This window comes from Perissodus microlepis, chromosome 5 (assembly GCF_051167445.1).
Source record: "Perissodus microlepis isolate ML-2025 ecotype Zambia chromosome 5, ASM5116744v1, whole genome shotgun sequence".
Classification (NCBI taxonomy): domain Eukaryota; kingdom Metazoa; phylum Chordata; class Actinopteri; order Cichliformes; family Cichlidae; genus Perissodus; species Perissodus microlepis.
The window spans coordinates 10,476,828-10,705,285 of NC_140465.1; the positions used below are offsets into that span (position 1 = coordinate 10,476,828).

At 42.2% G+C, this 228,458-nt stretch overlaps 4 protein-coding genes and 1 non-coding gene across 8 annotated transcripts; 2 read left to right on the forward strand and 3 right to left on the reverse strand.

Annotated features, from left to right (window-relative positions):
- Positions 1-20,504: 20,504 nt before the first annotated feature.
- Positions 20,505-37,429, reverse strand: LOC146386617 (monocarboxylate transporter 2-like). 2 transcript variants are annotated; one of them, XM_084927772.1, is made up of 5 exons: positions 35,930-37,429; positions 35,137-35,357; positions 31,493-31,636; positions 27,430-28,233; positions 20,505-23,854 (listed from the first exon to the last, which is right to left on the reverse strand). In XM_084927772.1, exons 2-5 carry the CDS (start codon positions 35,351-35,353, stop codon positions 23,580-23,582), a joined length of 1,440 nt encoding a protein of 479 aa, XP_084783898.1. In that variant the 5' UTR covers positions 35,354-35,357; positions 35,930-37,429; the 3' UTR covers positions 20,505-23,579. The 2 variants fall into 2 exon arrangements, with proteins under 2 accessions (XP_084783898.1, XP_084783897.1); XM_084927771.1 differs by having other exon boundaries at positions 35,137-37,429.
- Positions 37,430-37,530: 101 nt separating this feature from the next.
- kbtbd8 (kelch repeat and BTB (POZ) domain containing 8) lies at positions 37,531-47,217 on the reverse strand. The gene is made up of 5 exons (XM_084927770.1): positions 47,139-47,217; positions 42,652-42,859; positions 42,135-42,441; positions 40,813-41,632; positions 37,531-40,645 (listed from the first exon to the last, which is right to left on the reverse strand). Exons 1-5 carry the CDS (start codon positions 47,152-47,154, stop codon positions 40,182-40,184), a joined length of 1,815 nt encoding a protein of 604 aa, XP_084783896.1. The 5' UTR covers positions 47,155-47,217; the 3' UTR covers positions 37,531-40,181.
- A 12,595-nt stretch (positions 47,218-59,812) lies between these two features.
- trnar-acg (transfer RNA arginine (anticodon ACG)) lies at positions 59,813-59,885 on the forward strand. Its single transcript has one exon. It is a non-coding gene; the product is annotated as a tRNA-Arg (tRNA).
- A 40,799-nt stretch (positions 59,886-100,684) lies between these two features.
- On the forward strand, positions 100,685-136,528 carry lrig1 (leucine-rich repeats and immunoglobulin-like domains 1). 2 transcript variants are annotated; one of them, XM_084927773.1, is made up of 18 exons: positions 100,685-101,655; positions 111,683-111,754; positions 112,545-112,619; positions 121,078-121,215; positions 121,439-121,582; positions 122,524-122,667; positions 123,115-123,258; positions 124,906-125,049; positions 127,176-127,256; positions 128,833-128,904; positions 129,087-129,158; positions 129,285-129,448; positions 129,734-130,090; positions 130,788-131,069; positions 132,342-132,776; positions 132,914-133,048; positions 133,278-133,562; positions 134,019-136,528. In XM_084927773.1, the coding sequence occupies exons 1-18, from the start codon at positions 101,453-101,455 to the stop codon at positions 134,213-134,215; spliced, it is 3,144 nt and encodes a 1,047-aa protein (XP_084783899.1). In that variant the 5' UTR covers positions 100,685-101,452; the 3' UTR covers positions 134,216-136,528. The 2 variants fall into 2 exon arrangements, with proteins under 2 accessions (XP_084783899.1, XP_084783900.1); XM_084927774.1 differs by having other exon boundaries at positions 134,022-136,528.
- A 1,976-nt stretch (positions 136,529-138,504) lies between these two features.
- Positions 138,505-194,921, reverse strand: slc25a26 (solute carrier family 25 member 26). Of its 2 annotated transcripts, XM_084927775.1 has the most exons (10): positions 194,757-194,921; positions 194,087-194,243; positions 191,483-191,601; positions 184,116-184,220; positions 183,308-183,355; positions 159,201-159,245; positions 151,755-151,824; positions 148,950-149,014; positions 144,153-144,226; positions 138,505-138,936 (listed from the first exon to the last, which is right to left on the reverse strand). In XM_084927775.1, the coding sequence occupies exons 1-10, from the start codon at positions 194,787-194,789 to the stop codon at positions 138,825-138,827; spliced, it is 828 nt and encodes a 275-aa protein (XP_084783901.1). In that variant the 5' UTR covers positions 194,790-194,921; the 3' UTR covers positions 138,505-138,824. The 2 variants fall into 2 exon arrangements, with proteins under 2 accessions (XP_084783901.1, XP_084783903.1); XM_084927777.1 differs by lacking the exons at positions 148,950-149,014; positions 151,755-151,824.
- Positions 194,922-228,458: the final 33,537 nt, after the last annotated feature.

The following is a 228,458-nucleotide window of genomic DNA, read 5'->3' on the forward strand; positions in this document are numbered from 1 at the left end:
GCTGCATTTTTTTTAGACAGCTATCTCAGGGGAAAAGCAAGAAAATAAAGGAGGGAGGGAGATTTCTTTTTGATGTTTTGAATAGAGATGTTAAGTTGCTATTACCCACTGGTTTCTTTCTTTTAGTCCTTAGATCTGTTTTGGCTCTAGAGGGGGGGAATGGCACCAAAAAGACTAATTATAGTTGTTAAGGTTTACAGTATTCCCAATCTTTGTGCCTAACCTTTTGGAGCATCTTTTGGTTTTTATGCAGATGAGTATGCACAAGCCTTTGTCCAGTCTTGGATTTGCATTTCTTCTTCTTTGTTCCTGCCTCTGTGACTGATTAGCAGAACTCAAGTTATGGATCTGGTGTAAACATTGATAATATCTCTAGAGCAGTGCATAATGCATGAGTGTAGTTAAAAGAGGAATTTCTCTGTCGCAACTAGAGCAATAGCATTGTAAATACTTAATGTTAGAGTTGCTGTAAAACCTGGAGGTCTTGGAGACACTTCACGCTGACCCCTTGTGATCTGATGCCGTTTTGACACTAGCTCAGAAGCATTCTCAGAGCAAGGGAGAGGCAGAACCTCTGCAACCTCTTCCAAGCTCACCAAGCCAAACCTCTCATTCTCAGATTGTGTGATTTTAACCATAACATGTGAACAACTGAGCTGCTCAGGAGGCTGACCTAAACTTCTATATGAGCGCTTTGCAGGAGTCATGAGTGTTGACAAGATTAAGAGTGAGAGGGTGCCTTGTTTCGTGGATGGAGCTATTTTGACCCATAAACGCTCACCTGTGGCTGCTGTTGATTCTGATAGAAGTGTTGTAAAGCAGGCTGCCTGTTGTCACTTGTTTTGTCTTTTGGCACAATGGCTAGGTGTGACAAAAACACATCCTCTCCTTCTGAAGTACTTCTTTCGGCAGCGCCGGAAAAAAAAAGACACGGGTGGTGCCTGCCAAACTCGCCACAGTCATAATAAGCCAAGTCAGAAAATATCAGCAGCCCCATCATATACATGTAACAGACCAATCCTCTGAGTTTTTCATGATACATTGTGTGATATTTTTTTACCCTGAATCATAAAGGCAAATCAGTATTCATTTGCCAGGACGTGCGCTGCCACCCAATTCACTGAAGCCACCCGTCTGCAAAAATCCCAGCCAGTTCCCAGGTCCACTAGGTCCCTCGTGAAAGCACTACGCAAGATATTTTTGAACAATTTAGCTTTCAAAATAAATTCCTAGGTTCTGCTTGTATTCTGTGACACTGTTTAGGAAGCACTTGAATTCACTCCAGCAGAGATCATTTTTGGTTGCACGCCTCAACTTTCCATAAAATCTTTAAAATAAATGTTTCTTTGGCCTGAATTTTGCTCTTCTTGAAAAAGTCTATCAGATATGGAAGAGGATTAGGGCCACCGGAAAAAAAAAAGTCAGAATTCTGACTTTTTTTTCTCAGAATTCTGGAAAAGAAGAAAAAAAGACATGCCCACGTTTTGTTTTTTTCTGGTGTGCACCAAGTGACAGATATTATTAAATCACAACCTGGAGCTAGACAAAGATGAGAAAAGGAGGGCAGTGAGAAGAAGAGGAAAGAAGTGCACCTTTCCAGCAAAGCTCAGACACATTACTATGGCAGACTTCCCAGTGTCCTGCACATCAGAGCCCAATCAAATATTCTATTACATTATTCTCCAATTTCTGCCCCCTATCAACTTCTGGGGCCCAGGGGCCTCGCTAGCACTGTCGGCCGAGGAAATGTTTCCTCTGCATCCATCTGTGGTGATGCGAGGACATATTGGAAATCAAAGCAGGAACAGGAGGAGGGAGCAGAGGGCAAGTCCCCTGGCTCCGGGATGGCTCCTCTTCGGCCAGGAATTGCCACTCTGTGGAAAGAGGTAGTAGGGAGAGGTGAATTTGTATGTTAAATGCATACATGCATACACTCCTTATTGTACATACATCTGTTCATGGATGTGGTTGAGCCTTATGCATACAGAAGTAGAAATACAAGCCAGAACATTTGTTCTTCACTTTTCAAATTTGAACTTTATATATTTCCAGTCACCAAAGTTGAAAGCAGACATGGAGATAGTCACGTGGGATTAAATGTGCATTCTCACCAAGGACAGCAAACTCTCACATAGGTCAGGTTCAGCAGAGTCAGACATTTTCAAGCTGAGGAATCAGACAGCAGCAGAAAAAAGCAGATAAAAAAATATCAAGAGAACAAAACCCTGCTCAAAAAACAAGGTCAGAGAAAACTGCAAAACTGAAAAGTAAGGATACTGTTGGTGCCAACCCACAAGAAGAAAGCAGTCTTGAAAAAGGCATAAACACTGGCGAGGACACCCATTGAGGACTCACATCAATTAATAATCTGGCCTCTGCTCAAACTGTCTACTGATTCCCTCTGAGCGGGTTTTACTGAGCATTCTGTAATCTTCCCCTTCCCCAAAATATCCCCCTTCAGGAGACATTTCCTACGGCCTCAACTCATATCTCTGCAACACAGTTGGTCAGCAATGTGGTCCTGGCTTGGAACCACAGCTGCAGAGACTCGGATGGAGTTCATCACTGCAGAGGAGGGCAGAATTTTGGAAATCTGGTATTAACAGGCTTGCTTCTTATAATTTCTAATGAGTTAGTAAAGTTAGCCAAGAAGCATTTATAGATTTAGAAGCTTTATGCAATAAAAACTTTCTCTCAAAACGTGCAGCTACCCCTAAATCCACTTCGCAGCTTTGTGGTTGGACTGGAAAACATACAAACAAACCAAAATACTTGCTTCTGACTTGTGACATCAACTAGCTTCATGCTGTACTCGTTCTAACTGTTACCAGCTTCTGTTTTTGTCATATTTACATTTATGGACTGGATCACAGGTCCCACAGCTGGGACAACAGGAACCACTTTTTTCAGAACCATCCTAATATTACATTTTAATATTGCATTTGTCTATTTGCACAATATTTCTCTGTGAATAGTCTCTGGATTGTTCGTTTATTTAAACAAATAAGTTATAGCTCTAAATATCTGACAGTTTTCTTATCCATCTCAAAAATTGGTACACATGGTATTAATGTGTGTACATTATTATCTGCCCTAATAAGAGAGCAAAATGTTATACCACTACTCATATGAACCCAAAAACCAAATCTGATTTCACTGTATTCTCATCAAGGGCTTCTCCTTGTGCACCAGTCAACCCTATAAACCTCAGGCTACAGTTCTCCACATCAACACAAATCCTCATCTAATGAAGACAGATATAAAGGCTTTCTTTTAGTGTTTAGGTATGAATATGTAAATACAAAGCTGACAATACAAAGCAAAGATGAAATCTAGCCTAAAGAGTAGTGATCGCTACAATGATTCTACAGTGGTTGCCAGATGGTTGCCAACTGGTCTCTAGTCCAGTCTTACCATATCCCCCCCCATCAGTTTATGATCAAACACAAGTGAAGAATGATGAGAAGCTTTTCCCCTCACTGTCATTCAAACTACTACCAATGGGTGGCGAGTGATCACATGATTCACCCTGGCAGCTATGTGCATTATGCACCCCGAACGAAAACAAACAAGCCACTGGCTTCTGTTTAACCTTTGGAAAAAATGAACAGATAAACAAATGAAAGGGGGAGAAGTGGAAATAATGAGCAACTGATAACCGTCAGCTGGCGGTCAAACGCTGGTGTGCCACATACGCTTTTTTTCCACCTAAACACACACTCACAGTGTGCCCCTCACTCCAATCACCACCTCCCGGCTGCCCAGCAGGAGACTCAGGTTGATCTCACAGCAGTGTGACAGGACAGCAGGAGCACCTAGGTGGGTGGTCAAAGGAACAACAGAGGTTAGTGAATAGAGGGGCATGATGAAAGCATGTGTGTGTGTGGAAAGAGTGCAGTGTGTAGCCACTATGTCCACTGACAGTGGCCTGAAGATCACGCCAAGGGCACTCCAGCCAGCTACTCTTCTAGCCAGCCCCTGTCTTTAGCGGCTCAGTGTGCATATGGGACTGTGTGTGTGTGCGTCACAGCACATGAGGCTATCTCTATATCTGTGTGTGTACGTGTGATTCACCTATGACCAGCTCTGCTTGCTCGGAGGCAGCTCTTTGTCTTTGTGCTGACAGGGTGAAGATGATCAACTGCTCTGTACCTCCAGTTTCACGCCAAAGAGACAGAGAGGTTTATGCAGTGAACACGTTTCACAGTATATGTTAGAGCTTTGCTTTGTTTCAGTGTAAAGCACCAAAACAATGGATTTTTTAACAACTAAAAGTCAGCTATGTTTAATATTTGGGTAAGTGACTCTCTCATATGAGATTAAACTAAACTGTGTGTCCAGAGGGATTATATAATATCAGAGTATTATTAGTTATCTAAATTGAATAAAGCTCTCAGAAATGAAAACCATATGTCTAAGAGGGTTCATTCTTCACATGTAATCTCCCTTTTTTGTTGCGATAAGCCTGAATAGTACAATGTTTAAAAATGGAGAGGGGGAAAAAGTACCACGAGGGGATATGTGTGTGAAGGCAGAAATGAAAGAAGTAGTGATATGATCATTTGAAATGATAAGGCTAGACTCATGAAGACTTAATTGGGGTTTTTTTTTAATATATATCTGAGGCTTTATGGACAATGTTTTCCTCTTCTGCTCTCCACATAAACTGCAAAGATTTCAGGTCATGCATATTCTCTGTATTCGTTCAAACATTCATGAGTAGTGAACCCTTTTCCAGGACATGTCATGAAAATAATTGCACACTTCCTCATCCAGAAAGATGGTCAACATCAAGATCAGAGGGAAAAAAATGAAGCCAAAATGAAATTTGATCTAGCGTAATATAAGAAAAAATAAAAGTCAAAGGGAAAACTCTGAGTACAGAAATATCAGTGCCAAACACCAGTATAACTGTGCAGAACGATAATAACCAAACCAAACTTGCCCTTAACTAGGTTACATCTTTGTTTTTCAGGACATTACAGGTGAGAAGATCTTCACCCACAGTGTTGATTGTTTCTTCTTAAAAACTTAATCAACTGATAGGAAATCAGTTGAGCCCCTAGTTCAACATTTGATTGGTTATTAGGGTCATTATTTTCACAGCAAAGATGCCAAGCACTGTATACTTCAGATTTCCACTTTGCTGGTTGACTTGAGTGTCTGTGGGGTTTGGACATTCGATTTTACATTATTTTTATAAATTGCATTGCCTAAAAGAAATACAAGTTAAAATATAACCAGATTAGTAAAAGCAACTGTGACAGCCCTTCATGAGTTAATAATGTTTTATGATGACTGGCTAACTGAAGTTTCTCCATTTCTTTGAGGAGGCAGGAAATCATGCCAAGACAGTGTTTCTCTTCCTCTCCTTTAATATCATATTTCTAAGGCTGCTGATACCATTATGTCGACAAGAGTGTGCTGAATTACGGAGTTTGGCTTGCGTCCCTGGAGAGCATGAGCTGTTGGAATGATTAGTAAAGCATGTAACCAGCCTGCATCTTGTTGAGCCAGACAGACAGGGAACATATGTATGTGTGCCGGGCCTTTTAATCAACACATGGGCTGAGAGGATGCTTGCTACTGCCAAGGAATGAATGCGCTTCTTCCCTCTGTGCTTTGAGGGAAATAAGGTAAACCGCCACAACACGAGTGAATCCAAAATAAACGTGCGCTCAGATGTAGAAGCCAAGAAGCAATAAAAAAAACAAAAACCTCTCAACTGAAAGTGCTAAGCAAAATTATATTTACAGAGTGTGAACAGATAGGAATATTCAATCAGTTTTTATAGCCCACAGAGACACATACAGCAAAACCCAGCAGTCATTGTAATATCACTGGCCTAAATAGTGTTATTAAGCTGACAGTGGCTAATTAATTTTATTGGCGGCTTCATTTTCTCTTTCTCCCTGCGGTAAGAGTCCAGTGTCGTCGATAAACTGTGAGAGCGGTGTGACAGTGACCCTCTGGGCGCACGCAGGCCCCAGCGCCTCCTTACGCCGCCTGCCGTCACTCCCGTCCCGCCAAAGGCTCCCTGTAATTAAGAGCTACGCGCTGGGGAGCGCGTGCGTGCATTTATCTATGGAGCAATACATGGAGTGAGTATTATCAACAGGGGTAATAAAGCATGCTGTAGAAGATAACAGGGACAGATTAAAATGCTGTAAAAATCATCTGAAAAGTCAGTTTGAGTAAATAAAGGGAATCTTGATTTGTAAGATAGCATATAACATGTCAGTCTGAACTGTAGGTCGTGTCTTCTTTAAGTTGTGCACTGAAAAGCTGAGGCGTTCAGGTCAGGGTGTTAAGACTCGCATCATTTTGTTAAGTCTTTGAGTAGGCTTAACTTAACCACACTCAAGATCAATAGCATAGAAACTGTTTACTATTAATTCAGCAGTATTTCGGTGCTGCAGTAGTTCGGTCTTCAGATTTCAACATCAACACACGTCACCTGCCTCCATGCTTCTTCAGACAGTAGTGGGAATGTGTATTAGCTGTGAGTTAAATCTTATTTGGGTATCAGGAAAGAGAACAAGGCAGACTGTTATTGTGGTAAAACTTGTTTTTAGGTTTTATATATTATGAGGAAAGCAGGGCTGTGGGTTAAGTGCAGGGAACAGTATGGGCTCAAAATGTGGTCATAAATATTTTGTACTTGTAAAAAAGATTTGTATGTGTAAAAAGAATTTGTGTGTGCGTAAAAAAGATTTGTATGTGTAAAAAAGATTTGTGTGTGGACTTAGCCCAAAAAAACCCCTGCAAGTTACAAGTACGAATTTTGACCCTATTTTTCTTCCTTTCATCTGATTGGTCAATGTCATGTCAATCACAAATGTAACAATCCAATCAGAGAACAGATGGGTTTGGCTGTCGGAGGGGCGCTTTTTTTGAACTGCAGGTCTTTGAAGGGAATAAATGCCCTTTTACATGCCAACCCAGCGTTTTCCTTCATCACCACGAAGGAAAACAGTCTGTGGTCGTCCGAGTTTGGTGATTTTTGTGTCACAGGTCTACGTGTTTAATATAGGGACTTCCACAGCCTTTTCAACAGCGCTGCGGACCGCGGGGTGGGGGCGGGCAGTGTTTTGGAAATGACAGTCTTCATTACAAAGCTTTCTTCGTTATGAATTAGCATACATGTTTTTATTGAACATTTGAAGAACCAGCAAAAAAAACAGAAACTCTTGTAGAGGACATAAAGTCAGAGACAGAAAAGACAAGGAGCAGGTGCATCTAGTACAGGTAGAGCTGCTGCAAAAACCCACAGAGCCCAGCAGCCAGCGCAACAAATTCTGGATCCTTTGCTTTTAGTTAGCAGTTAGCATTAGCAGCACATCCTGCGTCCGATGTGAAAGGACTTTTATGCTGCGCACTGTGACTCACAGCAATGGTCCCGGGTCAGCCCTGACTTTGTGTTAAACTAATCCTAAAGTAATAATGGTATTTCTAACCACTGATATAGCACAACTTTATCCTTTCAACAGCTGCTGAAAGTTAGGGGACCTAGCTGCTATCAGATATTTATATAGAGATCCTCCAGCTTCAAACTGTATTACCCTTCAAGGACCTGCAGTTCAAAAAAGCGCCCCTCCGACAGCCAAACCCATCTGTTCTCTGATTGGATTGTTACATTTGTGATTGACATGACATTGACCAATCAGATGAAAGGAAGAAAAATAGGGTCAAAATTCGTACTTGTAACTTGCAGGGGTTTTTTTGGGCTAAGTCCACACACAAATCTTTTTTACGCACACACAAATCTTTTTTACACATACAAATCTTTTTTACAAGTACAAAATATTTATGACCACATTTTGAGCCCATAGAACAGGGTCTAAAGTCACAATACACTGACAGAAAGATTAACCCACAGTTATGCCCATCTTTTTTTAAGTGATTTATTGCATGAAAACAAATACAGTGGCTTCTATATTGTGCCTCATCATTGGCTTCACAGTGTGATGGTTTTAACAATGGCTTAACAAGCAAAAGATCTCTGCTTCAAACCCAGGAGGAGACGTAGATTCCACAGTTTGTTGGCCATGCATGTTCACTGTATATTAACAGGAGTACATAAAGGTTAAATGTGTGTGAGAGGAAAGCTGAGAGCTATTTATCCCCGGAGCTTTGCTCCATATTTTCCCTCCCACCTCTTCCTCCTTGACATGGACGAAAGGTGAAGTGAGAGAGTGAGATGATGGGCTTCGCTTCCTGCAAACGTGCTCATCAGCACGTTGCATTGATTGCACTAATATCTTCTCCGCAACAATCAATGACTCCGTGTGTCGCCCTGACAGCGTTGCGTGTCTCACAGGCTGTCTCACAACTGATGGAGACAAAACAGGCACATGTCCTTACAAACAGCAGTTCTGTCTCAATCAAAATAAATATATATGTTTTTAAATCATTCTTTAAATGTCAGAATGATGTATTTTTTACACCAGTTTGTCTTTCCACTAATTCTTTTTGTTCCGTTATCACACGTTCATTATCCAGTAGAAAGAAAACAGAAATTACCGGTATAATTCGACCCTAACTGAGAGCTGGTGTCTGTGACTCTCGTGCGCTCTCCATCTCTGACAGGGTGGCAGGTGTTAGATGAAATAGAGAAAATGAGCTCAGTGGAAAGACCCATTAGATGCCAGCAGCGGGGGCTCAATTGAACAAATAGAAACACTTTTGTCATCTTGGGTTCACCGTAGCCAGCTGAATGCAATCCTATCAGAGGCTAAACAGGAATGTGCAAACGTGCACATACATATGGGTTTGGATGTAATCCAATAACTACCCCGGCTAACTCGCAGGAATCACACAGAGATGTACGTTCACATACAAAATATTCCATTTTAGATCTAAATTGGCTGAATGTTCCCCACGCAGCAGCTCTTTAGGTAGGATGGAAGATTTCACTTTCAAAACTCCGGCAACTTCAGTGGAAGCCTGTAAAAAATACAAACTTTTTCATTTCAACATTTGATTGTCTTTGCTCCATTTTCATTTACATTTATTGACAATAACTACTCTTCATTTTGAGCAGATTTTACATCATATTTTCCCTTATTTACTGCAGCTGTGTTCTTCCTGTCCTGTTATCCATCAACGGCTTCTGTTTTTTCACCTACAGGATTACCAGCCGTAACGTTACCCACCTTCAGGTTATTCAAAATCAATTTTTATCCTGACCTTCTTTCACTCTGTATTTCCAGCACAACCTCAGTACTTACTGGACCATACTGTATGCCATCTCTCCTCCTCCTCTTCTTCCTTCATCTGTTGACTTACTGTCACTGTCCCGCTCACCTTCTGGTGCTGGCACATGTGCTGAAATCCTCGGAGCAACTTCACCCCTCCTCCCCTAACGCTCGCAAATTTATTAATATGATTTACATAAAGTTAAAGTTCTCCTGGCAGCCAAGGAGGCCGCTCTAAAATAAGCTGTGGCGCTGACAGAGTCAATGTGTTATGTGTGTCATAGGCCCGAGGGGCTCTGGGGGCTGTTGGGCAGGGAACGTTATAGAGGATCCCCGGGGGTCTGCTGGCCTGGAAATGACATGGAGTGAGGGAAGAGCCCCCATACTCCAGAATCAGTCATCTCATCTGCAGGGGGAGAGGAGGACGGACAAAGACGCATCGCCCCACCGCAAGGCACGTACGCACACTCGTGGGAAAGGCACGCATGCACTCTCACACACACTCACACATGCATGGACACACTCACCGAAATATAATATTTTATGTGTGATTTTTAAATATGGCTTTAGAGAAGGATTATGCAGGAGATGATGCGGGCCGATTATGGTTTCAGGACATCGGGGGCGCTTGAGCTCTCTAGAGAGGCCCAACGCAAGAGTGTACAGTTGACAGATTTTAAAATAGGGTGAAAAAAAAACATTAATTGAATTTAACATTAAAACGGCCTGTTCACTCAAAGGACAGGCATACAATGATGCTTTCTTTTCCTGTATTAGCACGGCTCGAGGGTAAATTTAACAAAAATGATATATTTATTAGGAGTTTATTAATTAAAAGCAGCCATAATAAAACACAACTTAAAAATAAAATAACAATTTTAAGTATTTAAAGTTTCTCTATTAATAATAGAGCACTCATAACTCCTTTCAGTTACACTGTGACTGCAACAAAATCCGCTGTTAACATCGTCGAATGACCACCACATCTGAAAATAGCAGTGTGTGGTGTTGCTTACCTACCACAAGGTCAATATCTGCCCGCACCTGATGACAACCAGCTGATGTCAATCCATGCTGACAGCTTTTGGGCTTTTGAGTGGTTTGGGGCCAACCCCACATGGGAAATACAATCTAGTGTAACCAGTAATCGAGCAGAGGTGGTTAAAAGAAGAAGAACAGAAAATCCAACCCACCGCCACACTTGGAGCTATCCAAACAAAACTAAAAGAGAAAAATGTGAAAATCAAGACCTGCGGAAAAACCATTTTGCGCCTGCCTTCGATAAGCCGAGGGCCCGCTTTTTCTTTTTTTTTCTCCTAAGGAAGAATAAGTATGACTGCATGGTCTGTGTTACAGCTGTGAAATTATCCCAGCGTGTCTCCTCTGAGCTGCATGACAATGAAAAGGCAAAATGTCAACACCTTGTTTTCCCCGCAAATATTTAAGAAAGCTGTGACTAAAGAAGTCCTCGGAGAGGGGAAAGGAACACAGAGGGGAGAATTAGCCGAAAGATTCGCGTACCGGTTTTCCCTGATGCTTCATCTTAATTACCGCCGTGCAAGCCATGCAAATCCGATTGGTCGTTTATGCCAGGAAATTCATAACCACGGTGCGATATTAATTACTCCGGTAGGATTCGCGCCGTATTTGATATGCACGAGGCATTGGCGGTCATTACCAGCCTTGTGTTTCAGCCCTCAGCCCTGCGTGTCAGCGGTAATCAAATCTAAACGTTGACAACAACACATTCACTAATCAATATAGGATGGGAGGGATCCTTTGATGCTGGAATTTTAATCTCTTTTCCTTTCGTGTGTGTGTGTGTGTGTGTCAATATGCCATTAGTATCTCTCACACATGCACACACACAACTCTATTAATTTCTCTCCCAGGATGCTCATTGGATTTCCTCATTTAAAGCACGTCTTTTATGTTCCATTGTTCCTAAAGACATTAGATTAAGTGGAGTCAAATGCAATTACGGCACACAGTTGTTCAGCGAGGGCAAAGTGGGGTTATGTGTCACATTTGGGGGCAGTATAGGGAGAGAAGATGTATGCCATACTGCGATAATCACGCAATGCTCCCACTTCTCCTAATGCATGACCCGGACAGAAAGATGAATGGTGGGGGGAGTGGACGACGATGTGAGAAAGAGTAATCTGAATGAGACACCGAAGAGAGAAGATGATGGACAGAGGAAGAAAGCCGGCCCTTAATTCCATCAGTGGAGCAACACTGACCTCTCCTGGCTAACGCACCTCTCCTGTCGGTGTCACTTTGTCGCTCGAAGTCCCCGGCAGTGGCTTTAAAATTGCTTTCTTAAATCATCCAGCGTGTGAGTGAGAGGGAACAGAGATCGAGCACGCTGAGGAGTAGAAATAATGAGGAAAAACACAAAGCATGCGGCCAATTACTGACTCGGGTTCTACATTGCTCTTATAAAAATGTAATCAATCACTCGCTCCAGTGTAGGCCACACACAATGCAACCCTCCCACCGCCAAAGTTTAACACTCTGCCTGCCACAGCAACAGGGAAAGGTCACCCAGGGGAGTGGGGGTGAGAGGTAACAGTGCATTCCAGTTTATAACACAGCCACACTTTTAGTAAATATAGAAATGATGGTTAAAGAAAATGAAGCACTTACAATGACAGTCAGCATTTCACTCTCATCCATATTCAGGAAGAACATGCAGGTTTTGCCTCTGAGAAACCCGAGCAGGTCTCTGTTCTTCTGTAAGAGCCGCAGTGGGTTTTCAGACCGGCACTGAGGATGCCACCTGAAACTCACAGCAGCTTGAGCATGTTTGGAGAGGAGACAGGGTGGAAATGATGGTCTATATGTGAGGAGAGCATGGATAACAAACAAAAAGTGAAAAAGAAGCCGTAAAGTGGAGGCAAGTACACTGATGTGAAAGCATGTGGCCTGGTATTCATCCATGAACCCCTGTGATGCTTATATGTGCTCATAAGTAAAGATGAAAGATCCAAACAAGCATGGAGACACACACTTTCATGTCCCAATCTGAGTTCAATTTGACCATCTGCATACTGAGTTCACTCAACTGCAGGCAGCTTCTGTGCAAACAGTTATCAGAAATCACTGAATTCAAACAAGAACAAAAAAAATCTGTGTATGTTTCTGTCTCACAGTCGTCCTCTGCCTCAACTAATGATGTGTTGGCATGCGCATCGCACCCACATAGCCATTCACAGGGCTGGCGCCTGTTAATGGTCCTGGCACCCCAAGCCACCCCAGTAAAGTGATCCGTCCAACTGGCTTAGCGGGCGCACACACAGTCGTGGACCGAACAGATGCCACTCATTTCTGCTGGCCAAAGTGACCCAGCAATAAGCTGGCTAAGCACCTAAAAAAAATCTCAGCAAGCTAGTAATGAGAGAAATGAAGTCTCTGCTGTGTGACAACGCAGCGTGGCGCCCCGCCACGGTGACCGCCTTTCTCGCTCTCCTACTTTCTGTTTGTCCTTTTCCTGCTCTTGCCAGTTTTGGGGCTGATCCTGGCTTATTTGATATTTTGCTGACCCTCGCTCAGCTCCTCTATCGTTTCCCATGCTTCTTCTGCATCAGTGTCCTCTTTTTCCATTTGCTTTCTCCATCACGCAAAATTCAATATTTTTCTGCACCACTGTCCTCTCACTGGGCAGCACTGGTATGTTTTGTGTGTGTGTGTTTCCATGTACTTGTGCACCCGCGTGTGTTTTGCTGCTAGCTGATGCGCTCTATGACATATTGAGGAAATAAAAAGCTCCTCCGCGGGGACGGCTGTGGCCCACTAATTAAACACCTCCTATGCGACCTTATTGCAGGCGCCAGTTGCCATAGAATCGAGATACATCTTCTGGGCCCTGCGTCAAACTGCATCTCCTCCATCTCTGAATCACAGGAAAGAGGGGGAAGGAGAGGAAGGGCAGGAAGCTGCAAGGTCGTTACCTCAAAAAAAAACAACAACCCTCAATTACTAAACAAAATAAGCTTACACAGAGCAGAGATATTGGCAGACTTGCTTCCGCAGCTCTGTGAATACTTTTAAGGTGGCAATTTGAGAACAATTTGTCCATGATCTGTTCATGTAAATTGCATAATGTGTAAACAGCGTTGTGTTTCAGTCTTTGTCAGCTTGCACAATGTGAAGCTATTTAATAGCTTTTTAACAGCGTATGTTCTTAGGCAGCTTACTCTGTACACAAGATTATGTTTATCTCACAGACGGTGACTCGAAGAATGCAGCTCAAATATTTAAAAAAAAAGGACAAAATTTAGGATAAACTTTATAAATCTTTTTGATAACATTAAAAAGCAGCAGCTTTAGCAGAGCTCTTCTGAATTAGTGCTGGTGACACTACATATTATAATGCATGGGGAAAAAAAAGGCCCGAGGGGAAATGTGACTACCAACGTCTTCCTGAATTGGATAACCAGGGACTCATTTGCACAGCCTCATTTGGCCATTCAGGCTTACTCCTGACAACATTGCATCTTTAGTCATTAGATGTACTGTAAGAACTTGTTGTGACTTGTCTGATTTTCCCCTCTGGTCATCTTTTTTTTGGTCAAATCTCAAAATCTGACTGCATGCATGCCCCTCTCTGTCTGTGTTACAGTGATATGTTTTATTGCTAGCTTACTATCTGGGAAACTGCTAATGTAATACAGAACACACCGTGAACGCAGCAAAAAGGAGGGCAGGAAAAAAAAAACACAAGCAAACTGAGGGTTGAAATACACAAGAGGAGACCTGGGAAACACAGCTGAACAGACTCTAACTACTGAGGCAAGGGAAGCAAAATTAAACATAAAACAGACAAGACAAGAGACTACCAAAACAAGACAGGAAGTAACTGAACATGGAAACAGGAACACAGACTTGATGCAAAGACAAAAAAGGGAAACAAACAATGAGACAAGACATGCTTCATACAGGAGACAGGCAAAACAGAGAGACTGACAAATGAGAACTAACAGAATCAAACAAGGAGCCGAATGTTTAATGTTTTGAACCATGTAATAACCAATGAAAGTCAAGAATGAGGATACCACATGCGCACTAAGGACTGAGGGATCCCCAAAAGCTTTTATTAATGCTATTCTGCCAGCAAATTAATGTAATAGTTGGAGAGATCCGTAGGTGTGTGTCTGTGTGTGCTAGTGTGCATCTGTGTGTCTGCTAGGGTCAAGCCCGCTGAATGAAGGTGTCCTCTGATTTGGTCCATTGTGGTGCGAGGGTCAGCGCAACAGACGACTCAGCACCTGTCACCGGTCGAGTCCCACTCATCACTCACCGCCTCCATATGCCGCCCATTAAAATCAGACATGCAGGCACTCGGCTGGCAAAGTCCACACACCCAGTGACCCTCCTCACATCTGTTGACAAAGTCTTAAACACATGCAGCATGGAGAAGGGGGAAAGGACAGTCGGCAGGGGAGGCAGAACAAAGGGAAACGTTTACATGCTAAAAGTTCACTTTTCCGAACGCACAGCACAGTAAACTGCGTGACAGATGTGCTCTTATCACTCACGTCATCTTGTGTCAGACAACATGTCCGAGCTTGACACTTTTTATAGAGGCCTCACCAGGCTGAGGCCATTACTTATAACAAACAGAGAAACTACTTTTTGTGTGTGTGTGTGTTAGTGGCAAATCTCTGTAGCGCAAATACTCATATTTTGAGTCACTCATTCATAATTCGTTTATGCAGACATGACCGCCACGAGGATAATAAGCTTTTTATGCAACCCTAAACTGATTAAAGAAATTGGGACAGATGCCAAACCTTTTAATTATTGAATAGGGTTATAAGATACAACTTCAGTGTGCAGTTGCTGTGTTAAAATGTGTCCATGTGGAAACAATGGGCACAGCAAAATGGTTGTGCTATAAAAGTAGCGAAAGATACTGGATGCAAATGCAGTTATGTGCACAATCCCCTAAAGGGTTTCACGATTTGCTTGCCTGAGGTTGCCAGAGGGACGGAGAGGAATTAGTCTGTGGTGGACGTGTTGCTGAGCCTCTCTTCCCTTAAAATTTATCATTTACAGTTTCTCACTGAAAAGAGTTAATTTATTCAAAAAGCAATGATAACAGCCAGAAAACCCCTCATGTTGTATTGCTTTTAGTGGCAATTTTAATCCAAATCTTAAATGATAAAATGTTATTTTATTTTTTTTAGAGTCAATACTTTCTAAATCACCTGTGGCACGAAGCATGAGGCCCACTAATTTCAACACCATGCTTTTTTTTTTCTTTGCTTTTTTTGTTTTTTTACCTGCAACGTAAACAGAATAAACTAAAAGCCTCTTGTTTATTACAACATCTGATCTGGTTTGTTTTTGGACATTCACAGCAAAGGAGCACAATAAAGCCTTCAACTTATGCAGTGAGAGTACTGACTGAGATTAGAAAGAGATCATTTTTTGTCCCACATTACCTTCTATTCTTTGGCTCTGTGCTAAATCCAGAACTGAATTGATAATCCTTCTCCTCACATCTTGATTAATCAGCCCCCATCATGTATTAAAGACCTCGTAGTACCATATAATCCTAACAGAGCACTTCACTCTCAGACTGCTGGATTACTTGTAGTTCCTAAAGTATGACTGGGAGGCAGAGCCTTCAGCTCTCAGGCCCCTCTCCTGTGGAACCAGCTCTCACTTTGGATTTGGGAGACAAACATACTTTTAAGATTAGGCCTAAAACGGTTTGATAAACCCTCCCTTAGTTATACTGCAATAGACTCGGGCTGCTGGGGTAATTCCCATGATGCACTGAGCATTTCTTCTTCACTCATCACTTCATTGGCTGTGTTTTTATACACGACTACTGTATTTAATAAATAGTAATTATTAAACCCCGGCTCTCCCATAATGTTTCTTTTATTCTGTCTCTCTGCTCTTTCCTCTCACCCCCAACTAGTCATGGCAGATGGCCGCCCCTCCCTGAGCCTCGTTCTTCTGGAGGTTTCTTCCTCTTAAAAGGGAGTTTTTCCTTCCCAAAGTCGCCCATGTTTGCTTATAGGGGTTGTGAGTTCCTTTGTAGTGTGCACTTTATATTACCTTACTAAGTGCCTTAAGGTGACTGTTGTTGTGAGCTGGCACCAAATACAAATGAATTGACTTAAACTACTGTATATTAAACGTATGCCTGAGAATAGCAGTAGGTAAAGTACAGAATATCCACACAGTTATACCAAACCAATAACTGAGGTGAATGATCTGGGGTCTGAAGACTGCAAGCTAGTTAAGGCATTTCACTCCATTTTCACTGCTCCACATGCACATAACATGCCTCAGTCTCCTCGCATTAGATGCCAAACACACCCTCAGACTTTGGTGGCCTATTTAACCATTTATTGGGTTAAAAAAAACATTTGGTGAGTTCAGTGGGCGTCCAAATAGGGTTCTATCCCATCTTTGCAATCCATCAGCAAAGATCAGGCTGTATCACAGATAGTGACATGTTATTTAACCCTAACCTTAATTTTCAACATAAAGAATGAAAAATATTGAAATGAAGTCACAAAAACTTCCACCCTCTCCCTTTGAGGTGCTGCCCTGCTCTGCAACACTCCCTGCAGTTACAGCCACTCCACTGCCGAAGTGCCCACCTGTAGGCTCTGCAAGGATTTTTGCTCATTACTGACTGAGCTTGAATGTTAGACAGCAGACTCTAACCATATTCTACTGTGGTTATAAATGATTTCAAACATGAATAGCTTAACTTACCTTTGAGAATTATCGGTTGCAGTGATAGCAGCATGAAAAATGCATTTCTAACAGCTTTGTATTTTGTGTGATCAGATCTCAAACCTTTACCTCATGCTGTTCATTGCGGTCAACCTTTGTGCACAGTACACTCAATCCATAGCTATTTTGTTATACTGCACTTGAGAATTACTGTTTATTCAATGTTAGTGAAGATATAAATTTCTTGCTTTCATCTTACTGTTTTCAAGCAGTAAACCAAATTATATCTGCATGCCTTGATATGGTTCTAGCTAAAGTTTAGTGATTGTTTTTTAATAGAATCAGCCATATGACTGCTTTGCAACAGGAATATTCAGCTGTACGGTTTAAAAGCTGCATGTAAGCAGTTTAACCTGAATTAGACCTTTACTGGAGAATAGCCAGTAGCCGAGGTAACAACATGCATATAAGTGCGGTCTGAGAGAGAAGCAGAGAAATCAAATGAGGGACTTGGAGTTGAAAGTAAAGAGAGTCTCTGTAGAGATTACACAGATGGAATTCTATGCGCTAGGTGTGCACGCGTGTTTAATTTGGTGTAATAAGTGTACGAATCTGAGTATGTATGCAGGCGTGGTTGCAAAAAGTTTAATGTGTGTAATAAAAAGATTCTGGGAGCATGCCCGAGTGACTGTAAAAGAAATGCAGAGGGCATTCTCTTCAAACGGGTGGTATTCAAAGAGCAGGCACTTTCAAAAGGAGACAGCACTGAGGGCAGCCGAGTTTGAACTGTGTTTGTGCAAAGCAGTCTGCCTTTTAAAAAAAAGAGAAGCAAAGAATTAATTCCTGAAGTGCGTTCACTGAGTTTTCTTAGAAAGGGAGCAAATTTTAGGGGATATAAAGAAGTAGTGGTGGAGCTATGAAGACGTGAAGACAGGGGGTTTACTAACTGAGCAGGGAGCAGGCAGCAGGGAGAGGAGGGAAGTTGTGGACTGGAAGGCAAGTGAGTGAAATACATGGAGGGTAAGAAAGGGATGGAAAAAAGGGACACATAGAGGGAGAACACTGGCCCGGGGCGCTGCTACGTGCTTTGCCTTCTTTCTCCCCTTTCTTCAGGAGGCTCTCAGAGAGACGGAATAGACACGAGATGAAAAGAACAAAAACCCACTTTCTACATGGACCTATGGGAACGCTTGAGCCAGTGGTGCCACATATAGCTGCACCGATCTGACCTCGGCGCTGCAGGAGTGATGGCTAGTGAATTACCATGTCAGTGGCCCAGTGCCCCGTCACTCCAGCTCCCTCACACGCATAATAAACACACTCTATCACCCGTTCGGCCCAACCACACCGCCCAAAGAGAGCATATTAATTATAGATACACATTAAATTACTTTCATTACCTCCCCTGCTCAGTCGACGGGACAGAGACAGGGATGATGGATGGAAAGGGGTTTGCTTTACTTCCCCAAGTAGCAAACGCCCCTTCTTTTACCTTCTCTCACCCTTTTCTGGCATGTTCATTCTTTATTTTGCACCAGTTATCCTGTGACTTGCATTTCCCTATTTGTCTTTTGCATCTTTCCCCCAATTTTTTTTGTGACAACTAGACAATGGGAATGTCTGTTCTCTGTCACATGGAAGAGAGCAAAATGTGCCGTAGGGGAAAGTTGCCCCCATCAGACCGTTGTTTGGATCAGCTGAATGAATTAATGAATAACTGTGGTACTTTCTGGACCCAATAGGTACGCTTAATTTTCTTTATACTGAATATGAACCATAGGAAACAAAACCCAGGTTTGTCGTCGGTATGTTATAATACAGTATTGTGCAGCTGAAGTTGTTGTCAATCAGACACTTTCCAGTTGAAACGTGAATAAAATCTGACTCTACTTTTCTTCTTTTTGTTCATATTTGCTCATGTGTCCAACAGCACTGACTGAAGTACAGCCAAAACATTGACAGTTGTACCTCTCTAATGACCTCCTGCAATTTGAACCAAATTTTCACATTTGGCTTCATCGCTCCAACAGACCACTGATTTTCTGATGTATACCTCAGCCTTTTTTCCCCGTTTCCCCTTCTAATAAAACCATTTCCAAAGAGGCTTAAGCAGACAGTCGATGGATCAACACAAGGATCAGATGCATCTCTCAGTTCCTGTGTCTGGTATTTTTTCTGGTATTTATTTCTTGCTGACATCACTTTCAGATGCTGTTCATCTGCTGTAGGCCTGCTACTTTTTCTTTTGTCCTCCACTTGTCCAGTTTGTCCACAATGCCAATATAATGTTTGAGCTAACAGCTCTTTGGGAATCACATTGTTGGTGCAAAAATACTAGTTTTGAAATAACTAATACTGTTATACTTGACAGGTTTTTTTTAGATTTAATTCAAGAGATAATGTCCTCTTGTTGCAAGCTGCTTGTAACAAAGTGCCTAAAGATGCAATTTAAATTTTGTTCTTTGGTATGTGTCAGCACAACACTGCCTCAACCCTTGTGTTAGGTGCCTTTTTTTTTATCTTTGAATGATTTAGTGTAAAGTGGTTAAAAAAACATTACTCTAAAAAAAGTCAGATGCAGGAACTGGACTGAAAATAAGTGGAAAAAGAAGCTAATATCCAAAGAAAACCTTTAGAGACCTGGAGAACTGTCAACTGTGGCTCAAGACTTTTGCACAGCACTGTATTTCCAACTGTACTCAATTAAACTTGATCTATAATCTCTCTGATTTGATTAACTTTTGAAATCAATCACACGAAACCTAGCGTCTGCATGAGCTAATGAAAATGTGGCTAATGTGAAAATAGCACCTCTCCAGTGTCATCTTCTCATCCTATACAGTGCAGTCCCTGAGCAAATAACCATGCACCACATCTCTTCTTTAACCCTAAAGGCCACTGTAGGCTTCGCAGTGTGTCTGTGTATTTATGTGTGCGCAGACTTGTCCTCCTTTGCTGCCTTCTATAAGTTTGATCTCACTGCAGCGAGGAAACCATTACATCGGGTGCCTCTGCTTGCTCAACAACCCCGGGTCTATCTAATCTCTGCTGCTCCGAAACATCCCATTCAATTTCTTCTGTTGATAGATGCCAGTGCTCTTTGAGCCCTTCGGGAGTACATTCTTTCTTTCCTGCTTGTCTCCAACTTTTCGCTTGTGTAAGACAACTAGGATCTGATTTGCACAGATCCAAAGGTCAAGAGAACGGCTGACAGTCAGCATCCACACACTAGTCTAAGAACGTTTCGTGGCGTACGTAGGATGCTTTATGAAGAGTGATACCCACTTAGATTCACACACTCCTGAGCTCGCTACCTCTTTAACACCGACTGACAGTTACTGTAACTGAGAGCTGCCAGTTACACTTAGAACAAGTGGATGCATTCTAATTGTAGTCATCATAAACAGATAAGGAAGAAGCACTCTAACACTAGCACTACTCTTCCTGTTTACATTTACAGCCACAGATGCTACTTAGTGTTTCCAGTTATTTTGCAATTATATTACATTTTGCTGTAACCTCAGCAGACAGAGATCTACTGGGCAAGACACTAAAACCCATGATGCAAGGAGAAAGAACACCAAAAGAACCCTTTAGTAAGGACGTAGCCCGTGTTTATTGAGATCATGATCACATAACATTGCATTAACTGTGAAATTACTAAACAGCAATGCAGAAGTGTAAACTACCCTCAAGCCATTTTATTCACGGCTGTTTATTTTTTGCTCCACAGCACTTTTCACCCAGCATTGCCTAGTCATTGGACCACCTCCAAGACCCTCTGGAGATCCAGAAGTCTTGTGTTTTTTTTACCATTGGGCATGGAGGACAACATTTATGGAACTCCACAGGAACAAACATTATGAGAAGGGCAGCCTGTAGAGGAGGGTCAGGAGGCCAGAGGGGAGCACGAGGTGAGAGTGAATATAATAATGACAAACGGATTCCTGGCCGCTGCAACCGCAGCCTCGTCTCTCGGGTATCTTTCCACCTTGTCATGTCCAAAGACCTTGTATAATACTCAGCAAAGGGACAGGAGATAGCAAACACGTGTGTATGTGTACTCGCCTGTGCATTTCTAATTTATTGGCCCACTGATTTGCTGATGCGTGTGAGGCCGCACACAAGAGCACTAGCCTGGAACAGCCGGGCTTTGGTTCATTAGGCGCTCACACCCTTAAGCGGCTGACATTTCCAAACTTGTTCCCCAGTTTTCTAATTGTCGTGAAAAATTGGACACAGGCGGCAACATTGAAAAAGCTGCACGCTACATCTTGATTTGATGGCATTTCTTGAGCATCGCCGGATGAAAGTGAAATGCAAAAAAAAGCACGCTGGATAGTGCAAAAAGTGAGGAGGGAAATTAAACAGGGCTATTCATCCTTCTCATTTGAAGACCTAAATAATCATCTACATAGATAAACCACATACTGGTACAATGCGCACATGATAAAAAATATGTCAGATCTGGTGTGTAAATTTCAAAAGAATCAGAACAGTTTCGAAAAGTAAACCTTAAAATTGTTACTCAGATAAAGAAATCAAATAAGAAAAGCAAATACATAGCATTAAATCAATTAACAGTTTATACAAATCCATCTTCTCCATAAAATAAATGTGACTGCTAAATGTCAACACAAAATTATGGCATCATTTTGGGGCACTCGTTAGTTTGCGTTTCAGCTTGAAATTAATAAATACTGACAAACGGTTAAACAGGTTAAAAAGGTGTTATCATGTGCTGTTGATTACAGAATTAAAGTCAGTTTAAGACTCCAACAACAGGCTTTGTTAGTGTATGTTTAAACTTTACAGACTTTACAAAGACCAACCAAAAAAAATGGAAAAATATGGATCAGCAGATACAGTATTTCACATACAGAAAGTAGAAGTTATAAAATGTAATCACTGCATGTGCAATACTACAACAAAATATGTTATCAGTGTTTTCAGTACGGTGAAAACAACGATGGAAAAACATCACAGGTTTAAAGGAAAGTACACAATTCAACATTGCTCCAGAGTCCAGGCAGGTGCAGTTGTACAAATATCATACCTCTAGAGAGCTGACAGAGTGGACAGATGACTGTAAATTAGTAAAACATGCTGGTCATAATTTCCCCATGAATGTTAAAGAGATGACTGATATTTAAAAAGGAGAGAAATTAGCTGTTTAGAGCAGCTAAAGTTTGACATATAGCTAAAGGTCTTAGCTTTGTACTTTGTGACAGTACTCTTTTATTTCTTTGTTGTCACGGGTAACATAACACATTTGCAATTCATGGCATCTATTCCATCCATTACTACTCAAATGTAACTTTTTTTTTAACCCAGTAAACAAAAAAGAAAATCCCAGACACATCTGCATTACCAGCGCATTATATAAAAAGATAGAAAATACAATTCTCTTTCATTTTAAGAATCACTGTGTGGCCTTAGTGCTGTGGGACAATTTACTAATTTTCTAGAAAGTGTCATGTAACCTTGAAGCATACTGAGAAAAATAATAAAAACATGAGATTTGCAGTAACTTACTATAAAAACAGAAATCTCTGTCTGTCCACAAACCCCTCCTGAACCATCAAGAGTTCAACCAAACTTGATGCACAGGGTAGCATCATATCATTTTGACAACATGACCTGATCAACAAACTGTAAATTCCAGAATTTACATTTTTTACAGTAAATATTCGCATCACTTTTCAATTGTGCAGAAAAAAGAACAACAATACAAGAAATCACAGACTGTGTCTGAGAAAACAATGTCTCTCAGCTACAAACAGCTCTGCTTGAAATGTGAAAAAGCACAACAGCTTCACAACACAGCTGCTGGCGAGGTCCACTGATAAAGAGGATGATGCCAGTGAGTCTACTCAGAAATAATAACTTCTAGTTTTAGTTCCCCATCCTACTCTGTGGAAAAACAAACAGCTTTTTGTTGTTTACAGAGTAAAAGGCGCTCATACCGGTTTGCGATGAGGTAGATCAATACAAATCAAAAGGTTAATGTATAATAAGATTTGTGCCTTCAGAACAAAATAACTGGCAGGATCAAGAATGAATTGCAAAAAGGGTTTTGTTTTTGGTAACACAAAAGGTACTCCAACAAGATGCATTTCTCATTTTAAAAAAAACTTGACCCAATACTGATATTTACTTACAGTCTGCACAAACTCACATGCACAGGAAAAAACTTTTAAACTTTCAAAAAAATTGGTTAACCATCTTCAATTCTTCATCAAGAGCCATAATCAGGTCAAAGTTGTTCATGTATGGCTTGTACAGCAAAACTTCCATCAGCTTTAGCGCTACCTTGTGCTAATTAGCAAAAGTAATTAAAAAAAAGTAAACACACTAAGCTAACATGGTGAATATAGTCAAATCTATACCAGTGAGAAATCTCCACGTTTAACAACGTTAAGCAGCTTTGCGCGCCGATATTAGCAATTAGCTCAAGTTGCTATACAACCTGTTAGCATGGCTGTAGTCTCTGTGTTGTCTGCTGGTTGAAAGACTGTACAGTTCATCAAAAGTCAAAGTAATTGCCGACTGACTGAACGAATAAATCAGTCTGTTAAAAATGAGTGTGAGCAAGCAGAAAGCAATCTGTGCTAAGATCAACCTGTACAGCTACAACTATCACCCCGCTGCATTCACGCTAAATAAAGCAATCACATTTCATTTTGTTTCGGCGCTCTCTGGGTCCTGCTGGGCTGCGCTCATCTCTTTCTCCTCAGCTTCAGGCTGCTCCATCTCTGCCGCTGAGATGCTCATCTGCTCCTGGTTCTCTATGTTAGTTTGGTTACGCTCTCGGTCTTTAGCTCTCTTTTCTTTCTCCAGCATGTGGTAGTTGTAGATGTTCATGACGAAGAGAAAAAGCCCGCCAGTCGTGATGACTGAGCCACACATGAGGAAAAGATACTTGTAGTCGCCAAAGATGTCTACCAGTAACCCTGTGTGGAGGAGGCCAGAAAGAATATTTAAAACTAATCAAAGGAAACACAGCACAGTGAGAGTATAGCGTCTAGACGGCAAGTTTGAAGGTGAAGAGGAAGATCAGACTCAGATATTGCTTATGAGTGCGTGCAAGAGAGCGAGAGTGAGCATAGGCCAATTTGAGAAGAGCCATCTCGGAAATGACGGGGCCATTACACCCTTCTTGGCTCTCCTGAATCGCCGGGAAGGCAATTTGGATGGCTGCTACCAAAACGAATCAGAAGAGAGGCATATTCTCAGAACCATAAATATCCAGCTCAAGTCTGCAGAAAAGTGACAAATGTGGTTTAGATCAGATTTGAGCCTGCGGCTTTTCTGAGCCCTAAGTCCACAAGTCGCCCCGACCCCCGTTTTCCCCTCCAGACACGGATCGATAGGCGAATGTCGCTATCTCTCTCAGTCTCTGCATCTAGTACTGTCCACCTCACTGCATTACAATCCCCCTTAAAGCCGTATGGAATCATGGCAGCTCGCCTCAGAAGCCGAAGTATTTTGAGCAGGATTAGTTTCTGTTTATTTTCTCTTGCTCCTAGAGTCTTCCCTTCTCTTTCCACTATTAAACATCTAGTTAGTAAAGATGACTGTGTTTATTCATCAGGCCAGTTTTATAAATTTGATGTTTGTCAAACATATTAGGAAGCACATTTAGTACAAACATGCTACCGTCTCCTTCTGAAACCAATTAAAGACGATGTTAAACTATAAGGAAATTAAACTGATTCCCTTAGCAGATCTCCTTAACTATACCACCTGCCATCTTTGCAGTGGAAGATTGTGTTAAAATAATGTTTGTGTGACTGAATGCAATGTACTGTACAATACTAGGAGGGGGTCACTTTGCATTTGGATCAATTTCAACCATCTCAATGCCGGCTGTATTATCTGATTGATAGCACTCATCTGGTGCCTGTACTCCAATGACCATCACCCTCATTAAGACAGCCCTTGATTGGCTAAGCAGTAATTAAGTCCATCTGGCATAGTCACCTCTTTTTTAATGTATTCACAGCTTAATTATGGCCCAGGTACAGGACTTTAATGACGAGAGTTTGAACTGAGCGTCATTAAACACCCAAAGCAAAAGGGTAATTACACCCACTTACCTCACTTCCTCCTAATTGGATTGACCCGAAGGTTTGGGGGAGCAGTAACAAGCAGAATAGGGGAGACATAACGATTGAGCCCTCTGGAGGAGATTGTTAGACGTGCAGGGAGGCACTTATTTACCCTATTAAATGAGCGCCTCGGAACACGGTCGCTCTAGACTAACTGGGGGGCCTGTAACTTTTCACCTCATTAAAAGTCAGGTTGGAGGCAGGATGATATTCACAGCTGATTAAGTCATGTTCAGCTAAACTACTGTACATCCTCACCTTGTTTATGTAGGACATTAGGCCTGTATGAACACTGGTGAACAAGTTGAGCAACAACAGAGAGAATGGCTTGCTCACTGCAATACAGTATGTGTTATTGACAGACATCACCAAAAATGATAAATACCTTTCAAAACCAAATTTCTGAAAACACTAGGGAGCGTACACCTACAAGTATTGTAGTCTATCCTTACATGCATGAAGAAAGATGGCCACAAGTTAAGAAAAAAGTTACATGTAGAAGATGGTAACTAATTTATCGGACAAAATAGGTCCGCCTCGACTTGTTAAGAAAAGCAGTAAGAGTCGGGGAATAAATTATTTTAAAAAAGCAACATGCAAATGATGCCATCATTTTTTTTTTTTTTGACAAAAGGAGGAAATACTTTGACTGATATTGCAAAATCAACTCTAGGCTAAAATGGCTATTACACTGTATCTCATAGTAATGTTAGTAGATTTTTTCTTTTTGTTTTACAGGGACAATGAGCCAAAATGCTGAACAGGTGGTCAGTGTAGTACTGTGTGCTAAGGTTGGGGGATATGTAAAAATTTTCCAGCCGACATTCGTCAATCCAATAAATGACGACAGGCGATATATTCGTGCAGGTGACTTTTTGATGGGCGGGGGAATGTAATCACGCACCGACTGATTTACGCATTTAGAATTTATTCGTAAGGAATACTTTACCTTCTTTTCTTGTTTGTTTCAGTATTAATATAGCTACTTTTTGGATTATTGAATCATTTATTTATTTATGTGAGATGCACTGAATTGCACAAAAGACTTTACATCTGAGGGTTTGGGGTTTTTTTTATGTTTGCTCGAAGAGATATTTAGATTTTTAACTTGGCCCTCTATTATGAGTTTAAGTAAATGAATCGCTGCATTTGGGTGACTCTGAGGAGGGTGGGTTTGTTCGCAGCTGGAATACGGTGCTGCTAAAACAGCGCTATTATTTTTTCCATTGACTGCTTTTGTTAGCTTCAACCAACATTATTAGCAAACTTACTCATAAATCGCTCTCGTAAAAACGATCAAAGGCTTTTACAAGAGCGGTGGGTCCAATCGCCCAACCTTACTGTGTGCTTCCTAATGTGACGTTTATACACTATGATGTAGATTCATGCATAAGTGAATCAGTCTTAAAGTTTGGCATTGTTTTTTCCCCATCAGTTTTGCAACATGATTTTATAACTGCAATGAAAACCAACAATACCACAATACAAACAATACCACCCTAACTTTACCTCGTAAAGCCTCAACAATGAAATATTGTTGGATGTTACAGTGGGCTGCGTTTATAGATATATTTCTGGCACTGCAGTGAAAAGCTGTCACAATAGAATTGTGCCCATTTTTAATTCAGTGCTTCATGGGCATTATGTACTGATTTTCGGCCTCGTCTCATGTGCACAGAGATTCTCTGAATCTGTTGATGATAGTATGTACTGTAAATGATAAGATATTCAAAATCTTCACAATTTGATGTTGAGAAACATTAATCTGAAATTGTTCCACAATATAGACACAGTTTGCTTCTTACTGGTAAACTGCCCATCTGTATTTCTGAGTGCCTCACTAAGATGCTCTTTATACCCAACCTGTTGCTATTGCAAATGTTCTTCCAGCTGTGGTTAAAGTCAGACTGTAAATAAAATGCAGCTTTTTTTTCTTATCTTTAAATGAAGCCTGGATTTGCCCCAGATGCTCCATTATGTCATGAAAGCCTGTGCCCATGAGCATAGATGGCTTCTTTCCAGCAGGAAATCACCATGACGAACTGCATCTTTGTGTGGGCGTCTCATACAATACAAAACATCCATACTCAGTGTTATGCGGCTCTGTCTTAGAGAAATGATACTGTTACCAAGCTTTACTGCAACATAATGCACAGCCTGTTAATGAAAGAGATAAACAAACAAATATTGTTTGCAAGGCTGCTCTCGCTTGAAAGCGGTTATTTCCTCTGTAACGGTGGAAATTTCTCTTTTCCCCAAGTGTTTCTGCATGTTTGTAAGTATATATTACCTTGCTCTTTGCCTCAGTTGTAGAAAGAAGCAGCATAAAGCAATCTTAAGTGATCTAAGAGTAAATATGTGTACTTGTGTAAGAGAAAGACAGAAAAAGGATTATGTATGAATGAAGGATGTGTTACCTGCAGCAGGTGGTCCCAGCAGCATGGGGAAGCACTCCACGATTGTGACAAGTCCAACAGCGCTGGGGAAGCGCTGATTTCCCATCAGATCCATGAGGCATTCAAATATCAGGGCGAAAACCATCCCAAACCCCACACCAAAAAATACTGCGTAGACCACCAGGAGGGTATAGCTCTTCATCAGAGGGCACAGCAAATGGCACGTTCCATTAAAAACCATGGCAAAGCTGAAGAAGTACTGAATTCTAGGCCTGATCCACTTGCTGTTAGCTACCAGGCCGGTGCCGGGTCGAACAAACATGTCAACAAAGCCCATAATGGAGAGCAGGTAGGCCGCAGAGTACTTCTCAACACCTTGGCTAACAGCATAGGTAGACAGGAACACAATGGGTGCATACGCTCCAAAGATGAACATGACATTTCCTATTAGGTAAATGACAAAGCCCCTGTCCCTGAAAAAGGACAGATCCACAAACTTCTTTGTGTTCTTCACACAGCTTCCTTTTATCTTAGTCTTGCACTTATTTGGCCGATCCACGTTTTGCTGCGGTGCACAAGAGAGTGTCTTACAAACAGGTCGCATGAGGGCTCCAGCAACACAACAGTTGAGCATCAGACCCCCCAGGATAAGGAGGCTTCCTCTCCAGCCATATGTGCCCAGTAGATATTGGTTAAGAGGAGCCAGGAAACAAAGGAACACTGGACTGCCAGCCATAGCAAGTCCATTGGCTAAAGGACGCCTGGCCAGAAAATATTTACTGATGATGGTGAGAGATGCATTCAGGTTAAAGGCGAGTCCACAACCTGCATGTAGAAAGATTGAAAACATCTCAGTCACATTCCAAAACCCCTCAGGAAGAAAAACCCTACTGAACCTAAGCTTCAAAGGGCACTTAATTAAATTAAGACTAAATGTGCCGGCTGCTCATTAAGGTTCCATCTCATTTCACTTTTGCCATCTAAAATCTCATTACAGGACTCTGGAATTATTTCAGAAATAATTTCTCCATTCAAGTAGAAATAAATTGGAGAGCCTGGGTAATACATTTACTCACTTGCCTTTCTATGCAGAAATTTTTAATCTAATTGGACCTTATTTTGAAGAAGATGAAGAGTTACAGTTAGATAGCTACGGTGTTTAGAATTTCTCCCTCTAATGTCAGGGTATTCTTACGATGCATAAAGTTTTTGTTGTTTGGTTGTTTTTTTAATGCATTTAAATGGGGATTTACTATATTAGGCTTTTAGGGGGACATAAAAAGTGTAATTTAGCAATTTTTTCTTTCCTAATGAGGAATTTCACATTATTTTGACTTTAAATTAAAAAGACTGACTGTAATCCCAATAAATGTGACATCTACAAGTCACCGAATTATGACACTGTCCCCTAAAACTTAAGAGGAACACTTAATCATCACAGTATAATAACATATGTTAAAGCTGTTGCCAGACTTGTTTTGGTGCAAGTGAAAGTGACAACAGGTTGTCTTCATTGGAAAGGCAACCTCCAAAAAGCCACATGGCACCATTTAGTTATAATCCAGCTCCTCCAGGATGGCACATCACCTTCTCAAAATGGTTTGCTGTGTCTCCCAGCACAGTCTCAAGAGTGTGGAGGCCTTTGTATGGGAAGGAACAGGACCCAGCAAAATGACCTCCAGCTGGCTGCTCATGTGCATGTTTCTGACCAAAGTGTCATAAACAGATTCCATGAAGTGTTCATAACCAGCACCGTGCAGCTCCAATGGCATTCGCCAGAGAACATCAGAACTGGCAGGTTCGCTGAGAGCTCATCTGACAGATCTGAAAGAGTCTGGAGATGCCATGGCAAACCTGTGGTCTGTGGCCACCACATGCAAAACAGTTTCTACGTTCCTGGTACCTGTCCAGTGCACCTGTTGCCATGTTCATTTGCACCGAAGCAGGTGAAATGGATTCACAATGGTTCATGCTTTCTGACTGCACAGACTGACACCCCTTTAGGTTCTATTAAGTGTTCTATTTATCTTATTTTTAATGCATTTTAATGCATAACAGTGTGTTTTAAATGATCACGGAACCCCAAATCATGACGTACCAAAAATAGTAATAGAGGAATTTTCCATGCATTTGTGCTGTCACACCTGGATTATTGTATTGCCTTATTTACAGGCTTAGATAAAACATCTTTAACGCCTCCAAGCAATGCAAAATGCTGCAACCACACTAACACATTCTAGTAAATGAGCTCACATTAACCCTGCTTTATCATTTTTAATTTGGCTCCCAGTTGACTTTAGAATTTGTTTAAAATTTCTTGTATTACATACGGACTAAATGGACAAGATCCAAACTATACATCTTGTCATCATTTTGTGTGTGAAAAGCACTATATAAACTATTTAAATGACGCTCTTAGTTCAATTATAAATATGTACTACCATCAAAATGTCCTAGAAAGTGTTGCGATTAAATTATTTGAAGTGCCTCAATTCTATGCTTTATATTAACTAAAATGCCATATAACCATATAGTGTAGTATTAAGTGGACACGGCCCTGAAAATAAAGGCATTAGATTACATGTCCTTGGGGGGTAGAATGCTGTAGACTCTCGCTCACGCTTGCCTGGGAGAAAGTAGATAACAGGGAACCATCTTCTAGTAGAAAGTTACTGAAACACTGTTGTTTAGACTAGAGAGGGACCAGCAGATTGATTGTTGATTGTAACTGATTGTTTATTCTGAGAAAAACAGGTATGGGATATTAAACTGTTTTGTGATGCATTATACTGCTGATTTATAAGAAATACTCTTTCCAGAGAATCATGGCCTTATTTTTCTGATTAGAAAGAACAGAACATACTGCACAGGAAGCCAAGGTCATAACTTACGCTCACTGAGAAAAAGAAAGAATCTGAATGTTTAGTTTGGAGGGGGGCCGAAGCTTTGAGAATGTGAGAAACGGTCAGACACGTCGAGATTTGCCGGACACCCTCCTGTGCACATCTCCCGTCCGCACGTTTGTAATGCTCAAAGTGTTGTATGGAATAAAGAGAATTGCATTGATTAAAGAGATTGTTGATTGAGCATTTATACACCGAGTGTTGTTCTTCCTTCAGCCCAAAATTCAAAGAGTTGGTGTATTGAACAAAAGTCCACTGTGTGTATAACCAATGCAGTCAATCTTAGCAACACAGATTGTTAAAGCTGAGGTGTGTGCAGAGAGACAAACCACAAAACTGTTCATGTGATCTTGTGTTGTGCTTTAACGGTGCCAGGCAGGTGCTCCAACCAATCAGAAGGATTCATTATTCCAGTGACAAGGACAGCATACCTCACCAGCTTCTCAGCATCACAAATACCAGTGAGAGAGTGAATGAAGGAGTATACGAGGAGGAATAATTCTGAGATGTATTTCACTGTGTGTGGGGTGCTTTTTTATTAATGTGCAGGTGTTTGTGTATGTGTAAGCATATGTCTGCATGACTTCTAGGCAAAACTGCCTAATGCCTGTGTGTCAGTGCACTAGGCACAGGGGAACAGTGTAGAGCCCACACATGCCCCAGGCACCACACATGGCCCAGCCACTCGCTGTGCCTATTAATCCTTCACAGGGGCCCTTGGCTGGGTAATGAGCCTCTTAGGATGGCAGAGAGCCCCCATGTGACGAACCTGATTGGAGCTTACGGAAGAGTACAGAGGGCCATGGAAGATCATGCTCTCTGGGATCAGAGACAGTTCTGTCTTAATTACTGTCCTGGTCCTGGTCCCCTCGGTGCTCTAACTGCACCCTAGGAGCCGGGGCAGATGTCCAGGGCCTTCAGGAAAGGCATGGCAGTCTAGTTATGGGGAGCAGATCTGAACCAAGAGATTCTAAAAGGGATGTGAAAAGATGCAGACTGCCAACATCCCAATCCCACTGGGACCAGGATTGATGGGAATGCAAACTGAATGGTAAACAAGTATGGCATGATATCTTGGTTTTAGTCTGTGATCAATTATGAATTCCCAAAGTGAGACCACAAAAAGTAAAAACTGTTCAAGCAGCAGTAACACATACTGCTTAGAAATAAAAGTACTGTACCTCCAATGACGCCAATGCAGAAGTAGAGATAAGCGATGGAGCTCCCAAAAGATGCGGTTACCATAGACACTCCACACATCAGTCCACCCATGATGACAATTGGTCGGCTCCCAAAACGATTGACCAACATGCTGCTCACCGGTCCTGCAAAAAACAGATGAGCACTGAGAACGAGCAGTACATTCTTGTATTATGTTACTTCTTAATGTCGCCAAAGTTTTAGTAATCCGGGTACCTACTACTTCAAGGTAAACTGATGGGTCTAAACCAGTGAAATTCATCATGTGATCATAGGGCTAAATTCTGCCACACAATTTTGTAATGAATAGCTCATTAAACAAAATAAATAACTTGAGTTTCATGTTTTTTTTAATGTCTGTTCATTTTATCTGAAAAGCATTATTATTTGCGCATTAGCTGTTGAGCATCCCTGATCTAAACCAAGGGCAAAAGGACATCACAGAGGGTGACAGAAGACCTCCACAGCAAAGCAACCTGGCAACTCATTAAACATTCCCCTGATAATGTAAAACACTACACCCAGTGATCAATCAGCAATTAAAAAGCCTTTTATATGCTGTCACTCTTTCCTTCATTCATAACCTTGCCTGAAAGAGTGACATTGAACCACAAGTCATTCTCCAGAATAATGAAAACCTCTATATTCTTATTGCTAAAAGACAAACTCCGTGAAACTACACAGACTTCTCGAAAAAAAAAATTAAAGGAACGCTTTGAAAACGCATCAGATCTCAATTGGGGAAAAAAGATACGTATACTGATGTGGACTGTGTTAGGAATGAAAAGTTCACACATCATTTGAAGGCAATAAAAGTGATCAACCTGCCCCCCAAAAATCAAAGTGGAAAAAAACGATGCAGCAATGATGCTTAGTTGTATGTCCCCCATTACCCTGCATGCATGTGTGAAAACGTTGGGGTGCGCTCCTAATGAGACACCGGATAATCTCCTCTGTTCTCCTCTGGACGCAGGCATCACTGAGTTTTAGCAGTATCCTGTTTTAGCAGTTGTCTCATTGTTGCCCCTCTAGTGCAGCTGTTGTTAATTTCATTAACACCAAAGTGGGTGAAACTGATTAACAGTCCCCTCTGCTACTTACCTTACCTAATCAATATCCCAGCAGTTTAACTGAACTGATGCTATACTCTGATTAAAAGCTGTTCCTTTAATTGTTTTTAGCTGTGTAGTTCAGTGGTGGTAGCAGTGATAGATTAAATCTTTTTGCATGTCACAAAAACAAATAATTTGTTCCAATTTCTTTCATTTTTGCACTAGCAATGTGATTCTTAAAGAGCCATTAGCTGAAGATCTTGCATATCTCAACATGGTGCAGTTTGTCCATAAAGAAATCTAGGAAAACTGGACAAGTAGAAGTTGTGTCCTTGGGAAATAGGGAAAAAGCATTCTTAAGGGAGGCCGTAGGGAGAAAAGGCTGAGGTATTCCCAGTTACACAAGAACTGGACTTAAAATCAGTGGCAACAGGTCTTATGGAGTGATTAATCCAAATGTGAAACTTTTGGTTCAGATCAGTGAGTGTCTACAACCAGTGGAGGCTCTGTTATGGTTTGGGGCTATATATCAGCCAGTTGTGTTGGGCATCTTGTCAAAACTGATGGAATAACAAATGCAGAAAAGCATTAACAGATTTTGATCCACCACACAATGCCATAAAATGCAGTAAACACATACCTGAATTTAAAAAATAAAAATACAAACTCTCAACAGAAAACAACAAAAGGCAGCCAAGATCCAAACAACAGCTTCAAGAAGCCTGGAGAACTATTCCTGAAGACTACTTAAAGAAATCAAGAAAGCGTGCCTAAGACAGATCAGGCTGTGTGAAGAACAGAGGGGGTCATACCAAATACTGACATTCATGCTTGTTAGAATGATACAATATTTATTCTTTTTACCATATATACTCTATTTCCATGTATGATTTGACATGTTTTAATAAATTGCTGCACCTGTGTCCCATTTTTCTAGCAAAATATAAAGGAATGAAGGGTGACTCAAGACTTCTGCACAACACTGTATGGGAAATCAAATATCCACCCAGCTGTTTATACAGTTACACAGGTTCCAAGCAGGGTCAAAGATAGATCATCGTTTTCGCTGTAGCCGTGTCACAATAGGGCATCTCTTGTTCTACCACCGTATCCATTTCCATTATAAGTTTATCATTGTGACTCGTTGAGTCAGAGGTTTCCTGAAAAGGCTGTCATGTCTTTCCCATGGGGGCCTGGTGTCAGTCCCCACTGTGCTGAACCTTCCTCTGATATATTCCCCTCTTTCCTTCTCCTCCGCTAGGTGACATTGTTGAATCCTTGCCAAGGACAATATGATAAAGTCCTGTGCCTGAGCCACATTGGAGGGGAATATTTCACTAGTTAGGCCGCTCTGAGTTGAGTGCAGGTGAGTAACATAGCGTGCTGTCCTGCAACCTTGAAAGCAGATACTAACAAACTCAGGTAAAAAAAAAAAAAAAAAAAAGACAAGAAGAAAATCACACTAAATAAAAACTCAAGATTCTACTTTTTTCTTTCAGCAGTGAATAAAATATTTATGTCTTCACAAAATCGTAGAGATACAGTTTTTGTTACCTTTATTTATTCTCAACGTTAGTATTTTGAAGACAGTATATAATATATTTAAGTAGGGTCTGATTTGTGACATCTGACTTCACTTCTACAAACCCAAATGTAGATGTCACATGCAGTGGTGCTTACTTCCATAAATTCCCTTTGGACCTCAGTGAAGAGACTTAAATTTAGGTCAGGTGACTTACATGGTAGCAACGTTCACTTTATTAGGCAGCGGGTGCAGTCGCTCATGTGAAAGCCAGTTATACTCGTTACTGTATTTCTCTAAATCTAAATTACAACCATACACAACAGTCGTGCCTTTGCAGCGGACACAGACACCACACAAACGATCTTTATGAAACTGGGTTTTTGTGTTCATGATGCTTATCACCAAGTACAAATGCACAGAACAGACTTCTCAAAATACTGATCTGTCTGCTGTCGGCTGGTTTGAAGCTGTGCTTTAGTAATGCTTGATGCAACTTCTTACAGAAGGTGTAGAGAAAGTCTGATCAACAGACCATGATCGGTGCTAGTATGGGGTGTACGTGGTATGTCAGAGCCCTAGGACAACTAAATAAAACACAAAAGAACAAGAGACCAAAGAAAAAAAAAAACTCAGTCTGGTTAACCTGCAGGCTATTATTTACCAGCCAATACAAATGTGTTCTCTAGCAGTGATAAGAGTACTGATTTAGAGGTGCTGACTACAAAAGGTGTGATGGTCTAAAGGTATGAGGCCACACTACACTGCATTCCAAGCAGCTCTGGGTTTGAGATTATCATATTTATGCTAACCAAGTGATTTATTGATGTAGCATCACATATCACAGCTGACAAAAACAGACTGCAGAAGACTATTCAAATTCAATTCAGTTTTATTTATACAGCGCCAAATCACAACAACAGTTGCCTTAAGGCGCTCTATATTGTATGGTAAAGTCCCTACAACAATAAAGCATACAGTAATGCTAACTATGTGGATAGGAAAGCTTAGAAACAGTTTAACCAATAAAGCACACACAGAGTCAACTCACCTCCTGCATACATGGCAGCTAGCATAATAGAGGAAATCCATGCTATTTCACTGTAGCCAGCCTGCAAGTCTTCTTGAATGTCTTTAAAGAAAATGGAAAGGGCTTTGGGTGTGGAGTAGGCAAACCCAATGGAAATATGGGCCCCAATCACCACCATCCAGCCCCAACCGCCATCCAGGGGCTTGGAGCCCAAAACATCTGCTGGAGCAGGAGGCATGTTCCTGTTCAGAGTGTACAGTGTAGGGGGACACAGTGTTACAGTCGCTGCATACATGAACAAAGCAGTACAATCTAAGTAAAACACACAAGCGCATATTAATTAAAAACGAGGAGTCGGATTTCAAAATAAAAGTCTCAACATCACTCTAAACTTGCTGACAGGTAGTTGAGACATGGACTCACACCGAACTTAAAGTTTGGGCTGTTTTCAGATTCTGCGACATGCTAGACCACATCGGCCATGTTTGTAAACAGAAGCGGGGGAAATAACCTGCAAAACTACGCAACAAAGCAAGCTCTTGTGTAATATACTGTTGCTGCTGTTGGTGGTGGTCATCATAATGGGAAATGTGTGATTTCTTCCCTAGACGTATTAAAATACAGCAAGACCCAAAGGTCTGACACTGCAATTTCACATTAGTTTTTTACAAGCCAAGATAACTTTCCGATCACTCCGTCTCGTTAAACCGTTCCGCGCAGAGTGGGGCAGGAATGCTACTCACCACCACGTGGACAAAGAAACCGGTTAACCAGTGTGTGTGGATATACTGCAGAAAGCCTGACTGCATCTTACCGTTCACTGAGCGTCTGCGCAGCCTCTCTTTACGAAGTTCCTGACCAAAGTTTCACCAGCCTACTGCTTTATTTGACTGCTGGTCACATGTCGCACACATGGGCCCGAGGTGATCCGATTCACTAAATCAATGGGACATGAGCTTTGTCTCCTCTGCGTTTTTCAGCCACACTGCTGTCTGCGGCGGCATTCAGTATGACAGCCGAAGGAAAAACGAAATTCTACAACTACTAAGCTATTACAACAGGAAGAAAGCTGTTGTGGCTGTGTGTCCTTTACCTTTGGCAGACAAAATGTTTTCATGTACTTAATGATGGTTTTCAGGCGTTTTCCAAGCCAAAATGAGTTAATCTGAACCCATCCCATTATTAATTGAGGTCATAATCTAACTACTCAAGATCCGCCTCTTCTACCGGGTGAAATACACATAGACTGGACACTTTATTAGGTATAGTTTTCTAGTACTGGATTGGACCCACTCTTGCCTTCAGAAGTGCTTTAAAACTTCATTGCACAGAAGGTGCTGGAAATATTTCTGATCTCAAATGTGCTTTACTGAACTGAGATCTGCTAACTGTGGAGGTCATTTGAGTACAGTGAAGAAGAAACCAGTTCAAGATGATCTGAGCTTTGTGGCGTGGCATATTATCCTGCTGGGAGCAGCCATCTGAAGATGGGTACATTATAGCCATAAAGGGATGGATATGGTTGGCAATAATACTCATGGAGGGTGTTGGTGTTTAAATTATGCTCAGTTGGCAATAAGAGGCTCAGGATGTGCCAAAAAAAAAAAAATAACCCTGACACCATTACACTACAAACAGCTGCCTGAACTGTTGATACGGGGCGAAAAGGATCCATGCAGAGACCATGGACAGCAAACTCTAACCCTACCAAATGTCACAGCACACAGCATAATCTTCCTGTTCTTAGCTGACAGGGGCGGTCTTCTGCTTTTCTAACCTATCTGCCTCAAGGTTTGACATGTTGTGCATTCAGAGATGCTCTTCTGCATACTTTGGGTCTAACAACTGATCATTTAAGCTACTTTTTTATAATCCTATCAACTCAAAGAACACTAGGCATTCTCCTCTGACCTCTGGCATCAAGGCATCGTCCAATAGTGTACACTTTCTCTTGGTTAGGCCATTTTCTGTAAACCCTATAGATGGTTATGTAGGAAAATCCCAGTATTTCAGTAGTTTGAAACACTGAAACAAGCCTTTCTGGCACCAACCAATGCACACGCTAAGCCATTAAAACCGCCCTTCTTCCCCATTCTTATGCTCAGTTTAAAGTCCACCAGGTCTTCTGGACGATGTTTGCAAGTCTCAAAGTGTTAAACTACTGCCATGTGATTAGCTGAGCAGATAACAGTTACATCTGTTCAACTGCTCACTAAGTGTCCAGTGAATGTAAATGACCTGGCATAGCTTTCCACTATCTGTGACACAGCAGCTACAGTATAAGTATCAGAGAAGTTCAAGGTAGGAAACATTTTTAGGATCAAAAATATCACAGTGGAACACAACAATATACAGTTGAGGTCCAAAGGCCTCAGTCACTTGAAAGTTAAAAATAAACAGAATAAAAATAAAACATTTCACTTTTAATAGTTTTATTTTCAAATTATGTGCAAGGTGAATTTCACAGTTGAGCTCAACAACCACTATAACCTGAAACCCAAAAAACCCCCCAAAAAAAAACCAACAGAAAAATAAATGGATTAAAAAGACACAATGGAATAGCACCCATAGGTGATGCATGAAGATGACCAGAACGAGCTGTGTTTGGCCGCACAGGGCAGCCAACTCTTAGGGGAAAGCAGGTTTTATAGCTTTGTGTATTATATGACTGGTGTTTGAAATATGTTGTAACAATGTAGTTACTTCAACTGTAATGCTTAGTTTCAGTGAGATGTTACAAAGATACTACTGTACTACGGGGTGGAGGGGGGGGGGCAAATCAAAATATATCACTCGTGCGGGTAATTTTTTTTTCCCCTCAACAGAACAGGATTACTCTATTATAACTAAACAGATAATTATGTAAAGAAAAAACAAAACAGCCACTAGAGACAACAAAAAGAAGTCACATCTATTTTTCAAGTTATAAAAGAAACTGAAGATAACTTTAAAAAACTGTGCAAGTACAGCAAATCTATAGTACAGTATATTACACATAACAAAAACAACTTAAATACAGTACTGGGTATCAGTAGAAATCCTGAGAGTTCTCCGTTCCTGGTTCGCAAATGGCTGTCTGTGGACAGTCGAGTGAAGCCCAGACCCACTCTGACCCTTTTTCGTGGGAAACATTGTTCAAGCTGGGTCGACTAGAAATCAGGTTAAAGTCAGTCAACAGTGAATCTTCTCTCGGAGAAGTTAATTATATCCTCAAGTCCTTAATGAATGTGACTTTTCCTGTATTAAATGCCAATGTAAATCTCTTAAGATGATTGCTATATGGTTGCTAAAATGTTTTCACTTAATAGGAGGGCACTCCTTGCTTAGATAAAATACACAAGAAATGTGTAGTGCAACGTTGAAACAGGAACCTGCGTAAGGAAACTGACGGCACTAAAAATGTCACACTTTGACAGCAAACGCCCTCCAGTGGTGGCGTTCTTCTGTACAAGATTGTCAAAAAAAAAAAAAAAAAAAAAAAAAAAAAACAGAAAAAAGCACCAGCACCAAAAGTTTGTATCCTCTCTGTGATGACGTGTAAAGACGGATTCATAGCTTTACGAGGGTGCTTCGTAAAGTTTGCAGTTAAGGACCGCTGAAGTGGCGAGTTATTCAGTGCAACGCTGAGTAAGACTTTTCAGATATTCTTCATCAGGAGGAACAGTTTTTGATTCTGATGCCCCTTTTTTTCTAGCTGCAGGCACATTGGCATCACAAAAGATCTCCACGAAAAATCCGCATCACTTCAGCCAACAGCCAAACAATCGTTATGGGTACTACTGATCTTCGCTAGCAGAGACGAGCACACAAAACAATTAATGCACTTTTAATAAGGTAATACAATGTAATATAGCCTAATCACAGTTCCATGATTTATTGCTACCACAAAATCCGTTTCCAACTTCCACGACAACTATAGTAAGACCTCAAATGCTCTTTTGGCATTACGAGGAAGGCTATTGGAACCCTTTTTTTCAAGCGTTTAATCACCCGGTGTCAAAGAACAAACTCAGAGCTCAAACTCAGAGCAAACACTTGTTTATATCAACACAACGGCCTGAAATGTCCCTTTGCTCCTATTCAAAAATCTCTGAAGTTTCTGAGGTAAACCTGTTGGTCTGAATGAGCCACTTAGTGTTGCAACAAATTTGACTCCGTCCTTGTTTCTCCAATGTGGAGAGTGAATATTCTAACATTTCACTTAATGGATGCCAACTCAAAGCAGGAAAAAAAAAAGTCTGGAAGCTGCACATAGTGTATGTTTGACACACTGACACCTGTGGAGGAAGAGTGGGCAATAAAAAGTTACCATTTAACTTTCAACCTTTAAAAACACTAATGTCAATCACAAGCACACTTCAAATTAAAACTTGCATATGAAATAAACTGAAGAGAGGCATAAACGCAGAACAGGAAAAAAATCCACACAAACCTCAGAGCCAGCAATCTACTAATGACCTAAGGTACTCATCTTACCCGTATGAATATATAGTTTATATGACTATTTGTATATTTCTATATCTATATAGAGTTTCACTTTATGCTGACACATAGCATCCATATCTCCAGAGGCAACACCCTCAGTCGCATGCTTATCATTTGTAAAAATTCATACACACATTAATCAGCCACAACAGTAAAACCATTTACAGATAGCACTAATACAACCCAATCCACAGAGGCCCCACCCTGCAACTCAGGGGTTTTAACGTTGTGGCTGACTGGTGTATTTATGCACCTAACACAAAAATAGAACATGGCTCGACAACAAGCAAAAAAATAGTATAATTGCACTTATGAGTCATTGTACGGTTTTGTTAAACAAGCCTCAGTGTGGGTAGTTGGTGCTTTCTTGAAAAAAAAAAAAAAAGAAAGAAAGAAAAAAAATACTGCAATCTTTAAAAGCACCCCCATTTTGATCATGTTAAACCAGAAGTTGAACAACTTAAGACTTAACCAAAAATGGTGCAAGTGGTGCAAACCCAAGGTAACACCAGGCACAAGGCAGGCAGGACCACACTATCCCCCCTCTGCCTCAGAGATGGGGTCCACAAAATTCAGATACCTCAAAGCACTTTCTGGAGACACTGTGGATAAAGTTTGGCCACCACGCATTCAAAATGGCGGCCCAAATCCCAGAGGCGATCGGGTGTCTCGTAGACTTTGGTCCATACGTCTGCCTCATCGTCATACTGGTAAAGGGAGTTCTTCCTGCTAGTGCGAAACACATGCTCCTCCACCATGACTTGTGTAGCTCGTACAAACAGGTGTAGCTTGCCTTGCAGCAGCATGGCCTTGATATACGGGCTTGTGGCTTGGTCAAAGGGTAGATCTTTCTTGCGGCTCCATGTGTTCTTCTCAATGTCGTAGACCTCCACAGTAAAAGTACGCTGGTGGTTTCTGCAGATCCCAGCTATGTAGTAGATGCAGTTTTTATACAAGGCAGCCAGACCCTGACTCCGAGGGACACTCATTGGCGCCAGATGACTCCAATAGTCCTTACGGGGATCATAGCAGAAGAAATATTCACCTGTGCGAAACAAAGAGACAGAGTTATGATCAGATGCATTAAAATGGTTTTCATATGCAGTATGTCTGTTGTATTAATATCACTTTATTTACATATTTTGTACAGATAAAAACAAAAAAACAAAAAAACATAATTGCATAAGTTCCCCTGAGCACAGAAAGACTCACCTTGGAGGACGTAGATACGGTCTTTGTACTCTACAGCACTGTGAAACTCCATGGCCACTGGCATTGGACTGACTGCAGTCCAACAGTTGTCTCTGGCATCATAGCACTCTACTGATTTTAGTGCATTTCGCCCATCACCTTCATAAACACGGCCTCCCAGTGCATACAGCTTCCCGCAGCAGTGCACAAGCCTGCATCCAATTCGGGCTCTCAGAAGAGGTGCACGTGGAAGCCATCGGTTGCCTGCATGCTCGTACTGCCAGAAGTCACTCTCTGCTCGATGGTCTATGGACACCTCGCTGTTACTCGGACGGTACCCACCAGCAATGTAGATGTCATTTTCTGGGGACACCAAGATGCCAACCTCCCGGAGATCATTAGGTGGTTTGCAGAGTTTGAACACCCTTCCTGTGGCCGTGTCCAGACAAGGCACCGTCTGCTTCTTACCTGAGTGTTTATGAGCAGCATCAAAGCAGATGACCATCTCAGAAGCAGTCATACCCAGGCGCTGTGGACAACCATTTGTGCCAGTGAGGCGAGCTTTGGCCTCAGCAGGGTCTGTTGAAAGGGAGAGGGCGCAAGCAAAGGGAGGAGGTATCCGATTGAGAAAGGCCTCATCCAGCAAGGGCAGACGGATACACTGGGAAAAAACCTCAGCTAGATGAGTTTCACGGCCAGACAGATCATGCTCTAGCCAGCGGACAATGCTCTCATAGACATGCTCTTCCTTTTCCACATTGAGGTCATCATTATTCAAAATGCTGACCAACTGCTCCTTGGTCATCTGGAGGAACTCTTGCTCCCGTGATACACACAAGAACTAAAACGAAAGAAGTTTTAGAGTTTCAGTTCAGACATTACAAAGTTCGATGCCAATGTTGTTGACTGCCACTGTTCCAACAAAAATAAGACATGTGCCAAAAGCAGGAACTGTGTCACATTAAGTCTTAAAAGTCTTTAAACTCTTGATGAAGACCTGAAAGACTATAAAACAGTACTCTAAATTATTTATCAATTCCCCTGGCCACTAAACAAGGAATACATAAAAGTAGAAAAAGCCATAAACACAAAAAAGGAATTAAAAAATTATATCAGCTGTCTACCAAATTATCATTACATATTAGTACCAACCAAGAAATTTAACACTCAGTACATCCTTAGTTTTTTGGCAGCCAAATGTCCTGGTCATAAAGAAAGCAGAACTACCAAAGTAGATACCACAACATGTCTAAAAATTGTGGTATAAAACAGCTGAAGGCATTCATTACATCACAGTCCAAAAGTAACTGTTAATAACCAATTTAGGCTTAAGTTCAACTGACCTTCTTGCGGATATAATCCTGTGAGCGTTCCCTCAGTTCCTGGTGCCCATATGCATCAGCAAACATAAAGACTCCTATACAGTTCTGAGGGTCAAGTCGGCTGATCATGAACTGGGCACACTGGTCCTGCAGGGCAGGAATCTGGAAAATGCTGGCTGCAGTGAATAGGGCCTGGACATTAGACTCAGAGAGCGAGACCCTGGACGTGTAGGCATAATCTAAGACAAGGTGCATGGATTCAGATTCCACGCCAACAATTCGAACCTCACGCTGACTGCTCTCTGTAAGGCCACTGGTGAACATGGACCTAGAGGAACATTTGAAAAAACACAAATTCTTTTATGATTATTATAAATTCTCATCTTAAAAACTGAGAAAGTTTATCAGAAAATCGTATTTTCTAGACAACCTCTAGTCAAAATGACAGTGAAACCAAGAAAGAAAGCAACTAATAAATATTTGTAAACAAACGTACAAATGCAGGACATAGGCACATATGCAGTGCTGAATTTCCTACCTAAAATATGGGCTGATTGCAGCAAGAACATTTCTGTGGCATGAGAAAGTCTTGCCATGGTCCACTTCTACAACGATGTCTGTGAGCTGTGCTTCATCGTACAAGGCTTTGAGCTGCTGCAGGATGTTACAAGCATGAACAGCATCGACCCCATTGTAGTTGGTGATTGGAAGCGTCCCATTTTGTACTTGTAACAGCTTCCCTACCTCTGAACAAGAGCAGAAACAGAAAAAAATATTATTATTATCTCACTTTAATTTTTTCAGTCAACTCTAAACACATGTATAACTGACATGAAAACACAAAATGCTTCATGTATATACCAAACAGCCCCAAAAATTAAGAAAATGCTGCAGAAAAAAAAACTGCCTCACAGACACTCTAGATATGCAAGCTCTAGTTTGCTACAAACAAATATCACATGCAGTATGCCAACAAAATATACTGAAAGAGAAGAATAAAGACAGTGCACGAGGTATGAGTATTTAAAGCACTTTAATCTCAGTATCTTTAGTTGTTTTGACAAATGCAAAGTGTCAATTTTGAGAATGAATCAGAAAAGCCAGATCCCTTTGACCAAGTTAGCATAAGACATAGGTCAGGTCAGGTCCAGAGGATGTCTAATGACCTGGGTTACCTGAGGTTACCTGGGGACACAAGATCAGGAGAGTTGTAAACAGGTTGCAAAACCACACATAATCACATAATAATGATAATTACTAAATTATTTAAACAGTAATACAGTGTACATAGTCAACAGTGCTCTGGTTTAAATACTCATTTATGTAGAAACATTTTTAAATTAAAAATTAATAGATTATTACAGAAGAAAGGACTTAAATATGATGTTAACATACCTGACAATAGCAGCCACTGCTTCTGATCTGGAGCTACCAATTCTTCTGAAGTTTTTGTTTAGCTGCCAGTGTAGAGCTCTGTACCGTTTGCCTATTCAGTTTATACAATGTGCATTTTTAATACTTAACTGCTATATAGTCATTTGGAAAAGCATCAATACCAACAGTACCGTCTTCAGCCCATCCAGCTGACACACAATTTTACAGACCAGCTGCAGACAAGCAGCCATGCTTCCCTCACTAGCGGCTGAACACATGAAAAGCGCGAGTATGTCTGCGGTCTGGAGGTATTATAAAGTTGATGACAACAACATTGCCATTGTGAGATATGTAAACTTGGAAAAGCGACCCACTTCAGTACTGGAAAGAACATGCTAATCAGCTTCCCAGTATCGACCCAGTTGCAACCCAGTATCTCAGTGCCCCCTTTAGCTCTGTAGACAGTGAGAGCCTTTTTAGTGCCGTTGCAAACGTCTTTGATGAGAACAGAAACAGGCTCAAACCTGACAAGGTAGAGATGTTAGTTTTCATTAAGAGAAACATACTTTTTTTTCTGCAAAACTTACTACTGTGATGACAGGAAGAGTTAGGAGTGCAGTTCCTAAAAGCACATTACTGGCTTTGCAAACACTGGATCTTTTATTTTTTTTTATTTGTTTACATGTCTGCTGGATATTTTAAGTTGAGGTGCTATTTGTTTTTATATTAGACTTTTTTTATATTTACTGTTGCACTAAAGTCCATAAGGGAATAATTTATTTTATTTATTACTTGATTGTTCAAGCTACCTCACAAAAGTGCTGTGTTTGTTAACAGAGTTGTTGAATGTTAAAATAAGGTGAATTAAATAAAAAAAAATGAGGAACATCCAGGATCGGTTTCTTCGCTCTTCTTTATTCTTTTTTTATGTATTATAGAACTATCGGATCGGGACTCGGTATAGGTAGATACTCAAAATCAAATGACTCGGACTCTGACTCGATGGCAAAAAAACATGATCAGGACATCCCTAACATGAACAGTAGTTTAATCTTCACAACACTGAACATCTCTTAAGATAAATGTTAAGAGGTAATTTAAGTTCCCATCAACAACATCAAAGTATTAAACATTTATCATGAATATTAACCTTGTAGCCACACACATCACCACTAACTATTAGCATTTACATAAGAAAGGCACTAGCTGTGTGTTAAGTTATCATTAAGGTAGTGGCTAGCCAATATGACTAATAATAAAAAGATAACATTAATGTAGCAGGTAAGCAGCAAATGTAATCAGTCCTGCTCATGTGTAATGTTATAATAGGCAGTGTTAGTTAAAGGTGTCTATATAAAGTGTATATAGGCAGTGTGAAGTGTTTGAACTGTTCCTGCAGCTAGACAGCAACAGCAGCAGTTAGAACCTAGCAGACTAACTCTACTTGATCAGCAACACAAATATAGTGCCAAGTCAAAAGAAGCAAAGCACAATTTCAGACAATCTTAAAATATCTGTCATATTTTAATGTGGGTTTTTTGCACTAAGTCCAATAACATAGAAACAGTGTTATCATTGATGTTACAGTTTGTATTGTTGTCAGTTTTTTTAAACACATTTTTTTTCATTTTCTTTCTCCACTGGTATTGAAGATGGGATTTTCTTAGATAGTGCTATTGAGTTTGAATTTCTAGTATCATAACTACTCTATAAAGCACACAGCCTCTAACCCACTGCCTAAGAGATTTCAAAATATCTGAATTTCCTTAGTGTAGATGACTACAGTGTAAATACAAGAGTTTTTGTGATCTTACTCAATCCCTATGTTTCACAAACTTTTAAGCAACACTTACTTGGAGATTATTTTAGACATTGTAGGTAAATATTGTTACTTTTCTAACATAAAAATCTTCAAAAGAAATACAAAACCTTCTAATTATTTTATATTATAAAGCAATTTCCAGCTGCTCCCTTGTCACAGGGGGCCACCACAGCGGGTAGCTTCGCATGTTTCTAAGCTGGATGCCCTTCCGGCCCCCAAGGGGATTTATGCCTCCTTCTGGGATTAAACTGAGGATCTTTTACTTGTGATATGATATACATGATATGATATACAGTTTTATATTGGATTTTAAAGACATTCAAATATATACGGAAATAAAGTCAAATGACAAACAAATGTGCATTACATGAAATAAAAATTAATCAAAGCCCAAACTGGAGTACAAAGAAGTATGTACATGCTTATGCGTACCCCATGTTCAACACTGCCAATTTAACAGGATCATCATTGTGGTACCCTCATATACATGCATATACTTGACCCACATTCATATTAGCATAAATATGAACCAATACATCTTTATACAAACATTAATTACATATTATTTAAAAAAAATGTCAACTGAATAAAGCTTGAACATTGCAGTTGTTCCATAAATACAAAAAACAGCAAAACTGTGGGATAGTTTTTGTTAGATAAATCTCTAAACCACTATACTATGGAGCCACACATATTCTTTTTATAGTGTAATAACATAAATAAAGTGTGGAGTGTGTGAAAACCTGATGACCAAATTTTAAGGATGTATGCCACCTGGATTAAAGGTCCAGATATAATGACTGATACAGCTGTATAAATATAACTATTTCCTGCGCTATATTTGCTTGTTTCTAAACTTGTACCGAGAGATTGTTCCCTTTCTCTTATACTGAATGAAAGCAGCAGGACAATACATGAGCCTAGAAACTCGTGAGTACAGCAGTGCTGCCCTTATAAGCGTCCACAAAGTGAACGTCTTTCTTATCACATGTGTTATATCAAGTTATAAAAGTGGCACACCAACTTTATGACTGCTGTAAAGCTTCACTTTGACTTATACGGTATACAAACTTACAACAAATGTCTCGGGTTGTGCAATGCTGACAGGACAAAGACTCTCGGTGGGTAAATAGAAAACTACTATCACACCAGGTGGTAGCTAGCTTGCTAACATCTCTCATCGCTGCCCTGTGCCTGCAGTAACGGTCTGGTTAGCTAATAAGACTGAAAACAAACTTGAAGAATAGACACTAATGAAGAGCGACGCTGTACACAACTTCGCCTGAATGCTTGAGTTTCATAAAATACAGTAATGCTCGCGGTTGGCTTAGCTAGTTGAGGAGCAACCTTAACTTTTAGCAGACAGCTAGACACCAAGCTAATGCTAGCAAAGCTTTCTTTGACACAACATTACGAGATATAAATGGCGATAAAAATCTGAAGTGTTTTAAGTGTTGACGTCTTCACCTTATAGAAGCATAAGAGTGTGTAGCGCAATGTCTAGTGTATTCGTTTGATGACTATAGCCATTACTACAACTTGTCTAACCTTTGTCTCTTGTCATAAACAAGTGTTTACACAGTCAGCTGTGGCAGCGAGCTAACCGGCCGAAAGTTAGCCACACAGCTAACGTTAGCTACATAGCCGGGCTAACGACAGCCAACAGTTTTGAGGAGTCGTTTAGAACCTGACCTTATTTAATGAAACTGCAACATGTCAAGCCCTCTTCGTTTAATCTGTAAAGCTACGCCTGGTGAACACATAAACTTACATATTCTAAGTTTAAAAAGCAATATTTAAGTACACAAAACAATGAAGATTTTGCTAACCTCCACTGGCAGCCATTCTCTCCAGTCTGTCTCAGAGCAGACCGACAGAAACGTCAAATGAGTGCAGAGCGGAGCCCCGGAAACAAGGAACAGCCAATCGCAAGAGGAGAACGGATCTCAGAGCCAATCATTTTCCTTTTTTCTGAAATAGGAAAAAGTTAATACTGCATGGATAAATTACACACAGGGCACTCGGTTAGAGCCAACCAAAAGAAGTCAAATCAGCAGTATCTAAACAGGTGCATCCAAAGCAGAGGTTGGTTTCATATCTTGGTGGGAACAGTGGAGGTAGACATAAGTTCACCTGCAGGCAAAAGGCTAACTGCACATGGGGATAAACACATTACAGTAGCGTCTTATTCTACAATGTACAACATGCTTTTTTGGTTTGCAGAAGAGTGCTGTTATTGATTTATAGCGCTGAAATGAAAGCTATTTAGACTTCATATAAATAGTGCAACATGAACGCTGAAAAAATAGATGAGTATTTTTTCAGTGTAATATAATAAGAAAAAACATTGCATGCCATCTAAAAAATATTGTACGCATCAATTATATTATACCGACATAGATTAATATTGCTGGAAAATATTTTTTTTAAATAGCAAAGATAATAATGCATTTTACTATAACAAGTGTAGGCAAAAGACTCCACATTCTTGACAACCATGTGGTGACACATGTTAAGAGCCATAACCAAGATGTTTTGTGGATTGTGGCATCCTTGCATTTAGCCAGCAGGATGGACACATTTATGTTATGTTCCAATGCAGATTTTGTAGTAACATATGCCATAGGAGGCAAATGTTCAAATCAGTGTGACAGCGTATATATTGAAGGTTAATCAACATTCATTGTGACTGCATGCCTAATTCTAGACATATGATCTGTTTCTAGTACTTCAATATCGTGGGGAAAAAGTCTAAACACCAATGAAACACCCTACAATCCAGTGTTGCATTACTGTTATTGTCTTAATAAACAGTAAATCTGCTGTTAAATTAAAGACTTTGTTAGTAGATAATCCCTTGCACCTCACATGCAACCCTATGTAAAATACATTATCTTACCTTACAGTACACCTTTTAACTGTACCTTACAATTACAGTTAAAAGTACAAATACTTTGTTACTGTACTTAAAGAGCAGTATCTGTACTTAACATAAGGTTTGTTTCTGACCAGCTTTTTACTTCCTTCGTTTTTACACAAATATCTCCTTTCTACTCCTTACATTTTCATTACATGTTTATTACTGTAGGTTAAAGACATTTGTGTGCAATTATTATTTCATGTCACTGCACACCTTCAAATTGATTTGAATCTGAACAGAGGGAACAATAACACACAGAAGACAATTTCTGGTGTATCTATCACCAGTTATCAGGATTTGTGATATGGTAACTATAAAATAAAGAAATGTCCTGTTTTGCAAGTTCCCTTATGATCTGCAGCATTGCACCTACTCTGTGTTTGATACCTAATCAATCTAATCCAGTCCTTTGTGGCCACTTAAAATATGTTTATAGAGCTGTGATGTTATATTTGTTGCAGTTTCTGCTGCCCTCTTTGTCTTTATAAGCACATTTTTGATATAAATAAGACTTTCTACCTGGATACGTAAAGGATATTTAAAAGTCAAAAATTGATTGCAAATTCTACTTTGTGATACGAATAATCTTTCATGATAGATATGTTTGACAGATCATAGGTCAACAAGTCATTTACAGCAGTTTAAATACATTTTTGTTTTGTTTTGTGTATGTTTGTGTTTATTTGTTTGTTTTTTACCAAATACTGGAAACCAATTTTTGGCACGCTGAAACTGTGTTTTGGGTACATATAAACTAGCTAGTGCTGCAAAAGAGGAGCTAGCACAAATTGAGTGTTTTTTAAGTGGCAGTTGATTTCAAATGCAGATTTCAAACAGGTAAACAAATATAAAACACACACACACACACACACACACACACACAACTGTCTTTCTGTGCAGTTTCTAACTAAATGTATAGTTGCTGTAACTTCACTCACAGATGGAGATGGGGTTGAAAGAAAGACACGACAGGAGAAGAAGAAGAGATTGTTATTAAAGGGTAAGACTGCTCAGTGACATTTGATAGTCTAGAAGGTTAAAGCTTCTGTAATGTGCCATTTTTTGGATGTTGGATCTATACCTGATGTGCTGCTGGATTTCTATTTCATATTGTGAAACATCTTGCAAAACAAAGTGAAGTGTACCTTAGCCAAGAGTAGCAGAAATCCAATTAAATTTAAGGCGATGATGCTGATTATACCAGCTTTATACTGCTGGTAGCTGCGGCAACATAACATATTTTTATGTCTGGTTAAATTGACAAAAGCAGTGAATCTCAGAGCAGCAACAACATAAGTCAGCATCACAAGTCACAGCCTGTACACAAACTGTACAGGCGCTCACGATGCCAATCTTAGGAACCTGCTGACTCACTTTAACCTGTGACTGTACTAATTTTTCTGTTCAATGCATTTTTAAAAAATTCTCTTGGTTTTTCTCTGCTTATGTTCAGCATACATTGATTTGATTCATTAGAATTAGAATTTTAGTTGAAATACTTCCCATGTATTAATATTGTTTTATTAATATGACACGAGGTTTAGTCTGCTTTGCAGAGAAAAACATCTGGTAGAAACATCCTCAAAGAGCTACTTTTTACTTTTACATTCCGAGTACATTTCAGTGTCTATACTTTACTGAAGTGACAAATATTTGTACTTTTGCTACCTCTGTACATAAGTTAACATTCAGCAATGTTAAATTATCTTATTTTATCAATTTTGGGAAGGTGCTCCTGCTGCTGGCCTGGATTGAGCCAAAGACTGATTGTACCCTCTGTGAAATCCCTGGTTCACGCCAAGACCATATGCTTCCATGTGTGAAACCTTCTAAAATAATGACTTCTATTTATGGTTAACCTGCCTTTGCCTTATGTGCTGTCTCTTGGCCTCAGTGAAATGATGCCGACCATTCTTGTTACTGTGTGTACGTGTTCTAAGCACAGTTTAGAGCTCAGTACTCAGTATTTCTCATGTATTTAAATAGCCAAGAAGCATGGCTGCCGGGTCAGAGAAACAGGTGCTCACGATGTCACAAAAACATGATGATGAAATGGCTTCAGGTTATTGCCACAGTTATGGTAAATGGCCTGCATTTGTATAGCGCTTTTCTAGTCCTTAAGGACCCCAAAGTTGTCCTCACACACCGCACTGTCAGTAACTGCAGAGTCCCAACACCTTGTAAATGATGCTCTAGGAGCTTCTTCAAGATTTTTATCTGTTCTGAAAATGTTCTCCAGCTATTTTTTTGAGCATGTCCTTCATGGTTGCCAGGTGCTGAAGAACTTGCAGGAAAGCTAACTGTATGTCAAACAGTGGAAATGTTGTGCTGTCGGTCAGTTACTACATCATACCTTGGGAGCAGGTAATTGTTAGGTTGAGGTTCAGGAGCTTCATCTCCTCCAAAAAACACCACCACTGCGCTGTAGACATCCAACCAGCTAATGAAGGCTGCTCCCCTACACCGTGAGGTGCAGGCAGGACTCTCCCAACAGTCAACCACTGACTAAAAGCTACATCTTTGCTCATTTTACTTTCTTCTCATTTGCTTTCTGAGACCAGAAGGTCCGTCAGTGGGTCCACCTCTCATTGCTCTAAGGCCAGACACACAAACCCATACCTCAGCAGCCTGCTCTCATCGCACCCCCCACTCGCTGACCCATTTTTACCCTTTGACATTTCCTGCTCACTCATAGTCACATGTACTTTGTTCCCACTCTCCATCTCATCTTCACTCCCATAACTTTGAGTGCTGAAAGGCTGTGAAAGGCTGGAAGAAAACTACATACAGATTCATGGATAGGTTATCTTACCATTTCCTAGTCTGCATGCAGTACACATTCACATCTGAATGCCACTTGAGTTCAAGACATACATTTCAAGCACTTTGACACATTGAAAAATACATTGTCATTGTCAGATTCTGTACATTGTCTCCTTTTAGATGTGGTCATTGAGCCTAACATTGAGGAAAAGAAGGCCCTTTTCACTTTCTTACTACTCTTGTCCAGTCGTCTATCAGCCTGTTCTGTCTGTGTCCCTTTTTTTTCAGTTCGCCCCTCCTTCCCATCTCCACCTCATTCAGGTTGTAGAGAGGATCACAATCACGTCAGACATCTGCTTTCTCTTCTTCACCAGCATCAGTGGCTAGACTCCAGGGGAGCCCTTCACCTATCGCTGTCAAAATAGTTCAGTTCTCCTCGTTCGTATACCTGTAATACATTTGTTCTGCTTTCATCCAAATAATATCTCCTTATTGAAATTCACATTTCGCAGTTTAACACATCAAACGAGCCTTATCGCAGCGCTTCATTTCTGCAGGACACACGTGTTAGAGCAACAGGACTGTGTTGCTTGAATGGCTTGGCAAACTATGTATACTGTGGTTGATGTTTTTAAAGTGGGGTAAATTGAGTTTTTAATTCAGTCTGGCATGTTTACGCTTATCGTTGAAAAACCAGGTGAAGGTTTGATTAGCAATGACAGTAGATGAAAAATGTCTTCCTGCCATAACAAGCTAATATATATATCTATATATGTATATATATCTATATCTATCTATCTATCTATCTATCTATCTATCTATCTATATATATATATATATATATATATATATATAGATATATATATATCTATATACCCCCCCCCCCCACACACACACACACACACACACACACACCAACACCCCCCACCCACTTTCCACCTCATTTTTTAATCAGATAAATGAGGCTTGATGGCAGAAAATAAAACAAACGTTCAGGCTCACGCTGAGATTTAAGTCTCTATTAATTTATAATGTTGGCCAATTTTTAAGCCTTTTAATTCCGACATTGTGTTAAAGGGTTCAGATCGATACTGTGGCATTACTTACTGATTTATGGCTAAGGGTGCTGTGTTAACATAAACCAACATAAATATGTTCTTGGGGAAACAACCATTTTTCTCCTGCAAATAAAGTCAAACTTGACTATTTCATTGCACTTCTCTATTATTATGTTGATTACATCTTTCATGCTCTTCTCATGCTGTCAGCAATAATGAGGCAAAGCCCTGGGTGGCCGTGGCAGTTGATAATTTGCTGTCTGTCTGAGCTGAGATGGGACTTTGCTGTAGTGGGTCATTTGGCATTCATGTGACAGCACCTGCAACCTCAAAAGAAATAGAGTAATTACTCTGTACTGAAAACTGTGATTGCCCTGTAATCCCCATAATTGACATACTGTCTTTTAATCACTACTGCTTTTATGAATGGATTTACGCCGCCAATAGCGTAGTGGTTAACACAAGCGAACAGTCACTGGTTTGATTCCAGTCAGAGATACAAATCCTATTTGGGGTTGTGCCAGTGCAAAATGCTGACAAATCAAACATGAAGAACGACCGGTTGTGGCAAGGGAGGAGTTGAAAGTAACCTTTACTAGTAAATTTATAAGAAAATTTCTCTTTTATGATTATTGCTGAAAGTTTAACAGAAATTGTATTAGTTAATTAAAGCAAATAATTAACCTTCAGTCTGTGGGAAGTGACATTTCAAATCCTTCCATTCTCTGGTTTTAACCTTTGAATAAAAAGACCCCAAAAACCTCTCTTCGAAACGTTTTGCTATCTTAAGCAACTTTAAGTGATGCTATAGCTTCACTCAGCACTTCCATATAAGCTGACACTTCAGCTTATATGAAGTGTCAGCTTATATGGAAGTACTGTGTTAGTACTCCTATTACTGTTGGCCTTGCCAACTTATTTTATTTTATTTTATTTACAACTTTTTTCATATTTTCATGAAAAGTTTCATTAATCCCTGTTAATAAATGACAAACTGGTCATTTATGAACTTGCAGTTAACCTGCAATTAAATGATAATTAATGTTGTTGACTAAAAGAAATTAGTTTGGAAACTAACTGTAAACCATGGCACGGATGCTAAAGGCCCTCTTAGAAGAAGACCACTTAAATCACCTTTCTTTCCCGTTCTGATGCTCGGCTGAATTCCAGCATGTCATCTTGATTTTGTCTACATACCCAAATGCACTGAACTGTTGCTATTAGACATTTGTGTTAAAGAGCAGTTGAACAGATGTACCAAATAAAGTTTGAGTGTAGCGTGTTTCTCTTTCAGTTGTAACATTTAGCATTAAAACTGAATTTGTTTTCCAGAGAGTTTAGCATTTTCTAGGCAATGCAGAGTATTTGTACAGTCACACATTTTCGATCATCCCTGAAATTGAGCAACAAGAAGGTGAGCTGCCGTCTCTTAGCTTAACTTTGAGAATTTCCATGGGTGGCATGTAGGTAAGATTGCCCTATATTTGCCATGCAGTACAAATCAAATATTCAGGGAATTTAAAAGAAGGGGAAACACATGAATCTTACAGTTGTTTCATTACAAACCAAAACTGCTGACCTGAATCATTATTCACATCCACTATGGATGTGATTTTGATATCAGACCTTTGATGTGTATAATTTTTTTGATAAAAAATAGTTCTACACAGAAACCATGCAGTCAAAACCGACATTATTAAACACTAGTTAACAGTACTTCTGCATGGATTAACCTCCGAGCATTCTTTTCATGCAGCTTATGATTGGTAGATAGGACTTTGTTCCAGTGCCGTCATCAGTGCTGTGCAGGCTGGAAATGCACCCTAATGCTGCGTAACACTGTAAAATGACAGAAGAGGAGACAAATAAAAGTACAACTGCAATCTTAGCAATCGATTTCACATTTTTTTTCCAATTTCTTTCCATTCAGCCACAGTGCAGCTTGTGAAATTGGGCCCGGCTACTGTTGAATCAGAGGAAAAAGGCTTCCTGGGTTTGCAGTTATTTGATGATAGCTCTCGTTTCTGATTACCTCCACCGCCCGCCCATAGATGTCCTTTTTGGATACATTGAAACTGTTCACCCGCTACTCTTTTGACTTTCTCCCCATCTTGTGCAGCATTTTCTGGTAACAGCACTCTTAACAATGCACACTATATTATTATAGTGTGCATTTACAACACGGCACAGGTTATGCCCAGCAAATGACAGTAAAGGACGTGTTTCAAGGGAATACACAGGGTTAAAACTGCTTTTTCTGTCTCATGCTTATCAACCATCTGCTGGTTCTAAGTGGGGTAAATGCACATATCTGAGTTTATTATATCAGCAGTTAATCATGTTAGCGAGTGTCTATAGAATTTGTCAACAATTTGGGGAGGATTAAATTGCAGAACAAACAAAAAGGAGACAAGATGGAATGCATGAGGAAGATGAGGCAGGGGGTGTAATTGCAGTTTAAATGTGTGTTTTTGTCAGAAATGGAGGTAATGGGTTATTATATCCCTCTGGAGGCCTGCAGTGGAAAAATGCCTGCAGATGTTGTGAAGGGCCATGGGCTCCCCCACCACGCCACTCAGGAGGAGACAAATAGGAGCACAATGGGAGGCTGCTGTAAATACAGAGTTGGAGGTCCGTCTCCATCTTTATAAAGTCCCTTTCTTCCTCTTTTTCTCAGACTTTCTTTCTCAGCAATCCCCACCTGAGTAGCTGATGAGCAGATGGTCTGAGTTTCCCCAAAAGCACCTTCATTTCCAAACAATCCCACTATAGCAACTCAAAGTGCTGACAGAGATCTTTGTTAATGGTTGTTGTTTAGCGGTGTAACTTCTAGCTTAGATGTTGTTTAGGTTTCGTTTCAGACCTTTTTATTATAGCACAGTAATGCAGTAGAAGATGACTGTTGGTAACACTTTAGCGTCCCAAACATAGACTGTATATAAACAATATACGTAGCCTCTTTATCTGACAAAATGAAGCCAATGCAGCATTCAATTTAATGGTCAACAGTAAATATTTTCCTAATGCCCTAATCAGACGCTAATTTTAAATGTTTTTCACTACATTTTCTTAATTATGGTGCCCAGCAGGGTGTGCAGTAGGACTACCGTGCGATTGAGAAGTTGCATGAGCCTCGTTTGTTCAGTTAAGTCTATACCGCCTTCATAACAGTTAGAAAATACAAAATGCTCAGCTCAAGGCTTAGGAGCAATCACTGTGTCTTTACACTCACCAACCACTTTGTTAATTACATTTAGCTAGTACTGGATTGGACCCAGTTTTGCATTCAGAACTTCATTAATTCCTCATTGCATGGATTCAACAAGGTGCTGGAAATAATCCTCAGAGACTTTGGGCCATAGTTAAATGATAACAGCACACAGTTATTGTAGATTTTTTTGGCTGCACATCCATGCTGTGAATCTCCCAGAAAGGTTTTCTATTGGATTAAGATCTGGTGACTCTAGAGGCCATTTGAGTGCAATGAAGAGGCTTCAATTATCATCTTTAAGAAACTAGTTTGAGATGATTTGAGTTTGATGGCATGGTGCCCGCTGGAAGCAGCCATCAGAAGATGGGTACATTGTGATCATAAAGAGGTGGAGATAGACAGCAACAATACTTGGGTAGGCTGTGGTGTTTAAATGATGGTACCAAGGGGCTCAAAATGTGCCAAAAATGTACACCACCATTGGCCTGAACTGTTGATGGATGGATGGAGCCATGCTTTCATGTTGTTTGTTGTTTGTAATGAGTGGTTATTTAAGTTATTGTTGTTTTACTCAAAGCAGTCATTTTGGTCATTCTCCTCTGACCTCTGGCATCAAGTAGGCACTTTCACTCAGAGAACTGCCAGTGGATAGTTTCTCTTTGTTGGAACATTTTCTGTAAACACCAGAGATGGCTGTGTGGGGAAATCCCACATCCCACCAGATCAGCAGTTTTATGAAATACTAAGACCGCCCCATCTGGCACCATCAACCACTGCTATGTTTAAACTCACTTTAGTTTGAACTTCAGCAGGTCGTTTAGATCATGTCTACATGCCTGAATGCACTGAGTTTCTACCATGTGATTTCCTGATTAGATAGTTATTCTAATGAGCATTTGAACAAGTAATGTATTAAACTGGCTGGTGGATCTATTTACTATATGGTCAAATCAACTCAAGTGCCATATACCAGTTTCGAGCAGGTTATGCATCAGACAATGTATTTACCTTAAGCATTAAAATCTGTGAATCCTCAAGTTGAATGAGGCTGTGTGTCCACTTGGTCCTGGACTAAGAAAGTATTATTGTTGTTATTATTATTAGTGTTATTAAATTTTTTACACTTAAGCTTCTGTACAGTATATAGCTATGAGAGATAACTTGTTTCATTTTGTTCCCAGTCTCTGTACTTTCTTCTAATACCTTGTTTTGCAGACAGAAATCAGTCTGGTATCAGTCTTTTTCATCTAACTGTCAACAATAAAGCAAATATGCTTATTCCCCAAAATGTCAGACTTTTCTCTTGTTTGGCTGAAGATTGTTTGGTCTACTTTATTTGCAGCACAGAGTTTAAAGGTCCAAGAGAAGTATTTTATATAATTCAAAACAACATAGACACTGAATTCCTCAAAATTGAGTTCATTTGAGGAGAGATCAGATTGTACGAATATCAAAGTCTTTTGGAAGCTGCCTGAATATTATCCAGTCTGTTGCAAACACAGTGGGCGGCCTTATCCTGTGGTGATATTAACCATTCATGCTTTCATAGCTATAAGATGGAAAGAAAATCCTCAGTTTAGCAGAGACGAGCCCTAGAAGGATAGGTCTTTTTTTGTGTGCGTGTGTTGCTGCTGCGGCGGAAATATAACGGAGCTAATAACACCGGATCAAAAGCATTCTGATCTAGTTGCCAAAAGCCACGGGGCCTAGTAGGCAGCCGAGGTTTGCGCTGCTCCAACTTTGGGGACGGTTTCAATGGGCTGCTCCTGGGTGACCGTGCATTGTCTGCCCTTCAAGTTGGAAAAGCAAACAAATAAGGCTATGCTGCCTCCCGCTGTGAGGTCGACTCATTTGTTCCACTTGTCCGGCTGATGGATTTGGTTTTATAAAATTTGGCTTTTTTTAGCCTCCTGCTAATTAGTTAAGGGAAAAAACACGCACTCCACACATTTCGTCCAATTTGACTAGCCTCTTTTTTTCTCCTTCTAAATCGCCCTCCTGTGATCATCTTCACAGACTGTGCATCCACAGCATGGTTGCACTCGGTCTATGAATTAGGCACAGCCTGAGTGGCCTGGAGGCTCTAGTCACCCTGTAGGAGGGTCTATGAGCGGTAACAGATTAGGCGGGGCTCCCCGGTGTGTACTGCCATGCGCCCATGTGTGAATACTCTGTCTGTCATCAGCAGTAAGGCAGTGGCATGGGTGGATCTATCAGCAAATCCGACTTGCATGGAGAAAATTCTTAGGTCCTGGCAGAAAAGGCTGGGATGGGCTTCCCGCCCCCCCTTCTCTCCCACTTTCCTTTTACATTATTTCAGGCCCCAGGAGAGTATTCTCCATCATGTCAATGTAATGTAGCACACAGAGGCAATCATGCAGCCTCTCTGGCCTCGAGGCTGCCTGCTCAGAGGAGAAAATGCAGCTTTAGCACTTAATCATCTCACCAGTACCTGGTGCACCAGTCTATGAGAAGGTTTTCCACACAATATGAAAGCAGATCGTTAATGGTGGCTGTGTTGTTGCGTAGTCCCCAATGGTTAAGGGGCTTCTCCATTGACACCCCCCCCCACACACACACACATACACACACACATAGTTGAAGATCAGTGAATACTCAGACCTATGCGTATGTCAGTCCAAACCACACGGAAAAACACCACAGCTGGGCGCCAATGTTACATGCAGACACCTGCTGAAACATTTGGATTCATGACTCCCGTCTCCTCACTGAGGAGCGCACTGCAATCAGAGTCATTCTAGTGTGATCAATACCACACCGCTGAGGAAGACCATGCATGCTGAAGCAGTGATGTGGGGCTTTATTGATATTGCCTTGCATGCATACCAGACATTGGTGTTTCAGAGCTGCACGTATCACATTTGATAGGAAGTGGATGCGATACTGCCTTAATGTGCTGGTCACACTGGTTGGGAAGGCCAATGACAGGAAGGGAAAAAAAGCGCATGTGTGTACATGCATAGAAATGAACAGAGCAGTGTGTGTATTATCAAGTGATTGATCGGCTACACGCATGGCTCCAAGGGAAGACATAGGGAGAGGTCAAACAAGACTGTTCCAAATAGACCTGTCGGAATGAGCCTCGGGGAGGCCTAACTGGTTAGACAAGGGCAATACTTTTTTACCACAAGTGCCCTTGTTTTACTGTGCACGGGCTGGACAAGCCCATGTATTATTCACTGGTCTCACTGGGTGATAAATGGGAGGCCTCCATTCTAAGCAATGGAATATTCACACCAGTGCTTATCTCTTTTAATCCCATGACTGCAGGCCAAGTCACTGAATTAGTGGGCAAGGCATAACAGTGCCATTTAAACTGCAGGGGCAAGGTTGTTTAACTAGGAGCTATTTCCAAAAGCTCTTTTTTGATGAATACGTCTGGCGGCGTTAGCTAGTGTTCTTTTTAGGGCGTACAGTATTTAAAAAGAACACGTGTTTTTATGCTTTGGAATAAATCACAGTTATGCCCGTGCACTGTATATTACCTGTAGCAGTTTGTTTACCATCTGTGCGCTCATTTATTTCCCTGCCCCTCTGTGTTTTATCTACAACATAAAACCAAAGAATACACATATCTGCCAGCACGTGGTTATTTTTATTAAACTATAACACCAGCAACCGCATGGCAATATTTTAACGACTAACTCGTGTCATCTCATAGAACTCGCAGTGACGAGTTTCTTTTATTTTGGGCTATAAAAAGATAATCAAAAAAACTTCACACTCTTATGTCTGTATATAAGAACATGATGTTTGGGGATCTGTAAATGTACAAATAATGAGGAAGAGAATGAAAGCTTTATTGATCCATTAAGGAAACTCTCTCCATGTATTTAGTTAGAGTGAGTATATATAAATCTATATATAAGTGAGTGCCTTGATCGGAACAGGATTATTAACCTACGGTGTTATTGATGGTGGGAGGAACCAGAGCTCCCAGAGGGATTCTGCACTCAAATGGGAGAACGTACAACAACTCCAAATCTCTGGCCAAGTTTGAACCCATTTTTCTTTTCTGCTAATAGAACTTACAACGGAGCCTCTGTAGTGACTGTTTTATGCCTGTGTTGTTTTTGAATTTAGCCAAATCCCTCTCAGTGCCTTATGAACATGTGTCAAGCATGATACTTTGTGAGCATTAGTCCAGGCTTCTAGCGCTTTTAGCAGCTTCTTGCCTCTGAGAGTTGTGTTTCTTTTCCCTCCGCACATAATTTATTTGAACCAGTTTGATTTTATGTTCATATCAGGAGCTTAATACACATTCAGATCCTTTTACTTACAGAATAAGATTATTCTTTGCTTAACTTCATAGAAAAAATGCTTGCACAAACAAATAAAGGCCTCAGATACAAAAAAGAAGTTTAGTCAAAGGATAGCATTTTGCAAGGGATACTGTAACATTTCAATCTCTATCTAAGGAAGGAAAAGAAGCCAGTCAAAGGCTAAAAGCAAACTCTTGTACAAACTCTTGCTTTAACCAGTCTCAATCTAGGTTGTTTCTGATTTAAATGCACGACCTGTTTATTGACAGGGCCAGTGGCGCAATGGATAACGCGTCTGACTACGGATCAGAAGATTCCAGGTTCGACTCCTGGCTGGCTCGAAGCGTGTTTTTGACACCTGATTTGAAGGAGGAGGTGGAATAATCAGGATATGAAGAAAGAAAGAGGTTAGTTTAGGTTAGGGATAGAGATTAAAATGAGCTAACAAGTGGAGAGCACTACTTAAAGCTGACAACAGTGATGGACAAAAGATAGATGAAGAGTGAAACTTTCAATAACAAGGGTTATTTCCTCACATGTAGAAACTACAGAGGATACAGTTGAGGAACCACACCATGCAGATATGGGAAAGAGTGAGCATTATTAAGGCATCATGCATCATCATCAAAAAAAGAGAGCCCACTTGTTTTGTGCTGATGGAGAAGGTCAGAAAGAGCTTCACTGTTTCTTCATGTTTCTAGAAAAAGGATATGATAAGAAGGCAGAAGAGGGACTGTGGTACTGCATAGAAGCAGGAGGTGGGTGCAGGACAGGGAGGGACAGAGCGAGACTGTTGTCATCAGTACATCAGTTTGTAAGTGGCATTTTAAATGTTCACATTGCAACTTGCAAGATGTGATTAGTGACGTACCACAAGTTATTTTATAAGCATCTGCACTGTAGACCTACCTTAACTTTACCTTACATTACCTTAGAGCTAATATAGCTACTGTATAAAAAAATAATCAATGTACTGTTCAACAAACTACTTCCTGTCTTGCTAAAAAACAATCCCAATAACTCCATGCAGCCCTGCCATGGTCATATTTCAGCAGTTTGGAAGAAGCTGGATCCTGTAGTACAACTACACCGCCAGCCTTTGTTTTCCCTGTACAGAAACTGGATGTCTGCCACGGAGCTTTCTAGAATACTAATGACAGTGGTTAGCGAGTCAAAGTTACTGACCTGAGGTGCCGAGATAGAGCACAGAGCAAGGAGTGGTGGAGCTGAAGCTCAGCCATAATAAGACTGGAAATGTCATAGTTTATTACCTCTGGTGTGGATTGCGCTCCACAGGTTGTGGCTGATAGCGAACTCCACTCATTCCCTATTCATCCTGCTGTATGGATTAAGGGTGGATGATGACGGGGGGAATCTCGACAGTCAGTGCAGACAGGGAAAATGTTTTGCATTCTTTCTTCCCTGTTGGAAACATGTCTGAAAGGCATGCTGTAGTTAGTGCTGGACTCCAGAAGAAGCTCTGTTTAGTGGATTGGCAGAGAAGGAGCACCTGAACAGCCTCTGGAAGCAGCGTGTCTGGGTTTTTTGGTTGTTGTTGTTTTTTTTTACTTCTTCATCCCATTGTTCATCTGCCCTCTTTTCTCTTGTTCTGTTTTTGTTTGTTTCATTTTTCTAACCATGTTTCTGGCAGCCCATTTCTCCCATTTTCTCTGCCCATCATCTCCCAACTTTTCCAGTTTCATTTTAATTCTGTTCCACCCTCTTCCTTCTCTCTCTATCGCCTTGTCTCTCTGCAGGTGGGGAGGCTTGGAAGAAAAAAAACCTGAAAGAAAAAATGAAAGAAAGGCGGCTATGCTTCTTTTATGCCCCTCGTGCCTTTCCACGAACAAGGCGAGGGTTAGACTTGTCAGGCAATTAATGTACCTGCACATGGCTACAAGGAGCCTCTCCATTAAAAACAAAGCCAATTCATTCATGGATTGGAGGATAAACCCCCCCCACACACACACACACACTCCTTCATTTGTATCAGGGTTAGAGTAATTACCCCCCGTGCAGCTAATCTATTTCTGCAGCTACTGATTCATCTTCTGCATCTTCTCAATCTGTTTGAGGTGGTCTCGCATATTTAATCTTTTTTTTTTCAAAAGTCACTTTTTATTCAGTTTTTTTAAATCACTGATTGCAAAATCTTTGATTTCCAGCATGAATTTCAGCCGCTCTAAGAGTTTAGCTGAAGCCCGGGCTTTAATCCTTACCGTACCTCAACCACTTGGTAATAATCCATGCGCAGAGATTCATGCATTAAACCAACGAGGTATAAATATTAATCATAAAACACAAATTAACATTGAAGCAGATTATAGATAAAAACAGCCATGGGAAGAAATGAGGGGTGAAACTTTTTTAAGTCGGAAAACTTTTGAAATTTTACAGAAAAAGGTAAATCCGCACAAAAAGAACTGAACAACAATGCAATGCTTCACACACGTTGCTCAAGTGTAAAATTAAAACATTTATTATATGTCGGTGCATCTCTTTTTTCCCCCTCCTATCACGCGATTCCTATCTTCACAACATCGAGTGACTCCTGAATTTGTGTGTCTGTATAACATTGTTCCCCTAAAAATGCTTTTTAGAAGGTTTAAATTGAACAGCTACTGAGTACACACGTTTCCAAGATAATATCCAAAGTCCAAATGCTGCCTATTTTTTGTGGAAGAGCAACATTGCCATCTATCACTGAGAAACAGTAATGCAGCACACACAGAAAAAAAAAGAGTTGCATGTAAACTGTTAAAAGGTGGGTTTTTTCTGATGTCTATGAAAACCTCAAAGCACCCAACTAACCTTTTAACATTTCTCCTGCACAAACGACACTGTTTTTATCTTACCTGTCTGTATTCTATAGCACAAAAACCTTAAACATCACTGTTACAACAGCACGAGGAAGCTAGATAAGCCAAAACAATGAACAGACAACAACAACAAAGGGGTTCATCTACACCAACCTCCTATCCCTCTGTGTGCAGTTCTGCTACGGTGGCCTCAGATGGGAATACTCCACGTTCATTGTGAGATTTATTCATCCCATTTACTTCCAGGTGTTTTATTTTCATGGGATGAGGTGATGCCGCACATTGGTCCTGTCCTAAAAGTCCCACCAATGGCTTGTGTGGATCAGATTTCTCTGATTTATCCCGGCTAATTCACTGAAGGGTTCGGGTTATTTAGTGGCCTGCCAGTGTGAGAGATCACAAATGAAGATGGCCAGAGTGCTTTTATTTGGTGCTGTGTTTGCAGTGGTGGCATCATTGTGTGATGTGCGACTTTTTTTTCCTTCTTTTTATTAGCATGCAAATGTATAAAGCACATCCATGTACAAAGACACCGTCGTCACCACTGGCAGAGATAGTTTCTTTCCTAACCATAATTTCATGCATAATGTCACAGATCTGGATGCCGCGCGGCCCAACTGTTCTCCCGTGAATCCTAATTCCACATTCAGATCGCTTTATTTCTGAGACGCCTCTGCAAATCGTGCCCTTAATTAATCGGAATGATGCATCGATTCCAACTTCCCTCTTCCCTTTCCTCGACAATTTTAAAGGGCTTGCGAGGAGCGCGTGAGGAAATGGAAACACAATCAAAGCAGTGGAACTACCCAAGGAAAAAAAGGATACGACTTTATCAGATGTAGCATTTGATTACCCCGCCTGTGCTTAAAAATCTGCAGAGAAGAATTCGAAAATGTTAAAACTATGCAGGAGGAGTTCAAGTGCGTGTCTGTAAATGCACATCTACCTATCAGAAGTTCCAGCGGGTCTCGGTCGCCTATTTTTCAAGCTTAGTTTGCCAGGTTTTCTTTGGGGGAGCTTTTTTTTTAGCTTTGGCTACCTTCTGGTCTACTTTCCCCTCCCTCCATCCTTTGCTCTTCAGCTCTAACAGCCCCTGACAGCTGGAGATGAAATAGAAATTTTGATATCAAACACCTACACAAAGGAGGGCTGACCTTTGATCAGCGTGCTGTTTGATGTTGTGACATAAAATTTGCATCATGGGAGCCCTGGCAGCGGACGTTACCGCAAAAAGGGGTAATGCCAGAGCCCTGTCAGGGAGCCGCGAAGGTCAAGGGCCTATTAGGAAGGAACAAGCCCTCTAATCCCACACAAGGGCCCTGCAAAGCATTTGATGTTCAATGCACAGAAATAGAATGAAAAATTGAGCCCTGAGAAAAGAGCAAAGACATTAAGAGGTTATTTCGTATCAGCCGCTGAGTGAACAGGAAAGGCAGGGCATTATAGAATTGTTCTTATTATACTTGATGTTGTGTTTAGATCAAAAAAATTCATAACCTCAGCTGGTCAAACAAGATTATGCTCTGCAAGTCAGTCGCTCTCGCCTTGTTGAAAGTAATAACCTGCATGTCTTTAAAGCATTTCGTACTACACAGATCCTCGCCAGAAATAACACTGGCGTCCTCTCTCAGGTGTGTGGCGGCGCGGGCTACTTTAGAGCATATGGCACGCTCCGTCTGAATGTTGTCTATTGATCTGTGGACAGGTTGATCAGTGGAGCTCTGAAGCTCTTTAATTATTCAAGCTGGCACGTCATTTTTCATGCTCGCTGTTATTCCACAAGACCAAAAATAAATCTGTCACTCCCACTTTCCATCTTTCATCTGGCCATCGGCTTGCAGCCTCATTAGCTGCACAGCACAGTTGAAGGAGGAAAGGAAAGGAAAGGAAAGGAAAGGAGAGAGAAGTTGACATACATTCCTCATCCTTTGTTCAGCACACGCTGTTTAACAGGTCTGCTGCACTATGTCAGACAATCATTTGATCTCATTTCAGGCAATATCATCATCTTTCCTCTCGGTCCTGTAATCAATATTTCAGTTACATTTTTGCTCTCACTTTAAAGCGCAGTCGTGATGCATGCCAAAGACTTTTATAATACGCTGAAGACAGTGTTTTGTTTGGTTAATTTATGACAGTTACTCATATCAACTTTGACTTTTTAAGGGAACATCCTGAAAAATGCGTTTGATTTACTCTCTTACAGGTTTTTCCTCATATTACTCCACCCCTGCACATCTGCAATGAAGCGCTGTCCAGAAAAAAACACAGAGGGATATGCTTATATTACTTTTAAATATGTAAGCTTGACTTGAGAAAATCTGTTTTACTTGAAATTAAACATGGATTTTTTTCCACAGAAGGAGACTTTCTGTTTGTCGTCACCAGTGTTGGTCAAGTTACTTGAAAAAAGTAATCAGTACCTAATTACTGATTACTTCCCCAAAAAAGTAATCCCGTTACTTTACTGATTACTTATTTTCAAAAGTAATTAATTACTTAGTTACTTAGTTACTTTTTAACAACACGATTTACAACCTGAATAGGTGATAAAGCGATAGATCTTTCAGCCCAATTCTACTTTTTCTACATAATCCATCATACAAAATGTAATCAAATGGAAAAGTCTCTTTTTAAAACTTGTTTTATTAGTTTTAATATTTTAACTTTATGCATCAAGCAAAAATTTAATTATATGCAACATTCTCTGACTGGAAGAAATTTGTTTAATATTTAAACCTATTTTCTGCACATTCCAGCACATAAAATAAAATATTTTTGTGTGTTTACACTCACTCTTTCAAATAGATGCAAGTAAAACACAGCAGAAAATAAATAACATCAAAGACTAGCGGTCCTTTTGCTCTATTTTCACCTGTAAAGCATGAGTAGGGTAGGCGGAGGTTTACCCTGGTGCAGGTGTGCCACAGCGGTCAGTGGAAGAATCCGCGAGTTTCTCTGTGAATTTCCCATTACGTCGTAGCGCACTCGGTGCTTGCTTGGAAGTTTAGGGGTTTTTCTTCGCTGTAAAAAGAAGTTTTCTTCCCACGCACAATGGACACTAATGTTTTTATCACTTTTTATGGAATCAAACTCAAAATAAGGTCAGTACTTCCACGCTTTAAACACTGCACGCTCATACTCTCTCCTGCACTCGATATATGATCCACTGTTGATCTGCACACAGCTGTTGTCACGAACTTTGCACTTGCTTACATCACTGTCATGAGACATTCTCGCAAAAAAAATCACGGTTTTAGTAACGCAGCGTTCCTACGGGAATGTAACGGTAATCTAATTACCGTTTTTGCAATAGTAATCCCTTACTTTACTCGTTACTTGAAAAAAGTAATCGGATTACAGTAACGCGTTACAAGTAACGCGTTACTGCCCATCTCTGGTCGTCACATACACTGACATGGTGTGTAAGATGATATAGCTTTTATTAGTCCCACAGTTGGGAAATTCACATTATCACAGCAGAAAAAATGAAAAGGAACAAAATAAACAGATGCAGCAATAAAAAAATAACCTATATGAAATATACACTAAATGAAGCAGGGAGGAAAGTCTATATTACACAATGATGAAAGAAATATCACTTAAATATAAGCGCAGTGGTTCAATGTGAATAGAAGAAGTATGAAAATCTTGAAAATGTTACCTAAAGTCTATCTAACTAATATTCACATACGCAATACAGGTTAATACAGTAAAATTCTACTTTTTGAATATTTAATAATCTCTCATTAACTTTAAATTATTATTCCTGGTGGATTAATGTCTTTTCCCCATTAAAGCAAAATTAAGAACTTTAAGAACTAACATTAGCATTAACATCAGCTTAGACTGATGCTCAAAAATGATACAGTAACTTATTTAATGTTGTCTTACGGTTACCTGCTTGTGTTGAATCTATGTTTAGGCGCAAGCCCTGATCAGTGCATCGTCTTTTTCATCCCATAATCACTGCATTTTGATGAAACCTGCCCATAATGTGAGCTGATAACAGCTGACCAAAATAACAGCACATATTGGTCCAATCTGATATAAGGCACACTACTTAAACTGTGCTTAAATTGCTGCTGCTGCCTGTGCACGCTGCTTTGCAACCCCCCGTCCATTTAGCTCCTCCTGTTTGTGCTGTTTTCATGTCTGTTTTTTTTTCTGTTCTGTGCTCAGCATCGGTTTTCCTCTTTTCTTGATGTGATAGGGGTACTTCCCCCTTTAATGAAAGAACAATCATTGTGCTTAGGATAGATGTCCATCCCTAATGAACTTAAATCAGTCAGAGTTCAAGACATTTTCTCAAAATGACATATTTTTGTACATTTTAATAATCCAACAGGGGGGATAAAAAAAAAAAGACCAGATAGAATCTACTGTATAACATTACCTCAGTCACCATATTTTCTGACACCAGTATGAGGTAAGACTTTCCAGGTCAGACATTTTTAAGACTCATGAGTTTGCTGGCCTGATCAATAATTTTTCTATAATTATCTCACTGTTGCACTCATTAATTACACTTTCAAGGCTCATTTCCAGTGCTGGCAACAGATGCCCATTCTGCTGGAGCGTCCAGGGAGGCGAGGGCGAGCTAGTGGTGGTGGCAGAGAGAGCAAGGCCTGATTAATCCTCTGTCTCTCTGTCTAAGGTTGGCTGCCACTCGCAAGGGGTAAAATGCAAGCACTCTGTCATTTGAGACTTCACCACGTGGGAGACAAATGAGGCCTTTGGTGGCCAAATCGATAAGTTCCTCTGATGAGCCAAATTTAGTGAGTGCCGCTTCTGCTTTGAAGTAATCCTCCAAACAGTCCGGGGCAAGGCTTTTCCAGAGAACTTCCTGTGCAGTGTTTTTGGATCATCAAAGTGACCACTAGCTAATTCTAATGCCTAAGACGTTATATTATGAGCAGTTTTTTTTGCAGTGCAATGCATCAGTTGCTGATGTTTACACTAACCAGATGGCCTTCAGTTGAATGAAGTCTTCATTTCTCTTGGATCCTATTGTCTAGAAATGCTGCCAATCCACCTGCACGGACGGAGGAAATAAAATGATGAGGATTAGTTTGGCTGATGACAAATCCAGAGTGATGTGTGACGTTGCTAAATGTGATCACTACCTTGCCAACCTCTCCATCTGTCCAGGAGGCGGGGTCGCCAGATTGGCTGAATAATTCCACCAGACCCAGACAGCTGTCAGTTCTTATCTACCCTGTGCTCCCACGACAACACCTGGATGCAATAAGTGGTGAAGTGAAGAGACTGTCGTTACAGTCATTACCGCCTCAAGTTTAGAAAAAAAATTATTGCTGTAGGTTTGAAAATATTAACTGTGTGTGCGTAATTCCATTTTATCATCTTTATAACAGTGTTTGCTTTTGCTGAGTACGCTCCAGGATATAGTCCCCCAGAATGAGTTAAAAGTGCAGCGTCACCTCCAAAGTGTTCATTTTTTACTGACATCCACAAACAAAGGGCAGACAAGGGTCACAATCAGATATACATTCAGTCCCTATAATGCCCTTTTAAGAGCAGCCTGGGCAGATCGGAGCGCAGATGAAAACACACTGAGCTGGCACATGGATGCCATCTGCTGTCTGTTAGAAAGCTGGATGTTATGACCAGAAGGTCAAATTGCAGTTCCATACATAACAGTATTTCCTGTCCATAAACAATCAGTCAGGGACTAAGAATTAGATATTTTTCCAGTGTATTTCAACATGTCCAATTCAGGGTCACAGTTGGCTGGAGCCTATCCCAGGGCTAGCACCGAGAGACAGACAACTATTCAAGCTGACATTTACACATCAACCAACGGAGAAACAGCAATAAACCTAACATTACTGTCTTTGGACTGCAAGAGCAAGCCAGCGTGACCAGTGGGAACATGCAAACTCCACAATGAAAGGCCCAAGACATCCAGTGGAATCAAACCCATGGCCTACTTGCTTTGAGGCAACAGTGCTAACCACCACACCATACTTAAAGCTGCAGTGTTTTGTAAGTCATGAAAGCGTTAATTCAGCTATTCTTTTCAGCAAGCACTGCATACATCTGGCTGCAGAATCCATTGTTTGACAGTTGGGCAGCCCAGTGCAAGAAAGCCTGAGTTCTAAGTGCTCCCCGCATCATGTGGATGCGGGGAGGCGGGGGTACAGGAGAGAAATGGTGGAAGAGGAGGTGGAGCGAAGGACAACCAGCTGCGTTTGAACCTTCTCGAACCACAGTTGAGTGCTCAGGCCAGACTGGGCCTAAACATGGAGCGGTTTCATGCTTCAGCTGCAACTGGGAAACAGACAGCAAATGAAGAGACTTGAAAGTTCTTCCCATACACAGGTCTGTTTAAAGGGCTTTGGCTCGATCTGCACTGTATGAATCTATAGAACTCTTTGACTGTGTTCTCTGTTCACTGTATGTGAACTATAAAGTTACAGAAAACTGACTTTTCATTATTACTCTGTTAGGTATCAGATATTATCAGATGCAGAATGAAGTGCTGTCTTTCTCCACAAGAGGGCAAACTCTCTCTGTAATATTTGCATGTGGAACCATGAACACAATAGGCTTACTACTCAGTACAACACACTTGTCTTAGAAGTATGATATCATTTAGGAGTAACTGGGATGGCTATGGCTCAGGAGGTAGAGCAGGTCTACTGAGCAGAAGATTGGTGGCTTGATCCCTGGCTGCTCCTGTCTGTGTGTCAAAGTGTCCTTGAGCAACACACTGAACCCCAAGTTGCTTCGGGGTTCAACACAAAGTTACAGAAAACTGACTTCTCATTATTACTCTGTTAGGTTCAACATACAAAGAAGTGCTTGCGTGTGTGTAAATGCGTCAAAGAGACATGCTGTATAAAGTACCTGCAGTGAACCAGAATCATAACTCTTTAGCTCAAGGGTTCAAGTTTGTGCACAGCTTTCAAAGCTTGACATTCAAACATGGCTTTAAAGCAGATTGATTCCTTTTTTTCTTTTGGTTTCTCACATCTGACTTTCACCTCAGAATTAATATTCCCACATTGAATGTCTGCTTTAGCTTTTTTTAAATATACTTCTTCTTCTTTCACGAGACAGGAAAGAAACACAGGAGGTTTTGTGCTTCGCTGTGGTGGAGGCTGAGACTCCCCACCATCACTCCCAGAGTCCCAACTTGATGTTGGGAGATGAGACGGGAAACAGGTGTCACCCATGACCTTCGGTGCTCAGACACTATGGGCCTCACAACCGGGAGTGCTCCATAAGCTCCTTCACCATTCTCCCTCTCATCCTTCGCCTTTTATACTGACAAATATGAGGCAAACCTGCACAAACACACACACAAACACTCCCGTATGTGTCATCAAAGATTACACCCATCGCCACTGATGAGCATTCAGGATTGTGTGTTTAGCATCAGTACTGCATTACAGTTACAATGCATTTCTCTTGTGCTCCCGCCCTGATTTCAACTCGGAAAGACGACCCCTCAGACAAAGAAGGGAACACAAAGTAATAACCTCTAAATCCCCACGACTGGCTTATGTGAAGCCGGAGACGATTGGGAAGTCTGCCTTTGAGAAGGCTGGTTGTGGGAGCTGGCAGTGTCTGTGTCCTCAGCATGTCTGTCAGTGCCTCTCCTATCGCCCACTCTGTTTTCCTCATAAGAAAAAGATTAATTTTGCAGATTATCAAGCTCCAATAAAGTGCTTACTGTTAGCCAGTAATTGAGAGAAGCCGATGCCTTGTCCAGAAGCAAATAATAGACGGTCAAATAGAGGTAAAGGACACGCAATACACTTCTGGTAAATCTGAAAAGTGCACTATACCAAAACCTGTAAACAGTACAGGGTTTAAAGCGCGCAGCTCCCAAAACAAACAGCATGAATATCAGATCAAAGGTGAAATGTATCCAAATGCTGACTTCAGTTATGACTGGAATGGCTGCGCCTTGTGGGGCCCAAATGGGATAGCAGTGCAATTTATGGTTTAAGCTAGCTATTGCAAAAGATCTGAGAGATAAGAGAGACTTAATCTAAAACAAAATATTTTTGAACCAATAACTGGATAATTCATACACGCATTAGCGACTGAGTAGTTGGTAAAAAAAAAAAAAAAGCTCTGAAAAATACACCTCAAACACAAGACTCCACATGACTTGTCGTCATGCTAAAAACCGCATCACATTATCCCACATGATCCTCTGTAAGTAGCCCAGTTATTCCTCGACACATAAACAAACCCCTCTCTGTAAAGATCTTCGTTCTTTTCTGGTTAAATTTAGCCTGCATTTCACATGTCAAAGTTTCACAGCCATTATCCCGCCAGAGACATGACCATAGAAATCCCAAACCATTTGTCTATAGAAGGGGCGCCTGTTTATGGACTAATGGTTATCCTGGTTGTGTGTGTCTATGGCATGAGCCTGACAGCCAACTGTTTGACACTGAGGCCACATAGGCAGATGGCAATCAAATGCCTTTTATTGCCTCCCTTTACCACTTGTGTGTCCCGATCACATTAGTCATGAACACTGCAGGGACGACATGACACAAAACTCATATACAATCTCTCTCCCTCTCTCTTTCTCCCCGTGCTCCCAGCCTATCAGATCAAAATGAACGCTGTGACACAAGCAGTGAATTTTTTAGTTCATAGTTAAACCTGCTTTCATGCATCCGTGAACAGAATGTTAGCATGTGTGTGTGTGTGTGTGTGTGTGTGTGCTTACAATATTACATACATGGAAAATGTTTGTGTGTATCTATGTGTGTTTGTGCTTTTGAGTGTCAGATTGCCATGCTATGTGCTGACACTGCCTAGAGCTACAGGTTGCACCTGGTGTGTGAGAGCGGTTTACCAGCTGCTGATCCTTGAGTGTCACGCACACAAACGCACATGCACGCACACATTCACTGTACTGTATATTTGCTAATTCCACGTTTACATATGCGTGCATGCACCATGCACGCATGCATACATGCGCTCTTGCATCGACATATGCTACTCCATGCCCCACATAACTTAGGATGCATGAATGCATATTTCTAAGAGCAGCACGCACGGTACTGAGATGTTAAACGTAGCTCCTCCCGAGACACAAAACACACACACAAGTGCTTTAAAAGGGATTTTTATTCAGTTAAATAATGATCTGGCCGATCCTTTGTTTGTTCATTTGGTGTTTCGACAGTGTAGGCCACCTTAACAATGTAAGATTTCTTCCTTCTCTGTAAACGGTAGGTATTCTTTAACTCTAACTAAGATATTGTGACATTTCCACAATTTTTGGCCTTCATAATCCTGAGCTTGGTCGTGTTCCTCTGGCTGTTTACTCTGTTCCAACCACAAGTGCAGTAATTTGCACTCGTGCTCACAGTTTTCCACTGATAGCCCATTAAGGGACTTTACACGTCGTACCACCACTTCAAGCGAGACATGTAAGATCAAAGACTGTCTAGACTCATGACTCCCGCCATACTGTTGCTGTCACAGGAAAGCGTGGAGTCGCCCGACATTTTGTTGAGATAAAACGGTTGCATTCTGATCCAAAAAAAATAAAAAATCAAACAGAAGCTTGCCAAATGTGTGTTACTTAAGTTGACGATAAGGAATCAAAGTTGCTCTGGCACCGGCCGAGCCATCGTTGGGACTTAAAAGGTGATCGTAACGTAGTTAGCTATCACTTTCTCCCAGTACAGGCTAATCTAATCAGTGTTAGTACAGTAGAGACAGACTGGAGGTGAAGCTGTACGGACGCCAGAAGCCCAACACTCCAGAGATTAAACTCACGTCAGACAGGCGACACATTATGCAGATGAACATGAAACATGAAAGTGGTAGCATAATGTGCTGTGTGTATAGGATTTCTGATTCACTGTTTTTGAATACCTGCTACATACTTTTTTTTTAACTCACAGGGCCACCTCATAGCACCTAATGCACAAAATGCTAAAATAGTGGACCTGTTTTTCTCCACAGGAATTTCCTCCACACTCTTTGTTGACACTTGTTTGTGGTGGGACAAGGAGTGGAGAGGAATTGCGAGGTGAGAGGCAAGGAAACCATCATACCCCCTCCTGAGATGGACAAGCCCCTATTATCCCCTCGTTCGTCCCCCACCCGCTTCTCCGAGTGGGGGCTTATAATTGGACCTTTGTGCTGTGTGTGAATTCTTCGCCTGCACACACTTTCCCAGACTGTGTCCAGCTACCAAACAGATGGGGTTTGTATCCAGGGGACACACACACACACACGCACACAAGCTTACCCAGAAACATCCACACAGAGTGCACCGGTCCAAGGGACATGTCACACGCCCATGCCAGGTCTTTCTCCTGTGTCGCTAATAATAGGAAAAAAGTCTGATTAGCCCTTGGCCTCTGCGAGGACGCTCTGTACCCCTGAGTCTGTGGATCCCAAATGCACAGAACGTTCAGCCGTGTTTTTGTAACCGGGACGTTTGAAGTCATCGTGGTGGGGAGGGGAGTGCGTCATTTTTTGGGGAAAGGAAGGACAAAGAAAGGCAACGGCCAAAGGTCCATTGTTTTTGTCCTTTCCGTGGTTTTGTTCGCATTATTGAACATTACAGCGGTGAGTGGCACGGCTTGAAAGAAAGCAGCATATTGCCAAGGCAACCAAAGCCTGTACTTGTGTGTTAGGACGTTAGAGCTTGCAGCTGCATGGGCTCTTCTCTGAGAGGGCCCTGTTAAGGCCGTTGCCAGTAATGGCAAAAAGAGGGAGTTTAAGACCAGGGGGTGGGTTGGTTATGTGTGTGTGTGAGTCTCACTATTTTTTTGTCTTTTAAAAGTATCAAGCTTTTCTCTCCTTTATCTCTCTAACTGCTCACACATTTCTTTGGCTTGTTTCTGCCACTCACTCACTTTCCCTACTCGTCCTTCACTTCATCACAATTTCTGCCAAATGCCCTCTTTGCTCTCTTCACTCATTCTGTCATTGAACTTCTTCCGGGTCCCCCCGCTCCGCCAACATCCCGCCCCTTCTTGTGAGACATAACTGTGTGCCAATTTGCTCCACTTGTTGAGGCTGTCAGATTTGCTCCTATATGACACTGTCTGTCAACAAGTAAACACTACAATCCATATCTGCAGTGTCATGCTGAACCCTGTTTAGTATCACCACAGTCGCAAGAAAAACATAACCTTTTCACAGAGTGGTGGCGTGTTGATGGTAAGAGACAAAAGGATATGATTAATGTCCTACGCAGATAGCAGAAAGCAGTAAATTGGTTTCTTGATATGAAAGAGGCAGAAACAGATTGTGAAGCAAAGCCAAAAAAAGAAAAAGGTAAAAAGCATGTGCATTTAAATGCACATCCATCGGGGTGCCTGTGTTGACCTGCCTGTCTCCTTCAAGCCTTATAGCAAATAGGAAACAGCTTCCAGTGCTTCACGAAGAATATGCCTGCTTCCCGCCATTTAAGAGCAGGACAAATTGGAGCAGGATGCTTTCATAACTCAAAGCAAACCACATGATGGATTCTGGCAGGGATTTCCTCCAAATCAATAGTCATGCTTTTTGGGGATGGAATGTAGCTGAAACATCTGCTGCTCGAGGGCTGACCAACAGGTGGTGCGGAGCGGCACTGTATCGTGAGAACACAGAGCCCGCTGGGAGTAAGAGCGAGGCCAGGTGCTCCCAGGGCCGTTCACGTCTATCTGTGGGGGGAATCCACATTATTAAACCAAGCAGAACTGTAAACTTGATCCAGGACAGAGCAGAGTTTAACATAGGGGCAGCTCGCCCACGCAGGCTTGCAGTGCTCTGCCTCATGAGGTGCCCACCTTCTTTTAAACTCCTACGTAGCCGCTGTCAGCCACTGCAACCCCCTGAAAAAAAATTGAGAAAATGTAAGAAAAAGCTATTTACATAATTTCCCATTTTTAAAGTTTACATGATACCTGCAGGAAAATATTTTTATCTGGATACACAGGCTGCGTCCTGAAATGGGGGTGGGGGTTGGGTGTATATCCAGAGGGAAAACTATTCAGCAGGAAAAATAACTGAAACACACTTGTGTTTTTTTTTCCATTTTGGCACTATTGACATAGCTGCTCCTTCGTTCCGGCCTGTCCTTTGCATTTCCCAAACACACCCAGGTGCACGTTTTGGAGTGCAGCAGCCAGCCAGCCGGCCTTGTCACTGCAAGCCTTTACCACGGCAACAGGCCCAGTGGAATTGATGATTTTCAACACTTCACCTCAGGGAGCGTGTAGGTTGCTCAGTGTGGGGATGGCAAGGTCTTTTCTATGTCAAAGACTATTACGCACAAAAATCAGATCTAAACAATAAATAAATAAAATAATTTTTTTTACTGGATGAACATTTTCACACCACTTGGTGCTCAGACATGCTTTTGTTAATTTGGGTTTTGGTTCCAGAAATGTGGTGTGATATTTCACTGAGAGGGGAGAATTGTAAAGTCCAGCTGCTGGCTTTGACAGCTTTGGGCACAGCTGGTCTCAGTCTGTTAGTGTGTGTGCGTGTGCGTGTGTGTGTGTGCGTGTGTGTGTGTGTGTTGACAGAAAGAAAGTCTCCATGGGGCAAATCATTACATTTTAAGGTGATAAATGATTTAAGGTTGGGGTAAGTTTAGGTATATGTTAGTGTTAGGCAACGTGTGTGATGTTTGTGTGAATGTGTGCGTATGATAAGCACGCGTGTGTTATTCGACCAGTTGCTCATAAACGTTTTCAAATTCATTCATCTATTTTTGCTAAATGAATAGCAGATATAATGAAGCGTGGCGTCTGAAATACAGGAAAGAGCACTGATGATGAGGTGTTAAATATATGTGAGATGGAGCTATGAAGCCACAGGAAGAAAAAGAAGACCATTACTAAACACTTCTGGGTAAGCACTTAAAATATAACATGAAAAATGTAATTATGAACATTTAATTTATATGATAAAACTGAACCCTGCTCGACCCTTCTGAACTATTCTTACCCATCATATAGTGAGAATGGGACTGCTGGGGGATTGAAAGAGGAAGGATGAGGGAGGTGAAGGGGGGGGTCCCATCCCCTGGGTGTGGTGATGAGGTAGATAAGCCTTGGCTGTACCCACAGGAATAAAAGGAAGCAAAGCAAGGCTCAAACACTCTCCTCTCCTCTCCTCTGCTCTCCTTTCCTCTCCTCCTCTCACCTCTCCTTCTTATCTGATCGGGCATCCACTCACTGTTATTTGCAATTCTAATGAAAATCAGACACCTGCCCTGCCAACCATCGGCACTCTCTGCAGATCCCTGCCACAACAACATGGACCAAAAGAGAAGAAAGGAGGCAGAGAGAAAAGCAAGTAATGTGAAAGCGAGTGGTGGAGAGACCCATATCAGAAGAGGGGATATTATGTTACTGGAGGCCTGGTAGATTGGACTGTCAGATGACCCGGCAAGGGAAGGAAAAAATGTTCTCTTTCATTCTGGGTTTAACAACGGAGGTCTTCTCACAAAGTGGAAGGATCACAGTATGATGTTGGCTGTGGCACTGCTACGGAGACCAAATCAGCCCTGTGGGCGGTCTAATATACAGGCTTCTGTCATCCCATTGTACATTTGGGACATGCCTGAATTGATGATGCTATGAAACCTACAAGGACGCTGTAAATTCACCTCTGATGAACTCAAGAAGATGCTGTTGTCAGTTTGGCCGAGCTGTAGGATATCACCTTCACAGTGACATTTCAATTGTTACCCCCTTAAAGCTTTATTTCTGAACAGGACCATATAATGTTACAGAATGTGTAATACCAGCTAAAGCCACTGTTCAAGATGAACAAGAATGCACTGTTTTCTATCCATTACCCACTGGTACCTCATCTATTACAACACACAATCTGCACATCTCCCTGCCCATCAGTTGCTGATAGGCAAAAGTTGAGAGTATCAGCAACCCTAAATGGGCCCTTTAACAGCCAACAGCCAAAGACTAAAATGGGGAGAATAGAAGCAGGTGGGGGAGTAGGGAAGTCAGCAAGATGCTATCAGTCCATTACAGACCCCCAAGGACAAAAGCAGCTTCTCTCCCTTACAGTCTGGCCTAGTTGTGGCCATTGCTTAGTCACTTCCCTGTGCTCCACATATGGGTGCCCAGACAAAGAGGCCTTAATGCAGGTGTCAAAAGGTGCCAGTGATTTTGACTGCTCTGTGTGCTGAGTTCAACCCTTGTTTTAGGTTATTTTCTATCCAAGGATAAAGCAGCAGACGCCCCAAAACGCCTACTTCTACATGAGCAAGAAACAAAAAGACCGCCCTACAGGTTAGCTTGATGATGTACTAGAATTCAATTATATTCAGATTTAGATCCATTTCATTCTGTTACATTCCCACTCTTATTTATTTAAGCATTGACTGTAAGCCTCCAAACAAACAAGAGATCCTTGGTTCGATCCTGGGAGAAGACACAAATCCCTTTTGGGTTCTGTCAGGAAGGCTATTTGGCATAAAAAGAATCTGCCAAATCAAATAAGCAGAGCTACCCGCTGTGGCAACCCTTTGAGAACAACGGAGCAGCTGAAAGTAGCTTTACTATAACCAGCCTCCCCTCCCCAGTGCTGCTTTGTTGGGACAGAGCCCACAGGAGACAGCTAAGAAAATAAAAACAACAACAACAACAACAACAACAACAACAAAAGGCACACCTGTTTTAAACTATTTCTCCAGCACTACCCTCCACTTGAAGCAGCCATTTGATTACATTGGTGCTTAATCCAGACAGCGGTATTGTCACCCGTTTAGAAGGTGCTGGGTACATGTGGCTCACCCTTTAGCATGCTTGAGGCGGTGAGGGCTGGGGTGTGAAGGCAGGCTGCAGGCCACAGTGGCAGGTGCTGTGACGGATGTTCTGGAGAGTGCCAAAGCAAACACGGGTAGGCAAGGTGGGGTCAGGGTGGGGCAGTAAAGTGGGTATGGGGAGATTAGTGTGCCATGGGCCTGCCCTTTAGAGAGGTGTGACCAGTGATAAAGAGGGGTGACAGCACAAAGGGTCACATTCTGCCGCATCATGCCCCGTGTGTTTTCAAGGGGGGGCCGGGCAGAGTTCAGCTTGAAAATAACACAAGGCAAAATGAGAAATGTCGAAGCCAGCTTTCATTTCCCCGGCCAAACAAAGAGGCAGTGTTTGAACGGCAATCAACTCTTCATCTGCTCGCACTTGTAGGACAACTTTGAAGTCCGGCTCCAACTTGCAGCGGCAGCAGCGGGAGGAAGTATGAATCAGGTAGAGTTTCACTTGCCTCATGTCCTCTAATGGCCCACCCAATCACCAGGACATGAGCATTACACAGAACATGTGCACAGGAAACTTGGAGGTATAGCTGTTACACAACAGAAACTGGATACGCCTTGTTCGCTAACCTTGGGTCTCTGTCCTGCCCTCAGCCCCTTTCGCACTATTATGAGGGCGACGAAAGAAGGGCACAGAAAAAAGTGTGAGCTTTAATCTATTCTGGACCGAACACTGATGGGCAGCTTCTTCGGCTACAAGGGCAACATTTGGTGGATAATTGGTTACATGGAGGTTTGTGGAGATTTCCCAAAAGCAGCTAAATCTCCTGGACACATCTGGGAAACTCTTTAATGCAAGCATGAAATGGAAGCCAACAACACAACAGCCAAACAGTAGTGCAACTACAGTGCTCTCTGCTTGTAAATGACTAGCCTGGTACTCAGCAAGAGAGACAAGGAATGAGAGTAGCAGGTGGCGATAAAACTTCCTATTGCCTTGACCTGGCCTTGAGTAAGCCAAGGACTTCAGGAAGGTTCAGAGCCCAGTGTGACTCAGTAAAACTTTTTACCATTCCTTGTTGCAGTCTTTCTGTTAACCACAATCACTTCCCTTTATCTTCCCCTTAATTCTCATCTTTAAATGCCTTTAAATCCAAAACCCACAAGTGATGTGGCTTAACTAAATGTTTTAAGCCCAGGATAATGAATTAAGATAACACTCAAATACCTCAGTTAAAGCAAACGAAAAATCTCACTCTATGTATGCGCAGTGGTCTGTTTCAAACAGTATATGGGCGATAAACATGATCCAAAGAATGTCTGATAGAAGTTCAGAGGTCAGAATGAAGCATGCCTTGGCAGGGACAGAAGGACATAGCCACCTGGTCATCTGGGTTAATTATAAATGAGGCAGGCCCGCAACAGGGGAAGATGAGCTGGACAGCTGTCTCTCCAGACACACATATAAATGGGATCACAGCCCATGTGCATGGTCCGCTCCACTGAGCGCCAGATCCCGGGGGCCTGTCGTGGCTGAAAAGCGCTCCGCTGCAGCCAGGTGGAACTGGGGAAAAGTTCACAATCACAGCTGCCAAACTGTTTTTCACTCGTCTTTCTTCGCTTCTTCTTTCTTATAGCGTTCCAAGGAAATACAAGATGGGGAGAGTTGTACGTTCCTCGGATTTGTCTACAGTAATTCTCTGGTATTCTCATGACTCTCATGACAGGAAGTTAGAGAGTGCTGATTAAAGAAAGCGGGAATAAATCACATTATTAACGCCAAATGAAGTTGAAAAAGTCCATTATTTGTCACTTTAACCGATGCATGAAAATTTCCAGAGCAAAGTCTTTGTCCCCAGACTTCATTAACAACACCAAAAAGATGTTCATAACAGGACCTCGTTCAACTAAATACCAATTTATCACTATTCTGCCGTACCTGTGGGGTCCTGTGGTAATATATACTCTTTGGCTTAAATGTGAAATAAGCATTTTTTCAGGCTTAAACTAGGAGACACGCAGTATAATACACACACAGCAGGATTGGGAGGAGCCAGACAGCAACATAGCAGATGCAAAGGTACTGGCAAAGAAGAGCGATGATTAAAAAAAAAAAGAAAAGCGGAGGGAGAAGATAAGAAATGGTAAAGGTGAAAAGGGGAGAAGTGATGGATACTAGTAAGTGTTAATGAGACACTAAGAGAGTGAGCTATATAAAACTGAAAATCAAGCAAGAAATGGAGGAGGGGTGATCATTTGCCAAAGAGTCTGATGCCAGCCGTATGTCTTCCTCACAGGTTATGAAACTGGACTCGTCGGATTTGATCAGTCATATTCAGCACCTGTGTGTTTTACTTGATAATATTTCACTGGCTGAGTGTTGATGTAGGTAAAATGATAAGGGTGATTATTTTTTGCTGATCTGGTATATAAGGCGAAGCACTGCCCCGAGACTCCAGACACATGCAACCAGTGAAGCAGTGAAGCATTATACTGCGGTCCCAGCTGAGAGCGCGCTACGTGAAATATGTCTCATTGCTCTCTGCCAGATTCGAGAGATCTAGGAAGCAGACAGATCGTTGAACTTGAGCTTTTGTGGAGGCATTGTCCAAAAAAAAAAGTGCTGACAGTAGAGATACAGCCCCAGGTGCCCCCCCTCCCCCAAACACTGTGTAAGTGTCCAGTCACTGGAAAAGCCATTGTGGTAAAGCGGAGGAGTAATCCTGGCGTGGCCTGTCTTTTCACTTAGGAAACCCATAAGAATCCAAGCCCTGAGCAGAATGTCTCCCCTGATACCCATAGCTGAGATAGCAAAGACGGCACTGGGGACACTGTGTTTGAAACAAACAGAAAATCTGCGTCTGCTGGGCACAATACGTCTGATGCTGGCTTAGTCCCTCAAAGCAGCTAGAGAGTACTTTTCATGTTGCAACAAATGTCTCTGTGTCTGTCTGTGTGCGTCTGTGTTAAACATTTGAAGAGTCATGCAAATCAGCAAGTGCACAATTTGAAGGACACTGTATATTAACATGATGCTGGACCCTTTCCCAAACCCTTTTCATGAATGTCAAACTATCTAAAGCTAAAAAAAAAAAAAAATCCACCATCCATTTTCTGATTGTTATGACAACCTGTGCCTTTTCAAGTCCACTATGATCAATAGCTTCACTGTAATGGTGTTTGTCAGATCCGAGCAGCAGAACATCCTTAATGTTTACGTTCCAATCACACGATGACAGCTGGGTGGAAATCCACTGTGTATCAGCCATGCCAGCTCGCTTACATTCACAGACATGTTGCCTTTGAGAAATAACAATGTCACCTGTCACTCACAAGCAGGACAAGAACATTCAGGAAACCTGATTTGGCGAACCTGCCAGAATTTAATTCAGAAGGAAAACTAAATGCCACACTCTTGCCGTGATTGAAACCCTTACTCGACAGGACACAAAAGCTGGACAGAAGAAAAATGGATGACATGGAGAGATCTGGTCTGACATGGATTCATTTTGAAGTGCATGTGGCTGGATTAAGAGTTACGTACTCTCAAAGGATCAATAAAGTAATTTTCGTAATGGTAAAATAATTAGTTCCTTTATCACTAACGAGTATGATCATAGTCTTATTTCTTGCAATATTGTGCAAAAGTCCTGGGTCACCCCTCATTCCTTTATATTTTGCTTGGAAAAGGGGAACGTAGGTGCAAGCATGCATGAAAATACAGTACATAAGGCAAAAACTGAATTTGCATAGTTCCAACAAGTTTGAAAGTCACTATTTGGTATGACCACTTTTATTCTTAAACACAACCTGAACTCTCTTGAGCACTTTCAGGAATAGTTATTCGGGATTCTTGAAGGGCATTCAAAGCTCTTCTTTGGATCTTGGCTGACTTTTGTTCTGTTCTCTGTCAACATAATCTCACACTGCTTCAGTAATGCTGCGATCCAGGTTCTGGGGAGGCCAATCCATGACTGATGGTGTTTCCTTGTGTGCTTTTACTGCACTGGCAATGTGTTTGGGATCACTGTCATGCTAAAAAATGAAGCTGATGCCAATGAGATTCTTTCCAGATGATACTGCATGTTGGAGCAAAACCTGAAGTTACCTTTCTGCACTCATATTTCCATCAACTTTGACAAGATGTCCAACACGACTGGTTAAAATACAGCCCCAAACCATGAAAGAGCCTATGTTGTATTTACAGATGGCTTTAGACACTCATTCTTGTACATCTCTCATGATCTCCTCCATGCATGCTGATAATAATTTCAATCACTCCATAAGGCTTGTTGCCACTTGTTTTCAGCCAGTCAAGAAAAAAGAAAGAACATTCCTCTAAAAATGGGCAGGTACAAGAACTGGACTGAAAATAACATGAAAAAACATGCAATGTCCAAAGATAAACTATGAACGACTTTTAGAAAACATATTGCTCAGGACCATTAAAAAATACAAGACAGTCTGGCTCATTGTAAAGAAAACATAAAGAAACTAGGGGTGGCTGAAGACTTTTGCACTGTGCTGCATGTGTTTGGCACATACAATAGAGGAAAACTTGTGAAAAGAAAGAAACTCAAACATCTTTCCTTAAACTCAGGGCAAATATGCCCAGCTAAAGTCTTTGAATTTCATTCAATCTAAACAGTGCTTTTAAATAGACCAATAACTTCCCAAAGTGAATAAAACACTTCTCTTGAAGTATTGGAGTCTTTCAGAGTAAAACCCATTCAACACTATTAAAAGCATAACTTTGAAAACAAGCATTTTTCATTCGTCAAATCTCAGTCTGACACACAGTTTTCTCTGGTCCTTTGCCACCCAGCTGAAGCATCCAAGCTCATTCAAACAAAGCAAAAGTGCCAATCAGCTGCAAGTTGAGCCCAGCTGTTGCCGGGACTGGGTGTCATGGAGAAGATATTAGGTTGGGGTGGTGACTAAATGTCCAGTGCAGGGAAAAGGGAAGGGGTGGCAGTAAGGTAGCTGTGGGACTGCAGAAAGGGAATACAGGGGATGGAAGAAATCAGGCTGGAGTGTCAGATGAGGGATCGGATGATGTTTGGCCAAAGCCTGAGGAAGTATCATATGCGACACCTTCATGAGAGAAGGTTACTCTGGGCTGAGCAGCGGCCAGGACCACAAGTCTCAGGAAACGCTGACGGATACACAAATCTACAGACAAACACACACACAGATTAACACCCACTGCTCACACTGACACACAAATACTCACAAGATGAAGCAAACACCGAGTCACATTCTCAGCATAAGTCCAATTTGCCAGTGCACACACTCATTGATTAATCCATATGGGCTTGCACAAACACAGCGGCTTCTTACAGCTGAGTGGTGAAATTGGAGGGCTCCACCCAAACAAAGCTTACCAAGTCAGAATTATTTCAGTAGTTTGCTGTCTGGTATTGGTCTAGAGACCACAATAACTCAGCTCAACGCACAAAGTCCTGACCAGTTGTTTAGTATCTCCTCAAAGCAAACAAAACATTAATGTGATAGCAAAACTGTAGGCAAGCAGAAAGTGTGTTAGAAGACGACTGAAGCATCTGGCATACTTAAACACGGGCTGTCCATATGATGCAGCAAGCCTATGCTAATGTTAGAATGATAAAAGAATCCCATTAATCTCATTTGTCAGGTCATAACCATCACTCATAATGCCGAAAGATGAAAAGAACACTTTCTATAATCATCAATTAGGGATCCTGTGATCCATCTATCCATAGCGCTCACATTCTGCAGAGCTTTTCCCCCTTACTCGAAGTGTCCAAACAGCAGGTGGTGGTCTGGCGATTGACATCTGAGCGAGATGTGACCACAGATAGCCCTCCCTCTCTATTCCACCTGGAGCTGGCGCGGCACTCGTGACTGACAGCTCTGTTCTTAATAATTCATCTGGCCCTGGGTGTCTGAAGGTCAGGAGATCATCTGCTTGGACTTGGGCGCTGAGGAGAGGTGGCGCTGTCATCAAATATTTATTGACCCGCTGTACTCCCAATACACTCTCAAAATACACAATCTCATGCGCTAAACACAGCACAGATTCGCACCCGGCAGCGGAATAGCTCGACGGCACTGATGCTGTTGGACCGTGTGCGAGGGCGCAAAACAAGTGCACGAGTGATTTGCCTGTTGCACATATGGATTGCAAGAAAGTACGCCACTGTAACGGCTAATGAGTCAGAGCGTTGTCCTGGTTTAACTGCAATCAGATGGGAAACAGAGCTAAAAAGAAAGAACACATAGCATGGAACAATGAAACGAATGAAAATGCATTCACTGTCTATTTACTGAAGAAGACACAAAATAAAAATAAAACAATTAAAAATCTAATGAAAAAAAATCTGAAACTATTCTTAAAAATCTTTGAAAATCTAATTTGTATCCATTCATACAATGTGCAACATTAGAGTCCATACCAACCACCTTAATAACAAGTTTATTACTTATTGCGGGTATCAGAAACCTCTAGCCAAACACCTGATCCCTTTGAAAGCAAAAAGTCGTATTTTCTGGTTCCAGTTCAGCACAAAACGTCGTTAGTATGAAATATTTTGAGAGCAGCAAGAACCTCCATATGTGGACATGTCTCCACCAGTCAAGCCCAGCAGCTGTAGAGACGCCAGGAGAAGTGATGACCTAATACTAGCCCTGCTTCATCACGATCACTCCTGAAAGAACATATGCAGACATCCACTCCGAAGCCAAGGCATTACACGCCACTCGCTCCCCAGATTTCGGGCAGGTGCTGCTGCTGTTGTTTGTAGCAGCATTTGGCAGCACAGTCTTGGATTGCAGCATTTCTCTGCATCTGTATCAGCTTGATACAAGCCGTTACGTGTTCCTGGTGGTATGCTGCAACTCACAGAGCCCAACTGTTCCAGCGCAGGGTTTCTCAATCTGAATCTGAATCAGGAGTCATACAAATGTTTTATGACTCTTACAGAATGTCTGTTTGCGCATGACGCCATAGCTATCTAAATGCATTCAATATCTTTACACGTGTGTGTGATTGTGTGCACTTGTGCATCTGCACACTTTAATGGGCTTCTGCAAGTGAATGTACAGCAAGTGAGGTTGTTTGTGCGGCTAGACCACGTCACCTTATGTGTGAAAGAAAACAGTGTGCGTTCCGTCAAGGTTTCTGAAAAGGAGTCACGCAGCGGCACACGTTGAAGCACTGCTGCTGATTTGTGGAGTGAAGAGAAAGCTGTAAAGCTCACCTTAAAAAAATAAATAAATAAAAACAAGCTTACAGCCAAGCTGTGTGAGTAAAAATAGGCAGTTGTGTGTGCAGACTGTCTGCTTCTAAGACTCCCTGTACATTAAAAAGCAGATTATTTATTTTATTCATGAGGTCAGACGGGGGGTTTGTTCCTCACCCGTAGGTGAGTGAATATCTGCCTCGGATTGAGTGCGCTCATGCATGAGTGTGGAGTAATTTTCTCCTGCTTAGAGCCTGATGGGCTGTGCACATTGGACTAGGGGTGTGTGCACATGACAAGTGAATGGTACACTAGGCTGTACCTGTATCCACAGATACAGGCTAGTGGTACATCAGTATCAGTATTGATATCAGCCAGTATTGCTGATATCAATACTGATTCTCATTATTTTAACCTATGGAGGCAGCTCAAGTACGGCAGAGCAGTGTGTCATGATTTATGAGATGATTCATCATCAATTTGCAAATTCTGAACACCTTTTAATGACCACTAAGATTTTTACTTTCCATAATAATTAGTTTCAACAACCACACACACCTTTAAGCTTTTCATGTATTTTGAAACTGGGCTGACCTGGAATGTAAATGTGTCTGTCAGTGCGCCCCAGGGTGGCTTTGGCTACAATGTAGCTTGCCATCACCAGTGTGTGAATGTGTGCGTGAATGGGTGGATGACTGGATGTGTAAAGTGCTTTGGGGTCCTTAGGGACTAGTAAAGCGCTATACAAATACGGGCCATTTACCATTTACAGCACTTTGGGTCAATGTCTGATGTTTAAATATGCTATAGGTTAAAGATCAAATATAGGAAATGGTCAATACAAAAAAGGTTCAGACTCACCTGTCTCGCTTCTTTTAATGCACAGCACTTACGTAATACACACTGCAAACAACAACAAGTAAACATCTCTGAAAGTTAGCATCCTGCAAACTAACTGTTTCTTTCTGCTTCTTCCACACTGCTGTGTTTCTGTTTTACTTCTGAATTTTGAAGTTCTCAACTCTGAAATGATCAATAATTGTTTGCAGCACATACATAGCACAGAGGGATTTTGCAATCTAGGCATCATAATTTACATCTCTGTAAGGGTGTTTCATTTATTTAGCAGATTATTGAGTCAGAATGTCAATTAGCCTGGCATCATGGTTCATATGCTGTTTCGCACCCTGCTGGAGGTGACACTTTCCAGCTAATTAACTGGATAATTGCTCTAGAAAACAACTAAACAATCAAAATAGCTAACTAGCACATGGTCTGCTAAATTACATCACTTTTTAATGCACAGTATGGATGTGCATAAAGAATATAATCTACCTACCTACCTTCCTCTCGCCCTCTCTACAGATTCTTCTTATTATCCCACAAAAAATAAGAAGTTTTTGTTGCATTCAGATGTCCAGAGAACAAGCCGTGACAAATGACTTGCGCCTTGTGTGAAGATATGTGGAAGATAATAGCAGTGTTGGAGCACAGAGGGATGAAACCACAGGTGTTAAACAGCTAAGCGCTTTAGCCGCTTCAGGGGAAAAGATGTTATTGAACCAGGAAGCCTCTTCCACCGGCCCCTCTCTGCAGGGCAGCTCAAAGCCCTGGGGTCAAAGGTCGGTGTCAGCAGAAATAGAAGCCATTTGTTTGGTTGTCGGCTCAACAGGTGAGCCCTGGGTGGGGGACTGGGCTTCTTAAAACATCTCATCCGACAAGAAGAAAGAAAAAAAAAAGCTGTCTAAATATCAGGAATGTCCACCGCATACGGTCAGTCACTCACCACACACACGTCACAACAACCTGTGTTTACCCTTATTTCTGCCACCACTGTGTTTGCTTTGTAGCTTTGTAAGAAACTGTTATAGAGAGAAGCAGAAAAAAAGGAAAGAATGGCCACCATTGGTGCATACCTCAGTGTTTGTTTGCGTGTCACAGGGTCAAGTTTTGTTCTTTTCTTTTTTGTGCTGAATGAGAGACAGCAGAGCTGCACCTGTGCTTCGAGAGCATGTGGTAGCTTTCCCCTCTGGCTGTGATTTTTGTATAGGGATCCAACCTGTGGGTTTGGGCCCCAGCAAGACATTGAACATATTTGTGCACACATGCCTCCTCCTTTAAGCCTATTGAACAAACTGTGTGGCCAGTGAAGCATTCTATATACAAGCACCACAGCTCATTTATGAAGCTATGGGTGACTTACTGTACCGAGCTTCACAATGAAGCCTGATTGCTTAGTGGTGACAAGTCATTTAAAGCTAATTGTTTATTATATCCCACACTTATGAGGAAATGATTCATTTCAGTTCATCAGTACATACAAGCTCTTCTGAACCATTCATAGAAAGGGAATGCAATGTCAAGAATACTGTAAGAAATAAGTACAGTCATGTGAAAAAGAAAGTTTTTCTACGCAATCCCGCGAGAAATAAGTGAGCACACTTTATGATTCAATAACCTTTTTAAATGCAGTGTCAATTAAGCCAATATTGATCTTTAGCCTTGTCCCATGCAGACAGAGATTTCTCCAGATTATCAGAGACTTTTGATGTTATGTACTTCAGATGTGCTGTAGCTTTTCCATCCTTTTGTTGCCTTTATTCCAACTACTTTTAGATGTGCCATCAAATTCAAATGACCCCCTTTTTTTGTTTAAAAGTACAATATGTTTTCCACGTTCTATTGTGAATAAAACACAGGTTCATGTTTTAATAAGTTTTTGCAAATCACAGCATTCTGTTTTTATTTCTATTTTACACAGCGTCCAAACTTTTTTTCTTTTTTTTGGCTAGTGTAGGTTCAAATAAAGTTTGGTAATAAATTGACAGAATAAAGAAATAATAAAAATTGAAGAAATTAAATCCACATGTGTTCATCTTGTTCAACATCTGCTCCTTCCAAGGGGAAGAGGCAATGCACTTTTACTTAAATAAAACTCTAATGGCCAGGACTTTTATTTGAAATGGAGCAATTCTCCATCACGGGTCTGCTGCTTTTGCTCATGTGAGTGGTCAGGGAACTTGCACCACTGACTAACGGCTGTCAATGTATATGTACAGGCATCATACAAGCCCCTAAACTCAAAATGACCTGCTCTTTCAGACAGCACTAACAAGCATGAAGTTATGGTCCAAAGCTGAACACGGCAGGGCATTAGATGAATTATCAGAAGGGGCCTGTGACTATTACAAAGCTGTAAAAACAAGGAGGTACACATGAAAACATCTGCTGCGTGTGCTGGACTGAGAGAGTGAAAAATATAACAATTTAAGACCAAGAAAAATACTTGGAACATCATCATCTCAATTTTCGAGCAGTCCCCAGGCTCAGCAGCACATGTGAATGCGAACACACGTGCACACACACACATACATATACACAGATGTCCTATGTTGTCCTGTCTTGATGGGCTGTGCAATGGAGATAATTATGTTTAAATACAGGCGGTTAAAGATAAATGAGCAATAGTAGGTAATGATGGCTTATTTCCCATCTGTCGGTGCATTGCAAGGCAGCTGAGCCTTGTGAATGAACATCACTGTTCTGAGCGCACACATCTACTTCTGAGCGGCAATTTATCTCACCCATTACGAGCACGTCATGTTAAGTAAACAGCAATTCAGCGATTGTGTTGTACCCTAGAAACCTTCCCGTTTTCTTGGGAGGAAATTCTCACCTTTTGGGAGAAAGATGTTTATTTCGTGCTTAATAATGTGAATGAAAAACAGAAAGCGTGGACTTGTTGTCCTTTGTTACCACAACAGTCTTCCTGGTTCTGCGTCACTGGCCTGTAAACCAAATAGTGAGAAAAGAGTATTTAAGGAGGGCTTTTAATGCTTCGCACGCTGATAGAAACCAGGTCATTGACATGCAGGAGAGCGTTGTTGGGTGATTGAAAAAGCAACTGCGCAGAGAGGAAATAAAAGGACTGAGCAGGGGGGAGGCCTCAGAAAACATCCTGCAAGCACTTTAAAAGAAACTTTACAGCTACTCCCAGAGGGAGTGAGGAGGAAAATGGAGCCTTCGCCGTGTCGATACGTTATTCAGTTTGTATTTGTCTAACTTTCACCTCTTTTACTGTCTACTTCCTCTCAATCTTAATCTCCTTTTTTTTTCCTCCCCTCATTTTCCGTAGAGCGGTTTTTCTTACTCCCTTTTCACTCTTCTTGAACACGAGCACACACACCAAACACGTCTAGGGCATGCAGGTGCAACGGTTGTGTAAGCGACTTATTCCAGGTGCAGCTGTTTCTGCTATGACAAACTGCATTTCCACATTCCAGTACATTATGAAGCTTGTGTTTCATTCTAATCATTTGAAAAGCCGAGCGCTGAACTGCAGATCTGAAATTCTGAGGCATCTGTTGTTTATGTCATGCGATACAGAGCCTTCAAAAGATTTCTTGACAAGGTTAAGCTGGCTGTTTAATCTGTTTGGGAAAAGAATGAAAAGTCATTTCTTACGTTTTCAGGTCAGTTGTGTTAAAGTAAACGTGCGCTTGCCTTGAGTTTTTAGGCAACTTCCTCACCAGCAAACAAGAGCACTCAGAGAGCACAACTCCCTCTAAAGGGCAAGGGCCATATTCTCAATCTTTGATGTTTTATGATGCTTTTATTACAGGATGCTGACGTCAGCCAGTTATGGTGTCATTGTGACGTCCTAGTGAGTCGTATTGACAAAATATAATATAATAAGGTGTGTCGTGCAGCTCTTTCCATGCCCCTTCATATAATATATTACACCCCATATGTTTTCTTGAAATTTTCTTTTCAAGGTCAACTTTGAACTTAATAAAAATGAGGGTTAAGGTCAAATGCTCAGCCAACCTAGGTACTCTGTCTCCCAAGGCCTAGTACATTGCTGTAAAGTTTGAAGAAAATATATAAAAACTGTACGTAATATAAAGTTTTTAATTATTTTCACATTGGTGAGGGGAGACTAAACTAAACATGTCTCAATAAAAGCAGATCTGAGAGGTTTTCTGGTCTGGAGCATTTAGGTGTGTTTAAGACGATGTCAATCAAGAAAAGACGTCCACCATGGGGGATAAGTCTATTTTAAACTGTTTTTTTAGTCCATTATTCTACAGTGACAAAGAGGGGTGGTAAGTTTGGCTTGTTTTGCAGTCGCAGTACCTGCACCTTGCAGTCTTTGAGCCGACCATGCAGTTCTCTTCATACCAAAGAATTCTAGACAGGCAGATGTGAGGTCATCTGTCCAACAGCTAAAGCATGGATGAAATTGGATCTCGCAACAGGACAATAATCCAAAGCACAGCATCAAATCTATGAAAGAATGCCTGAAAACGAAAAGAATCTATGTGTTGTAATGGCTCTGTCAAAGTGCAGAAGTAAATCTGGTTAAAATGCTGGGGGGGGGGATGTAAAAGAGTTGTATGAACAAATTCCCACAAATTTGAGAAAAAAGGCAAATAAGAAGAAAGAAAAAAGTGGACTTAAAGTCGTCTACAATGATGTGTGAAACTGAGAAAGACACAGAAAAGGTGCAGAGTGTGTACTATCTTTTACTATGGCAAGCAATATAATTTGATATAAATATTCAGGAGGAGTTGTTAACAACTTTGCTCACTAGTCACTAGTCAACTAGCACTACTATCACACTAAACTTTTCTTCAAAGGTTAGTTTAATAAAATATCTGCAATACTAATAGTATTCAAATTAGCCTCTTTTGTGTTTAGTGCTAATTAAGCTTTCTTTTCTCAAGTGCATCGCAGTGCTTAACTTCCAACTGGGAGATGTACAACTCGGTCAGTTTAATCCACCAACAGTCCAGCCTCATGTCCAATGAGCTAGTTTGAAAATGACAGCAGTAAACATCTGGAGAATTCACAGAAAGTGACTCAGTGTGCTACATGCAATACTCTTTGCCTGGGTGCCACCCCTCACCTAAAAGACATCGTCATCGGGCCTCTAACCTGGACAATCTGCTGACAAAGGGCTGGGACTCTTGACCTAATTCCCCTGACACTGTCTGTCGTTCATGTATGAAAAAGGCTGAGGTAAACGTTAGCACTCTAAAAACGCTAAGGCAACAATGGTGAGCATGGTACCAAAAATTATACCAGCATATTGACTTCAATAGCCTTTTTAGCTCAAAGCGTCTGTGCCTGACAGAGCAGCTAAGGTGGTTGTAGCTTACTATTGTTTCCATTGTAATTTGCTGAACAGATTACCTAGCCAAAGCATTTTTTTCCATCTCTTTAACAATCGGAAAGGATACACACAGCAAGGGAGTGTATCTCTTTACATTCTTTAATCTTCTCATCTTTCTTTGACAGCTGGCAGAAGCTTCACTAATCTTTCCAATCAGGCAAGCATTTCCTGTCTGATCCACTGTCAAACAGAGCAAAAAAAAAAAAAAAGAACAAAAAAGAAAAAAGAAGAAGAAGAGGGGAAGAGAAAGATGAAAACCCAATCATTGGTGTCATTATTGCATTTGACTGTGCACGTCTGCAGGCACGCAAGCACATTTTCACACCTGCAAATGGGTCTGCAACTCACAGAGCAAATGTTCGCTCACACGCCGGCATGTAAGCATTCATGCATGTTGACATACTGTGTATACAGACACACATAGCAGGCAGGGCATGTGGAGAAACGCAATACGGCAGGCACACACGGCCATAAAAATCTGAAAGACAGAAAAGGTAAATACACTGTACTTTCACTATGGAATCATACTTTCAAACTACATCAACAACAAATAGATGTCCCTTTTCATTAGAAAGAGCTCCAATTAATTTGCTCGAGCTAAGTATGATAGTGTAAGACTCGTCCAAACAAGATGAAATGTGAGACGAGGCAATCAATCTGCTCCACTCGGTGACTGCCAGACTTAAGGGCTCCACATCTCACCTCAACTCGAAATGTGATTTCCACTGCAAATATCCTGCTATAGTCATGTTTTAATCAACTTTGTGTGTTTGACTTGGAAGCGAGTGATTATTATTAGGATATTATATTGATGTCTCACTACATGAGGGACAGGCAGTTGCCGGGACACTCAAAATGCCTGTTTAAAAAGAAAATAAAGCCAAGTGTCATTATAAAGATTTCATTTCCTAGTGCATCATCAGTCTTTACCATTACTAAGTTAGAACAGACCGAGGGAAACAAAGAGAGCAGGTTAGAAAACAAGGGACAGAGAGAAACTGCAAGTGTCTGTTCGGAATTAGATATGCAGAACTGAGGCGCATCTGTCCTGTCACGCTTCTGGTCTCCAACAGCCGGAGGTGCCCACGCTAAATAAGCACAACAAATTCACCACAGGAGTGTGTGTGTGTGAGCAGGAATGGGAAACATCAGGAAGCTCTGACGCGTAGCAGCACCTTTCCGGTAAAAACAAATTCAGCTGGACGTGTCTGCAATGCCAAAGGTTAAACTGATCTACAGGAGTTAAGTCGGAGATGGAAAAGATCCAGAAGAGTTTGAGTTTGAAGAGTTTGGGAGTTTGAAGTTCGTCGCTGTCAGCAGCTGTAATGAACTAACGAGGAATAAATGCAACCTGTTGAATGAGCTCAGCTCTGAAGTAAAACGATGTTTACAGCACAGGCCTCAGATGTCCATATCTCACTGTCAGCTCGAATCTAACGTTTCTGCTTCTCCACACATGCAGACATCTGCTGCGTGTTCATGGTTACGACAAATGTTGAGCAACCAGAGCCACCAAGAAGCGACTAATTCGTGGGTGTTTTGTGGCTTTTTTTTTTTTTTTTGCATCATGCCAAATGCTACAAGGCAGATGGAAGAGATTGTGAAGATGTTGTGCAATGCGAGATGTTAAATTATTACATTTGAAGGCGGGGTAAATTTGATTTTGGAAAATTTAGTTTGCATAGCGTTTCAAATTTGCACGATACTGCATGCCCTGCTGCTGCTTTGCTTATCTTTTCATCAATTATATTTTATGACCCTGACAGACTGACAACCTGTCCAGGCTGTACGCTGCCTCTCGCCGTGTGACAGCTGAGATGGACTAAAGCCCCCACCCCTGCTGCAATCCTGAGTAAGGCTAGTGGTTAAAAAAAATGGATGTATAGATGGCTGGATGATTTATTATTCTTGAATTTGACATGTGCGGCAGTGTGCAGGGAATGTGCAAAACTCATATGTGTCTTCAGGTGTGGATGATAGAAGTTGCATGTGTTTGTTTGCCCACACGTGAGTTTATGGAGTCAGGTTGGATTTCTGAACTCCAGCATTCTTCGATCTCGAGCTCCAAGGGATTAAAGCGGAGGCGTATGATAAAGTGTCATGAGTGTCCATGCCTGCTCTTTTCCAGAGGTGAGAGCAGTGAGAGTTTCCCCTTTCGAATCATTCCCCATCATACACATGCCTACAGTCTTTCTGCGAGAACAACTGTCCCGTGTCGCTTTAAGAACAGAAAAAAAGCAAACATCTGTTATGTAGGTTAAAAAGCACCTTCAAAAAAAAAAAAAAAAAACCTGGCTGAAATTCAGAAAAGCTCCCCAAGGCCTTAAGTTATTGTCCATTTTTCTTCCTTCAATAAACAGAAGCAGATAAATGGAACATATTTTCAGTGCCCTATAAATCCGCCTCTATCTCACTTGGTTCACCCTTCAGTAACAAGTGAATCCAGCCTGTAGAAGTGTCAGCGATTTTTTATCCAACATCTTACTTACCTCAAAAAATTACTCAAGTTTGTTTGTTTAAAAAAAAAAAAAAAATCTATAAACTCTTATAAATGCTCCTCAGGGGCTAAGAACCCAGATGTCCACAGCCCCGGTGCTGAAACATTAAAGATAATTCACTCCTCCTGCAATCCCCACAAAGTAATTTTACATAATTTTAAAGACATCCTGCATCCCCATCTCCACCCCCCAAACAGACAAACCAAGCACACACACAGACACATTGACACACACATGTATGCACACTGCCCTCAGCGCTGCTCTGTGGGTCTTAAGTGTGCATAACATGGCAGCCATTATCCTATTAGCAGCAACAGTGGCCTGGGGGCAGGTAAGGGAGCAAAAGAAGGAGGAAAGGAACCGGCATTAAAGAAAAAAACAGGAGCTGCAGCCGGTGGAAGGAGGGTAAAGCAACAGTTCGTAGGTAAAGGGAGAGTATGAATGTAAAGTGCACGGGGAAGGAAAACAAGCTGACGTGCATTTTAGCAGCTGTGGCAGCGCAACAGTGTGGTTGGAGCTGTGGAAAGAAAAAAAAAAGATTAATAAGTGGAGAAGATAGATGCAAAAATTGACTAAAAATAGAAGCAGTGGTTTTACCCACGGCAATCTTCAGAAGAAAGAATTGGGAGGCCCTCTGTGTGCACATCATTACTTTACCTAGCATGCATTGGAAAGCTCTTTAAATGACTCATATTCTCTTTGAGCTTCAACAGACGCCCTGCCGAGCTTGATTTGGCCACCATTTGCAGATCCCAGCTCCAAAGTCAATCTCTCACTTTGAACTGCCCAAATAATGGACTTCAACCGCTTCACTACTGCATGCTAATTTCCTTTATGATAAACCAAGTTGCTCTTCTTCGCCGTCACACACCAGCCCCAAGAGCTGCGTGCACAGCAGGGGTGTGAGCGACGATGTGCTTATGCAAACCCCACATACCCTCTCTGCTCCCAATTAATCCCCCACCGCACCAACCTCCTCTTTATTCCCCCCCTTTCCTTCCTTCCTTACCTAACTTCCATTCCTCACTTTCTCTCTCATTATTCAGCTGCCCTGTCCAGGCTCTTTTCACAAGGTCTCTATTGAAGTCAGGGGAAAAAAGGCTCAGCAGCAGCTGGCCACTCTTTTCTCCAGAGCAGGTATAGAGGAGCTGAGAGCTCTCTGCATGAGCGAGCCCCATTCCTCCAGCTCTATTCAGCTCTGCCTTTGCCTCCACTATTCACCAAGGCTCTACTTTGTCAAGAGCAAGGGAGCAAAGGAAGAAGGAGAAAAAAAAGGAGGGATCAGCCTTTTCACTCTTTGTACTCCACATGGCTATACAAGCATTTCCAAAGCCTCCACTAATGAGTTGGCCACAGCGTTGTGTGAGCGGAGAGAGAGTTAGAAATAGGTTTGCAAAAGAGAAAAGGTTTGATTAATACGGGTTCATTCTTTTCTCTGATGGAATGCCGGTCTTACGTTCATCAGCCTACATGGGTGGCTTCACTTTATAAGTCCATTTGTGTCACGTATAACCAGCTCTGGGATATTTAGAGGGAAAGCGCAGCAATTAAAGATGATAATAAATGTACAAGTGCAAATGCAGCGGAGTGTGATTTCACTCAATCACTGTAATTTATGTGGTTCAGAGGGAAAATGTTTTGTGCCCGAGCTGTGAAGTGGCTGGTAAACATGCAGTCTTTGTGGCAGCAGTTAACACGGCGTCTAATTGCCATTTCTCCACAGTTAATGATACACTCAAGATAAAGTAATGATGCTGAATGAATTGCTCGTAAACATATACAACGCATACCAAGAGGGAGGCCATTTGGCTCACTAGTGAATGGGTATCCAGTTACTTCAAATAAATTGAATTTTCCACCTCTGGTCTGCGGTGCCATTGAGTGTGTTTGAAGACCTAATTGAATTGAGGCTTTCAGACCATTCTGATTTCGCTGGCGAATTAAACCGCTCACTGGCTATCTAAATGCCGGGCCGGTGGGTAACCAGCCGTGAAATGTGACAGGTCAAACGTAGGCCTAGCGATTTTAAATCCGTGGATTTGAATCAAGTCGTTTTAAAAGCTTTTTTGCTTTAAGACCTTACAGAAAAACGTGCACGGTGTTGACAGGTCACCGAGTTCGGTAATTCCAACTGTTTTATAGCTATATTCCACACAAACAACAAAAGCTGTGTTTAATCCCATTCAGAGCCTGAAGAGAGAGCAAAAGACAAGGGCAAAGGAGAGAAAAGACAGAATGAGATCTCTTTTTTTCGTACAAACGTGTTCGCACTAAAAAACACAGAAACAAAAAGCGCTGGCAGACTGAAAGCTGTTTGGCTGCTGCAGCCCTGCACCACCTTTCAAAAAGTGAAACAAGCACATTCCTCTGCTAGGACAGAACAAAAACTGTTCCGGGCCATTGCTTCTTTTATGAAATATTCTATTGACAAGGCCTATTAAAACAACCACAGCCGAATACACAAGAGAGTCACCTTTCCCCACCCTGTCTGTCAAAGTAGCTGTAAACCGACAAGCCGTGGCTTCGACTTCGCAGGGTGAGGATGTGAGCAATGTAGACACAAGCAAACACCTGTTGAAAGGACCTGGAAACTAACTGCCATTTTGGGCCCCACTTTCAACAATGCATGCCTTCACTGCAGCTGACACTGTGGGCTTGAAATGTAAGCATAGTAGACAAGGTGTGCGCTTCTCGCCACGCCTACCTCGTGATGGAACAGGTTAGGGAGCTGGTATGGTTTGTCTCTCATCGCTCGCCGTTGGGCTGCAAAGCTGCGAGTCTTACCTACTGACAGGAACTTGGCATGGCACAGCCTGATTCACCCTCGTCATAAGGAAAACAGTGATGTGAACTGTGAAGGTTAGCTCACTTTCTATGCAGTGAGAAAAAAACAGGAGAATAGCTGGAGCTATGGTGTTTAGACACCTGCAGGTTGCACCACACTTGAAGCTTCTTTGTTATTGTCTTTCATATACCCGTGGTTTAGTTCATTATCTAGTGAAATACTGATTCCTCTCGACGTAGCTATCACTCCTAGCTTATTTCTTTACTACAGGTGTAAATTTCAGGTGTAGCGAAGTGGCACGGTGGTTAGCACTGTTGCCCTACAGTTCTAGGTTTAAATCCACCATGTCGGCAGGGCTTTCTCTCAGTGTCTGCATGAGTTCTCTCCATGCACTTCTTCCCAACGGTGTGCCTTGCCTCTTGTACCTGAGTAACTGGCATTGGCTCCAGTAACTCCCCTTGACCCTGGTAAGGCCAAGTGTAGGAGATGGATGCATGGTTGTTCTCTGTGCATTTCCATAATGATAGCGTTTTACACATGAATATCTGTTTGGTTTGTTGCAAGGTCAGTGGAGACTGTACGGTGGCCCTGAAAGGTCAAACGCAATGCAACTTAACAACACCAGGAAATAGAAAAATGCTGTAAAAGCACAAAAAGTTGAAAAAACACAGCAAAAATACAAAAAAAAACCCCACTGTCATCAAAAAACAAATAATGCAAAACTCAGAAAATACAGGGTAAGTGTTTTTGGGGAGATGATAATGTAACTGAGTAGCTGGGGAAGTGACAAGGGAGCAGTAAAAAACAAATAGCAAACATGTATCTAAAGTATTATATTAATTGTGCAATTAAAACACACATTACCTGCATCCTTTTCTCTCTCACAACAATGAAAAATGCTCTACTCCACTAAACGTATGTCAGTGTAGTCTGTCGCATGCTTTGGTTTTATATCTTTACATTTATTTACAACACATATCTTCTTCAGACTTTTAAAATTTAAAAAAATAAGTAGTCATCAAGTAATCATTGATTATTCCTAATTTTGAGGAAACCCTAAGGTAGATCAGAGTCAAGGCCAGAGTCTTTCATCCAAAAATGTCTTGCACGTGGAGTATTTATAGACATCCGGCACCTTCTTGCCTTTACATTTTTCTTTCTCTGCATCTGTCACGCTTTCCTCTTCCCCCTCTTCACTCACGTCCTCTGACTTGTAGGCCACGTAATCACGCCACTTAGCAGGCAGTCTGGTATCGACACAAGTGCCCAAACTGTTTCTGCTTCCTATTAGCCAGGCATCTCTGCACTCCTGCAACACCCGTTAGCCATCTAGTCCCAGTTTGATGAGTTGGCTGCGTTTCACGCCTCTCCACTTTATAGTTGATGAATAGCTGCAGCAGATGGTTTGTTATCTTTGAAGATTCCAGTAAGATGAGCGTGATGAATCGCTCCAGGCCTCGCACGTCCACCCCTCCTCTCCCCTCTTCTCGCCATCACGTTACCCCTCCAGCACTGAAATAAAGTGAAATGTGAACAATGTGTATTTGACTCATCGTGAACACATAAGAAGCTACTGCCTGCACTTTTCTCATACCGGCCCTGAAATCTGTGGACGTGTCTTTATGGACACTTTGATTTTGTTGCAGCTGCATAAACACCAATATGAATGGTGTTAAAATCATAAAAAACAGATATAAAAAAGAAGAAGACAAGGGCTCATCTGGTGCAGTCATTATCTTCTTTATAATGGACTCTCATGACAGGAACATGTCCACTAACACAGACAAGAATAGGCCTGGGGTGAGTCTGAGGAGTTTCCCAGTTGTGATAGAAAAGGCCGTTAATACTTTTCTTACAATGTGACATTGTTGTTTGACTGTCAGTTTAATGAACGGCAAAACTAGTGCCAAAACATATGCGATCAAAGTAAAGAAATATCTGCTACTGAAATAAGAATTTGGAGGAAAAAATATGAGAAGAAATATTTCTCATTAGTTTAACCTGCTGTCTGCCTGCTGCACTAGTAGACATTATATGAGTTCCAAGTCACCCAGGTTATCCACCAGATTAATCACATTAAGAGACAAGTCAACAGTCCACTCAAAATAGAGCCCCAAAGTACCTGGTCCACATACCCTGTTTGTTGGGCTGGGCATTTGTGGCATAGCTGCGATGGTATATATGAATAAGGACATTTAAATAGCAGTTCAGTGGCTGGAAGTCCAATATAATAAACTCTAGCAATTTGCTATTTATATATTATATTACGGAGTATAAATTAAAAATATACTGAAAAAAAGACACGATTTAATACTACACCATATATTCCTAAGAAATAGAATTATATAACTGGAATTTACTTTCTAAATACATTTCTTATCAAACGAATAGATATAAATACCATATTATATTTTAAAGTTGAAAGTTTGTGAGATATCAAGCATTTAAAATATTTGATTGATTTTCACAACTCCAAAGAACAGTCTAAAAGAAATGCAGTTTCTGGACAAAACTATAGAAATTTGTAGTTCTCCATCACCATCGAAGTCATGTTTTAACAGTGTCTCATTTTGCAGATATTTTCCTCGCTTCCAGGAGCCAGAGGCCTCACCTGTAGGCCACAGCGCTCACTCATACACATGGTGCAATGTGAAACCTTTGCTTATTCACTGGAAAGGAACCGCGCTGCTAAACTGCCTGCAGTGGTCCAGGTGTGAATATCTATGTCCTTGCTACTGTGATTAATAGCAAAGAAATCTGGGACTTCTCCCAACACGAAGCGATCACAATAGCTCCGACAGAGTCAATCAATACTTATCTTTCAGTGCTGAGAAAAAAAAATATGACGAGAAAAAGAAAAAAAAAGCGTACAAGGGGCCGGGAGGCTGACAGGGGCATTGATTTATCACAGATGTGCATTTTTGAGGCACGGGGCAAATATGATTTCAACATTTGGGAAAAATTTTGTGCTATCATGTGGCCATTACTGGGCATGCTCAAATGGTGAACGATTATTCTGGATGGACAAATGACACACATGTGTATGGGTGTGTTTGCAGGCCCATACACACATACAATTATACACATCCACTTTGCGTGCGATTGTGTATGCAAATTGTCAGGTACATGTACACAAATATTTGCAGCTTTTCGCGGACGGTTATGAAAAAGGGTGCTTTACTTAATCACAACTAATTTTAAAGACACCCCATTCAAAGTCATTGTGCAATATTATCAGCAAGATCGAAAATAAATGGATGATTTAATCACATTATGTTAAGAATTTTATAAGAGGCCTTTCAATTGCTTACAGCGTATGGACAGTGGAGCCAATTTGAGCTACTTGGAATGTAAGTAGGCTTTACTCATGCACCGCACTTAAGTACATTCATACATTTTCGTCTGCTTATCCAATTCAGGGTCACAGAAGGGCCTGTACAAACCTATACCAGCTGTCATGGAGCAAGAAGCAGGGTAGACTCTGCACAGGTTGCCAGTTCATCACTTTCTACCAACAGAGGGACTGGCAACCATTCACACTCACACCTACAGACAATTTAGAACCACAAGTTAACCTGTGGGATGAACCTGGAGTACCTGAGTGAACTTAAATACAGTTATATTTAATTATGCTTTTACTGCACTTTTAGTATTTTGACTTTACACATTTTATGCTCCACTACTAGGAAGCAAATCCAGTATTTTTCTCCAGTTTTATTTGTAAGATGTTATTATTTAAGATTAAATACATTTAATTATGATTGGATTAGAATTAGAATATAAAATGATTAGAGTAGATTAGATTAGATAACATATACATAGGTGGAATCATCACCACAGTCACCACCATTAATGATGTTTGCACAATCGTCTATCGTTAAACAGAGTAATATCCAACCACCTTTCCATCAATTTTCTTAATCACTTATCTATTTCAGGGTGATGAGGGTTTGGAGACATTCTCACCTATCACTGGGTGAAAGTGGACCAGAGTAATTAGTATATTTTATTTTGACATTTTGATAGCAATTAATTTAAGCTTGATTTGAGCCTGATAAGTATCTACTTTCACTAGGAGCATAACATTTTAAAACTTGCAAACTTTGAACTTTTTAAACAAAGTATTTCTGTAGTATTGTTATTTTTAAGTGATGTAAAATGTCTAAATTACTTCCATAGCAGCACTCACTGCTGAACACCTGCAAAGTGCAATTGTTCTCTGAAGTGGAGTGGAGATATAAGGGTTTTTATTATTATTATTATTATTATTATTATTATTATTATTAGGCAACAGTCAACTGAGGTGTTCACTTGGAAAGAGAAACGTACTTACTATTCCACAATTGCTAATATTCATGCATACTCAAACTTTACACAAGCAAATGCACATGCACAATTCAACTTTCTTCAGCTGGAACTTTATCGTATTTTACAGAAACTCCTTCAAATGCGCGCGGCTGAGGGGAATACAGCCAATTGCTTATAATCAGCTTTCCCGCTCTTTCTTCTGTATGTAAATCTTGATGTCAGCCTTACTAACAAATACTTAAATCGGGCTTTCAAACCAATTATGTTATTACGGCTTGTTATAATGCGATTACAGAGCTTGATCTGGGTGATTGTCTCTTTAAGAAGCAGTGAGAGTGAGAGGAGGTGGTGCGGTTTCACACCCCGGGGTGGGAAACATGGGCGGGGCCAGAAACCGCTGAGTGACAACTGCTCGAAGGCTCTCCAACTTCGCGAGGCAGTGAGAACCCGCAAGGACCAATGAGGTTAGGCCGTAACCCGGCCGTCAACTCTCACCAGCCAATCACAAGCGAGCCGGGGGAGGACCATTGAATTGCTGTTGTGTTTCCAACATGGGATTACCGAAAGGTCCCGTAGGAAAAAAAAGGAAAAGTAACTGGGTAAGGGGGAAAAAACTCATGGTGGTACTGAACGCTCAGAAGGAGGAGGAGGGGATACTCAATTTAGCTATTAATCGCATCGTCGAGATTGTGTGACCACAGACTGTACCTGATAAGCAGCTGGTGGAGAACACCGGGCGTGCGGGGGGTTTAAAGTTGGATGTATTCGACCGCCGCGGTATGGACGACATGCAACGTTCGGCTTGAGAGACCAGCGCTGGAGTTTTCACCACTGTTCCTGCGAGCCCGAAATTATTTCCTCCATATTCAAATTTCTGGTTTTGTCTGGCAGTTTTCTTTTGCTTAGTGTTTACTTTTTTTGTGCTACTCCGCTGATCAACTGTTACTTTGAGAGGTGTACAGGCGCAGTGTCCTTTAACGTCTGACTGTTGCATGTTTTCAGAGGTCGGCAAAAGCAATATCACTACTGACAAACTACATTTAGCCTTTTATGCACAAAGTTTGGAGAGTTAAAGGAGTTCGCTGTAGCCGAGTTTCGCTGCTAGTCCGTGATTTACCTTTCATTATTTTTTTAGCCCGCCTCAGACGCTAGAGGAGAAAGTTGGAAGTGGGGGACTTGTGTCAGAGATGAATGTTTCTGGGACGGAAAACATTTGGCTGCCCCAAAGTTGTCCGTGCTAGCATCTTTAGTACAAGAGGACAATTAATGCGTTATAACGAGCTTTCGTTTTTTTTCGTAGCCACATTAAAGACACCAGGTTGTGGGCACCGGGAGAGAGCTCAGCGGCCGCGCTATTAAAACTGGATACAAAATGGCGGCCTTCCTGGGACGATTTGGATATCTGTCTCGGTGTATTTTTTATTTAATTTTGTCGGTCGAATTCTTTCAAAGTTACGGATTGAGTTCAGACACACCATGTGCCCAGAACTGTACCTGCAGTGGCGACTCAGTGGACTGTAGTAATCTGGAGCTGACGGCGACGCCTTTGGACCTTCCAGTTCGGACTGTTTCCTTGTAAGTAAAGCGCTTAGTTGCTCTAACCTATTTATTGACCAGCCCATAACGGGATAACAGTGTAAAAACGTGGACAGCAGCATAGAGTGTTAGGGCTTTATTTGCTTAAACACGCCGACAGCACGGCTTTGAATCAGAGGACCCCTGTTGGTACGGGGCTTCTCCCCAGGAATCCCGTCAGAGAAGATTTTTGTGGTTCTGCTTAGAGTTGCATAGTTTTGCCTATGAACTAAAACAGAGAGGGGAGTGACGGGCAGCTGTCATAGAAGCTATGCCCGTGCCTCCTTTCTAACTGTATGTAAGCAAACAAAACTGCCCCCCTCCCCCGCGCGTTTTGTTTTCAGTTAGTTACCCCGGAGGCCCCCTGCGCCTCTAGAAAGTGACGGAACATTAAAACTTTGCGCAGGTAGACCCTGAACATCATGTTGTAACTCCACTTGAGCTTTTTTGTTTTTCATGCTGTTCGTAAATTAAAGTCGCATAATCTTTCACAACATTGTACCCCCCAAACAAATAAAAGCATCTGTGAGTTTGACACTTGGCCAGATGCTGTGTTGAAAGACTTTTTGTGTAGTTCGGGCATTCCCTGCTGATGTTTTTTTTTTTTTTTTCTTTTTAAATTTTTGCTTAAATAGTCAGACTTGGGGAGTTTTATTCAAAGTAAGTAGGTTAACAGGTGTTTTTGTTATCGCGAGAAGAGCCACGTGCGCAAACGTGTATTCCAAGTTGTCTGCACTTAAAAGGGTGTCAAAGGCTTTGCTTTGTGAATTATCGTTAACTTCAAGTCATTCTGTATTTTATAACGCACTTACTTTTAGAGATGTAATTGAATATTCCAGGCTCTGGTTTATCTTCATGCTTAAAAAAAAAGATTTATCTCTCTGTGTCTGGCACATGTGCCTTCGGTTGCATCTATCTGAAGGTGTATTCATGTTTCCAGTGTTAGAGTGAGCAAACAGTCCCTGCAGCCTGAGCAAACAAATAGACCCAAACATGTCATAACAAATTAACCGTCATTACTCAGTGAGACTTATGACAGGTATCATCCTGATTCCCCTTTCTGTCTCGCTAGATTCACTTCATAAATTCAATTTCTTGGGAAAGTCACCGGCTCCTGGAAGTAAAGCTGACAACAAATGAAACTCTGTCTGCCAGATCATTTAGGAAATGAGCTAATTTGGCACATTTTTATAAAACATCCCCCAATGTATGGGGAACTTAAGCACTTACCAGACTGAATTAGATAGTTTACTTACAGACAACACTGCTCTCTGTCCTCCCTGTTGACATGTTGTTTCTCACTGGAGTATATTGCACCCACTGTTTCCAGTGACTTTTACAAATCCTTAAACTTTTGAGATTTTTTAGTGTTTGTGTGTGTGTGTGTGTGTGTGTGTGTGTATTCCTGGGAATTTAGATAAAGGCCTTAGGACTGTTCTGGCTCCCAGGTTCCTGTTTGAGGCAGTTTTTCTTGCCCCATGTAGTCAGGAATGCAATGGCTTTAAAAAGTCTTCAGAAAACACGAATAACGGCACTTGTGCCTGAGTAGCCCCGTTGCCCTGAAGCACCTCTTAGCCATTCTCAAGTGCAGATGCTGTTTATCATGCATGCACGCAGACTCACAGTACTACCCTGTCCTCTTGGACAATGATCATGTATTGTGGGACAAATGTCCCATCTGAAACAGCTGCACTGGACCTTTTGGTTTGTGTGAAGATAGGGTCTCCGCGCAAGCCCTGTGTCGCTCCAAGTCGGCTTCTGTTATCTCGTCCAAACCTTATCAGGCAGAGATTTAAGGACCCGCAATCTTTGTTGTTTTCAAAGGGAATGGCTTTATGGCTTTGAATTATCTTTTAAAACACCTAGGTTGCATATTTCCACACCACTTGAGATAGTCTCATTGTGCTGGCGGCTAACTCAAAGGGAACCAGCTCTTTGCCTCTGGGGTCCGTAAATGAGCCAGATTAGTGGATGATTACCGTAAACCCAAAGAGGCAAGTACGGACAATTTCACTTGTGGCCCAATGTGATCCCATCATAGTGAACCTTGTGCTAACTCTGTCCACTTATGTGAAAACAATTTATTATTATTTTATTTTAGGGTATGCAGCAGTTTGGAAGGTTATTTTTTATTTCTGTGCACGAGAGCTTGTGTGTGGTGCATGATGTGCACAGCTGAAAGGGAAACTTTGGTATTGTTGAAAAAGACAAGGTAGAGCAGGGGCTGTGGTACAGTGCAACAATAATAGTTTTAGCCTGTCAAAAGAGCTGAAAGAGTCAGTGTGCACAGTCCCTGGTTCCAAACAAAGTGTGCTTGTCTATCTCCACCTTCAGGCATCTTAGCCAAGTAATCAGTGTGGAATCAGTTCATTGTTATGATTTCCCCCTGGGGAGGGAGCGGCAGTGGTGGTGCAAGAAAAGGCAGCATTGGTGGTTGTCAATAAACACAAGGCACCCACACCAGTTTTCTTCTCTCACTCTAGTGCGCAGTGCAGAGGCTTCCCATAAAGGAAAAATCTCATCATCACCTGAGGTAAACGAGTAGAGGCTGTTAATCCACAACAACAAGCACCCTCCGTTAGTCAAACATACATCGTGCATGCTACAGTCGGAAGCTTTTAACCCTTCAACCCTCTGCTCTGCTGCTTTTGTGTGGGTGAAGAACGATGGCGCTGTCATTTAGCTGCTGCAGTTATCCTCGCGCAGGCGCTTAAATTGAGATTACAGTAATGAACCATGGCTCTTATGACACAGCAGCGCACTTGAGGAAGCTGCTCTTGGAGAGAGTTATCATACCTTCACCAAGATGTTGGAGAATTTCAAAGCTTTTAGGCAGCAAATGATTGCAGCAACATTTTTCTTTTACACTTTGTGTTAAAAGAACTGTATAATGTCAGTTTTAAAGCCACAACCAAAGCAGCTCTTGCAGTTGTTCCCTGTGTTACAGAGTCAGGGAAAATGGATGAAGAGTGTAGTTTATTAGAATGGATCTGGAAAAGCCGATGAGCTTTTTGGCCAGTCAAGACAAGTGGCCAGTGGACCGGTGTTATACTGCAGTTCATCCATTTATGCTAGCAGCCCCAAGTCCACAGAGTCCACATCCCTTGGTGGAGAGAAAACAGTAATGCTTTCCAGTTGTCAAAATAATCTCTCCTCAGGATCTTGTGAGAAAGTGGCCTTGATGGTGGATTCGGGGAAACAAAAGATGTTAGCACATCCTGCCTGGGCCACGGAAAGAACAGAGACAAATAAGACTCAAACTTTTAAGGGAAAAATGGGTGATTGACCAGGTGTGGAAATGTACCCTTAAAAAGAAGCGTATTAGCTACTTTTTGCTATTTTAGATCATTGATTACTGTATCGCAGTAATATTGATCACTATTGATCACACTAGAATGCTTTATTGCCCCCCCCCCCTTTAAGCACACGAGATTTATGAGTGAATGCCTAACAACCCGGACATCCAGCCTCTTTGAAACCTCTGCGGTTATGAACTTCTTCGTTGCACATGTCCTTTCCTGTTTTACATCAGTGCTTGTAACATTTAACAAACTGTCCACCACTCTCAGATGTTTGCCTATTGTTTCTGATTGATGAATAGCCTAACAACATATAAAGCAAGTTTACTCTCACAAAGTCACATATTCCCTCTCAGGAGTGGTGTCTTATCTTATTTGCAGCCACAGTAATGTGTATTAAAAGCATTTTTGCCCACTGTGCCACTGGCATAATGGGATTTTGCAAGTAAATAAAAGCATGAGCATTACAGATTTTGGCTGCGATTGCCGTGCTGGGATACAGATAAAGCAGATGCAGGGTGTCTGTTTGCCAGCGTCTCTCAGTCTTTTCTTTTTGCTATTTGTTGTTATGGAAAGTTCCATCTTTTCTACATATATATTTTTCACTTGAATACTGAGCCCTTGAATCACTCACCTGCTCTCAAATGATCCCCTGTGTAATGTGGAATTTTGCTAGTGGTCTCCCAAGTTTTTACATGTGCTGGCCAAACTCTCTGCTGCAAGTCATCCCCAAAGTGTAGCCTTCAACCTCACTTAAAGCCTTATTGGTAAACGCTACCCCCAACAGCTGGTTTTTGGCTTCTACCTCAGGAAATAGGTTTGTGTTGGTGGTTTCGGGATGGAGAGCCCAGATGGTCGATTGCAGACTGGTTACTGGGGGGGGGTGTAACTCTGGATCACCTGGCCTGTGGGAGTAGGAGTTCGTGGAGAGGGATGCACTAAGCGGAAGTGTCTTGTTAATGCCACAGTCTGCTTCTGCTTACTGAATCTCAGCTCCACTAGTTGGTGAAAGTCCTCTCAGTGGTCAGAAACCTCAACCACTGTCACACATGTTGTAACACACAGTGGAAACCCAAAGGAAATTGCATGTTACACAGCCGTTTGCTTGACTGCCACATATATGCAGAAATAACACTTTTATTTTCAGGTAGTGTTTTGCTTCATCTAAGCTATTAACAGACACACAAAATAGGTTTAACCTGTGCTTGCCCTGGGTTTACTTTTTCCATCATGGCCATTTATACTGTCAGGGATTTTGGATTTTATGTTGGGACTGACTGATGTATAAACACCACAGTGTAGAAATGTTTCATCTCTTGCTTAAACACATCAACATTTGAGCAGCTGGGGCAGAGATACAGCAACAGCACTCAGCAGGGCTGAGCCCTTTGTGGTTTCTAGGGCATTTCTCGCTACGCAGCCTTGTAATCTTGTGGTATTGGTGATTATACCAAGTTTGTTTATTGTCATAGTTTTGCTGGCCTTGCGACTTTCATGTCTGGCAGATATTTTGTAGACCTAACTTGTGTGTTTAGAAGGCTTTAGGATGATATTATCATTGGAGGTGATCTTTATCAGGCCCGCGTCACTTTTCCTCCCTCATCAGGCTGTTAGATTTTCAGGTTAGTAGAAGTATTGGTGGTCCTTAGATGGAAGATTAAATAGAAGTCTTGTGTTTTTTTAACCGGCTGAGATGATTCATGTAACGCATTAGCTGTGAACAAATTAGGAAGAAACGGCTAAAGCTTGATCCTCTACTCTAATAAGAGCAGATAAAGTCTGACATTAATATGGAGATATGGAATGAGCTCATAGCCTCACGCTGGCTCTAATGACAATCAAACAGCTGCTGCCACAACTCATTCGACAGGAATTCAGTCAGCAGAATAGATGCCGCTTTTGTGAAGACACTTTAGGGCGCCAAGTTTTTCTTTTTTTCTCTCTTTTTTCCTCTTTTCCCTCTACCCTGAAGTCAGTATCTACAAAGTGGGCTTGATCAGTGAATCATCTGTGAATTCTGTACATCTGGTAAGAGTTTGGGAATCTGGAGAAGATGTTTGGGGGAGAAAAAAAAAGTGTGACTTGGAAAGAGTGAGAGGTACTGCGCAAGTGAAGCAGCTTCACCCCAGAAAACAGACAGCCCTTCGAGACACAAGGGGAGATTGGAGTGCTAACTTGGGCCAGATTTTTTTTTGTCCCCCTGGCCTCTGTACTTTCTGATACTGTAGAAAACAGCATCAACTTAAATCCCAAAACAACCACAAATTCATGTGTAATGGTTATTACCATTGGTAATTATTGTTCTGCTAATAAAATAAACATCACTAGGGAAGGAAATTAACGAATGAAAAACTGTCTGTCTTTTTCTTCACTTTGAAGTTAAGAGCATTAGGCCAGACTACTAGACAGGAGTACAACAATACAGTGTTTATGTTATTCTTCGAGATTAATTTGGGACACTCATTTCCCTGTACTCGGAATGATCTAGCATGGCGCCATTTGTAAAACATTACACTGTTATCACACTAGACGGCAGGAGCATGCTCCTGCATTAAACCCTTGGTTTGCCTGCTATGCAGACGGCATCAACGGGTTTGTGCTTCTCATATGGAGTGCCCAGTCTCGGGTCTGTGGGCCCAGCCGTGGGTTCAAGCAGCGCCTCGGGCTGCTGCAGAAACTTTCCCCAACCTTGTCCTGGTTTGTTTGGAGTGTGCTGCTTCATCTCCTGCTATAACCCCAAAGCGGCAACACTCACAACGGGGCTGCACATGGCCCCAAGATGTGCCTGCATCGGAAAACTTCAGAGTCACGCTCCCAGTCGGGCTGATTTCAAAGGCAGGAGCAGCCTCTTTGAGTTATGTGTGTGGGGGCAGTGAGTATCTGTAATGCAAATGGTAAAATATGCTGAGCCCATCAGCACTACATCTCTCTGATCTTGCACCTAAGTTCTCCTTGCCCCCCCTTCCAAGGACCTGGTATTTACTGTGTTTCTTTGCTCCGATTTTAACGAGTCAGATTTATCACTTTTATAGTAACGCTTGTCGGCCAGTTTATGCTTTTAACCTTGTCGAAACTGATAAGATACCGGCCCCACTTCTCATTCGCTGTATGACTTGTGTGTAAAATGGTGGCCGGAGCTGGTGTTAGCTTTGTGTACACTCTCACTGCAGTTGCCGGGCTATAAACTGGCCTTTAATGACAGGAAGAGCAGCGTCGGTGTGTGTATGTGTGTTTGTGTGTCTGTGTGTCTGGCTCTCTGACACGCAGGTTATTATTTGACCAGTTTTACGATGCCATGAAGTCGACCACATTAAAGAGCTTTTGTCTCACAACTGGGCTACAGAAGGCTCATCCCTGACATCACTTCACACTTTGAGCGAGCAAAGTTCACACTGCATTTATCTACGATAGAAATGGGAAAAGATAATGATGATGTATCTCTGTATGTCTAAGTCCCTGCACTTTTCCTCCCTCCTCACATCTCCTCTCCCACACACAGGCTATGCGCTGACTTACAAGTGTAGTGTCATACGCTATGACATCACTCCACTACTCACAGGCTTCCTCTACTCCCACAGTACCCATAACGAAGCAATTTTTTAAAGCTTTTTAATGAGTTTTATGTGTCACATCGGCTACACAGTCCAGAAGTGATGGTCTTCTGCAGGCGCTAGGCTTCATTTTTCTTTCTAAGACACCTGCTCTATGAAGCAGGCCTGTCGTGAGTTTATCATGCTTGCTTTTGAAGAGTTCCTTCCCAGGTATACTCAGATTGAGTCAAACCTTCCAACTAGTTGTTAAGGCGACCAGTTTAGGATGTTGTCAACTGAAGTATGTCTGTTGCTGTTTCATAAAGAACCTTTGATATGTTCCATCTTTAAGTGTTTCAGGGTACTGGGCCAAGTTGACTTGGTGGGGTTGTTGTGAGCAAAAACTACAATTTTTAGGTGCAATGCACTAGAGACGGCAGAGTGAAAGTACATCCGAGTAACTAAAGAGGCAGCAGATTGTATTGTTCAGTTATTTATTTGGAGGATAAAATAATCTTTAATAATTGAAAAAGCTGTTCCTCCACATAAACTCGCCCACGCACACCAAAGGACTCAAAATCTGAGGGAAAACACTGGTAGACTGTGTGATGAATGTTAATTGTGCCCCTTTTTGATTATCCAAAATGCTTTACTGGCATCAGCACATTCATCAGAACAGATTGAAGTCAGTGGGAAAATTAGCATTTGATTCAACGTTTAGATTTTCCCACACTTTCTTTGGCTAAGTACCTGGCTGAGAGTGCTTTTGAGTGTGATCCTGCTGACTAATGTCAAACAGTCCTGCCCATTATGAAGTAGTTGTACCACACAATGGAATGCAGTGTTTGAACCACTCTCAATTTTTTTTAAGGTAAATTGCAGTAGTGTTTGCCATGTTTAATAAAACACAGCTACACTTCGTTTTCCAGCTGGTTGAACTATACAGCATAAACTTGCAGAGGTTTATGGAACGCTAAACCCAGTTTAGCATTTGAGAGGATATTTGGATAGTTCTTTTTTTCTTCTTCTTCTGAGCATGTTTGTTTCTGTTAGTGTTGGCGTCTGCATCTCTCCACTCGCGGGTTAGGGTTAGGGGGTTAGGGGTTTCTTACCCGATGCAGCAAATTCTTTCAGAAACTGCATGAGTGCAAGGTCACTTTCTGGAAAGCATTAACAATGCTTAAAGCTGGAGTCACATTCCCTCCTTCTTTCCTGCCATATGAGGGAGTGTGTGTGTGTGTGTGTGTGTGTGTGTGTGTGTGTGTGTGTGTGTGTGTGTGTGTGTGTGTGTGTGTGCATGTGGAGGTGGCGATGGGGGTTGGGAGAGAACCCAGCCCTTATCATCACCATCGCCTCCTTTACAGTAGGTGTTAAAATACTGTGAAACTTATCTCATCTGATAGGCAAGAAAACAGATTTGTCTCAATGAAGTGGGAAGGAAAAGATGGAGTTGTGTAAATACCATAGGTGACTGAGGAAAAAAGGCACAGGCGTGCTTGCGTATACACACATAAAAGGCCAGTTCTGTTTGCTGCTGTGGCCTTTGGCACCAACCCGACAGGTTTACCCCCCCAACCTCGACTTTGTTCCTTCATCCTGCTTTATCCTTCTCCTTATTTTAAACCTTGAGTATCATATCTGCAGTCAATTTTCTCTGCTTAATTCAATATTAAATATGAAAGTTAGAAATTCACAAAGCTCCATGATTGTGGCGTTTTTGGATAAATCTTTTACTTGCTTGTTATGCAGTATGGACTGCTGAAATTTCTTCTGCTATTTTGTGCCAAATGCAGGTTGATTAGAAACTACTGATAGCTTGTCCAGATGACGGCACTGCCTCTCATGCTGTCGGTGTTGGGTGTATCTTTGGCTCATTATACCTGCCTCTAGGCAAAGGCGATCAATGGGGACTCTGTGTGTGTGTTGTTTTTTTGGCTTCGTCATAACAAGGTAATTTCCTCCCGTTGCAGGGAACAATAATTTAGCGATCTAGGCCTGAATGGGAGGTGCCCCAGTAAACGATCATGACATAGACATGCATACACACCTCTGTCAGCCCCGAGGGCAGACACACGCTCTGCTATTATCTCGTCTCACACACACACTTTGAGAGAAAGAAATGGGGAAAAAGACTGTCATTATCTGCAATTGAGCACAGAAGACAAGAAAGGGAAATCTGTCAAGTGAGATGGCTATTGAGACTGATGGGCATAAATTGTTTAAGAGAAAGTGTTGTGAGCATGAAGTATGAAAATGGCAGGTTTTTTGTGTTTGTTTAGCTTCAAATTTATCTTTTAAAAAAATATGTCGCTGTCCAGTCTGTGGGCTTTTAAGGCCACTGTGGGACAAGAGCAGAATGAGGAATGCGTTACATCAGGTAAAAGTGTCCCCAGACTCTGGGAACAAGTAGCCATCTCTCGGCAGGCCTGTGAAACATTCCTGGGCCGTCTCTCACGTCTGGACAGAGGGATGGAGGGGCGGGAGGCAGGCGGCTCAGAGCTGTGGGCTCCCTTTGTCTCGCCTAGCCTAACCCCACCACGCAAACACAAACAGCGCTCTCACTGCGGCCTGTTCTGCCAACAGGCAGGCGACATGCCAGCTAGGCAGGAGGCAAGTGTGTGACACAGATAGCACTTGTCTACGCGAGATAAACTCGATTCATACGGCGTGGGAATCTCGGTGAAAAAGCAAAGGTGTGTTAGCTGTGCCCACCAAATCCCCACTTTAAAAAAAAATGTTTTTTTGTTTTTTTTTTACCTGCACTCTTAACCGCAGTAAGGCTGTATCACTGGACAAATCGCTCACTAATAAGCTTCTGTACAAGTCAAGTGCCAGCTATTAAATACACTGTTAGCTGAAAGTGCAAATTGACTGCTGCAGATGAATGGCCTGTGGGTAATGTTTGGAAAGTGAGCCAGGAGAGAGACGCTCTGTATCGATGGTATCGATTCGGGCCCTCCTTGAAGGCTGGCGTAAATTTATGTACTGCAGTGTTTTCAGGCATACTTAATGCTGACAGATGAGGATGTTTGTCAAATGGGAAACATAATTGCTGCTATTGATCAGGATCCTTATTTAAAGTGCTGAAAAATGCCAAGGACAAAAGCAATAAAAGATGTGAAACACCATTGCCCTGCAGGTATTTCAAATAATTGTTGTTTCCTGTCTTGTAATGAGCAACTTTTTGTTTGTTTTCAGAAATCTCGGCTACAACAAACTGACTTCCATCAGTCCTGAAGCCTTTGCCAACCTTCCCAACTTGAGAGAGCTGTAAGTAGTCACCTGCAGAGCACTCATGGTTTCTGCTGACAGAGTCTCCTTAAAATCTCCTAAACCCTTTTCAGTACATGTGTTTGGCCCTGTTGGATTGTCACCTGAAGTGTCACCTATTTTTTTTTTAAAAAAATAAAAAAAATAAAAAATCAGTTACTTCATTCTGGCTAACTCCCATCATTGTCGCTCCGCTTCCGAGCAGCATTCTCATATGTGTTCCCTTGAACTAAGTCCAATTGAGAATTAAGTGGTGGTTTTCTATATTAAGCCCTTTCCCCCACCACCTGATACTGTGGCCAACACTGGCCTTGTAAATATTTTATATGGTGAGGAGAGGGCTTGGTTTTGTGTCACTCAGCGCCAGTACACAAGGCACACACACACAGATACAGGAACGTACTGGTGATACACACACTGGTGACATCTTTGGCAGGCCAGCGGGCCAGTCATACGCTCCCGGACATGTGTTTTACTCCCATGTTATTTTCAGTTTTTAAAAGGATGACTTGCCACTTGCTGTGCAGCAGACGTGAAAAGTCCTATCTGTTGATTTATACGTGCTGTGACTGAAATGAGTTATAACAACCATATCTAAATATGTGTAGATATATGTGCACACACACACATACACATATATATATATATATATATATATATATATATATATATATATATATACACACACATATATATATATATAATTGTCAATTTTCAAGGGTGCTCCTTCATCAGCGGTTTGCTTCTCTGACCCTCTTCTCTCTGTGTTTGCTGTGTTTGTAACTTTCAGTCGCCTAGACCACAATGAGCTGACCTCCATACCGGATTTAGGACAGGCTGCATCCAAGATTGTGTCCCTCTACCTGTGAGTATTACTACACTTACTGATTAACATGCCACCAGAAGATTTGTATCCAAAAGAGAGACGTTTCCCTTGTAGCCTGTGTGTGAGGTGCCCCTGTGTGTTCACAGCTGCAACACACACACATGCCCAGACTCACAAACAGTGACAACAACAAAGAGAGTTAAACGTTAGAGAGTGCGGTCACACTCACGTCTGAAAGGGCGCAGCAAATATTGCTCTTTTAGTAATTTTAACAGATTGATGAAGCCAGCCATGCCTATGTATCCCATGTCTGCAGAGGGCTTCTGTTACTGTATTCTTAGGTCAGTTGCCTCACTGGCGTGCTTTTAAATAGTCTGTCGACATATGTTGAGAAAGAATAGGCCTTTGCATCTCATAAGTAATGTTGAATTCATGTGAAGGTAGCCACAAATGTGACTCGACTGCATTTAAATTAGCTGGTGTCAGTACGAATTTCTGTCTTCATGGATTAGCATGTGGTGGAGTGAGCGACCAGTCCTTTTACCTTTCTATGTGGGCTTGTCTGCAGTGAGTGGTGCAGGTTGTTTGGAGTGTCAGCTCGTATATAGTTCTAAGTCGTTGCTCCCAGTTGTGAAATTGTGCCGGGGGGGGCTACTGCCTATGCTGGCATCTTGCTGCATATTTACAGCCGTATTTGGAAAGGGCGTGGGTGCGCTTGTGTTTGTCACAAGCGTGGGCTCAGCGGTGTCTTTTTTTTTTTTTTGCAATGGAAGGAAATTGATGAAGTGGGGGTAATTCGGTAACTTTATTCATGCTGCTAAAAGATGGCGAAAGCAGTGATGAGGCAAGGCCACAGAAATATGTGGTCTTTTTATTTTTTTTATTTTTAATGTTGTTCATAATAAGATAAAGTTAATGCAATGCAAAGTAATAGAAGGAAATAACAGAGTTCTGACACCTTGTTTTCTCAGGATGTTACCTAAAGCAACTCGTAATGCAAGAGACAAAGGTTCTTACAAAACAGGTGTAAACTTCAACAAAGGTAGTGATTAGTCACATGGCCACAAAGTGCAACAGTTTCCCTGAACGTTTGTTAACAAATAGAAATAATCAATATTCTGAGGATGTTTCGCTGAGCAGCGGTGGCCTCTCTGCACATGCTCCACACATGTGCAGAGCATGTGACGAATGCAGCGCCTAGCCCCTCAGCTCAGGGTACGGGGGCGGGGCTTGCCAAAAGGGGTTCGATAACAGCAAGGAAAAATATCCCATTGTTGTCCTAAATTGCTTGTGTTTGAGTTAATGCAAAATTATATATACGTATACAATAACAGTAATGGAACCAACAAAACGAGCTGAACTACGTAATTCACTGTGCAAATATAAATGTAGCTGCAGTGCACTGCTTCCCGACACCTCCGATTGGGGTCAACAAGGCAAATAAATGTGGGTAGTGATGCTGGTCTGAGAATGGATATGGCAGCGTTGTGGTTATTGCGGTATCCACAAACATTCTCACAACTCGCTCAGCCTGAAACGAGCAAGTTAATCGGCCATCGTCGAGTGCTAACCATTAGCTTCACTCTGTATTTTCTTTCACACTTTGCTGGCATCCAGGCGGGCTGCATGGTAGTAAAGTACACAGCTGCTGGTTCCTATTACATTGGTCATCGACATATCAGATTCAGCGGGGATCTTTGTGGGAGTCACACGTCCGCCTCTCCCTGTGTGTCATCTGCCTGCTTCTCAGAATTTATCATGATGCACTGATGTGGTCAGAATATTACTGTAAGCTGTGGACAGTTGGTAAGGGAAGCATCTGTGGTTTGATTATTCAACTCTAACAGATGTCTGTTGACGTGTATCAGAAGTTTGACCTTCTGTTATTGTGTGTCATGGTTTGTTTGTTTGTTTGTTTGTATCTTTAAGTTTTAGCACAGTCTCATGTTCACTCTGCCTCTGATATAAAACAGACTGGAGCAAGTTCACCTTTACTTGCACAAACTGTGTCCAGTCGCAGGCCCTGCAAATGATTGGGGTGTCTTTTTTTGGGTCTGACTTGCAGCCTGTTGCTAGGGGAAAGGCCAGTAGTGCTGATGGGAGTGGAGGCTGGTGGGAGGGTCAGATTTTTACTAAGCCACGCAGCTGAAGTGAAGGCCCACTGAAGCACTTGCAGCTGCAGCTGTCAGTCACATAGCTTACAGTAAAATGGGTGAGGGTAGGCAGGGGAGGAAGGATGAGAAATCAGGGAGGGAGTAATAGATCGTAGTATCAGAGCAGGATGACACCATCGTATGTCGAAAGAGGAATGGTTAAAGGAGAAGTAGTGGATGAGGCAGCAGGAAGGGTACAGAAAAGAAAGGAAAAAGGAAGTGAGCGGTGATCTCGGGTTCAGTGTCATTCCCAAAAGTAAATCCAATGTGCTTTAACACACCAACCACTGAGTCCTCTGCAGTGTGTGTGTGTGTTCGCACGCATGCACACTGGCAGACGCAGCAGCTCGGGCTGCTGGGCGGTGTTCCCGTGCCGTTGGTTGGAGATCATCCGGAATGTAGTCTGACTAGAAGTTTGTGTGAGACAGCGGCTTGCATAAACATACCCATATGGAAAAGATATATATAAATCTTATAAAGTTTGTATCTGTCTTGTGTGAAACTTGTATGAAAAGCATATAAGAGTGAAAACAGATATAAGATCCCTTGAAAAATTATATAATGAAACTTGTATGTTTTGGATACTTACTAAAACAATGTATGAAAGTAATGAGAAAGTGGCCACTTTCATGAGTAAATCATGTAAGCCTTATATGATTTACTCATGAAAGTGGCCACTTTCATGAGTAATCACATATAAGTTTTTACTATTTCTTTTCCATATGGGTACAAACACCCAGGGAAGCAAATGGACAGAGAATCTGTCTTCAGCCGCTCATCAAACAGTAAACTCTCCAAAAGCCCAAGAGCATTTTATATGTGGTTGCTACTGACTGACAGGCTGACTCCCTCCGAGTCTTCTAGTCTATGACTTGTTGCAGACAAGGTATGCAGTCATGAATAAAAGGATCTATCCAGGTGTCTTGACACAGAACCTGAAATAAATGGTGAGCTCCTAGTAGGGCTGGGCGATATATCGAGTTTTTTTTTTTTAAAAAAAATCGATATATTTTCATACGAGATATAAGATGTGACAATATCATTTATATCGATATAGTATATGTTACGTTATAATTATACTTGTGGAGCCGCAAGTTTGCCTCTTTTTCGTCCACTTTTGTCTCTACGCAACGTTACTCGGCCTCGCCTCTCCTTCACTGAACACAACTCCCCCTCCCCCATAGCTTCACCTGCAGGCAACGACAAGATGAACACGGCAAATCTCCGTTAACGAGTTACCGCGGATCGCCCCGTGCGTGGGGCCGGACGGCGCCAACGTGTTAGCGAGCTAACCGCGCTAACAAGGTAACCGTGCTAACGACCTAAAATCCTTTCATTTTCTCAAAAATCGACAGTGCGCCTTATGTATGAATTCTGGTAGTGCTTACTGACCGCGAACCGATTTTATGTGGTACACGGCGCTCAGCAATCTGTCAAAAAATGTTTTAGTACGACTTTGCACCGCTTGATGGATTGTCGGAGCATTATGGCTACCGTAGTCTGGAGCCTCGCGGAAAGATACGTACTGTGCTTCAACGTAATATTACAGTATTGTGTGTGTATAAGGGCCATAAATGGCACCTGTTAAGAGACATGGTTACAAAGGCTACGTCCACACGTACCCGGGTATTTTTGAAAACGGAGATTTTTCTATGCATTTGCACCTTTTGTCCATATGTAAACGGCGTTTTCGGTCACTGAAAACGGAGATTTTTAAAAACGCCTGCCAGGGTGGATATTTTCGAAAACTCTGTTTTTGCATTTACGTGTGGACGAGGAAAACGGAGAAAACGCAGCGTCAAAGGTGTGCGCCACGTTATTGTTTCGGTGAAATGAATTTCTACAATGGGGGAGACTGTTACTGTTAATTTTACTCTCTGCAGTGCTTAAATGCTTACACATACACACACAGTTACTGTCCCTCCACACATAGGACTCGGTTCTGCTTCTATGCGCCATCTTTGTTTACTATCTCCCACCGAGGCTTCTAGACTTCTGATTGGCCAGCACAGTTAGGAATATATCGCCACCTGTTGCTTTGGCATGTTCCTAGCAGCGTTTTCCTTCATTTTTGCGTTTACGTGTGGACGGGATTATTTTTTAAAACAAAAACGGAAAATCTCCGTTTTCAAAAATACCCGTGTACGTGTGGACGTAGCTAAAGAGGATTTCAAACTCAAGGCTGTCAGTCACGCAGTAGAACTTGGGAACAGAGCAGCTGTGAAATCTGTCTGTCTTTGTTATTATGCTCATCGTCTTTTAGTTTACATTTTGACTGCACAATTGTGAGCTTTTTGTTATGCACAAAAACAACATTGTTTTCTTTTATTTATGGAGCATTATTATTTAATAAATGCTGATAATTTATTTTTGAGTAATTTCTTCATGTACATCTACGCTGTATGTTAATAAAAGTGCCTGTGTGACATCTGGGACACAGCTTTGACTAAGAACTCTCTTTTTGTTCTTACCTTATGGCTTTAAAAAAAAAAAATCGAGATATATATCGTATATCGCCATCCAGCTAAAAAATATCGCGATATGATTTTGGGTCATATCATCCAGCCCTAGCTCCTAGGATTTTTGGCATTATAAATTTCTGCCAAATGAAGAGCAATAATTGCAAAAATGAACACTTGTGGGTTTTTTTTTGTACATTCATTATTCACCTTCACTGGAAGGTGAAGAACGAAACTGCTGACTGATTCATGTGGGTGTGCAATATACAAAATGAAAAACAAGTACATCAGCCTGGCTTCTACGGAAATAATAGGAATGCTAAAAAGAGACGAGTGGGCAGGTGAGTTGCTTTTGTTCTCAATGTTTTGTTTGATTGAGAAATGACTCAGACTCAATTTTTTGGCCTTTTTTGTGCCTCTTGTAGCACTCTCCCTTTGGTGCTTTCATCCTTTCCGTACATGTCTGCGAGGTCTGTTTTTTGCTGCACTTTTTGATCGGGTACAGACAAGTGTCGAAACTTGTGGTCACTTTCAATTTGATTAGATGTCCATCAATCATCACATTAAAGACATGAATTACTATTTAGTCATCTGAGCATGTCAAACTTTCTGTTAAATCATCCAAAGGCCATATGCCAGGCACCCACAGTTCCACAATACAGTTGGCGAGCCTGCTGATGTCCTGCAGGCTCCCAGAAAGCCACAGCAGGATGACAAGCAAAACAGTAGCAAGTAAATGTTTTAAAATCAGAGTGTCAAAGCGACAGCAGAGCAGCACAAACTTTCCTATTGTGCTCATCGCCTGCTTCAGAGGGGCTCTTTAACACAGCTTGGGATAGAATATGTATGGCCCACTGGATGATCTGATTTTCAAATAATTCTCCCTTTGTCCTGACAGTGGACTTCAAACGGAAAGAGACGGGCCAAACAATCGACTTCAGAGATGGCACTGGAAGCAGGAGAATGGGCACGCTAGTGTATCCCCCCCACAAATGCACTTTCCATACATCAAAAGACGTGTCAAAATGAGCCGGGCCCATGATAATCAGATGGTCGATGGGGCAGGGTAATGAAATTTGGAATTAAGTGGAATCAAAGCGAATAAGGAACTCCCGGACATCAAAGGGACCACGGGTGAACCGAGCTCCTCTTTATCAGAAATGTCACTAGCCGTATGATAATCAGTTTTCATAATCGCTACTATTGTATGTGCAGACTTCAAACACGATGAGCGCCGAGGCTTTATCCGTCTCTCACACGGTGCAGCTGGGCTCTGGCTGTGGGAGGGGAAAGTTTGATTGGAGTGGAGGAAGAACATGGGGGGGGGGGGGGTTCAGCCTCTCCCACCAGTTTGAGACTGATCTGTTTTTCCACAGCAAAGGTCACCAGCTGTTGACCTCGCCTCACCCCATAATCCCCCCTCATTTTCTCCTCACCCCTTTGCTTCCTTCCTTCTTTCTTTCCGTCCCTTTCTTGCTCTTGTTGCTCACTGTTGCCACTGTCTGTTGCTCTGGCCCATGTGTGCGTTTGTTATTTGTGTTGTGTGTTTGCGCATGTGTGCTCATCCTTAACCATTTCTGCCACTGTTTATTCAGGTGGGCCACTGTGGTTTGAACCCTCCTACATCCCATACACCAATAAATGACTCTGTGTGTGTGTGTGTGTGTGTGTGTGTTCATCTGCTGGCTGCAGGCTAGAAAAAGAGGAGGGATTGACCTTGTTTTGATGAGTTTGACTGGTAGAGCACCTGCCACCTCACACTTTCTGTGAAGCACACACACGCACTGCCCTTTTAAATATAACACTATCAAACTCTTAAAAGGTCAAGTGCATTGATTTAAAGATGCTGCACGTGATTTGGTTAAAATCTCTCTGTCCCTGATGTTTGATAAGTAATAAGCTGCCTAACTTCCAAGAAGACCGTGACCTTTTATTAACCGAATTGGTTCGACATGGTGATAGTGTGTATTATCAGATTTGGAAAGAATCTACAGTAAATCTGAATGAGTCAGGCCATGTGACAGTACTCTTAGGTTTGGATCATAGACTGTGTTTAAAAGCCACTGTGGATTTTTGAAAGATTAACCTTAGCGTTATGAAGAATGTGATGTGAAAGAACCCTATTTTAGACCAGAAGGTGCAATGCTAAGCTATCAGCTACTGTCAGCTAGTGTGAAGCCTTAAGATGAGTGGGGTTTTGTTCTTGTTGTTTTTCATTGCTAGTTTGCTGTTTTGAAACAATTTTAAATAAAATTGAATTGAATTGAATTGAATACATAAGATGTGCTCCTTTCTGAAAAACCGTTTTGTTTAATTGTGGCCATTCTAACTTAATATTTCATTCATTATTTCCTGGAACGAGTGACTTAGCCTAACAACTTATCGGGAAAGTCTTGCCCCCTCCCCGATCAGACGATTGGCTTCATTTTTCAGACCTATATCCATGCTGCCTATCGCTGTACCTTCAGGGTTCGTACGGGTGCTTGAATTTGACCCTGAAAAAGGCGTATGAACCCTGTACCTTACAACAGGTTACATCGTCTACCAGAGAATTACATTAAGATGCTCCAAAAAGCACCAACATCCAGTACTGTGACTGGAATTAGGAGAGATGCAGCTTTACAGACAGTACCTGAGTGAGTAATAAAAAGTGAAGAAGGGGAATTAGCTTCCAGCTATATTAATTTCATGATAGACGTTCAGCGATTAACATTATGATGCAGCAGGACTACTTTTGGAGCCATGAGAGGAACTGTAGTTTTGTGGCACTCCAGACAGCTTTGTTTAAATTCAAGAGAAAAAAGAAGTTGGTGTCATTTGCTGGAAAAAGGCTCTTGGGAAGTTGTGATTAACTAGTTAGAAGCATCAAATGGTTTTGCCTTACAAGGTGATGTCAAACACATTGCTTGTGAAAGCTAAAAAAAAAAATGCCTTCGTCATGTAGCAAAGATTTCCCTTGAGTGGTACATGTCAGATGATGAAGTGGCAGTTTGCTTATTGCTCTGCCTTTTTGTGTTACTCTGTCGTGTTTCCTATCTTTTTAAATGTTTTGTTTTAGTTTTGTAAAAACAAAATTTAATTGTTGGGCAATGGATGTGGTACTAAATGGATCCCCTGACCCTAGTTAGCACCTAGTCATGTGTCAAACGTGTCATCCAGCAAAAGCTTTCATGTACACTCAGATTACACAGACCTTCAGTCTCCAGACACACACACCACTTTGGTTGCAACACGGACAAATGTCAAATATCACACTCCATCAGTCTATCTCACTCTTTATTATATCACTGTCTTTCTCAACCTCTCTGTGTGGAACACATCTGCTCCACAAAATAAAGAGCACAGATGTGGAGGAGGTCAGAATAGGGTAAAGAGAGTCACCCTCATTTCTGAATAAGAGCTCTAAACAGGACAGCCTGAGAGGAAATTCAGTCTCCTCTCAGGCTTCTGGCTAAACCAGGCTAGCACCCACTGACAAAGTTCAGCAGAGATCGAGGTTTCCTTGTGTGAAAACTCCCTGGGTTCATTAGGACCTTTAAAGTAACTCCTCTCCCCATTTCACAACACACCAAGATCTTCCTTCAAGTGGCTCTGGTTCATCACTGAGGCCCCATCCATCTGACAGATTTTGTGGCTGTTTTTTTTGTCAATGGGAGTTGTTTAAAGAAGACCAGCCTCTGTTTGGAAGCACTTAAAGTACTACATTTTGTGGTGGATGAAGACCACTTTGTTCTGTGTGTTCTCATTCTCTCACTCTCTCTTCCTGAATGGGCTTACAGAAGCCAGTGGGATTGGAGTGGCTTCCCTGATGGGAAGAGTACACAAAGTTTAGGTAACAGTGAGGACCACACCTTATGTCTTCTGTTTGTGTTCTTTATTTTTCAGACATCATAATAAGATTCGCAGTATTGATGGCAGGCGGACTGGGGAGCTGCTTTCTGTGGAAACCCTGGACCTGAGCAATAATGACATTACTGAGCTGCGAGGACAGTGCTTCCCTGCAGGCCTCCATATCCGAGATCTGTAAGTAGCATCTCGGAGGATTCCTGTGGCACGTCATGCACCAGCTATTTAATTAAAGCAAAATTAAATAAATTATTAAAGATAAATATGTTATTTATTATATGAGGAAACTTTAGTTCTGTAACTAATATTAAGTGATGTTAATGGACATGCACATGCAAAATAACATGTTTTCCAAATATAAGATTTCTAACAAACCTCACTGTGGCTTCCCTTTGTTTAGGTACCTCAGTAACAACAAGATCAATGTGTTGGAGCTCGGAGCTCTGGACCATTTGGGCGAAACCCTACAGGTTCTAAGACTGAGCCGAAACCGCATCAGCCAGATCCCCGTGAAAGCCTTCCAGCTCCCGAGGCTCACCCAGCTGTGAGTGCCACTGGATTTGATCAGTTTTAACAATGTAGGCTAGTGTGCTGACAAGCTTGAGCTTTGATCTGTCAAAACAGTTCACCCTGTAAAAACATTACGCTGTTGTCATATCATATTTAGGCTGAAAACTGAGCGCGTTTCCCAATTGTAGTGTTTGGAAACTACACAGAGATGAGCCTTTTCCCTGAGAAGGAGCTTCTAGTGTCTGCTGATTAAACTGTGTGTATGTTTAACATTTAGAGTGCTGTTAGTGTGAGCTGTACCACTAGGGATGGATAAGACCTGACTAGGTAAACACCAGAGCCATATTATTGGTGATTTATTGCCTTCTTCCATATCCCCCAAAGTGGTTAGTTTAGTCCCCACACCATGCTCCTTTATCTTCGTCAAACTTCCCTCTAGCATAACGGTGAGGTAGACCCATTTGTAGCTCAACGCCTCCATTCTGGAGAGCAAAGGGACTCGCGTAATGGGAGTCTCTCTCCATTGTGGCTCCAGTAGTTTCCCCAGGTGCCTTTTGTTGGACATGGGGCCCCAGTGACACTGTATCACCACATGCTAGAGGTGATGCACATGAGACACAAAAGAAGCTTTGTGAATGTTTATCTTTGAAAAAGCTGAAGGCTTTTACAGCCTACGCACGCACGCACGCACACACACACGCACACAGCGGCTGTACAGATTCATTATTACATCCACAGGCACCTCAGGCTTTTTATACAAAGAGAAAATGAGTAAAGTTTTTAATCATCTCACTCTGTCTTAATTCAAGGGGTAATAACACATGTAGTGTACAACCCTGGCCCCATACCACCACCAATGCTTGATAAATGCCTTTGCTGAATAAGGGCAAAACAATGGGAAGATGTTTTTTCTGCTGCTTCTCTTTAAAATGGTCTTCTGTTTACAGTCATCTGTTTTGTCCTACCACCTTTCAGTGAGCTGAACAGGAACCGTATACGCCAAGTGGAGGGTCTAACCTTCCAGGGTTTATCCAGCCTGGAGGTGCTCAAACTACAAAGGAACAGCATCAGCAAACTGACTGACGGAGCCTTCTTTGACCTGGCTAAGATGAAAGTCCTGTACGTACTAAACATCACCTTTAATAATACCAAAGAGAATCATTTATTTAAAACTATTATCCGACTGGTTTTGTTTTACTTTCACAAGTTCTCCTGCGCAGCAGAGGACAAATCCGAATAGTTGAAAAAAAAAAATCTAATTTAAAGAATTTGGGTGCTGCAGTTAGTTTGGAGCGAGCACTATCTGATTGGCTAATCCTATTTGCACTCATTTACTGCCATTACAGGAATACTCACTGACTAAAAAAGATCTTTTTGTACCCTTACTGGAACTTTCTCACAATTACACTTTTCCCCCCTCCACCCAGAACTTTTACATAATCACTTAAATTACACGCAAAATAACAGAGTAATGCTCACAAATTGCATTGTAATTTATGTCACAGCAATGTGGTGAAATGTTGTGAGATCAACAGATTCTCACTGCAGTATCTCTGTGTCATGCAGGCACCTGGACTACAACAGCCTGACGGAGGTGAACAGTGGCTCGCTTTACGGACTGACTTCCCTGCAGCAGCTGTTCCTCAGTAACAACTCCATAGCACGCATCAATCCTGATGGGTGGAAGTTCTGCCAGAAGCTAAGGGAGCTGTAAGTACCAGCATTCAAATTAGCCCGAACGCAAACTCTCTTGCCAGATGTACCGCTAAAACGTTTCACCGGAGAGTGGTTAAATATCTAAAAAACCCAGCTTGGTAACGACAAAAAGCGTATATATCAGTGCAGTTTGCATTTTTTAAAATAAAGGTTTAAATGTTAGCTCTTTAAGTTTCCACTAACACTAAATGTGGATTCTTAAAGCCTCGAGAACCCAACTCTTTTGACCTGCCACCCATATCATCATCACCATCTCCCTTTCAGGGTTAAACAACATTTTGTTTTAACACTCAGTACGCTTACACTATTCTCAGGATTAAGCCTGTTTATCCCATAATTAGAGCTGGGCTCAACAGCACTCGAGCGCTTCGACATGAGTTTTTGTGCTCCGTGTGTAAACCTGCGGCAAACCGGCGTGTAAATCCTCCGCTGAATGTTGTGGTAATTACACTGAAGGATCACCTTCACTGCCTTTGTCTGCCGAGTTATTATCTGAGAGTCTTTCCTGCACTGTTGACACGACTGTCGTAATGCCGCTTTAAAGTGCTTCGCTCAGCTGAGGCGTTGCTAACTACGAGGTAGCCGGGGCTATCTGTGGCGCCTATGTTTGTTTATGTGTAACAGTCAGAATGGATAAAGTGGTAGATGGTGATCGCGCTAGTTTGCTCTGCGTATCTCAGCGCCGCTTCCTGTACGCTCCCAGCACACGCTTCTCCCAGCACCGCACCTTTCCACCAGTTATATGATTTTATTATCTGCGTTTTGATGACCCTCACGGCTGATAGAAGTGAGTGACTCGTCTTTATGAGAAGCCTTGTTATTGCATTCCCGATTCGCCGGGCTGAACTGGTCATCAGGGAGAATCTCTGCACACATGACTAGTCAAGCAAACCTGAGACAGACAGAGAGGGCAATAAAATGCACAATACTGCCTTTGAGCATTGTTTGAAAGATACCATTATAAGATTTATTATCAGTGGTAATCAGGATTTGCCATAAAAACCACGAAAAGAAGAAACATTCTTAGAAGTCTCTTCAAGCTGTAGTTTCATTTCATTTCTTTTCTTTTTTTTCTTTTCTTTTTAAGATTGCAAGTAAACCATCTCTCTGAATTCCTAAAACAGGGGAAATCCCTTGGAAACCCACGCAGTGTCGACACCCCATTAGTATGTTCCTCAGGCCTTTTAATAAAAAAGAAAAGATTTAGAGGCTGGATGTGAATATGAGTAACATTTTGAGAGTTCCAGGACACGAGTAGCAGTTTATTCCCCTGGGGTTTACCACACGCTTAAGTAGTCTTATAAACGGAGGTTGTAGACATGCTGAGTCCCAACCCAGAATTTCTTTTCTTTCCTGTCAGACGATGCGAAGCTCATTTAAGCTCCGACTTCTGCTAAATCCATTCTCCGTTAACATCATGCGGTGTGGAAAACCGTACAATGGAAAAACGCATCATAAACTGGCAAATGGTCATCGAATGGGCTTTGAAACTGAAGTATAATGATGTTGCGAGCGGTCTCAGTGGTCTGCCAACCTTCCAGACCTCACACAGAATATTTCTCTCTGTCTGTTCTGTTTTTTTTCCTCACTTTCTCTCTGTGTCTCTCCTCTTCTTCTGTCTCTGTTTCTTTCTCTCTCCAGGAATTTGTCTTACAACAACTTAACTCGTCTGGATGAAGGGAGTCTGGCAGTGCTCGGGGATCTCCACACCCTCCGGCTGGGCCACAACTCTATCAGCCACATCAACGAGGGAGCCTTCAGAGGCCTCAAGGCTTTACGCATCCTGTAAGTACACCAGCCCACCCCCAACCACCATTACCAAGCCCCAAACAGACCCCTAACTCACTCATTATGCCCCTGCTGACCGTAAGGTTAAGACGTGCCACTTGGGAGCAGTGAAAATTGAGATGCTTAATTTTGGTTTTTGCCTGGGTGACATTTGATAGTTAGTCTCATGAAGTCCCTTCGTTTGACATAGGAAAGAGGAAGCTGTTGGCTTTCAGTGAGGGTTTACTGTCATTTGTATTCATGTCTTTTACAAGGTGTCTATTGTCATGGTTTCTGTAGCAACTTCTTACTTTTTTAGTGCCTTTTTTCACTTTGTTTCTTCAGTTTTGTCTGGGGCGTTTGTTTTGTCTCCAAACACCCAGCAATCTTGGATCTAAAAGGGTTCTGTGTCACTCGGCTCCCTTGAGATCCTTCCTGGCTTTTTTGAAGCCATGAATGAAGACAGAGGAATTTTTTTTTTCCTTTCCCTGATCCACCATGTGCACAAAAAGCCCAAAGAAAGAAAAGGGGAGAACAACAGGGAGAAAGCCGGTGGATAAATCCAGCAGAAAGACTTGGGGGTCTTGGTCCCTAACCAAGGTCTTCTTGGCTGAGCTGTTCACAAGAGAGCCAGAGAGGAGAGTAATACCAGAGCTTGCTAGAAAGGCTCTCTGACAGCAGGGTCAGAAGCCAAGGCACATAAGGCTTCTCCCTCTGCTGGCACGCTGGATGCCAGATAACTAGCTACAGAGGGTGGAACAGGGAGCTTTCACTGCCATATCTCAGCCCTTCTCATGTTTTTCTTTCTTGTCTTTAATTAACCGCTTTGTTTCATTTGGCTGCACACTTTCAAAGCCCTCTTAATGCCCATTTCTTCCCCTCTGTTATTCTAAGTGTGTTCTGTCATCTCCTAACGATATCCCACAATACATATAATCTCTGTCTTAATTTTGGAATTTTTTCCTCCTCTGTTGTACTCCTTCTGCTCGGTGTCTTTGAGGCAGGCCTAATCTAATCAGCAGTGGGGAGGACGTGCATAGGCTGGGCCCTGAAAAGGAGTCGGGGGAGCTTTAATTGGGCCGGAGTGGCTGGTTGCGCTGGCATGGGGCTGGAGTCTGAAACGGGGTGTGAAAGCTCCAAACAAGCCAGCCTGCCCTCTAATTCGGCCACGGGGGTCGTTGGCTCATCGGGGCCCCCCTCTCCGTGCCCCCATCTCTCCCTCACTCTCTCTCGCTCGCTCCTCTACTCTGCAGCCCCCGCCGCTGCCCTTGCTTTAACAAGGCAATAGCCTTTAACATCCACCCAGCCAGAAAGAGTAGGAAATTGGCAGCTCCAGTCCAGTCAAACAGACACAGTCGTCAGCGCAAAGTGAAAAGAACCAAAAGGGGATAAGAGATGCTTGGAAAGCAAATGGGAGGAGGAGTGGAGGTGGCTATTGTGGTGGGGGCGGAGGGGTGGGGCTGACCATTAACCCCGAAGGCCCTTTCTCAAGTTTGAGGAAAGTCTCTTTTTTTCTTTTTTCTTTTTTTTAATGGCTTGGAGAAGTTCTCAGACTCTGCCGCTTGTTCTTTTTGATCACCATGCAGCAGGGCGGAGCGGTGGCCCCTCTGCAGCTATGACTTCACTGAAAGAGGTAGCTCTCAAGCAGAAGCATTCAGCAAGTGTTCGGAAACCCCCAACTTTCGTTCACTCAATCTCTTCTGTCTTTGTCTGGCCATGACTAAGCTTGGCTGCTAACCCCGTCGGCACTCTTGGCTGCACCGTACCTGCCAGCATTGGACTTGCAGTCCGAACCGTCTGGCTTCTGGCATTGTGTTCTTGCCAGTCCCTCTATGCCATCATGAATTATACATGTTTCCCTGCGCTGGGGTTTGCCTCAACACACCAGCGCACATGCACACGTATTCACACGCACACTCCTTCTCCACCCCTCTAAGGAAAGAATGTGCTTGGTTGGCAAAGCAGAGCGGGAGAGGGGCTCTTTAAGCCAGGTGCAGCGGGGGCGAAGGGGGTAACCCGTGACTTCCAAGAGCAGCTTCTGCCAGGGCTGTGAAACGCTTCAGCGCTGGCAGGCCCAATCCCTGTTCCTCTCCTCAACCGCCTTCCGCCGTTCTTATCCTCCTCTTTTCTCTCATTCTCCACAGGGAGCTGGACCATAACGACATCTCAGGCACAATAGAGGACACCAACGGGGCCTTCTCTGGATTGGACAGCCTCATCAAGCTGTGAGTGTCTCCCCTCCTTTTCATCCCTCAGCCCTGGCCTGCCACTGTCTCTCTGCTCTCTTCAGAAAACAAAAATAGAGAAAGCGAAGGGAGCCGCCTCCTTTTCTTGCATCCCAAAGCCACTCCAGTTTAAGTTTGTTTAGAACTTTGAGACACTATCACGACCCCACACTTTACATGCTCACACTGAGCAACAATTTAAAGGTCCCCTCTTTATTTAGTTTATTATTTTTTTTTCCTCCTTATCCTACAGAGGCCACTTTCTCTTCAGTTCATTCTAGCGTTCATCTTGTGATTTGATTGTAAGCTTTATGGGCAAATTGGGTTCTCTTTGCTGATAATGGCTGGAAAAACGAGTCATGTTTTTAATTACTCATCAGTGCTTTCAAACGCCTTGTATAAAGTTCAATATCAAAAGTTAGTAAGCTTAGAAATTACAGAGGCGTGAAGTTTCTGGCAATGAGCAGCAATCATCAACCCACAGGATGAAAAGATGATGTCCAGCCAAGATGGTTCCCAGTGTGAGCACCGCTGAAAGAAAGAATGAGAGAAAGAGGGGCGAGAAAGGGCTTTTCTTTGAGCTGGCAGGGGTTCGCTGCCCAATAGGCAAAGGACTATTTCTCCTCCATAGCCGCACTCCCTCTCATCCCCTCATTCCCAGTCTCTGTTGTTAAGAGCTGAGAGAGGGTGAAATTGAGGGCCGCATTCAGTCATCAAACATCAAACGCCTCATGAGCCCCGCCCTCTGACCCTGCCCCCTTTTGTCACGGCGTTGTCGGAAGCTGCCTGATGCATCCCAACGCTGGCAAAGCGAGCCATGGGAAAAACAAGAGAGAGAATCTTACATCAAAGTGTCCATAACACACACAGAGTTCCCATTTTAAAACTGTTTTTAAAAAGCAGCGTGGGAATGCCGCCACATGGGATGGAAGTGGATCTTACAGTTCAAAAGATGATTTTTGGATTTGATTCAGTTACAAGTGCATGTGACAGCTTCATTGAATTCCTTCAAAAACAAAAAAATTATACCGTTATCTGTGTGACAAGGCTGCCATTTGTTTGTGTGTACATGTGGACGAGTTTGAACACTGGGCTCTTCTTTGTGAGCCAGCCAGCCGTGTCTCCTCTTCCTGCAATCCAAAGGCTACAACGGGTATGAGGAGGTGGCAGTGGCGGGATGAAGGAAGGGGATTAAGACCCCAAATCAGAGCAGCTAGAATTTGGGCTTGACAAACACTGAAATGATTACACGTATGTCCTGTTCGCGGGGGGGGGGGGCTTTTAGATTCTAATAAAGATAAAAGTGGTCTTTGAAGAGCAGCACAGAGCCCAGGTGCCCCCGCCCACCTCCACAACCCTGTTCAATCCCCTTTACCCTTCCTCTTGGCTAATCTCCACACAGTTCAGATTTCCAATACCCCCCCCCCACCAATCTTATCAGATTCAAACTGGCTAATTGTGCTTCTCTCTCTGTTTTGTTCTCTCTTCTCATCCCCTTCCCCCAAAATGTTCCCTCCTCCCTCTTCCTCTCCCCCCTTCTTCATCTATTGACACCCCTCGTGTTTGGAAACGGCAGGACTCTGTTTGGAAACAAGATCAAATCCGTGGCCAAGAAGGCCTTCTCTGGCTTGGATACCCTGGAACACCTGTGAGTATCCCAGGAGAGAGAGCGGAAGAGGGGAAAGAGGGGGTGGAGTGTAAGGGGGTGTGGGTTTTGTAAAAGTAGTTGGCAGGGGGAGGCTGCTAGCGTCGTGGTGACAGAGAATGATATCTGTGTGGGAAACACTAATCTGTTCACACTTGATGAAACAGTATTTAATATTTCAACAGGAACTTGGGGGAGAACGCTATTCGCTCCATTCAGCCCGACGCCTTCACTAAGATGAGGAACCTCAAAAGCCTGTGAGTTTAACACGGATCTTTCTGGTTCTGAGTGTGCTTACAGAACCTGCCTGCAGCAACACACTCACAAATACAGAAAAGGGTACAGTGCACGTGACATATGCTTGTCTTTTCTCTCTCCTCCAGTCTCATTCAAAGCAACAGCTTGCTGTGTGACTGCCAGCTCCACTGGTTGCCCGACTGGTTGGTGGCACGTGGTTTGCAGGTCGGTATCAATGCCACCTGCGCACACCCGGAAAGTCTGAAGGGAAAGAGCGTCTTTGAGGTTCCGCCCAGCAGCTTTGTGTGTGGTGAGTGTGTGTGTGTTCTCTGGTTACATGGCTGTGTCATTGCTTTGTGATGAGTAGGAGGCGTTCAAGGCACAGATGGGCCACATACATGGGCTCCGCTGTCCTGTTATTGACACATTTGCATGTATGTGGGTAGTGTTTTTGTTTAGTTCTGCGATAACTCTCCAGCAACATGATGTCAGTTTTTATTTTCCCTTTTTACATTCAGACACCTGCTGAGCAACGCTTGTGATAATATCCTCACGCTTTTTAAACACACTTTATTTCACCCGCTGCCTTTTTTAGACGACCTCCCCAAGCCTCAGATCACCGTACAGCCAGAAACCACAATGACAGTCCTCGGCAGTGACGTTCGTCTCACCTGTACAGCTGCCAGCAGCAGCTCCTCCCCCATGACCTTTGCCTGGCGCAAGGACCAGGAGCTCCTTCGTAACGCTGAGATGGAGAACTACGCCCATGTGCGTGCTCACCACCAGGCCGCGACACCAGATCTGCCAGGCGCAGGAGGAGGAGGCGTGATGGAGTACACTACGATTCTCCACCTGCGCCGCGTCACTTTTGCCCACGAGGGTCGTTACCAGTGCATCATCACCAACCACTTTGGCTCCACCTACTCGAGCAAGGCCAGACTCATCGTCAACGGTATGTTACGTTGTTAATAGCTTCTTTGGGTCACTTTTATTCATTTACTAAAACAGACGAATTGTTTCAGCTGTTTATATTATTCAACTGAATTTCAAAATTATAGGGCCCACAGTGAGTTCGTCTTTTGCTACAATAAAGTCCCCTTCCTCTCTCTCACTCTCTCTAAGCGTCCTCTCTCCTAGGCTGATATTTGGAACAAATTGATTTAGCTGCATGTCATTGCTGACAGGCTTGATCTATTCTGCGCTCTGGCAGGGAACCAAACTCTGAATAAATACTGTCCAACTGCAGAAAAGTAGTGTGAAAAAGCCTCCATCAGACCTCAGGCTTCTTCTTAACCCTTGCTGTAGCCAAGTGTTCGCTCACAGCAGATCCTGTCAAACTGAATTTAGCATTTTGGCAGTTATTTACCTGGTTGTTGCTTTGGCTTACTCATGTATAAATAAAGGTTTTCTGCTTTTCTAACTGAAAGTTTCTTGATTTGAATGTCAGCAGCAGCTGGGAAAATGAATGAGCAGCTCTGTAATCCTTTACAACTGCTGTTGCAGTTCTACATCCTGCTCGGGTAGACTGCCTATATGTTTGTAAATGAGGAAATTGCTCAAACTATGAAGTGGATTGTCAACCTTCCTACAATATATAAAGGTCATATTGTTTTGATCTGCTAATACTGAAGGAATTTTTCCATCCGTAGTTCTTCCATCCTTCATCAAGACTCCCAGGGACAGCACCATCCGAACTGGCCACACCGCCAGGCTGGAGTGTGCTGCAGAGGGTCACCCGGCACCTCAGATCGCCTGGCAGAAGGACGGCGGCACGGATTTCCCCGCCGCCCGCGACCGCCGGATGCACGTCATGCCCGACGACGACGTCTTCTTCATCACGGACGTCAAGCCGGTGGACATGGGCGTGTACAGCTGCACTGCCAAAAACACAGCTGGCACCGTCTCTGCTAACGCCACCCTCACCGTACTGGGTAAGAGCTGTGAATTCAGCACGGCGCAGTTGTAAAGAGCTGGGTTTGGTCAGTCCAAAGCAGAATGAGAATCTTTATATTTTGTTTTCTCGCCAGCTGTGGCCTTGCTGCAGGTCAGGGGTCAGAGGTCACAGTTAGGGGTCAAAGGAGGGGATCGAGGGGGATCACAGAGGGGAGTTTGTTAGGCATTTACACCACCACACACACACACACACACACACACACACACACACACTCTGTGAGGGACAGTCATGGCTGCTTCACTGCAGGCCTCAGTGCTCCCAGTTTATTGGCTGTTTTACACTGTTAAACAGAACAGAGCTTCTCTCTTATAACCATCTCCGCACATAGATCATCATTGTCCTTTGTCTTTGAACTGAGCAAAACAACCCACTGTTGTATACAGATGGGATATGTTTTTACTTATTCATTTTTAATTGACCTTTTAAATTAATCTGTAAGTGCCCGCAAACATTTAAAACACTGCTTTAGCTTAACATTTGCATGTTGTCAAGTTTTAATCTCCAAAGCACTACAAAATACTGAAACAAGATACCATAAAACCACTCTGAATTTCTAATGTTTGAGTTTAAGTGACGGAGAAGGAGGGGTAGTGTGTAGTCAAGGGGCCCCTAACTGAAAGAAAGTGGTGGGGGAAGAAAAATGGGAGCCAAAGAAGAACTGCAGCGGTGGAGTGTGAGTGCACATATGTAGGGGGAGGAGGTAGTTAAGAGGGATTTAGAGAAAATAAGAGAAACAGGGAGAAGGAGGACGAAAGTATTGATAGACGAGAACACAACTGAAGTGGGTTAAGTGAGATGTCTTAATCTGTGTACATCCCACTGTGAAGGGAAGTGCTCACTCTGAGAGGAGAGGCCACCCTTAACACGCACACCATCGCTCAGTCCAGTGTGCTTCATTCACTGAAATGTGAAGCTGGCAAGGAAACAGACAGGTCCTCTGAAGAGGATCCTGCCCCAGAGGAAATGTTTGTGCTCCAATCAAAAAGCTTTTAAGTTTCAGGAAACTTCAGACTTTATCAGCATTGTGTTTGAGTAATAAATATAATTCTTAGAAGACGGATAGGCTTTCAGTGGCTGGACATGTCCGTTTGTGCTCAGGCTGTCCAGCTGAATCACCACAATCCGGTAGTCTGTCATCAATACAGTGAACAGAAAGGTGCTAAAGAAAACTGTAGAACCACCAAAACCGTAGTTATAGAAATCCTTGGTCTCTTTTTATGAGGAAACTCATCACCCCACTTTTCCACAGAAACACCCCACCTGGCTCAGGACCTGGAGGACCGCAGCGTTACTGTCGGGGAGACGGTGGCGCTGCAGTGCAAAGCTCTCGGCAGCCCGCCCCCGCGCATCACCTGGCTGCACAACGACCAACCGCTGCGCCCCTCCGACAGACATCACTTCACGCCGGGAAACCAGCTGCTTGTCATCGGCTCCGCCTTGCTGAAGGACGCTGGGCGCTACACCTGCCTCATGTCCAACACTCTGGGCACAGAGCGCGCCCACAGCCAGCTGGTGGTGACTGAGCGCAGGAACGCTTGCGCCACGCCGACAGGCCCGAGCACCGTTACTATAGGGATCATCGTCATCGCTGTGGTTACGAGTATTGTGGTGACATCGCTGGTGTGGGTGTGTATCATCTATCAGACGAGGAAGAAGAGCGAGGAGTGCAGCGTGACCAACACAGGTGAGCTCAGAATGACTTCTTTTTGCTTTTTTAATTTGTAAGTTAAAAACACATTTAATCTAAAAATGAAGAAACCATTAAAACTTCATGCAGCCCACAGTTCTGGCTCTGATGTCTGCCTCTTTTCTCTCTCCCAGATGAGACGATCGTTCACCCAGATGTATCCAGCTACCTCTCCTCCCAGGGGACTCTGTCCGAGCGGCAGGACATGTGCATCCGTGTGGAGACCGGCGGTGGCCCTCAGCCCAACGGACACGTTGTAGACACCACAGGTACCGCTAAAGTTCGCTCTCTGCTTCCAAATGTTTGCGCTCTCCCCGGCAGTTTCTCCCACGTCCCCTGGTGGGTTACGTAATGATGAGACGAGCGCTGCTGTAAAGCTGTAAAGACCTGCTCAGTGTCAAAAATAATCACAGGAGACGCCCTCAGCACAATGTTGACATGCATTTGTTGACTTTCTGCCTCCAAATCATTTATTTGTTTCCCCGTGGCTGCCCGCAGGTTTCGACAGCACAGTGCTGTGCACAGATTGTATGGAGAATGGCAACAGCTACTCCAAAGATCCCGACTACCTGGCACACGGGTTTGGTCCTGCTGCAGGCATGGAGTACCAACAGCAGCTTATTCCACCACCCTACTCTTACTGTTACCCCGGGGAGCAGCACGACACCGGATCACACACAACCCCACTCTGCAATGGGACCCCCAGCAGGATCCGAAAGAACTCTGAAGGATCAGTGTTTCCAAAAAACCATAATACAACACTGAACCAACACGATAGAAAAGGTACGGTGATTAGTGTAGTGAGTTTAACTGTACTTATCCAGCCTTATCCCATAAATCCACTACTCTTCTTAAAGCTCCACACTGCCCTGCTGGAATAACAGTTTTATCAGGTGATGCCATGAGAAGCTATCAGCCATTCTGGAGTCTTCTTTCTGCAAGTGCCTTTGAATGTGATCTTTGATGGATTGTCTCCTACCAGCATCTGACACTGTATCATAGTTACATGCCCAGAGCCCCTCAGGATATGTATCTCCCGCCTGATGATGCACGCCCAGGCCTGTTCTGGGCTTCAGCTCCTTTAGTTATATAGCAGTGGTATTGGCCTTTGAATACCAATTCTCACCTCCACACAGCTCTACACACACATTCCACTGACTCGCTTTCTTCCAAAGCCGAGCACATATTTGTCTTTGTGCGTGCCACGTCACTGACCCGCCTGTTCCTTCTCTGTTTCAGCAGTGAGCAAAGCGGGGCAGACCAAGACATCGCAGGAAGACTCCTTCCACAAGCCGGTGAAGCTGGCCGGCGTGACGAGCCACGGACACATCGACACGGACTGCGAGCCTGAGCTCAGGCAGACTCTGCTGTCCAATGGACACGCCCTCAGAGCCTCTCAGAATGAGAGCGCCTCTCTAAGGAGAGCCAGTGACTAGCAGCCCAAAAAATGTGGACCGATATATACAATTTTTTTTTTTCTTGCACTGGGAAATAACCTGCTACCTCATATCGAGGCAAACGGTCCCGAGCCTCCTGCATCTGAACTGACGTAGGAGAGGAGGGGGGAGGGGCATCCGGAGTTTGAAGGCGGAGCTTGTGTGGGGGGCGTCCCATCTGAGCGTATCAGCTGTACATAGTTAAAAACCTTCCTTTGGGAGGTGGCCGCTAAAAAAAATAAAAATAAAAATTTTAGCTGCAAAAAAGAGAAAAAAAAAAAGAAGAAAAAAATGTGACTTGCATTTGAAGCATGTAAATGTAGGGAATCTTGTACAATATGTATGTGCAGGGGGACTAAAAAGAGAAATATGCCTTTTGGACTTTTTTTTTGACTGTACATAAGAGTTTTCTTATATATTATATAACTTTTACAAAAAAGAGTGTTTAAATATATGTGCATGGCAAAGAAAGGAGTGATGGTATTTTTATTTTTCTTACAACAAGAAAAAAAACAGCCTTTTTTCAGCTTTTACCAACATTCAGCTGCAGTGCCTTATTGCATGATCAAAGAAAACTCAAGTTGTAATAGCATATATCCAGAGACTGTTTCTGTGAGAGATCCTGGTACACTTTTTATCGCAAACAAAACACTTGATCGCACTTGAATGTTTTACCTTTTTTTTTTTGCCAGCTATGGCCTTACGGAAACAACTCGCACCACCGTTTTTGTATGAAGGAAGAGCTCGGATGCTGATTATTTAGGTACATTAGATGTTGGTGCGAGTGGTGGGATATCAGTTAAAGCACTTTTTTTTTTTCACTTCACAAACATGCAGACTGTGTGTACACGATCCACCGGCAGGAATGCAGGAGCCTCCTCTCTGTGAGGAGACGTTCTGCATATCTCGACGCACTAAAGTCAACAGTACATACTGTACCCTTAAGGCTCTTCCACCTGTTTCACAACACTACACGTTTACTGCAAAGCTGCTCTGATCGGGTTGGGATGAATGCTTCACGTGTTTTAAAGAGGACTTATTATGCTTTTTGGTATTTCCTTTTCATATGCAGATGTACGTGGAAACTGTTACAGTGTTGGATGCTCATATTAAACATAGCCAAAGTTTTCACATAACGAGGTCAGTGCATGTAGAAGTAATCCCTGTGAGCCCAAAGCTCAGGCTTCAGACTGCTCGGTTTTCACCCACCTGCTGTTCAGACACTCTGTTTGCCAGAGGATGATTTGAGGGGGCTGCACTTAGGCCCAGTGTACAAACCTAAATAATTGTTTTGAACTGTGAATCGTGCAAAGCTGCTCAAGTCAATGCCAATAATAATAATAACAATAATAATAATTTTTACAAAATTATATAGATATATAGATAGAGAGATAGATATATCTAGAGAGAGAGTGAGATCTGCAATAAGCATAATAGGTCCTCTTTAAGTTCGATTTTTTTTTTTATTTGTCCCAGAAAGTGACTTTGGTACAATTCTGCAACCACATGTGGCTGCTAACAGCTAACAGCTGTTGCTTGGAAGCTGCAAAAGCCAGTAATAATCTCTCAGTGCAACTGCGTGACACCTGTCATGAGTTACGGCCCACATTCATAACCGAAGCGGCAATTTTTGGACGTTTAATTGGCCGGCTGCCCAACTGTTTTTTTCTCTTCTTTTTAATAATAAAATCTGAATGCTATGAAATTAGCAAAAGATGCATTGTGATGTTGTGTCATTCAGTTACTGCTGTAATATGGGTCGACATCCAGGGGGGAAGCTGGGGTACGGGGTGGTGCATTTGGGAGCAAAAGACGGCCAGTACTCCACCTGAATCACTGCAGTTCAGTAATAACGATTCATGCCTGAGGTGGATAAAGGTGCAGCTCGCTCCTGTGAACAGTTAGGGAGGCTTGTGAAAAGTGCTCTAACCAAACTTTGGGGGGGTGAACTGTCACAGTCCCTGAATACGTTGGTACCATTCAACATGAATACACCAGTGGCCTTATCAAGGTAAGCTGGAGGACATGCTCCTCTGGTTACACCTGATAGCACTTACTGAGGTGATTTTTACCAGTAAGACCAATCAGAGAACTTTTGTTTGTTTTTTTCCTTCTTCTTTGTTTTTTGGGCTTTGGGAAAAACAACCGCCGTGTAGTAGGTAAAAGGGACTCGAAGGAGCGAGGGTGCAGTTCATATCCTGAGTAATTTATTGATGCAGACTGTCTGAAACCGTTGTCCCAATGTCAAAGTTAAAACAGTGAAGTGTCTAACATGGCATTGAAGTGTCTAATAAAAATCCCATTTTGCTATTATTACAAGTGTTGGGCCTGTTTTCTTGCTCATAAAAAAAAAAAAAAAAAAAGCACACACACATAGGGAGGATGTTTCGACAATATCACAAACAGCTGAGTTAGCATTTAACGCTGCTCTCCTGTCACAGCGGTTATGGAGAAGCCATCAATTCAAATGGAGCATGCACAAAGACATGAAATCCAGAGTCCTTGATCTTCAAAGTAGTCAAGTAGCCACACACACACACACACACACACACAGAGAGAGAAAGCTAATCTTCCAACCAGGAATGTCTCTTGGCTCCTTGGAGCTGCAAAGACAACAGGCTTTTTTTTTTTTCCTTCTGCAGGCTGTTAAAAATATTTGCTATTGAGTCGAGTCTGACTGAAGGTCAGGATGTGCATTCCAGATGGACGTTTGTCACCAGATGATTGACGTGCCCCTGGCCGCGGCCTCCACCAATCACACTCCGACCATTGTTGTGCTACAGCCTAGTGACAAGCAGCATGACAAACAGTCCCACCTGTGAGGACATTTGTCTCCTCGTGCAGTTTTACCTTCCAGACCGGCTGCTGACAGATGAGAGGAGCTAATTCACTGAAAACACACTGATACCTAACTGTTCTTCCATATGCCAGCTAAATAATCCTTCAATAAGATGTATTGGAGTATTTTTTTTATTAAGTTGTCCTCTTCTTTTAAAAGCCTGAGGAGCAGGGAGGGGGTGCATGAATACTTGTAAAATTTAGAAAGGCCACACTGGAAATCACATCACGCAACAATTTAAATTAAACTCAGAGATTCTCTCATTCATTTCCAAACTTTTCTTGTATCTCGTCCTCGTGGCCGGGTCGTGCAACACTTCTGTGGTCCAGGAGTTGGAAACCGCTGCTCCAATAAACAAGATCAAAGCCGGAGTAAAAATGTGCACAGCCTTACCTCTGCTTGATCCAGTCATGCAGATCGGTTCAGCTGTGGGACTGGACCGCTGATATCACACAACCTCAGCAAACAAAATCAAAACCATCTGCTTAAATGAAAGAGCAGAAAATGAAGCTTCTTTGTGAAATCTGGTGTGCTGACCCCTTCAGTGAGTGCATCAGAGCACAAGTGATTTATATAGCCACCAAGATACACAACTTTAAAAAAAAAAAAGAAAAAAAAAAAGAGTTAAAATCAGCATGTTTACCAGTTTCATGACTTCTAATCAGGTCGATCACTTACTCTAATTCTGTTTGACTTGAATGTCTGTACATCGTGGAGAATGCAGCTGCTCAGAGCGTCCCACAACATACAACTGCCATAAGAGGAAAAGCTAGCATGGCTTTCTATAACTGCCTATCAGCACCGCTAATGTGCAGCACTTGACATCAAAACATGGGGATGTTAAGCAAGTGCAGACTTTCAGAGAAGCAGCCATTTTTATGCAAACTACCCCGTTTTCAGAAACTCAAAAAGTCAACTGGTTTATAAGCAGGTTTCTAGCCCATGAAGCCCATTCCTTCTTTCTCTCTTTACAAAATAAGCAGATAACAGATCTGGAGTGTTTGGTTGCTGTTCAGTCGAACTTCATTTGAGTTCCAAAGAGACACTGATACTAGTGAAGGAGGTCAACAAAAGGTTTAAAAGAAAAAACCTTACACAAACCTATAAGAGAGACAGCAAAACGCTTAAGCAGTGGCCAAATCAAAAATCTGATCTATTCATAAATAAAAGATCTGAAGAGGCAGAGATGACAAAGTGCATGATTTTGTTAATTAAAGGCTTCTACTGTTCTGGGATTCTACAAAAAAAGGACAAAAAAAAAAAAGGCTTTTGCATGTGGATGAGGTCAGCTTTGCTCCAGCAGGATTGTAACAATGGTGAGATACTGCTGTGTCTCTCTGGTGGGCCTTTAAAGCAGGTGGCTTAGTCCAATAGAGAGGAGAAAACGCTAAAATGATCATTAAACTATGCAGAGTTCCAGAGAGTCAAAGAAAGCCCCAAACCTCACTCGAAAGATACAAAGACACCGTTTTTAATCACATAACTCATTCTCTCACAAACACGTGAAACATAAATGGTCCCAGTCACTGCTGACTACAATGACTGCGTTGTCCTAGGTGATACAGTGTTGCTTCATTTTAAAAAATTCTGTGGTGTTTTGAGTGCCTAATCAATAAGCATGAATGTGGCACTCTGGGTAATGCAGTCATCCCCGTGAGCGTCTCCTCTCCGCCTCATTTCAAAGGACTCAGCAGGATGCTGGATCCTCCATTTCCAGAGACGATTTCCCTGCTGTTCTGGTTCTCTCCATCAGGTCAGGACTCAGGACAGTCACAGGTCGTGCTGCAATAGCAAAGTGCGGCGGACCTTCTCATAGGCTCCGAGGAAGATGAAACCGCCCACGCTGATGAAGGTCATCCTCGGTATGCTGCCAGCAAACAGACTGGAGAAAGGGGAGAGAGCAACATGTGCTTCTTAAAAAAAAGATATCTTTGCAGCATTTGTCAAAATTGCAGTACAGTAATGCATTTGAGACGCTACAAGACTATCTACAGCACTTCTGTGCAGGATGAATGGAGTCCTCAATATAAAGAGCAAAATGTCAGTCCACTAATGTTCGCTTACTGTCTAACAACGTAAGATTGCCTTGTTCATGACACCATGTTTGTGAGCTAGAGTATGTTTTTTAAAAAAGAGAACACTTGGTGTTTCGTGCAGCACACTTCATCCGTATTTCAAGGGCGTGGTTAGAGGAAGGAGTAGATTTTCTTACACTCAGACGTGTGATCACCTCTCATAAAAGTGTGCTGCAGCTTAAATGACTGCCATGAAAAAACGCTGTGAAAGGAGGAGCCCGGAGCGTCTCGTGTCCAGCTCTGCATGGTGTTTGGGTGCAGAGGGTTCCATGAGAGCGCCTCAAACACGAGGCCATGTTAGTGAGCCACTTTCACAAAGAGCAAAGGCTGGGGGCCCATGTCACAGCGACCGAGGCTCAACGAGGAGCTGCTAACATTGGTGGTGGTCAAAGGATGTGATGGGCCATAAGAGTCTCCCAAGATACCCCCCCACCTCCTGCTACACACAGCTGTTTTTAGGATTAGGCTTCAAGCCTCCACCCAAGTCCTCTCTGGAGCTCTCACTCCCCCCACCTACCTCCTTCTCGCTCTCTCTACTCTCTCTCTATGTGACTGATGGCCAGATGACATCTGCACATGTCTCTCTGCTGTCCATCCATCCATTTCTCTCCGCTCAGCGACGTCCCCCTCAGCTGGCTCACTTGTTTGGGGATTTCTCCTCCGACTCCTATTCTTGCTGCGTCATGCACTTCTAAGACACGTGCTCACTCGGTCCTGTCAGTTCATCCGGCTTTTTGTGTCCGTCTCTCCGTTTATTTCCCCCCCGCTTCACTCTGCCTGACTTTCTCGCAGTGCATTTGCCTACCAGTCTGCCAATACGCCCCCACGCTCACAAGGTCTGGCCCGGTCCAAGCCAGATGTAATGGATGAGAAGTATTGTGTGCTGTGCTGGTGGATGTGTGCTTGTGCTCGCTTGTGTGTGTGTGTGTGTGTGTGTGTGTGTGTGTGTGTGTGTGTGTGTGTGTGTGTGTGTGTGTGTGTGTGTGTGTGTGCATGCGTACGTGTTTGAAAAAAACAAAACAAAACTGTCGACGCATGCAACATGTCTGTCTCCATTCATCATCCGTGTGGGTGTGTTGGCACTTGTGTTCCTGTCCGCTTTCATTTCTATAGAAACTTTTGAAATATTGCAAAGTTTAATTTGGTTTTCATCAGCCTTAAAAATGCTTCTTGAATGCAAATACATCACACACACCCACAAATCAAAAGAGAAAGAAAAGAATTCTGAAGAGCTGACAACTTCTGGGCAACCTGACCAGGCCGGTTTTGTGCTTAGGCATCACATTTTTAAGGTTTCAGGTTTTCATAGAGAAGAAATTAAAACAGGACTTCCAGCTAGCAACTGAGAGGTAAAGTATGCAGATTATTTTCCATATCACATTTCAGAACTTCACCAGCTTCTGCTGCAGAGCCACCCAGTCCAAGATTTGCTATTACACACTATTAGAGGAAAAAAAAAGAAGCTGTATTAATGACACAGCTACTGCGGCGCTCCCCTGTGCATTTACTATATTGATGTTAGCATTTAGCTCAAAGCTCTACTGTGCCTAACCATCGGCCCTGCATGTTCAAGTGGAACAGAAGATCAAGAATAAACTTTGACGCTGAACACGAGGTCTTCCTACAACAGTCTCTGTGTAAGCTCTGTCATCTTCCTTTCAGTGCCCTACATGAAGCTTCTATTTCTGGACACACACACAGTTAAGTGCAGCTCTTTTGAGAAATTTGAGATCAGAGGCCATGACAGACTACCTACTTATGATATTTTCACGTTGTCCGTTGTAAAGTTATACAAGTGTCCAAGCATGCCAGGGATCTTCCAAACATCCCAACCATTCACACGACTCCACCTTTAAGAATGCTCCGGCCTAGGTCGCCCGGTCTCAACAGACGGCTTAGCTTTGCATGGCTGGCTTTGATAAGTGTGTGAAACCGAGAGGAAGTTGGAAGTGTGAGAGACCTTATACAAGTGTGTTTATCCAAGCATGAACCGAACTGCTGCAAATAAACACGGGACATTAGTCAGAGGCTGCTGCCCTGCCCTTCGACGTGCTCTTTCCATCTCAGCACGGCTATCTATCACCATCTGCTGAAACAAAAGTCGCAGGCTTGCACCGGGGGAGTGCTGCGCATTGCTTACACCCTGATATCAAATACAATCCAAAGCTAATCAAAACCCACTGACAGAAGTAACAGAGGGCAGGTGGAGCGCCTAACGACAACACAGATCCCTGTGTATTCCACTCAACCTTCTCCATCATGTGATGGTCCGTTAGCCGCGCTGCGAGGAATGAACTAATTTTAAACTCAGCGCTCATGTTTTGTCTCAGCTCTCTGCTGGTGTTACATTTCCTGTCTGGGATCAGGCCCACCTGTGGACGTCAGAGCAGAGCCAGAGCTCAAATATTCCCCCTGGGACCCCTCGACTCACTCAGACATCACGGCCTGGCCATCCACAGAGAGCCGTCATCCCCCTATTGTCGGCCAATCGCCTCTCCCGAGGAACCGGGCTAAATATAGTTTCAAAGCTCGGCAGGACAGTATGGAGGAACCGCCGTGAGCTCACGCAAAATGTTTTGGTTGCGGTGAAGAAATATGCCGGTGCTGCTTAAGAAGAGAGCGAGGGAGAAATCTTCAAATGTATCTGAAAGCAAATTTCTGGCAGACAGAATGCGTTCCAAGAAAAAAAAAATAGCCGTACTCGGAAACTCTTTGAAAGGATAAATTTAAGAGGAAAGAGGACCGACTCTAACGTGTTTGGGTCTTCAACAAATCTGAGGAAGATCAATCTTTTTTATGTTCTTCTAGCAGGGAGTGGGTGTAGAAAAATGGACGATAGCTGCAGAGACAAAAACAGACTCGAGCACACTTTCCCTTAAAAAACACTAAATAATCAGTGTCTGGAAAACAAATTACTCATCTGTAGTCACCCTGTTTCCTCTGTGTTATCTTTATCTGTTATATAACTATAACTGCAGTGATGGTGCACATTTTTCATCTGAACAGATGGCACAAACCACTGAGCCTATAATAAGGACTTTCTGTGCTGCACGGCTATGTTTTAGTCCAAAACTATTAAAAAAAAAGAAAAAGAATAAGTGACATTTTCTTTAATACTGTTCAGTTCTCGTGAGAGCTAACAAGTTTGAGACGTGGCTGAGGAATTTTGGAAGACAGAGCGCTACATGTATTTGATAAATCCTTGGAAATAACTCCCTCTGTAGTCAACACCTGTGCTACAGGCTGAATTAACATGGCATTCTAGTAAACAGGGTTTCTCCCCACTTGTTGCAGAAGGAAACAACAGTCTGTAAAATGCTATTTAATCACTTCTGTGTTTCCTCAGCGCAGCGCCTAAGAAAGGTTTGACTCCAAAAGAAGAAGACAGACACCTTTTCCCAGAAATCCTATCTAAAGCAAGAATGTTCTGGAGTCCTCGAGATATTTACGAGACAAAAACAGGGACAGGCTTAAATGATGGGCGGACAGCTGCTCATCATTGTGTCTTTGCAGCACAGCTTTACTGTTTCCTGCAACACAGCATGAGCGGAGTCATGCTGTGTTGCAGGACCAATAACAGTAAAGTACAATTGCACTTTACCACAGGTTTCTGTGTGTGAGGTGAGAGCGTGTTACTTATTTGCTTTTCTTCTATTCTGGTTTGCACAAGGAGCCAATCAGAGAGCCTCGAGGACACGTTGCCCATTAGTGTTTATTTTGACATGACTCATAGCCGTGTTTGGTTATCCTGCAGGTTAGTGGGCTAGGCCAGTGAGCTGCACTGCTCTCTCCTAACCCGGGCTCTCTGGGGCATGGCACACACATGGAAGCACTTTAGAGCTTCACTACACAGCAATTGGGCCTATTACCATAATTACAGCTTTAAAGCCTCAGCAATCTGTATCAGGCATGCACCAGTGCAACCACCGGGCCTTTGGCCCTGTGGTAAAACAGACCCCCCCACTCCTCCCTTTGTACTTAAAAAAAACTTTTTAAACACTCTCCTTTGTTTCTGCATTTAATGTGTCTCTTAGCTACTCTCTTTGTTCTCATTCTTCACCTTCTCTGGTTACATCGCATCATGAAGGAGAAAAAAAAAAGTGTTTGTCATTTTAAGCTTATGGTCCTTGTTCTCTGGGTGCAGCTGAGACACAGCTAAGCCCAGGATGATGATACAATGAGTAGAAGGAGAAGAAGAGGGAGACAAAAAAAAGATTTCCATGTGCTGCAGAGTTGGAGGCTGTAAACAGTTCTCCTGTGCTGCAGCAGGGACAGTGGGACTTGTAGTTAGGGTTTTTCCACGGGGGCCTGCCAACTATCAGCTCACTGAGATTTAATGAAGTCTCAGACGTGATCTTTATTAAAAATGATGCCCAGACTCTTACCAATGTTTGAAAGAGGTTTTTAGGGAATCACCCTTGGCTCTGATTGGATTCCAGGACTGTGTCCGCTAAAAACAAACACAAAATTTGCCTGTGTGTGTGTGTTTGCGAGTCAGAGAGGGTGGAGAGCAACATCCTACTAGCGTTTGGCCCAGCCCCAAACCAAATCTGCTGCGAGCATTACGCCGGGGTGCATCCCGATTAAACGATGGCAGCCTGTACACAAGCAGGCCTATTACTCACCGGGACTGAGGGTTTGTTTTAGTGCTGGCGGCCCTCTGTGGACCCCATTAGACCTGGCCTTTTGTCCAGTGCGCATCATAAACACATCAAAACACTTAAATAAACCCTTTCACTTGGCCCCTCGTAACACCTTAATCAATAAGGCGCTGCAGCAAGTCGTCAGGAAAAGCTTTTATACATCTCATTTTTCAGCCTTGGCTGTAAATTCACGCTCCCTGGAGGAACCGCTCTATCAAACTTGATTACGCGAGGGATCGGGAGCCGGGTTAAATCAAATCATGTAAAAGTGGCTTGGGATAAAATGGTTTGTGTAAAGAGGCTGTTTGGTTTTAAACAATCACAAGGGTCTTTGAATGTTTCACCAAAATCAAGATACACACACACGAACACACACTCACCCTGCAATGCCCCTACTCCTCCACACATCGTAGAGCACCAGTGGGATGTTGCCGCTCGCTGTGGTTGAGCCGGCCTGCAGAGAGGGAGAGAGAGGGAGTGAGACAGAAAGAGGGACCTGGAGAGCACAAATAGAGGTGCGATGACTGATAAATTGTCTCCCGTGCTTCCTGCTCCTCAGACAGACACCCTGTTTAGTCTTTCTTAGCCCAGCTTCCTCCAGCCTCCCCTTCCCCCCTCTTTCTGCTCATGGACAGCTGTGTCAGCGCAGGTGTCACCTCCAGCACCCGCTCAGAAACACACCCAACCAGCTGCCCACCCAAAAAAAAACACACTCAACAAGTTCTCCTTGTCTCCCTCTCCTCCTGCCAGTCCAGTCGTTTTATTTATACTAAACGGATTAGCTGGCCAGAGAGTTTTGAATCCATCAGCGTGGAGCGTCACAGGGGTATAAGAGCGGCACGATAAGGCCACATTGGGTTAAGTGATGGTGGGTGGCTTCGGTTTAAAAGGAAGGAAGATAAAAATGGAAGAGGCAGTTTTGAGATTCGAATAAGCAGGAGGGAGCTGAGCAAAGGCTTGAGGAGTTTGTGTGTTGGTGTGCGCACAGCAATCCATGCTGCAGCTTGTTGAACATGTAGAAAACAGTCTGCAGCATCCGCTGTAAATCTAGAGTAGAGTATGCTTCTTTTCTTCACGGAAATGGGAAAAACACCCCTATTTCTTGTGTTTCTGTTGGAGACAGGTGGCTGAGAAATGAATCCACCCCCGCCCCCTCCTCTTCTGGCCTGACAAGTTTTCTTTTCCTTTACTGCTGTGGAATGGTGGAACGAGGGAATGGAGGAACAGGGTGTCCAAAACACACACACACACAGTCCCTGTCTAACTTATGCTGACATACAAAAATATCTTTATGCATCTCAGTTTATGAGTTTCTTCTCCCGAATCGTGTTTTTTTGTTGTCCAAATATAAGATTTAAAAGTGCTTCTTGATGTGTTTTTCTGGGTTTTCTGGCATCCACTATGCTTCCTGTGAAAAGTCTGAACAGTAACGGCTGCTCTATAAAGTGTTGCACTGGCTCCTGTCTTTGCCACAGTTGGTTTCAGTGGATATTAGCAAACATGACACTGATGGCAGCACTGTGATGAACAGGCAGAAATCTCAAACTCTAAGAAGACCAGTGTTGTGCGGTAGCAACATAGGAGGTATGAGGCAGCTCTGTGGTACAACAGGCACGCTGCCACTGCTGCAGGCAGTCCTGTCCTGGAGGGGCTTTGCTCCTCCAGCTGTGCCCTGGACGTCGGCCCGCCTGGGTCTCGGTTGCGGTAGGCTGCATACTGTACAACGCCAGTTTTTCATTCTGTGTCCTGTGGGAAGAAAACTGATGTGACAAGTTCCAACACCCAGTTTCCCCCCATAGCCCGGATCTAAAGCGTCCACAGTCAACACGAGCCCTGCTCTGTCTGTCTTTCTTCAACGCTCCTGCCTGGACTTGTCACCCACACGCTAAAGGAGCCAACCGAGCGACACCAAACCTGAGCCCCTAAAAATGCGAGTTTAAGATCACTCGAAAAATGGCCAAAAAAATCATATGTTGCATAGTTGGATCTTAACAAGGTTCCAAGTAGAGCTTCAACATGCAACAAGAAAAAATGGGAGTGAGACAAAACATTTTTTGAAAACAAAGGACCAAACCCGCCCTTAGTCATGAGGGATGCTCTCTATAACATCTGGACATAGCCAGCGGCCGTTTGACGCCCCTGCACCTCCTGAAGCTCCGTTGTTCCACTGAAGGAAAAAACACCCCAGACCGTTATGGCGCCCCCTCCACTGTGGCACATAGAAAACATCTCTGCTTGTCATGTCAGTAACATTGGAAACCATCAAGGTTACATTTTTTCTCATCAGAGAATAAAACTTTCTTCCACCTTTTATTGTCCCATGTTTGGTGCTCGCTTGCAAAGTCCAAAAGTCAGCTCTGTGGCATTCAAGGAGATTTGTTTTTGAAGCCCTTCAGTTTCAGATGCCGTCTGATGGTTATGGGGCCTTAATTTGGCTCGAGGATCGTCCGGTGTCTTGATGGACAGCCAATTGGATCCTCTGGCTCAGTGCTGGTGAAATTTTTTTGGGTCTTCCACTTGACTTCTTCGTTCCATAACCCCCAGGATCATTTAAGAAATTCCAAATAACTGTCTTACTGTGTCCCACCTCCGCAGTGACGGCGCGCTGCGAGAGACCTTGCTTATGCAGTTCAACCCAACCACGTTCAAAAAGGGAACGTTTTTTTGCCTTTGCCATCAGAACGTCATGACAGTGTGACTACCTGACAGAAAATGACAATGAATCCACATTTTTGCACAGATTTGGCCTTTTAAATGCATGTGGTCCTAAACTTGTGATCAGCTGTAAAACAGCCTGTTTCAGTTTAAGTGTTGTTTTCAATAAACTGCATGTTAAAAAAAAAAAAAAGTTGTATCTCACTCCCATTTCTTCTTGTTGCATGGTGAAGCTCTACTTGGAAGCCACCATGCAAAATATAGCTTTTTGCAGTTTTTCAAGTGGTCTTGAACTTTTGATCGGGACAGTATAAATTCTGATGTCACAGGAAATAATTTATAATTTTTACAAAAAATAGTTTACAATTTCATTTTCAGCACCACTTTAAGAACTATCGGGACCACTGGTTGCTAATTTGGCTGACAGGAAACACATCACAGCCATTAAATATGATGTTTTTCTGGGGGGTTTTCAGTAATTTAAAAAAAATGCCAAAGATTTGTTGTTTCCAGGTTGGTGAATATAAACTCAATATCACAGCTTTAAACTGTTAATCATAAATAGACATTTATTGGCATTATTATCACTTTCTCCTAACTCCTAAACATAATGATTTGAGGTTACTGGAGAAAAAAATCTGCAGCTTAGCTTAGCGATTGATGTTCATGAAAATTGAAAATCCAGTATCTCAAATTATTAGAATTTTTCATTTAAAGTTTGACTAAATTACAATTCAACAGTATTTATACTCAAAGGTAGTTCAGTGCACGCCGCCACGATTGGAAAGCCTGCTGACCTAACCGTTGTCCAGATGATGATGATGATCACTGACACCCTCCATGTGTAGGATGTTAGCAGAGTGCTGTGCTGAAGATTAAAAAGCAAGTGGACTGGAAGGGGAAAGTGTGGCAGGAACAAGCACAAGCTTCAACAACCACTGCTGCTCAGCGGCCCAAAGTCTTATTTTCAGATCAAAGCATATTTTTACTTTACTGAAAAACAAAGGTCCTGGAGTCTGGAGGAAGAATGCAGAGGCACAGAATCCAAGGTGTTTGAAGTCCAGCGATTCATGCAGACTTTTCACTTCAAATTAATATTAATTCTACAGCACCAAATTACAACAACAGTTACCTCCAGGTGCTTTATATTGTAAGGTAAGGACTCTAAAATAATACAGAAAAAACCCTAAAGATCAGATTAGCCCCTGTGAGCAAGCACTTGGCGACAGTGGGAAGGAAAAACTCCCTTTGAACAGGAAGAAACCCTCCAGCAGAAGCAGCTTCGGGGAGGCCATCCGCCACAACCAGTTGAGCGTGAGAAAACACACACTGTATAAGAGAGCCGGAGATTAATAATCACTCATTTCTGAGATATTGAGTTTCTGATTGTCATGAACTGCAAGCCATCATCCTAAAATTTAAAACAAAAAAGGCTTGAAGTTATTTCACTTTACATGCATATATGAAAGCTTACATTTTTTGAGTTCAATTACAAAAAATGAAAGTCTGAGATGCACACGTGTATTTAATCCTCCTTGTAGTAAAGTGGATGTGGACAGACTTTAAACAGGAAGTAGAAGCGCTTTAAACGGCATAGCAGCACATTCTCGTTTTACTCTCCTTTTCTCACCTGTGGCGCCTTTAGTGAATCAAAGACTTGGCCTTATAAAGTTATAACTGAAACTCGATGCAGGCCAAGTCCTCTGCTGGTGGTTAAATTACAGCAGCTGTGTTTCAGATAATGTTTACAGGAAGCTTCTGTAACACAGTGTTCCACCTACAGCCAACGGCTTCTCACCAGAGATCAAGACTGTCGGAGTCTTATGTTAATTCCAGTGTCTCATTAGTTAGGACGGGGTGGGAATGGAACACTGTGTCTTCTCCAAGGACAGTGTAAGTGTGCACGTGTGTGTGTGTGTGTCTGTGGGGGGCCGATTGAGGTTACTCTGAACTCACTACCCTTTATACACACAAACACAAACACACACACACACACACACACACACACACACACAGGACAAAGTGAGGGAAGCCAGACATACAGTTAGAGCGAGCCAGAAGAGAAAAAAGGTGGCTTGGAGAGGGAGGAAGAGGAGAATTCGCAGAACACGAGGATTTTGGGGGGGGGGGGGGCGCCTTGGAAGACGGACATAGTAGGAGAGTTAACCGGAGGGACAATGGGCCTCTGCTTCACCTCTCAGTGACAAGCAGCCTTGGGATGGAAATTCTCCTGAAGTAGTAACATGTCCACACTCTTAACACTAACCATTCGCACAAACAGCGTGTTCCCGAAATGGTCCATATTCCAGGTGAGGTGATATATGTGCACACAGGTGTCACTAATGTCCCGGCGCTACCTCGGCCTGCTCCGGTCCTGCATGCTGACACTGTCAAAACGTGCTCACGACCACTGCGGGGGTCGCTCAGCTCCCCGCCTGCGAGGCATCACCTGACAGCAGTGTTTATGAATTCGCTGCCAGAGGAGGCGTTGTGCTGTGTGGCCGTGTTTAAAGTGTGTATACCTTTGCGAGCATGATCCTGGTCTTTGCCACGTCAAGAGGAGTGGTAACAAACGCGGCTACTGCACCTACAGAAAGACACACAAATGCGCTCAGCAAAGTGCAAACATAAGAGGCCCTTACTCTATGCTCTCAGAACAGACTTTAAATATTAAAAATAAACCCATAAAAGAGACCAATTACTTAACCACAGTTACAGTAATGTATTAATTCAGCAATAAACACAAGAACTATTGGCCCTCAACTCCATTAAGTTCATAAAATCATAATATTCCAAGTCCCAGACCTTCCCCTGTTATTAGACCACAAAAACCAGAGACGCGCTTCTATTCCCAGCTCCCCCTTTTCTACAGCTTCGTCCAGCCTACGTCTTCCCCTGAGCTATAAACACACACACACACACACACCTGATTATATGCACATGCATGCAAAAAAAGCCACGCAGACCCCCTAAAACACACACTCACTCCTGTGAGCTTTATAGAGAAGTTCCACCCCAAATTCCCTCCCAACACTCCAAGTTGGAAGCTGGATAGGCAGCAAAATCCAGAGCAGTCTCCAGTGAGCAGAAGAGTGTGTATAACTGAGAAAGTGTGTGTTACGTGTGTGTCGCCCTGACACAAACATAGCAACTGTTCTTGGTAAACATATCTATATGGGCCACTGAGGAGCAATGTGACTGTAAGTGAGGTGGAGCTGCAGGAAAACCGCGTTAGGGTTTATAGTTAATAGCTAATTATAATAGATGGCTTTTGTTCTCTGCTGTGGGAGGGGGATAAGTTCAAGAATAAAACAGTACAGCTGTTTTACTGTGGCATGCTTTACTACGATTATCCCAATAAATAATCTCACATGTCTAGCGCTCAATTAAATAATCTACACTTGGTAAGTGGGGGACGTGAAGGTGATGAAGGTGACTGATATGATGGTGTCTACACAGGCTGAAAGCTGCCATAAATCAGCGCAGGATACTCAGAGATATCTGGGATGATTAAACACGCCTGTGTGAGCATTTCCAGCGTCAAGCAGATTATGTATGAGTGAGAGAGAGTGAGTGTGAAGCGCAATGTTAGGGGAAGTGACTGAAACTTGAGGATCCCTCTTGGACAGCAGCTTGGTCACGTAGGGACGTGAACTTGACTCCTACCCTGGACCCACAGCAAGCCCCCCCCGATCCTTCACCCCACATTGTTCTCTCTACAAATACATATTCTCAAACCAATGACCAGGCCGCCTGACTGCTTAAATACTCAAATACTATTTGCATATAGTGAACAGTGCAGTCTTGATCCACTGATTTTGTATTATTTCATGAGGAACTAACGAAACAAGGAATTAGGTGCAGCAATTTGACATCATTCACAATTACTAGGTGCACGAGAGGTTCAAGCCAGCTCGTGCAGAAATCCTTCAATAAATCCAAACGGGGTTTCCTCTTTAAAATGACACCCACTGTCACACTTATTTCTTTTGAAGCATCTCTATCTACAATCTTCCTTTCACTGCGACCACAGCCCAGATGGGGGATGGCTAAAGGCCACGTCCTAATTCCTCAGGGTGCTGTGTTGTGTGTTTTCTCTAAATCAGCCACACTTCAATCTCAGCATCACCCCCCACCCCCCAGATCACCTAACCTCCATCTTCCTGTCCTGTCTGGCATGCTGTAGCATTTTAAGAGTTATGGACTGAAAGCTGTAAAAGTCCAATAAATGCTCCACAGACTGGACTACAGAATTGTTCTTTTGCTGAAATATGTCTTTACATTCAGGTTTTGATTTTTTTATCACAAAAAATGCAAGACTGGGTGGAAAGACAGATGGTGCCGCAGATTTTCTTCCATGAAGGACAGCGCTGCCGCTATATGGCCCCGGGTCGAGATTTCTCTCTCTCTGGTTACACTGAAACTCCAAGTACGACAAGTCACTATAATAAATACAAATAATAAACAAACAAACTAAACTCTTTAAAATGATAACAGAGAATCAGTTTTACAAACTCTATTTAGTATAAGCCTGCCGTGTTTCACAGTTCCATTTATTCTCCAATTGAATTGAAACCCTACATTTAATTACAACTAGTACAAAAACAACATGCAGTAAAATGTATTCCCTCCTGAAAATGTTTTTAGTTTAATTTTGTAAAATCTTTGTAAAAAAAAAGAAACAAAAGAATTTCCCAGATCTGGGAAAAAGAAGGTGCATCAGTACCTCATTTATTTAAAAAAAATTCTCATTGTAAATTTTGTTCTAATAAACTGTCTAATCTCTCTCTCCCTTTCTTAAAGCAGCTTAGGCTCCAGTGCCCAGGATGTCACAGCGCTGCAGGGGTGCGTGGCCAGAAACGGCTCCATCTCATGCTTCCCATCCTTTCCTCTGGTTGTCTGTATATCCCACTCACTCACTCATACAGAACAATAAAGTCTGCAGTGGAATAATAGTCACTGGCTGAATGAGCCGACAACTGTGATAATGTGACTTTTCTGTTGTGGAAACAATCCAGGATCAATGCACCGAGGACTGCCAGTTTAATGCCATCTGTGTGTAAGACAAATACTGGAATTCATTTTCTCCTTAGTCGTCTTTAGCAAATCCCGGGTGGAGGAGAGAATGGGATTTGTCTGCAGAGCTCACACTTGAGAAACCTTGCAATAATGTGGTTTTGGGTAAACTTGTGCTGCCCTCCTGCCCATCTATTCACCTATCCTATCTAACATCCATCTGTCCGTCCATCCATCCATCCATCCCAAACCCTTTCCCTCCCCTCCTCCCTCTCTGCCTCTTTCCCAGCACAGCATATAATCCCCTGCACCTGCAACAGCTCCGCACACTGCTGACTGCCAAGAGTAGAGCGTGTGACCTTGCCTCGACGACCACAGAGTCTGGGAGAAAGAGAAGAAATGTCAAGAGAGAGGGTTGCAGATAGAGTAGGATGATGAAAGAGAAAGAAAAACAAAGAAGAGAGAGAGAGAGAGAGAGAGAGAGAGAGAGAGAGAGAGAGAGAAAATACTGGAGTTAGTGGGGCTATCAGACACATTGAAAACATATTGTGAACCTTGGTCTGGTCTGGGGTTTAGAGCCCACAGCTGGGAAATGAGCTGTCCGGCTATTTTTGTGTTGCCTTTTCTCCCCAGTGATGTCATGCTACTTGTTTCCCAAGAAGTGGTGTGGGATAACAGGGAGGCAAGAGAATATACTTAGTACAACAGGTCATCTCATACTCAGATATTCAGTATAATTATTAAATTATATTAGGATATACTGACTCTTTAGTAGTTTTACACCAGGAGCTCAAAATCAATGTACTGTCCAAGCAGCTGTGTCAGTAAACTCCTAGTTAAATGCTTCTTTACATATTTCATGGAAGATCACAGTAGCAGATTTATTCTTAATGAAAAGATGGTTAGAAGTGTTTCACTATTGTCTTTGCATTTCTAAATTTTTTATTTAAAATCAAACCGCTTATAAAGGTATTACTAACATACTAACACATAGTGGGGAGGATTCTAAATCCTCTCATTAGCACTAAATACTAAGTACAGTTAAAGGTGCTACAGGTTACAGCCTCAAGCTGTACTTAGCATTTAGCGCTAATTAGCAAATGTTTAAGCTAACATACTACACATTAGCCTTCTAGAACACTATATTTGCTAAATAGCTTTAAATCTCTACAGGTGTTCATCTCAGATGAATGACTTTATAATTTATTTATTTTGTGGCCAATATACTCATTAAAGCTTTCTTTATATAAATGTTCTGTTCAATATTGGTATGCAAAATGTTGATGTTGTTGGTAAAACTGTTCAAGGTACTAGCCTGCGGTTCTTTTTCAAATTTCAAAGTCGGTCAAGGATACAAATTTTGGTGACTGTTACATCTCCACATATAGTGAATGTGAAACAAATGCAAAATACCCCACAAAAACAAAACAAAACAAAATAAAAAAACAACACCTTAATTAGCTTGTTATTAAGGTGTGGCTAACTCATAACCAACAACAGCCTTAGCAACGCTATATGATACTAAACACAAAAGCTTGCATGAACTTCACAATATCCAACATAAACATTAAAAACATTGAATTAAATTAAATAAAAACCCACAAGTATCTCATACAGTAAGAATGGATGAAAATCCCCCCCAAAAGAACTTTTCTTTTTTTGTTGTAGTATGTGCAAATACCAAAGAAATGTTGAATCTTTAACTTTATGTTTTTTTTAATATTTACTCAGCACTGAGGAAACTTTTGCATGCAACAACAGTTTATGTAATTAAACTAGATTTTTTTGTGATTGGAGCTGTATTTATTCTTCCCCTGAAATATCCTAAAAGATTTGAAAATAATTTTAGCGTTGCAATTTTACAGACCGAACTACACCGACAAAAAACAGCCCAGAATTGTATCAATACAATATATTGTTTATATTATATAGACAAGTGTATTTTCCAAGTACTTACTGTGTATAAAAACTCTCACAGTTAAGAGTGGCTACTGAGTGAAACCACCTGATGTTTCTGTTTTAAGATTAAAGTCAGGATGGGAAGGGAGGATGTCTCTTTTTCTGCCCTCACCAGTTTTGGCAAAAGGGCGAGGAGCCCAACTCTGCAAGGTTAGCCTGCGTATAAAATACATGTGGACAGCTGGGCTGCCTCGGGTGCTGCAAGTAATGATTACTTCTCAGTGAGAGCAATTGAGCAACAGCATGGAGTGATTACTAATATTTTCTTTGTCTATTCACTCCTTCACAAGTTGAATCAGTTTCATGTTAACTCATTCTACTCTTTTTCTCGCACACGTGTGCACAAAGACTGTGTGTGTGTGCGTGCATACACAAACAAGTAAACACAAAGAGAAAGAAGGAAGAAGCAAAGGCAGAGACCGTGGATGAGCTCAGGATATGTCATGTGTATTTCATTAGAGGGCAGATTAAAAAGGAGATTTTGTTTTCCACATCAAAGGCCTCACGCTGGGGGATTCCTCTGTTTCTCTCCTATTCCGACTCTCCCCCTCCCTTACTGCCCGTTTCATGAATAAATAATAAGGAGTAAACCTGGGAAAACAAACTTTTTGACCTCTGAACCCTTGTGTCAGGATCAGCCTTTGCACCTGGTTGCCTTCCCACAGGAAAGAGGGCGGTGGGTCTGTATATATCACGCGTATGTTAGAATTTCTGTCCTGGGAAACTGCCTTTAGTAAAGATGCAGTGCTGTGCAAAAGTCTTGAGCCATCCCTCTTTAAAAAAACCAAACAATATATCTTATTAGGAAAATGGTAAATAGGTGCAGGGGTTAAAACGTGCAAAACAGAAATGGAAACACAGTATATAGTGTAGCAAGCTTGAAAGTCAATATGACCACATTTAATTTGCAACACAGTTTTCCTCTAATTTCCTTAAGTAGCCTTCAGGAATAGTTCATCGAGGCTGAAGGACATTTAAAGCTCTTTTTTGGATGTTATACGCATTTTGTTCCGTCACCAACCCCCGGGCCGGTCCGTGAGTCGTTTGGTACCGGGTACCAGTTGAGGCTCGGGTGTGAAATTTATGGTTTTCAGGGTTTTTATCATTAACTCGGCTTCCCTGGGTCTTTTCCCGTGTTGTAGTTGTGTGTCTTATTTTGAAAGAAATATTTACGCGTTACCATAGCGACCGGACAGCATTAAGGGGCAGAGAGGAGGATGTTACTCTCAATGTTGTTGGCGCATTTCAGAAGGACGCTGCTAATAAAGTTACACAATTACACAGTGAATTTGCGTTTATTATTATATTTACAAAATACCACAGTTTTTGTCTTGTTCATTTTATTTTGTTGTACAGTGGTCCTTCGCTATAACTTTTTTTTGGTGCAATTTTGCGTGATTTCTTTTTTCTTACAGCGCATTGTGTTCTGTTTCCTGATTGGCTGTAGACCGTTGTCAATCACTGTCAATCTCGTGCCGTGTCTCCTTTACAGTACAGAATGCTTCAGCTTGTCAAATTTACATAAATTGTCGATCGCTAGCAGTGTGACTCTGAAGTGCTGCATTGTATGTTTGTAAGTTTTCTCCCCAACAAACACAACAATGTCGACGAAACGTTTTGCACCCAAAGGCAACTGCGTGTGCCTTTGGTTTCATTCTATATTACTGGACTTATTTTTCTACGAAGGTCTGAACATTGAAAGCGTTTAAACAAGAGAGAAAAGTGTGAAAATGTTCATGCCTTTCTGAGAAAAGTGTCTAAAGTGTGTAGTGAGGGGTTTTACAGCCTTAAAACCAATATTCCCTCTAAGCTGCGCACGTGCACAATTGCGCACTGCTGGCACGGTCTCTGCGCACAGAAAATCTGCGTTGCGCACAAAAAAAATCTAACCTGAATTGAAATTAAAATTAAAACTTACAGCTAATCAATAGAGGTGAGAATCACCATACATCCCACGATACGATATTATCACAATACTTAACACACGATACGATATTATTGCAATTTTTTAAAATATTTTGCGATATTCAGATTCTGTACATAAAGGTAAACTTTATCAATATTCATTTTATCTAATATCAAAGTCTCACACTCAGTCTTTCTCTCATTTCAGTCAGTTTTATTGTTGACAAACTGAACGGTTTGTATTACAGTCTAGTCCAACTTAACTGAATGCAACCATCTGGTACAATTATAGCTATTCTGAACTATGCAATTTATGAAAACTATGCAGCCCATTCAGCAACTGAAGAATTTGAAAGTAAATTAAAACAAAATATAATTTTACATTAAATAAAAAAGTTTTAAACTTATTTTAATTTAAGACATTTTATTTTAATTAAGTAAACTGTCATGTTTATTTCTGCCAAAAAAAAAAGTTAAACACATTTGGACAGTGAAGGAATGTCAGGATCAACATGCTCTGAAGTCAGAGCATGTTCCAGTCCACAAAAACTTTTTTTGTAACAAAATATCGATTTCTGCTGTCCCTGTATCGATACATTATTAGCAAACAAAATATCACGATACTACACAGTATCGATTTTTTCCCCCACCCCTACTAATCAACGTCGTTGACAGGCTATGACAGCGTCCTTATGTGCCGACACCGGTGTTTTAGCTAGCAAAGCGGTGTGGCTCATGTGGAGTGAAGCCACGTCAATGACAACGTGTACAACCATTGGAGATGTGAGCAGGACAGACGGAACAATTGAAGGAAAAAGTGTGGACTTTATACCAGTTTTTAAATTGTGTTGATAGGACACGTAAAACCAGTTATGATAAAAAATATAAGCAATGTTTGGTTTCTTCCTGAATACTATCGTTGTTTATATTTACTGTTTTATAAGGAAAAGCTCAAAGCACTCTCCGCCTGTGAGCAAAAACAAAACCAAAAAAAAATCCCACCCTTTCCTATTGGTGGAAAAATGTATCATGTTGACCAATCAAAAAAATGATATGGCAACATGGCATTTAGTTGTTTAGGAAGGGGGAAGTTTTAGGAGTGATGGCAGTGGTTTGAGATGTGAGAGATTTGCAATGTTTAGCGCAAATCTTGTGTAGTTAGCGTGTATTGTAGTCAATAGTTTTGTTGCGTGTGTCAGAACAGCTGATTGTTCTGTAAATAGTTTGAAATGTTTATTTAAAAAACTGCCTTGGCTGCATTTTTAGGTAAACAGCTGCAAAAAACTTTGTTGTTTGCATAACTCAGTTACTTTTTCGAAGAAGTAACTATATAATTAATTACCCAACATTGGTCATTATATGCTGTATTTTGCAGACAGAGAGTTACAGGACTCGCTCCCAGACCACAGACTCATACTCATAATACAAGTCAGAGCTTTATTTAAAAAAAAAAAAAAAGAAAAAAAAAGTTGTGTTTAGAAATTGGAGTTCAAGTTATTTTTAGTTCCAATAGTGTTAACATACTGCACAGGTCATGAACAAGATTCTTTTTTAAAATTTTCATTGTAAGAGGGCTAAAGCACTTAATTAAAAGTAGTCTAACATAAATGCTGTAATTTGATTATTTTAATAAACCATGTAACTTGGATGGATTCGATGCTGGCGTGACCACAGTGCACACGTCTAATGTTGCTCACAGCGGTCCAAGGGACCGCTCAGGGAGTTTGTGTGTTCGCTCAGACACATGAAAAATTAGAGGGAACATTGTTTAAAAAAATCTACAATAATTGTATAAATTAAAGCTGGCTACTTCGCGGATTTCACCTATCGCAGGTTATTTTTTAGAAAGTAACACCCACGATAAACGAGGGACCACTGTATTTACCTGCGACACGTTAAAGGCCGGTCCATGAAAACATTATCTGCCATTAAACCGGTCCGTGGCTCAAAAAAGGTTGGGGACCACTGAACTAGATGATTGCAGTCCCAAACCATGACACAGCCTCCACCAAGCTTTATAGACAGCTGTAGAGACTCCCTGTTGTAGCTTTCTCCTGACCTCCTCTGTCCACATATCTGATGATCATCTGATTTCAGTTTCAGCAAACAGTAGATGGATCAACTGAATTTTCTTAACGACACGTTTTACACCACGCTGACATATATTAAGCTTTCAGCTAATAGCTCTTTTGGAACCTTCTTGTTGGAGCAAAAATACAATTTTTTTGGCTGTGAAACTGTTATTTTTGTTATTTTTATAGTCTGGTTCTTTGCTAAGTTATCTGTTATATGTAGACAACACTGGTTCATCCCTTGAAACTCAAGGAATGGAGAACTATTGCTCAAGACACTTTAAAGAACAGAAGAAAGCATAGCTCCTTGGAAGCAAAATATTAGTAAGGAGGAGAAATGACTCCAGATTTTTTTTTTTTTTTTTTTAACACAGTGCTATATCTCACTGGCTCGTTTTGAGCTTCCATCATGCCTTTGACTCCACATTCCCTGGATTTTTTGTGGGTCTAAGTTGGTGTTCAATCATAACCTAAAAGTGTTACACCCTCCTGTTTTGCTAATGTTATTTTTGAGGTCAGAACAGATGGAGCAAACTGTGCACTTTATTCTGCAGATGCTGTTGGGAAAACAACAGCGTGAAAACCAAAATATTGTGAAATTAATGTGTGAAAGAACCGTGAGAATTATTCACATAGATATTGAAATCTGGCGTGGAGAAGCTTTAAATCTCAGTGTAGTGACCGATTCCCTCATGATTTACTCCCTGACTACTTCTGTCTGCAAAATGCTGCCTCTGTGATATGCAGATATTTAGATGCTTGGCCATTTTACGACGAGACAACAGCACTGGGTCGTGGGTTTTCTTCATTTGGCTCTCTTTTTTCCCCCCTTCTCTCTGACAGCTGTGCTGCCTCTGTGTGAAATTAAAAAGGAAAAAAAAAAGCCATAACGCAGCACATTACTATGTTGTGAAGCAGATGGGAAACCATGCCACACACATGCACTGTCTCAAATTCCTTCGGTTTAGCATTTTTTAAAAGTATATCACATTATTTTTGTTGGAGAAATCCTCTTGAACATCCCTGTGGTCACTGAAGAAACAGCAGTAAAAACTTGCTTGCCTGTAAGCAATTGTTTTTTGGGTTTTTATTTTCATCTGTTTTCTTGGCTAGTCTGCTATTAGAACTCAAAAACGGCTCGAGAGGAGAGGAGAGGTCCAGATTCAAGCAGTTCATTTCTCCACCAACGGATGTGTCCAGATGGCCTGGAGAGAGGAGGCCTTTGACTGAGGGACAAAGAGACACTTGTGAACGACAAAATCTAACTCCCGCAAATGCACAGACACACAGAAACGCATACACACACACAGCTGTGCGGCGTATTGTTCGCCTTCACTCGGCCGTTAGCTCCCAACATTGATGGAATGTTTGACTGGCCGCCTCTCGCGCCCTTGAGACATGATGTCACTCCAACAAAACGCCATCTTTTCAGAGAGAAATGGCTTTTTATGTGTTCGGGGCCACGCTGTGAAACGCGAGGGGAGAGCAGAGACATGGGGCAGAAAAAGACATTAAGGACGAGAGGAAGCAAGAAAAAGCTAGAGGAAGAGCAACACGGCTATTGTCAGAGCTCGTGATAAATCGAAAGGCTGGTTTGATGACAGTCGTGACAAGCCATTAAACCGGGGTGCAAAGTCCCATTTTGGCCTGCCACAATGACACAGGAGAATGCAGAGGGTGAGCGTGCTGTAAATGTGTCAGAGTTTTGACTGTACAGTGGATTTATCCTCGACATAATTTTCACTGGAAATGATGCTACTCTGATAAAATAGATTAGCAATAAAGATGCAAAAGGGAATAAAATAAGAGATAGATGCATACCTTTAAATATTCCCAAAGCGGAAACTGAACCAGAGAGAATGGGATCTGGAAAAAAGGAAAGAAGGCAGAGTGTTAATCATCGTCATTATGTCAGCATTAGTTTTTCATTTTCTTTAGGTTCAGGTTTCATCTTTAACCTCTAATCTCTTACACTTGTCATTCCTGCCACCTTTCTCTATTTCCTCTAACTCGTCTGACTGCTCCCTTGTTCCTTCTCAGTGCTGATGATTAATGAATGAGACGGGCTGTGGTCTGGCAGTCCTGACAGACGGATGGATGGATGTATAGATGGAGCAAAGTTGGAGAGAGGAATAGAGGGATGAGGGGATGGTGGGAGTGTGTGTGTTGCTGCTGGAAAGACTAAATCGGCTCAGGCAGGAAGTTACAGTGGAAAGAAATCGATGGCAGTGCCAAGGCGAGGTGCAAATGACACGCAGTCAGACCACACACACATTCTCTCTTTCTCTCACACACACGGACATAGGAACGAGTATACTTTCTCCATTTGCGTACTGAGCAAACAAATAGAGAAAACACACACGCGCACATATCCTGTCATCCTGCAGTGGACGAAGACAGGCAAGACAGGAAAAAACAAAAGCAAAGGAAGAAATAAATAAAGTGACAGTGAGTTGTGTCATCAGGCTTTGATCACACATACAACAAGATCGTTCATCCATCCGAACCGCCCCCTCCAACATGTTCCATCAGACCACGTTAGCACATTGTGCTTTGGCTGACTCAGTTTTTGCCAAAGACAATGTACCAAGTGTGTTTACGCCACCTAATGAGCTTAGTCCAAATGCACTGACCTCATATAAACACTCATTCTGAAGTAGATTCAATTAAAGGGCATCTGCTTTTTAAGAGTTTAATATAAGACTTTTAAAGATCTTCATAGAGGCCCAGATTATTATTAAGGTAAAGACATAAAGCTGTCAAATTGAGTGCAAATTCAACTAAGTGGAGGAAATTGAGTTTCTGAGATGAGCTGATAAAAGACCTAATGCAAGTATGACAAATAAAAAACATGAGATAGTATTACGAAGGGGGAGAGGGTGGAGGGTGGAGGTGGGAGGGGTACAGATTCAAACTTAAAGAAACACCTACTGAATAAAACCAGACATCCATGACAGGTTAGAGCTGTTACTGATACAAACATTTTACAAGCAGTGGAGTACAAATGTAAGTAATCCCCATAACACTGTCCCACCCACACAGGCACTGCAGCTACACCTGAACTCACCTAGACCCTTAGCTTTAAATGCAATTCTGCATTAGTGTAGTTACTACTCAAGCATTAAAGCTGAAAATACTGCAGGCGGCTTTTGACTTTTCCTTGATAAATGGGCCTGGCATGTGCAAGGACAGAAATCTTCACCCATCTGGTCTATCTGTGCAGACAGAAGCAAATTCTCTCACTCCTCTAAGATGATCTAAAAAAAATTTTTTGGGACATACTGGAAGCCTGGTATCCAGCCCCCAGAAAGTGGAGTGCTATAAAAGTGCACCTGTGTTTTATTACCACCCTGATGAGTTCTGCTATTCCAGGCTGGGAAAAGAGACGGACAGAGAGAGAAAGAGGGAGTAAAGGAGAACGGGGAGGTTGGAGGGGTAATGGGTACTGCTGCTGAGTGCAAGGGGAACATATTGTACTGATATGAGTCAAAGTAAACTGAGAGTTAACCTAAGTAAACACATCCTGACAGGTTTTATATTTATATTTTATACTAGAATTCTTGTGCACATAAGTGCAAAACTACTGTAACGTCACCTTAAATAAGGCACAGATAGATGCAGCACAGATAAAGCGACAGTAACTTCTGTTTACAAACTGAAAAAAGCATTAATTATCAAAAACTTGTTTAAATTTAGCCTTAAATGCAACTGACGGGGTTTTTTGTTTTTTACTACATATTAATTTACAAAATTTCATCCAAAAAATAAAAAATCTTTGGTTGCAGTGAGTGCAAAGACAGAGAGAGCAAGCGAGACAAAGACAGATGGCTTCAGCAGAGGATCTGGAAAGAATGATCCACCAGTGATTTATGGCTAGCTTTGACACTCCTGGCACACTGAGCTGGAGAGGAGTGCTCGTTTTTTTGAGCGCGTTGCCCGGCAAAGATGAAACATCTGAAAAACCACATGAGGTCTGATTAAAATCGATGAGTAATTTCTCATTAAACCGAGGCAAACCGAGGAACTGGGAAGACGTACCAACCTGACTCCATGTGACATTTAGAAGAATGTCTGCTTGAGTTACAAAATCAAGAACGCAGGCTGGAGGACATATGAGCTAACGGCTATAGAGTTGTTTCTACAGCATTAATGTGAGGTTCTGCACTTCTACTGTAATGCTTTAACCTGAGGTTGCTGTAGTGTCAGAAGGAGATCAAAGAAGGAATAAATTTTGAAGACAGGTAGAGACAGAATGGGAAGCTGAAAACAACAAAGGGGACTGAACATGTGTTTCTGCTTTCCCTTCTGCTTCTTAGACCATGGAGAAGGACTAAAAACACAAGCAAGACTTTGGGGGGGAAAAAAAAAAAAGCCCAGAAGAGAAATTTATTTTCCATTGTTGGGAAGAGACAGACATGCACATCATGTCACACCTGACTGACTCGCTGTTACTCACAAACTAAGTGAAAGTTCAAGCCAGTGCTGAGTGGGACAAACTGTTTTAAACTCTGTCCCGTATAAAGATGAAGTCTGATGACCTCCTCTGTACCCTTAATGATGAGTTTTGACCCTCGATATAAATCAATGCAGATGCAGTTGGACGTCTTTCTTGAGAGGAACCCTCACTAACAAGCACATCCAGTCAGAAACAGTTTCAAGGGTTACAGAGTTGAAACCTGTACCATGTTATAGAAAGGGTGAGAGAAACCTAACATATTCTATAAGTCACAATTTCACCAACAACACTGTAATCAGATAAAGAGGGGCCTAAAATATTCAACTGCTATCCTCTGGAAAACATGACTATGACTATTCTTCAGGGATAATGTGTGACTGTTATTATTCAGTTGGATCATTGTGCAAGTTGGGAAGTACTTTTTTTTACAGATTTTGTTTTTGGACCATTAGCCCTCTGCAGTGCTGGTGGAAAAACTTTAAAAAAAGCCCAACTGGCTTTTATAAGTGAAGGAGGGACAGTAAAAGTAGCATAAAAACAAAATTACCATTAATCCCTCATGAAAATATCTTACACTTAACTCTCGATAGTGAACAAATGACTGTTTAGTGTACTGTTCTTCACAGAACAGTACACTAAACAGTCATTTGTTCACTATCGATATACACCTGCAACCTTTTAAAAGGTTGCAGGTGCTAAATTTCAAGGCACACTTTACCAAAGTGTTTGCCAGTGGGCAAAAACAGCATGGTTTTGATATTCTGAGTTACAGACGCGTCTGCCACAAGTGTTAAGGGCACATTTAGACCTCAGCTATGTCATGCTAGACTAACACAAGGCCATGCAGGCATCCAGGGTTATTCTAAGGCTGGTTAGGATGAAGGCAGCCAAGCTGCATAAACTCCATACTCCCCCACGGTGCTAACTGCTCACTTTGTCTCATCCCACCGCCTCATATAATGCCTCAGCTACCATAGGCTATTCAGCTCTGTGAAGCCAAGTTAACGTGTGCATGTGATTATCCTAATAAACATGACTTAATGAATTCCTTTAAATGGAAAAGAAAGTTAGGATTATCAGGCCACACAGGCGAGGAGAATCGCATCATTATCTCATCAATTAAGGTTCAATTTAAGAGCTAATTAAAAAGAGGACGTTTCTATCTTGTTTCCTTGTGTTTTTTTATTTGACATGGAAGTCACAAATGAGTAGCTGTTTGTTAAAGTGGGATAAAATACTTCCCTGAAGGCTGAGAACTAGTATTGTTTATGTCCACTGAAAAAGACTGAGGTTTTTCTCTGCTTGCCAACATTTTACTAGCTCAACCCCAGCTTGAGCCAATCAGTAGACTTCTATGGCTGCACGGGCTACAACCGAATCATAACCATGGAGACGAACACACCCAGTGCAGTAACCACGTTGTTGAGGTCTACAAACATGAACTATCGCTCGACATTAAAATAAGGACACACATGCTTAAGGAGCAGAGGCAAATAATTTAAATATTTTAATCAGACAACACATCATAAAACACTCCAAACTACTCCAAAAACATCTGTGCATTCAAGCAATCCTCCAGGGACAGGACTCCACGCCTGACAAACACACAGGGCCCTCACTCAGACCCGTTATCCTGCATATGCATGCCTTAGTTGTTGTTTTTTGTATGAATACATTGGCGTGCTTAACCATATTCTTGCTTATGTGTGCGCGTGTGTGTATGAAGAGCAGCGTTCTGTTTTCTTGCTGATGTATTTCACAAATGATCAAAAGTGACAGTGCCACTTGCTGTGACTGTCAGGTACGATATAATGCAAATATGGAGATTGCGTCTGCTGTGTCATTCTGCTGACAGTGCTCATGTTTTTTGAGTGTGTACGTGTGTGTGTGTCCTTGCCAACTGTATTAGTCCTAACGTTATTAGTATTCAGAGAGGCTCCGGGCTGTCACAGGTCCTTAGGCACTCAGCGGAGGGCAGGAAAAACACATGTCAAAATATATTCACATTGAGCCTGATTGCAGGCAGGCCAGTTGGCTGCAATTTGACAAATGACTTTTAATAGGTCATACTGCAGCCTCTGCATACTGATGAGCATTTAGCAGGAGAGAAATAGTAAGTGAGATGGATACTGAGACAAGCAGACACATGTAAAGATGGCCAAACCAAGCGATGAAAGTCATGGTTTATTTTTTCCAAAAGATTTCTTTCCAAAAAAAGTATCTCAGCCCTCAACGTTGAATGCTTTCCTACTTTAAAAACTGGGCTACTGGGCTACTGTGGGTTAGCACTCCAAAATCAACTTTACTTGAGGCCAAACTCAAATCTAAAAATTTGCCTTGACACGTCTGACATTTAGCATAATACACTAGCCAATGAGATTAGTGTGTGAATTTGATGTACTTTGATTTAAACTGTTTGGAAGATAGTACTTAGGAACAAATATCTGTCTATCAAACTGTCTAAAGTCTATTTATGTTGACAAAGTTTCATAAATTCTACACACAACACAAATTTACAAAAGCTCCACTTGGAGGTACGCTAGCTGTAGCATGTTAGCAGTGTTAGCCTTAAAAGCTACATGGTTTTCCCTACAATTTTAGTCAATCAAGGCATTTCCACACAGAGCGTGTTTTAAAAAAAATTTCAGATACGAACTTGTCCAAAAACCTCACTGTGAAAAACATGAAGTCAATATCAAGCCACGATGAGCTGGTTCTAATGTTTCTAAACAAGAAACCGAGATTCTGGTTTCATTCAATTCTCATTAAAAGGCAACAGCAGAGAGTATTTCTTGGTTTGATACAGAAGTTGAAGCGATGGTACATATTTCAGGATGTCAGTGGGGCAATTTGAGCTCTTGTTGGCAGAGTTGGGACACCTGAGGAAACATAGGAACAATGTCAGAAAGCTGATTGACCCAGAGCAGCGTCTAGCTGTGTGTCTGAGTTTTAACAGCATTGTTTTACTATCTGTATATTCAGTACTGGGCCTTTTTGAGCTACATGTACACTTCTTGGCAAATGCAGTGGCCTGATTGGTCACATCTGTTTATTTGCATTTAAAAAAATGTGAAAAATTAAACTTGAGCAGAAAAAAAAATGCTGCAAATTTGGTATGAACGTGTTTAATGCATGAAATATTCACATACACATCCGATGTGTAAATGCTTTTAGAGCCAGATTTACTGATAAAACTCTCCTAAAAAAGCTACACTCTGTGTTTACTAAAGACTGGTTGCAGCTTCCCTTCTGTGAGCCTTTTTCTACTGGAGGTTTCATCCTGTTAAAAGGGAGTTTTTCTTTCCTACGGTCACCAAATCCTTGTTCAAGGAGGATCATTTGATTCTTGGGGTATATTATTGTTGGGTCTTTACCTTACAATATAAAGCAACATGGGGCAACTGTTGTTGTGATTTGTCGGTGTATAAATACAATTGAATTGAACTGAGTTAAAAGAGACATAGTTTCGTGACTGAAAGGCATAAACTAAGTATTTTTTCAGCTGCCTTATGAAGGAGCTTTTGTTTCCAAGTGCAAAATGTTGTGTGGCAAATATTTTAAAAAATTACACAAACATGATTTACTAAGGTTTGCTGTTTACTTCTCTCTAGTATTGGAGCCATTTCAAACATACTAAAATCTCAGACTAAATCCAGCTATTATTTTTATGAGACTGTGTTAGCGTGTTAGATTAAGGTCTGAATGTTACAATATGAGAGAGAGAAAAAAGCACATCCACTGAGGATTTATTGCCTAATGCATACCTTACTCTAATTTAACATTTATTACGGTGTTCCAGTCCAAGCTAAAGTGGTGACCTGGAACACACGCTATCATTTCCATCCATAAAGGCTGGGATTGGACCGATTTAAACGCAACTTGTGTTTAACTGTGGCAAGTGGATAATTAACATCTGGTGTATCTTTCCCCTAAGTGGATCACACAGCTTGGTTTAATTATCTGTGATACCAAAAAGCATATTACCAGTTGTGCAAATTTGATTGTTCACACTCCACTAGAGCTGGTAATTCACTCTTGGTTGAGCCTTGTGGAAACCCAGCTTCAATTTTTATTACCACATTACTCACTCACACACACACACACACACACACACACACACACACACACACACACACACACACACACACACACACACACACACACACACACACACACACACACACACACACACGGGTTTGCCACCTTGCTAAAAATGTGTTCAAACACACAATTCATGGTCTCACAAAAAAAAAATGAAAAAGTAAAAAAGCCCGGGTGGTCTTGATGACACTGTTTGCCATCGTCACAATGACGGTAAAGGATGCTCTCAAAGATTTTTACAGTTACATTTTGAAATCCCAGACACAAATAATAAATACTCACATTGTAACTCAGTCAAGACACGGTGGTGCAATCTTGAACTCCCCCCTACCCAATTCTTGCCACCAGATGTGGAGCAAATGAGCAAAGAGCAAATGATTCATGAGGCAGAGAAGTCTAGCATATCCTCAGTTAGCACTCGATACTCAACGACCATTCCAAATCCATTTGGCAAAACCTCCTAAATCTGTGGATTTGGAATTTACCAAATGTACCATTTCAAATGAGACCACGTATGCTACGTCAAATTCAATTTATGCACAAGTGAAAACAAACATAAGGTCTTTCCAAATGTTTAAATAGTCATTTTAAGAAACAGTGAGTCACTTAAGAGCTGTAGCTGACTTTGGATGGTCCAATTAAGAAATAGGAGGAGAGGAAAGGAGAGGAGAGGAGGAACCTTTTTAAAAAAGAAGCAGATGGAAGTCAGATGGTGAAGCATTCAGTAGGAACCTTATTCGAAGGGAAGAACGACTATAGACCTCTATGGACCACTTTCTCTCTCTCTCTTACACACACACACACGGGTTATGCAGGCGCAGCAAAGCCCACAGTCTAAGTCCACATTTATTACCTGCTAATGCAACAGGGCTGCAAGCCGGATTCACTTTCCAAAGACACATGAGCGCATGCATACGCTTCTCACACAAACATCGAGACACACCCACATTCCATCTGCTGTGTGTCACGAAAGTATGACGAGGAACTGACTGTGGTGACACGCTGATAACAAACAGACAGATCATATTTTAATATGCTGAAAGTCGATAAAGTCATTAATCATGTCAGACGGGCAGGTGGTGTTGGACGCTTCTGTAGGTTATGGTGCCAAGGGCTCAACCACAGTCGCTAAAAAGTCGCTGAGCGGGAAGAAGCCAGACCTGTTGGACTATCTGCTGACATAAAAAGTAGGTCCGCGTGCAAGGGCAGCTGAAGACAAAAATACGAAAACAATCGATCGCTTAAAAACAAGTTTGTGCATGCCTGCGAGAACGAAAGAACATTGAAAAAACAAACACACTCACCACAGGCATGCTGCTAGTTAGTGCTGTTTTAACGAAGTATCACTGACATGCGATATGGATGCATGTTGCAATGCCCTGAGCTTTGAGCACACAGCGAGCAGGAGGCAGCAATTACTTCCATAAAATAACTCAAGCGGGCCTGTTGTAATACAGGTCAGGGGATGAGATTGATACGTATACATGTTCCAGACTAGTTGGCTACGATTTGACGAATCAAAACCCAAAGTAAAACTTGTAAAATGGAAATTTCTACACTTCACTAAAGCCAGTCGTACTTATATTTCTATCCAAACAACAGTTAAGTAGTGCCATGATTTAAAAACAGAGCTAGCTAACTCCACCTGGCCTTTTTTTTTTTAAATCTTCAAGGGGCTGTTAATTATTTTCCTCTTCAGCACAGGCTCCACACCATGCATGTAAATGCTGTACATCTGTAATAATGACACAGGTAGTAAGTGGAGTGATCACACATCTCACATCCTGCAGTGACGCAGCAAAAAAACAGAAAACAACAACCACAAAAAACCTGCCTTGGACTGTGAGAGGAGTTTGAATGTGTACAGTCCAATAAGAGAGACAAAGGGATCCTCTGTGTGTACGTGCGTGTATGCACCTAAGTACACTCTAGGGACAGAAAGGTTCAGGTCCTCTTAAATAAATAAACAAATACACATTTAAAACACACACACACACACACACACACACACACACACACACACACACACACACACAAAAGTAAATCAATAGAAAGATCCTGATCTGGCTCTCTGGGCCTCTGTTTGGCCTGGGGGTGGGGGAGCGAAAGAGAGAGGCAAACGAGAAGGCTCGATTACTTCTCTCTTGGTGGTTGTATAGTCCCGGTTAGTAGAAGCCAAGGCCTGCTCTCTCAATTACAGAAAACAGACTCCCATATGCTTTGTCAGTTGAGGCATGCATGTGCATACATACACACCTGTCTTTAGATTCCCCTGAGGCACGCTTCACACAAATCATAAGCTTATCCAACCTAAACCTACAACACAAAAAAAGCAGGACTTCCCTTGTTCTCAGAGCCTTTCCACCAAACCTAAATTTGTCACAGATTAAGAGGGTTGGAGGCCGTACATCTGCCGTGCATCCGGCAGCAGAAGCGCATGTCCCTTTAAGGTCTATAAGGTGTAAATGCGAGGAGCATTCAGCCGCAAGCGACAAGCGATAGCTCATCCCAAATTTTCTAGCCCCTCTGCGCTGTAAAAACTAGTGTGAGTGTGACTGCACTTGCTGAAGAATTCCACCTGACAGTGTTGAATGCCAAGGGCAGCGAGCGTGTGTGCGTATGTTTAAACAAGCCAAAATAGGGAGAGGTTTAAGCGCCGGCACATCACGCTGGAGCCAATCAAATGGCAGCTGGATTTGGGTTCCCATAAGCTGCCACGGCCCACCAAAAATCTCAGCACAGCGGAGTTATAGTCCTGACAAATTAAGACTTGTTCGAAGCTGGAGAGAGAGAGAGAAGAAGAGAGAGAGACTGAGAAACAGAGTGGAAAAGAAAAGCCTTAAGGAGGTGGTGGTGGGGAAACAGTGTGCTGGCAAAGATTCAAGAGAGCAATTCCATCGACATGAGAGAAATGCTTCCCAGAAACTCTGAATAATATTTATGTTGTGCTGGAGATCCCCCCCCCTTCCTCCCACCTGTGTGCAGCTTTGTGCAGCTTGTTGCTTCAGACTGGACACACGATACTGCAGAACACGCAAAAACACAAAGGGTCCTATCAACGGATACCCGATGCTACTCGGCCTTTAAAGAACGTTGTGAAGTCTAGCCCACTGCAAATGCAACACTGTTGTGAAGCAGAGGCATCCACATATGATGTCAAAAGGAAAAATATATAAAATTATTGCAAACTTAGTTTAAAAAAAAAACATTGAAGATGTTGAGTTGAACTTGTTATATATGAAGTAAATGTCATACTTATTCTATGGCCGGCTTAAAAGCATGACGGTTTGACCCGCCACAGCCACTGATGGATGACATCAATAGCAAAGGGCATATTAGCCAATCAATGGTGATGTGGTGTGATACAGGATGCCCTGAGGGTCGACCAATTAGCTGTTGACAGGAACAGAGATGTATTGCTGCCTCAGGACTTCGGTCTGAAGCTGAGCAGGAGACATGAGGGAACAGAGATAGAAAAACATGTTGGTGCTGGGAGCTGAGGCGCAGGCAAGGAGGCTAGCTGAGGCTAAAGAGCTGGACACTTGGTACTTGTCTTCCCAGCACACTATACAGCAGGGCAACTGGAGCAGGCACGTTCAAAGTAATGACCGGCACTGTTTTACCTGATATATATATATATATATATATACACACACACACACACACATATACACACACACGTATATACACACACACACACACACACACACACAGTCTTTTCAGAGGTTTCTGATTGGTTAAACTCATTAGAATTCAAATGTACATCTCCTTTGTCTTCTTCATATGATAAAGTAGCTCAGACCAGGCGAGCATTTCTCTTTAATGTCAACTATCTCAGTGTTAGCACCAAAGATAGCTGGTGTCAAGAGATGCTTCCAGAGATACTGAGATCTGAGAAACCCTGGGTAGATAATATCTGATCAAAAACAAAACTATGACACACAAAACAGATATGGAAGGTCATAAGGGTGTATCTGCAAAACTGCCATGTGACTCAGCTAAAACATTTCAACAAGGATTTTTCTGGAACCAGTCAACATAAGGCATCGTTTAAGACAGTAGGCTGATATGATAAGATAAGATTAGTCTCACAATGGGGAAACTCACATTATTACAGAAGCAAAACAAAAAATACATGCAATATACCCTATAACACAAATACTACACAACAAAAGAAAAATATGAACTACATAAGGTAGAGGAGAAAAACTAAACTATACAAGGTAGGGAAGAAAAATGTAAACTATAGACTGTAGAAAGAAATATAATTTAAATACGTGTGTTTATATTTGATACAAAGGATGACATTAAATTCTTTTAGATGCTTAGTAGGAGACAAGATAAGAAGCTTTGCACTGTCTGACTGAAAACTATTGCACATTGAGATATAGCAGTGAGTGCATATGTGTATACACATGTGTATTTATACATGGGGTCTGCAGCAGCGGGAAGGAACCACCTGCTAAATCTCTCCTTCACACACCCTTGGTACCACAGCTTGTCTCTGAAGGAGCTGCCTTTTCAGTGACAGGCTAATTCAAGCTGGCTAAAAGCATGAAGTATTATAGGTGAAGGAGTAAACCTGGAAATCACGATGCGTCAGTGACACGCTATGCAGGAAAAAGTATAAAAAAACAACCAATTGTGCCATTTTCAGTAAGGTTATTAAATGGTAAATGGTAAATGGCCTGTATTTGTATAGCGCTTTTCTAGTCCCTAAGGACCCCAAAGCGCTTTACACAACCTGTCATCCACCCATTCACGCACACATTCACACACTGGTGATGGCAAGCTACATTGTAGCCACAGCCACCCTGGGGCGCACTGACAGAGGCGAGGCTGCCGGACACTGGCGCCACCGGGCCCTCTGACCACCACCAGTAGGCAACGGGTGAAGTGTCTTGCCCAAGGACACAATGACCGAGACTGTCGGAGCCGGGGCTCGAACCGGCAACCTTCCGATTACAAGGCGAACTCCCAACTCTTGAGCCACGATCACCCCCTAGCCACGATCACCCCCTATTAAAGTAAGAGCAAAGCACTAAGGTAGGTCCAGAACAAGGCCGCTTGCTTTTATATCTCCAGCATGGCACTCACACATGCCCATCTGAAACCCACATAGCAGAGGAGCAGACACACACTGTGCTCTCTGGGAGCAGTGCCCACAGCAATAAAACACAGACCAGAGTCATTCCAGCTAACCAGTTGGCCAGCTGAAAAGTAACACGCACGCACGCACGCACGCACGCACGCACGCACGCACGCACGCACGCACGCACGCACACACACACACACACACACACACACACACACACACACGCAAGCTGTACCTTATCAGCTGGGAATCAGATAAGCACAGCAGCAGCACAGCTGGAAATAACAGAATCTCCACAGTGAGAAAAGTGCATACTGGCAGTGACGCAACTATTCTGAAACACACACACACACACACTCACGCACACACACACATAGGAGTAAAACAAGACCATGTATGGGCCTGATTGATCCGTTAAAGGGCTTGACAAAAGGCAGCACAACATAATGCTGAGATGAAACATCGTTAGTGGAAATAAAAACACACACCCTTCATGGATAAGACATCTTAAATCTTAGTTCAACTAACACACCCATCATTATTCAGTCTTCATGCGCCTCAAAAACAATAAATAGTACAGATATCCAGTAACCGGATCAGCCAGAATGACATTAAGACGGTTCCTTTAATTCATTTCTAATTCATCATTTAGTCCAATACTGGCTATTGTTTTAGATTTTCAGATGACTGGGCTGAGCTGTCTTTTTTTTTTATAACACATTATAGTTCAGGTGATATGTTTACTATGGTCACTATAGTATACTATGGTATAAAAGTATGAAACTTTTCTAATACTTGTTTACTTGTTCTTGTAATTCCCCACTTACTAGTCACCTGAATGAGGTTCACCATCACCTGGGATAGGCCCCTGCAAAAAATAGATGTTTGCTAACTAATCCTAAAAAACAACTTAACTTTTATAATATATATATATATATATATATATATATATAATTTCGAGTTTTCCTGTGCAGCGTTTTGCTTTCCGTTTAGGAATGGACTCCAAACCAAAGAGAGCAAAGTAGAAATCTTCTGTTCACCCCTGTCCTCAGGGATGTGGTTTCTCTTTGCACGACAGTGACCAGCACCATGCCCTGTCTGCCTGGGGATTCTCCACACTAGGAGAGCGTTGACGGAGCCCGAGGCCTGTGCGTTTTGTTGCCAGCTCCGGCGCTCGACCCTGGAAAGACGGGTGACGTTTGTGGAAAAAGTGCTGGAGCGCTCGGCTGTCGTACGGCATGACCCCCTCCTTTACGAGTCTGGAGCCCCGGCTTCATCGGAGTCCAAAGACGAGGATTATCCGGTCGATGTCCCCGCAATTAGCTGGGCTGACCACATGCAATATGTTGACGGGTTAGCCGATGACGAGCCGGTACCATGCAGGAGCGCTGACGGGCTTCAGCCTGGGTTGAAGCCCGCCAGCACTCCCCAGGAAGACGATGATGTGCTGGACATCAGCCTGGACATCCATGGTTTGTCGGAGGATGAGTAGGAGAGCTCATTGTCGGCCCAATGTGCCACCGCTGCACCGGTTGGCCACGATGACACCTCTCTTTTCTCCCTGTTTCGCCGTGCTGCTGAGAAGCTGCAGGTGGACTGGCCCTCTCCTCCGCCAGCTCAGAAACTGTTGCGATTCCCAGGTTTTTTCCTCCCACTGGAGTCCGCAACGGCCAAAAACTACCTTCCCATGTTCCCAGAATTTATCTGCGAGCTAACAGCCTCATGGGACAAACCTCTGTCTACCCGCGTCACTGTGCCCGGCTATGGACAGTACATGGAGTTGGACAGCGCCGAGGAGGCTGGCTTAGCGAACCCACCACCTATGGAGCCGTCTATGGCTGCTTATCTGGCCCCGTCCCATAACCATGGTGTCGGCGGCCCCACAACTCTGCCGTCCAAGGACTGCAGATTCTCTGCTTCCCAGCTGGAGAAGATTTATCGGGCAGTGCTCGCACCATGAGCTCCATCACCATGCTCCGGCATGGAGACCGGCGCCCACTGCTGCAGTGTGCCACCAGCAGGAACACATCCTCCGACCCGACCTTCATGCCAGTCAGCCTGGAGCAAAGGCCCACCCTCCAGGCCGACTGGCGTGAGGGTGTCCTCACGCCAGTCGGCCTGGCACCAGTCGGCCTTCTGAGGAAGAAGCCTCAGCCCTCCTAGCTGTGGTTTCGAGTGGAGAAGGGGTCCAGCGGCAGGGAGACAATCAATAAACAACACTCTTTATTCATCATCATCATTTATTTAAAGTGCTATATAAATAAATGATGATGATGATTAAAGAGTGTTGCTTATTCTCAAACAATCACAAATGCTCAGCCTGCAGGCAGAATGAGCCAGGTAAGGACACACTGGGGGGGGGGGGGGGGGGGGGGGGGGGGACAACGCCCCGCCAACGGTGCTGCAGGTCAGCCGGCTGGCTGCTCACTTCCCTCAGCGGCGGGCATGCGCCCCCTCTCCATGGGGGCTGCAAACCGTTGCCATGGGTTACCGGTTGCAGTTCCGGGTCAAGCTGCCTCGTTTCCGGAGAGTCGTAAACACGACTGTCAGCACCGAGGCGGCCATGATACTCAGGGGGGAAATAAAGGCACTATTGCAGAAAAGAGCAATATGAGCAGACCCCACTTCGGAGACAGACAAAGGTTGGTACAGCTGTTATTTTATTGTTCCAAAAAAAGGGGGAGGGCTTCATCCCATCCTCGACCTGCGAGTCTTGAACATGTATCTACAAACGTACAAGATGCTAACACTCAGACAGCTCTTGAATGCAGTCGGCCCGGGAGATTGGTTTGGAACAATCGATCTAACAGATGCTTATTTTCATGTGGCTATACACCTGAAACACAGGCAGTTTCTGAGGTTTGCATTCAAGGGCATAGCCTACGAATACCTGGTGCTGCCGTTCGGGCTGTCGCTCGCCCCTTCACCTTTGCGAAATGTGCCGAGGCAGCACTAGCGCCCCTCAGAGAGAGAGAGGAATCCGCATCTTAGCCTACCTAGACGACTGGGCTCTAATAACTTGCTCCAGAGAGCAGGCGGAGACACAGCTGTCACTGGTTCTGTCACACATTCAGACACTGGGGTTCTCTGTGAACTTTCAAAAGAGCTTGCTAATCCCGAGTCAGCAGATTACTTTTCTCGGTTTGTAAATATGCTCACTTTCCAGCCGCGCACGTTTGTCGGAACACAGAATGGCCGCGTTTCACCGCTGCCTCGCGCAGTTTCAGCTGGGCCGCAGACTGCGTTTCCAGAAGATATTACGTTTGCCATGATGGCATCTATGATCGCCGTAGTGCCACTTGGACTGTTAAAGATGAGAGCGTTTCAACGCTGGACTCTCTCTCACCGCCTGTGTGCATTGCGTCACCTCCGGAGGAGGCTGACAGTAACCGCCTCTTGCATGCTAGCTCTCTGTCCTTGGAGGGAGCCCAGCTCTTGGATTGGGAGGGTGTTGTTTCGCAAGGTGGTGTCCACAGATGCTTCCCTAAGAGGGTGGGGAGAGCTGTGCGAGGGTGCATCAGTGAGAGGGATCTGGTCCGCAGCCCAACGCGAGCTGCACATCAACCACTTAGAGCTGTTAGCAGTGTTCTTAACTCTCAAACATTTCCGTCCAGTCATGGAGGGCCAGCATGTCTTAGTCAGGACTGACAATTCAACAGAGGTGTCTTACATAACAGGCAGGGAGGAACACACTCTCTTCCCCTGTTGAACCTGTCTCGCTCTCTGCTATTATGATGCAGTGTTCATTTTCTGTCTCTAAGGGCCACCCATGTCCCGGGCCACCTGAACCTGGGGCCGGACCTTCTCTCCAGGGGGGGGGGTCCTCTGGTGAGAGAATGGAGGTTACACCCTTTAATTGTGGCTCAAATTTGGGATCTTTTTGCTTCCAGGGTAAATACTCACTGCCCCCTGTTCTTCTCCATAATCGACCACGATGCACCCTTGGGCATGGACACGCCAGCGCACCAATGGCCAGAGGTGCTCCTGTATGCATTTCGCCCAGTGGAAATGATATCTCCAGTTCTAGAGAGAGTGCGTCGGCAGTCTCTCTCTCTGATTCTAGTGGCCCCTTGAATCTGCATAACACCACAAGGTTGTGGTATGCAGAGATAATCAGCCTGCTAGCAGCGAGTCCTTGGCAGCTTCCTCTCCGCAGGGATCTCCTCTCTCAGGTGGGAGGAGAAGTGGTTCATCCGCGCCTGGATCTGTGGGGCCTTCATGCTTACCTGCTGAGAGGTTAAACTTGATTGCTAAGGGTTTGCCACCTAGTGTGATAGCGACAATTCAGAGCGCTAGGGCCTCATCTACTAGAGCAGGGGTGGGCAATTCCAGGCCGAGGGCCGGTGTCCTGCAGGTTTTAGATCTCACCTTGGGTCAACACACCTGAATCACATGATTAGTTCATTACCAGGCCTCTGGAGAACTTCAGGACATGCTGAGGAGCTAATTTAGCCATTTAAATCAGCTGTGTTGGTTCAAGGACACATCTAAAACCTGCAAGGACACCGGCCCTCGGGGCCTGGAATTGCCCACCCCTGTACTATAGGCTTGTACGCTCATAAATGGCGAGCCTTTGAGCAATGGTGCCAAGACCGCCACACTCTTCCATTTCAGTGCTCTATTGTGGATGTTTTGACATTCCTGCAGGAGCTGCTGGATAAGGGCCTTTCATTTTCGACAATTAAGGTTTATTTAGCAGCTATATCTGCTTGTCAAATCTGCTGACTCGGGATTAGCAAGCTCTTCCAGAAAGTTCACAGAGAACACCAGGTGCACATCCCCTTGCCATACGTTTTCTGAAAGGGGTTTGCCGGCTCAGACCCGCGCTTAAGTCCAGTGTCCCTGCTTGGGACTTGTCTTTGGTGCTGGAGACCCTTTGTAACCCCCCGTTTGAACCCATTGAATTTGTGGATATGAAATTTCTCTCATATAAGACTGCATTCCTTGTCGCTTTAGCTTCAGCAAAGCGAGTGGGTGACCTTCATGCGCTGTCTGTGCATCTCTCCTGCACACAGTTGTCTCCTGATGGCCGCAAAGTCGTATTGCGTCCAAATGCTGCCTATTTTCCTGAAATCATGCCTGCATGTTATAGCTCAATGGAGTTTGAGTTGCTGAGCTTTTGCTCCCCTCCTTTTGCATCTGAGGAGCAGAGGATGCAGCATTCTCTTTGTCCAGTGCGTGTGCTATGCACCTACATTGAGCGCACTCAGAATGTGTGTTTATGTGACCAGCTGTTTGTCTGCTTCGCTAATCCAACTAGCGGTAGAGCTCTGTCTAAACAGAAACTGTCCCACTGGATTATAGAAGCTATCTCACTAGCATACAGCACCAAAGGTCTTGCTTTGCCCCAGGGGGTGAGAGCTCATTCCACCAGGGGGATGGCAACCACATGGGCTCTTTTTAAAGGGGTGCCTGTACCTGATATTTGTGCGGCAGCTAGTTGGGCATCACCGCACACTTTTGTGCGGTTTTAGTGGTTGGACGTTACAGCCCCTTCGGTGGCTCATATTGTCCTTTCTGCTGGGTCTACCGCTCATTAAGGTGGTGGTGGTCTGATTCCGGTTCGGTGACTGCTCTGCGGGGCGAGTATATATGTCCCATACTTATGTGTTGTACCGAGTGAATCGACTGAAAGGGAACGAATAGTTATGTCTATAATTTCTGTTCCCTGAAGGAGAGGAACGAGTTACAACGCAAGGTGGCCCCGCTGAGCAGTTTGGCTTGGTGAAGAGCGGCTATCGAACTGAGGGATGACTGTGATGACAGCGGCTATATGTGCAGGCGGGGCCGTGCGCGTGTCATCAAACGTCATCTGCCTTGAAGGCGTGAATAAAGGTTTCTTCAGCCAGGACACGCAAGGGCGCGATATCTCATACTTATGTGTTGTACTTCGTTCCTCTCCTTCAGGGAACAGAAGTTATAGACATAACTATTCAATTTAAAGTCAAAAAGCCAACTAATTTGACAAGTTACATTTTGAATTGAACGTTACAGTAAATCCACGGGATAGAGAGGTGGTTGGTTTTGGAAAGGAAGTGAGGGGAAAGGGGAGGAATAAGGATCTGCATCACTGGTTTTCATGAGAGAGTAGCGTTGCTGTACAAAAAAAAAAAAAAAAAAGTTAGGTTAACCTCTAATTATGGGGTGCTTCCTCACATCTGGCTTTTACACAGCACTGATTTATCCTTCTTCCACTCCCACAGCTATCACTCTGTCCTGTCACTCCAGGATAAAGTGAAAATGAGACACTGGCTATATAGAGTGGATCTGATTGATGAGTTGACTCATGTAAACATTCTTTTTCAGCAAATGCAGTAACTTATAAAGTGCTGATTGACTGCGATGGGTGTTAGAGTAATTAGGCTGTTGGGGTATTATGTCACTTAAATACCTGCTAAACTCAAGTGGAACAGGCATCCAATTCAAACTAAATCTGCATTACAAGTATGGCTGTCAGGGGAATAATGCATCACTCTCAATCTTGTGTTATGGCACCAACATACAGAAGCACACTCCTGACACTTATTTCCTTCCACATGACATCCAAAACATAGCCATCGCTTTTCCCTCCATTCCAGACCCCCACCAATCCCACAAACACTCACAGACCGTAAGTCCCTTGCCAGGCTGTCGGCTGTGTGTTATTAGAAACACATGTGGATTACTAAAGGTTTTCTGCCTGGATTGAGACAAACATGCATAAAGTTGTGGGAAGCAAACACAGCCCCAAGACCCCGAGGGATTCACTGACTAACAAGGCCACTGTGGTCATGAATGCAGCACTTACACAGGCACTATACACCGGAAAGCTACTATAGCCGTTAAAGGCAACAGTGCCTTTTTCCTGGGAATATGTTTGACAGATGATATCGGTAATAAGTCTCAAAAATGCACAGAGTAGCCGTGCATGATGAACTGCAACCAGAATGATGGATTTTGGAGTTGTCGTCAACGGGGACCAGCGTACTTAACATAAGTGTGTGATCCATGGCTCTCAGTAGTACAGGCTTCCAATGTATCATCCTAAACAAGCCAGCAGAGAAAGCCCGGTGCTGTCCCCCAACCGAACTTAGCAAAAGCCACACGTGGGGGTCTGACAGCATGGCACCTAACTCCTTTAGCCCCACTGACTGCAGAACTCATCAATAAGACCACATGTTGATCTAAGGAAGGTTACTGAGGCTTAGTCAGATTTGCAGCAGATGTCCTACTGCCAACGTGCACCTCAGAGGGACTGGATATACGAGTGGGCTGCAATACGCTACATGCATGCCAGTATGGCTGCATTAGGAAACACAGAAGAGGAAAAATATATAGATATGATCATATTCACAAAGGCACATTGATGGGAATGACAGGTGCAGCCAGAACCGCATTCATCCGTCATCCATAATGGCAGTGGGAGGAAAACCATTATTCCCTTGAGTGACATCTATGATAAAGTGATACAAATCATCCAGCGACAAGTAGATCGCTTAAGAAGGTCATCACTCTTCTAACAAGAGTCAGCCTGACCTGGAAGCAATGCAAACAGGGGCAGGATTCAAAAAGAGTATCCCATAAGTCAAGAAAGTTGACAGTAAAGAAAGGAATGATACGAACCGAGAAATCAAGCTAAGGCCTCCGATCGTGTATTCTTTAAATTTATTTTATCAAAGTCACTGCTTGTCATTAAATGTTCTGGAAGTCACTCAAAGCCTTCTGTTCATGAACTGGCACTTGCAAGGACATCCCCAACACCAATCACCTAATTTGATTGAACATATGGACGTTTCAGCTAGCCACTGGTGACAAATTAAGGTGACAAATAAATCTACATCATCCTCCCCTTACTTTCTATTATCTTCTTTAATACACATTATACAGTCGTACTTTTCTTTGTACTGATAGCTGGACTTCCTGTGGAACAAACTGACTTATTTTGTACTTTTTTTCTTTAGGACATCCTTGGCTATTGGTCCTATTTTTAAATGGTTCCCTATATTATATTATATTAGTATATATACATATTATATGGGGTGGTCCAACTAATTGTTGACCAAAACAGTTGTAGTCAAAAGTTTACATAGACTCAGTTTGGGTAATTTAGGCTTTTCTGCTTCCAGTGGTACTTGAATGCCCCTCTTTACACAATTGTATGTTCCATAATGACAATGATCCCAAACACACACAAAAACGTCTACAATGAATAAAGCAGGGTGACACCAAACTTTTGGAAAAGACTTAGAAGATCCCCAACCTCAACCCCATTATAAATTTGTAAACTAAACTTAAATGCCAAGTCAGTACCAGGAAACCAATCAATTCTGCCAAGAAAAGTAGTGAAATATTTGGCTAAAACCATGCCCATGAAGAGTGTATGTAAACTTCTGACCACCACTGTGTATGTATAATGTAAATATACTTTGAATGTGTACTCTGACAGTTCTGACTCAAAACACCAAGATGGCAGACATCCCTCTACGGTTCCTCCATATCACAGGAGGACACGCAAACACACACATATAGCCCTTCACAGGTCACAGGTCAAGGATCAGATCTACTGAGGTCAACAGGCTTCCTCAGTCCTCTTAGCCCGCTCACTGATCACAGAGTAAACAGATAACACCAGCAGCTCCCATTCGCTTCTGATGTGAACCCATCGGAGCAACGCTCCATTTTATTAATTTCAGAGGCTGATAAAAGTCTTATTCTATAACTGTATAATAGCAAACAGTTATGAAATGAAAATGGCTCACACAAACAGTGCAAAACGAATCAAGAAAAGGCCCAAAATAAGTGAACACATTCATCTCACTAGTGAGCATTCTATTTCATTTTCGAATGACAGCTTAATATTTTCCTTGGCTTAATTTCTCTTTTTTCCAGTGCACTTTCCTTCTTATTTAATCCAGTCTTGTTAAGCTTTTAAAGGCGTTGAAGTAATTTAAGAGTTGGTTTGCTGTCTGGGTCTCTGAGACTAGCAGCAGCTGCTCCGATGAGCTCCAACTCTAAAGCACAACGCAGGAGGAAGCCTTCACTCCTTTACACGTGTCACACAAATCCTACCTTTACATATTAGAGGAAAATAAACAACCTTCGCTTCTACTACCATTTCTTTTTTTCCCTCTTTTTGCTCTGTCTCAGTCATATGAGGGTATATAAACATGAGCCTCTATGGATCAGTGTGCACAGACACAGGATATAGAGTGATTCCCCTTTTGAACCCACATCAAGGGTGAAGGGTGGACACAAAAGGGGGGATGGGGAGAGGGTACACACACACACACACACACACACACACACACACACACACACACACACACGGGTCACCTTTGCTCTGCTGTGTGCCTGTTGAGACAATTTCAACCTTAGGATTCCACCAGAGGAAGCAGCATCCACCCCCACATTGTTTCTGACAATTATAACCCAGTGTACACACCACAAGACCTGAGCTGTCAGACATGTAAACATGGTACACGCTGAGTTTCCTAAATGACCCTAGTGTGGTTACCGTTTAAACACAATTACTTAATGATCATTATGACATCAGAACACTCAATGTAACAATATATTCAAGCAGAGTTAAAGAGAACTCTGTCTAAGCTGGTCAAATTGTGGCAAAATGCAGTCTTTGGTTCATGTTTTTCTCTCATTTGTCACTTTTCTGTAGCTCAAATACAAATCAGCTCCGATTTGTATTTGATCTGTTGGTAACAGTTAAATCCCAGGTTAGCGTGTCTTTCCTTACAGCTAAGCCCTCTGCTGGAGAAGGCGGGGGGGGCAGCAGATTGAAGAGGAGATGGATAAATAGAAAGCAGAGCTGGGATGGGGGAGCCTGGATGGAGAGGTGTTTCATAAGCCCAGCTGCCAGATCCTGTACTTTGCATTGCCAGGTCCCAGCTGCTGAAGTGGGGAAGCTTTGAGGTTGACGGAGGGGTTGTATTAAGCAAACTATATGTAATGCTGGTAAAGGGAAGTCATTCTAACACCCGGTTTTGCTTTAACTTGGGTGGCTCAAATACCTCCCTGTCTGTGTGCTTCCTAGATTAAATGTGTTTAATAAGGGCATTCAGATTAAGCAGACACTTTCCAGAACATAACTATAAGTGATTATATGTAGACTGGCTGTATGTCAGAGTCACTGAGACAAGGTGCATTTTACAGAGCCAGCTTTACTTACACCTGCCACTCCGCAACCCACACAACATCACATTACTAAACACTATCTAATAACCCACTTAAGACTCAATTACTCAATATTGCCTCAGAATATGTTAGATCAGAAAAAAAGGGCTCGATATAAAAATAAATAATTTCTTTTAAAAATCAGTAACTGCTGTGCATAAATGTCATGGAGCTGGATTGGTACTGATAGGTGAGGAGAGGGAGGAGGGGAAGTACAGATTGTGTGGAATTCAAACAAAAGTCAGGCACGAGCTTCATAAAGGCAGTACCAATCTTAACATGCCATCTAGTGGAGAAAGATGGTACAATCCAAAACAGCGCAAGTGCAGGAAATCCTGACGAAATGAGGACCACTACTACTGATGACATATAATTAGAGTCTTGATTAGACTCTGAAGATTACCCTGTGTGTTTTCATACAATGAATGCAAATTAACACACAGACAACATCAACAGCTTATGTGGGATATGGGGCAAGTGTAGTCTCTCTCAAAGTCCTGAGCAAAGTCTTGCTGGTGTTACTTTAAAAAGGTCCTTGTTTTTCTAGAGCAGAATAAAGTAATTTTTCACTGCGCTCCAGTTTCCTTCACCCCAATCTAAATCTCAGTGATTTCATGCTCTGTTCAGTTGGAACCCATAAGATGCCAACTCAGCAGAAAACTTGACAGAAAGGGTATACCGCAATAAAGATTAATGTGGTGCAAAATTAAAAAGAACTGAAATCCTATTAATCAATAATTTAGATTTAAGTTTTAAGGACAACTTTGGGCAAAGCCGGGGTGCGCTGGGCAAAAACCGCCCGTACATGTAGGCTGGCGCAACAATGACAAACGGATCACAACAGATGTGACACTTGTACTCCTTTACTCCACCCTCCAAGTTGATCAAAGTGGATTCTTGCACACTGGGCGCTAATGCGATATCATACCCATCAGAAAAGCCTTCTGAAGGCTGCCTAATGAATATATAGCACAGATAGGACCTCAATTAGTGGGCCAGTGAGAGCAGGGAGGCGCCATGCCGTACCACATAAACAAACTTATCTTGACAGGGTCTCTTGGCCAAAGGAGCGAGATGGGCGGATAGCGACGGAGGCTGAGAGAAAATGAATTACCTTCCTGACACACGTCAAAGCCAATCACCACGAAGCATCCTTTGCCGTTCCCGTGCCCCAAATCCCTGCCGCCACCGCTGCGTTTCATCTGCCAGTGTTAGTATGCACACAGGCCGTGCGCCAGCCTCCAAATGTATTCATTTATTCAGAGCCCCTCGGAGAAATCACAGTGTCTTGTTGTCCTTTTTTTCCCTGGCTGTCCAGATGGAATTTGCGTGAATAACATCAGTTTAGTGAGGCAGAAAATAAGTACAGGCTAGCACAGCAGAGGGGACTAGATTACGCCCTCACCCACCTCCCTAAAAAAAAAAAAAAAAGACAAGTGTCACCTTCATATACTTCTTTCTCCCTCTCCATTTTCTTTTTCCACTTCTATTGAAACTCAAAACACCCATACAATGCTTCCCGCAATTATTTTGCAATATCATGCACTGCAGGTGCAATTAGGCAGAGGATCATGAATCAAAGAACTAGAGCTGCTTTTTTTCTCCATTACAAAAAGGTGAGCGCCTATCAAGGGAGTTTAGCCCAGAACTCATTTATCCTTGTTTTGTTTTGCATTTATAACCAGAGTAATTGAATTAATTAATCAGATTTAGCGCTAAAAAGGAGAGCACACATCTTGTGCAAGTAATTGACTGAGATGAAAGTGAGGGAGGAAAAAAAAAACCATCTGTAAATCAATACTACAAACTTCAATCCAACCCAAGAGAAATTAAATTGTCTTCAGTCACAAGTGTGGAAAACCTCAATATCCGTTCAACCTATCCAAAAAAATCCACCACACATCTTTCAAAGAACTGAGCAGCTGTTTTTAGTATTGATTTCAATATGATCTGTATGATGTACTTTGTAATTACCTGGAACTAAACTTTACCAAAGACAGACATAAGTGCAGGATCTGCTGTGGAACAGGTACTGATGATGGTATCAACAGTGGATGACAGACACAAGTGAGCGACTGAGTGCGAAGATAACCCGTGAATGAAACCTACCTCTCTGAGAACTGTACTGCCATATCCTCTGTACAAGCCTCGAACCCCCTGCCCCGAGAAACAACAGGAAAAAAAATGTTTAAATCTAACGAATAAAATCTCATTTTTGCTTTAATGCACATCAGTCAATGAACAGATAAAGCACTTGTATAATTCATCTGTGGGAACAAAGTTTATTCAGCTTCTTCACAGATTATAGCAGCACATAACTGCTGAGAGCTGTTAGGGTTAAGGCGCTGGTATGCTCCAACCAAAGCACTCGTCTTAAACCCCCCACCCCACACACCACACCCACCCAACACTCATAATGTTTAGATGGGAGCGGCAGAGTCTAACAATTTATTACAATTTATGAAATCAGTGACCCAACATCCACACCCATTCAAAACAGTGATTGGTGGATCTGATCGGTACATCTGGCTCAAAGCAGAGGGGACTTCAGAAACTTAATTTACTTATATGTTCAAACATATGAATATGGACAATTATATACTCATTTAAACCTTCCCCACCTTGATCTGCTACCTTTTGGAACTACTATCAACACCTCAGCCTTGAATCATGGCTTCACATGAACTAGCAGTACACTTCATTACTTGTAAACTCACAGTGCGAGTACTTTAGTTCTGGATTTCAGATAAGTTTGCTTTTTGATAATCTGCTTGCATTTCTTGGCAACAGGCTTGTTTTCATCAATGTCCTCAGATCCCATATCTCAGCAGGGTTACTGATATGAACAACAGCCAAAAATCACACACACATAAAAGCAAAATTAATGGCCAAAAACAAGCTTCTGATTGCCACATACCTCTTCTTTAAGAGTAGCCAGCAGTATGTTGTAGGTAGAGGATGAGAGGGAAGCTTGGGCCCTCTGTTTGACCACCTCTGTGGGTACCCGGATCAGACACGCCACCTACAGGATGAAAAAACAAAACATTAAAGGCCTGAATTTGTAGTTGTTGTATTACACTATACTTTCATTTTATGGACCCTTTATATCCATGTTGTGCTTAATTGGAGGTTAGGAAACCCACATCTTTGTGTGCGCACATACCCACGCCACTCCCCTAGATGCCCTTTTGCTGTACATGATATCACCTTCTGTATGTTTCTGCTACATGGCAGGTGGCCATGATGTGGCACGGCTCGAGGAGAGCAATTACATGAAGCTGGCAGGCTAACGACTGCTTTAGTTAGTGCGCAACTGGGCCAATTAACAAACTGGTACACAGAGCGGACATGACACCAGAGCAACAGTTGTCATGTTCGCAAAAGGTCATCAGGCTGACTGTGTATCTGTGTCCAAGGAACATGCTTCCGTCAAACACCCCGATAGATCCAGACACGCATGCACACCCCAGCAGCCACACTCCCTGCTCAAGTCCCAACCCATCCACCATATGTCAACAAAAATATGGACTGCCAACAGCTAGTGAAGACAGACATGAATATTTATGCTTCATAACTCCCATGGTCCGAAAGGCAAGGAGAGGCAGGCAGGCAAGCACAGCTGCCCACCTGGTGGCTTGATTTCCCACTTATCCTGCACCGGAGTGGAAAAACCGGCTAACAGCAAGCAATCTTTGAGAGCGATTTGTGAGCCCCCCCCACCCTACTGTGACTTCCTTTAGTCACACAGATGCCAGACGCCACAGCAACACCAAGCAAGGAGGATAGCAAGGAGAGAAGGAATGTTAGACGCAGTGTATTAAAGACGCTTCCCGTTTTGCTCCTTTCCCAGTTCAGCTGTCGCTATAGTGATTTAGCATTTGGGCTCTTTAGGCTCTTTTGGGCCATACCCTGTAAATAAGAAGGCAAAGATACACCGCAAGCTGTTAAAGGGTTCTGGTGGACACTTGTTCTCTCTGTCGTCTCTTATTTTTCTGTACTGCTATAATACCTGCTGACTGTTGAGCAACAGATGGACCAATTCTCAACTTTGTTTTGACTTTCACTACATCACGTTTTCTGCAGGCTACGCAAGTTGTTCCTCTTTCCAGCACACAGTGAACACAGCAGCCTTAATCTCCATACATAACAGCAAAAACAAACGACTTGAATGCGCCTCTATAAGGAATTCTGTGCAGGCTGCTGGTGTTTCACATCAGTGTGTCCAGCTGCAGCACAACCACGGAGCAACACTACCACCAAGTGCCCAAACTCGCACCTGCATGACCCATTCGCAACAACTGAGCTTGCTGCATCTGCCTCTGAGATCTCATTTACCCTCCCCCTTTGGTCAAGTTAGAATTTCTAATACATTGTACATCATGTTTACCCCAAACCAACTCTCCAAAGGAGCAGAAAACGGCAGCTAAATGGAAAGAAAGTGGCTATGACAAGTAATTACTGATGTAATTGGCTGGGGGTTTGGACTTAAGATGGCCTTTTCCTTTCCTGTCACTGCAGCGAGGAGGCCAGAATGAGACACAGATTATACCAAATAAATGAGGAACATTGTTTATTTGGGAGTAATTTGTGCAACTAGAGGTGGCAGCGATGATGCTGAGTGGATAAAAGATCGAGTGTGTGGTCTCCGAGGCTATTTCAGATACAGTATCAGAAGCGGCAGCAAACAAGGGAGGGAAATGAGTGATGCTGAATGAGGACACAATGAGGTATGGCTGGGATGAAGGAAATCTAAATAATGGCTAGAGATGCGGAGGTAATATCTCATCAGAGAGCAAGCGAGATACAAAGAAATCAAAGCAGAAAAAGAAAAAGAAAGGAGCACAGAATCAAGAAGGGGAACGAAAGCAAGCATGCAAGCATTCAATACTTTCCTCCCGCTCGTAAACTTATTAGAAATCTGTTGGTAGCCTTTTAAATTTCTGCTACCATTTATCTTTATTTACAAGCTGCTGGATATGTCAAGCAGCCTTCATTAGGAAGCTGCCTGTCTGTGTTTGAAGCTCTTCAGTTTGGCCTGTTGTCGTTAGTCCAAATGACAGAGTATGTTTTCTGTTTGTAGCTCGGGCCGCCATACGACGAAGTGAAAGTCCAGCACTCAGTCATGGGAGAACCACAGTAAGGGATGGGAAATTAGCAGAGACTCGTAGCACATTAGAGTCATTAAATCCCTCCATCCGGCAAGCCTTTGCCCCCATGCCTCTTTTACCACGTCTGGCCATCAGGACACGGTGGTCGGTCAGTCGGGACCGGGATTGCCGTTTGGCACCATAGCAACAACAGGTGGGAAAACATATAGGCTGTAATAACTGCATTGGGCCCAACTTATTTGGATTTATTCATCATTAAAAAACAGTGCGATCACCACCAAGAAACAAGATTGCCCTTTTGTGGACAATAGTAAATTTTAATCTTTTTTCTTTGTTGACATTTGGCTGCAACTATAGTGCAGTTAACACAATATAAAAAATAAAAAACAAACAGTAAGAGTGCCTTGAGCTGCCCTTTCAAAAAGACAATACTGTCTGTAACCACTGCTTTCTTTGGATTTCATTATACTTCAAATGCATTACAGTATCGCAAAGGATAAAGTAAGCAAGGAAAATGGAAGAAAGAAGGAAGATGGAGAAGAAAAAGGTCATGGAGAAGAAGGGTAGAGATGAGGACACTGCATGTCTCCAAGTCTGAAACAACAGCCAATAAATCACAGAGCGTGGCGCTCCTCGAAGGCGATGCATGGATTATTTCTCAGAGCCAAGTTAAGTAGCTGCCAGTTTCTCCTACCTCCCTCCCAAAAAAAGAAACTCCTCCCTTGTGCTCCCTCCTTCTCAATGTCCCCCCTATCTTGTCATGTCACACTGTATTTTCCAGTACATCCTCCCACAGATGTGTGGCAGTAAGAGGGTGTGGGGAGGGGGGGTTATAGATGCGAGAGAAGCCTGCTGCCTGGCCTTGACAAATGAGCTTTCAGGGCAGACGTCGAGCGAATGGGAATGAAGATAAATCTGATCTAATGGCTGGATAACAGCCTGCTAGAGCCTGACAGACGCCATCAGCTTACACATTCTTTATGGGAGCGTCCCACCACTGCGGTCGCACAAACACTGAGGTGTTTGTGGCAGTGGGGATTTTCTCTCATTGTCTCGACCCTCTCGAGTTCTTTCTCTCTACAACTCTGTCTGTCTGTTATTGCCTGCAGGTGAATGCAGTGGTAACTAGGTTAATATAGACACTTGAAGAGTAAGATTCAACAGCTCTAGTAAATTTCTGGCTTCGTCCACAAAGACTGTGCACTTGTTAGACCAAAGGATTTTAATTCCACTATCATACGTTGGTACAGAATAAAATCTGAGCAGCAAACTCCCTTTGGTATGGCTATAATAGATTTAGTCTACATTTATTAATAAGATATTGCTAAGTCAAGCACATCATCAACTAAGCTTGGACATCAAAGTAGCAAAGCAATAAGTACCCGTAAAACATCTGTTGTGAACGTTGTGGAGTGGAAACAGTTGGTAAAACACACTGGCCTCCTGGGGGAAAGGATCATAGACTGAGTGGGTTAGAGAGGGGAAGTCAGGCGAGGACCAAATAACAAGTTGCCTCTTCTTTAAGTTGTGTGTGTCACACTCTGACTGCTGCTCTGGTCTCCACAAGAGAAAAAAGAGAAGGAGGTAGAGCAATAAGGAAACAGTCAAAGCGAGTCACTCTGATCTATAGTCGCCATCCATCCCACCAGCTTAACTGCTTACTAAAGTCAGGCCTGTTTGTAAAGAGGAAAAAAAATGAAGATTGATTAGATCTGGTTAGAGATGGGTGGTCATTACGATCTGTTTGACATATTACATTTGGATGAAAATGGCGAAGCTGCACAGTTTTCATAAAATCTGTTTGTGAAATATTTTCCTTGATCCCTCAAAAATTTCCTTTGGCAATTTGTTGCCTAATGTACTTTTTATTTGTGGCTTAAAGGACAAAAACATTTTTAGCACACTGTATATTAAATTATAGCATATAAGTGTCAAAATAGAAAATAAAGTCTTGTGTGACCGTGTTCACTGTGTTTTTCTGTCACCCATCTGACAGAACTGATGTGCTTCTGTTTTAACCTGTTGCCTGGCACTGACTCATAAAACATTTGGACAAGTGAAAAACATACCTAGCTATGATTGGCCAGTTATGATATAATCTCAGCTCAGATGAGATGGACTATTAAAAAAAAGGAACTTTGGATGATTCAAGTGAACCTGTCAGCAGATAAGAATTGGGTTTTATTCTGTATTATTTTCTATTATGTTGAGTTAACAGACTAACTAGAAAGTAATGTAGTTGTTTGCATAAACAAAAACTCAAAGGTAGCAGATTTTAACCTGACTGCTTACGATCCATCGCAATTCACAGGTTAATGTGTGAAAAACGGGAATATTACAACTATATGGTCATTAGTAATTATGACCATAGATAGTAAATATGTGTCACATCACTGTGTCATAGTTTTGACTGTAATGCTGATGTTATCATAATGGCGATTCCCTGGTGTGGGAATCGACCAATACGACCACTGCCGTACAATGATCATGATCACCACCTAGCGGGTCTTTCTTTACCATCACTGGAATTGCAAGACAATCTCATATTAACGGCTTTGCTAAATATTTTGAACTGAATATTGTTCAGTACATCAGGAGAGAGAATTTAGTGAAATTGTAGGTAGTGTGCATGAAGGTGAAGCTGTGAAAATGGCAAAGGGCCCATAAAAAAAAGACAAATGTGACCTTGACCTTGAGCACAGTTTGAGTGAAGAAGCATTTGGAGATCAATGTGTGGGACTTTGATCAAATCTTGAGCAATGTAGGAGGAGCAGCAATTCTTGTGAGTTATGAATGGAAGGATGGACAAATGATTGCTCGCCATAGCGGGAGTTCATCAATCCTTATAAAGGTGCATAAGAAGTGTGCTGAAATGAATTAATAATTAAATTTAATTGAATTTTAATCATATGCTGCCAGTTCAATAGAACAGTCATCTCAAAGCACTTTATATTGTAAAGTAGCCTGTTTAAGCACACACTTGGTGAGAGTGGTGAGGAAAAATCCGAATTTTACAGGAAGAGACAAGATGCAGAAGCAGGCCATGACCAGTGTAAGGAGAAGAGAGAACAGTGGAGTATAGTGAGGTCATGAACATTCAAAAGGAGAAAAACTACAGGAGAGAATCGACAAAATCAAACTAAATGCCCACAACATTATATACACGAGGACTAGAAAATAAGGAAGGGTCAGTACATCATGGGAAGTCCTGCAGCAGCCATAGCAGCCTAATTAACGGCGAATGGCTTCAAGTTTACTTATCAAGACCAAACTATAAATTCAATTAAAAAGAAAAGATTTATGCTCATCATAAAAGTAAAGAGGGTGTCTTGTCTCCTGAAGCTAAATAAAAGAGTGCTAAAGTAAGTCAGATACACCTCTCATGAAACAAAACTTCAGGAAGTGAGGATTACCAGAATGTTTGTTAATCACGCATTTTCTGCTGCCTGTGTAATTAATTATTTTCTTGGCAAATACTAAGAAATGTAAGAAATTGTCACCACTTCTGTCAGACACTCAAAACAAGACCGTTATAAAAAGTCATTAGCACCTACTGAGACAAAGAATCATATTTGGCTGCTGTTGCATCACAGTGCAGAAGTTTAGGTCTTGTATCTAACTCGGGGCAGCACTAGGGTAGGCCTTTCATGGCTAAGCCTGAAGATTAGCCTCTTTGAACAAGACGATCTCAGCTGGCAGAATGCAGGAGGATACCGCCCCTGCTCTGCTCGGCTCCATTCTGTGGATTTGTGCCTTTGATGTGCTCAAATCCACAATGAGGTTAGAGGTAGTGGCAACCTCTGCCTGACCTTTCACATTCAACTTGACTGTAGTATACATAAAAAACCTGAAAAAAAAAAATGTTCTGATTGTTAAGTGTTAAACACATACGGTAACCCCAATAACTGATACACTAATTCTGAGAACTAGGGGAAGATTTGCTAATCTTCGAGTATCATTATGTCCTCTTGCGAACACTGTGAGGCCTGAAAAGTTTAGAGACTCCATCTAAAAAAGGCAAAAACTTTTCCCTGATCCAAGTTTGGCTACAGACTTCTGTAAATTAAAAAAGCAAAACAAAACAAAACAACAACTTGTGTAGCACCGCGCTGTTCTCTGTGCTTTGCCACACTCGGATCGCTCCCTCCGGAAGTTCTGTTCTGTAAGCGCCTTAAACGACATATGCTGGATCTCTTCCACCATGTCAAAATGTCAAACTTTCAACTTGAATTTCATTCTGGGAAAGAGGAAGAAACATCTGCATGATGCATCAGATCAAGCTGCTCCTAGGAAACTCTCCCACTAGAAGGCTTGTTGGGCTCTAGGTCTTAAACCATGATGCCATGCTTCGCGCCGTTCTTGCAGAACAGGCTCAGTCTCAGAACTTTCTGATCGTACCTCGTAGGTAACCTAAAGTACAGTGAACAACCTGCCATGTGGAATAATCCCATTTCATAAACATGCAAAACCTGGCTAAATTACACCCATCCAAAAGCCATGAATACTGAATGTCTAGCATTTTGCAGACAGCCTAGGGTATACCAAGGGGGGCATCCTATTTTCCATATCCCCCATTTCATGCCAGTGTGAATACCCATGGCCCCCTTATGGCTCAAATCCTGCAGTTCACTACAAGTGACTGGGAGAGGATTCGGCTGAGGAAATTGCGCTGCTTCTCATTGGTTTCAAGCGTGAATTCCCCAGACTAAATTGTCAGAGTCTGGGGTACTGAGATGGGAAAGTAGATGAATCAATAGGCAGTAATGAGGTCTTATTTACCCAGCTGGTTGAGAGAACTGCTGGGACAGTACCGAGGAAGCCCCCTTAACTCACCCAGCTGGACCTTGAGGCCTACAGCCAAAACCACATACTCCCTCCCCAGCTACTCCATTGAATAGCGGTCTACGAAATTTAAAAGGCGAAAACATTAAGAGACATGCCATTGGTTTTCATTTGGGACATACATTGGTGGGAAAGAAACAACAAGGGCAAGAACACAGAAGACAAAAATATGCATGTAAAGACAGCTGGCCTTCTAAAGATGGAAGTGCTGGGAATCATTTCGACCAACATAAGAATACAAATGACTCAACAGTTTACTGCTAGAGTGAAACAGGGATATAAATCCACATGAGAGGAGACAAAGGATGGGAGAATGAGGGACAGGCTGACTTACTACTTCTCCCAGGGAGGCGGCCAGCATGTGAGTGACAGGTGCCACATGTGGTAATGCAAACACTCCACCGGTGCCGAGAAGGGCCTTTGTGTATTCGTAGGTGACGAAGAAAGCAGCAGCTGAAACCAAGCAGAACCACAGGCGTTTAAGGCCCATTAGTCAACCAGCATAGAGCAATTAATATCCCTCACTACCACTGACAGGGGAGGAACTGAGGTGTGTGTGTGTGTGTGTGTGTGTGTGTGTGTGTGTGTGTGTGTGTGTGTGTGTCTGCCTGCACTTAAACCCAAAGAAAGTTAACACATTATTCTGCAAAAGTATACAGATGAAATCATCAAATACACTCTACTCTACTCAAATAAAGAGATGCTTATTGTATTTCCAATTTCTGACTGTGAGAGTGGCAGACATGCAGAAAAAACATACTTTCTTTAAACTGATGCTCAAATATTAGGTACGTTGGAGCTGCTACCCTGCAAGACAGTGCTTGGCACCTTCTCAAATGCTCTCCTTGACCAGGATGCTGCCTGTGTGGAAAACACTAAGCTACAGTTAGAAAGGTTTACATCTATAGGCCCTTTATAGACCACTTCAACTACAAGGCAATTCAAAGTTCCCAAATTAAATCCTAAGAAAACAAACGGATATAAAAGGGACATTTAAATAGGATTGTAAAGCAAAATAATTGATCGAAATGCTAAAAGGAGAGCCTCTGAGCATCATTTAGTTTAAGGTTCCAGTGAATTCAAATAATCACTAAATTTTCAGAAAGCTACAGTGTTATTTGTGGTAAATTCTTTGAGTGCATGGTTAATTTGCTGCAGCTCAACAAATAAATTAATCAGCTTCAGTGTTATTAATGGTACTTTTTTCAGCAACTGTTTAAAGGAGTAACAAGCAATTGGCAGCACTTAAAGTTGTGAGAAAAGCATAAGTGCATTCCATGGAGATTTTGAAGGGTTTTTTTTAAATATTTGATCGTCTTTGAAGCAGTGACTGTAGAAAAAGTTAGAAAGCCTGAACACAAACACTACGAATGTGCAAAAAACACGCAATAACCTTAAATGAATGTCGTGTTTTTAATTCCGCTCCGGACTCGTGAATCTCAACCCAGCAGCAGCGGTAACGTTTGCACGTCCTCTCCCGTTAATGTGGCAGGTAAATAATCAACAACAGTGCATATTATGTTAGCGCGATCTGCCTTATTACAAAACCTGCCATTACTGTGCATTTAGGTCACCATGATGAGAGAGACAGACAGAGTCTGGCTGGCTCAAATGCTGGCAGTTCTCACTGCAGTCTACCGTTAGCGTCTCCTTTCAGGCCAGGATAGACGAATGTCACCGAGCAGTGGCTAAGTTTGTGGTCAAAGGCTGCCACAGCAGATGCCCCGATTTTCGGTAAGTGAATGTGTTTAATTGTAGGCAGGGACATTACTGGATATTCTTGTGTAATTGCTACAGAATAATTTATGTTATACTTTGTTATTGCTGCAGAAGAATATTTATTTTATTATTTTACATTTAAAAAATTTTTCCTGGGGACCCTGTGACACCCCATGGAAGAGCCATAGGCTGGATCTCTTAAGCTCTCACTGTTGGGTTTGTAAGGCCATGTTACTCCTAAATTTCTATCTTGTTCGAAGAGAAGATATAAAACAAAGTTCTAAGCTAATCGACCTTAGTGTTCTCCTTTTTTTAAAAATAAGAATCAATAAGAGAATCGACAAAGAATCGACTCGTTAAACAGAATCGAAAATGGAATCTGAATCGTGAAAATCTTATCAATACCCATCCCTAGTTACATGAAACATGACCAGATTTCTTTAAAATGTGTGTTAGTTGCTGATGTAAGTCAGCTGGGTTTTGTGTTTGTGGCATTCCAAACAGTTGTTGCCAACAGGGAAGTTGTACAATATCAACACACATAACATGGTTCAAGGGTGTTTATTCCGTCTTCTTTACCTTTCCAGTTTTCACTTCTCGGCCATTAAAAATGCCAATACTGATAGATTACAAAAAACGAATATCGACTGACAATATCGGCCCACTGATAAATCAGCTGCCCTCTAATCAAACTGATTGTGAACTACCAAACTAAAATATCCAACCAGACGTCTATCAGAAGAGCAAAATAAGTTTATCTGTGAACGGTAAAAGATTATACTACCAAACAGGTAAGTTCTGTTAAATGCTGACAGGTGTAGGAAGTGTAGGAAAAGATATGTTCCAAAACAACTCATGACCAAGGCATAAGCTATGATTGCAGTTTGGAAGCTTTTCTTTTTGTTGTTGTTTTAAAAAAAAAAAAAAAGATATATGTTACTGTCATTTCTGGTTGCATTACTCAGTAAGCCCTCCATATACATGGACACAGAATCAGGTGAGATTAAGGTAGATTTTTTTTAAGATGAGATATAATTTTATATCTTCTTCAAGATGAATGAGCTGAATAAGTCACGGTGTAAATATTATTATTATTTACACCGTGACTTATGTTTACAGATACACAGTGAGACACTGATAGAATAACACAAGAACAGAAATAATGCAAACAATAGTTCAGAGGGAATACATATCCAGCTGTCACAATTTCATATCATACCATTGGGGAAGGAGCCGACAGCAGCAGATGGGACTCCGGCGTAGACGCCCCTAAAGCCTCCAGCCTTGTAAAAGCCCTGCTGACTCTGAAGTCTGGTCTTTATTGTGTCGAGTGGAAACAGGGTCAGATCCACACACATCCCCGCACAGCCACCTGCCTGCGGTGACAGTCACATTTTGAGATGTACAGTAATGCTGCAACACTCACTCACTGTCCACTTAGGAAACAGAAAACACTGCTATATTGTCACGTTAATGTCTAGCAAATATTTGACTGCAAAACAAGGAGAGCTGAGAAAATGTTGGTTGTGTCTGTAAGAGTTCATTTAAAATCGACTCTTCAAGGTCGGTTCAAGTCTCCACAAAACTCCAACCGAAAACAGACTGGCTAGAAGATTAACTGAAGTTTATCAATTTATATTTATCTATATATTTATATTTACATTATAATAACGTTTACTTATATTCATTTCAGTACCGTTCTTTTATTTTCTCGAGCTAAATATAAAGCGTCATGGACTTTTACCAGTTCAAACAGATTTCATTATACTGTCTGAACAACAAGGAACCGGCAAAGTGGCGTTTTTTAATCCAGATATATGAGAGGGGGGTTAACAGCTTATATTTGTCTGTATTTAAAGTACGACTCTGTGTAAATAAAAATATCTTACCACCAGAGACGCCATGAACTCTCGCCTCTCCATGTTTCCGCTCTCAAAGCTGCCCTTGTGGTCTTTTAGCTCTTAAAAATGCAACTGCTACACATTATCTGACACTTCAGTGAAACCAAATCATGCCTGTGAAGGACGCAGCCATCTTGGTTAAATTACTTCCGCATTGCGTCACGACGCATATGACGTCGACCGCTTGAGCCGAAGCTTCACGTGCGTGTTTGTTTTTCGGAGAGTGTCTGAACGAGAGGGAAATAAAGCAGTAAATCAGCCTCTCCGACTGTAGCATACTCTATAACAGTATAATATGTGCCTTTTAATACTTTGCCTGTGGTGTCATTTGATGAGCTGTGGTAAGTCCTCCATGTGTTTGAGGCTCTGAGGTGTTTGAGGGATGCTGTAAAATTACTTAAAATTATAAAAATTTCCCCACTTTTCGATAGCTCTTTTCTATGTTCTGGCTAGCAGATTGGCTCCTGCTGGCCGTTATTGCATGCTTAATTGAGGAATATCGAAATATTAAAATAATTAAAGACTAATTGAAACAAAAAAATACTCTGAAAATGTCAGACAACTCTGACAAACAGCTTGGCGCGTTTGGAGGGAAAAAAAGCGCAAACGCAACAGCTGTCCTCGTATGATGGCCATTTTGAGAGGTAATAGTAGGTAAACTACGGTGCTGCTAATCACATTAATTAAGGTTCTGTTGTAATTAGTGTGATTAATAACACATGTACGAATTTATATCAAAATGACTGCAGGGAAAAAGTTCGAGGCTTTAAAAGAAACGTGGTTACAGCTGGGTGACCATGTGTGATTGTCCTTAAGAAAGCTGTAAAATGTGACGATTTGGACCTTTAGCTCAGATGAAATGAACACCTGACAAATAGTCATCATCTACAGCCTAAGTGGATGATTGCAGATTTGCTTTTTCCCATAAGAAATAAAGAAAAAGGGAAATTGCTCTGTCCTCAGCTCCCCAGAACGCTGCTCAGTCATTACGGTGACCTGACAAAAACACAGATGAACTGGTGGCTAATTTAAGCCACCCTAATGTGGTTTAAAATTGTGGCACAAATCCTGTTTGATCTTTTTAATCAGACCACATAATATGTGCTAGGGAGCAAATAATTTGCGACCTATCTTCACACACTTGTGTTGTCATTCTGTGTCTGTATGGGCTTGTATTATTGCACCCTGCTTCTCCCTTGTGGTGCCCGTGAGTGAGTGAGTACGCTCAGGTGAGTGTGTTCTTTTCCAGTGACACGTCGACTGGGTTATTTATGGGCTGCTGTCAGCCAGGCAGCGCCTCCTATTAGGGAAGAGCAGGCGAGGGGCCACCACCTCTTTATTCAGCCCGGACCCAATGATGTCTGGGCTGGGTGCGCCCAGTTTGAAGCTCGGCGTGCGCCATCCATCTTGTTGAAGGTGGTCTCACTGGGATCCCATTGGATGAGAGCCCCAGCTGGATCTGGATGGACTTGTTCTCTTCATCCATGGGCCTGAGGATGGCAGTCGCACCACTTACTCTCTCCTTCTTGTGCTTATGTTGTCTTGATGGAACACTTTAAAAAACATGATGAACGTGTACGTTTTGTTTTTTTTCATTTTTTTAAATTCTGGATTTCATTTCCCCAATTAAGATGTGAATGATATCCTGTATTTTGGGGATTTTCACCTCACAGCCTAACCTGAGGGACTGAGATGAGGGACAACAAAAGTTGGTTGTCCCTCACCTCAGACAGTACCTAATCTCGGTTCTGCCTGAGCCTCCAACCACAGTTTTGCCTTCTGTAGCATTAGAAACTAGGTTGGTTTTAGGACCGCAAATCTCCAACCAGATACATTTCAGTTTGAGGCAGACAAGAACTTAGCAACGGCCTGCGCCAGTATGCTCCATGTTTCTCGACAAAAACAGTGCGAGCAGGAGGTGAATTTCTCGATAGAAGTGGATGCAAAAGCCAGCGGCAGGATGAGCGTAGGAGCGTTCAGTTACCCCCGTGTAAGGTCAATGAGAATCACCCAGAGTCTGGGCAGATTTGCAGGGAGCACCATTGATCTTGACCCACTCAGAGTATGATCTCAGAGATAAAAGGGAGGAGACGAGAGGGGAACTTATTCACTGTCAGCCACAAGTCAGCAAAGGGCACTTCTAGCCCGCAGGCTGTCTTTAAAAACTGAAGGGCAAAAGTACGGAGGATTAAGCCACGAGGTGGGGAGGGAGAGAAATGCAAGCAGCCATGAGGTTTATTGCAATAACACAGAGCTAACATCTATTGGTTTCACTCCCCTTTAGAGGCGTGCGTCGGTGACAGCCAGAATGAACTCTGAGTCAAAAGGTTATGTGACTTGCACAGGTGAGAGGCTGCTCAGAGTTCCAGCTGAAGTTTTATATACTTTTTCTTGCTTCTGTGTGCGTGTGCGTGGTTTTTTAGACAGGACAGCTTGCTTACATTTTAATAGTTTAAATAAATTTTCATTTCAAATGCCTAGCTTATTCTTTGGACACTGTTATGGAACAACAGTTGTCTTCTTTTCTTGGATGTAATGTGAGAAAGCACCATCTGTAATGGTCGCTGTTTGAGAGCTGAGAGAAACGCACATCTTGACTCTGACACGGTGCTTTTATTCATGAGGCGGCAAGGTGAGCTTCAGCCCAAACATAGCTCCTGCTCATTAGCTGGCCTAACATTTGCATCATTAGGACACCACAACAGCAGGGGTAGAAAGAAATGCGACTAAGCACCTTTCGTATAACTCTTTGTTTTTACTCTCGGGATGATAGGCTACATGAGCCTGTGACAGGGTGGGGTGGGTGAGAGGTGTTGATGCTCTAAATGAAGAGAGGAGGGGAGGTGAGATAAAGGGAGCAAAGGAGAGGAGAAAGGTTAGAGAGAAAGTGGAGCATAAAAGAACATTCATTATAAATTCACTGAATCGACAAGCTGTCAGGCTGCCCTGTGTCCATGCTGCATTTAAGTGTTTGCTAAACTACTGACTCCTGCGTTACACACAAAACTTTTCCTTCCTTATCGCCTCTGGACGCATCCTTATCACCTGTTTCTGCACCACGCTTTGTGTTTTGACCCCCCTAGAGCCTTGCAAAGCCATGTCATCATCCCATCTTTTCCTTCCTATTCCTCCCCCCGTCTGCTTTCTCATCCCTGCCGGGCCACCAGCGAGCTGCCTGTAGCATATTGATCCCATGCTTTGCTCCTGCCAAAAGACAGACGAGGCAGAGAACGGTCGACACCTTCTTTTCTGCAGAAGCAACCGTGCCAATAATTTCAGTGGTTGATATTGATTGTTGTTATCAATTTTACCACGGCGCACACTGTGCATTTGTTATCGTTGGGTCAGCATGTGCAGGTAAACTGAGAGAAGGGCTGTCACACCAAGTGACCTGTGATGGATTTGGATTGGTTGGAAGGTGTGTAATCACCCTTGCGTTATAGCTGTTCAGTGGCCACAGTCAAAGCATCACCTGTCAGGGCCATGTTCAGAATTTGCAGATAAAATCTTTGTTTAAAACCTTGTTTATACAGCAGAATGAGTTCAGTCGTTATAAATGAATGAGTTCTGCTCTTCCAAGTTGTCTTAGGTCCTGCCCAGTATCTGATCAAGTTAGGTTGCTACTTGGCTAATTTTTTTTTAACTTATGAGAAAGCTTAAGCCTTGAGACCTTTAGTGCAACACATGCAGGACTCCTTAGCCACTCTAACTTTAAGTCAGTCTTATCTCTTAGACAGCGCAATCCCTGTCAGCCTCAGCTACACTTTGTGCTTGGTGCAAGCAAATGTGCTATACTTCCCAGCTGTTTACCATCGGCATGGTTGTATCGTCACTGTGAGCATGTTGACATTAGCTCAAATCACCACGGATGATTTTTCATACTGAAAATTATTTACATTGTTGGCATTTTGACTTTTAGTATCATTAGTCTGCAGCACTTGTTTGCTCTGCTTATGTACAAAAACACAGATTCATTATAATTTATTAAGTTATTCTTTTCATCTTCATTATATCACTGTAGATGTATACATCTGTTATTGTATATTTTACACATGTTGGTATGGGATATTGTATTTGTTTTAAATGTTATATACTTATGTGGTATGTGTATTTTGACTTTTGTTGCCATGATGCCAGGTCTCTCTTGGAAATGAGATTTTTAATCTCAATGAGATTTTTTACCTGGATAAATAAAGATAGTCACATGACAAAAACATCTGTTCATAAACACCAAACAAATGAATAATAAATACATTATATATAGCGAGAGAGAGAGAGAGAGAGAGAGATTCTTCATCTGTGCTAGCTACATATTCATTATGTCATACATGTAATGACACCACTGTTTTTTTGATCAGCAAATACATATAATTTGTAAGGATTTGAGTGTCATAAAAATAATTCCCAAAAGCAAAATAGAGACATGTATTTTGAAGATCCTGGTACCCTAAGCAGTTTATATAATAAGTTTCATCCACATTGATTAAGTCGTGTAGGAGGAGTTAGGGAACAGACAGACACACATATATATGACTGTTTTGGGTCCAGTTTTGACTTCCTGGAGGCTGTAAACATATAAACATTTAACTTTTATTTCATTTATTTATTTATTTTAATATCAAGATTGAAACTTGACTAGGACAAACCCCTTAAATTTTGTGCTTTACTTTCTTGGTGCCTCACAGTCAATCAGAGTGCTATTGCATATAATAAATAGTACATCATAACATCTTTTAATAAGTTCTTTAGGAGAATCTTGTAGTTGTCTTAATGCAGCCCACTTGGTTTCTTCCTTTGGTTTTCATGTAGTAGTGTGCAGCTGTAAATGTTGAGAAATGGGAGGACGTGTGATCTCAGAGAGACGCCAACAGCCTGAAGTTTCCTAGAAGAAATTTGCTGAGTGGAAAAATGAAAACTGAAAAGAAAGCCACGAAATTACCTTAAAGAATATATGGTATCTATTCATCACAACTAGTGTGGCTGAATTTTCCTCTCTGCTGGTATTAACTGACTGGCTTTTTGCTGTTTTGGCTCATAGTCACAGATGACACTTGCATTTGTCATTGCCTGAGCGTATCGAGGGAGAAGGTGAGAGCATCCAGACTAGCTCGTGGTACTTGGGAAAATGAGTCACAGCAGCTTTGTTTGCAGCATACTTTTTCCTTTGATAAATATGTCCACCAAGTCTCAATTCTTTATAATTCTACCAGCTGCTGGCTCTTGCATTTCCTATTCAAGCACACCTTTCTTCTCTGCAGTATGGACTGCACACATAAGAGATCAACAGGGTCACTGGATTTCATAACAATCAGATTGAACATTATTAAAACACAGATATTTCCACCCTTTCTCTGCTTTCTACAGCGCATTATTCTCCTTCACTACTAAAAAGTAAATAATAGTGAGTCAGCCACGTATTTTCTAACGCAGTCTTTGCATTTTCCTCTAAATGGCCCTCTAGTGGCTGAAGCCCCTAAAGTGGAAAAAACAAAAACAGAACAAGTCTGGAAATAAGATATACCTTTGTGGTGCATTAAGCCATAATGGACTCATTAGCTACTACCTCCTGAGGGATTAAGAAAAAACACACACACATAGGTGATGCTGAAAAACTAGTTCATACATGTATTACTTCTAAGCTGAACTTATTCAGTATTATCAAACTAAAAGTTCCCTGAAAAGTCTCCAGTTGATGTGTGGCCTGCCGATAGGCCACGCCGTGCCAGAAACAGACCAGATGTGACCACGAACAGAGGATTTCATCTTCTCTGGCAGTCATGCCCTTCAGGGAACTGCAGATGGATCAATAATACCGGTCCCCCGTCTCAGCCAGAATGAGAAGTCTTGGAGTGGCTGTTGTAGAAAAAGCATGTACAAAACCATTCACTTTGTATGGATCGATTCAGGACACGCACATCAAATAGGAGCAGAGGGCTGGGATAGTGTGCATGTGTGTATCCGTGCATGCCCGCCATACTCATATATATGTGTAGGCCTCTCTATCACCTCTGTTGGCCAATGAAGATAAAGAAGTTGGATTACAATAAAATATGCACAAACATGCTTGTCAATCCAGTTCTATCTGTTCTGACTGCGGGGCCTGATAGAAATCTGCTCTCATGCGGCCCCTGTCAGACTGACATTTGATTCATCCCTTCATGAGCTTACACTCTGGCTCCAATTTAGTCACATGAAAATCATTTTCATGCTGTTGAAAAACTCCTAAAGAGGCCCTATTATCTGGACACAACAGGAGAGATGACACTTTAACGTCATGTGGCCTTCTCTTCTCACCACATTCACCTTAGGTTACATTGAGAAACTTTGCGAGGGTCTAGAAATTAGAGTGTCATCTAAACTGTGATAGTGATCAACTCTTCACCCGGCTGCAGACAGTGATTATGATTCAGCAACACAAATGTTACATCAGATTGTCCTCTGCCTGCAAATGATGACCTTTAAATAGCAGAGTGAGCGCTAAGGGAGAAGCTAACCTTTAGTTTTGAATAACATCTGGACAGCTTGGGGTGCTTTACTACAGTCTCAGAGTGCCACCTAGTGGTCAAATGGTTCACTGAGCCTGTGCTCTGGCTGTAACCTGAATAATATTTGATTACTCAGTGTGGCCATCTGCAGTTAGCAATTATTTTACACTTTAAAATATGCATTACAGCTCGCGTTTTGGTAAATAATTGCATAATATTACTCAAGGGCACAGACATATTACAGTAAAATGTGTCTAATTTGATTGAGACACTCTTTTGAAGTCAAAATATCATGTAGCTCCATTATGCCTGCATGTATAATTCATATTATTTCAATTTATCAGCTGTTGAGCATTATGTATTGTGCTTTTTTCCCTCTTCAACACAAGGGAAAACTTCCATCAAACGCATGATAGAAGTCTTTTGGGACCAGTGCACTGGATTGTGTGATAATAACCAATTAACATGCTAATTTCACCATGCATCACTGCAATAATTGCATCCATCAATATAATTGAGACAGTGCAGCCTTCATCTGTAGAACTGGATTTTTTTAAACATCAATTATGATTTATAATGGATGGCACAGGGAAGGGGCCGATAACACACCGTGAGTGATTGTCTTTGTTCTTTGGATGAATTAGTGACTCTAGGATATCTATTATTCATAACATAAAAATGCAAGTCCCAGTGTCTCAAATTGTGTCTTTCTCACTTTTCTGCAGTTGTCATATGCAAATACCTAATAATAACCTAGTAGTGTTAAACCTAGTAGTGTTTTTTTAGTACGAACAAGCTTCTCTCATATGTTTCTGAACTTAACAAGCAGCCTATGACCACCACAGTAGTCAGAGCCAGAGGTCTGCAGGATCTTCTAGGAATGGTAATGCTATTTTTCTGTAAAATTGATTGATCAGTAGTGCCAGTGGTTTCATACCTGCTGATCTCTAAGCTGCTCCGTAGCAAGTTTGGCTTGCAGCATAAGTTACCATGGAAATGTAAGAAGTGATCCACGTTTATACACATTTTCTAATATCACAGTTGATATGAATCCATCACGATAGCCTCTTTTCTGTGATGGCTAACCTCCTCATGAAAGAGGTGAGCTTCCATATACTGTGGTTGACTTCTTCTAAATTGCTTTATCATCACTGGTGAAAATCCTGAACAGAACAGGCCTTATTCATCGATAAACTGCTCCACGTCTCTCTGCTGGTAAGGATTAAACACCCACTTTACTGAGATACAAAATTCTGCATGTTTGCATAACTTTTTGCTATTTATTTGTCAAATTATAAGCTGTAACCTCAAGTGTTGTAATCCACAGTTCTTCCTTGTTTCATTTTTCCTCCTGGTTTGAAAGAAACAGATCAATAGATGATGGATAAATGGAATTGTAAACTCTGCTCCAGGCATCCATATTTTCCAAACTTTTTTGAAAGACTTTTGTTTCTCAATCCAATTTTAATTTACTGAGATCAGCTAAATATCAGTGGTTATCAATCAAAACAGACAAAGAATCACTACCATCCCATAGGCACAAAAGTAGTATAATAGTTGTCATTCTAGCGTCAATGATGCAAATGGAAAAATGACACATTCTTACTGCTTACAGCAGCACCAGATGTACTATAAACATCTGCGAAACCATTTAATAAGATTACAGCTTTACACCAGCATGTGTATGGCCACCTACATTCACTAACCACAGAGTTTACATGGCTAAACCCAGCATCAATGTCACACATTAGAGACCCTCATCATGGAGCGCAAAGAGCATGGTGGAGTGAGCAGCTTCGGGAGGGCTTCAGAACTCACAAGTAACTTAACAGACCTGAAAACCTGGATCCTGGATTGTTCTATCCTGATGGTGGGGAGAGTGGGAGTTCCATCCTGATTGCCAGTTTATCCACAGGTCTAACACCAACCACACAAGAACCAAACCAAACCATAAAGGTTTGAACCACAGTCCTTCACGCTATAACAGCAGTGCTAAACACAGCTCTGCTATGCCTCCCCTTCTCAAATCAGCGAGTGAAAATGTTGCTCTGACTAGATGATGTAGTAACCTTTTCAAATTTGGCCTGTGACCTTTTGATAAGCGATATCCCTGGGTTGTGTTTAAATATACAACAGTTAGATACATAATATAGATCAGTACTCTATCAGTAGCATTGTAAAAAAAAAAAGTCTACCTATTTTAGTCCTTTCCTTTCTTACCCTACTGTTGCATAAGTGGGGTTTTAAATGGAGGACTTGTCATGTAATGGACTTCTTCCACCACTGTGACTTACCTGCCTGCCAAACTGACAGATGATGGATTGACTGTGTAACTTACCATTACAGACCCATTTCAGCTCTATTATTGAGTCCAGCAATTTGAAATCGCGTCTCCAGGCCACGATTCACTTTGCTGAACTGTGCATGTAATTGCATGGCAATAGTATTATTAACTCTACTGAACAAGGCAAGGCCCCATTACCTTAAACAGCTTGTTTGCAAGCATCACAAATTAGTGTTAATGGCTTGGACAGTAAACATGGCTAATTACACTCTAACAGTAAATTTCCCTAGCTTTTTTTTCTGACTGAGGGACTGCCATATGTCTTTCCATCCTAATTGGTCCCCCCATCATCTCCCATCTTAGGAAACTGCTGCCATGTAATTTTCCCAGTGGTAATGTTCCCAGACGCCTGCAGGCCTACTGAAAATGACTTCCATGATGTCTTCAGTGATTACTGAATATGCTCGGCGCTTTGCTGTGGTTGAGGGAAGGCAATCAAGACGAGAGGCATTAGATACATTAGAAATGGCTCTTGACAGTATAACTGTGCAAAGTAATATTAATAATGTCTCTTGGGGAGGTGGGGGATGGGGCATTGTTTAAACTAAATTACAAACATTCTGCTTTTCTTTTACTTTTTCAAGGTTAAAATCAGCAGTGCAGTAAAGTTATTTCTCATAAGTAAAGAGTTCCCCTTTCGATCTCAGGGCTTGTACATAGGATATTTGTCGACAAGCAACTTTAAACATTCATTTTTTCCACTACTTTTGCTTTACCTGTTCACTTTTGAAGGTCCCTCATGGTGTTTGTAAAGTGCAATGCATAAAAGCACCAGCAGGGAGGGCCCATGTCATTCTGTTGCGATGCTGAATCCGTGCAAGGTGAAAGGGTATTTGACTGCAGGCTATGTTAACACATGTTGTTCCTCAGGCTGTTGATCCAATTGACACCTATGCATCATGCATTACCTGGCAAACAGAAAGCTCTTTCGGATCACAACATGCTCTCAAACGCAGTGCCCATGCAAAACTAAGTTTTGGGGGGAAAACAATCCTTGATCCAGTTTCCGGCTCAGTCTGGTCTTTTCTTGATCTGTTTCAATCAATAGTCATAAATGTTCATGTCAGTCATTCAAGTCCCTTGAGCAGAGGGATGAATGAAGATCTGTTTTTCTAGTTATGGAGAGGAGGTGACTCCTGTCCTGAACACACACACACACACACACACCGATGTTAGGAAAACAAATCATAACTGAAGATTTACAGCCATCTGCCTGAATCGAAGGTTGATGTAAGGACAGATAATAAAGTCATAATCCAAAGGCTGACCTGTGGGACAAGAATTAAAAGGTCTAAATGCAATAAGTCAGCAAGGATGGAAAAGTTTCTCAGGAGAAAGCTACGAAGGGAGAGATGAGAGGTAAATGGAGGGAAAGAGTTATAAGCAGAAAAGGCAATAAAGGTGAGATAAAAACAAGATCAAATTTCTTAAAAAGCTCCTGCAGGAGCAGAAAGAGTAAGAAAGTTGGCTTGAAGTTGTGAAGGATGGGGGAGTGATTTTTCATGCCGTGCCTGTGGCTAATGGAGTCAGATAATGGCTTGTCCCTGCTTTCATCTAAGCTCCAGGTTGTTTAATTAGATCAAAAGCTGATAAATGAGTCTTGACTTTCAAATGAGCTCCTGAAAGGGTTGGAGGTGGAGAGATCTCTATCCACGCTGATAATAAAGTTGGGTCTAATCTGCAATTGATCAGGGCCTCTGCAGAAAACTGGGGAGGATTTGTTTACAAACACATGTGCTCTCAACCACACGCACAGAGTCCTGAAAGTGCATTCATGCAAACTGCGATCCTACACAGCTGATGCTATGGGGCAAATTCATCTTTTCATCACTGTTTTACTTTAGTAAAATACTGCTGTTCATCTAAATGTATGCTTTTATCTACACACAAACGTTCCATGGACACTTTCCGTGGGGCCTGAGCATTACATCATAATACCACAGGCATTTAATCTGCCTCTCTTGCTCCGTTCACCTCTCATCTCAGCTTGTCTCTACTATGGGTCTAATCCTCTGTGACTAATAGGCTGGATATGAGGATTATTTTATACCTGCAAGAGGCACAGTAAAAGGAGAGACGAGGGAGAGATGAATGGATATGTGAAGAGCTGATCTTTTAATGGCATGACAGAGCTGTCACCGTCCTGCTCCAGAGTCAGTTGGAGTGTTCGCTTGCTGAAATAAAGTCTGAAAGCCAGAACAGTTTCGTGGTTCAGTTACGCAGGCGTTTTTGCCTAAAAAGCGTTTCTTCTCCACTAATAAATTTCACAGATTTTTACAGTACGAGTTGAAGGGACTGACTTGGGTTACAGTCACACAAATGAAGACGTAAGTGCAGTGAGACAGTTTAGCGTATGAAGAGATTAATCTCTTTCATCTCCAATCCACTCTCCTTCAAGGATTCATGCTTAATTTAAAGTATCTTAAATACTTATGGTGTACTTTATAGTTCTGTTCTTTTCATATTAAGAAAGTCAGGCATGATATGGTAAATCTCATGGCAGCCACATACTAAACTGCTAAAGCAAGTCTACTAGCATGCTACTATGGAATAAATTGCTGTAAAATAAATAAATAAAATCAAAAATGTGCAGTAATGTGAGGAATGTGAGGAAAACGGTAAACAGCATGCAATTGTGGAATCATGCAGAATTATAGGGTTTTATAACATCTCTGTTAAATAACATCTCTGATGGACAGAGTCTCCCACCCCATGCATGTAAATGTTGCTGAACTGCAGAGCTCCTTCAGTGAGAGACTGCTGCATCCTCGATGCATGAAGGAGCGTTTCCGCAGGTCCTTCCTCCCTGCAGCTGTCAGACTGTACAATCAAAACTGCTCCCAACAAACACAGATGTTTACATCAGCGCTGTAACAACTGCTACTGTTATAACTGCACATTACTTTTCTCAGCTTATATATACACTAACTTATCGGAAGTTACATGTCTACTTTTTAAGGCACAGGTACAATACACAATCTGCACTTTTCTAATTATTCTAAATATTCGTAACTATTTAAACATCTTTCAGTATCCTGCTTTGTTTGCACACTACAACCTGGGTTTGCCACTTATCTGTACGCTAATTTTAATAACTGTACAGTACTCTGCTTTGGTAACTATTGTCCATGATGTAAATAAAAATTGTGTTTCTGTTGTTCCTGTTCTGTTTGTATATGTGTGGTTTTTGTTGGGTTTTTTGTTTTTTTGCTGCTGATACAACCAAATTTCCCCTTGTGGGACAATTAAAGGATTATTCTATTCTATTCTATTCTATTCTTTTTTTCAATGTAGTTCAAACTTGAGTCTCACTCTGTGTGGTTGAGAACATTGTAAAGGTTGTGGGCCAGCATCATTTTCTTCTTTTATGGATTTTAAAGTAATAAGTTGTTTATAGAGACTATATTCAAAATACTAAAGCAACAGTGTTATGACAGCTGAAAGTATTACATTGTGAAACGTCCATTCTATAGAGCACAGTACATAGTATATTTTAAATAGAGCCACTTTTGTTGTAGATAACATAAGTTGTAAAATAAGTTGTATAAATGAGTATAAAGTTGTAGTTAGATACTATAATGCTTTCAGTTAAATTCTGAGATAGAAATGTGTGCTCAAAGACAAAGATACAGGTTAAGCAGATACAGATGTTTACTATAATTACCATAATTATGTCCCTGCTCGCTGATCCCTGGTTTTTCATCTGTGGGTTTTGAGCTGCTTTGGAGTCTTTGTGGTTCTTTTTGAGAGTTTTCTGTTCATTATCAGTGTTGTTCTAGTTTTTGATTATTGATAAGTTGAGGTTTTGTTTCTGGTTTGGATTTCAGTATCACCCTAGTAATCTTGGTGATTAGTTCTAGGTATTTGACTTCCACAGTAGTTACAGTTTTGGACCTGTGTTTTGACTTCTTTTATTCTGAATGTGAGTTTAGTATCTTGTGGTATTGATGAGGATCTGATTTCCGTCTTTGGTACTTAGTTCCCCTTGGGAAAAGTTTCTGTTTTGCATTCCTGTGTTTTGGAATTTATTGCTACAATGAGTTGTAGCCTAACAGGGTTATTGAAGTTCTAGTTACTGTCAAATTTCCATGTTCATTTTTCATGGAGTTGTATTTGCTTGATTTACTGTTCTAGTAGTGGCTGTGATTTCTTGGTCTTTATGTACCTTCAGTTTCCATTTATACTTGGTTATTACGTGTGTGTAATAACCAACTCTAAGTACTCAGTGTTTCTATGTCTGTTTCTTCCTGTTTCGTCTTCCTGTGTTGATGTTATCCTCCTCCTGTATCCCGTGTAATGTCTAGTATTTTTTTTTTTTGTTTCCGTTTACTATTTGTCTTTAGGATATTTCCTGTTTTACTTTGGTTGCTTTTCCTTCATGACCTGTGTCAGTTTTGCTTCCTTCTTTATGATAGTCCTGATTAACTTCAACCTTGTCTTGTTCCCTTCCTGTTTGTCATTCCCAATCAACACTGTATAGTGTATAAATGGTCCCACCTCACTATTTCTCCATGTTGGATTATCCGTCATCCTTCCTAGTTGTCTTTTTCTGTGTCTATGTTACATATTATTCTGTCTTTGTCTTTTGGACTGTTCATTTTTTAAGCTTACCGTAGACCTTAGTTAATCTGCTTTTGTCCAGCTTTTGAGTTCTAACTCTACAAATTATGAGAAATTAGTAAAAAAAGAATAGGCCTAAATTTGGGACCGATGGGAATGCCATGTGGCAGGCATACACTTGTGTTGGACAAATATCAAACAGAAAAGCTGATGAATCTGTACAAAATCAAAATGATTGCACTTTAATGAGTCTGAGGCAAAGTTTTGGATAATTCAGAAGACTGACACTGCATCTCCATCATGTGGGTAAAAATACTCCCAAACCTGATCTAAAGAAGAGTTCTATTGGTTTATGTGACTGTTATCGTCTCTCATGTGGAGGAATTCCTCACAGAGAGCAGCACTGCATCACCTGGTGTCCATTTTTGCATGCTCCAAGAACTAATTAGAATATTTAAAGACACAAAGCTTGCTGGTCAAACGTTTCTCATGCTCTTTCTCCATGTGGTTCCCTCCTTTGATTTCAAGAGCATTGGCTTGTTAAGGCTGCATCGGTGCATAAGCAGATTGTGCAAAGAATGAGCCAGTAAAGCTTTAGGTCTCAGACTGATGGGATACAATAAAGCCAATCTTATTAAACAGCTTCCATAGTAAATATATGCAGTGATCCTCCCTTGACTGGTTCACATTGTAATCCTATCACAAGGCTGTGGACAAAGAGGGGAATGTGGTCCTCTCTTGTCCAAGAAAGATTCACTAATTTATTTCCACTTGAGAGGGTGTTGACAGGATTTGGGATAACTTGTCTTTAACTCAAGGCATCATAATGGCCTTTGGATTGGAGTGGACCCCAACCAGAGAGCTAATATGAGGAAGGAACACTGAATTTATAGCACATGAAAGAATAAAAATAGATAGAATGGTTTCTATGACATTCTTGCACAGACATAACCACAAGGATTGGGTTACACAATCTATTCATGAATCCAAACCCTTAAGTTTTCCTTAAATGATCTCAACTACTATTGCAGTGATTTATTGAACTGGATTGAACCATTCCATCTGAGGAAAGCCGATAAACACTTCAGTAACGTGTGCACTGTACACATCCTATCATTAAATCAGATCAGGTTCTCCTTGATATTTTTCCCCACGTTGTGCATGAGCCCCTCGCTACAATGATAACACTGTTGACTTTAAGATATCACATGGGATAATCGCATTCTGCCCTGACTATCTCTCCTGTAGTATCAGATTACCTTCATGAGCAATTTCAAGTATGTCAGTGTTGTGCAACTGATGACAGAATCCTATAATACACTCATTATTCTCAACTATAATGTGTGTGACACAGAACACCAACATTAAATAAAAGCCCAGATTATTGGTGTTGAAATCAACTCTATGAACACATTAAAAGACCTTGCTCTTGTTTGTCCTTTTAATTTGTGCGTTTATTCCATCCAGATGATTACTTTTGTAATCTTGTGCTTTAAAAGCTCTCTCTCAAGCCTCTTAGCTCTTTAGTCCTCTAGTTTCAGTCTGAATTCATTAGGCCTTATAACTACGCTATAGTTTGTGTTTGTCTGCGATCCTGCTTCTTGGCCATCTAGACTGCATGGCCATTAATAATTATCTTTTTATCTTTCTCTTTTTCATTGTATGTCATTGTCTGTGTTCTTACTTTTTACAGAGTTTTCACTGTATTATCACCTGTCATCCCCCACCTCTTTCCACATGTTTTACATCTGGATTTTTGCCTTCTAAAAGGTTCAGCTTCTCTTCTTGTTTCACCATCTCTCTTCTGTGAATGTTGTCCTGCGTCTGGACTTCTTTAAGTTGCTTGAAGACGTTTCACCTCTCATCCGAGAAGCTTCTTCAGTTCTAAGGTCAAATGGTGGAGAGTCCCAGATTTAAACCCAGTGGGAGTCTAAGGTCCGCCATTTGACCTTAGAACTGAAGAAGCTTCTCGGATGAGAGGTGAAACATCTTCAAGCAACTTAAAGAAGTCCAGACGCTTTTCTTTGCAAGCTCCTTTGACTTGTCCTTATCTCTCTCTCTTTTTGGTTGTTTTGCTTGTTATTTTTCTCCTATAAGTACATGTATTAATGGTAAAGGAAGCTCCGAGGTTTTACATATCAGCAGATTAAAAAAATATCTTACCTTTACCCGGTTCTAAAATGATTTAAATACAGGACCGCATGACATAAAAAAGTACACACCATGATTTGGAAACTTTTAGACCGATCTTTTTTAAAGCGTTGCTTCAGTTCAGTAAAGTTTGGGGGCAGCTCTCTCCAGGTCCACAGCATTTCCATCAGGTTCCGGCTTGTTGATTTGCTGCTGTGTTAAAGCCAAATGCTAGCTATTAGACAGATGTTCTCACATTTGACACTAGAATACTTTGGTATGCAGAAGACTTCATGGTCGGCTTAATGACTGCAAGGTGCCCAGGTCCTGTGGCTGCAAAACAACTCAACTCATCACCCCTCCACCATCGTGCTTGACAGCTGGTATGAGGTGTTTGTGCTGACATGCTGCGTTTGGTTTCCATCAAACATGGCTCTGTGCATTACTCCCAAACATCTCCTCCTTGTTCCAGACGTTTATGGGTTTTTTCAGATGCAGCTTTGCAAAGCTATGTCATGCTGCCGTGTTCTTTTTAGAGTGGAGAGGCTCTTTCCTGGCAACCCTTCTAAACATGCCAAACTTGTTCAGTCTTTTTTGACTTGTAATGGTATATTTAACATGGTAACTGAGGCCTATAGAGTCTGAGATATCGCTCTTGGATTTTTTTGCAGTCTCTCTGAGCATTGCATTGACCTTGGGGTAAATTTGCTAGGATGCCCACTCCATGGAAGACTAGCTGCTGTCTTGAATGTTTTGTGAATAATCTTTGTCACTGTATAAATATAGAGTTCAAATTGTTTGGTAATGGCCTTATAAACAGCAATAGTTGGTTTTGCTCATGTCGGTCCTCTTTTGTGTTAAGATACAGATGAATGCTCCGGACCAGCAAACAGCGCAAATTTGTGTTTTTACAGAGGCAGACACACTTGCTGATTATTAATTATTGAAAATGCATTTAATTAGCAGGAGGTGCACTTAGTTTCTTTAAACACAGCTTTTACATTTTGGCTCAGTTTTCTGTTAAATAAATGATGACATGGTGTAAGAAGTCATGTGTTGGTGTTCGTTTGAGCTCGTATTGAAATAATTTTAATACCTGCTAGACCAGATTTGTTTTTCAATTATTATATCTTGATGCATAAAACTTTATAATTGAAAGAGTCATGTTTTTTTCATGACTATTTTTGTGTTATTTTTTCATATCTAGGTAGAATAGCAACAAATGTTTGAGATGTAGCACTACATAACAAATTACTCTTCATTCCAAAGGGATATTAGCAAGCTGACATAAACTTCATCCCTGAAAGTTTTTCTGGTCTGTGTGGTGCAATATCCATCCATCCATCCATCCAAACATCCATCCATCCATCCATCCAAACATCCATCCATCCATCCAAACATCCATCCATCCATTCATCTAAACATCCATCCACCCATCCATCCATCCATTTGCTTCTGCTGAGACAGGCTCCAGGGGCGCTGGAGCCTGTCTCAGCTACCATAGGGCAAGAGGGAAACAGACAACCATACACAGTCGCATTCACACTTATAGGCAATTCAGAATGACCAGTTTAATCTAACCCCACTACCTTTGTGAGAGGAAGCCAGAATACAGAGAAAGAACCCACGCAAATACAGAACAAACGCCACACAGAAAGGCTCCAGCCAGATGGTGTCAGAGTCAAACTCAGGACCTTCATACTGTGAAGCAACAGTGCTACAACACTGCACCATCGTGCTGTGTAATAATAATGGGAAGTCTCCAGCCAATACCTATCTTAAAACCAGGATAATCTTGAACTTATAAACAGCTAGTACAGCTGGCTGCTGAATTATAAATGAACACACTCCAGCAGCATCCACATAAAGGGCCCAGCAGAGCCTAACATTTTTATCTGATAATGTATAGATAACACTCTGAATGACCCCTGTAATGAAAACAGTTTTTCAGGCCTCAGAGGAATTGGTCTGTTCTTTGAGCATCTACATTGATGACCAGTTTCACAGCAAACTCAGTCCACTGGGATCTCATTTACTCTGGGTTTTCATTAACTCCTGGGAATATCAATTGCATTTGCGCCTCCCAGTTTACTGCCTTATATAACTACTATCTACCGCTCACACAATGAATGCACACAACACACAGCAGTCTGTTTACTTGTTCAACCTGTCTGGTCACATCTGGGTGCAAACCCCTTTTTGGTTAATGGTAGACTTTTTCATAAAATCCACATGCATAAAAACACATGCACTCACTTAGGGGTGTAAAATGAATAGGGGGTTAGGGGTTACCACACACACACACACACACACACACACACACACATACACACACACACACACACACACACACACTACACACACTACACACTACACTGTCCCCGATCTAAATCTACGATTCCACTCACCTGAAAACAACGAACCCTAAAATTTAGCTCAACATTAGTTCAGGCAGGCCATGAACTGGTTTGATCTGGTCAGATCAGCTGATCTCAGTGGTAGCCATCATTAGCTATTGGTTCAGCTGATACCTAGCTGATTCCTACATATCCAGCAGGCATATGTCATGTGGTAGTTAAGCTACTTCAATTTGCCAAGAGTTTCTGCACATCTGCAAGCTGCTTTGAAACCCACCTCTGCTCTTCCTTTCATGCAGTTTCTGGCTTAATCTGAGTCCTATCAGTTGCTATTGGTGTCTGCTCTGTCCTGTGGGGCTTCACTGCTGCTCTCGCCACCTCTGGCTTCCCATGTATACATGTGTAATGTCCCAATAAAAAGACATGCTGCTAAATATTTTGTCTTCAGATGGAAATGACTTGTGTTCAGCTATAGTTTACCTGACTGAGACTTAATGGGTTTTCATGTTGACTTGCTTTTTATCCCCTTGAGGAAGACAAGTCCCTGGTGTATAAAAATATTTAGGTCCCCACAACATGAGCAATATGCAGACCATGAGGGTGTCTTTTGGTGTTCACACATGATAGCCTTTCATACACACCCATTACAAATCTATTGTTTGCCTACAGCTGCCTTTAAGCTTCACTTAAAGATGGAGTGCCTGAGATAAAGTACTCGTTTGCCCATTTGTTGAGCTTCTACTTTGATGGTGGCAGTGGGAGAATAAGGCAAAAAAGATGAGAACAAGTAAATCAAGTAAAATGTAGTATTGAGATGTGAGTACTGACCACTCATGTACAGAAATCTAAACAGCAGAATCAACGATGCTCCCAAAAAGCTTATTAGATAAACTGTGTAATCGCCAGCCACAGCCCCAGTGACACAGCGTAAGCCTGACAGGGCGGAGGGGTAAGAAAATGTGGAAAAACTAAAAAGACTTTTATTCTACTGAAAGGCCAAAACTTTGCTCCAAGACTCCAAAATGTGAGCTATAGAGGACATAGCCTCCATGCCTTGTACAAAAGTTTTATGACATAATAATGGTATTCCAGCTATGTATTCTGTGATCTTGTTGAATAAAGCACTTTCTTTCCTCCTATATACGAGAGGCCAGACATGTGAATGACCTCAGGTCATGCCAAAATATTTTCAGCACAGCTACAAATTTACTTCAACTGCTGAAAACCTTCCCATAGGGTCAAACAACATTGGCTTTTGCTGGCCTTGTTATGTTCATACTACTTTCCTTCTCCGGGAGATGCCTGTAAAGTGCATTAGAGGCAATAGTGTCTTTAGTGTGTCAGTTACTTGTTTTTAACAGTCCATTTTCACTTGCCCTGGTATGCACCATGCACCATTCTGCGTCACCTCCATATAAAAGTCATGCTTGACTAAAATTTGACACCCAGTCTGTGTGAGATCAAAGTCAATATAAGGATGCCCTCTAGACATGTTCAGAAATACTTTGCGCTCTGGCAGTTTGCCCATAAAATAAATCTGTTTGGGCAGAAATTATTATCCAACCAAAATGTCAAAAACCTATGAATATGGAAATATTTTTCATTTCAAAAGTTCATCTGGAGACAGTACTGAACATCTGTCCTGTTGCCTGAAGGACCACGATTGGGTTCCAAGTCCAATAAGGCTTGAATGTGCAAGTCTTATACATGAAAACAAGCCTTCTGGTGTCAAACTCTGAACATGCATTATTCTGCCTGTATCCAAACATATAAGGGATGTAACTACGATCAAAACTTTTAATTTGTGCAAAACTCTGATGCCAACATGTGTACTAATAATTGAGAGTCCTCCAAGAAATGACACAATCATCACAACCTTCCTGCAGTTATAACAGTCTCTCACGTTGTCATGGTGATAAACCTTGACCTAAACAACTCACATTTCAGCAAACTGCGCTAATGCAGACACATCCTGTCTGTGTTTATTGGAACTGAAGCACACACAGACACAAAACCTACATGTTGAATTATGCACCATCTACCAGTTCACGCGAATGTACAAGCACGCTAACGCACAGACACCCACGCACACACTGTGCATCCCTGAGTTGGTGCAGCAGCAATGCCACTTTGAATCAGTCGTTGAAGACATGCAGTTCTGAAGCCCAATCCGCTTCTGGGTGAGGCAGATTCCTGCTGAGGACAGTAAACGCAGCACAGCGCAGTGTGACCAAGACGATCCCACTCAACACAGAGAACAACTGAGTCCTCCCAACCCACAGAGCTGCTCACACTTTGCTGGCTGCTCACTGAAATGGATCACTTTGTTTGCACAGCCACACAAAAAAAGCATAACAAGATGGGGGGTTTTGTGTGTGTGTGTGTGTGTGTTCATGCATTGCTGTGTCAAAGTGGACTCAAATGGCTTTGAAGCCCCTTTGTGGTGATGTTTAAGTAGGTTATATGTCGTCAGAAAAGTAGAAAAAGATGATGAAGTTCAATATCCCGCTCACTTTAATGCTCTTTTTCTAACTTCTAATTAATTCCAATGAGAGAGAGGGAAAGGTTCTTAATTAGATACAGCTCTGTTTAGGGAACAGGTAAACAGCGTAGCTTTCTAAATCCGGTTACTAAATCTCACCTCTCGTAGCTCGAGAACAATCTTTGCAGCATTTGTAGTTTCATTCTTCATGGAATACAGCATCACTGATGAAACATGTCAGTCACAGTGACTTCCAGTAGCAACAAGAAGTGCTGAAATGCCCAGAGATTCCTTAGCATAATATATCTGTCATTTTCCAGGCATATGTAAAGAATATTCCTTTTTTTCCCAAAATACTTTAGAATGTACTGTTTCCATCTGAAAGCTCCTGCGGGCCTGTTTTGTTTTCTTTTATGACTGAATGCATGGATAGATGACATGGTTTAAAGTCAACATATCTGAAGGCCCTCTTCTGTTGGAGCTCTGTTTTGAATTATTGTTCACTTCCTGACTGTAGACTTCCCTGCCATTGAATGTTCTCCCAGACTAGTTCCCTGCCTCTCCCTGTGAAACCTTATACAGCTCTGACATACAGAAATGTAGCATAGTTACAGCCAGGCACTCCCAGGTCCTCTGGCTCTCACCCCAGCAGCACACAGCCGCTATCTCAGGGGGACAGCTAGTTTAACTCCAACATCTCCTGGACTTCTGCCGAACTGTCATTCAACGTCAGCAGCAGAAGAACATTTTGACTATTGTTGAAGGCCTAAATAAGAAGAGCTAAAGCTGAACTGTAATTGCAAACTGCAGTACATGAACCTAAAGCTGTCCCTACAGATGTTATTACACTAACAACTGCTCAGAGTGACTACATGCACTGTGAAAGTTGTCACTCATACTGACACCCTTACAAAAATATTCCCTCTGCTATTTAATATCCACAGACACATTTTAAGAGGCAAATCTCTGCTAAACTAACTGTATGCAAAGACAAAGTCATCAAGTAGCCACTTAAAGTACACAACAGAGTTAATATTTCGCACTCACAGTTCCACACATGCAATGCATCCTTGAACTTTTAGAGACATGCCTAACAGAGCTGAATGTGAGAATGGAAAACTTATTCTCCCTTCATTCATATATTAGCCCGCCGTCCATGGCTTGGGACCGTCCATGGCGGTCCCAAGCCCGGCTGTGAAAGGAGGAGGGTGGTCGCCCTGCCAAGGCGACCAGAACCGATTAATCGGGGAAACTTGGCTCGAAACCAATGGAATCTCAACGATCAGCTTTATCAACCAATGCTACTGCATCCGGGGCAGCCGATGCGCCAGCGCTGGGGACCCAGGGCGCTGGTGGGAAATGGACTACTGGCCATCAATTCCATCGTCTCACGCCCAAGACGCCGATCAACATTGCAGCATGGAATGTCAGAACTGGTCACCATGTTGGGCAGAAGGAGATCATAGCCCGTGAACTTTCAAAACTCAACGTCTCGATAACGGCCTTATCGGAACTTCGGCTGACTGGAACTGGCACTGTCTCCGTCGAAGTGCCGGCCATGGACGAAAAGATGACGTTGTATTACTCGGGCGGCGACAAAAGAGAAGCCGGAGTCGGCTTCATGGTACACCATCGGTTCTCTGCGAGCGTCGTGGCCTTCCAACCTATATCTGACCGTATCGCTGTCCTAACTGTCAACGGTACAATCAAGCTACACATCATCGCGGTCTATGCACCGACCGAAATGAACTCCGACGCATCTAAAGATGATTTCTATGATTGCCTGCAAGACGTCCTGGACTCCCTACCTCAAACCGATATGATCATGATCGCCGGCGACATGAACGCCCACGTCGGAGAAGACCGCACTGGCTGGGAATCGACGATGGGAAAGTTCGGCCATGCAAAAATGAACGACTACGGGCTATGATTGCTGTCATTCGCCGCCGCCAACAAACTGGTCCTCGGGAACACGCTATTCCAACACTCGCTCAAGCACCGTCTGACATGGCGCAACCCAAGAGGAAACGACTCAGCGCTACTCGACTATGTGCTCATCAACACCTGGTTCCGATCATCCTTGCAAGATGTCCGGGCGATGCGCGGACCCGACTGCGGCTCTGATCACTATCTTGTCCGTGCCAGAGTGCGCCTGAAGCTCCAACGAGCGAAGAAGCCGACACCCAAACCGCCCAGGCTGGGCTGGCATCACCTCAACAACAATGACCGCCGTCAAGAATTCCAGATCGCATTATCGAACCGCTTCGCCCTCCTCCCCCTGAGCGATGATGCCAACAAAGAAGAGCAAACAATATCGGAAACCATCTTGGACTGCGCCAAGCCGCTGTGCCCACCCGCCCGGCGTCGCACACAACCGTGGATCTCGGACGAGTGTCTCGACTTGGTCGTTGAACGCAAGAAGGCCAAGCTAACCAACTTTGAAAAGTATCGTCGGCTAAACCGTGAGGTGCGGCTGAAGATGAAAGCAGACCGTGAGGTGTACTGGAACAAAGTCACTGAGGAACTTGAAAATACGGCCGAACGACAAGACTACAGGATGTTGTACCAGACCATACGTAGTCTCAGTGGCAAGTGCAAGACGATGAATGATAACATCAGGAAGGTGGATGGCTCGTTTGTAAAGTCAACTGCGGAGCGCCTGCAACGGTGGAAAGAATACTTCAATGAACTCTACAATCACGATCCGCCCCAAGGTCCGGCTGCAGCGCCGCCCATCATCGACCCTCCTACAGTGCCGATGTCTGATGCAGAACCAACGGTAGAAGAAGTCAAACTCGCAATCCATTCGCTAAAGAACAACAAGGCCGCTGGCCCTGATCATGTGGCAGCAGAAGCCCTCAAAGCTGGAAGAGAAGTCCTCGTCATACGTCTACACTCATTATTCAAACTGATCTGGACATCAAATGTGATACCAGCAAATTGGAAGAAGGCGGCTGTCATTCCTATCCTAAAGAAAGGTGACAACCGAGAATGTAAAAACTACCGGGGCATCAGCTTACTGTCCATCGTCGGCAAGGTCCTTATGAAAATAATTCAATCACGTCCTGCCTCCAGTCCACTCTGCATACTGGAATTTTGTGTCCTAGCAGGAAGTCTACGCCTTAGCTACCTCATAACTGCAGACCCCTCTGAAACCCTTCGATCTAACTTACGGTTTCACTGGATATCCACCTCCCTAGAAATGTAACTACATGTCCGGTCAGTGCAGCCCATGCACAATTGTGACTGGCCTGTTTAGCACTGTCGGTCCTTTCCGACTATTTTCTCATCTCAGTTTTTTGAGAGTGTCAATAATCAACTTAATATAAGGGAAAATAATCATAGCATTGATATAAGGACTTACATATGGCATCAAATTCCTTGAGGTAGATTGCTGAAATTATCAGAATGGGTGTGAGGTATCGTACAAAGAAGTGGAAAATCTAGAGGGTTAAATATGTTTGCCACACAAAAAAATCCTGACCACAACAAAGGGCAGAGACCCAGGAGGGAAAAAAGTTACCGCGTGTTATATTACTGTCGGCTCACACCACATATAAAACACTGAGACACACGCACAAGGCAATTAACACGTAATGCACCAGCATGAGCATAAATGCCAGGAACGACAGCAGCCAGTTATGTAGGTTACATTGTAGGCTCTGCAAAGACTCCCTGCAGAAGTCTAAATCAGCCCATACCACCTTAATAACCAGTGTGCTCTGTATTGAAGGTGTAATAGGCAGTAGTGAGATATAGAGGACATAGCCTGAGGCAGACTGTTGTATGCTACAGATGAGAAAACATAATTTTGGACAACAACCTGTCCTAACTCAGTGTCCTAACAGTGTCCAGATTTAATGTGTGAAAATTGCCCGAGTGAATGCTAAACAGCACTTTGAAATCTGACAAATAAGAAGCTGTTTGCATCAACGACATTATGCATAACTTTGTCCAGTAGTTGGTTTGTCTTTGATGCTGGACGCCAAAATTTGTTACAGGTGCTTTATGCTTTAGGGTTAGCGTTGTGCTAGCTTTAATTTATTATGACTGGGTCTTTAATTACAAAGGTTCAACACAGTACATAGCAAAGATTCGTCTGCAGCTCAGTGGCCTTCCATCCATTAATAAGAGCAAGCAAAGTAAATGCTTTAAGTGTCACCAGCATTTTCCAGTTGACATAGTGTTATATAATTTGAGTAATTCCACAAATTATACAGCTAACATCTTTCTTCCCCCCCCCCACCGAAACATGTCTGAAAACTCTTGATGAGAGACAACAGGACATTCTTAGCCTAATAATCATCATCAATGACATCCTTTGCCCCAGACAGTGAACCCATGACAATAATCTTTTCTCTCTCTCTCCGTAATCAGCACTGGGTACAGGCACAAAGCCTCCAGGCAGGTCAGCTGAGTGGAGTCATGTTGGTCCATTGATGCTTGTCTTCATCTGTCATATATATATATATATATATATATATATATATATATATATATGTGTGTGTATGTATATAAAATGTATATATCAGTTGGTATTTGCTGTTGGATTGCAATATACTACTCTGACTTTTAATGCTTACCAGAGAGTGAGCAGAATGACTTTACACTTTATTGTGAAATGTACATATTTATCAACTTGCGACAGAAAAATGATCAACTTTGTTTCTTTTTATTTTGCATAGAACAGATGTAGCCTTTCTGGATCAGTTTCCAGCACTGTGGAACAAAGCTTTGTTGTCTATTTGATGGAGCAGGTCCATTCTGCTTGAGTTAGCAAGAGGGGAACCACCTGCACTCCAACAGAAGGGATCGTATGCTTCCTCCATTAGAGTGTAATAAGCACTCAGGCTTTGTTCCCCATTCTGAATTCATGCCAGCTTAAGAACCCTTATAACCTGAACACATGTTTTCATTTGTGACCCTGTCTTTCCAGCTAGTCAGTCTACTTCAGTGGAAAAATATTGGACCTATGTGCTTTCATAGATGGGACGCCATTGTTTCTAAACAACAAAGAGAGATTTGAAAGTCTGGATTTAAGTCCATCTTGGTGCACCCAGAGGTAAATACTATTAGTGACATAATACGTGAAGAAAATATAAAAATTATTCTTTTCAGGGTGCACTAGACCCCAATCCAGTTTCCACTGGATTCAGTGTTAAGTGTGCAGGGGCTCTCCTGACATTTTTACCCACGTGTGTTGCTGTGTTTAGAGGGTCTATAGCTGAATAAAATACTGAAAAGTGCAGAGCATCAACAATGTGAACATTACACACCTACTGAAGGAATAACAGGATATCAGTTACAGTTTGCAAGCTGATACCAAATATAGCTTAAACATTGAAGCTTGGCATGTGAAATCAGCAATCGGTCATTGTAATCCTGGGACTCTGAGGCAAGTTTCCCACCAAATCTAAACATAGCAGTGGTGTGGAATAGTCACAACAAATGTGGTGTATATCCCAAGGCCACTGGTAGCTGCCTACCACTCTTTCCCCATTGTGTATCGCGGTCTTTCGTCATCAAGAGTAACCCAGCAGGGTCAAGCAAACAAAGGAGCACCTGGACACAATAGCAGCCTTGTTTGGCGCCGCGTGACAGCATGACAGGTATTTCAAGGCTCACACTGACAGCAGACTGGAAGAAAGGTCCTTTGGAGTCGCTGACATTTGAATAAAATCACAGACAAGCACAAACACAGTCTATCAGTACCAGGAAACAGCCCATGTGAGAAATGTAATTAAAATTAAATCACTCACAACAGATTTCAAGGAAAACTGACTTTTTCAGTGACTCAAATTTTCTGGTCACTCTGTGGAAAAGGTGTGGCATTTTTGTTTTTTGGATTAAAGAACTTTTATCTGCATTTTAGCTACTCTAATATCCTGTTGTATACTACAGAAAGGGGGAAGAGAGTGTGGGAACATCGCCACTGGGATAAGGCTAGCTGTCCACCAAGTCTTTAATGATACAGCTCTTTTAGAAGACATTTTCCTGAGATCCACATAACAATGAAGATGTCCTCATCCATGAAAGTGTCATGTCATCGGTTTCCAGAGGTTGACACTGGAGCAGTAACTGTATCAAGAAGTGATGCATTTTCCAAGCAACAACGAGCTTGTTGGACTGGTGGTAATGATCCAAAATAATTACAGTACTGTGCAAAAGCCACCTCTCATTTCTTTATATTTTTCTAAGGAAGTCGGACTGTCTCGTAAATTCTTAAAATGGTCTTGAGAAAACTTCTTGAGGCTTTCTAAATGTCTTTTAAGTAGTTCTTTGGATATTGGCTGCTTTTTTTAAATTTTCAGTCCAGTCCATGTACCGGACCATTTTCAGAGGATTTTTTTAAGCCACTTAACGCTGACCTATGAATCATTCAAGTATAAAAAGACATCTAACTCTAGGGATGAACTAGTGTTGAGTCTACACATAATAGACAACTTGGAAAAGAACTGATTTTAAATTGTATCTTTGTTTCGAGCAGCCTGTGGCCAAAAACATCATTTGTTCCAATTTTTTTGTTGTTTCTACAAAATCACTAATGATAGCAAAGTTTGACACAAGTCTAAATGAGAATTTCTACACCAACAAGGTGATTTCCAAACACCTATTGACTCAAAACTTGGCATATCTCAGCTTGGTGTGCTGTGTGTCCTTAAAATCTGGGGAAAGCAGACAATTGGAGATAAAAGTCATGTTCTTAAGAAACTGGAAATATCCAGCACAGACCTGACACAGGACCTGAGCGATACATCTGGCCGCTGATCCCAAATGATCCCAAACACACTGCCAGTGGTGTAAAAGCATACCTGGATAAAACACACTCACAATGGAACGCCATCGGTCATGGACTAATCTCCCCACACCCCGGACCTCTACATTACTAAAGCAGTGGGATCATCTTGACAGAGAACAGAACAAAAGGCAGCCAACATCCATTAAGAGCTATGGAATGTCCTTTAAGAAACCTGGAAAACTATTCCTGAAGGCTAGTTAAAGAAATGACACAAAACCTTGTCCAAAAGACTCAAGTTTGTGGTGAAGATTAAAGCTGGTCGTACCAAATACCGATTTTCAGGCCCAAAAATAGAACAGTAACTACTCTGTCTGCTGTGTTCCTGTATGTTTGAACCTATTTCAATACATCTCTGCCCCTAGTACCCATTTTCCCAGCAAAATATAAAGAAATGAGGGGTTGCTTGACTTTTGCACAGCACAGTATATTAAATAGATACTGGAGCAAATATAGAAAATAAAGAATAAAAAGTATAAAGATAAAAGTCCACATAACAATAAATATTTCCCCTTTTTCCCATTTTGGTTGCATGGGAAGCCTTGTGAGATTTTTACGTTTGTAATGCACATTTCATTTACATGAGCTGATACCACATAGCCCCCACGAAAATATTCCTTCATGTTGCGCTTGCAGGGAATCAGTTACTTTAAACTAATTCCACTGATTCTCTGGGCAGCCTTCTTCGGCTGGGATAATTAGAAACATGCCGCTGCACAGAGTAGACAGCAACAAAAGAGGCAGAGGAATAGCATAAGAGAAGGAGGTGGAGGAGAGCAAATGCCATCTCATGTGGCCTGGCCAAGCGGCTTTAAGTAATCACATCTGAAATCAGGAGGAAACACAAAACAGTTCCTAAAGGCAAGAGTGGGGGAGCATCGAGGGCAAGCTGGGAGGGACTCATATGGTCCTAATGTGAATTATCCATCTGTGAATACAGCACACTTCTCCACTCACAACCCCCTTAATCAGCCTTTTTCTTTCACAAATTCTTCTGTATTTTATCGGGCTTAGAAACATACCATAGGAGAACACAGGATATCAAAGCTAGTTGATAGACACATAGTTCCTCATGGTTGTGCTTCACCCATCAGCACATTCACAATTTCAAGTAGAGAGTATCAGCAGCCTGTACAGCTGGGCTCTGACCCTAAAATGTCCACTTAAGTTCCTTCTGTTTTATTCTAGACAGTGTGGTTGCTGTGCTGGGATCTGTAGCAGAGCACTAAGAAAAGCCTTGTTCTGTGCAGACTTTATGTTGTTTTGAATTATTCAGTTATGCTTTAACACGGCACACGTGATCTGACCCAGTCATATCCAGCTCATCAGCACATATCATCATCAACGCCGCCAAGCTTTTATGTTGCGCTTTTCTTCTATCTTTATTTCTTTCATTATTCTTTTTCCTTTTTGTCTTCGGGATCATTGTTGTATGAGTTTGCATGTGAATGAGAATCATACTGTAACATGCTCTGTGTTGCTGCTAAGGTTATAAAAAGAAAAAACCCTGTATAAGTGCAAACTATTTTCCATTTAACATTTTAGGGACATGCTTAGTTTCAGAACAGAAAGGTTTGCATAGTGTTTTGAAGCTCAGTAGTTCTCCACTCATACCCTAAAGGTGGGGGAAATAATTATTTGATAGAATAATTATTTCCCCCAGAATACTGAACAAAAATCCTGAAAAAATATATTACATGAAAGTTATAAATTGATTTGCATGTCATTAAGTAAAATAATTGTTTGATCCCCAAGCAAAAACAATGCTTGGAAACTCGAAACTTTAACTACCTCGACAAATTTTCTACAGAATTGAGGTCTGCAGACTGAGCAGGCCACTCCATGGCCTTATTGTGCTTCTTCTTTAGCTGTTGCTTTGCTGCCTTGGTGGCATGTTTTGGGTCATTGTCGTGCTGGAAGACCCATCCACGACCCATCCTCATTGTTTTTGGCTAAGAGAAGGAGGCTCTTGTCCAAGATTCAACCCGCTGAAGTCATCCTGTACCCTTAGCAGAAAAACAGCCTCAAAGCCTAATGCTTCCACTGCCATGCTTGACTGTGGGGATGGTGTTCTTTATGTCATACTCAGCATTTGTCTTTCTCCAAATACAGCGAGTCGAGTTGATGCCAAAGAGTCTCATTTTGGTTTCATCTGACCACAGCATTTCCTACCAAGCTTTCTCTAATTAATTTAGATGTTCACTAACAAACTTTAAAAGGGTGCTGCAAGAGTTCAGTCCATTACAGCGTAGTGTTACTAGTGGTGTTCTTGGTGACCACGGTGCTAACTGCCTTTAGCTCGTTAGCCCCTCCCATGTAGTTTTGGGCGTTGATCATCCTTACTACATGACAAGACAAGATCTTACATGGAGCTCAGACTGAGGGTGACTGATGGTCATTTTATGTTTATTTCATTTCTGAATATTTGCACCAACATTCTTGCTGATGGTCTTGTAGGTTGTCCAGCCTTGTGCAGGTCTACAATATTGTACCCGGCATCCGTTGACAGCTCTTTGGTCTTGCCCATGATGATGGAGAGGTTGTAATGGAAGAGATTGATTCTGTGGACACATAATAAGTTGAGATCAGGATTATTTGATTGATTGATTGATTGATTGATTGATTGATTGATTGATTGATTGATTGATTGATTGAGCCTGTGTGTCACCTGGGCACATGGCAAATCTTTGGGATCAGATACTTATTTCACTCTATCCATTAAAATAAAACTTCCATAAAAAATAGAGACTGTTCATTTCTTTGGAAGTGGGTGAACTTAGGATTTTTTCCACAATTGTAACAGCTCAAATAAAGTCCAATGTCTATTGTGGAACTGTGATTGCTAACATTAAATTAAAGCTAACACCAAAAATTCACTGTTACCAAACACAACTGCGAGTAGCATCAGTGACAGCCTTTACTGTCTGGATAATGTCAATACAATAAAACCATATGTGCACTGGTGCAGAACATATACTTTCTTTTTCTAAATGAGAAATGTCAGCACAACTAGCAGAACTTCTTAATTTGAGGTAAATGCACCAATGTCCTAGTCTCTTTATTTAAATGTAGTCAGTCCCCCTTCATAAGGTCCTGAAAATACAGATAAAAAAAAAAAGAAAAAGATACTTAACTCTGCTCAGCTGCCAGTCCAAAAAAGGAGATGATCCTCTCTGGGTTCCCACTGACAGGACGAGCTTTGGAGGGCAATACAGAGTGCTGACATGATGACCCATATGGCATACGTCTGAAGGCATCATCAAAGCAGGCAGTAGTAGTGTTTAGCAAGTTAACAGTAGCTGGAGGTTCTTATATTCAGGGTGTCCAAGAGTAAAACTCATTTGTAGACCTGAGCGTGCCGAGGTGTATTTGTCGTAGCGACAAAACAAACACACCTTCCAACTGAATTATCTCCTTTAGAGCGATGCATATTCGAAACCCAGATGGGCTTAAATGCAACCATTCCTGCATCCAAATACAATTATGCACACAAGAAATTTAAAGACGACGTTTTCCTGCAGGTATTAAAAACACTGGTCGGAAGCCTGGGCTATTCCTATATCAAAGTGACGCTTGAGCCAAAGATTCGCAGCATCCAGATCCAGCCTGTGTTTTATTTCTTGGGATCACAGCCAACTTTGAGAATGTGCTGACGTTTATTTAGGCTCCTTAATATGCTGAATGTGGACAATTTACTCATTCCTCTCCTGTCTGGCCCTTAGTAAAAAAAAAGAGCTCAATTCAGAGTGCATTTTAGTACAGTAGAGCTCCAGCACAGCACAGCTTACAGTAACTATTCCAAGTAACTCATTAGTCTCTGTACTGACTCCCCAGCCTCTTCCCCTCCTGTCACCAGCTTTGATATGACAGCTCTCTGCAGCCCCGTTGATAATCTGTTGGCCTTTTTGTGCTGAGCCATTCATCCTTAATCTTCCAGGGCAACACTGAGCTTTGCAGCTCTACTTTAGTTAAAAGTAGGATTGTGCTCTTTTTCTCTCACTCACTCCCTCTCGGCCTGCCTCGCTCTCCGTCTCTCTTGCTTTCCCATCAACGCTCTGTGGCTATTATGATGAATGAGGCATTATCAGAGCACGGAGGTAAAACAGATTAAAGTGACATCTAAAGCAGAAAAATGATCCTCCTCATTTGCAGAGCCCGTTAAGTGATGAGCACAGGAAGGTCATAGGTCAGCTATGACGTGACCTGAACAAAACCCGTTTGTTGTACAATGCTGGGAGCTGCTCAGTGGGTTCGACTATGATGCGGTGATGTAGACCTCAGGGAAGGTTTGCACGGTTTTCGTGAATTATGAGTGATGCAGATGTGCAAACTTGTACATCAGTATGCAATCAGCTCAGATATACACAAGCATGTGCTGCTAGGTTTCCATCCCCCGAACCTCATTTTCTTCCTCTTGGCATGTATCACGGGTGGGGAACTCCAGGCCACAAGTGCCGGTGTCCCGCAGGTTTTAGATCTTACCCTGGGTCAACACACCTGAATCAAATGATTAGTTCATTACCAGGCCTCTGGAGAACTTCAAGACATGTTGAGGATGTAATTTAGCCATTTAAATCAGCTGTGTTGGATCAAAGACACATCTAAAACCTGCAGGACACCGACCGTTGAGGCCTGGAGTTCCCCCACCCCTGGCATAGACGATGGTGCACAGATGAATTCATCCCTCAAAACAGAAAACAGGTTCGAAAAAACTTTACAGACTTAGGATTTTGAGATCATGCTAACCCATTAGAGATCCTAAGGATTAAAAAGAAATGTGGAGTTCTGTTAAATATTTATATGGAGTTCATTCACATACACAAAGTGTGCAAAGATAGCAAAATCATTAAAGATTGAGATGTTGAATGTCAGAGGGAAAGCTGTTGGAAATGTTCAAATCGAAGGAAGCTTTGAGGTACGAGATGTACCAGAGAAGAGAAGTCGCTTACAGGAAGGAATGTGTTGAAAGGTCGCGTGGTGGGCCCCGTCAGATTATACACTCCACTCTGTTTCTACAGCTGTGGCGGCCATTGTTAAGTTAAAGCATTTTTTTTCTCTCTTTCTCTCCTGCTTGTTAATGTTAATAGAGATATAAACAACAGCGATATGATTGCAACTTTCCTCCTTTTACTTGCTAATCTGTCACCTTTTATTGCTGGTTTTGTTTCAAAGTTCTATCCAAAGACTTACATTGTTTCTGCCTACATTATGCAATCATCTGGGATTGAAACTTCTGCTGAATTACAACAGGGGCAGCCTCCGTGTCCACAATGCATGTGTCACATTACACAACTTAAAATCAGAAGTGATGGATGGCTCGGCCGCTGTGCACACGATGAAAGCTACTAATAGTGGAGGTCTGCCACAGAGCGGTCCCAAAGTCATCTGAGCACAGCTGTCAAATTTGAAGGGTGCTTTATTACTGTTGGCCATTAAGCGCGAGCTGCTGTTACTTGTCAGCGGTATCGCTAAGCTCATCACGCAGAGTGAATGAATACGGTGGCTAATAATAGTTTATGACACGCAAACCATTCTTATCTGTGTCTTCTTCTTTAAATGCTGTCATAACAAGGGGGCACAACGGCAGAGTGCGAGCGTACGCAAGTGCTGTTTTAATGAGAGCTCTCAGTGACAAGGTAATAACTTTTATAAATAACTCCACAGAATCTGCACATAATCAGCAGGTTTGTGTTACATGTGTGAAACTGGACGTGTTGTAGAACTTATAATGCACGGTTGCAAAATGACAAACGTGAGAATGGCTGTCTGACTGCGTAGGTATACCGAAACAATGACTGTGATGCCACCAATGGTTTGTGGCTTGTTCGTGTTTGCGAGCGAGTGAAAGGCAGAGAGAACGTGGCAGTCAAATATAGAGAGGCTGCAAAAGCTAAGGAAGAAGATGTTGACATATACAGAGTGATGGATGTGTGGAAAGGGAATAGGAAATTTTGGGCCCGTGGCAGTGTGTCTGCCTCCGTCGATCTGATTTGGGTGACACTGTGTGACAGGAAGCTGGCAGAGGAGCTGGCTGACCCCCACGGAGTTCACATTAGAAGTTACTGGCACATATACACATGCAGACATAAACATGCATACATAAACCCAGTCACCACCACTTAAACTTCTTTTAACCCTTTAGCATCCTCCTTCTTACTGGACTTCAGGCAGACATGATCTCAGAGTTAACCCTGACTTCATGAATAGAACTTCCATGAACCAACCCTACTCCATTTTCCTGGAGGCCAACGGGCCAACCAATCACCTACAGTGGCAGGTCAGGGATGTTTCCAAAGTGTTTCTTTGTACATCAGCTGCTTTTCCCTCATGTTCGGTTCAGTCATTGTACCTGACCCTTTCCAGGGAAACGTTTTTTTGTTTGTTTGTTAAGCCATTTAACATTGGGCTAAAGGGTTGAACCAGTGTTTTGGTAGTGTGTTCTTAAAAAAACTGAAGAAGACAGTCAAATGGATGACAAAAGAAGAAGTGCTATCCTCTATCCTCTCCTTTTCTAAGTTCATCAGCACCACTAAAAG

Excerpts from the sequence above, each read along its gene's own strand:
- kbtbd8 (XM_084927770.1), bottom strand. Across the intron at positions 42,442-42,651 it reads GCAATCAGCCCATATTTTAG|GTCCATGTTCACCAGTGGCC; the intron begins GTAGGAAATTCA and ends ATGTTCCTCTAG. Across the intron at positions 41,633-42,134 it reads AGGATTATATCCGCAAGAAG|TTCTTGTGTGTATCACGGGA; the intron begins GTCAGTTGAACT and ends CTTTCGTTTTAG.
- LOC146386617 (XM_084927771.1), bottom strand. The coding sequence starts at position 35,410 with ATGTATGCAGCGACTGTAACACTGTGTCCCCCTACACTGTACACTCTG. Across the intron at positions 31,637-35,136 it reads AGCTGCCATGTATGCAGGAG|GACCGGTGAGCAGCATGTTG; the intron begins GTGAGTTGACTC and ends TGTTTTTTGCAG. Across the intron at positions 23,855-27,429 it reads GCTGGGACCACCTGCTGCAG|GGTTACTGGTAGACATCTTT; the intron begins GTAACACATCCT and ends TCCTCCACACAG.
- slc25a26 (XM_084927775.1), bottom strand. The coding sequence starts at position 194,789 with ATGGAGAGGCGAGAGTTCATGGCGTCTCTGGTG. Across the intron at positions 191,602-194,086 it reads TGTCGGCTCCTTCCCCAATG|CTGCTGCTTTCTTCGTCACC; the intron begins GTATGATATGAA and ends GCTTGGTTTCAG. Across the intron at positions 183,356-184,115 it reads TGGCTACTCTTAAAGAAGAG|GGGGTTCGAGGCTTGTACAG; the intron begins GTATGTGGCAAT and ends TTCTCGGGGCAG.
- lrig1 (XM_084927773.1), top strand. The coding sequence starts at position 101,453 with ATGGCGGCCTTCCTGGGACGATTTGGATATCTGTCTCGGTGTATTTTT. Across the intron at positions 101,656-111,682 it reads CCAGTTCGGACTGTTTCCTT|AAATCTCGGCTACAACAAAC; the intron begins GTAAGTAAAGCG and ends GTTTGTTTTCAG. Across the intron at positions 121,583-122,523 it reads CTCCCGAGGCTCACCCAGCT|TGAGCTGAACAGGAACCGTA; the intron begins GTGAGTGCCACT and ends ACCACCTTTCAG.